Raw genomic sequence first — 288,358 nt, 5'->3', positions numbered from 1 at the left:
GAAAAAAATGCTACTAAATGAGGTCTTGCTCTTCACCACTGGACCTCAGTGTAATTTAAAATTTAAAAGCTCATTCATTTGGTCTGTTATTCTCTCAATGGATATTCTTCAAGCCCGAGACAAATACCAGGCATTGTGGAAGGCAGAGATGAATCAGAAAAGGAAAAAAAAAAAAAGCACTTAAGTAGAAGAGCCAGAGATTTATGTTTACAATAAAAGGGAGAAGATAAGGTATGTGTGAGGCTTGAGTGCAATGGTGAGAGTGGCAAATATCGTGAAGAAGATACAGCTGTGTGCTAGAATGGATTCACAAGAACCAATTATATGCCACCTGTCACAGGTCTGCATTTACTGCCACCCTGCTGGTAGTCTGAAAATGTCCATGGTGGAAAAATTTACACCAAGGAAATTGGCAAACTTTACAAATCAGTGCTCTTAAATTTTTTGTTTTGTTTTTCCTCAGAGATCCAGCTGTTACACATTTACCAGCATACCAGTAGAGGTATAGATACAGTTCTAAGAACATGTTTTTTTCAGGAGGGAAAGATCAATTATTTTAAACTTATCTCATCAATCTAAACCAATCATCAAACACAGAAATGAAGCCCAATTTGAACTGAGTTTCTGACATTAAACATTCATAAAATGTCCTATAAGCTTTTCTCTTCTGCTCTCTTGTCTCTGTACCTCTGGGTGCTTCCTGGGTTGGGCTAAGCATAAAGACAGGAAGTCATGGAAATCTCCAGGAAAATCCTTACAAGAAAGTATAGTCTCTCCAGGTTTCCTACCCAATTCAGCAAAACAGGTGTCCTGGGTTTCAGAAAGCATATTGCTAGAGATGTCTTCCAACCTCTCAGCTGCCTCTGTATTTACACTGTCTTCTACACACAATCTCAAATTGTGAATCTTTTCCATATGGTGAGATCTTTCCTAATGCTTTTCACAAAGAGCTCTGAATACTATCTGCACTCCAGGAAGCCATAGCCTCCTGTGGCCTTCGGGGTCTTAATGACCATCTCATCCACCTCAGTCTTTACATAGGCCCACTCTTAAGCCACTTTCCTTCAGTGGAGAAGGTCATCCTGTTTTGAGGACTTACAGAAAAGTCCATAATTTGCCTTCACTTACTTGTGCTTACAAATAAAAAGCCTACAATAGATACGAAATTCTTCCTCAGATCAACTTAAATCTCACATTTTAGAATTCAAGCTCTTATTTGCTGCCCTGTGGGGATTAGAAAACAGATGGCAACCATCCTTAGGGTAAGAGGCATTTAGACAGATGGACCTCCTTTTTCTGAAACGTTTTGAGCAAATTAAATTTTATAAAATGAATTGATTTCTATTTGGGATATCCCCTGTGTGAGGGAGAATCTGTTTGGGAGGTGAGGAATCCTCTTGCGGAGTGATTGATTATCCCTTCATTTGGGTTCTGTAAACATTGGTATTCAGATATTGTGTTTTCTTAAATCAAGGCCTGTCTCTGTGTTTGAAGGTGCATTATAAATCATCCTTACAGAGTGAATAATCTCTGTTCCTTTAATCCTTCCTCATAGGTATCATTTTCTTACTATTTTATCATCTGTCTTTCTAGGTGCAAACCTATTTACATAAATTAATTAACAATTTAAAGTGACTTGATATGCTTTCAGTGAAAGAAAAGCAAATATACAGGAAATGTATATGACCTGGTTGGTCATATCAAATTGCAGCAAGCCCAATTAGCCAATAAAAGAAATAATATTACCTAGCAGTTCACAGCCCTTTGTATTTTTTATATGCTCTCTTTCATCAGATCTTCACAACAAACCTGTGGCACAAACAAGAAAAGTGTCATCAACTGCATTTTCTAGATGAAGAAGTTAATATAAGCACATGTAGACTGACTTAGAAAGAAAGCTGAGGTCATAGCCAAAAGCAGAAAGGTAACTAATATGTTTGGTGTACCAATTATATACCAGACACTGTTCTCAGGAGCTCATTTTCACAACAAATTTATGAATTATTACCATCTCCATTTTACAGATTAAGAAACTGAAGCTTGGAGATATGAAATATCTCCACGTTTACATAGCTAATATATAAGAGAACTAGCATTGAAATCCTGGTCTGTGTGACCAAGGTGTGGGACCAACAGGCATGATTCGACTTAAGAGTCTAGGAGCCCCTACTTTAATGTAGGAGACAACAATTCTGGTGGCAGCTTTCTAATCTCCAGATTAGAGCTAGGGTGATAAAATTTTGAAGTCAGCAGTTGGCCAGGGCAGATGCTATAATGAAGGATAAGATAATGAGATCCTGGAACCTGAAGTTGGTCTAGCTTCTTGACAATAGCAAAGGTAACAGTTCTCATGAAAAGCCAATTTTATAGTGATTTGGAGGACTCATTTCTAAAGATCTACCCCCTCCATGATGTTATAAGCCCCTACTTTTGTGTATTAAATCTCTTGGAAATAGAGTGGTCTCTGTTTTCTTCAACTGGCCCCTAGGTGTTAACAAATCTAATACTCTTCATATGTATACCTAGTCAAAGTCTCCAAAAAGCTTCAGTGATCCCACATTAGTGGAATTAGAACATTGTTTTATGCTCTGGGTCTCATTCAATTTGAGTTTGAAACAACAACCCCCTCCAGATTTCTGTAGCTTCCAGTTTAGGTCTTTGAGTCTCTAGAAGTTTGAGTCTCAATCATAGATACAATGTGAATGGTAAGATGATTGCCTAAAGGGGCAATCCCAGGAAAAAGGATTCTTGAGGCCATATTGAAGACCTACAACTATTAGATATGGCTGTAGGTAGCATCACTGCTCATGGAAAAGCCAAGAATTGTTTGTAAAGAGGAGATGAAGCTCCAGTAAGGAAGGCAAGAGCTTGGAACTGGTTTATAGAATGCAATAAGTACAGAAATGATAAAATAAGGGACAAAGTCAGTGGATGGGACAGCCAAGTGATGAATAAGATGAGGATGAGGAATGAGTTAAGGGAATTGCTTAGAAATGTCAAATATGTTTATTGAGCACCACTGAGCAATGTACTAGGTTCTGAGGAGAAAGCAATGAAAACTCCAAATTTGGAGTTATTGTTATTGTGAATTAACAGTCTATCAATATCCATCTTATTCATAGCAGTTAAATTAGGCACTAAGCTTTCAGGTTTTTTATCACATGCTAATCACCCACTCTACTCATTCCATGTCCTGAATTTGCCATTTTGAACTGCACCTCACTTGTCTTCATTTATTTGTCCAATACATGGAGGTCAAGATGTACTCTGGTTTTCTCTTTGCTTCTGTGTGTACATTTTCTTGTTATCTCTTCCTCTTCTTATAAGGACATCAGTCATGTTAGATTGAGGCCCCAACCTTATGCCCTTATTTAACCGTAATTACCTCTTTAAATGTCATATCTCCAAAAAGTAACATTGGAGCTTAGGATTTCAGTGTATGAATTTTGATAATATCATCTCAACAGCTATTCAAGAATAGGAGTGAAATAAAGATTTTCAAAAATATAAAGTCTAAAAAAGTTTTCCATCAACATACTCTCATTTAAAGAACTACTAAGAGATACAGTTCAGTGAGAAGGAATTTTAGAAGATAAGAGAGAGATACAAGAAACAAAGGTGAACAAAAGAAATCCCTAAAACAGACTGGTAAATCTAAATACAAATGGACTCTAAAAAGGAATAATAAAAGAAACAATTGAAAACAAGGCAAAAACAAAACACTGGTTATCACATGTAAATGAGAGAGAATAATTTGAATAGAAGATAGTCTTGAGTTTCTTATTTGAGGATGTGGCTAAAGAAGCTGTATCATATCCATATTTCTTTTTTTATTAGTTAAAAATATATAGGCAATGCGACTATCTAAAATTTTATATCTCCCAGCTGCCCCTTGAGACTAGGTATACTTAGAATATCTTGCAAATTAAAAGTAAATACTATGTATGAGATGTTCAGGAAGATTTCTTAAGGGGATATTATTCAGCTATGTGGAAAATCATTTTTGCCTTCACCTTCTCCTCCTTATTCATGGAATGGCCCAGAATAGCTCAAATTCCAGCAGTCATATTGGATAATAAACTGTTCTTAAAGATGGAAATCACATCTTTGAAAAACAGCAGAAAAATAGAAATGTTCTGGGTACCATGACCATAAATATGTCATGTCAGCCCTATAATTCTCAATTCTGAAATTATTTGATGTATAAATAAATAAACTCTTATGTTGTTCGGGCTGCCACTATTTTGGATTTCCTCTTAAATGCACAGAAGACATAACTTACCTGATAAACAGATGTGGGAAAGACACAGATCAACTTTAGAATTTTAAATATACCTGTTTACTGGGAACCACTAAAGTAGAAGAAATCATATGCAAAATTTCTAAACCAGTAGAATTGATATAAAAATGTTGGGATGGAGGGTTCTAGAAACATTAAAAAAATGTGTTTGAAGAAAAATTAGAAAAAGAAATAAAACTGGCTCTAGTAATTATAATGACATTTAGGTCAACTATGCATGCAAAGACTTCTAATAAAATTGTTTTACGAAATGCAACGATGGAAAAAGCAATATATTTAAATTATGCTATTATTTTATACAAAATATAATTTAAAAATATGTGTGTAATTAAATTCATAAATTAAATATGTTATTTTGCCAATAAAAACACACCAAAGCCAAGTCAACTCCATTTGTTATTATAGTCCAAGACCCCATTCATTTCTCTTCTGAACTCATTCTTTTTCCATTACCATCCTTGGTCTTTACCTCCTCACTTATTTTCAGACCTGGTTTTCACTTACCTTTTAACTTGTTGATTAATCTGAGTTTTGGATTGGTTCTTGGCACTGTGAAGATTCAGGTTTTCAGTCAGATATACGGATCACCCACTGTTAGTGAAGATCTATTTTATATCTGTTTCTAGAATTCAAGCTCTCAGCCAACATACTCAAGGTTATAGGATATGGGGAAAAAATCCGTTTTTATTGGGCCATAATGGTGCTAAAAGGAACTGGCTTTAGGATCAGAGTAGTTTGAATCCAAAGAGAGATATGAGGCATACATTAAGAGGTTAGGAAGAAAGAGTGTCCAATAGAAATATGGAAAAAGACATTAACAGGTAACTTCGAAAGAAGTCATACAAAGGGCCAAAGTACATATAAAAATACTGTCAACCTCTTTAGAGATTTTTAAAACTACAAATTAAAATAAGACTGGTCATCTTTTACCCTCTTAGATTGGCGAAAGTTAAAAATAATGGTAGCTATACTTCGGGTGAGCATAGCATAATGTATGTTGAATCACTATTTTGTACACCTGAAACTAATATAACATTTGTGTGTCAACTATACTCAATTTTTTTTAAAAATGCAATTGCTCCTATTCTGTTTTGACAAGGCATGGAATAGGCACTGTCATGTACTGGCCAGTAGCAACTAGCTATTTACTGCAGGTGATTGTTTCCTCCAATGTAAATATCTGGGTAATGTTTATCCATTTGTACATAGTTGTAATTTGCCTAGGTTCTTGATAACATATGGCAGAAATAAAATATGTAACTTTTTTTTTAAGTTTATTTATTTATTTTGAGAGAGAGTGTATAAGCAGTGGAAGGGCAGAGTCAGAAGGAGAGAGAGAATCCTAAGCAGGCTCAGCACTGTCAGCACAGAGCCCAATGCAAGGCTGAAACTCATGAACTATGAGATCATGACCTCAGGCAAAATCAAGAGTTGACTGCTCAACTGACTAAGCCACCCAGGCGCCCCAACATATGTGACTTCTAGGCCAGGTCTATATCATCTCTTGTTCTCCTCTTCCCATTTCCAACATACATACATATGTACCCACTCTCTTTCTTCCCTAACTGCTGGCTGCGTTTAGAAGTTCAGGAGGACTTTGGGAGCCATATCTTGGAAATTGGCAGACTCCATCAGCCTGGGTCTCAATGTCTGCATGGACTTCCACTTTGAAATCCACCACTAACTGAAGCTATATAAGTAAGAAATAATTTCCCTCTTGTTAAGCCACTGAGATTTGGGTTTATCAAACATTGCCTTAAAAAAATTCATACACTATAGGTGGGATTTTAGCTTTACAATAATATAAAGGGTATTCTGGCAATGTACATGCCACTTAACCCAAGAATTTCACATATAGATATTGATCCTAAGGAAATAATCAGATAAAGGTAAATATGTATGTATAAGGATATTAATTTAAACATTGTTTATAATAGCAAAAAGAAAAAAAGAGAAATTAATTAAATCCCATAGAGAATTGACTAAAATATCACTGCATAAAAATAATGGATATTTCTTCATTCATTTACTTAGCAAATTTTCAATATATGTCATGTGACACCTGTGATGGATACTAGGCAACATAGTAGGAAAAAATCAAGGTACCTGCCATTGGGAAACTTAAAGTTTAGAAAATTAGACAGACATTTACGAGGTAATTTTCATTTTGAATTATAGTAAGTTGTCACAAAGGAAAAGTATGGGGTGCTATGAAAGCATATAATAGGAAATATATAACCTAGGCTGTTGGTCAGGGAAAGCTTCCTATATTAACAAATATGTCATAACATATAGCAATGATGAATAAAAATCATCAGATTTTCCCGATATTTCCTACCCTTAACCAACCAAAATGCTTTTAACTTACTTGAATATATAAAGTTCTAATGATAGGGATGAAATAATCAAATGTTTACTTGTAATATTTCATGTATTAATTTAATCACAGATGTTATAATGTATTCTCTAAAATAATAAACTACATTATGAATATTGCTTTGTTCTACTTATTCATGGAAAACCAAGTCATACTGACTGCGATTGAATTCTGGCTCTATCACTTAATAGTTGTGACCTCGGACAAGTTTTGTCACCTGTCAAATGGTGATAATAATAGCTACAACTTCTAGGGTTTGGTGGAGATTTAACTTATAAAAAATAAATATTTAGGACTACTGTCTGGCACACAGTAATGCCAAATAAGTGTTAGCTATCACTATTGGTTTCTGGAAATGCATCTTACACCCTAATGTCGAGGTTATCAATAGAGACACATAGGAAATCATCTGACAAGCATCTTCGTTTTTGCCTAAATTATGTGAGATTATTTTATAACTGCAAAATGCTATCACTGGGATTTTTATTCCAAGTAATAAATACCTATTTGCATACCATTCAGCTAGCCTTAGTTCATTTATCTTGCAAGATTACACTCATTATCTGCATAATGAAGCAACTTACTAGTTTGCCCTTTCTCTTCTGTCCCCTTCTTTCTTCCTCCCTTCTTTCCCCACTCCCTTTTCATTTTTTAAATGTAATGTTTATCAAAGTACGAGCTGTTCATTGTATCTAAAGGTAAATATTACCAACATACTTTTTTTTTTTAATAGAAGTCCCAGGCTTCACTCCTCTTCACTTGTCCTAACCCTTCCCAAGTACCGTGTATCCTGAGTCTACTCCCTGGAATAACTCCCCACAAACTTTTCCTTCATTTAGCAGTTTCCTTCCCCACTTTGGTACTTGATGTCTTACTTCTAACAACATGATTATATTGTTTTTTTTTCTTTTTTCAACTTTAGACATTATTTATTGACTTCCTACTACTGAAGAGAACATTAAACTCTATTTTACAAATTGCCCTACCAATCTATGTTTCCTCTGCTTGCATAATTCCTAAGTTGCATAGCTACCAACAGTTTTAAGTGAATAGTCAATGGGTATATGACCATACAATCATTGTTCGTATCTGAGCCGCTTAGAGTATTAAAATTATATTTCCTACACTGTAAAAATGAATTTTTTTCTTGGAGTAATCATTGATTTCAATTTTATTTTTCCTGATTTTTCCAGTGATCAGATCTTAAATCAGACCCAAACCTCCATCAAAAGTATAACATTTATTTCAATATAATGACATCAAGTAATTAATATGTCAGCTTACCAAATGTTCCAATATGAATTGGCTCAATGTACCCTTAGTGATCATTTTCAGACACACACAAGGAAGTTTAAGTTGTACTTTTTGTGTCCAACCGAAGGAATTTTTACCTGCCACAAAGATTTTTCTCTTAGACCTTCTTTTAGAAGGTTTATAGTTTCAACTTTTATAATCAGGTCTTTGAATCATTCTGAATTAATTTATGAATATAGTATGAGGTAAGGACCAAATGGTTTCACTAGAGAATTCTATCAAAACTTTAAAGAAAAATTAACTGCAATTCCACACAATGTTTTCCACAAAATAGGAGTAAACACTCTCCAATTCCTTTTATAAAACTCAAATTTCCCTGATACCCAAACCAGACAAAGACAACACAAATAAAACTACAGAACAATATCTCACATAAAAGTAGACACAAAAGTCCTTAACAAAATACTAGCAAATAAAAATCAGTAACCTATAAAAAGGATTGTACACCATGACAAAATGGGGCTTATTCCAGGGATAAAAAGCTGGTTTAATATTAAAAAAATCAATCATATCAACTAAACCAATTTCTTCTAATATTTATTTACTTATCTTCTAGTGACTTTTTTAAAATTTTTTTAATGTTTATTTATTATTGCGAGACAGAGAGACACAGAGCATGAGCAGGGGAGGGGTAGAGAGAGGGGAGACAGAATCTGAAGTAGGCTCCAGGCTCTGAGCTGTCAGCACAGACTCAGAGATTGATGCAGGGCTCGAACTCAGAAACTGTGAGATCATGACCTGAGCCGAAGTTGGTTGCCTAACCAACTGAGCCACCCAGGCACCCCATCTAGTAACTTGACTCTTAACTCAGAAGAATTTTATATTGGTTTGAAAAGGGCATATATCTAGGATTTGCAATGTAACTGCTCACTTACTTAAGAGATGATTTTTATTTGTCCAGAAATTTGGACATTCCAACAGGTCAATGTAAGAACTAAAGACAAAGCAAAAACTAAAAGAAGTTAAACAAAAAGTATCGAGATGAGGTCATATGTCAAAAAGATATGTTCCATTTTGCAAGGTCATTTTTAAGAAAAGGACTGAGACACTGAATTACAATGAGCAGAGGACAGCTAGGAAGATAATATGTGAACTACATTTCATGAAGTTCATCAAAGGAAACTGGGTTGCTTAACTTAGAGAAGATCTAAGGAAGCCATGAGCAATGTTTTCAGATACCTAGAACAGGGAATGTTTTGTGGTCCAGAGCCACAACTAAAACAAATGAATGGAAGTGAAAAAGAAAAAGATTTCATGTAAAATACAGCAAAATCTTTCTAATAATTATAACTGACAAAAATTTATTTGAATTAGTGAGTTTTGTATATATAAAAGTACTCAAGAAAATTCTGGCAAAACAGAGACATGGACGTTATAGTGGGATTTACTCTATGGGTAGGAGGTTGAGCTGGCTGACATCCTAACATCCCTTCCAACACAAAGATTCTATGATTTTAGGGGAGCAAGGAACTAGAGCTATTTTGAACTTCACTGACAAGTCTTAAGCACTGTGTCTAGCCTAAATTGTCCTGTTGCTTAATGTAAATGGCCTCAATTAGCTAATGCAGAGATGAGGTTTGAGTGATAAATGTTCACATTAACATGATTCGAGATATGATCTTGACAGTTCTGCTAGACTGGTCTGCCGAAAAGCACTTCAGGAGCCCTACAAATAGCTCTCATTATTTTTCTCCATTTTTTAATGATGTTTATTTTAATTTTTCAGAATTCTGGGATCTGTAATTACCTAGGGTTTATATGGCAGTGAACAGCTAATTACTCTTTTTTTTTTTTTTTTAAGGCAAATGATTCAGATTCTTTAATATATCCATAGCTTACTTCTGGTGCCAGGCCAAGTCATGGGGTTCTCGCTTAAATTATAGCTTCACCTTTAATGGTGCTAATGGTTGTACCATTCCTTCAGCTGCCTCCTCCAACCTGCCAGGTTTAGTGTGTCAGTTAAATCAGCATCACACCCACCAGAGAGATGGGCTGGGGTACTAGTTCAGGAGTCAGTCTTGTAGAAAGATTAGTTTTGACCGATTCTCAGTCACAAGTCCCAGAACAAACATAGTCAAGTCTTAACCCCATACTTTCTGATATGTAGCCTACATTTAAATAAATCTCAAAATTAAATGGGGATATATTCTAAATTAAATAAACTTGATTTAATTTACTCCTTAGGAAAGAAAACGATTAGCTATTATTTCCATTTTATACATGTGAAAAGTGAAGTTCAAAGGGTTACATAACCTGTCTCTGAACACATTGCTGGCAAGAAGCAAAGCTGAAATTTGAACCCAAATGCCTCATCCAAAGCACATTTCCCCCTGAGACCATGGAGTTCTAGAATTATGGCAAGGTGGGAATAAAAGAGATACAATGCTTTTCAACTCATCATAATTTGCCTGTGGCACTACCAGCATACAACCTCTGTGTGTGTGTGTGTGTGTGTGTGTGTGTGTGTGCAATAACATCACTGCTGTGATATACTTTTTATTATAAGGAATACTATTTCTGGTTATATTAATACTTGTACCTTCGGCACCTGTGTTTTTGTTGCTGTTGTTGTTTTGCACCTCAAGAGCAATGTATAATCAGGACTTAATTAAGAATATTTCCTTCATGCTGGTATAGCTTAAGATATGAACCCATGCTTAACTGATATAAACCACCTCCAAGTACAAAAGCCTTAACTATTTTTCTCTTTGTTGAAATCTTTTTATAGATTAGGCAGAGAAAGAGACAATGGAAACCAATACTTGAGTTATATATTTCTTAAACCCCTTTCCCTATTTCACTAATCAGTTGTCATAAGATGACAGCTGGAGAAATGTCCCCCAAGAAGGATGGAGCAAAGGCAGTGTAGCAGGTAATTAGACTGTGGCTTGGAAGTAGGGTGTGTTTCTAATAAGACAAGTGATCAGAACATGCAATGGAATCAAGAGATTGCCACCACTTGAGTCCAGAAGAATTAAATGGCATACTGGTTGTGACTGGCTGCTTTCTTTGACCTGACCTCCATTTATCCCTCATCTTTCATACTACTCTCTCCTTTGTATCCAACTTTCCTGCTACCCTAATCTGTTTGCATTCCTGGAACACAATTCCTTTTTTTTCTTTTCTGTCTTTCATTTGTTCTTCCTTCTTCCCTTCTTCCTTCCCTCCCTCCCTTCCCCACTCCCCTTCCCTCCTTTCTTCCTTCCTTCCCTCCTTCCTTTCCTTTCCTTCCATCTTCCTTCCTTCTTCCTTCCTTCTTCCTTCCTTCCTCCCTTTCCTTTCCTTTCCTTTCCTTTCTCATCCTTTCCTTTCCATTCCTTTCTTTTCCTTCCATCTCCTTCCTTCTTCCTTCCTTCCTTCCTTCCTCCTTCCTTCCTTCCTTCCTCCCTTCCTTCCTTCCTTTCTTCCTTCCTTTCATGGTAACAGTTAACATGAGATCTACTCTTTTAAATTTTTAAGTATCCATACAGTGTTATTAACAATAGGCACAATGTACAGCAGATCCACAGAATGTACACATATTTCATAACTGAAATAATATTCTTTAAACAGCAACTCTTATTTTCCACCATCCTCAGTCCCTGGCAACCACCATTCCACTCTCTGATTCTTTGAGTTCGACTATTCTAGTTACTTTATATAAGTAGAACCATGCAGTATTTGTCCTTCTGTCCCTGACTTATTTCACATTACATAATGTCCTCAAAGTTAATCCATGTTGTTGTATATGGCAGGATTTTATCCTTTTTTAAGGCTGAATAACATTTCATTGTATAGATATACCACATTTTTTTATCCAGGGATCTGTCTTTCAATAGACATTTAGGTTTTTTCCACATATTGGCTATTATGACTATTGTTGCATTGAACATGGAAGTGCAAATACATCTTTAATATCCTGATTTCAACTATTTTGGATATTCAGAAGTGGAATTGCTAGGTAATGCGGTAGTTCTATTTTAATTGTATGGAAATTTCCAAATGGTTTTCCATATGGCTATACTATTTTTCATTCCATCAACAGTGTACAAGGGTTCCAATTTCTCCACATCCTTGTCAAAACTTATCTTTTTTTTTTTTTATGTCAGACATCCTAATGGGTATGAGGTGATATTTAATTGTGGTTTTGATTTGTATTTCCCTGATGATTAGTGATGTTGAGTATCTTTTCATGTGTCTGTTGATTATCTGTATGTCTCTTTGGAAAAATGTTTATTCATGTCCTTTGCCCATTTTTAACCTAGTCATTTGGTGTTCTTTTGCTATTAGGTTGTAGAAATCCAATATAGATTTTGAATATTAACTCCGGATAAGATATATGATTTGCAAATATTTTGTTTCCATTTCATAGGTTGCCATTTTACTCTGCTGATTGTTTCCTTTGCTGTGCAGAACCTTTTTTAGTTTGATGCAATCCCTCTGGTCTATTTTGTTTTTATTGCCTGTGATTTTAGTGTCATATCCAAGAAATAATTGCCAAAACCAATGTCATGAAGCTTTTTCCTATGTTTCCTTCTAGTAGTTTTACAGTTTCAGGTCTTACATTTAAGTCTTTAAATTTGTGAGTTGATTTTTTATGCGGCATAAGATAAGGGTCCAATTTCATCCTATTCATGTTGAACTTATTCATTAATTCATTCTATGCTTTCTGTTGGTATCGATGCACTAGAGAAAATAGCTACCTTTCCCAGTCTTCATGGACTTATCTTATCCAGAAGATCCTCACCAATCAGCTTGAGGCCTCTCAAATCTGCTCCATGTATGCATCTTCTCTGGACTAATGTGTATAAGTTACCAATTAGAAGGATTTGCTAGTTTTTCTTTTTTCTTTTCAAGAATTCATAATTTCTTCCTCCCTTTGGTGACTTGTCTACTGTGCCATGCATCTTCTGGAGCAGTAGCATTTCCCAAGTAATTTTGTTTTATTCTTAGTTGCTTCCCGGGATCTAGAGAATGCTGGGTTTGTCCACTCTCTGAGACTGAAGCCAGCCCCATGGGCAGCCACCTGAAAAGTCTGAACACTTGGCATATGTTTCAATCTTCTTTTTCCCTCCCCAGAGAGAAGCCAGAGAATGGGAGTCTTGCCAACCATTTTGCACTGAGTTGGGGAGAGAAGCTCTGGCAGAGGATTGTGTACTAGCCCAAACCTTCACCTTTGCTCTCAGTGGTCCTCAGTCACCTAGGCTATGCCAGATCCAGTCGCTACTCTGAGACAAGTGAGACAGAAGCCAGTCCTCTGATGACTCCTTGGAAATGTTGGAACATTGGATGCACAGCTATACTCTTTCTCTTCCCAAGTAAAATGTGGGATCCAGGATTTTTAACTCTCTTGCTCTCTACTGAGATTACAGGAAGATCTATATTGAGTGTTTGCATGGTAGTCCATTGCTGTATTTGTTCTCAGGAGCCTCCAACCATCTAGAGTATACCAGGTCCTGTCAGAACTCTGAGACAGGCACAACAGAGCCAATCCCTTGGACAGTTCCTGGAAACTTTGAAACATTGGACACATGGTCCAATTATTTCCTTCCCTGAGGAAAAGATGAGATCTGGGTTTTTCACCCTCTTGCTTTGTGCTGAGCTTGGAAGAGGGGCTATGGCAAGTATTTACATGCTATTCAAACCACCATTTTTGTTCTCAGAGGTTCCCATTATGGGATCCTTTCTTGTCAGCACTGAGATTCAGGCTAGACAGAAACCAGTCCCTTGGGCAACCCCCCAAAAAATCAGAATATTGGACATATGGTCCAGTTCTTTCTTTCTTTCCCTTCCCAGGGAAAATCTTGGGGCTGGAGGTTTCCTCTCTCTCATACGATGCTGTGCTGGGGGCTGGTGGGAGGTAGGGAGAGGTGAAAGATTATGGTGAAAGAGTATCTTAGCTTGTCCTACCAGATTCAGTGTGGTTGGTTTCATGCTTGCCCAGGGTGCAGGAGCTTTTCAGCTGGTTTCTGGATTTGCCATAGTGGAATTTGGTTGGTGTATTATTGTTCAGTCAGGGTTCCCAAGGGAGAAGGAGGCTCCAGGTCTTCCTGTTTTTCCCACTTATTGACCTCACCACCCTGGAACACAATTCTTTCTCTTACTTCAGTGCCTTTGTACATATTGTTCCTTCTGTTGAGAAGGAAACTCTCTCTCCCTTTTCTGTCAAATATTCAAATATATTTTAAGACTATGCTCTGATAGCACGTACTCCCTTACCCCTAGTCAGATTTATATGTCCCTCCTTTGCATTCTGGTAGTGCCCTATGCTTACCTTCAAAATGCACTTAGAATATTGTATCATAATTATTGTTGTACTGCTATGCTTTTACCCATCAGACATTAACCTTATTTTTGTTTCCCTAGAACCTAGCATGACCCGGAACACAGTGGGAAAAACAAACAAGGGATAGTGGAAAGATCTGTCTTTTAAATACATCCTTTTCTTTGTAAGAAACAATAGCCTGAGAGACCATAAATGTGAATTTTAGCCACAGCAATGCCACTAACTAGCTGTGTAAACTTGCATGTAGTCACACTCGATGTTACTCTCCAACTGTAAAATAAGGTTTGTTTGACTAGATCATGATTGGTCAACATTTTTGGCTGGCAGCAACACTTCCTTTTTTCAGTGAAATCATGCTATGAAGCTCAAATAAAACACTGGAGTTATTCTGCATGAAAAAAGGAGACTATCTGGAACTCTGCCATTTAATCTCCTCTTTCCCACTGTGCCACCCCACCTGCTCCATCCTTGGAACACAGCTTGAAAACCATAGAACCAGGTGATCTATAACATTCCAACCATCCAAAATACTCTTGGATTATTCGCACATTGAATTGCACTGACCTCTTCCTCACTGCTATACCCCTTTCCCAGGCCCTGGGGTACACATCTCTATCCTCACTGGTTTTTATTTTTGTAAGCCCAACTAACAGATTAAGGAAATCAAGTTATCCCTGAAGTCAATAAGCTTTGTTTTGGCATTCAGAATATTTGTTGGCTGGTTTACCAATGTCTGTAATCTATCCTATTAATGAAGAGAAAGAGTGGCATGTGTATCTTGGCTTTGACATAGAAATATCATTTGAGAATATTGTGTGGGATCAAGGCATATAGTGTTGACCAAGAGCCAGGGACAGATCACAAATTTTTGATCCTATATGCATAGTTTTTAATTTCTTGTGGTTTCTAAAAGGTGCTAAATAAAATTATTATTGACCTGAGTAGTCAATTAAATTTTGGCACAGAAGAAACACCAGTTAATTCTTTGGTGATATGGGGGAATAATTAAAATAGAGTAATTTGAGATCTCTGTTTTTAACTTGCATCTAGTTGGTGGTTTGATTTATAGGAAAGATAAGATTATTTAACAATTCACTGGAGACCAACATAAGTGACTATAAAATTCTACCTTTTTTAAAGCTACAATATGTATGACTGTCAATTATATGATGGAGCATTTATCAATCTTCTTCTAAGGATCAAACTTCATATATATATCTGATCACTTCTAGTCCCTACAGCCTCATGATGTTAGTACTATTATTCCAAAGTTATAAGTAAGGAAACTTAGAGACATGTTTAAGAACTTACCAAAGTACACTTGTAAGTATGGTATATGTAATAAAACTGTTTGTTCTGGGAGAATGAAAAAAATTGGAAATTTTATATCAAGATAAGAGGTTAACACGTACACTACCCAATCATAATGAAGCAATAGGTAGTGGATTTGCCCTCTTATGGTATACAACTAGAAAAGTGGACCAACTCTATGAACCACTGCTTTCTAAACATCAAGCAGCAGGCAGCACAGGGCTGTGACCCTTAATAAAGGGGAACACACAAGGTAAGTCCTGCAAGTGTCTAAATTTTCTGTGTCACTACATTTCTATCTCACTAGATTTTCTATATCACTACAGGAAGGAGGAGCCCAAACACAATAATGGTCTTTCTGAAAGGAGATAGAAATCAGAATTTGGGAAGCTGAAGCACATTTCAAGATAAATTCCAAGATAAATAAAATTGAGTTATTGTGAGAAAAACTCAATGAATCCTCACGGATTCCCCTTCAATCTGGCTGAACATGAAGCAGCACATGCATAATGTGAGAATATATGAAGCTAAACAAAGAATAGCTATCATGGAAAGAACAATTATCACAAGGCTGTAAATTGAACACTTTTTCAGTGCTCAAAAAGGGCAGAAAGACTTTCAAGTTCTAACCATCTAGAGTGGAGAGACCTTGTTGAACAACTGGAACTCTCAGTAGAGACCTTAAAAGGGTCATGTTTGATAGAAAATCTGAACTAAGCTAAGAGTAAGAAATACTTTTGGTCACCTTTTTAAAATCTTAAAAATAAGACTCAAAAGAATCAAGCTGATTTGCAAGCTGATCTTGAAACCAAAGCCATCAATCTTTAAAGAATGACAAGAAAATTCACACTCTCAACAAAGCTATATCCATAAATTTATCATCTAATAAGAAAAAATTATACTACATTTGAAGAAGCACAGGAAAATTTTACCCGTACCATGGAGAAAATAGAGTCAATAGAAACAGATACAGAAATACAAGCACTGATAAATTTAGCAAATAGAGACTTTAAAACACTATTATAAATATAAATAAAGAGTTCCAAAAAAATTTGAACATAATAGAGAAATGGAATACATAAAAAAGAATACCTACAGTTAAAAAATATATAATATCTGGAAAAAAATTAAATTACTGAATGGGATTAACAACAGGGCAGATACTGCAAAAGAAGAGTGGTGAACTTGGAGACACAGCAATAGAATATATCTAAACTGAAGCACACACACACACACACACATAGTTGAAAAAAATGATAAAAGCTACAGTGATGTAAAGGACAATATTAAGTATACTAGAGTATATTTAATTGAAGTCCCAGAAAAGAAAAGGGGATGGTCAGAAAAATCATTTGAAAGAATAATGGTTAATTTTTTAAATCAATTTTATAAAACCACATATTCAAGAAGATTAAAAAAAAAACTAACAGACAAACACAAAGAAGGATAAATGATAAGAAAATTACACAAAGGTATATCATAATCAAAATGCTGAAAAGAGGGGCACCTGGGTGGCTCAGTCAGTTGGACATCACTCTTTGGCTCAGGTCATGATCGCCTGTTCCATGAGTTCAAGCCCCATGTTGGGCTCTGTGCTGACAGTCCAGAGCCTGGAGTCTGCTTTGGATTCACTCTCTTCTCCTCTCTCTCTCTCTCTCTCTCTCTCTGTCTCTCAAAAATAAGTAAACATTTAAAAAAAATTTAATGCTAAAAGAGAAAAAATATTTAAAGTAGCCTGGAAAGGGGTTGGGAGAAAGACACATGAGAACAAGTGTCTTATAACTTTTCTTCAGAAAAGAGGGAAAAGAAATGAGGACAATTGGGACACATAGAAAACAACTAGCAAGATAATACAATTTACAAATACTTGTATTAAATGAAAACTATCTGAGGGGCGCCTGGGTGGCGCAGTCGGTTAAGCGTCCGACTTCAGCCAGGTCACGATCTCGCGGTCCGTGAGTTCGAGCCCCGCGTCAGGCTCTGGGCTGATGGCTTGGAGCCTGGAGCCTGTTTCCGATTCTGTGTCTCCCTCTCTCTCTGCCCCTCTCCCGTTCATGCTCTGTCTCTCTCTGTCCCAAAAATAAATAAAAAAAACGTTGAAAAAAAAAATTAATAAAAAAAATGAAAACTATCTGAATCTGTAATTAAAATGCAAATATTGTCAGGCTAGATAAAAAGGCAATATTCTAAATTGTCTATAAGAAATTCACATTTAATAGATTCACCAATTAAAAGCAAAAAAAAAAGAGTAAAAGATATACCATGCACACATCAAGAAGATATAATAGTCTTAATGTATATGTGCTTAATAACAGAACTTCAAAATACATAAAGCAAAAAGTGAGATATAAAAAGATAAATGAGTATTTATTTTCTCTACAATTATAGTCAGACATTTCAACATGTCTTCTCTCAATAACTAATAGCACAAATAGACAGAAAATCAGCAAAGATATAGAAATCTTGAACAACACCATCAACCAAATTCACCTAATTGACATTTATAGAACACTACGCCAGTATAATGTAGAATAGACACTCTTTTCAAATGCACTTGAAACATTCATGACAATAGACCATATACTGGGTCCTAAAAAAAAGTGTAAATAAATTTAACAAACCAAAGTCACAGAGTATCTTCTCTACCACAACATGATTAAATTATAAGTCATTTTCAGAACAGTATCTGGAAAATCCTTAAACATTTGGAAATTTGTCTGAGGCAAATGCCTGTCAAAAAAGTCTAATTATCTAGGGGGCAATTTGTGTTAATTTCACCTTCCAGAGTCTAAAAATTCCCAACTAAGAATGATCCCTTTTTCTGATTGTCACTTACTATGCAACAGCTGATTTCCATGTGCAGAAAACTCAAAAACTTTATCCATCCACACTGCTGTCTCAGAAAATACTAGCCCACTAAGAACTGGAAAGGCAACTGGATATTTTATTTTTATTTGAGGAATAAGTTACAATGTTAAGAATGTAACAAAATCAATGCAACTTGCTTCATTCTATCTGAACATATCCCACTTTGGCTCAACCTGCAACAACCACTGCATATATCATCCTCCCTGAGGGCCTATGAGTACTCACCCATCAGGCCCTGTCGGCCATTCAAAGATGAATGACACATAGTCTCTAACCTCAAGAAGCTTGCAAGTTACTTTACCTAAATCCCCTAAATTAACAGGGTATGTTCACATAGTAAAGGCTACTGCCACATTGTGAAGCATTCAGTTTTCCTGTGGCTTTGCTAGTCAGAGCAAAAGGACAAAAGGAAACAGAGCAAGCAAGGGAGACCCAGAAGCTCCTTTTCTTTTTATAGATGTCAATTCAGTACTCCAAAATTCTGAATTTCTAAGAGGTTGATAAGCTGTTGGTTTTATAGTAAAAGGACATGGATAGACTGTCAGATATTTTCCCCTTCCAGGTAAAGAAGGTGAACCATGAGTAGTGGTGATAATTCCACATTTTTATACATGCCACTGGTTCTGAGATTATTACCAATCTTAAAGAACAAAATTTGAAAAAATGGTGACCTTCCAAAACTTTCAGAAAAGAATGATGTGTATTTGAGAGATATTAGCAGCTATACTCAACAGTGCTATTTTAGAGAAATATTGACAGTTCCTCTAATATTAGCAGTTATATCTCCCATCTACTGGAATCTGTTTTCCAGGTTGAGAATGTCTAGGGGCTTGACTCATGATTCCGTGGCTCCTAAAAGAGCTTACTCTTTTTCATTGGTTTTCTTTTTTTTCTCTAATGCAAAAGAGATTCCAGAAATAGAATCCAGAAAGATTCCCTTACTAATCTAAGAAGTGAGACTTTCAGAGACAATGTATTTTGACAGCACCTGAATTTTAGGAAGATGAACAGAAAGCAAAGAGAATAAAAGCCCCCTTTTACCTTTTTTTTTTAAAGAATTGTTTTAAAATTATTGAACAGTCTTTTTTTTTTTCAAGCTTCTCTGTGCTGTATTTATACCATGAGTCATTGTTTATATAATTTAATTAACATTGGCCAGTGCCTGCAAACTAAAACACTGTCTTAAAGCATTTGCTTGAAAAGTCTCCTTGTCCCTGAGCTGTCATTTCTTAGCATGATGGATAATGGATAGAAATAATTACCCTGAACAAGGCTAGACAGCTTAAATGATTAGAGTTTCAAAGAATTAGCAGCCCTAGCTAAACATCTTATTTTTCAAGATGCATTATTAAAGGAAAATACCATAGGGACTGTGATGAATCTGAAAACCTTCTTAAAACTGTGCCATTGTCTATGACAGGTAAGTTTATATCAAGTATATTTGCAGAGACTCTTTTAAATCAGCCTGCCATCTAATACCTCATAAATCCCTCCACCAAAGTGACTTGAAATACTTTTGAATGTCAAGCATCAATGCAAGACATAGTTAAGTGGAAATATTGAGGCTTGGTATATACATTCCAGGGCCTTCATTAATCCCTCACAGACATCTTCTGTAGACCTAAATATTCAAAGGTTTTCCATTTGTTTCATTTTTTAAAAATAATGTTTAGTATTATGCCACAACTAGGATTGCCATTTCCCAAAGCAGGACCATTCTCTTGGCTCTCATGGCATTACCTTCTGTGCTGCCGCTTGGAAGGATTTACCACCTTTACTTTATTAGAGCATTTTTATTGCTCAATAAAATTTTTTACTTTTATGTCCAATATTGTAAATGGTGAGAAGATGATGGAAAACTTTGAGAACAATCAAATATCTAAGGAAGTAACCAAATCAATTTAATAAAAGCCACATTCTTTTTAAAACTATTTCTTTCTCAGACACACAATGAGCAGAGCCACCCGGGGACATTTGTGCTGATGTGTCTTCACCCTTTGCTAGGGAAAAGAAGAGACTCGGTTTCTTGCCTATGGTCAAGAATAAGTCCTCTCCAGTCTTTTACTGGCATTCAGTTTCAATCCCATCCCACTGAAAACATTTAACAAACATTTGCCAGGAATTTGAGAAACAAAAATTAAGGCCATTTACAGAAGATGATTCGTACATGTGTAGGGGGCCTGTGATAACCATCTACTTACTACTTATGTGACAGAGTTCGTGTTTCATCTGGAGAAGATAATATTTTTTCACACTGATGACTTCAGAGTCTAATGAGATTACATATATGAAAACACTTAGCACAGTATTTAGCCCATCACAGGCAAAAACAGAAAAAAGAAATGTATGCTCACATTTTGTAATGAAGGGTATGTGATTAACAAATATGAAACATCTCATTTGACATATAAAGGAGGCAAAGAAGAATTCCAACAGGCAAACACTATTTAGGGACCATTCTTTCTATACTTTCTTCCATCTCCTAATGCCAGATGTACTTACAAGAACAGTTAATGACTTTATAATCCCCTCTGATAATCAACTCTATTTCATCACTAAGATCAGGTTTTGCTTGATACAACCATGTCTGTTATTTCAAAATTACTTCTTGCCGATTCATCTTCCTCCAGTAAAATTCTCCTTCCCTTAGAACAATGATTCTCAAATTTGGCTGCCTATATAACTAACTAGGGATCTTACAAAACAAACAAATTAATTAAAACAAAACAAAAAAACCGATGCCAAGATCCCACAGAGATTCAAATGTCACCGATCCGGGGGAGAGCCTGACCATGCGATTTTTGAAAGCTCCCCCAGTGATTCTAATGTTGACCTGAGGTTGAGAACAATGCCTTGAATTTGAAGGTTAGGAAAGCAATCTATGGCTAACATGAATGGTTTTCACACAGGAAACCACATCTGAACTTTTTTAGAAATACAGATTCCAGAGCCTGTCTCAGACCTACTGGATCAGAATTTGTGGGAGTGGGTCCCAGAATACACATTTTTAGCATATCTCCCAGGTGATTCTCACAGAGTTTGCACAGCACCAAAACACAATGAAATCTGATTATGCTCTGTGACCTCAATGTGAGTCATACCTGTTACTCATCCCTGGTGCTTGGTCCCTCCTCTCCAGCTGCTAGCTGCTGAAAGTAGTGTATAGGCAATGGTTTTCCAAGAAAGTCAACAAAATATTATTAAACATTAACTGATACTTACAAAATGTTGGGGCGCCTGGGTGACTCAGTCGGTTGAGCGTCCGACTTCGCTCGGGTCACGATCTCACGGTCCGTGAGTTCGAGCCCCGCATTAGGCTCTGTGCTGACAGCTCAGAGCCTGGAGCCTGTTTCAGATTCTGTGTCTCCCTCTCTCTCTGGCCCTCCCCCCGTTCATGCTCTGTCTCTCTCTATCTCGAAAATAAATAAATGTTTAAAAAAAAAATGCTTACCAAACTGCAGGGACAGTGATAAGAAATTTGTATGCATTATCCTATTTGAATCCACACAACAAAGCGGTGAACTGGGCTCATTTCCTAGCTGAGGAGATGGTAGTTTGGAGGGGTAGTTTTCCCATGGTTATGCAAGTGGAAGAACTGGGCTAGACAACGAGGTCTAACATTAGACTTAGCACCTGTGATTTTGATTAACCTCCACATCAGTAGTTCCCAGAGTGTGGTCCACCAGTATCAGCATCATGTGGGAACGTGTTTGAAACACAAAATCTTAGGCCCCACCCCACACATAATGAATCAGAAATTCTGGGGCTTAGGCCCATCAGCCTGTGTTTTAACAAATGCTTCAGGTGGTTCCATTGCACGCTAATGTTTCAAAAGCACTGCTCTTCGCTATACCACTTACCCATTGAAACAGGAATCTCTTTCCCCAAGGCACTGAGCAGCATCTTTCAATCTCAGTGTCCTATAAAGTTCTCTGGGACTCTTCCTAGAAAATGAGGCAGGGCATGTCCTGCAGGAGGGTTTGGATTCAGCTGCAAGGGGAACAAATCAGACCCGTTAGGAGACAGATGAATGGAAAAGTGATTGACTTCACCAACAGCAGGAAAAGTAATAGGAAGATAGAATGCACTGCCTCTTCACCCTTGACTGGCTTTTTTCTCTACAACCACTGTTGGCTCCCGCTGACTCCAGGAATACTAGAATTGAGACAGCACACACAACGGTAATTATTTTCTTATTGTCAATGACTTACCATTACTACAATACACAATAATAATCATGCACATCATTATAGAGGCTTTTAATTATTTAATTTCAACCTTAAATCTTTCTCATGTGTGTGTAGTCCTCACACAGTCTGAATGTCTCTCATTATTTAAAACAATTACAATGAGTATTGCTTCTGGGTTTGTTTGTGTGTGTGTATGTGTGTGTGTGTGTGTGTGTGTGTGTGTGTGTGTTTCTTTTCCATGCCCAAATGAGTCTGATCATTTTTTAATTTTTTTTAATGTTTAGTTATTTTTGAGAGAGAGAGACAGAGAGAGAGTGTGAGCAGGGGAGGAGGAGAGAGAGAGAGGAAGACAGAATTCAAATCAGGCTCCAGATTCTGAGCTGTCAACACAGAGCCTGACCCAGGGCTTAAACCCATGAACCGTGAGATCATGACCTGAGCTGAAGTCAGATGCTTACGAATGAGCCACCCAGGGAAACCACAAGTCTGATCATTTTAAATGCTTATGTGTGACATGTGTATAAATATCATCACTATATGTGCATGTTTTTCTCTTAGCTTGAAGTTACCACAATGATATCTTTTGGCCTTATATGGTAAAGTCCCCTACCCTAGTAGAGATTGATGGATTTTCCATGTAGCTTGCAGAGAACTGCTTTACTGCTACCGTGATAGCATAAAGCCAAATGGGTGGTGATATTTCAAGAGAGATGTGGGAGAGGACAGTTTGCACAGAGTAATGTATCTTGGAAAACTCCATTCTTGCCTCCCTCCCCAGTGTCCTTTTAATGATGAAGTCACTGAATAAGTCAAACATTCTAGGAGCATTTTAAATTTGTGTTTGTTAGTGGAACAGCTGATCAATACGAAATACAGGCAAAAAATGAAACCACAGACCTAAGGACAAATAAACCACAACTCACCAGTGGGTCAGATATGCCTTCCTTTCTTCCTTCCTAATTAACCATGTGTTTATGGAATATACTCCAATGGAAAAAAGGCTGGATTTAGAGTGACTCAAATCAACATTTGATTCTCAGTTCCACCTCTAAGCCTGAGTGCAAGCTTGTTTGGACAATTCACCTACCTTCTCTGTGCTTTGCTTTCTTCATCTGTAAATAGAGATACAATGAGTTACTGAGAAAATAAGGTAAGTGAGTGTGCATGTCAAGTCTTAGCATAGTGCTTGGCCTACAACTCAACAAATAGATACCTTATTTATTTCTGCCCCTTCTACATAGTTCAACTGTGGCTCTATTCACACTAAGGATTCTCTTATGCTCTTCTTCAGAGGCCTCCAAGAGAATGATCCACACCACACTCTCCCTGACACATAATTCCCCATGGTATTGGGTAATTCTCTGAAAAATAGAAGAGAATGACCTCCTCAAGAGAATGTTGTTGCTTAGTAATGATTTGGGATGTCCCTCAAATATAGTCTCATTGTCTTCTAATTTGGAGCTGGCTGGAAAAATAAAGGCATTTCAGAGTACCAAAAAGATCCTGTATTCCCTTCCCAAGTTCTCTGTTATGCTATCTGATATCCTAATTCTCATGTGTTTCACAGGAGGGAACAGAGGTAAATAATGGCCAAATTATGGAAAGAGCTCAAATGTCCATTGATTGACAAATGGATAAAGAAGATGTGGTGTGCATAATTATATACATACACATACACACACACATACATATACACAGTGGAATATTACTCAGAGATCGAAAAGAATGAAATTTTGCCATTTGCAACAATGTGGATGGAACTAGAATGTATTATGCTAAGCAAAATAAGTCAGTAGCAAAAAGATAAATATCATATTATTTCCCTCATATGTGGAATTTAAGAAATAAAACAGATGAACATAGGGGAAGGGAAGAAAAAATAAGACAAAAACAAAGAGGGAGGCAAACCATAAGAGACTCTTAAATTAAGAGAAAAATCAGAGTTGCTGGAGGGGTGTTGGTGGGGAGATGTGCTAAATGGGTGATGGGCATTAAGGAGGGCACTTGTTGGGATGAAAACTGGCTGTTGTATGTAAGTGATGAATCACTAAGTTCTACTCCTGAAGCCAATATTACACTACATGTTAACTAACTTAGATTTAAATAAAATTTTAAAAAAAGAAGTAAATAATGTGCCCAAACAGGCACAGTCTTGCTCAGCCAAGAAACTCAGGAGCTGAGTCTGAAACCTAAAAATCTACAAGACTGCATACTCTGAGGCTAGGACCTGAGCCCAAATTATTCTCAAGTAGAAATAGTTGGGTGTGTTAGGAAGGACTATTGAGCAGACAGCACTCACTGCACTTTCTGGCCATGTGATCTTGAAGCAATCTTGCTCAGAGTCTCTTTGAACCGTACTTTGCAATAATACTTGTTTGCACACGTTGTGAGGATTGAATCAAATGAGGAATCTAAAGCGTTCAGTGTGTAGAAGGTAGTCAACACCTGGAAACCATGAATATTTTTATTTAAGGGATTTTTCTCCCACTCTTTTATCTGTTACTAAGTCCCAACTTTGACCTGAGAAACAGAATTTAATTAATTAATTAATTAATTAAATTAATTAATTAATTAATTAAATTAATTGTAAGGCACAATAAGCAGCCACCAGTCCATTTTATCCAACATGGAGCTCATTGTAAAATATTAACATTCACCCATATGTCCTTCAATAGGTGAATGGATAAACGATGCTACATGCAGGTAATGCAATATTAGTCAGTACTAAAGAGAAATGAGTTATCAAGCCATGGAGGAAGCTTAAATGCATATTGTTAAGTGAGAGAAGTTAATATAAAAAGGCTACATACTATATGATTCCAACTACATGACATTCTGGAAAAGCAAAACTATAGACACAGTAAAAAGATCAGTGGTTGCCAGGGGTTGGGGGAGACAGCAGCAGGGGGTTGAGTAGACAGACAGAGCACAGGAAATTTTTAGGGCAGTAAAAATATATTGCATGATATCACAATAGTGGAATCATATCATTATACATTTGTCCAAATCCATAGAAGGTATAACACCAAGAGTGAATTCTAATGTAAGCTATGGACTTGGGGTGGTTATGATGTGTCAGTGTAGTTTCATCAACTGTGTCAAATATCATGTACTACTCTGGTGGGGGAAGTTGATAATGGGCAAGACTATGTGTGTGTGAGGACAGAGGTACGTGGAAAATCTCTGCATCTTCCTCTTAATTTTGTTGTGAACCTTAAACCACTCTAAAATAATAGTCTTGATAAAGTGATAAAAAAAATAAAAAATAACACTCTGACCTTGGTTTAGTCCCACTGTTTGATACTATCTTTCTTTATCTAAAAAGTAGACAAATGTACCTAATGAATCTAATAGTCACACATCTTATTGTATATGGTTTGCAGCATATGTCACAATTAGAATAAATTCCGTACTTATTTAATTAATATCTGTGTCTCACATCAGAATCCAAATCTCCATGAGACACTATCTTGTTCATCCCAGCATCCTCTAGGATCTGATATAGTACCTGGCACCTAGAATATATTTAATAACTCTTGTGAAATGAATCAATAAATATGACGTAGCGGTGACACAGAAATTAATTGTTCTTTCACTCAACTCTCTCATTTATACACTAAATATTTTTAAATGACTGATATGTACAAGACCACATGCTCTGTGGTTGGCAATGCTGTATTCTCCTGAGGTAATCTCATTCAGTCTTCACAAAACATTGTGGGGAGAATTTGCCATTAGGCCCATTTTACAGATAAGAAAAGCAGAACTGAACGATATTAAGGAATCTATTTTATGATCACACAAATGTCAGCGAAAAAGTGAGCTAATAAATCACTTTTTAAATGTCAAGGTATTTTTATACTGTGATTATTATTGCACACACTATTTGAAGCACTTTGTAAGTATGAAGTTCACTTAATTCTTAGCAAAAAAAAAAAAAATGCATTGAAGTGGTTACTGTCATTATCCATCATTTTCAGATGAGGAAACTTGAGACCAAAAAAAGGTAGATAACTTTTCCAAGGACATAAAAATAATCAGAGATTAAGCAATTTGTCTCTGAACTCAGTAGATGGTAGAGAGGCAGGGCTTAACCCCACAGACTCCATGAACTTAGCCATTATATACTACGATACTTCTCAGAAACCTAAACATGATTGCAAAGGAAACACCAAATGTTGTCGAGCCTCCTTTGGATGGAGTCAACTGAGCTAGTGAGGGGATGGCTAAAAACTAAAGTATGGTAGGATTGATGCCTGTATGATCTTTATGAAATTATTTGTTTCTCCTTATGAAATTATTTGTTATGTCTAAGTTAACACAATGATGTACTACATTTGGTATATGCTCAATAATTTTTAACTATGTTATTATCAAAGTATACATTGTGAACTATAATCTGAGTCACAATCAAGAAATTCAAATAAAGGATAAATCAAAGCAATTGCTAATTATTCAGCTGGCCCTCTTTTCTTAGCATAACATCTAATATTCCAGAATAAGAGTTTCAACAAGAGTTGGCTTGGAATTTATCCTCAAAAACTTCAGTTTAGTCCAGTTTGATCTCAGTACAGTAAACGTGTTATTCCCTTCATCTAAAAAGCAACCAAAATTGCTTGGAACTGGGGCTTTTAAAGGGAGGATTCATTGTGTAATATCATTACTGTTAAAAGTCAAGAGCTCAGGGGCACCTGGGTGGCTCAGTTGGCTGAGCATCCGGCTTCAGCTCAGGTCATGATCTCACGGTTCGTGAGTTCGAGCCCACGTCAGGCTCTGTGCTGACAGCTTGGAGCCTGGAGCCTGCTTCAAATTCCGTGTCTCCCTCTCTCTCTGCCCCACCCCTGCTCACATTCTGCCTCTCTCTCTCTCTCTCTCTTAAAAAATAAAATAAACATTAAAAAAATTTTTTTAAAAAGGCAAGAGTTTATTTTTATAACTTTGAGGAAGGGTAGAAATTAGAATAAGAACCTCAAAATTCAAAACTAGTCTCTAGTTGAGAATAACCTCATCTTCCATCTTAAGATGCTGATTTTAGTTTATGAAGCCTCAGCAGTAAGAATACCCCAAAATATGGGTTGTGGGGTCTTACAACTTAAGGTTTGTCAGACTGAGGACCTCCCTACACCCTTGGAAAGAAAACTAGCTATAAAATCATGAAACTTTAACTGTTTTCAACTCTAAGCAGTTGTAAAATGAGATTGTGCCAAAGAAAACTTCAGAAGTAAGCGTGAATGCACAGAAAATAGCTGGGCTATAATGAGCCTTAGCTTCTCACGGCTACCTTAGTTTGAGCCAAATATATTTAAATAACATTGGCAATAGCTCATCTGGCTGAGATTCAAAAAGAATGAACTTTTCTCTTTGTTGAGGTAACTTTGAGACCAAGTAGACAACCTCTGGGACATGTCAACAAATCCTGAGTTTAAAAAAAAAAATCCCCATACCTGTACTTTTATTTTCCTCAGCTATATTGTAATTTTCCATTGTACAACTCAGGCATATATCATGTATTCATTTAATCATTTCACAGATATTTATTGAGTGCCTACTATGGATAAGATAATATGAAAACTTACATTTACTCTTTCAGTTCCTGTTATATAGCAGCTCAGTAAAATGGTTTGAATAATGCAATTTTTGAGTTGTTATTATACTCATGTTAACCACACGTATGGTGTATCAACTTTTATTCTTCATTTAATATTCATGTAATAAATCTCTGTTGATTGTTCTTGAGCTACTATGCCAAGCACTGAGAACACAATGGTAAGTCAAACACATGTGGCCTCTGCCTTATGCAGCTTATGGTCAAAGACTCACCAACACTTATAAACATTTTACTGGAATGTGCTATGAAGGAGCGATTCTCATCAGTAGAAGGAGAGAACTTTAGGTAGTCAGCCACTCCTAAGAAGTGACATTTTACCTGAGATCTAAAGTCAGTGTACTATCTAGGTGTCTTAGATGGGGGTTCCCTAAAGGGCCTGAGACACACATTCTTCTACTAGAGATTTATCATAGAGTTGGGTAAGGGCTGGGAAAGTAGTACAGAGAAGGGGAGGAAGCCAAGCAAAAGTGTGATCTCAGGTACAGCTATGCAGAGAGTAGCTGCAGCCAGAATCGTCAGGGGGACTCTGGATTGTAAACCTTGCCTCAGAGTTGTCCTAGTCTGTGACAAGCTTGCTCTCCCTTAGAGCTATTGGTTAAAGGCCCCTGTAGGACAGGGGCTCAAACTCACAGGCACTTCCTGTCAGCAAAATGGCTGCAGTAACCAGAAGGGAATCTTCCCCAAAGCTGTTGAAAGTACTGTGTGGAACACATAGAAGGAGAGGTGCAAAGAACTGATATAAATGGTTCCTAGGAAATTGGGAAAAGCACTAGCATTGTCCTCCAGTGGTGGACCAGAGACTTGCCAGGATAAAGAACTGAATGAAATATAAAATAGTTGAAGCCGGCCAAGACTATGGGTAGATTGATGTGGGATACACTGGAGAGGGAGATTAAACAGGTCACAGGTGGGATTAAAGCCATGACTTTTGTCCCATGTGAGGACACTGAATGGTTTTCATTAGAAGATCAACGCAATTAAATTTGCATTGAAAGACTTTTTCCAGCTGCACATTGGAGAATAAATTGAAAAGAGGCATGCGTGCAGGTCAGTAAACCAAGGTAGAAAGTAATCTAGAAACTAAATGATGATGTATCAGAGTTGGGTTTGGTAAAGAGAAGCATGCAGACTGGAGAAGTTTTCGGTGAAATAACTAGGAATTGTTGATGGACTGGATGGGGGAGGGAAGACCTGAGAGGTATCACAATTTCTGGCTTTCCTGTCTAGATAGATGGTGGTTGCATTCACATGAACCTGTGAACACTGGAAAGTTAGGTTTCAGGGCTCAAAAGCAACAAAGACATAAACATGCACATGTGGGTGGGGGTCATCACCAATGGCTTTAATTCTGCCAAGAGATTACCTGTTGAGTGGGTAATATTTTGAGAACAAGGAGAAGAACCAGCAAGCAATTTCCAAATAGCAATTGGACAAATCTAGACAAGCATTAAATAGTCAACTTGCTCCAGAGATGGTAATACCCAATGAACGAGGTGGTACCTACTGGGAAGGCTGAACTAGTATAGATGAAAGAACCATCAAACAACATTAAACAGGATACAGTTAATGTTCATGTATTTGATTTAACTGTAAGTCTAAAGTACCTCAAAAAAGCTTTTAATTGAGTGAAATAATTAATATTCTAGCTTGTGATGGGTCACCAAAGTTGGTTCCAATTTTTTTGGCATGCTTAATAATGTTTCTTATGGGGTGGTGAGAGAAGTGTGAGAGTATCTAATTGTTTTAGCTTGTTTTTGTTTCATTTCTTGTGTAATTACAGTTTTTAGTATCATTTTTTATCCAGTTTTCAAAAAGATCCTTATTGATTTTCCCCAATATATCCTGGGGTATTATTAATTTTTCTCATTAATTTCTATGAACTCTTTACATATGACAAACTTTGTGTATACTTAACATAAATGCTTTCCCAAATATAGTTTTTATGTCCAGAATCTTTCTATCTAGTCTAAGGAAACTCTGTAAGATTTTCCTTCCTTTGGGATTTCTTCACTGCATTTTCAGCTTAGAAAGCTGTCATAGACTCTGGGTCTAGAGTTCTCTCTTGTTCAGCAAGAGAGAGGATGCAGGATTAAAATGCAAGAGAGGCTCATGTCTTAGCCTCTCTTTTTATTAGGATCAGACCACTTACAAGTGTGATGGGTGTGCACAAAGAGACAATGAAACCATTAACATTAACTCATGGGAGTGGGGGAAAGGGGGGAGTTTGAAGATTTGCCGTGTTAGGGGTTTGGGTCAATATAAAACAAAATCCTGGGGCTGGACAGAAGATTGTTTACAGCAGACGTGAGCACCACCTCTGTTTACCTAAACTGGCCTAGGGGACTAAAAGAGGGTGCTACCTCAGGGTCAACAGGCACCTTTCTCTTGCTAATTATCTCCCCTCTGGGCAACTCCCCCCTGCTGTGGTCTAAAGTCCTGTTTACCTGTTTACATATTTTGGTCCTTCCTACAAAAGCAACTTTCTGCTATTGTACTAAATTGGGGGGTGTTTCCGCCTAATCTTACTTACCTCATTTTTGATGCTTTCATCCCTAGGTATTTCTATTCCTATATCTTTGTCCTATACTGGGACCTTTGCCCTGTTTATGTAATCTTGTTTACCTAATCTTGGGTGCTTACATTCTGTGGCTTTCTATTTCTTTATGCCTTGTTAACCCTTGGGTGCAAGCTCAGGAAATTCCTAGAATTATTCCCCACAGAAAGCTTTCCTTTATTTAGAGATCAAAGTATGTCTAAAATTTGTTTTAAAGAAATCCAACAGGGTTGGAGGGTTAGTAATGAATAGGTATATTAATGAACCAAAATTAGTCATGTGTGTTGTCCGTGTTGAGTATGGAAGTTCATTACGCTTTTTTTAATTTCACTAAATTTTTTATAGTAAATATTTTAAAAAATTTTATAATAAATATTTTTTAAATTTCCATAAATTTTCACTAAAATTTTTATAATAAATATTTTTAAAACTTATTTCTAATTCAAAAACAAACAAAAAAATAGTTCTGCATAGTCTTCTATCTGGACTTCTTGTTCTATCTTCTTTCCTATCATCTGTTCTCAACATGACAACCATTGTTCAAATGTAAGCTTTTTAGCTCCTTGTTTAACTCAACCACCTTCAGTGGCCTACAAGACCCTGGGTGATCCATATACCATCATCCTCATTTACTGCTCTGATCTCACTACTCTTCCCCTTTGCTGACTCTCCTTCAGCTACACTTATATCCTTGCTATTATTTGAATAAGCCAAGCACACTTCCATCTCAGGACTTTTGTACTTGCTTTTCTTCCTATTGCCCCAGACTTCTGCATGTGAACCCCATACCCTCCAGGTCTTATTCAAATATACCCTTCTCAGTGACACTATCCCTGCCTACTCTAGGAAAAGAGTACCTCCTCAGTTCTCTACCCTCTTACCCTTCTTTTACCTCATATCATCTGCCATAGTTATGTAGTTACTTTTTTTTTCATTAAATATATCTTCCAGACTGTAAACTCTTGGAGTCCTTCTCAGTTTTCATTTTTACTGTATTTCCAGTGCCCAGAACAATGCTGATAAAAGAAATAGTCACTAAATAAGTATTGATTGAATGAATGAATGAATGAATGAATGATATATTCAGGCATCAAAGAAACGCTTAAGAACTCTAGCACATCTACGACAGGATATGAAAGTTATTGTAATTGAGATGACTTTTGGGGCACTTGGGTGGCTCAGTTGGTTCAGCATCCGTCTCTTGATTTCAGCCCAGGTCATGATCCCAGGGTCATGGGACTGAGCCCCACATCAGGCTCTGTGCTGAGCATGGGGTCTGCTTAAAGATTCTCTCTCCCTTCCTCTGCCCCTCTCCCCCATTCATGCTCTCTCTTTCTCCCTAAAAAATAAAATAAAATTGAGATGACTTTTTAATAATATAGAAGAATTCTCATCTTCTAATGCTAAGTGGAAGAAAAAGCAGGACACAAAATTTTCCCCTTAAAAAGTGTTGGTGAAAAATATCCGTGGGGAAATTAATCTTAACAGCTCCATCTGAATAGAATTTTGTGTGATTATTTTGTATTTTTGTATATTTTTCATGTTTTCTTCAAAGATTTTTATAATAAATAGGAGTATTTAAGAAAATATAACAGCAAATTATAAATCTAAGTTTTCACTTCTGCATCAATATCTTCTATGGCTAGTCATAATGTCTATACTCTATTTGTATATATGTCTTTCCTACTATACTAGACTATTAAGGTTTGTGTTGACAGAGGCTATATCTTCTCAGCTGATCACTGTCATCCAATTGCCTTGCCCAGGGCCTGTCACATAACAAAGACCCAGTAAATATTTGTGCTATGATTGATGAATGGATATGCCCCAAATTCCCAGGTAGGCAGCATGTAGTAAAAGTCATAAGGGGTTCAAATGGTTTAGGGAATTTAGGGAAGCAGAATTCACATCTTGTTTAAAAGAATCCTCAAAATACAAAAAAAAAAAAAAAAAAAAAAGGTATTTGAGCTTTGAGCCCGACAAAGAATGGTTGGATTTTTACAGGTATAATAGGAAAATGTCATTTCAATCGAAAAGAATAGAATGATTAGTGACATCAGATGTGCTCCGGTGAGTTTTTGTGACTTGGTGCCCTTTGGAAAGTTAGTCCCATTTAAAGAAAAGTTTAATTGTAGGGACCCACAGCTGGTACCTTAAGTGCCAGATGCTGGTTTTGTTTTATAGTTAACGGTGGCGACACCGCTTAATTGTATATTTACAAGCAAACACATGTTGTTTCATGAAAACTACTTGATAATTACACAGCGACTACTGGAACCCCTGATAATTACACAGTTACACGTGTTACTGCTACCAAGTTATCTCCTGATAGCTGAGTAATTAACTTGTCAACTCAGCAAATGGGGCTGCAGGGGAGACGTCTGAAATGCTTGTTCCTTTTCTTACTGATTTCTGTGGGTTCAGTTGGCACTTGTTGAACCTGGTACCACCCTCCTTTTAGTTACTTGGCACTTAACCTAGAGGTTGAAGAAATGCTTTCTGCCTCCCTCAACTCCTAAATCTCTTCATATGTCATGTGACTGTAAACACATTTTACCTTGCTGGGAATTTGGGGAGTATGCATCCATCCATCAGTCCATCTATCCATTATTGCAGAATTACTTATTTAGCCCCTCCGATGCACCAGCCCCTGTCAGGGAGTCATTGTTGCTGCTTCCTAACACAGCATGGCACAGTCCAAAGAGCACAAATTGGGTTTCAAATTCTGGAACTGTCACTCTTCAGGTCTGTGATTTGCGGCCAATGTCCTAATCTATAAAATGGGTTTAAAATAATTTTTAACAGTGTGATTGTTAGGATGACAACGAGAAAGGTTAGCATAAAATAGCACTCAATAAATTTTAACACCCAACCACTGCCTCCCCCCAACCCCAGGCCCCAATTAGTCTTTACTGTTTTGCCGCTTCATCAAAATAGATCCCAGAATAACCTCGACTTAAGATTGTTAAAATTTCTGGATATGGTTGAAAATTAAAATTAATTAATTAATTAATTAATTCTCAAAATTCAGGTGTGTTAACTAAACCGACAGGCCTTTTTCCAAAATATATTGAAATTAACAATTTTGCCAAATGGTGTCCAAAACACCTGAAACATAAGACGTATCTGTTTACTATTTCAATAAAACCAATGCTTTAGTGTCTGGGTGGCTCAGTCGGTTACGCATCTGACTCTTGGTTTCAGCTCAGGTCATGATCTCATGGTAATAAGATCGAGCTCCACATCGGGCTCTGCTCTGAGTGTGGAGCTCTTAGGATCCTCTCTCTTCCTCTCTCTCTGTCCCTCCCCTGCTCACATTTTCTCCTTTCCCCCCCTCTCTCTCTAATAAATAAACATTAAAAAGAAACCAATGCTGGCGCATCAGGGTGGTTCACTCATTTAAGCATCCGACTTGCACTCAGGTCATGATTTCGTGATTCATGAGTTCAACCCCATGTCAGGCTCTGTGCTGATACCTCAGAGCCTAGAGCCTGCTTCAGATTCCATGTCTCTCTCTCTCTCTCTCTCTCTCTCTCTCTCTCTGCCCCTCCCTGGTTTGTGCTCTGTCTCTCTCTCCCTCTCTCTCTCAAAAAATGAATAAACATTAAAAAAAAATTTAAAGAAAAAGAAATCAATGCTCATGTAAAAACCATGAGCCCTAATCACATGGAGTGTATATTCTTAGAAGGTGGAATTTAGGAGTCCTCAGTGCTCCTGGTCATTGGAGATTTCTCCCTGCCCTCACCTCTGCTCCCTGCCTTGCCTGTCACAAAGCTTCCGTTCATAAGGAAGCAGCTCTCTGTCTGGAGAATGGGCTGCCAGACACTGTGCTGGGACACAAATAAAACAGAAGGTGAAAATAACACCGACCCCTGGGATTAAGTCATATTGAGGCTGAGACAGATGGAATGGCTTGTCCATGTTCATGAAAGTAGGAGGTGGTAGATCTGGAGTTCAAACTCGTCATTTTTATTCCCGACCCACCCTCTTCAGAGAACACCACCAAGTCACTTTGCACAGTGCCTTGAAAAACCTCCCATTCAATGCTCTATTCTGTGTTTACATTTATTAAGTGTCTACTACATGCTGATAAAACGTTATGCCCTAGAGGAATAAAATTACATATAACTAGCAACTATTCAATGTCTGCTAAGCGACGGGTACAATTAGCCTGTACACATTAGCTCACTGGATCATCTTAACTGCAGTGTAGAAAAGATGCCATTATTATCCTCACTAAACGCTTGAAGAAACCAAGGCACAGAAAGCTGATTTCACCTGCCTGAGGGCACACCCCCCTGAAGTGGCAGAAGTGAGATTTGAACGTAAGCTGACTATCTCCAGAGTCCACGCTGTTTGCCACCAGGCTAGCTCTGCTGTTTTGGTAAGATAGCTACAAGACCCAGCACAGTAGTGAAACAAGGGGAAATGTGCTCCAGACCCTGGACACAAAAAGCTCACAGTCTAACAGAGACGAAAGACACAGAAACAAATACACTTCAATGTGCCGGGTGTTATCGTGTGTGCCAGGATCCCAATCCCTGCTCAGTCACTTAAAGCTCCTGAGAAAATATAACACAAAAGATGCCAACCATATGTGCCCTGGTTATTCTTTGCCATGGTTCTTGCCTGACTCCCTGCCTACTCTAGAGAGCTGGAATAGATCCCATATGGAGTAAGTGAATCAAAAGTAAATTTCAGGAGAGAACTCTAAGACAGAGCTCAGATCAATCCCAAATAAGTATATTTTTTCCCCCTTTTGCATTCTCTCATGGTACCTACCTGGTCCCATCTGGCTCTCTCAGTATTGGGATCTCCCTAGTAAGGGTCTACCCAGCCTAAATTTTATGTTCCAGCCACAGGAGAGGACAGAGAGTGTCACATGGCAGGAAGTCATATTGACCCCTTTGTCCTTCATACATTACCAGAACACTCTCTCTGGTTAAAGACGGGAGAGGACTCTGTGTCACCGTAACAGAGGACTGGTGACATGCCCAAAGAAACAACTCTACACACTGCCTGTGAGGAGAAACAGAGGCTTCGGAGAGGAAGGATGTTTGATAGATGAGTTAGAAATGCCAAACACACGAGGAAGAAGAAAATTCCCGACAGCAAGAATGTACAGAGGCACAGAACGGGAAATGGTAAGAAAACCAATGGGCACTTGGGCCCTGTACCCTGGACAGGTACAGGGAGGCAAGTGATAAGGGACATAACTGGAGAAGTGATTGGGGCAGATTAAGAAGGATTTTGCTTGTCAAGGTGAATAGTTCTAATTTTTCATGGGAGATCTGAAAGCATGGGACTGGCATGATTTATTTTAACATTATCAGAGGCAGGAAGACAAGTCAAGAGCCTATTCTAATTTTTCAGAGAATGTGAGGTTGTGAATAAGCCAGAGACCGAACCTGGGGGTTATTTATGAATAACAACCTTCAGGGCTCAGTGTCAGAGATGGGGAGAGATGGAGAGAAGAGCCTCAAAGCCTCAATAGAAGGGAGAATGACACATAGAAACACAAACAGAAAAACCCTATAAATCCGTTCTTAAAGAATTATGATAGCAACGTGGCCAAAACTGTGTGCAAGCTTAAGTTTCAGACTCCTGTTCTCCTGATAGGTAGATGGTGCTAGACATGGGTGGCAAAGTAGGGGATATTACACTGGACTCCCAGGTAGAACTCTTCTTCTCAGTCCTAATGGCCCCCATGAAGACAATGGTGTCCAGTGTGGGTGGGTGACCCCCTCTGAGAGAATATCCCATCTATGCCAGAATGCCCCCTAGCAATTGGTTTCTGAAGAACCTATATCTGCTTGAAACACAAGAATCTTAATTTTCAGGTTGGATCTACCCACCTAAATAAAGTATTCATCAACAAAATGCTGGAATCTAACCTTCAACTCTACACATGAAACAAAAGTATTATTGAGAATGACTGAACCCATTCTCTGAAATTGTAATAGTTTATATATTTATTTTTAAAGGTTATTTATTTATTTATTTACTTATTTTGAAAGAGAGAGAGAGAAGGAGAGAATCCTGAACCATGAGATCATGACCTGAGCCCAAATCAAGAGTCAGATGCTGGGGTGCCTGGGTGGCTTAGTCAGTTAAATATCTGACTTTGGCTCAGGTCATGATCTCACGGTTCATGGGTTCGAGCCCCATGTCAGGCTCTGTGCTGACAGCTCAGACCCTGGAGCCTGCTTTGGATTCTTTGTCTCCCCCTCCCTCTACCCTTCCCCTGCTTGCTCTCTCTCTCTCTCTCTCTTTGTCAAAAATGAAAAAAACATTAAAAAAAAATTTTTTTTAAAGAGTCAGACTGAGCCACCCAGGTGCCCCTGAAATTGTAATAGTTTAAATAAGAGCTAATGTTTATTAAAGACTTTTTTAATTCTCAACCTTGTACTAAGGGGGTTTATATATAAATAGCTAATGCAATCTTTGATGTGATATAAATTTGAGTTTAGGTGCCTATTCTCCTCCCAAATTCACTCCCTATAGTCCTCCACAGCATTACCAGCTACCATGGGAGCAAGAGTAGGTCCATTGTTTATTTGGGCCAAAACGTAATAGAACTTTTACAGCTAAAATGGCAAGCGGTGAAGTATAATGGGAAATGTTTGGGGCTTTGAAGACAGTGAAAACTGGCTTCAGTTCAGTTCAGTTCAATTCAGTGCAACAGAGAGACGTTGAGCCTCTATGCCAGGAGTTTTAATAAATGCCCACTAACATCAGGCAAGCACTATATTTCTTAGTAGATATATGAAAGAGAATGAAGACAGAACACCTGCTCTTAAGGAGCTTGCACATAAATAGACATTTCCACAATAAAGTGGACAATATTAAGAGAGAGGTAAAGAGAGTGCCATGGGAGCTGGGAGGAGAGGCACTTAGCACAGCTGAGGTGATTCCTGACCTTCATCGTAGAAGATAAGGAAGCAATCCCAGCCAGGAATGGTGAGAATCCAATTCCAGGCATTGAGAATATTACGAGTGAAGACACCCAGAAAGGACATACAGAGGATGAATGAAAAATTATATACAAGATAAAGTTAAAAGAAGGGCACACAGACTGTGAGCCTGAGCAAATTCCCTTACCTTACTGAACCCCAGCTACCTCTTTCTTCATTAGCCGGTTGCAAAATTTAAAGATGAAAAGCACTAAAGGACCCAGAACAGTGTTTATATCAGAAATTCGAAGTACAATATTCATAAAACATGTATTCTATGGGATGTTAACAGATGTTCTAAGTCCCATGGTCAGTTGTGATTTGGAATATGCCGTTGAACTAGGTACAGACTTTGAGCGTATTTCTTTAGAACTACGGCTTTTCATATGCTAATTTTCATTGTGGGTCTTTAAGGGTATGAGAGAGAGTAAATTCAGCTTTTCCAAACCTTTCTTTTTCTTTCTTTCTGTCTTTCTTTCTGTCTTTCTTTCTTTCCTTTTCTTTTCTCTTCTCTTCTCTTCTCTTCTTTTCTTTTCTTTTTTTTTTTCTAACCAGGCATCCTAAAGGACTCATGCTCCATAATCACACTGGGAAATATTGGCCAAGACAGACAGAACATACAGGACTACAGGATGCCCAGCACAGCTTTGATCCCTCTGGTTCTTACCAGTAGGGAAACTGTTGCTTCATTAACTCATCACTATATATGAAAGCCAAGATTTTTTTTAATCCCATACAAATCAAAGTCTGTGTGACAATGACCCATAGTAATTGATGGTTTTATCTATGTAAAGTCATTGAAGAGTTTTCCTTCAAGCCTTCAAACAGCTGGCTTGTTAGAAGGGCTGGGCTTCAACCCCTGGTTTTGTAAGTATTTGAAAGACCATCTGGATTATAATCTATTGCCTTATAAGTAAGGAGGCAGCCCATGTGGTGGCTTCGAGCTCCACAGTGATGGGAAAAATCACCTCAATTCTCTACGCCTCAGTTTATAATTTTGAAAAACAGGATATTATTATACACTCCTCTAAGATTCTACAACAATATCATATCCTAGGCCAGCCTGGAGAATACTCAGTGTCAGTCCTCTGAATTTGGTGAGGCAGGAAGCCATGGTTTCCAGAACAGAATTTCATAGTTTCAGGAGGACTCTGCATTCAGTGATACCTGGGCAGTAATGTAAGGCAGGCAGAATGGATGAGCCAAGTGGATAAGAGTAGTATCTCCATCTAGCCTAAGGCTTCTTGAAAGAAAGTAAGTATAACAGCATGTGTTCAATTGAATTAATTTTTTTAATGTTTATTCATGTTTGAGAGACAGAGAGAGACAGAGCATGAGCGGGAAGGGGGCAGAGAGAGGGAGACACAGAATCTGAAGCAGGCTCCAGGCTCTGAGCTGTCAGCACAGAGCCCGATGTGGGGCTCGAACTCATGAACTGTGATACCATGAACTGAGCTGAAGTCGGACGCTCAACCAAATGAGCCACCCAGGCGCCCTTTGTTCAATTGAATTAAAAGAGGCCAGTGGACAAAAAGACTAGGAAGAAAGTTATTTGCATAAATGCAGTTTGGCCAACTCAGGAGACTTCCATATCATCACCTCCAAGGCTATAGACTTATACATCCAACTTGCAGGTAAACATCTCCACCTGCCTATCCAACAGACACCTCGAAATAAATGTGTTTAAAACAGAACTTGTGTTTTTGCTCCTCTACATTTCTCTGAAGCAAGGCACTTCTAAGAGACCCCACAGGTCCAAGGAGGCATTTTCCTGCCCTAGGCTGGACAGTCCTGACGGCATTTTCCTAAGTGGACAGGAGAGAACCACCAGGAACTGTATCCTTTATCTTCCATGTTTTCACTTGTTCTCTCTTATTTAATCCCTCATAAAAACCACAAATAATTGTGTCATTATCCCTATGTTTACAAATGCTGAGAGGTGAAACTCCAGAGAAGTAAATGATTGCTCAAGGTCACATAGCCAGGAAGTCTGGGAGCTGGAATCTGTACCTACGCTTGACTCCAAAGCCCACGTTCCTTGGACGAGGCTGTCTGTCAGAGTTGGTGCAAATGATGGCAGAGCACAAGGCTGGCGAGCTCCAGGTCTGGGGAAAGGCTGCTCCTTGTTCTGGGTGGTACATTCTGTCACAAGTGAGCATCTCAGAAGTACTGGCTGTCACTGGAAGAAAGTCGTAGAACTGTCAAGCAGGGAAAGAGATGTTAGGGTCCAGGTTCAGCAAGTGTCTCATGTGATAGATTAGCAGTGCTGTGCTCCCTCTACACGTTACCAGAGAGCCTCGTTCACATACACACTGTAGCTCATCCCACTACCTTCCTCCCTCCCCCCTCACGTCCTTCTCACTCTCTTGGTCTCTCTCACACGCATACACACAACACTCCCTCTGCCCAATTTCTGTGGGCAATGATAAAAACATACAAGATTTATTTTGAGTTACCAGACAGCTATCCCCAGCTCACATTTTATAGCTCTCATTTACTGAACACCTATTATGAGCATCTGCTCCTCATGCCCAGCCCAATTTAATTCTCACAACATTCCTCTGACATAGGTGTTATCTATTACATTTTGAAGATGAGGAAACTGAGGCACAGAAAGATGCAAAATTGTTCACGGTCACACAGCTAGTAAGAATGGAGCAGTAGAGGAGAGGATACCCAGATGCAAACCCAGGTCTGTCGGGCTCCAAAGCCCAGGATTTGGCCGGGGCACCTGGCTGTCTCAGCAGGCTCTCTCCGTGTGGTGCTGGGTAGACAATCCCAACAAGACAGCTTCTTGATGAAGAAAACTAATTTTAAAAATCACTGATCCCTTCATTGCCTTAAACTTAACCCTCACAGCAGCTGAAAAAGTGCATATCGAAGAGTTCTTATCCCTTTTCTTTGGAGCAGAAAAAAAAAAATCTAATGAATGCTATTTCATCCTGGCTCACCTAAGAGTTAGTTGAGTGAGGAAAGCAGGAAGCATTTCCTGCTGCCAAAGACAAGTTCCAGAGACCTCCCTCCAGTGCAGCAACAGTGACACCGTGTGGCCAAGTCAGGTCTCCCCAGCCCCTCCCTGGATCCCCTCCCACACTCAGACTCTCAGGAGGGGGGGGGTTGTTAAGGAGGACAGAATCTTTGAGAAAGAACCAGCCATTGGGTTGGGATAGCTGCTGGTGGAGTTCATTTTGCTTTCATCAGAAGACAAATCCTGTGGTAAACAACCAAATACAAAGCTAGTTCGTGGCATGGGAGAACAGGAAATTAGACATCTTTTTTCTAATTTCTGCATTTGCTCATTTATCAGTTTCTATATCCCTTACTTTGTCCCAAATATACTTATAGGCAGCTTTAAAAAGATACATTGGTGTTCAGTTAGGTAATTGGTTTTATAATTTGGTGGGTAAGGTGAAGCAAAGATAAACAATGCCAGAAAAACAGGTCCAGAAATAAAGTATATACAATATGCATAACTAGAAACTGTAATCCAAGGGCATGGATAGGACATAGATTTGTCTCTGGGTCTTTGATAGGACAATGGAAATCTGGGAGCCTCATTGGTTACAGACTAGGAGATAAAAACGAACCATAAGCCAAAGAGGAACACAACTGCTCTTCAGGCTAACAGCAGGGAGGGAAAACCCTCCCGAAGTCCTCATAGACCTTTAGGTCATAAATACTGTCAGTACACACATAGCATAACTGGCCCAGATGATCTTTCTCTGGGGCTCAGCAACTCAGAAAATGCTTACGCTCAACTCACCCTTCCACCTTTGCGTTCTTAAAATAGTGCAAGGCTTTTCTTTCTTTCTTGTTTCATTATTAGTCTTGATTGTGTTTGTGTGTTTAGAACACTTTGTGCTTCCCCTTTAAATGATTGCTGCCAATTAGTTGTGTTGGTCTCAAATGCAATAAGATTCCATTTTAAGAAGTCGATGCAGGGCTTTTACTGAGGAACACAATAAATTAATCATTAAATCAATTGTATTGATTGGACCTTACAAGACATGAAAAATTGCAGTGTAAGAGATATTTCCTCCAAGGGGTAGGAAGGGACTTCAGCATCCTAGGGGAGCTTGAGTCAGTATTCCCTTATAATGTCGTTCTATCCCTTCTCTGGATGTTACTTTTGTTTATCCACTCTAAAATAAATATGGAGATCATTTAATTTTAAACATCTACCCTAAATAACAGTTTTCATTTATGAAGTACTCACTAAGCACTCCACACTATACTTAGTGCTCTTATACATCATCTCACGTAATTCTAACAATAAATCTGTGAGGAACCTGTTCCTATCCCCATTCTGTAGATGAGAATACTGAGGCTAGTGAACCTAGAAACTTGCTCAAGGTGACCCACCTAATGAGAAGTAATCTCGGGATTTGAACCCTGAGTTCTGAGTAAACCCGAAGCCCATGCTGTCAACACTAAAGTACACCTTAAATTAATAAAAGATATAGGGGTAGGTAGAAAACTCGACAGCACACTTTTCTGCCTCTTGCTGGGCTGTTCATGCTTCCTCCTATTGTGCCAACACAAGTACACAGAAGGGGAGCCAAGATCAGATTTTATTTGGAGGAAAAAGTGAATACTGATTACCAATATCTGGACGACAAGCAGAGACCCAGGTTAAGTACTGAGACACCAAGCAGACCCCAAAGTGGCTCACCAACATGGGAGCTCATAGAGAGGAACACCAAGGAAGGTAGGAGTCATGGGCTGAGTTGTCAGCTGCCCCTATGAAGTGACACAAAGTGTTTTCGGCAGTACCTACCATGATTCGGGGGATATACGGATGTAGTTTTCAACCTTAAAGTTCACATACCTTCAACATGCACCTTAAAATCTCTAAGCCTGGGGGCGCCTGGGTGGCTCGGTCTGTCTGTCAAGCCTCTCACTTCAGCTCAGGTCATGATCTCACAGTTCATGAGTTCGAGCCCCGCGTTGGGCTCTGTGCTGACAGCTCAGAGCCAGAAGCCTGTTTCTGCTTCTGTGTCTCCCTTTCTCTCTGCTCCTTCCCTGTTCATTCTATCTCTCAAAAATAAATAAATGTTAAAAAAAATTTTTTTAAATAATAAACACGGGGCGCCCGGATGGCTCAGTTGGTTGAGTGTCCGACTTCGGCTCAGGTCATGATCTCACAGCTCATGAGTTTGAGCCCCGTGCTGGGCTCTGTGCTGACAGCTCAGAGCCTGGAGCCTGCTTCAGATTCTGCGTCTCCCTCTCTCTACCCCTAACCCACTCGCATTCTGTCTCTGTCTCTCTCAAAAATAAATAAACATTAAAATAATGTTTTAAAATAATAATAAATACATAAATAAAATCTCTAAGCCTGTTTCCTCACCTATAAAATAGGAGTCATAGCCACCGCACAGAGCTGTTGTGAGGTTTAAATGCAATAATGTCTGTGAAGTTCTAGAGAGAGCACCTGGTGGCTAATAAAAGGGTGCCCCTTTCTCCTCTCTCTTAATTTCCCTTAGCAGAGCCTCTATTAAGGAAACTCCGAGCTGGACATTGCCACAAAGCGTTCTTATTCCCTAGCTGTTTCCTATGGTTCCAGTCAGTTGATCTCTTTGCATGCTAAATAGCCTGCCCTCAATCTGAAATCCAGCTTTGCCACTTTTACTCTCAAGGGAATCTCCACTCATGGACCAGGTACCAAAGGGTAATCTGCCAGTAATCCTCACAAGTGTCGGGAGGGGTGGGGGTGCTGATGACAAAGGTGTCTGCTTTGTTTCCTGACTCTGCTCATTTTCACATGACAAAGCCATCTGGTCTCAAAAGACTGGTCTTGATTTCCAAGGAAGCAAAGACAGAAAGAAACCAAGGCCGATCTCCCCCACTACCTTCTCTCCCAGAAGCAGAACCTCTCCCAGGCTTAGGGCCAGAGGTAACTATTTTTCAGGATGAATCACTCAGAAAGACTGATATGAAAGGCAGAAGAGGCACTATTGCTTGACCAAATTCTAGCCACAAAGAAACAAACAGACAACTCAAGTGGGCTTTTCTTTTGCTGGGCACATTTGACAGATGTGTACCTGTCGGCCCATGAAAAGTAAAGGTGGTTACTTATTCATGCCACCACCTCTTGAGGAGGCCAGAACTAAAAGGAGAAAAAGAAAAGTCTCCATCACAGCTGCAACAGCGTTTAAAGGATGGCTGAGTATTCAGCTGAGATTTGAACTTGAAATTCTGGTACCAGATACAGTTTAGGATTCTAGGGAGGAACAGGAAATGGCCTAGCTCAGAGTATTTCTTTTCACTTCTTGAGTCCATTTATTTTATGGTTCTGACCGCATGCCAAAGCCATTTGGAATTTTCAAGAGTTTAAATAGCGAGGTCCAATTAATAAGGCATAAAACTGCAGCTTCCTCACCCCCGTGCATTTAGCGAGCCCTTCTCTGTTCTGAATGTCTGATTGATAGGAGACACTCGCAGCCTGTGTCTCCAAATCCACGCCAAGGATGGGAGCAGTCAGAGTGGTAGTGGTCTCCAGCATGGCTTTGTGTGTTTGGAACCATTCGAGCAGTCATGTTAAGATGAATTACAGTGCCTCATGGACATGTGTCTATGATTGGAATAGGATGAAAGTTCTGGTACTTTTATTTCTTTCTGAGACATTCTGGAACATTTTAGCAGTGAATGTGTCTCCTGGCTTTTTTGGACTACAAACTGCGCACGTATTATTTTAATAATGAGGCATTCTGCTGAGGAATTAATGAGATAGAATTGCGGGGTTCAAAGTGACAATTAAAGCTGTTGTTTGTTTGTTTGTTTGTTTGTTTCTCCCGGAGATGTATTCATCTCTTTCAAAATGATTAGTAAAAAAAAAAAAAAAAAGCTCATGTTTAGATTTTACCTTTACTCGAACAGAGTCAAACTGGCAAGTATATGGGAAACAACTTGGTTCCAGGAATATTCGATCATATTTAATGGGAGAGTACATTAAATCTTTCCTCTTCTGTGTTTTTTCCCCCTTATTGAACTGGTTTTAGGTTATAGCAGGTATTCACAATCCTATGTAGAAAGCTAAAAAATCTCTTTTTTTTTTTTTTTTGCTGAAGCTTTTAGGATTGGGTGGGGGAGGCAGGAGAGGATGCAGTGAGGACCTGTGATCTTTTCCCTACATAATTTGTAGATTACACAAGCCCTTGTGCCTTTAATAGATGGTTCCTCGTTAGACAGCACAACAGAAAAAAATAATTGTCCTCTATTATCCTTGAGAGGCAGGGCCAAGTATTCCCCCCCAAGACATTATCATATCAAACAACTACTTTAAACCCAACGCGAAACACAGGCTTTATGGGAAACCTTTGGATTTCTCACTCCTGCCAAAGGAGTTCTAAAAGATGAGCCCCTTTGTTATGGATGGCTCTGGAGTTCCTCTAATAGGTGTACCAGATGAAAGATGACTAAAGGCATCCCAGATGGAAGAGTTGGCTAACAGCAGCGCCATAAATACCTGATGGATATACAAGCCTCTTGGCGTGAAATATGGTCTTTGCTCTGATTTACACTTTTAGGACATATTTAAAAGAATGCCACATTTGCTGGGGGGCGGGGTGGGCATTAATAAAATAAATTCAGATCTGTGGAGAGAAGGTAAACAGAATCTCTACTCCTTGACACATACATTGTTGCTTTTCCTCACTGGGGCCCCACTTTCTAAGGACACCGTCACTTTTCTGAACAGAAGTTTTTGCTGGAGAGGGCGAACGCCATTTGTCTAGATTAACTCTGAGCTATTTTGCTGGATGTATAAGCGATGATGTTACGGAAATAGGGCTGAGTCCATAGATGGGACTCTTTATTTTCATACCCTTTTACTTATGGCTTGCTTACCTTTGTCACACTGTTGGTGACAGTGCTGAATCTGGTACTTAGTAGGCACTCAGTAAATACTTGTTTATCTGGGCCTCAGTTTTTTCATCTACAGAGTGAGAGCGAGTTCTACGCCATAAGGACCCAAACCATGTTTAACAAGAACCTCTGTGGGCTATATTCTTTGCTCACACCTGCCTGGACAAGTGCAGGACAGAAGGCAAGTGAGTAACAACACATCAACATGTGAAGAGGTCATAATGTAGTGAAGGTAAGCAAACCTGAATTCAGGTCCCAACTCAGCTACTCGCTAGCTTAGCTGGCCTGGGAAACATACTTGACTTCCAGTTGCCAATTTGTAAAATGGAATCTTAGAAGTTTCTACCTCATATTGAAAACATCAAATAAGATGATGCTTTAAAGCTCTGAAGAAATTGCCTGCATATTGTAAGTACTCTATAAATCTCAGTCAGCACCTTGGCTGGACTTCATGAAACCTAGTGCCTAGAATGAGCTCTTCACTACCTTTCCCTGATCTAACCATGTCTGGGATGTTATTTTTATTTGTGGACATCACAACTTCGATATGTATTGTTACATACAAAAAAAAGACAAAGTTTTGAAATTATTTTATATGAAAAATGGTTGAACCACCTAATAGCTCGGTTTAAAGGGAAAAAATCCACCACTATAACACATATTTGAAGAAGTATTTAAGTCCGAAGGGAATTAAAAAAAATTTTTTTAACATTTATTCATTTTTGAAGGACAGAGAGAGAGCACAAGTTGGGGAGGGGCAGAGAGAGAGGCAGACACAGAATCCGAAGCAGGCTCCAGGCTCCGAGCTGTCAGCACAGAGCAGGACGCGAGGCTCAAACTCAGGAACCTGTGAGGCCACAACCGAGGCAAGGTCGGACGCTCAACTGACTGTGCCACCCAGGTGCCCCTGTCTGGAGGGATCTTTAAGGGCAAAACTAGCACCATGTGGCAGGAGGTAGACACCATTTCTATCTAGAAGAGGATTGTCTGATATTTAAGGCTTTGTGAAATGAAATGTTCTCTTCTGTGTAGGCATTAATCTCCTGCCACTCAAGAGAGTAGACCTCCTTTCTGCCTGACATGGATCCAAGCATAAGGTAGAGGACTGGACTTCCTTCAACCTTAAATGTTCTGTGACTCCGCAGAACAATCAGCCGGCTCACTCCCCTAATGTTATATACTGAATGGCAAAAATCCAGACAGATGCCGACTTCCAGCCACTTAATGGTAATGTGTGCTATGGATTCACTTGGCTAATTCCATTCCATTTATAGAAAGTCACCGCTTCACTGTGAGCTTCTCCAGGTGCCCCCCACCCCCCACCCCTTGTGTGCAGGGCCAAGCCCTTCACATTTGTTCTTGACTCTGTTCCCGCCCATATTCTCTAGAGTTAGATCTGAAGCCTCTTCCTCTCTAACTTCTTGCTTCCTGGAAAAACAAAAGGAGTCAAACCTCCCCTAAAAACAGGCGGTGAGCCCTCTTGTGGGCTCCCCTATCTAACACTTCATTTTTCATTTTGTGTCTCAGTGCAGTCTTGCTGCCTCCCATTACTCACCTCCCGCTTAATTCTCAGTCTACCTAACACATGACTGAAACAACTCCAGGAGACACTTCTCAGACCTTGCATACCTCCAAATTCGATAGACATCTTTCAGACCTCCGCATACTACGCTTCTCTTATGCTCATCTGTCTGGGCTTTCTCTGCCCACCACTATCACACGTGTAGATATACTGTGGCAACAGGGAAAAGTGCCCTAAACACAGCAACAGATTAGCAATACTGCGAAGATAAGACATTTTGAGGACGTATAAAAGAAACGACCAGAGTGATTCACTTTGGCTCTCTGTGGCCTAAGGATAATGTTGGTGGTGAGGCCTAACAGCATTCTGCAAAGCCTTACATGCCAGGCTAAGGGACTGAGAATGGTTTATATCTGCAACAAGAAGCCAGTTCATGTTTCTCAGTAGAAAACGGTCATGACCTTTAATTATGATACACTGGATTGAAGACTTGGGTGAGAAAATCGTTAAGGGGTAGGTATTTATTTTCTGAATCCCTCTCTCTGCTTGCTACCTAGTAATCTGTATTATTTTACCTGAGATGGTATTCAACGTGCACACCTGCTTGACTTCAGAAGAGAGACTAATAATATCATCACTATCCTGATGAGTTTCCCAAAGTATGGGCATGGGACACTGACGGTCCTAGATGGTGTGGGGTGGGCTAGAGAAAGCATACATAGCTTTGCACCACATAAAGAGAATTTCTCTCTCTCTTTTTTTTTAACGTTCACTTCTTTCTGAGAGAGAGTGTGTGCAAGCAGGGGAGAGGTGGCAGGGGAATGGGGTTGGAGAGGATCCCAAAGAGGCTGTACACTAACAGCAGAGAGCCCGATGCAGGGTCCAAATCCATGAACCATGAGATCATGACCTGAGCCAATTCGGACACCTAACCAACTGAGCCGCCCAGGCACCTCCATAACAAGAATTTCAATTCTTTCGATCTGTTTGATTCCATCAAAGAGAAAAACATCATTTTGGTTCTCCATGTCTTTGGCACTGCTCTAACACTTAGCTAATCTTCCACTTTCATGAGGAAAGTATTCCTTGGACACAGAGCCTCCCAGACACAAGACTCTACAGCAAGAATTCAATAATCCTATTGCATTTTCATTTATTTACTTTTGTTATTACCATCTATTTGTGGCAAGTGAAATTGCTTTCCATTTATGATGGCACCATACATCTTCCTTTTAAAATGCACTCGTGTAAGTAAAATTTGGGAAGGAGAGGAACTGATTTGCAGAAAAATGTACAAGTGCACGCAGATATGGTGAAACACGAAAGGGAACACTAGTTAAGAGAATTCGGAAAACCATAATTTGGTAGAAAATGTGGAACTTGGCATCAGACAAAACTGGCTTCATATCCAGGGCCTGCTGAATAATGTAAAGCAGTTTCCTTAAACTGTTTCGGTCTTCACGTCTTCATTTGGAAAAATGAAGAAAATAAGACTTACTTAATAGGTCTGTAGAGAGGAAGTAAAAGAGGAAATATTTAAAAAGCACAGAGCACAACACAGTGCCAAGCACAAACTAGACACAGGGTTCATTTCAGCCCCCCATTCCCGTTCCTCCCCACCCCACCACCTGCTGACTGCTCAGCTTGGCCCCTGCCCCTGTTCCTAGGGTCCCCCTTTCACAGTGTAACCTGTGGGCAGGCTCTTGCATCTGACAGTTTCTGAGTGAGTTCTCTTCTTGCCAGTTTCTCCACTGACAAGCTGGCAAGGGGCCTGCCCTCGAGCTTCCAGGAGGATGAATTGACTGATTGCAGGAGCTCCCAGGCAAGACCTCCTCACAGACACCCCCTTTCCTCCTATGTCAAGGAGTAGAGTCATTTCATTTGTTGCTCCTCCTCTCCCCTTCTATGTGCAAAGCAGCTAACAACATGCTCTTTCATTGGATTTTCCATGGAGTAGTTCAGGAGCCCAAACCAGTGCAGTCAAAACAGGGAGAACCAGCTGCGCTCTGGCTTCTTCAGGAGTCTTCAGATACAAAGTCAAATCCTACTGTACCTCTTACAAGCTTGGGAAAGACGATTCCCTTGTCGGAATCACAATGTTCTTATCTGCAAAATGGAGTCGTTAAGGCCTTCTCCTTAGGGTCACTGTGAAAACATAAAGGCTTCTCCCACGGTGCCCGGCACCTGATACGAAGGCTGCCTTGCAGTACTGGTCCTCTCTGAGCATGGCTTCGTTCACAGGTAGAACCACCTGTTCGGAGCTGAAAAGAATTTGGAGATTATTCCATTTCTCTGTCATCAGAAGCAAGAAACTTCTCCGATATTAAAACTTCCCATTCTCTGGCTGGAGACTCCCTACCTTGAAAGGTAGTGAGTTTTATTGTTTGCTACCAATTTGATTCAAATACTGAGTCTAAATTTGTCTTCATTGTTTGTCTGTTGTTCTTTCTGGAGCAAGCCTACGTAAGCAGAAGATTTAATGATTTATTTGTTGTTACTATTCTGTTTTCCGATTGTTTCCCATCTGTTATTTCCCCAACCTCTCCTGTTCCTGTGAAGGATTTTCCCACTGCCTTTGGCTTCTCAGTAAAAGATAGTTGTCGTTTTGGTTTTTTATTTCCCCTTAACCTACAGTTAATCCCATGAGCCTCATTATGGTCATCGTGAAATAGAAAAGACCCCAAGATATTCAGACAAAAATCTTGCATTATTCTGGGATTTCTGGCCAGAAACAAAAAAGGGGGGATGGTTAACAAGCTAGCATCTAAAGGGAAGACATCACAAGTTTTCTTCAAAACCTAGACTCCTAGAAATGTTGAGGGAGGAGGGTGGCCACATGGTGGTTGGGGTAAACCATTGCACAGAAGAACAAATTCAGAATGGTATGCCTGGCAGCATACAAGAAGGTCATAATCACACAAGGTAAGATTTGAAAGAGTCCCTGAAGCCTGCTAGCTTTTTCCTTCCACTATAACTGGTGAGGAAGTTGGAAGCTGAGGAAGTTGGAGAAGTGATAAGTAACAGCCTCACAAGGGCCGAGTAAGGTCCCAGTTCTCAGACACCTTATCCAGTGCTCTTTCCCCTATACCACACTGTCTCCAGCCCACCCCCCACCACACTCCCTCTTGATGACTGTCCCCATTCTCCAAGTCTCATCTGACCATGTGTGGTGGCGCTAGCTTAGCCTCTTACAGAGTCTGCACAGGATTAGACTTCAAACAAGTCTTTAATCTGTAGCAACAAAAGATACAAGAATCTAGACTATGGGAAGGGGAATCAAGAGAGTCTAGTACAAATCTTCGTTTACAAAGGAAAAAAGAGAGAAGGAAAAAGAGAAGACCAGACCCAACCTGAATTTATTTTCCAAAGGTTACACGTCTTGTTACTGGCAGAGCTGGGATGCAAGTAATAACAATAACTGATTTTACTGAATAGTTATTATGTCAGATACAATGTGTTATGATATATACACCCATTGCCTGTTTATTCCTTTCAACAACTCTGAGGTATGCACAGTTTTGCCTGCATTTTCCAGATGAGGAAACCAAAGCATGGAGCACTTAAACATTTCATGAGAGATCATACATACATTTAGTTATATGCGAGACATTGGGGATAGAGAAGTGACTAAGTTCTCTCCCTGTCATCCACAGGGAGTACACAGTCTGGTCATAAAGACACTCACATAAATAAATGAGTCTTAGTCACTGTGATGAGTGTGACAATAAGAAATATGGAAGGGCAGTTCAGGAAACAAAGTAACAAATTTCCATCCGATCTACATTACATACGAATCTGAATTCCATTACTTTTTCTTAACATTATCATAAAGGCATTTGCCATGTTATGAAAAGCTTTTCTGTAAGATCCTCATAGTGTTCTATGAAATAGATGAACTGCCATCTACTTAACTGTTTTAAAATATTCACTATTATAAATACTTCATCAGTAAAAATCTTTGAATATTCAACACTTTTTTCTTTTGACCATAAAATACAATTAGCGGCTCAACATGGTCTAATTTCTTTCCCCAAAGCCCCTTTCCTCATTTTATATACAAACAAGCCAAAGTCCAAAATCATTAAGCTGTGTGACCATGTTAATGTTAAGTAATAAGCAGTTGATGTGAGCCTGGAATACAGGTCACACAGTTTCCAAAGTAATGCCTAACGGCTGTAGGAGGAAACTATTCCTCTAAGTCATGGTTTCTCAGTCTTCATACTATTGATATTTGGACCAGGTAGTTCTGTCTTGTGTGAGAGTGTCCTGTGATTGTCAGGGTTTAGCAGCATCCTTTGCCTCTATTCAACAGCACCCCACATCCATACTAGTTCTGACAACCACAAGTACCTCCAGATATTGCCACTGCCCCCTGGGTCAGGGGTGGCAATATGTGCCACTGGTTGAGAACCACTGCTCTGCAAGGTTATCTGCTGCTTGAATTCTGAAAACAGATCCTCATTGACAGCATTGCCAGTAAGAAGTCATCCTTTTCAATACTGAATGTACTTCAGTTCACAACCATATGTAGACAAATAAATCAAGTGTAACTTACATACTAAACCTCAACAAATTCAGGATAAAATACATAGAAGAGTTTCAAGTAGGTTATCCCAAAGAACAAGAGGAAATATATTATTTTGAAAGGCTTGTAGGATTCCTGCTGGTGTCCAAGAGAATATATGATCTGCACGGACAATAAAATGAAGGAAAGGAACATAGAAACAGACATCAACTCCACGGCTATCACGGCCTTCCAAGCTGCTAATCTCCTAAGATTTCTCTGAAAAGACAAACCATATGGAGAGCTTGTTACCTGGCACTAGTGTTTATGAGTCCTTGGATAGTGATACAGGGCCTTGGGAAGACTCTGGCCGTCAGTGGGGGAAGAGTATAAAGCTGGAGGAATCACTTTCAGCTAATGCATAGGTGTCTGGTTTCTTACAACACAGAATTAAGGGAGTCATAATCTTGTAATGGGTCCACATATGTGGCCACTGACTGCATCCTTTGAAACTCTGATTTCAAGAGACCATGGTTACAGGGTGCTAGCTACTATTAAGCAACCCAAATGTACCATTCCATTGCACACGCTCTCCTGGCAGCTGCAAGGTATCTAGAAACTGTCCCAGGAGACCACCTCTACCTGCTTCTGGAGACTTTCTCCTGAAAAGCAGCTTCGTGGTATTGTTCTCTTTCTGACCAGGCCTAACTGCCAGCACAAAATCCACTGTTCTGGGTTTGAGGCCTATGAATAGTTCTGTGATATTTTAAGTGGTAGGATATTGACCTGAGTTGAGTCCTGGTTACCTGGGGAAACGACAACTTGGGGTTTTTCCCTGCCCTTGACCTAATGGATACAAGTGGGCTAAACTAGCCTTTGTTATGTTGGGAGGCTGGAGTGAGGAGCCTGTCCAGGCTGGAGGACCATCGCCAGGGCAGGCCAACTTCCCAGATTCACACGTTCTGGGAGGGCAGGGCTTCTTCCAGGGGCAAAAAAAAAAAAAAAAAGAAAAAGAGTCTTTGAAGTGGAAAGGAAATGAGGGTCAGTGAACTCCCCAGGATGGGTCTTTTGGAGGTGGATGTAATCTTAACCATGTAAGCAAGGCTAAGACTTCAAATGAGTTGGCAAAGCTCATGCCCTTTGAAGCCTGGAAGCTTGCTTTTGGCCCTAGGCCAGGATGCACTTTGGGAAGTTCTTTGGAAATAAGAAAGCCTCTGGGGCTCTTCCTATACTGCTTACCTGGGTCTGCAGATTCTTGCTACTGGGTGGGGACAGCACTATCTGCTTGAGGCTTCTGGCGTCAGGCTCACTGGAAAAGGCTGCTGAGGTAGAGTGGGAGCTGCCTCTATCCCTAGTGGGAGCTGCCTCTATCCTTAGCCTTCTCCCATGGGAGGGCTTTTTGCTGAGCTGATGCCTTCACCAAAGCTTGAAAAGAGTGGAAAAATTGACTAGTGTCCCAGGAGTCTTCCAAAGGTGACAGGGATTCAGTTACCAGCCACAATAGAGGAAGGCTCTGAGTTTACTCAGTCTGGCCTTATTCTCCCACTCCCGCTGCTCATCCAGGTATCCAGGCTGGCCAAGCTGTTGGGTCAAGTCTCCAAAGATCTTATGCATTTCAGGCTATTATACCACCTGTACTTAAATCAAGGACTCAAAGCTGAGCTAGAATTAATGTAGTGAACTATTGTAGAACTGCTATCTTATACAGGAGTTGCTTGTTCTTGGCTTTAGAATCATCCCATGCAGGCCAAAGCTTTGCTTAAGCCTGGTGGAGTTTCACCGGCAGTGGCCCCAACTTATCCTTTTCCTTGTATTTTTCCACCCTGGCCTACAATCTCCTACAATCTTACCAGGACTGCTCTGCCATTTCACCAACATGTAAGGTTAAGGAAGACACTGCCAAACTTTTTAAAGGGCTCAACCACAGTCTTCTGGATCTGGTTCACCTTTTTCTGGTTGAGGGCATCTATCCATTTGTGGCCATGTCCAGTGCTGTCACCAAGTTCAGAAAGCCCTGGTCTTGCTCACAAAGAGGGATGGAGAATAAGTCCGAAGGTATCTCTTTCTTCTTCATGTTCTTCTGCAGCCTCTTGTTCTGCTCTTCCAGATGCTGGAGTTTTCCATACTTCCTCTCAAAGTTTCTCTCCACTGTTGTGGAGAGAACAACACTGTTGTTGTTTCCTGGGCTGCCCAGGAAGTTGTTTCACTTAGAGTTAAAAATTATGCCACGGATTAATTCAACACAAATATATGTAGAGGATATTACACATGTAAAAAAATCTTGCAGAGGGTTGTATCAATGCAGAAACAAGAAGCTAGGAGCAAGGAAGCATTCTCCCCTACAGGTTTCAGAGGGAATATGGCCCTACAAACACGGGATTTTAAATTTTGTGCCTTCAAAACTGTAACACAATAAATGTTTATTGTTTTAAGTCATCTAATTTGTGGCACTCTGTTATGGAAGCCATAGGAAACTAATGTATATCCTCTACACAAACAATTGCCCAGCAAATTAGAGCATTTCAACTCATTTGTGTTGTTCTAAATTAAACTCCTCTATGAAGAATGCTCTTCACTATTGCTGGAGGTGCTCAAACACAGGAAGACCATTCGGTGGTGATGTTGTTGAGAAATTTAAGTTATTTCTAAGATTCCCACCTAAACCAGATCTTCTGACCTTCAGTAAGATGTGAAGACCTTGGAGGGGATGCATTCTGGGTTTATACTACAATGTTTGGAGGTGGCTCTGACTCGTGTTACTAGTTCAGTCAGAGTTTTACAAATTTGCCCCGTCTTGGGGAGCCTGGGTGGCTTAGGCAGTTGAGCATCCTACCTTGGCTCAGGTCATAATCTCGCGGTTCGTGAGTTTGAGCCCCGCGTCGGGCTCTGTGCTGACAGCTCGGAGCCTGGAGCCTGCTTCAGATTCTGTGTCTCCCTCTCTCTCTGCCCCTCCCATGCTCATGCTCTGTCTCTCTCTCTCTCTCTCTGTCAAAAATAAATAAACATTAAAAAAAATTTTAACAAATTTGCCCCATCTGATGAGCTCTGGCCATCAATTAGGAAAAGATTTTTTAAGTGCTGCTAAGATCTTTTTCAATGATATATCCACTTTCAAACAATATTCACCTTCCGTGGGCATTGTGGATTTAATTGCTTTGTCTGTTTTTTGCCATTTTTTAGCCCTAGAGGGAAAATGTGTGTTTCAGATATAAAATAACCCTCTTGAACCAAGAAAGCAAGAGGAGACTCACCCAGGCACTCCAACAGAGCCCCAAACTCTTCACCTCCTCTTGGATGACATTAGAGGACAACGGCTGTGGAAACTGCCAACATTATAATGAAGCAAACTGCACCAATTTCAAATTTCTCCCCCTGGGTACGTTTCTTGTTGGAAATGAAGCCCCCTGCCTTTTTATTGTTAAAGAAGTCTCTTTTCCTTTCTCCCGATTATCCCCCAGTATTGAATATTGATTTATCATTTTCATAAAATTGCAAATGGGGGCCTGTTGCCTGAGACCAGTCATAAATTATGAAAATGTGTTCAGCTCCCCTGGAGGGACTGACTTCTTATGGGGAGAGTTTCCCAGAGCTAAACTTAAGTGCTTTGCACGGGTTTGCCAGGTTTGATGTTTCTGACCCTCTGATAAGGAAGGGATTAACATTTGCTAACAATCTAGTAGGGACCAAATTCTTCGCATGTTACTTAATTTAATGCTATTAACACAATGGTGCATAATCACCCTCTGCTTTGACAGAAGACAAAACAGCAGTCCAGGATGGTTTAAAGACTTCTATGGAAGGGACATAGCCAGGTTCAAACCTAACTTTGTCTGCCTCCTGAAATTTAACGCCTTCCCATGTACTGCATTGTCTTTCATTCTAAAGTGGAATAGTAATATCTCAGTAGGGGTGGATAGGGTAGTTTTCATTAACATCAACGTAAGCCTTAGGCTCTTCAAGTTCTGATAGATTTGCTCCAAGGAGCCATTAAGAAAGGCCACTGATCCAAGGGTTATAAATTAACACTTTCTTCATACAGAGCTATAAGCAGCTATTTAAAACCTGGGTAATATCGTCCTTAAAATAAGTATCAGTTTTCTGGGTATTTATGCTCTGTCACTCTTGGTTTTTCCATCCTTGACTCCATTAATAGAATTTTTCTTAATTCCTTTTCTCTTTTTATGGCTTTGCAAGGGGCTAATTTGCAGGCAAAATTGCTAATTTTACAGTTGCTTTCTGCTTTGTCAGCATGAGGCTGACTCTCAGAGTTATTAATAGAAGAATAGGATTCCCTTTTCATCCTTTTGCTCTTGACTGTTGTAGGAGGTGGGACAAAATCCATTATTTAATAACATTTGTTCTTCTTGAAAGGTCATCATTCCGGCCTTTCAGTTTCCACTCAACTATAGCAGTATCAGCAGCAACAGCAGCCACTTTCTCTTCCTGAAAGGCTTCTGGAATTCTTCCAGGTTATACAGTTGATGTAAAACTGTCTTTGAGATCCACCTTGGGAATGGGGTCCAGCTGGGAAATTTTCTCAGTATTTCTGCGCATTTTCTAAGGAGTAATTTCTAGCTGTAAGTATTCATAAGTGTCCCAGTCACCTACACTCCTGGAATTGATACTGAATTTGGGATACTCACTTATAATTGCATTTGGCCACTATAGCAGAGGATAGAAATAACAGTGTCCAAAACAAGATGGAAATTGATGTTTTGCATAAAATATATCTAAAAGTAGACACTCAGGATTGGTACAGTAAACTCACACTGTCATCAGGGACCCAGGGTCCTTCTGCTGTCCAGTTTTATTGTCACTATCATGTGGTTTCCATCTTCAAGGTTGACCTATGGTCTCAGCCACTGCTCCCAGGACTGGGAATACATGATTCTAAGAAGGTCAGAACATATGAGCAAAGAGTAAAAAGGGACAGATTGAGCTGTCTATCTGTTTCTGATGGAACTTTCCAGCAGTCCTCCTAACAATTTCTGTTTGTGTCCTCAAGCTGCAAAGGAGGCTGGGAACCACAGTGTTCTGTCTGGGTGCTTGCTGCCTCTAATAAAACCCAGGTTCTCTTACTACAGAGAAAGGGGAGGACAATATTAGAGAGGCCAGCTGTCTGCTGCATAGGACCAAGAGAATGACTAAATAAATTAAGCCAATGTGACTTTATTAAGCACCTATTTTATGTTTACAAATGAATAGAAAGTTTTGATTCATTTCTTTAAGGAACCAAAGCTTACCTACCTTTTGCTCATGCCTTCTTCTTAGCCTAGAGTGCTAAGGCTCACCTAAAAACGTGCTCACCTAAAACACGCATTAATTATTCATTTCCTGCTCACCTAAAAATGTGCATTAATTATTCAAAGTTGTTCTCAAATATCACTGCTGTCCGATGCTTCCCTGAAAGACTGTTCCCAGGAAGAATTCATTGACTACTCAGCTCTGTCTCTATACACTTTATCCTTACTTCTATTATGCCACTTACTTCCTCGGAGGTGGAGGCAGTATACTGAAGTGAAGAGAGGCAGGTACCACACCCCCCACGTCTGCCACCTACTAGCATCGGGCCACATACTTTTGCCCTTTGAGTTTTCTGTCTTCAGAATAGAGATCTAGAGATCGCTCAATTCCACCTCTAGGGCTCTTGCAAAGATTAAATGAGATAATGTGTGCAAAGCACAGCTTCAGGCAATACTTACTTTAGTTTATCTCAGCATGCTGTTTTATGTGCCTTTTATGAGTTCCAGAAAAAAGGAATAAACTTCTAAGCCACTATTATTTTGTGGGGTTTCTTTTTAGAACAATGAACAGAAATTTAATATTCTAATTAGTAAAGTTTGTGGAGATCTATTATTTAAATACCTTTCCTTAAAAGCCTATTTAAAGATACACCTCATGGGGCACCTGGGTGGCTCAGTCAGTTAAGCGTCTGACTCAGGTCATAATCTCCCCGCTCATGGGTTCGAGCCCTATGTTGGGCTCTGTGCTGACAGCTCAGAGCCTGGAGCCTGATTCAGATGCTGTGTCTCCCTCTCTCTCTGCCCCTCTCCTGCCCATACTCTGTCTCGTTCTCTCAAAAATAAATAAACATTAAAATTTTTTTTAAATAAATAAGTAAATAAATAGAGATATACCTCATGCAAAGGAGAAAGATATCAAAATTCAGTGGTCAAAAGTGGGGAAGTTTAATATGAAAAGACACAATGAACACTAACCCATGCAGCCGAGAATTGAGCCTAAATAATGATAGTTAGAAAACCATCTCTTGGAAATCAAAAATACATAAATATGAAAATAACAATAGATTAAGTATAATAGAAAGGCATAAAATGTCCAGATCATACAAATAGAAACAAAAAATAGAGCAAAAGAGCATTAATTGATGAAGGTAAAACCATGTGATTTGTCTTCATTTTTCACCAGCGAGTTAATAGAATTACGTTAGAATAGATAGGATTTCATAATATAGCACATATTATGAAATATAAATGTCAGTTACTTAAAGTTATAAATATAATTCTGAATGGAGCTAAAAGCCGACTGTATACCTTTCAAATTTCTAAATGAGAAGAACAATGACAAAATTCTCTACCTATGAATAAAGGTAAAAATTTTTAATTTTTTTAAGTTTATTTATTTATTTTGAAAGAGACAGAGACAGTGTGAGTCGGGGAGGGGCAGGAAGAGAGGGAGAGAGAGAAACCCAAGCAGGCTCCATGCTGTCAGCACAGAGCCCAACACAGGGCCCGAACTCACAAAACCATGAGATCATGACCTGAACAGAAACCAAGAGTGAGATGCTCAACTGACTGAGCCACCCAGGCACGTCAAGATGAAATTTTTAATGGAAGGAGAAAGGACATATTCTTTTAAAAATACCAGATGTAAATGGAAAAGACAGATGTAAAACTGTAAGAATTTTGTTAAAGCAATATTTGGTAATTACAATAGAATAAATAAATTTTAGTTTAAATATTTATATTAAATCAAAATAAAAAGTGATACGTCTAAAACAAAACATCTTCAAAAAAACTGATGAAAAGGAAGGGCAGATGAAAAGCTTGACCAATAAAAAATAAGAATACATTATTATTATTATCAGAAAGACTTGGAATCAAGGTAAAATTGATTAAGCCTCCTAGATAAGGAGGTTTACTAAAAACACAATATCATATGAGACAATAACTAGTGACTTTTAAAGTACTCAAATAAGTTGAACCAAAGTATATAGAGCAAAACTCATGAAAATGGAGGCTAAATAGCTCAGAATTTCTGGCCACAGAGCACTCAAATAATACAAAAGTAATTTCAAATAATAGGTAGATATAAGCAAGCTAGAGAAATAAATACGTAAATAAATAAAAATAGAGCTGAATCAAATTTTATCATCTGTAAATATAAAATACACATTCTTTTTATGGACCCATGGAATAGCTTTAGTAATGATCACATATTAGAAAAATTTTAAAACCTCCATAAAACTCAGAAAATAAGACTATCATACACTATACTTTCTGGCAAAAATGTGATAATACTAAAAGCTAATAAAGCAGACATAAAAAAATTCACGGTCTCTTTAATTTGGATGTCAAAAGGAAGGATATCTAGAAAATACCTAGAAATATCTGGAAAATTACAAAATTAAAACACTAATATCGTAATGCATGTAACTTTGCCAAAAATGGACTATAAGAAAAATTCACAGAATCTAAGTAAATTAGAATATATTAATTACATATTTAATTAAGACTTAGAAAATAGATTAAACAATCTAAATGCTGACTAAATCCCAGAAGAGTTCCTTTGAAGAAATAAATGAAATAAATCAACCATTATTATTTTGAAGAAAAATAAGTGGGAGAAAACAAAACATATGAAATAAGGGATGAATTGGAGACAAAGGTCTTGAAGTTACAGGGGAAATTAATGCAAATGATATTTGTGCAATCTATTGTAAAAAGTTTTTAGGTTCTGGATGAAAGTGACTATTTTCTAGGGAAATACATGGCTTTAAAAGTAGATTCAAGGAAAAAAATTCTAGATTTTTTTTCTGTAAATATGGTCCACTGAAAATCCTGTCTACTCTCTTTCTGTAAAATACCTAGAAATAATGATAAAATACAAGAGAGGAGGGCATTTTTGAATGCAGAACTCAGCTTACAAGACCATAAGTAAAATTCTTAATTATGAAATATAAAATAAGAGCATGGACTCAGACAGGTAAGCAAACACTTTAAATGGTAACTGCCCTTTGTATATTTATAGATTCAAATATGTATTGCAAACTTCTCATTGTCCAGAATGAGATTAGGAGATCTAAGGCCAGTACAAGGTAGAAAATAGAAATGGAGACCCCTCAAAGAGCTGAGATTCCCAAATCATTAACAAAAGTGTAAACTAAAAAAAGGGGGGGAAAGGAAAAATGCCCTACATGGAAAGTTTACTCTTTTAGCATTGGATAGGAATGAAAGGAGAAAAAGTATTTCCCCTGTGAATTGATGCCTGTATCAACAGTATCATCTTTCCTAAAACCGCAACCTAAACATTTAACTTAAAGGTCTTCTTTTTTAACAAATATCATTAATATCTATTTTTGAGAGAGAGAGAGAGACAGAGACAGAGACAGAGACAGAGTATGAGCATGAGGGGAGGGGCAGAGAGAGGGAGACACAGAATCCGAAGTAGGCTCCAGGCTCTGAGCTGTCAGCACAGAGCCCAATACAGGGCTTGGACTCATGAACCACAAGACCATGACCTGAGCTGAAGCTGGATGCTTAACTGACTGAGCCACCCAGGTGCCCTTAATTTAAAGGTCTTCTGGGTCAAGAGCACTTTCCAGCACTTAAAATAAGCAAACACAATTCATTCTTGAAAAATATACCCTTAATCTAGGTCCAACGGAAGCCCCATAATAAATTTCATAGTAAAATAATTTCAAATATAATTTCACAGTAAAAATGCGCAAAGCATATGTAGCACAAAGCATACAAATGTAGCACAGAGCAAAACCTCCATGAGTGACAGCAGAAAATGTCCACAGCAAAAATAAACTCCTAAAGACCATATACATAAGTATATGTTCAATATGTTTGAAGAAATAAAAGAGGAATTTCAAATAAAGGCCACACAATTATTAAAACAAACCCAGAGACTTGAAAAAGAATCAAAAGGAAATTCTAAATGTTGAATGTATAATAATTGAAGTCAACAACTTAAACAATACATTAGGTATCAGATAAGATGGCTAAAGAGTGAATGAATTGAAAAAACATCTAATGAAAGACCCACAATGTAATACAAACTAAGATAGGGACAATGTAAGAGTTCATGAGACTTAAGCAAAAAAAATGGAGAGGTCTAATATGTATCTAATTATAGTTCTGTTGAAAGTTGAGTTTAAAAAAATAGAAAAGAGAGGACACCTGGGTGCCTCACTTCATTGAACATCCGACTATTGATTTCAGCGCAGGTCATGATTCCAATATCACGGAATGAGCCCCACATCAGGCTCTGCGCTGAGTGTGGAGCCTGCTTAAAATTCTCAGCCTCTCTCACTCTGCTTCTCTCCTCCACTCTCTCTCTCTTTCTAAAATTAAAAAAAAAATTTTTTAGTGGAGAAGAAGGGATATTTGAAGAAACAATCACTAAGAATTTTTCAACCTTGATGACAACAGTCTAATGAATCCCAAGCTGGATAAATAAAACAAATCTACACTTGGCCATATCAGATCAATACAAAACAATATCAAAGAAAAGACCAATTTTAAGAACAAATAAAGAGAAGAGTTAACTCACCAACAAGGGAACAATAATTAGACTAATAATTAACTTCTCAAAAACCATAATAGCAACTTAAAGAGAGAGAAAGAAAATATATACATAGAATGCTATTAGAAAATAGCTGGAATCTTAGAGTTGTATATACAGTGAAAGTATTTTTCAAAATTACAGGGAAAAAATAGGTTTTTAGGTAAACAAAACTGAGAAAGTTTACCACCAATAAACCTTCAATAAAGAGAACTACAAAAGATGTATTCCAGGAAAATATTACCAGCCCCACAAGAAAAGCTGGAGAAACAAGAAGGAATATTGAACAAATAATAAGGTTAACATGTGAAAATAGAAACAAACATTGACTCTATAAAAAAGTAAATAATAATTTTCAACTTGTAGGTTTAAAATAAAACTATTTGAAGCTAAAATATTGTAAAAGACACCATATAAGCCAGTTGGTAAACCATTAGAATTAGAGTATTTTAAGATGTTTATATTATTCAAAGGAAGGGGAAAGATGTTAATCATAATTTAGACTTTAAGTGTAAATACTTAAATTTCAAGGTTGACCAGAAAAAAATAAAAGAAATAGTATATCACTTTAAAATCAGTAAAAGGAGAAAAATGGTATGAGATTTTTAAAAATTTCATCCTAAAGAAGATAAGGAAGAAAGGCAAAGATATACAGAAGGAGTAAAATTAATAAAAAGCACCAAAAAAGGTGCAAAAATAAATCCAAATGCAACAATAATTACAACAAATATGACTAGATTAAAATTCTAAATAAAATTCTTTAGTTTGGACTTTTTTTGATACTAACACTTGTTATTTGTAAGTAATATATGTAAAGCCATCAAGACACCAAAATATTAAAATGAAATGGAAGAAATGTGACTTCTCAGACATATGCTATCCAAAAGAAATTTATGTCAGCCATGCCAAAATTAAATAAAATTGATGTGAAAGCGAAAAGCACTTTTCAAAAGGGAAAAGATTATCATGTAATAGTGAAAGTTTTCATTCTCCTAGAATTTTAATGATTTTAAATCTGTATGCACTTCAAAAGGTGACCTCAAAAATACATAAGGCAAAAAGGAAGTGAAACTTGAGGTAAAAATGGATAAACTGAAGACTCATTAGAATATTTAAAATAATTATCTGTCTAAAATTAAGCACAACAATCACTAAAGATATGGAAAATTTGAACAACACAACTAACAAGTTTGGTCTAATGAACATATATGTAAACGGTCTTGCATCAGTGTTGGAGAACACATATCCTGTTTAAGCACCCTTAGACCCTTCATGAAAAATTATGTCCTATACCCTGAAGTCTCAACCAATTTCAAGGATGTGTCACCATACAGACCATATTCTCTGACCACAATATAACTAATGCAATGGAAAGTTACTTGCAAAAAGATACTTTAAAACAATATACCACTGAAAATTTTTAAATTTACTTTTTTTAAATATTCAAGTATTACTGACATCCAGTGTTGTATTAGTTTCAGGTGTACAACATATCGATTCAACGATTCTATACATTACTAAATGCTCACTATGGTAAGTATCATCATCATCTGTTACTAACCTCACTGAGATACAATTCTCTACTTACTGTCCAATGTTCTCACAGCAGAACTGGTTAGAGAAAAAAAAACAAAACCCTACTGATTGCTCTCATTTGAAATTCAGAATAGTTAAACTCACGCAGAACTTCAACTTTAAGGTTGCTTGATAATTATGCTAATTTCACTCACTCTCCTACTCTGTTACATGACTATTCCAGCTATATTCTCTCTCCTCAAACTGCTGCACCTACTCCCATTCTTGCTCTCAGCTTAAGACCTTGCTTACTATTTCCCTCAGAAGAAAGAAGTAATCAGAAGAGAACTTTGACAAGCTCACATCACAAAATAAATTTACCTGTTTCTTCCTGACCCTGTTTTAATGCCCAAACTCTTCACATACTCCTGTACAGACCTCAACCCTTCCACTCTTATACCACATCCCGTTTCCTGACACCTCCTCAAGAACATAGCTCCAGCAACTCCACTTTATTTCCTATATCATCAATTTTCATAATCACACAGACATGCAAATTTTCCATTTATAAAGAAAACATGTTTTCATTCATGTACCACACTATTTCCTTCTGCTTTTTTTACAGAAAAAAAATCCTTATGGCAGCCATTAAAATGCCTCTGGCAACCTCCAACTACAGGGAGTGTAACTAAAAGCCCAGTGGCCGTGCTCTGAAATCCACCTCTACATTTGCACAAAGGCCATGTGTCCCACAGCTACCTCTAGTCAATGACTAAGTGCAGCATGACCCTGAAGCAGGTACACTTAGTCCACTGAAATGGGAATCCTCTGATGGCAGACCTTGGCTCAAGGACTCTGACAACCTGTAGAAATGTCTTTAAGATGCACAACATCTGATGTGTCCCCCCGACCTTCGACCCCTTTCTCTCTCTTGCAAGGTCAGGCTTGCATCACACTCAGGGGACTCTACCAGGTCTTTTAGCTCCCCCTCCATTTTCTCCAACACAGCTATGTTCACTAAATGAATCCTTGTACATATAATTCCATCTTGGAGTGTGCTTCTCACAGGACAGCATAACACACTCCTCTAAAGAGTCCGCTTTCCTCACTCTCTGATTCATCTCCTCTCACTTTGTCTTGAGTCCAGTCCAATCCAAATTTTGAGCCATAGCTCCATTACACCTGTTCTTGTCAAAACATCTATAATTCCAGATCGCTATTTTGAAAGATTAAATGATAAATTGAAAGATTGAATCTTATCCACATCTTAATTTGCTCTAGTAGCAACATTTAATATAGTTCCTCTCTCCCTCTTCCTTTACACAATGAGCTTATAGGACACACTAAACTGCATCTTGTTTATCCAGTTCCTTCTCAATTTCTCCATTTGGTTGTTTTATTGTTATCTCAGATTTAACTTGTCCAAACCTGGGGGTTTGGGACACCTGGGTGGCTCAGTTGGTTAAGCATCTGGGTTCTTGGGTTTGAGCTTCACATCAGGCTCTGTACTGACAGTTCAGGGCCTGCTGGAATTCACTTCCTCTCTCTGTCCCTCCCCCTGCTCACACACTCTCTTTTTCAAAATGTATAAGCAAACTTTAAAAAACTGGGGGTTTGATCCCCCCCCAAATATTCCTTCTACCTTTATCTTCCCTAATCCATAAATGAACAGTCCATCTTGAAAGAAGGACATTAATTACTACAATCTCATGGACACTGAGAGGATATTGAAGTGATACTATGAACAATTCTATGTCCACAACTTTGATAACCTCCATGAAATGTGCCAATAACTTGAAGGACACGATTTGCCAAAACATACACAGAAAGACATACACAATATGAACAGACCTTTATGTATTAAGGCAATCAAAAATGATTTGCCGAGAGGTGGTCCTTGTCTGCTCCACACTGGTGAATTGCCACTTCAAACATCTGCTCGCTTTCTTCCTTGAAGAACAGATTCTGATTATTGCTATGGTCCGTATTAATTTCCTTTCATTGAGTATTTTCTATGAGCTATTATGCTGTGCTGGTTGCTTTTGATATATACTTTTCACTTCTTTTAACCACCTTCCCATTTTACAGATGAAGGAATCGTAGTTCAGTGAAATTTAGTTGTTGCCCAATTTTCCAACAGCTAGCCAGGTGGATAAACTGGGATTTGAAAACCTTTAACTGACTCCAAAGCCTCTGCTTTCTCTACAGCTCCATGCTGATCCATTAAAAGGTAGAGCTGGTACCCTGGAACATGTGTATCAATGAGACATCACTTTCCAGTCTCTAAAGGGTTATTATCCTTAACTGCTCCTGTTCTAGCTTCTTGGAAGAAGGTGTTGGGTCTTTGCCTCTACAACATCTATCATGAAGTCAACTTCAAAGCACTCAACCTGGGTGTTTGATCTCCTGCCGGCATGCTTTCTGACACACGCTGGAAAATGAAAGGAGGAAATGAGGAACAGTTTAGTCATCCTTGTTAAACATTTCTGGTGCCAGTCAGGAAAGATGTTGACCTTAAAATTAAGAATTAGAAGCACACATTCTGGAAAAATAAATCAGTCCAATAAGAACCGAACCAGTGAGACCCAGGAGAGACTTCTGAGTGCCCACAAAAGACATGAAGCATAAGCAGCTGCTAAATGTTCTCTCTCCTCTGGCTTTCCCTGTTTATGGTACAACTCTAGTGTGGTACAATTTTACCCTGTACACATGTTTTTCATGAGAGAAGGCAGGGAGTGGGGATCATGCCATTTTTGTAGTTTCAAAGACTTGAAGTAAAGAAAAAAAAAATCCAGGTAAACCAGAGAGTTAAACAGGTGTTTCAGACACATCTGCCTTGAGACCATCTATACTTTGATTGTGGCAAAGTATACATAATATAAAATTTACATTTTAACCATTTTAAGGTAGACAGTTCAGTGGCCTTAGGTACATTCACAATCTTGTGCATCCATCACCGCCACCTAGTTCCAGAACTTCTTTATCCCAAGTGGAAAGCTTGTGTCTATTAGTACTCACTTCCTGCCTCCCCCAGCCCCTTGTAGCCACTAATTTCCTTTTTGTCTCCCTATATAGATTTGCCTGTTCTGAACATCTTATATAAGTGGAACCATGCAACATGTGGTCTTTCATGGTGGCTTCATCTTTACTGAGCATCGTATTTTCAATATTCACCCACGTTGCAGCACAGTAATGTTCCAGGTAACATTCCGTTTCACGTTCATTTTCCGACAAAACGATGATGGACATTTGAGTTGTTTCTATCTTTCGGCTGTCGTGAACAGTGCTGCTTGGAGATTGTTTTAGATGTGTGCAAATCAAATTTTCAGGTCTTGAGGCAAGTTGTGAGAACCCTATACTTCTCCCAAGTGCCTCAAGGAGCCACCCCTTTGCACAGACTGCCAGTACCACTCCCACGCTGCTTCACCAGCTTCAGTGATATCTTCTCAGGGTCCTCTTCCTCCACCAGTGTACAAAGCGATTCCTCGCCCTGCCAGTCTCTATCTTGGGCACTTCTGTGTTTCCTTCCATCATCACAATTTGTAATGAGGTTGTTGATTTTTGTTTTTAAATGTCTCTCTCCTCTAATCCTTAAGGGATGTCAACTCCTCAAGAATAGGAAACCCTATCTGTTTGTTTACTGAGGAGTTGTTCTCAGCACTAATGTCACTGCCTGCCACATACAAGTGCTTCGGTGTTGGTAATGGAGATACTGATTTACACGGGCTTTAAAGATGTAATCAGACTTGATCCCTCGAGTCCAGACTGGGCTCCATTTAAACTCTGAGGACCAAATAACGTGTGGCTTAAATACCTACGTCAATGGATTGCTCAAGGTTGTCCAGGCACTATGAGGCAAGCAAGTGGTTTTGATGCTACTGTTTTACTTAGCAGGAACCAGAAAATGTGGAGGCTTTAAAATCAGATACCCTGTTCTTAGAGAGTTCGCCCCCCAGAAATTCATCTAGGTCACTCCCTGGGTTTTTGCTGTAAGGTCCTTACTTTCTGAGACATTTATTAACCACCTTATTTAAACCTCTGGCTCTGGTTGTTGGGCACCTATTTTCTTACATTTCTTATCCCTCTTTTTGAGCTTATTTTTCTCCTTAGCACTTGTCACTCTCTGAGAAACTCTCTTGTCTATTGGCTGCCTCTTCCTGTGAAAATGTAATACCAGGAGGGCAGAAATTCTCATCCATTTCGTTCACTGCTGCAATCCAGTATCTTGGACAATAACCATGCACACAAGTGCTCAATTAATATTTGGGGAATGGATAAATAAGTAAATAAATAAATGCATAGCATTTTTCAGTCCACAAATTTCTCAGTCACATCTAGACCAGGATGTATGGTACTCTATGACTCTTGGCTTTAGCAATGATCTTAGTGTTAGCAGTGATCCAAGAATTCTTGGGTTCTAGTCTGGTTCCAAACAGACAATATGCTTCCCTAATTTTTACTCAAATGTTTCTCTCCAGAGTTCCACCCTATTCCTCTTCCAGAGATATCTGTGGTTCTAATCTTGCAAATCATCTTTTTAATTTTTTTTTTTAATTTTTGAGAGAGAGACAAAGAGAGTATAAGCAGGGGAGGGAGGGGGGGGGGAGAGAGAGAGAGAGAGAGAGAGAGAGAGAGAGAGAGAGAGAATCCCAACCAGAGAGAGAGAGAGAGAATCCCAATCTGTCAGTGCAGAGCCTGCTGTGGGGCTAGATCCCACAAACCTCAAGATCATGACTTGAGCCAAAATGAGAGTCAGACTGAGCCACCCAGGTGCCCCTATCATGGGCTATTTCTATCTCTTCTGAATAGAATGGTCAGTCTTCCCAGGAGATGTGAAACAATGTTTTGTGTGCTAGGCATTGTGTAAGCTATATCTCATTTAATTGTGGCCACAGTCTTAGAATCAGGTGGGTATTATTCTATCTCTTTATAGGTGAGGAAATAAACATCTGCAATTAAACCCAACGTCACTTAGCATGTAACAAATGATAATCATGATGAGCCCATGTTTGACTATAAATCTGCAGTTCAAACTATTTCCACCCTTGGATATTGCATAGTTTTCTATTACAAACAAACAAAAAACAGGTCATATTTAGCAGCCTGACACAACACTCATTCATTATCTCATAGCTCTGTAGTGCAGAAATGTGGCACTCTATGCCTGCGCTCTCTGTGCAGGCTACATTAAGGTATCAGCTGGCTATGTTCTTATCTGAAACTCAGAGTCTTCTTTCAAGTTCATTCCTGTTACCAGTGGAATTCAATTCCTTGTCTTTTTAGAACTGAAGCCCCCATTTTCCTGCTGGCTATCACCTGGGGCTGTGCTCATATTCTGGAAACCATCCACATTTCTCATCCCATGGCCCCCTCAAGTCAGCACATCAAATCTTTCTCATGCTTGGAATCTCTCATACTTCTTCTGATACCAGTCAGGGAAAACACTCTGCTTTTAAAGATTGTTTGGTGGGTTAAATGTCAGACTCTTGATTTCAGCTCAAGTCATGATCTGCGCGATGACCGTGTGGAGCCTGCTTGGGATTCTCCTTCTCCTCTCTCTCTGCCCCTCCCCAGCTTGTGCTGTCTCTCTCAAAATAAATAAATAAACTCTGAAAAAATAATAAAAATAAAGATTCCATGTGATTATATTATACCCATCTAGATAATCTCCTTTTGCCATAACACAATAATCATTAGAAGCTATCTGATCATATCTATAGGTTCTACCTCCATTCAAAGGGGAGGGTATTATACAAGGATTAAGATCACTGGGGTCATTCTTAGGATTGTGCCTAACACAGATGTTGCAAACCTGAAGCTCAGCTTAGCTCTTTACTGACAGCCACATGGTCTCAAGGCAGGCACCAATAACCTCATAGCTTTCCTGCAACCTATAAGCTTCCTAAAAGAGCCAGGATCAGATTTCCACCTTATCTTATTTCAATCCCCTCCAATTCCATGAAACTCCTTCATTCTCTCCAAGAGCTGGCTGGCCTAGGCAGGAACTGAAGCAGTTACAATTAATTGCCTAATGGATATGTTGATGACAAAGGAGTTGGGGACAAATAAAGGCAAACATTTAAATGTATGTTCATAAGTCTAACTAGAAACTAGAGGAATATATCAAGAAGTAGTCGCCAAAAATATCTTTCTTATCTTTATAAAAAATACACCGGGTACCACACTTCCTCCGATAATTTTTGTCTTTTCCAGTTTCACGTAAGCTCCAAGCCGCAAGAATGAAAGCTCCATGCTGGTTCCCCACACAATGAAGCCTCAAATAGTCTGAAATGGCTACCAGCAATTGGTGCTAATTATGATTCAAAACTGAGGATATGAAGGTCTCTTCAACTCAGACAAAGGGCACTGCTATCTAGAGAGCTGCTGGGCTCAGCTTTCCCCTACCCACCACCACACACAGCTTGACAAGAGGTGACACATATGCCTCAGATTTCAATAAATGCCCCTGGGGGAGAATGCAGAAAGTAGGCGTTCTTACTTGAAAGAGAAGAAGGATCCTATAACACTCTAAAGTATAACAGCATGTCCTAATGGAACACTTGAACCAGTAAGAACTTTCTGTCTACCCTAGGATTTCTATGTCATCTCTCAAACCTCCAACAATTAAATGAAAATTTATAGCTGCTAGTTTTCTAAATAGCTCTCCTCTGTGGCCTTTCCTGAGACCCTGAGAAATTGCATAGTTCCTTTTTTTCTCAACTCTGTAAGAGACTGTGCATTTTTTAGCTTATATTGCCATTATTTTTCTTATCACTTTCGTGAGACTATTACCCTCTTGAGTGTGGAAACTATGTCTTGTTGTACATTTCTATAGAATTCAATGTCTGGCACATAGTAATTGATTAATAAAATCTCAAGTGATATAACACTAGTCTAATCAGTGTTTTGTGTTATTTTTCCTGTTGTGCTGGGTTTTTTTTCTAAGTCTTCTTTAAAACAAGGGTCATAGGGGCTCCTGGGTGGCTCAGTCAATTAAGCATCCAACTCTTGATTTCTGTTCACTTCATGAACTCATGGTTTGTGAGTCGGAGCCCCACATCGGGCTCTGTGCTGATAGCACAGAACCTGCTTGGGATTCTTTCTCTCCCTCTCTCTCTCTGCCCCTCCCCCACTCACATGTGCTTACTTTCTCTCTCTCAAAAATAAATAAATAAACTTAAAAAAAAAAAACCTCAAGGTTATATACTTGTGAGTTAGTGGGTTGGAATAGGGTACTGCTTCTTAGTGTGAGCTAACCAGAGAGACTTAGCTTCTGTTTCTGCTTGCAACTAGTCACAGTGTGAGCCAGCTGGGAGCATCTCAGATGGATTTACAAGGACCTAGTGAACAAAAAAAACCCACAGAAATTGAGTGATGAAGTTTAAACACAGACTGGTAAATCCATCCAGAGAAACACTGAGCTCCAAAGGAAGGTTTAGTTTGGGTATGGACAACATCTCATGCCACCGAGATCCATTTACTCTCTTCTTTCATAGGAAGATCCAGGACTACAGTGGAGATGTCTTTTTTTTTTTTAAAAAAAAGGAAAGTATTCTCCTTGCTTCTCTGAGAAGAAAGGGAGAAGTCCAATAATTCATATTCAATATGGTGGCCAGTTGTGATATCCTAGAAGAGTAAAACAAAAGAGCTTGTAAGACAAGTTAAGGTCCTGCTGATTTAGTTTGTCTAGAGGGCAAAATTGATATTCATCAATTCCTTCATCAACTATCCATCTTAGATTCTCTTTACCCTTGGCTAACATGTTAACTGGTCTTGGTTGTTTGCCTGGCAGAATGACCCAGATTATAATCTCTAAGAGATCTGAGTTCTTAGTTTTTCATTGTTTTGCCCTTGTTTAGGTATGTTTGCTATAGTTGACCATAGTCATTACCAGACACAGAAGTATGAAGAGACACCTCACAGATTCCTCTGGACTGCAGATCTACCCTCTTAGAGTAGTAGTCACCCTTTCTCCGTAGGTGGTAGGATAAATTACCACCACCAGTACCATAGTGCTCTTCTAAGCCTATTAGTCTACTGCCATTTGAGCAGTCCAAAGTGATTTGGTAGTAGTTACAACACCCAGTTTAGTAAAAATCTATTTTATCCTTTGGAAAAGAATTTTCCACCACCACAAAACTAGGTTCTGTAACATGGCAGGGTCTTAGATTAAGGGAATGGAAGCACAGATTCTGTAAGTGGATCCCTGGGCATAAGAGTTTGGTGCCCATTTTCACTTTCATTCCTCATTCTCTAGAGCAATGTATTTAGTTAAACAGGACAAAATACTACTAGTTCAAAGTATACACCACATTTTGAAGGACAGTATCCTATCCTGCAAGCATTTTCCCACTGCCCAATCCTAACGCCCTCAGATGAGTCTTCACTGGCCTTTCCACTCTTATCAGACTGGCTGTTTCCAAGTAATAAGGTACATAGTGAGATCACAAACCCATAACCATAAGCTCATTGCCATACTTCTTTTGTTATACAATGGGTCTCTTTATCAAAGGCAATGTTGTGTTGTACTCATATCAATGGATGAGACTTTTTATAAGCTTTCAGATAGGAAAGGGTCTATGGGAAGGGAAGTTAAACTGATATCTGGAGTATGTGTCAATTCTAGTAAAGATAAATGACTTCTTCCTCCAAGGTAGAAGGATTTTGATGTTGTGATCTGCTGCCAGGTGGCTGCTTGGTCTTCCTGAGAATTGTTCCTTGGTTTTTGCTGCTGGCAGATTTGCACTCAGCAGTGACAGTGGTTCTATGAGCCTAGGTAAGGAGGAGCTTATGTTGTGGAGACTGTGAATAACGTACCTATCTGCTCCCATGATCTATCTAAATGCACAAGCACAGGAATATTGAGGAAAAAATATGGCTGACATCCTAAGAATAGGTCATTCTTCCCTCTTGCATTAGATGCTACCTGGTGACATTAAATGTGACACAGAAATTTACACATTTCAACTATTCCCTCCTGTTCTTCCTGATACACATTAGACAAATTTTGGAATTGCCTTGACTTAGGTGTTTTTCTTTTCAGACCTAAGCTTGTACTTTTTTTTTTAATGTTTATTTTTGAGAGACAGAGAGAGAGAGACAGAGAGAGAGAGACAGAGAGAGACAGAGAGAGAGAGAGCATGAGCAGAGGAAGGGCAGAGAGAGAGAGAAATACAGAATCTGAAGCAGGCTCCAGGCCCTGAGCTGTCAGCACAGAGCCCAACGCAGGGCTCGAACTCACGAACATGAGATCATGATCTGAGCTGAAGTCGAATGCATAACCGACTGAGCCATTCAGGCGTCCTTAAGCTTGTACTTTCTATCAAGGCTGTACTGAGACCTAACCCTAATTGTCAGCCAAGAGGCAATGAATGACAAGTGGTAGGGGTGAGTCTTGAAATAAAGAGAGTCACTTTATGAGACACTTGCTGCAGGCCAAATTATTACATGGTCTCCAGAAAAGGGGAGACTATTCTCCTCTGGAAAAGATAGAGATGTTGCTTTTACTAGCCAGAAAGATCAGAAAGAATTGGGGGTGTTCCAGATTTTCAGATTTATTTATTCAAATGTTTCTATCCCTGGTCTTGTGCTTCTACTCTTTTTCTATCAAGGCCCTGATTGGGACCTAAGAGACCTACAAAGACTATGCATGTATCTCCTTTGCAGCCCAGTCACCCTTATCATGAGTTCCTGGGCCTAATTTCATCATAGCTGTGTCCTGAGACTGCAGAAGACTGACCTATAAAGCTCTGATAAAAACCTTCTGGTTTTTATATTCTTCCTTAAGTTGAAATTGACTCTCCTTTATCTTTTATTTTTTTGAACGATGTCTTTAATGTTGTCTAAGTAGCCACCTCATTTTACAAACTTTATTTGAAAACACCTTGCCGCCATACCAGTTAAGAGGTACAGCTTCTTGATCTCCCAATGCCTTATCCTTTAACTGTACTTCACCAACATCGACAGTTAAACACTGAAGTGATTATAATGTATAGCATCTTACTACCAGCAATGAGTCTTACTGCTTCTAGACAAGTGGGCACTATAATTTTAAAACTCTGTTAGAATCACATCTGATTTTAGCCAAGTCTCTATAGAGCAGAGCCTGAGGCAAGGATTGAAGTGATAATACTTTATTTAGAAGAAACAAACCTAGAGATAGGAAGGTGAAAAAAAATAAATGAGGCAAAGAAATATGAGAAGCAATGCAATGTATTTTATCACACTGGCCACTTTTTCTTAGTAAGTCAGGAAGACTTACAGCAGTTTGTTGTCAGGTATGTTTGCTTGACCTGCAGGATTTCTTAGGAATGTTCACAAAGAAATTTTTCACCTCAGAGAAATCCCCAAAAAGATAAATGAGGTGGAATTATCTGACTAGCTCCCTTCTATCTCTCATTTGTCACTGCTCTTGGTTTGCCCCATTGCACTAGATCAACTTCTATAGCAAATACGAGCCACAGCACCCTGTTTGCAAAAATATCTAAACCTGAAAGCAACCAAATGTTTGGAAGCCATATAAAACAGTAAGAGTTCATGAAATAAAATATACAGACAAATATATCAAGTTGACTCTTAATAAGTTACGATAGGTAATTAATATTATGGAGAAGACTGAAGAGGAGAAAAAACAATGGAACCAGAAATCCATAGAGAATTCTTGGGAATGTTCTTCTGATTGACATGAAATATGTTTACATATTCATGATTCTTTTTTTAAAAAATCAAGAAAAAGTAACAACATATTTTATATAATTCTACCCTAAAAATAAATATCTTCTCCTACAATGAAACAAGTCATTACTTGTCAACATACAAAAATTAAGTATTAGTTGGTGCGTACTTTTTTTTTTTTTTACCTTTAAAGCAAACCAAGTACTTGATGTAAAGCAGAGGCAAAGGAACAATGTCAAGAGTACCCATTCTTGAGTGACTTTTGGATCCATACCAAGATTTTTTTAATTTTTACCTAAAAGTGTGCTCAAAAAAGCATATAGTATCCTCATGGATATGTACTTTGATACTGTTACTACAAATACTGCCTAATCTAAATCTAAAGGTCACTGGATTGTACCTTCTGTAAGAGCATGGACTGCATGTTTTAGTCACCAATGGATATAGTATATCAAACTTGGTAAGCACCCAATTAGAATTTTTTGAATGATATAATAAACCAATTAATCAATCAATCCAAAAAGGTCTGACATACTTTTCCATCTGTCATTCTCATTGCTCTTGGTTAACCCTATTTGAAGTCTTGATTCTACATCAAATACAAATTACATTGACAAGACAATATTTGAGTAGTCCCCTCCAGTTTGCCTCATAGATCTTCCTCAGTGCAGTGAATATGAATATTGAAAATTGTACAAATATGTAGCTAAAAAAATGAGACTTCAGAATGTTATGAGGTTGATACATGAGTTAGGCATGGCTGAATTTTTGTGGTCATTTAGGGTAACTTAGGTACCTTCAAAGGATCCACAATGGTTTATTATGTCAGTGTTCATAGTTTTACAGGGCATATTTGTCTTCAATCTAAATGTATAAAGAAACAAACATCATAGCTTTTTGTAGGCTTATGTGATGAGTCATTCACATAGGATTCATTATAGACCTACCATGGGCCAAATTTCCCTATTGGTAGCAAATTTTTCTCTGCCTTTGTCTTATTTAATATGCTTCAGTCCATTATTAATAGCCACAGAAAAATAAGCCTGAATTTTGATGCTTATCATAGCCTGCACTCCAGAGCATGGATCCATGGATGATTTTCTACATCATGAGACAGAATTGAAAATGAATGGATAGCCAGTGTGGGCTCAAAATAATAAAAATGTACTAAGAAGGGCATGGATCTTCTCCCTCAAAATATAAAAATGTCATTCCATAGGATACTTGAGAAACTTCCTACTTTTTCCACAATATTTCCATATGTTATTAATGTTCAGACCAAATGGGAAAGGAAATAACAACCTGCAGTACAAGGGAGTTCACCATTTCTCCATTCTAGCAGAAGTATTCTTGTCCAAATTTGATCTGTTTCAAGACTCAATATTTTTTTTTTCAAAATTCGTTTTTTTTAATTCTTTTTTAATATGAAATTAATTGTCAGATTGGTTTCCATACAACACCCAGTGCTCATCCCAACAGGTGCCCTCCTCAATGCCCATCACCCACTTTCCCCTCCCTCCTACCCCCCATCAACCCTGAGTTTAGTCTCAGTTTTTAAGAGTCTCTTATGGTTTGCCTCCCTCCCTAACTTAAGACTCAGTATTTTTAATATGTGCTCACGTTGTCAACACCAACCAACTGAAAATACGTTGGAAGCATTAATTCTTGGAAAAATAAGGAGTCAGGGAAGTTCTTAGAGAACTCCATGGGAATAGAAAATGATTCCCTGGCCAATAAAAACAACAAAAGTATGAAGAGAAACAAGATATTAGCTATCAGTGGAAAGAATTAAGTGCTTCTCATACCTGGTGATATCAGACAAAAAGTCCAAAATTAATGTCTCAGGTGATAATTGATGCTAGGCAGATAACAGCTAGTGAGGTTAATGGCTTCTTGGAAAACCAGGTGTGACTAGATTACAGGTAAACTCAGTGGGACCATACCCAGTTGAATGGAAAGATGCTCATTAAAAGGGGGTGTGACTGAATTTTCTTGCTTCATCCAAAGCTAAATTCACATATTGGAGTCTTGGGAGAGCTCAGAGTCTGAACACATACGTTTCTCAAGTTTTCCATACTTACTCAGGAAAAGGAGTAAAGCATCAGTTGTCTAGATTAGTTGAATAGCTCTTGAAGAATAAAGTTGTTCAGCAATTATCAGGCCCTAGATCCCATTTGTTCATTTCTCAACTAATCTACCATTGTCAATATGATCTGCTGTTTAAATTTTTTAACATTTATTTATTTTTGAGACAGAGAGAGAGAGAGAGAGAGAGAGAGAGAGAGAGAGAGAGAGAGAGCATGAACAGGGGAGGGTCAGAGGAAGAGGGAGACACAGACTCTGAAACAGGCTGCAGGCTCTGAGCTATCAGCACAGAGCCTGACGCGGGGCTCGAACCCACAGACTGCAAGATCGTGACCTGAGCCGAAGCCTGACACTTAACCGACTGAGCCACTCAGGCGCCCCTGATCTGCTGTTTAAACTTACATATCTTTGGGGCACCTGGGTGGCTCAGTCGGGTGAGCATTCAACTTCGGCTCAGGTCATGATCTCAAGGTCTGTGAGTTTGAGCCCTGCATCAGGCTCTTTGCTGACAGCTCAGAGCCTGGAGCCTGCTTTGGATTCTGTCTCCTTCTCTCTCTGCCCCTCCCCAACTTGTGCTCTGTCTCTCTATGTTTCTCAAAAAAATAAATAAGTGTAAAAAAAATAAAAATAAATAAACTTAACATATCTTTGAGCTGAGATCATCTTCCAATATTCTTAAAAAAAAAAAAAAAAAGATGGGGCACCTGGGTGGTTCAGTCTGTTAAGTGTCCAACTTCAGCTTAGGTCATGATCTTGTGATTTGTGAGCCTGCCACATCAGGCTCTCTGCTGTCAGCACAGCACCCACTTGGGAACCTCTGTCCTCCTTTCTCTCCCCACCCACCCCCATTTGTACTCTCTACTCAAAAATATATAAACATTTAAAAAATAAAAGATCATTTGCCAATATTACAGTCTAAGAAGTGAATATTGTTCTTGCCCACATTCCATGAAACTAACAACCTGGTGACATCAAAGAAGACTACACAAGTTAAAGCTTCCTTTTTTAGTGCAGGCAGATGAGAATATTTTAGGAGCTTTCCTTTCTCCTATATTTTTTCTCCAACTGAATTCTTTAACACTAGATTTTCCCTTCTATATTATTAGAGAAGTGATCAATATTTTTTCTCCCATGGGCCAAGCAACCTTCATGGACTCCCAGGCTTCTGGTGTGCCTGTCTGTGTCTCTGAAAGACAGTATGATACAACTATAAGGATCATGGGACTAGAGACAGAACAGAAGGCTACTGATCACAGCTCAGCCACTAACTCATGTTGTACAACCTTGAACAAGTCATTTTCCTTTTCTAGGTCACAGTTTTGTCATCTGTCAAAGGGACGTATTCAATGAATAATTTGTAAGCTCAATTTACAGCTTAAATGTTCTTTAATTCAAAACGTAATTTGGGATCTAGATTTCCATGATACTTTCAGGAAGCTCATTTACTTCAACAAAGATTAGAGTTTCTGGATATTAAGTATAGCTAATGTGTGTCTATATCATGAATGTACACAAAGTAATTGTTAGCTTTCTTAAAATTGTGAAATTTTCCAAGTTCACTTTGGATACCTTTGCAGAACTCTGGAAGAACTTATTTGCATATCCAATCTCAGTGGCCTCAGTGATTTGAAACATGTCTCTCAGGTGGACAAATCAATTCAGTTTCATAAATGGGTCAGTCCCTGTTGGTCCTCTTTGGGAATAGCCTTTCTACTTAAGAATATGTTAGGAAGGAAATGGGAATTATTCAATGACTAGTGTCTTTCACACTCTGCCTCTTAGGTCCAATGGACCTTTAGCAAGTGCCCAATCTGAGAGAGAACCAGGGGGTTACTAAGGCATTTGCAAAAGAGTATCCATTTGGATTTAGTAATTAGTGCTTCTCAATCTTTTATTATCCTCACTATGGCTGATTGAATGTGAATTCTTCATATATACCATTACTCAATGGTTTTTCTTTTTTTTCCCCATACACCCTAATATATAAGACAGACAGAGAGATGAAAGGATCCCTCAGGAAGTTTAACTCTTCCTACATTGATGGAAAATGCTTCAAAGTTGGCAAAAGACCAATTTAGAGCCCTTTAGAATATTGTTTCAAGGAACGAGCCTATGTGATATCAAATGCTGCAAAGTCTCAGTTCCCATCTATAATAGAGTATGCTTCCAATAAATGTTTATTATTATTATTACTATTATTACTATTTTCAGGAGCAATATCAGTACTGGAGAATTGGCATTCTATTCGATATAACACTTTTCCATAAAAAACATCCTCACCAGAGTTGTAAGGGTTGAACTGAACACATGATGTGTTGGATATCATCTGTTTCTCCTCTACTTCGACTCTCTACCCTTTGTGCCATGTGATACAGGAGGCTGGTCCATGTAAATATATAATTGGGCTAATCTGCTCTCTACTTTCCAAATGGGTATGGCCAATGGAGAATACCATCAGGAAATCAGAGGGGCAAGAGCAAAGTGAGGCTGAGTGTTTATTGCCCTGCTCCCTCCCATTATGATTGGTTAGTTGCCATCAACCAAAGGTCTCATTCCCTATTAGGCAGTTTTCTTCACCCAGCTATCTCTGTCTCCAGGTTAGTATCCACTCTCTCCTCTTGCCCATCAAGCTAGTACTTTCCTGTTACTAGCCAGACAACACTGCACTATTTATGGTTTACCTGCACTCAACCACACCTTGGCAAATAGTCCTTTTATTAAACTGCCTTCAAATTATCGAGTTTAAGTGTGGCATGCCTTTCCTGATACAATCCTGCCACTGCGCATGGTCTTTGTGCTATTAGCTCTATAGGGACAGGGATCTCTATTTTGAGTTTTTAGTTGCTGTATCCCCAGCACATACAGTGCCTGGCATGTATTAGACACTTAAGTAATATTTGTTGAATAAATGACTGTTCTCTAAATAGGGTTTTAGCACAGGTCTTATGGAGACAAAAGCCTTAACAATTTTGGAGGTTCTCTTTAAGAAAAGAATATACATACATGTCAATGTTGCCAAGTTTACAAAAATATATTATCCTATTGGTAAGGCCTCTCCCAAGGCCTTGAATGGGTCCCATAAGAATGAAGGGCCCTGAAACTCAAGCTTCTCCAGCTTCAGCCTACCTCTTCTTGGACAAACTCAAAGTTTCAAGGAAACTGCCAGTTGCCTGTGCATAAATGTGAAGAGAAAAGCATGGTGTCGTGAAAAATGCATAGAAGTGGGAGTCAGATACACATGGGTGAGGGTTCCAACTCCTTTGCCTATTAGTTATGAACTTGGATAGGGGACTTAACCTCCAAGAGACTTGGCCTACTTAATCTACAGAAGATGGTTAATAATTCTTCCTTCAGAGGACTGCTGTGAGGATTACCTAAAATCACGATGTAAAGTTCCCGGCATACGGTAGGTGCTTAGTAATCATTCAACCTTGCCTGGTGAAGGTATTTTCCCAGCAGCTTTCTTTTAAGCCTTCCCCAGGCCTGCTTCCTTTCTGCTATGATTGAATTGGATTTTCCTCCTCAGTCCTCTGAGAGCCAGTCTAAGCAGCTGCTACTTCAGGACCAAGACCATGGCCCTATTCACACCAACTTCTGGAGTCAATATTTGCACAGTGGAAAGTCCAGCATGCAGCACAGTTTGCCTGCGGCCAAATATCCAGCCCTATTTGCCAGGGATTCCTTTCTGTCACCAGCCATAACTCAGCCAGATCTCTGAGGAGTCATTTATACGCTCTAAGCAAATTTTTTCATTCCTTTCTCAGAGAAAAAATTCTCCCCATATTTCATTTTCTAAGTGATCTCAATGGCATGTCAGTTGCCTTTTACATAAACATTATAGGGTTGAGCAAGCCACATTTTAGAGGCTGGGTTACCTTTTTTTTTTTATTCTATGTGCTCTTTTATTAATGTTCTCCTCTTCCAGTTACTCAGATATGAATTACACCCAAATCCTTGTTTAAACAATGCAAAATCCATGAAGACAGGGTTGATATTTGCTTTATTCATCGTTGTACTCTTAAAGTAGTGCCTGGCATGGAATAAATGTTCAATAAATATTTTGAATTAACAAACGAATGATTAGATATATCATGCAGAAAAGAATGTAAAAGGATGACCTAGGGGATAGGAGTTATAAGGATAAACTTAGAAATCAAATATGGGCAATATTTACTACCATATTATGTACAAGGGTTAACTATCTTGTGGGACAGTGAGGTCCTTGTGACTGGAGGACATCTGTCAGGAATTCCATAGGGAAAAAGTTTGCATTGAAGATAGAAGTCAGTCACATCTAATTTCAATTCCAACTCTGAGAGTGTAGGATTTCATAAGGTAATATTGCCTAAGTATTAAATAGTGGCTTGTGGAAATTTGAGAACCTAATTGGCTTTGGATCCAATTTCACTTTCAGTATACTAGCTTTAGTACCTGGGCCAAGTTGACTTCCCCAAGCCTCAGTTTCTACATCTATATATAGAGTAAGCATAACACTGACTTCACAGGATTATTGTGAATTAAATGAGATATTAAATTTAAGAACCCTCACACATCACTCTAAGTATCTATGAACAATCCAACAAATACTAGATTCCTCCTCTATCCCTATCCCTCAAGTTTTTATTCTTAATAAAGGTAGAATAGTTAAGCAACTCCTTTCTTAAAGAGGCTGGTGCTGCAATTGGGAAGACCTGGCCCATCAGTCTGTCACTGGCCATAGTCACTCTGTGACTTACAGCAGATCGTATACCATCTTTAGTCTCTGGCTCTTCAGTTATCACCTGAAAGCCTTAAATTAAGGCTTTCTTGGGTTATCTCATGTCCTGAAGATAAGAAGTTCCTTCAGAAAGCTCAGTTCACCTACATTTTGGAACTCATTCAATACTCGGAGTGATATTAGGAAAACCCCCCACTTCCTTGTCAATTTTTCTGACCATTATAGGTGGGATCTCAGCACGTGGCTGAATCTTACCTGGTCCCATGAGTGTAGTAAGGTATACTTTGGGCTTTGTAAAATATAATAAGCCACACATGGAATTCATTAGCTAGTATCAACCTCTCTTGGCTGAGATGCAGACACCCTTTCTGACGCAGAACTCTTTCACAATAACTTCATTTCTTCCCGGAATGACACTAAAGAATCAATGCACTATAGCTATCAGGATACAATTTCAATTTTTCAAAGGGAATAACCTTAACATGGGCCTGGTATCCCTCCTTCTGCCATACAGTAGGGCCTTCTACCTCCTTTAGGAGCCCTCCCTGGAAAGCCAGGAAAAACTCTGCTAAAACTGTACTTCCATCCAATAACCATAGTGGGGAACAGATCATTTTCGCTTCTTGCCCGGGAACCCTACAGCACACTGGTTTGTCTTCCTCAAATCTGATTAGCTCTTCAAATAAGAAACCTAATGCCTTTTCATTATATCCTTCCTCCCCTGGGAAAAATTTTCAAAAATAATAATATGAATAATAAAGCATAACATTAAAATGGGGCAAGCTATTCAGGAAAGATGAAGAGCAAAGGGTCAACGAAAGACTCTTTTGCCTCTAACTGGGAAATTTAACTACCCTCTCAGTTTTGGTTATAAAAGAAAAAGAAAAAGATTTCACTCAACTGTGAAGGCAAAAGATCTGATTGATAGAGCTGTTATCCTTGGTTAGCTTTATAATGACTTAAGTTGGACGGGTTGATTTTAAGAAAAATTGATATCAAAAATGTGCCTCTGCCTCCATGTCTGTGCTTAAGTCACAGCCACACTCCCCCGACCCCCATAGTACTTTCTCAAAGCACTGTCATCATTAATGAGTAGTGTTCAGGTTCCAGATGATTTCAGGCATCGATCTGCAGATACACAGGCAGATCCTGGCTGTGTTAAGCTTTAAATGCTCTTCTCCAGAGGTTTCAATGTTTCTGCCACTTTCTCTTAATTCCAGTAACTTGCAGGGTCTACTACACTGAGACTTTTCAGGAACCTTCTACAGACCCAAACCACCCCAGCTCAAAGGATCCATTTGGATGTGACTAAAGCTTGAATCCACAAGCACAGAAATACTGTGGACTATGGGGCACCTGGATGGCTCAGTCGGCTAGGCATCCGACTTTTGATTTCACCTCAGGTTGTGATCTCACCAGTATGACATCTAGCCCCACTTCAGTGCAGAGCCTGCTTGGGATTCTCTCTCTCCCTCTCTCTCAAAATAAATAAATAAACATAAAAAAAAAAAAAAAAGAGGGGCGCCTGGGTGGCTTCCCCAGTGGAGCGTCCAACTTCAGCTCAGGTCACGATCTCACAGTTTATGAGTTCAAGCCCTGCATCAGGCTCTGTGCTCACAGCTCGGCACCTGGAGCCTGCTTCAGATTCTGTCTCCATCTCTCTCTCTGCCTCTCCCCCACTCATGTTCTGTCTGTTTGTCTCTCTCTCAAAAATAAACATTAAAAAAAAAAGAGAAATACTGTGGACTAAAATAAAGAACAGAAAGAAGGCCATAATGTAGACACCATCCTCCAAAAAAGACTGCAGCAAAACAACTCCTGAGTATGGGGCACCTGGGTGGCTCAGTTGGTTGAGTGTCCGACTTTGGCTCAGCTCATGATCTCACAGCTTGTAAGTTTGAGCCCCGCATCAGGCTCTGTGCTGAGAGCTTGGAGCCTGGAGCCTGCTTCAGATTCTGTGCCTCCCTCTCTCTCTGCCCCAACTCACTTGAATTCTGTCTCTCTCTCTCTCTCAAAAATAAACATTAAAAAAAAATTTTTAATAAAAAAACAAAACTCCTGAGTAGAAATCAGAGTGCTTGAGTTTCAGAGTCAACAAATTCTAAGCACCCACTTAATAGTGATAAGCTGGCATGTTTCACCTAACTAGAATTCTAACTAGAATCTGTATAAGATATCATTATTAACTCTATCTTATGATGAGGGCACTGAAGCTCAGAAAGGTTACATGACTTTTTTAAGGTCGCAAATTTGTTTCAGTGTTGAAATTTGAACTCACATTTCTTGACTCATGTTTTTGTTCTTTTCAACATATTACAGTGTTTCTTCAATGAAGTGGGAATCTTGCCTCTGCTACTTGGTAGCTGGATGTCCTTGGTCAAGACACCTACTCCCTCTGTGTCTTTTCTTTTCTATAAAATATCGAGAATAGACCAGAAAAGGAAAACAAGAAGGATTCTGTGCCTATCTGGCATTTAAAAAAAAAAAAAATGCCACTGATTGCCTCTCAGAACCAACGGAACAGAATTAAAACCCCCTTTGACCAAGATAAAACCATTAATCATTAATTAGTCCCTTGCATTAAAAGTGCCTTGCAATCACTAAGATTTTTTCCAATGATCATGGCTGCCCATAGGTGTCAGGATAAAGTTCACAGTTCTTACCTTAGCCTACAAGGTCCTTGATCACCATTTTTCCTATTCCTTTGCCTTCCTTTCTCCTTAATCCTCAGAGGCTGGTCTCCCTCTACACTGCCACCTTCTACTACAGCCTGTAATTGCAATTTCCCTCCACACACCACTCCTCCAGTGGGTGCCTTCTCCCCTTTGCTCATCCAGATACCCAAACATATCTTTAAAATACCAGCTCTGCAGTCTCCTCCTCTGGGAATCCCACCTTGACTCCAGCTTAATTTAGATGCCTCTCCTCTGTGTCTCCCTACACAATATGGGGACCTGACTCATAGCAATTCTCCATAACGGCCAACTGACTTGTTTTTCTCCTTCACCAGGTTCAGAATTCCTTAAGGACAGGACTATGCTGAATTTATTTTGTATCCTCAGCATCTATCATAGCAACTGAGGCATGCAAAGTGATTTATAAGTGATTTTGAGTGAAATGATTAAATCCAGATCTATCAGGAAATGGCTACAAACTCAAATGGAAAACACTTTCTATTTCTTTTCTTAAATTTTTTTAATGTTTATTTATTTTTGAGAGAGAGAGAGAGAGAGAGAGCACAAGAGACAGAGGGGCAGAGAGAGAGGGAGATACAGAATCCAAAGCAGGCTCCAGGCTCTGTCAGCACAGAGCCCGATGTGGGGCTCAAACCCATGAACTGTGGGACAAAGTCAGACACCCAACCAACTGAGCTGAAGTCAGATGCCCAACCCACTGAGCCACCCAGGCAGCCCACACTTTCTAAGAGCCAAATTCTCTCAGCCACCATGGGGTTTTGCCTACTTATACAACTTTATGTATCACTCCCTGCTGCCTTTTTCCACCTCCTCCCATATTATGATAGAAAGAGTATTTCCTTAACTCATTCATAAGTATCTCTGATATGTTCACATTTAGCAAATTCTCTCACATTTACCTACAATTGCTATGAAAAATCACCCTAAAATCCCACTACTGCTTCATGTGGATTTCTACACTAGATGTTTTTATAGAGTCGACCCCTAGGAAAGTTATTTTCCCCTCAATGAATTGGTATCCCTTCTTCTCTTTGACAATATAACTATAAAATTAAGTACCATTTCATTTTTTTTTTAGCTTCTAAGAACTTCAGAGTCAAATCTCTGGTCTAATCATAGCAACTATATAAGCCTATTCTGGATATTTATATTGTTACTGTATTTTCTGGTCTCTACACTTCAGTTTGACAACATTTATTGAGAGCTTATTATATGCACATATCTGTTAGGGGTGCTTGGTGCATATCAATTAACAAAACAAAATTAAAATTCTCCCCTCATGGAACTCACCCAGTTTAAACATACAGACATTTTAATACATCATACAAATCAATTCCAAAGTTCATGCAGTATATAAAACGGTTGATATATCTATCTATGTATGTATCTATCTATTCATTCAGTATATAAAACTGTATAGAGATATATGTATCTCTATATATGTATATACATATATAGATAGAAAGAGAGAGAGATCAAGTTGATGCTTATATTTGTTAAATGCCTGGCTCCTTCTTTTATAATGCATTTATTAGAAATATATTGCTCATCTCAATTTTGTAAATGCTGACATTCACAGATTGAAAACCTACAAGAAAAATACAAAATGCTGATGGAATGTGAATTAACTCATTTCAGTTTCTTAAATAATGGTAATAGAAAGTTTATAGGCAGCTTCAGTAATCCCTAATCAGCGTTTTCTAACACATTAGCAGTTGGTGTCTGGAGTCTGACATTTGCTGTGAATGGGTGGCTGACAGATTTTGTTTTAAGTTTGGGTTTTTTTTTGTTGTTGTTGTTGTTTTTTTTTTTTTTTTTTTTTTTTTTTTTTCCGCCTAGTAATTTGCTCCCTGCTGTCTAGGGGGAGGGAACTTTACTTTCCACGATGCCCTACAAAATGTCAATGTCAATCTCCTACCCTACCCCCAGAACCTGCTGCTCCCCACCAACACCAACTACATTGACCTGAAGGCTTCTTAGCTATGGGTCAGATAGGACTTGTGCTGTCTTATGAGGGCTTCTCCTGAGATTACTTGCCAGTCTTTAGAAATCTCTAGAGAGGTTTTGTTTTGTTTTGTTTGTTTGTTTGTTTTGGGGGGAGGGGCATTGTTTTGTTTCATTTTGTTTTACACCTGAGGACTTACCAGACAGCCAAAGCACCAGTTGAGAGTCGAACGTACTTCACGGACTATGAAAATGCAGTTTGTAATATAGTGAACAAAAGCAGACAGAATGAACATTCCATCGTACATACAATACAATGGGACCCCGGTATTTGTGTCCTATTCAACTTTCCCAAAGGGTTAGAGAAAACCTTTAGGGTAAAATGGCTAAGCCAATAAGATCTACTATGGTATCTTTTTTCCCTGCTGTTGTTGAAACTCTTCCTCTAGGTCTCATGCTGCTTTTATTCCAAACTGCCTGTTCTGTCAGAGTACCTGACCAATAGGGGCCTTTGCTGAAAATATATCCCGCACTGGGGAGAAAAATAGAAATCCATTCACTAAAGCTGACCCCATCTACCCCATCTCTGTTTACTATTTCATTCTCAATACCATATAGACTACATCAAGGATTTAATGAATTACTACTGAATATGCAAAACAGGCGGATTTTGATGATAGCATCCGGATAGAAAAAAATGACAAGTACTGAGGCCTAGTACAAGGTCACTCCCGATTGTGTGATCAAAGGATACTGTTAACTGTTGGCTCAAAGAGATCATGGTTTTTCTTTTCTTTTTCTTTCTTTCTTTCTTTCTTTCTTTCTTTCTTTCTTTTTTTACATATTGAAAAACATGTGACTTTTGTACTACAGCAAATCAAAGAGGAAAGCAAATCCCCACTTCACCACTAATATATTTGGTTCCATTTCCTTTTGATAAATATACCACATTCTCAACAACTTATTTTCTTTTCCCTTCAGGAAACTGGTGGGAAAATGTGCTCCCAAGCTATGGATACAGGAAACATCAACAAATCTTAAGTTCATTTCACTAGATAAAAGAAGCCCCTCCCCCAAAACTGCATACTCTCTGAATTCATGTGTGTAATATTCAGAAAAAGGTGAAACTATAAGGCCATAGAACAGAGCAATGGTTGCCATGGTTGGGAGGGGGACCCTAGGCTTGTCTAGAAAAAAACTACATAAGGGAATTTTGATGGAGAAAGAAAGGAGTGTGTACCATGATTTCAATAAGTGGTTGCCTTATTCTCTGTATTCATCAAAACCCACAGAATTGTACAGTCAGAAATGAATTTTATTTTATGTAAAATAAAAAATAGGGGCACCTGGGTGGCTCAGTCAGCTAAGCATCCAACTTTGGCTCAGGTCATGATCTCGTGGTTTGTGAGTTTGAGCCCCACATGGGGCTCTGTACTGAGAGTTCAGAGCCTGGAGCCTGCTTCAGATTCTGTGTCTCCCCCTCTCTCTTCCCCTCCCATGCTCATGCTCTGTCTCTCTCTCTGTTTCTCAATAATCAAGAAAGTTTAAATTTTTTTTAATTTAAAATAAAAATAAATAAATGTTAAAGTCCATGTAATTTGTTCACATGGTGTGATAGAAAGAAATCCAGTGAAGTATCTAACAATTATGAATTTGCTCTACTAATTGAGATATATATTTATATCATCTTTAATTATTAGCCTTTAGATATATAATGCCTAAAGCAATACTAGAATTTTGCTAAGATAGAGCCAAGTACTTAAATAACTTTTAATCATAGACACATAAAATCTAAAGGCTATAAAGGATTTTGTGTAATCCACCAGTGGATTAAGAGATAAACAAGGAAAAAAACACAATCATCTCAATACGTTCAGGAAAATCATCAAATCATTTGACAATATCTGATGATATCTAACACCCAATTCTGACTAAAAAGAAAAAAAAATAGGAAACAAAAAACAAAAAATGCACACAAGGCATAGAAGGGAATGTCCTCAGTCAGATGAACCACATCTATGAGAAACCTAAGGCTAACACCATACTTAATAGTATGAGACTGAATGCTTTCCTCTAAGATGAGGAACAAATCAAGATACCAGTTTAGACCACTTCTCTTCAACTTTTTACTGGATGTTCTATACAGGGCCATGAGGAAGCTTAAGGGAGTTAGAGAATGACGGATATTTCGTTATCTTGATTGTGGTGATTTGTTTTTCATGGAGATTTTATATATATACACGTGTATATATATACATATATATATACATATACATATATACATACATATATACATATACATATGTACATATATACATATGTACATATACACGTGTATATATATACATATACATGTACATATATATGTATACATATATGTAATTTTCATGGATATTTACCCAATTATATACTTCAAATATATTGTTTTTATATAGCGCTTACGCCTCAACAAAGCTCTGAAGAATTATGTGATTTAAGCACAGTCCCTTTAGCCATTAGTAACCAAAGCCTAACCAGGTGCTTGAGCTTTCCACAATCAACCTGAAAATATTCGTCTAAGAAGTAGCCAGGATGTGAGGAAGTCATTTCAAAAAAAAAACATACCTGGTGTTTGAGAGGTGGTTAAACATTCTCTTCTGTCAAAATAGAACAAAACCAATCACACTTCCAGAAAGCATATTCCCTGGGAGCAAACTATGAGTTCCAGTCTCCCCGAGAAGTAGGGAAGAATAATGAAAAAACCACTATGGTTTTGGCAACACACAGATTTCAAATCAAATTCTGAATTTGCCAGTTCTTGACTGTGTGACTTTGATATATTTATTACACTTTCTGAGCTTTAGTTCCTGCTCTGTCAATTGAGGACAATGATACGTTTTTTCCTAAAGGATGCTGTGAGGGACAAATAAATTATTTTATGTTAAGTGGCATATATATTAGTCATTCAATAAATATTGGTTATGTTGCCCTTCTTATCTTCAAAATCTCTTAAGCCTTTCAGCCTTTCTGCTTTTTGCTTTCCCCAAAGCCTTTTAAGTAATTATCTAAGGAACTATTAAGTATTTTCTCTAAGTCATAGAAAACCAGGCATGGCATTAATCTGGAGAGAGCTCACAGTCTCGTAGGGAAGACCAATATATAAAAAAAAAAATGCTATTTGGCCCTCCTACACTCAAAGTGATCACTACAAAGAGTGACGCTGTAATGAGTTCAGTGACTGAGTTTCAATGGCTCAGGCAGTTTTTCAGAAAAGGAACAAAAAGCACATCTGAAAAGATGGGTAAGAGTTAAACAAGTTCATGGGAGTTTGGATGTGAAGACAAGCATCTCACTCTGAAAAACCAAAAGGCTGTCCATTACACTCATAGATATTACTAACAAAGTGCCTTTTGTAGTTCCTGCTTCATACCGTAATTCTGAATCCACACATACTGAGACGAACTTCAGGGACTAGTACAGCAAGCGTTTAACTTTATAGCAATCTTCCCAGAAACTCCTTGGCCCATTCAACATGGCCTGATTATTCTATATAGAACTTCATGTCCTTGATCTTGCCCAGCCTCTGGGAAAATAAATAAACAAGGCCCAGACCCTCAGAAATCTAATCTTGGAAAAAGAGGTTGTTCCCTCTATGACAAGTTTCAGAGTAAGTTTGTGTTAATCTTGAGTTTGTGTTTATCAAAACATTAACGTCACTTAAAGGCTTCTCCCTTCTTAGGCTACAAGTCGAATATGAAGATAAATACTCAATGTTATTTTCTCTAAGCTATCGTCAGAAATCAGGAAACAAATTATTTGCCTCAAAGGAAATTGCTGAGCGCCTTAAAGAAAGGTACCAAATAATCATACCACAACCAGCAAATCTGAAACATCTGGAATATATGTATTTTGGAATATTCATCAGAAGCTGTATATTGAATACATCAAGGGAGTCTCCTTCTTCTGCGCTACACTAGTTAATTTGATTTAGAGTCACAGCCAATGCTTTCCTATTGTATCTCCTTTCATGAAGAGTATTCTATTATGCTGGCTTGATATGAAGTTGCCTTAATGTGAGAGGCATTCACGAAATCCTGCAAGTACCATATTATTGATTTCAAGACTTGTGCTCACTTCATTGCAACATGCTGCCTCTGAAAGAATGAGCATGCCATTCACCCCAACCCACACCATATCTTTTAGAAGGACCATAAGTAAAAGGAGCCCAGGATTGCTCATTTTCATGGGTACAAGGAAGAGATTGGAGATCAGAAGTCCATGGATATCCAAGGGTAGAATGCCCTACAAACAAGAAACCCAGCAACTAGGACCAAAGAATATGGCTAAGTACTTAATCAAAACCAATGATACCTACTAATACCTCTATTATATAGATAAAGATATTGAGGCTTAGTGTAGGCAAGTGTCTGTTGAAAGAATACTGTTAACCCGTGGCAGAGTAGAGATTGGAATTAAAAACAATCTGACTCCAAAGCAAGAGCTCTTAACCACTCTTCTATTCTGGGGTGGTGGGGGGCGGGGGGGAGAAGCAGGAAACTAAATTGTTTCTATAGTATACTTCACAGAACATACAGTGTACAATATGTAATATATAGAGACTGGCCAAGAGCGAGCTCCTGGCCAGACATCCCTCTTCTTCCCAAAGCCACAAGGTCACTCTAACCTGCTCAGAGTTACTAGCCACTAGACACCTTCTTAAACATAGACTTGGGGAAGCACTAGGAACAATGGGCCATTTAAACCAGCAGTGGCTGTATGATTCCTCAGACTCGATACTGACAGCAACTGATGCACTGTGATTCGTCAGTTAAAGCTGAGTTTTCCTGCTAAGCCAGCAAGGCTGCCACTCCTTAGAAAGATCAGATCCATTACAGAAAATGAAGTAGCTACATTTTCTTTTGTATCTGAATGTAGTTTATTTTCCCCCTCACTAAATATGAATGCCACTGTGACAAATACAGTGATGTCAACAACACACAGGGAACAACATCATGCCTTATGTTTATGGGATCGGGTAAGGCTGAGGAGGTGCTATGTGAGCTGAAATCAGGAGGAGGAGTAAGAGTTAACAAGGCAGGAGAATTAAAGGACTATCCCAGCCAGGCAAAAACAAAAAACAAAACAAAAAAACAAAAAAACTATGGAAAAGTCACCCATGGTAGGAGAAAGCAAAGGGAAAGTCTTGAACAAGGACTTGCCACCATAGTATATCACCTATCACAGCAAAAAGGGCTGTGTAGTAATTTGTCGCATAAAAAGAAAAAGGAAATAGAATTGTCTCTGGACCTTCAGTCAGTCAGTTGGTAAAATCATTCTCCCCTGTTTTCTCTGCATTCAGTCCTAGAGTGACCCGATTTCTCTTCCCAACACTAGCTCATTATCCAGTAAAATCTGCCTGGCTGACTTTCCATCAAACCCACATTCTGGTTGTTTTAATGTCCCAACATAGCTGAGCGTTGCAAGGTTTCACTCGAGTCCTATCCCTCTGTTCTCCATTACCACAGATATAAAAAGGACATTTGGTGGGAATACCGCATACTGAAAAGGCCACAATGCTATAGGTGCATATCATTGAGACATGTGACTAATTAAAATCCTTACACAAGCATTTAATAAAAAATTTAACCTATTTGTGCCTTCCTTTTACATTGCAGTTTTGTATATCCCTTGAAAGAAGTCTTAAAGATTGTCAAACAGTCATCAGCCTTTTACAATCATCATAATGACCTTATTTGAATACCACTTGGTAACTTACAAATGCTGTAAATCTATTCTTTCATTTGCTTCTTTAGCCTGTGTGCAGAAGATAGGGCACATACTCTCATGAGTTGTTTTATAGATGACCAAATGGGGGCACAGAGTACTTTCTTTAATGTAGTGCTGAGAATAAAAAATATATATAAACACCATTACTCCAAGTCTTAGAAAAAAAGCCATTTTATTGTATCTCATGATTTTGCACTTAAGTATTTGAGCAAGGCTCAGTTATATGATTCTTCTGTCCCATGTAGCACTGAGATCTCTCAGTGGTATTTATCCAGCAGATCCACTCTGGAAGATCAAACAAGGCTTCACTCATGTCTGGTGCCTTGGCAGAGATAGTTGGAAGGCTGCACTCAGCTGTGACTTTTTCTTAACTTTATTGGGGAGTAATTGACAAATATAATTGTATAGATTTAAGGGGCTCCTGAGTGGCTCAGCCGGTTGAGAGTCCCAACTCTTGATTTCTACTCCGGTCATGATCCATCAGGCTCTGTGTTGAGTGTGGAGCCTGCTTAAGACTCTCTCTTTCTGCCCCTCTCCCCACTCACACTCTCTCTCTAAAATAAAAAAAATAAAAATGAAAATAAAAATAAAATAAAGTATACAATATGATGATTTGATATACATATATGTTATGGAATGATTATCAAGACCAAAGGGACTTTTGACCAGAGTGCCTACATATGGCCTCTCTACCATGATGGTCTCAGGTTAGTTCCAAAAGAGAGTGTTCCAGTGAGCAAGGTGGAAACTGCATGATATTGATGATCTAACCACAAAAGCCACATGATCACTTCACCCAGGTTCTATTGGCCAAAGTAGTCATAAACACGGACAAAGTCAAGATGAGAAAGCATCCACTCCATCTCCAGATAGGAAGAAATGTCAAAGGACCTGTGATTATGTTTCAAGACTGCCATAGGCATAGGAAGTATTGGAATTGTGGTTTAAACCCATAGCTTTGACTCCAAATCCCATTCCCCTGATGCACTGCCTGATAAGCCACAAACATCTCACAAGCCTGCAGGGAACTATGGTAAATTGGAAAGCACAGATTTAAGATCTGGCCAAGAATTGCTGGGTATATCAATCTATTATCAAAAGATAGAAATTCAGATTTTTATGTTATACCTCCCAAAATGAAATTATTAGTAAATAAATTAGTAAATATTTACTAGTAAATAAATTTTGAATTACTAGTAATTCAAATTTTAATGCCCAGTCTGTAATGTCTAACCCTATATCATAGTTTGAATTATTCTGTGTAGTTTTTGTGTCTGGAGGTAATTATTTGTTTACTTCAAAGCAAGAAGTGTAGGTTACAAGTTTAGTTTAGGATTCAGCCTTAGGTTCCAATCCCAGTTTTCCCCCTTGCTAATTCTGGGCCTGATGCTAACTCACTTGTGCTCTCTGAGCCTGTATCTTCATCTGTAAAATGGGGTTATATTAATAATAGTACCTCATAGGACTGTTGTGTGAACAAATTATACAATATATGTAGGAAGCCTAGCATAGGTCATGACACACAGTGGGTTCTCAGGCAATAAAACCTATCATTATGGAGGGAAAACCATCTCCCACACTTTGACATGAAACAGTGTGGAGAACCTTCACCAAGAGTCAAAAGGCCCAAGTTTTATTCTGAGTTCCACCTCTGGATTTTTAACTTCAGTTTTCTGGCTTTACCATTCCAGAGTCTCTGTGACCTCATCTGCAAAATTGCAATAGTAATAGCCCTACCAACCTCAGTATGCAGGGAGGAACAACGAATTATACTTGTGGAAGAGATTCATAAATTGCTTCCAATAATCTAAGGCATAAATACAAATACCACCATGGTTTACTGGACATTCTGACCCCCAATCAGATGTCAGAAGCAGAAAAGCAAAGAGCACACTGGGCAGGAGTAAATCCAGGCTGTGGATCAGCAGTCAGGGTAGCCAGAAGGAAGGAAGACCCTACAAAGCTAAGGACTATTTTTGGGGCTATGAATCAAATAGAGAAAACATGAAAAACAGAAAGCATGAAAACAGAGGTCATGGTCTATACAGAGGCTAAGGACCAGGCAAGGGACATGGTGAGCACTGGACTTGGAGTCAGGACATTACTTAGATGACCTTGGGAAGATCACTGATGAGAAGATTAACTGAAAAAAATTGTGTCAATTATATGACAATGTCTCATACATACCCTTAATGAGTGTTTACTGAATCTGACTCTAAGCCATTCTAAAGTCAGGCAGAAGACTGAAGATGTTTCCTCTTTAAAAGTCAGAACACACACACACACACACACACACACACACACGGTCACACGAGTGCATCTAAAACTAGTGAAAGCTGAATAAGCTCTGGGACTTGTACCAATGTCAATTTCCTGTTTTGAAAATTATACTTCGTCATGGGAGATGTAACCACTGGGGAAAACTAGTTGAAAGGTATACAAGAGACCTCTCTGTACTTTTTTTTTTTTTCAACTTCCTATGAATCTGTAATTGTTTCTAGTAAAAAAGTTAAAAAAAAAAGAAAGTCCAGGAAAACAGTAGAATATAAATGAGAGGGATTGAGAGAGAGAGAGAGAGAGAGAGAGAGAGAGAAAGAGAGAGATTGAAATCAGTAAGACACTAATAGAAAATGAAGCAAAGACCAATAAAGGGCAGGGGGCAAGACAAAGTACAGGAAATCCACAGGTATTGAAAAAGGCTGCATGAAGCCTCTAGGGAAATGAACAGCTGTGGAGTGTTAGTCCTAAAGCCTCAAATGGAGGCCATTTTCTCTCACAGCCTAGACACTTCTTGCCTGCTTACTATTCTGTTAAGAAAAATATCTCAGGACCTGGCCAGAACGATGTCTGAAGGTAGACATAGGTAAAGGGGAACCCACGGCTAAAAAGAGAAGGTGTGCTATGGAATAAAAAAGGAGACAGGGGAAGAATAGTGGCCACTAGAAAACATACCAAAAATGGGTCGTTCATCAGAACTTGCTCTGAGGCAAAATCTTGAATCGTACATTTGGCTTTCACACAGATTGGTGATCATTTTCTTGTTTATACAATCCACGGAAAGGTTAATTATGCTAGTGACTGTGGCTGGGAAACAATTCTCGGAAAATGCTTTGGTAACAACAGGTTGGCAGTGTATGGAAACCATCTGCTTCCCACAAATGTTAAGGTAAACTTTCAAACTTGTGGGGTTAGCAATTACAGATTGTATACTAGTTTAGTGGAGGGAAAATACATGCTGTGTTGATGTACACTTTCTGGATCTTTTTGACACCCAGCTGAAAAGGAACACCATGTTATAAGAAGGATGGTCTTTGGGCATATCAAAACTTGAGTAAGTCATCTTTGTTTGCATGTATTAAGGCCAACAGAACAAGAACATCACACAAGGGAATAGAGTATTTATACAGAATGTCTCCTAAGTAAATTAAGCCTCTCTGGTTTGCTCTTGCCTTGACCCACTAATGGGAACAGGATCATAGATGGAAGATTTGTTTCTTATAAAAATATTCAGTTTATTCTACAAAGGAACATAAAATGCTGCTCCTCTGACCCCGTGGCATGAGCTGTTCTCGGGGGCCGCAATTGTGGTTGTTCCGGCCTGCTTTGTCATAAAGCAGTCTATTCCCCAACCCTCCCGGAGGCAGAGTTTCTGGGCTCCCACCTCCACTGTGGAGGAGAGAAATGGCAATGGCTAATGTGCTCCCAGCTTAGCAAATGCTGTCAGGGCTGCTAATCCATCACTCTGAGGGTACCTCGCAAAGAGGCAGATTCTTGTGAAAATCATTCAGCTGAAGCGGGGAAGGAACATTTGAAGCAGAGTGGAATTCCAAATTATGAATGGCAGTGGGGAGTGGACACAAATCATATTTGCTAATGGAAGTAAAAACTCTAATTGGTCCCTTGTGGTTTCAGCTTGAATAGCAACACCTTATAATGCTTAGGCCCTAGGTGGCTTGCATCCATTACAGACTGAGGAATGGCTGCATAAATACAGGAATTAAAGTTTTAGGCAATCTCAGATCTATAGATGATTAACACTCTCCACATAGCATTCGCATCCTGATTGACGGTGAGGCTGCTGCTAAAGTGGGGGGGGGAAATGGAGTTATCTACCTTAATTTGCGTATGTGAATATATTGTAGGAATGATTTTAAAAAAGAAAACTCACATCCCTATTGGAAGACTAAAGAGCACTAAAACACGTACAAAATTGGAATCAGATAACTTGTTTGAATAAAGACTCTGCGACTAAATACTTGATCTCAGGCTAAGTAAACTCTGAATCACAAAATTCTCATAGCTAAAGTAGATGGATAACAATAGTATTCTTCTCACAGGACTACCGTATGAGAGACAGCTACCTCTCCCTGTGACAGATACCTATTATTCCCTCTTCCCTGTTAATTAGGTCTTAGTTTTGCTTAGGTGTTCATATTCTACCTGGCTATATTCAGAGAAAGGACCCCTCCTGGGCCTAAGGGGTTAATCTTGACCAGTCTCAATGAAATATGTCATGCCATTGCCACTGACAATATCTAGTTTAGGAATAGGCATGTGACAAAATTCTGGCCAAAGAGACATGAGAAGGCTTTGGGGGAAGGAGGTCTCTAGAAAATGGATTATTCACTCTTACATAGTGCCCTATAAATACAAACTTCACTTTCCTACCTCAAGATATGGGACACCTGCAACTATATTAGCCATGTAAGGACCATGAGAACAAAACCAAGAGAATTTTAGAGAAGCCAAGCTAGATCAATGATAGGATGCATTTATGCAAACACTCATCCTGTCTCTGGACTTCTCATTATATAAGATGATAAACTTATTTTGTTTAAGCTACTTTTTTTCTTTTCTTTTCTTTTTTTTTACTTGTGGCAGTCAAAGGAATTCTACCTGAATTCTACAATATAAGGATAAAATAAACAATGCCTGTGCAGGGCTACTTTCTAGATCGGGGATAAACCAGATGCAAATGGAAGCTTGCATCAAAGTTGCAACAAAGATTCACGCTATGTCAGTCTAGGACTGTATTAATGTGATCTGTCCTTGATTTATCATCTTGAGCAATGATCAACTCACTTTGGAGGAAAATGACATCACTGAGAGCTTATATAAATTCTCATAAATAGAATCTGGTATTCAATTAAGTATGCCAGACTTATCAACAAGTAGCACTAAGAGAAAAACACAAATAGAAAAGGAACCAGAGATGACCTGGTTTGGGGAGTCATTAGACATGAACTTCAAAATAATTAACATGCTTTAAAAAACAAATGATGATCCAACAAACAGAATTCCAGGACCAGATGACCTCACAGACAAATTCTACCAAACATTTAATGAAGAGGTAATACTTATTCTTCTCAAACTATTCCAAAAAATTGAAGAGGAAGGAAAGCTTCCAAATTGATTCCATGAGGCCAATATTACCCTGATACCAAAATCAGATAAAAGTAAAACAAAAAAAGAGAACTACTGGCCAATATTTCTGATGACCATTGAAGTAAATATCCTCAACAAAATATTAGCAATATGAATCCAACAATACATTTAAAAAAATTATGCACCACAATCAGGTGGGATTTATTTCTCAGATGCAAGGGTGGTTTAGTATTCACAAATCAACATCATAAATCACATCAACAAGAGAAAGGTTAAAAAACATATGATCATTTTAACAGATGCAGAAAAGGCATTTGATAAAGTACAGCGTTCATTCATGATAAAAATCCTCAACAAATGGGGTGTCTGAGTGGCTCAGTCGGTTGAGTGTCTGACTCTTAGTTTCAGCTCAGGTCATGATCTCACGGTTTCATGAGTTTGAATCCCACATTGGGCTCTGCACTGGCAGTGTGGAAGCCTGCTTGAGATTCTCTCTCCCTGTCTCTCTACCCTTCCCCTATTTGCATTGTCTCTGTCTCTCTCAAAGTAAATAAATAAACTTAAAAACATTTTTTAATCCTCAACAAATTATGATTGGAAGGAATATATCTCAACATAATAAAGGCCATAGATAGAAAAACCCACAGCTAACATCGTACTCAATGGTGAAAAAATCAGAGCTTTTCTCCTAAGGTCAGGAACAAGAGAGGGATGTCAACTCTCACCAATTTTATTCAACGTAGTACTGGATAACCACAGCAATCAGACAACAAAAAGAAATAAAAGGCATCCAGATTGATACGAAGTAAAATTTTCACTATTTGCAGATGACATCATGCTGTATAAAGAAAACCCTAAAGACTCCACCAAAAAACAACTAGAACTGATATGTGAATTCAACAAAATCATAGGATACAAAATCGATATAGAGAGATTCTGTTGCATTTCTATACACTAATAATGAAGTAGAAGAAAGAGGAATTAAGAAAACAACCCCATTTAGAATTGCACCAAAAATAATGAAATACCTAGGAAAATATTTAGCCAAGGAGGTTAAAGACCTGTACTCTGAAAACTATCAAACATTGATGAAAGGAATTGAAAAACACACAAAAATGAAAGATATTCCATGCTTTAGATTGGTAGAATTTTGTTAAAATGTCCATAATACTCAAAGAAATCTACAGATTTAATGCAACCCTTATCAAAATACCAACAGCGTTTTTCACAGAACTTGACATATAATCCTAAAATTTGCATGGAGCCACCAAAGACTCCACATAGCCAAAGCAATCTTGAAAAAGAAGAACAAAATTGAGAGATATCACAATCCCAGATTTTAAGATACACTACAAAGCTGTAGTAATCAAAACAGCATGGTACTGGTGCAAAAAATAAACACATAGATCAACAGAACAGAGATCCCACACTAAATCCCAGAAATAAACCCGCACTTTTATGGTCAATCAATTGATGACAAAGGAAGCAAGAATAAGCAAAGGAAAAAAGACAATCTCTTCAACAAATCATGTTGGGAAAACTAGACAGCCACATGCAAAATAATAAAACTGGACCACTTTCTTACACCATACACAAAAATAAACTCAAAATGGATTCAAGACCTAAATGTAAGACCTAAAACAATAAATATCCTAGAAGAGAGCACAGGCATTAATTTCTCTTACACTAGCCATAGCAACATTCATTACTTTGGATCTATCTCCTGAGGCAAAGGAAGCTGAAATAAAAATAAAATATTGGGACTGTATCAAAATAAAAAGCTTCTGCATAGCAAAGGAAACAACCAACAAAACAAAAAGACACCTACTTAATGGGAAAAAACATTTGCAAATGATATATCTGGCAAGGGGTTAGAATCCAAAATATATAAAGAACTTACACAATTCAACACCAAAAAAATAAATTAAATAATCCAATTTAAAAGTGGGTGGAAGACGAACAGACATTTCTCCTAAACAGACCTACGGATGGACAATAGACACACAAAAAGATGCTCAACATCACCTACCATCAGAGAAATGCAAATCAAAACCACAACGAGATATGACCTCACACCTGTCAGAATGGCTAAAATCCAAAACACAAGAATCAACTAGTGCTAGCAAGAATGTGGAGAAAAAGAAAACCTCATGCACTGTTGGTGAAAATGCAAACTGGTGTAGCTACATAGAAAAAAGTATGGAAGTTTCTCAAAAACCTAAAATTAGAACTACCATATGATCTAGTAATTTCCCTACTGGGTATTTACCCAGAGAAAATGAAAACATTAATTCAAAAACATACATGTACCACTGTGTTTATTGCAGCATTATTTACAATAGCCAAGATATGGAAGCAACCCAAGTATCCACTGATAGATGAATGAATAAAGAAAAAGTGGTATATATAAATATGCAGTGGAATATTACTCAGCCATAAAAAAGAATGGAATCTTGCCATTTGTAAAAACATGGATGTACCTAGAGAATATAATGCTAAGTGAAATAAGTCAATCTGAGAAAGACAAATGCCATACGATTTCACTCATATGTGGAATTTAAGAAACAAAACAAGTGAACAAGGAAAAAAAAACCTCTTAATATATACTCTTAAATATAAAGACTCTTAAATATAAAGAATAAACATGTGCTTACCAGATGGAAGGTGGGTGGGGGTATGGGTGAAATAGGTAGAGAAGATTAAGAGTACACTTATCATGATGAGGACTGAGTAATGTATAGAATTTTTTTCCAAGTTTTTATTTAGATTCCAGTTAGTTAACATACTGTGTACTATTAGTTTCAGGAGTAGAATTCAGTGATTCATCACTTACATACAACACCCAGTGCTCAACACAAGTGCCCTCCTTAAAATTGTTGAATCACTGTATCATACACCTGAAACTAATATAGCACCGTATGTTGATTACACTGAAATATAAAAATAAATAAGTAGATTTCCTTCCTTAAAAACAAATAAATGACAAAATGGAGAATGTAATCAGAAAACTGGAAGCTTTAAAATATCAATAAAAATTCCGGAACTAAAAAATATAATAATCAAAATTAAGAATTCAGTATGAACATATAACAGTGAACCAGAAGTCAACAGAAACTATTCAAGCTAACACAAGGAGAGTAAAAAAAAAAGGTGGAAAATTTAGAAAACACAGTGAGAACATATGAGAGATGATTAAAAGGTCTATCATATATATAATTGGAATCACATAAAGGGAGAAGGGAGTCAAAAGAAGAGAGTCAAAGGCAATATTTGAAACAGCTGAGAAGTATCAAATTTGACAAAAGACGTGAAACTATAGACTAAAGCAGGATATCTACAAGGAAAACCACACCTAGCCTATCATAATAAAACTACTAAAAACCAAAAACAAAATCATACTAAAAGCTGACAGAGGAAAAAACACATTTACTTTCAAAGGAACAATAACAAGACTTAATGGCTGACTTTCCAGTAGAAACTTGAGAAGCTATAGACCTATAAAAATGCTTTTAAAGGGCTTTTTAAAAGTCACTACCAACCCCCCAAATTAAAAGCAATGAAAACTGGTATATACTCAACAGAAAAAGTGTTTATGTCCTACATAAAGAAGACATGTAACAGTAATGTTCATCACACATTTAATAGTCAAAAGTGAACAACAACTCTAGTGACCATCAGTAATAGAATGGATAAACAAATCATGGTATATTCATATAATGGGATACTACATGGCAATAAAAAAATGAACTACATTATTCATAACAGATGAATTATTTCACAGACTTCATGTTGAGTGTAATAAGCCAGAAAGAAAAGTACATTTTGTATGATTCCATTTATATGAAGCTTAAGAATAGACCAAACTAACTCATGGTTGGAGAACACAGAATTGTAGTTACTTCTGTAGCAAGGGTACTGTCTGGGAGGGAGAAATAAAAAGCATTCTGGAACGTTTTCTAGGTTCGAAACCTTGATATGGGTGGTACATGTAAAAATTCATCAAGCTAAACATGTAAGATTTGCGCTATCGAATATATGTAACTTATCTCTCAATAAAAACAATATTACTTTTATCAAGAAAAAGAAAGTGAAGGGTAAATAAAAACATTTCCAAACAAGCAACAAACAAACAAACAAAAAAACTCAGAAAATGTGTTGTTAACCGAATCACACCAAAAGAAATGCTAAAAGCAGCTCTCTAGACAGTAGGAAAATGATCCCGGGCAACAAAATCAAAATGTAGGAAATAATTAAGGGCAATTGATAAAGATACATAAAAATACAAAATTATGGGGCACCTGGGTGGCTCAGTTAGTTAAGTATCTGACTTCGGCTCAGGTCATGATCTCGTGGTCTGTGAGTTTGAGCCACGTGTCAGGCTCTGTGCTGACAGCTCAGAGCCTGGAGCCTGCTTCTGATTCTGTGTCTCCCTCTCTCTGGCCCTCCCTCCGTTTGCACTCTGTCTCACTCTTTCTCTCAAAAATAAATAAGCATTAATTTTTTTTAAATACAAAATTAAATGACTATTATCTATATAAACCAATAAAAATGTCTATAAACTCTAAAACATGTGTATTAACTTCACTTGGCGTTAATCACCAAAAATCAGGAAGAAAATAAATGGAGTATAAGTGTTCTAGACCCTAGCAATGTCTGGGAAGTTATAAAAGAGCTAATTCATATTACACTGTAATTAGTTAAGGATGCTTATTGTAATTTCTTGGATACACGCTACGGTAAAAGAATGTATAACAAGTTAATGGAGTAGAAAACATAAAGAGAGACATGGTAGAGAAAACAGAACTGACAAACATACCAGGAATCACATTAAGTAGACTAAATATTTCAATTAAAGACAAACATTGTCAGACAGAAAAAAACAAAACACAACAATATGCTCCTTATAAGAATAAGAGATGGTCTTTAGGGATGCCTGGGTAGCTCAGTCAGTTAAGCACCCAAATCTTGACTTCAGCTCAGGTTGTGATCTCACAGTTAGTGAGTTTGAGCCCTGCATCTGGCTCTCTGTACAGTGTGGAGCCTGCTTGGGATTATCTCTCTCCCTCTTTCTCTGCTGCTCACTTGTTCTCTCTCACTCTCTCTCTCTCAAAATAAATAAACTAATAAAAACTTTTTTTAAAAAAAAAAGAGATGCTCTTGAAACCTGAAGACATAGACAAACTGTAGGTACAAAGATAGCTTCTTAGGCCAAGTTTCCACAGAAATAGACCCTAGCACAAGAATTTGAGTGCAAATCATTTAGTATTAGGTGAAACCAGGATCATATGCAAGGTAGTAAGAAAATAAGACAGGGGCAAAAGGGAATATTGAATGCATTCATGGACAGTTTAATTCTTGAAGCAGCTATAACTGAATCCTGACATGGATTGCTGAGAGGTGGTATATAATACGTATCACAGTGGTCTCGCCTGAGAGACGAGGGAACAAAGGTATTTATCCCTAAACTCCCTACATTATTGGTAGAGGGCAACATCTGGAGCACCACTAACCACTTACATCCTGCCTGCTCCCATGAGTCATGTCAACAATACTTTAAGAAAAATAAAGAAAAAAGAAAACAAGTTTTTAAGATAAAACTGTCAGGGAGAGTCGTGGGTAGATTCACGTGGACTCTGTGGGATGCTCTGGCACATAGCAGAGTGAGTGCTGAACAGATAAGAGCAGGGCCTCAGTAGCTTCAGCCACAAATGAAAAAATATATAGCATGCAAATACTAACTAAAGACAAACAAACGAGCAAAAACAAAAACAAAAAGCTAGCATGACCGTGCTAATATCAGACAATGTAGGCTTAAAGGCAAAACATGCTAGCAGAAATAAAGAATACTTCACAAAAGATTTAGCATTTACTAATTTATATATATCCAATTGCATAGCTGCACAATATATGGAATACAAACTGACATAAGTCAAAGGAAACAGAAATCTACAATCATAGCAGAAATATCAGCGTGTCTTTCTCAATAATATGTACCCTGACAAAAATATCAGTAATTTTAAAAGAGGATCTGAATAAAACAAATAATACTCTGGAACTAACTGACAGAGAACCCTGCAAGTAGTAACAGAACACACGTTATTTTCAAGTGTACCTGGAACATTTGTCAAAATTGTACATACGCTAGGCCATACGGTGAGTCTCAACAACTTGTAAATAATTGAAGTCATAGAGAATATGCCCTCTGAACACTGTGGTTTATAACTGGAACTCGGTAACAAAAATCTAAATAGAAGATCCCTAAAACCAAAGATTTTGTAAAATATTTCTAAATGGCTCTTGAGACAAAGAATAAATCGCAATGGAAATTAGACAATATTTTGTATTAAATTACAATAAACACATCAAAACTTGCAGGATACTGATTAAGTATAAGCTTAAAGGAAAATGTGTAGCCTTAAATGCATATATTAGAAAGGCAATTTTAATCCTAAACCCAACATTTTAAGTAATTAATTCAAAAAGGAGAAGGAAGGAAATTTTTTTAAAAAGCAAAATAATAATAATAATAATAATAATAATAATAAAAAAATGGAAAAATTCAATAGAGGAAGTAAACAGAGTAAAAGTGATGAGTAGAATAACAAAATGAATAAATTCCCAGCAAGACTGAGCAAGAAGAGAGAAAGAAAAGAGAGATAATAACTAGGTATGAAAAAGAGCATAACATAACATATCTTACAAATATATATTTCTTAAAAAAGAAAGAAGGATAAGATAATATGATGAATAACTTTATGCCAATAAATTTTTAAAATTTAAATAAAATTCCCAACTTTCTTAAAAAACAAAAAACTTGACTAAATTAATATAAGAATAAAGAGAAAATTTGAATTATTTCTATTTAAAAAATTAAATCTCCAAGTAAAACAATTTACCAAATGGAGAAGTCTCTAAAGCTTAGAGAGCCTCACTGGTTAGTCTTTCATAACAAATTTTTCCAAATAATAGAAAAGGGGAGCTCAAACTTTATGAGATCAGCATAACCTTAATTCAACTATCTAGCAAGAATATTACAGAAAAGGAAAATGTCAAAGAACATGGAAAATCCTAGATAAAACATCAACAAGTCCAATTCAGTAGTATGTAAAAACTATTGTACCCAAGGCCAATTAGGGTTTATTCCAGAAATAAAAATTCCTGGTTGATTAGCACTCAAAGTTTAATCAATCCATGTAACTCAGTACATTACTAGAATAAAGAATTAAATAAAGACAATCTCAATAGATGAAAGCATTTGATAAAATCCAACACTCTTCGTCTTAAAATTCCTAGCAAACTTGGAACAGACTGAACTTTCTTAATTGGATAAATACTATCCTTTAAAAACACCAATTATCATACTTAATCATGAAATATTGAAAACTTTCTTCCTGAAACTTGGAATAAAAAACATGCCTGATACTACCATTGCTCTTTTTTTCATTATTATTATTAAGTTTATTTATTTATTTTGAGAGATAGAGAGACACAGTCAGGTAGAGGCACAGAGAGGAGAGAGAATCCCAAGTAGGCTCCACACTGTCAGGGCAGAGCCCGACACAGGGCTCAAATTCGCAAACCGTGAGATCATGACCTGAGCCAAGATCAAAAGTCAGAGGCTTAACCAACTGAGCCTCCCAAGCGCCCCTTGATACTATCATTTCTATTCAATATTGTACTAAGGATGTAGCTGATACAATAATGAAGGAAAAAAATTAAGAACTGGTATGGAAGAAATTAAGATGTTCTCATTCACAGATGACATGATTGCATGCAATAGACGATCTAAAAGAATATACAATTAGAATTAACAAGTGACATCAACAAGGTTAATATAAAAATGTGTTTTTATAGAGCAATAAAAAATTAAAAATCGTATTTTTTCTTTTTAAAGTTTTTATTTAAATTCCAGTTAATTAACATATAGTGTAATATTAGTTTCAGGTGTAGAATCTAGTGATTCATCACTTACATACAACACCCAGAGCTCACCACAAGTGTCTGTCCTCCTTAATACCCATCATCTCCAGAAACCCTCAGTTTGTTCTCTGTCATCAAGAACCTGTTTCTTGGTTGACTCTTTCTCTACTATTTTCTCTCCACTATGTTCATCTGTTTTGTTTCTTAAATTCCACACATGAGTGAAATCATACGGTATTTATCTTTCTCTGACTTATTTTGCTTAGCTTAATACTTTTTGGCTCTATCCACGTCGCTGCAAATGGCAAGATTTTATTCTTTTTTATGGCTGAGTAATTATATACATTATATACAAATATACATATAATACATATACATATAACATATAATATAATACATACATATAATATATACATTATATACATACATACATACACACACATACACCATATCTACTTTATCCATTCATCAGTCAGTGGACACTTGGGCTCTTTCCATAATTCGGAGATTGTTGATAATGCTGCTATAAACGTTGGGGTGCAGGTGCCCCTCTAAATCAGTAAGGAAACATTATTTTAAAAATGACATTTACAATAACATCAAAGACATGAAATACTTAAGAAAAAATAATGAAAAATGTACAAGACTTCTGCATTCACAACTATGAGACATTAATTAGGGAAATCACAGAAAACCAAAATAAAAGGAGGGATCTAACATGCTGAAGTATTGAAAAATTCCTAGTATAAAAATGCTAATTCCTTCCAAAATGGTTCACTGGAATCAATACTACCCCATTCAACATCTCCAACAGAGTTAACTATTTGTCTTTGTGAACAATGACCAGCCGATTCTAAAATTCATGCGGAAACACAAAAGGCTGATAACAGCCAAGATAATCTTGAAAAGGACAATACTAGAAGATCCACCTACTAAATATGAAGACTTGTTTAAATCTATATTAAGACATTGCAATATTGGTACTGCTGGTGAGTACATAGACAAACATCAATAGAAGACAAGAGAGTGTTCAAAATTAAACCTATACTTACATGGTCCCTTGATTTGGACAGACAATTCTCTGCAGTAAAAAAATAATGGACTTTGCAATAAATGGTACCGGGTCAATTGGACACTACTATGGAAAAAGTGAATCTTGATCCCTTCCTAACAACAAAAACAAATTCCCAATGAAATACAGATCTCAGTATGAAAAGTAGAACATTAAAACCTCTAGAAAAAGAGATATTATCTTTATAACCTGAAGGTAAGCAAAGATTAAACAGGACACAAAATCAACCACATAAAAGAAAAAGTTATAAATCACATTATATAAAAATGAAGTATTTTTTATATGCCAAAAACAGCATTTAGAGAGTGAAAAGTTAAACCACTGAGTAGGAGAATATATTTTCCATACACATATACAGCAAAGAATCCATAGCCAGAATTAAAAAAAAAAAAATTTAATTTGAAAATCAAGACAAAAAAGACAAAATCAGAATAGATATTTCATAAAAGAAGATATCCAAGAGGCCAATAAGCATATGAAAAGGTGATCTACTTCATTAGGCATTAAGGAATTGCAAATTGAAATAATATTACCATTACATACCCAGCAGAATGGGTATAAATTAAAATTCTGACCATACCAATTATTGGTGAATATGTAGAGCTACCCGAATTCTCATTCTCTGCTGATGAGAGAATAAATTGGTTGAACTACTCCTGGAAACCTTTAGGCAATATCTAATAAGCTAAAGATTCACACCAGATGATCCGACTAGCTACCGGAAACGTTGACATAACCTGTACTTGCACAACAAACGGTATAACTACAGCAGTTATTTAAGTCCTAAGTACCAGGCTCTGGGTTTTTCTTCAATTATGCCAAGCATTTTTCTACCCATCACACAGAGGAGTATAATGAGGCTTGGGGAGGTTAGATTACTATGCAAATTCACGAAATTAGTAAAGACAGAAGCAAAGATTAAATCCCTGCCTATGGGACTTCCAGGCCTTATTCCTAACTGCCACCCTCTACTGTGAACACATGGTCAGTAATTACCTATTTAGATATGTTTTTTGAAAAGCCACTTAGGTAATAAGACCTAAGGACCTCCCACCTCTCAAACTGTCTTCCTAGTATTTATCTTCCTTTATCTTTGATGAACAGTATAGGTGTTACTAGGGGAAGGAAAAGTGATAAGATATGGCAACAGCTTGATTTCCTACAAAGCTGTCTGGAATTGGGTCTCTAGAAGTGTTTGCAGGGTTTGCACATGCTAATGAAGACAGAAGGTCTGCAAAATAGTGTTTATAAGGGCACCAGGGTGGCTCAGTCCGTTGACTGTCCCATCCCTGATTTCAACTCAGGTCATGATCTCACAGTTCATGGGCTCACACCCTGCATTGTGCTCTGTGCTGACAACGCGGAGCCAGCTTGGGATTCTCTCTTTCCCTGTCTGCCTCTCTCCCACTCATGCAACTGTCTCTCAAAATAGATAAATAAAAGTCCAAAGATAAAATAAAACAGGTTATACATGTGCACTAATTTCCTTAGACACTAAAGAAAAAAACATTCCTTTACTCTCAGAGCAAATTGTGTTCCTTCCATCCTATAGAAGGAACTCCTCCCTTATTCTCAACCAGGCCTTGGCCTCAGGCTGATCAGACACTTGCAGAGTGGAGACCACACTGAAAACCCTTCTGTGTGAGTCTTCATTTGACTGCACACTTCTTTCACTGAAGTGCTGCTCAAGCTTTCACCGGCCTTCTCTAGACATTCAGCATTCAGCTTCCTACTCCTCTCAAATTTCATTAAAAACGTGCTTGTTGTTCACCCACTAGATGGTTTTTTGGCCTTATCTCAATCTTTACCACACATCTTTAGGGTAACTTTTCAGATTCCCATTTTGCAGGGGGTAGAGTGAAGATCAGAGGTATGAAGGGATCTTCAAGGTCACACAAACATTAAGGGACCTCATTCAAGGTCACACAAATATTAAGGGACAGAACCAGGCTCTATAGGATGTTAGAGATCTCTCTTTCCTTCCTACACACTACTTAAATAAAGCTCACAGCCAAAGGCAGAAACACAGACAGAAACACAAAAGCCTTAGCGACTTGGGGCTCAGCAAAAGGCCAAGCTTGTGTATTTCAGTAGCCTCTAAAACATTAGTAATTGAATTGCATTACAATTATTGTTTCATTTTTTAATTATTTGGGTCCACTTATATATGCATTTATGTCAGACCTTTAGTTAACTCTGCATACCAGCAGGTCCTGGGCTAAGAACTGGAAATTTATGTGGGATTATTGGTTTTATTATGACAGCATGCTACCCACCCTCACCGACCTTACTATCTAATTAGAAAGATAAACAACTGAATTAGCAACATGATAAAGCGTGTTGTCTATTACAACGGGAAACTATGACTTAGATCATCAAGTAGAAACACAATCATAATTAGTATTGTTGTCAAGAAAACATGACAGAGTGAAATATATTTTAGATTAAAATCAAGATATTACTAAAATAAGTTTGAGGCTTTTATGTGTATGTGCCTTAATAGCTAGAAAAATATTAACTTTTTTGGATGATGCAGAATAAATGAGAGATTACTCCAATATAATTGATCACCTGCCTTTGTTTTACATTAAAATCAAAGCCCAGGAGCATGTCTGGTTCTACCTTCTGTATCTAGCAGGGTATTGTAGAATAAACAAGGTCTTTGGAGGTGCAAACATTGAGTATAAATATCAAGTGTGTGTGTCTAGTTTTTCTAGTTCTTGTTTTCATTTCTATTAAAAAAGGCATTCATAAGAATACTGGCACAGGCTAGCTGTGAGAACGAAGGAAAACCATGTATATAAACATACTTTGTTATGTATTCTATTAATCAGAACCTTTTTGGTTGCAAGTGCTAAAAATCCAATTCAAGTTAGCTTTAAAAAATGGCATGTATTGAAAGCTATGGCCACACAAAAACCTGCACATGTATGGTTATAACAGCTTTAGGCATAGCTGCCAAAATCTGGAAGCAACCACGACATCCTTTAGTAGGTAAATGAATTAATAAACTGTGGTGCATCCAGTCCGTGGAATATGATTCAACTCTAAATAGAAAGGAGCTATCAAGCCAGGAAAAGACGTAAAGGAACCTTAAGTGCATATTGTTAAGCAAAGGAGCCAATCTGAAGAGGCTACATACTGTATGATTTCAACTACATGACATTCTAGAAAAAGCAAAGCTATGGGGACAGTAAAAAGATCAGTGGTTGCTGGGGATGGAAGTGGGGGCACAGTGAACAGGCGTAGCTCAGAGAACTTTTGGAGCAGTGAAAATATTCTATATGACACCTTAATAATAGATACTTGACATCATACATTTGTCCTAATCCATAAAATGTGTAAGAGCAAGAGTGAACCATAATGTAAAGTATGGACTTGGGGGATCGTGCTCTATCAATTCAAGTTCACCAATGGTAACAAATGCACCACTCCGTTGGGGGATAATGGGGAAAGCTCCAAATGGGTGGGGTCAGGAGGATATGGAAAATCTCAGTACCTTCAACTATTGGGTGAACTTAAAACTGCTCTCAAAATATGTCTTTAAAACAAACAAACCAAAAAAATGGTGTTTACTGACTCCAGTGACCAAAAAGGGTGGGGTGGATCTCACCTCATGCACTGCTGGACCTGGGCATGAAATGATACAATCTGAATGCCCTCCATCTCTTGCCTTTGGTATATACTCCGTTGGCTTCATTCTCTCCATTCTCTCTGACTGGCAAGCCTACAGGAGAGGAAGTCTTTCTCTCCACTTTCATGTATACAAATCCTAGGAATTCTGATCGTCCAAGCTTTCATTCTTTACCGACACCTTGTGTGAATTATTGTGACTGGCTGGACCGGGTCATACTTTTATTTACCCTGTGCTGACATGAAGAGGTACATGGGATTAGCAGCCCTGTCAGAATACTGTGGAGTATGTTCTGGTATAGGAGCAATTCTCCAAAGAAGGACTAGAGGAAAGCATGCTGGAAAGTCAAATCTATACAATCCATACATACAGCATACCTAAAGTTAAGACCTGTCGATCTCTACAGACACGTCACAGTACTCTAGCTGTGTGATCCAGGCCAAAACATTTCATTGCTCTGAGCTTCATTTTCCTCTTCATTTCCTCTTCATTTTCCTTATAAAATAAGGCACTTCTAGGGCCATAAGCATTAAATGAAATCATAAACCTAAGATGCTTTGTATCTTGGACATAGAATTACTCTGCACATGGTAGCCATTAGTAGTAATAACAATCCCCAGCTCAAAGATATGGGAACAAAGGCCTAGAGAGGGTGTGACTTGCCCTTGGCCAGATCCATTGAACACCCTGATAGAGAGATCATAACAGCAAGTACCAGAGCCTGGAGCCCTGAAGAAATCCTTTGCACTCTGGGAATTACACAAATGATTTATCAATGATGACATCTGGTCCCGAGGGAGAGAAGGCTTACTTTTAGCTGTGCTTCAGGACAATCGTATAATAAGCGTAATGTCTTGTACTGCATGGTGCTTTTATTTTTCAAAGTGTTTCCCATCAATTACATCATTTTACCCTTAAATATCCCTATGAGTCAGGGAAGACATTATCACCATTAGTTGTTGCTTTTACTATTGATTTTTTTCAATGCTCCGTTTGTTATAGAGCAAATACGGCCATTCTCATTTTTAAACTGTTTCTAATTTTTTTTTTCAATGAATTCTGGTGCTTAGCTTTCTCTAACTTGAATTGTTGTCTCCTAATTGAAAATGGCAAATTTCCTTGACAAATGCACAGCAAGATGGCTTAGAAAAGAATCACTAAGGAGTGGGAGAGCTGAAAACGCCTTTTTACATGCAAACAAATGGATTACAAAATCTGTGTTTCCCAATCCTGAACTTTTGCAGCAGCTCAAGTCAGGAGGACCAAGGAATCTGTGAACTAGCTAATACCACAAGTTAACAGATGTTCACATGGGTCCCAGGCAGTTGCCAAATGAATCATTTCTCAGTATAAACAGAACCAATGGAAAGTCTAGACCTCATGAAATCCTGAAATCTGCCAAATCACTCCAGCAGAATGGAAACAAATTCTTACCTTTTCTCATTATACACAGTAGAAAGTCTGATGGATAAAGGGGAGGTAAAGGCCAAAACGTTCCAGATTCTACCACTCAGCTCTGCCACTGACTGCTGTCTTACCTTTGCAGAGGGACTTATGTTCTTCTGCAGTCACTTCTGGAGAACAGAAATACCGTGAGCTTCTGGATTTACACCCAGACCTACATTCTGAACACATGACACATTACCCAATTTTCCCAGCCCTAATTTCATCACTTGAGCTGCTTATATTTGAAGATTAAATAGCATCACTATGTATGAAGACCTAATATAGTACCTGGCACATAACAGAAATCAATAATTATCAACTTCTCTTTCCCTAGAGCAAAACAAACAATGAAGTCTATATATACTTGATATGCAGATTCATGCATAGGTACATAGATGATAGTATAGATATAATTATATGCATATACATTGTGAGGATAAATTAAAACTCAATTCTTTAAAATTATTATAAATATACATAATATATAATAGATATTACATTTTCTACTCTATATTATTTTGAATTCTTTTTTTTAAGTTTATTCATTTATTCTGAGAGAGAGGAAGAGACAAAATCCCAAGCAGGCCAGCACAGAGCCCAACGTCGGGCTCTAACTCATGAACCGCGAGATCATGAGCTGAGCAGAAATCAAGAGTCAGACACTTAACTGATTGAGCCACCCAGGTGCCCCTATTTTGAATTCTTGAATAAATATTACCTCTTCAAAAAGAGTATCACTGTGTAAAAGCCAGGATAGGATCAGTCTATTCAATTACACAATAATTATTTAAGGACCTCCTCTGTGCCAAACACTTTCATGCATATAACTACTAGCAAAACAGATGTGGTCTCCACTCTATATCTAATGGATGTTCAGGCAGAGGATTCTAGAAAGAGCAAAGGGCACATACACATTAACTTTAAGGAAGAAGAGGCGCTTGAGTGGCTCAGTCTGTTAAACATCCATCTTCCATTCAGGTCATCATCTCAGTTCAAGCCCCATATGAGTTCAAGCCCCACGTCAGGCTCTGTACTTATAGCCTAGAGCCTGTTTTGGATTCTGTGTCTCCCTCTTTCTCTCCCCCTCCCCTGTTTGTGCTCTGTCTCTATCTCAAAAATAAGTAAATAAACTTAAAAAAAAAAATCTTTAAGGAAGAAACTGAAAGACCTTTCCTAAGGCAGAATCTGTGGGAAGTGACAACTTGTCTCTGTGGCCAGAGACAAGATCCTTATCTATAAATGTAAGATAAGCAGCCACTATCTGATGAAGGTGAGCTTTCCAAGGAATTTCAATTTCTCTTTTTTAAAAAAATGGTCAGTGTACATGTCTACAAAAACAAAGCAGAGAGAAGCTTCGCTTCTTGGCTTGCTTGGGTAGCCAAAAATTCTCGAATGGGTCTCTAAAGGGAATCGGTGTCCCAGTCAATCCAATACCTAATGGAAAATCTGATTTCACAGTCTGGCTAAATAACTCACTGGTCACATGTCTTTGGGCAAGTTAATTAACACCTAGGCTTCAGTTTCCCCATTTCAAATGTTGACAGTCATAAACCAGTCCACTCCTCTTTTCAACCATTCTTAGGACACCAACACTTTAATGAAAGGGGTGTTTGATATCACCTCCTGCCCTGTGATTTTATTCATTTGTCATAACACCTGATTTTATCATCAGCCAGTAACTACTTATTTAAAAAAAAATGGAAACATCCTTGTATAATAAGACTCTTGTGGGAATAGTAAGGGAATTGGAACTCACTTACAAAAATCAAGTAGCAAAATGATTTAGCTGTTGGTTCACTCCAGCCTGGGCTGTGTTTTGCATGAGAAATGAGCTCATCTCTGAATGTAGCAGATTCTGCTTGTTTGGGTAGTGCTTCTAATCGAGGCATATATATTTTGCCTCAATCACAGGAAAACAAATTGTCAGTGGCATATTGCTTTGGTGTTTGAACCATTTGTTGGATTTCCCGCCTTCCTAAATGTCTGAAACAGAAGCATGAAGCATGAATTGGCCAAACTAGAAAACCCAGTATTTACGAGTCTATTCGAACCTTGTAAAGATTTGATCAGCAAATATGCCAATTGATACACCATAATGTTTTACAACCGCAGTCATCTTGGTCTATAAAACTTATTATAATTCTGAAGGGATTTCTGCTTTCTTTGCAGACATTTCTGTTTTACTGCCACCCAATGGCGTGTATTAGAATTGGCAGTTTTGCTGTTGGAGTTTCAGGAGGCAGATGTTTTTAAGTTTATGGCAAACAAATGATCCTGAAAGGCATCTTTCTCTCCTGTCTCACTCACCTCGCTCCCCCGCCCCTCTCCCACACACATACACATATACTATTCCAGCCAGAGTCTAAAAGGCTGTAGCATGGGTTATGGTCTATGAGGTAGAAAAGATCCCAAATCTACTTTTGCCAAAAGAGCTGTGATCCTTAACATCTACTGGACCATCAGCAAAGCTGATATTTTGACTCCTATTTCTGAAATCTCTACCAGTTCTAATGCAATACAGAGAAGCTTCTAGAGTCAGAGAAGTTAGCAGCCAAATCAGTTCCTCAGATTACTAGATTGAACTTGGCAGACTCATTGCCCTGGACAAGTACACTGGGATGTCAAGTAGAATTCCTTTCTAAGAGATTCCTAGAGTACAGAGCAAAGGAAGCAAGAGAAAAAGATCAGTCATAAATACTGAGCGTACAGAGAAGTAAGATCCTGTTCTACAGAGATTCTACCGGTTCCCACAGAAATAGTGGTTCTAAGGCTGCACAGTAACATTGAGTTCTATAGATCAATGGCTTTCAATCCAAGAACAGCATCCCCAGAATGAGCATTTGAAATGGAAAGAGGCTTATATTTTTATTGCTACCTTGAATGGGGTGCACTCCTAGCATCTAATGCTCATGAGTTAATGTTGCTAAATGTCCTGCAATGCTCTGGACAGTCCTGCATAATGAGGAATGTTCCATCAAGAATGCCAATACTGTCCCCATTGGGAAACACTGCATTCACTTGAGACTGGGACAATTCTTCATACCTTCTTTCATTCTTTGATAAACGATTTTCTGAGCCCCTTCAAGTCAGACCTCAGGTTAGAATCTACAGATCTGATATTAAAGATGGAGCTTCCCATAAATTTCAAAGGATCCCAGTGGGTATTCCATGCATTCTCACCAACATACCAACACTTTACTTTTGTTGGTTTTCTTTTTGCCCTTGAGGATGTGGTAACTGTCCAGGAAGCCACGAGAGGATAGCAGAATCTTGCCACTGCCTCAGATGAGGCTGCCCTCCAGGAGAATGTTGATTACCTGTCAAAGATGCTGTGATCCAGAGCAATTAAAGCATCAAACCCCCAAGAGACTGGAGCAGAGCTGCCTTCTAATTCTCACACCAAAGTAGAAAGAAACATCCCCTTTTCTCTTTTGTGTTACACCTTGTCACCTGCTCACCAAACAGGTGCCATTCGTGTCTCTGTGTCTCAGAGTCTCCCCACATCATCCCTTTTATCATGTGCTTCTAGACTTGGGTTACATGGGTAGGGTACCTAAATTTCAGACAAATGCTATTATGTCTATCCTATTTCAGGCTCAGTCCTAGATACTCACATAAAACTAAGTCATTCTTCTCCTTCAACAACCCTCTCCATCCCTGGAAAAATCCCTTCATGCAAACCTGGTATCTCAGGTCTTATTCACCAGTTTAGTTCATCAATACATCTAAATCTCAGTTTAGACTCGAGCTGAAACACGCCCTCCCACTACATAAGAACTGAATCAATGTCCTTATTCATGTTGATGACAGAAGACTGTTGGATGGATGGATGGATGGATGATAGAAAGATACAATACAATATCACATGTAGGGGTGCCTGGGTGACTCAGTCAGTTAAGCATCAGACTTTGGCTCAGGCCATGATCTCATGGTTCATGGGTTCGAGACCTGCATCTGGCTCTGTGTTGACAGCTTGGAGCCTGGAGCCTGCTTCAGATTCTGTGCCTCCCTCTCTCTCTGTCTCTCCCCTGCGCTCTCTCTCTCTCTCTCAAAAATAAATAAACATTAAATTTTAAAAAAATAAAAAGAGAAGAGTAGCACATATAAGAATGCTTGACATAACACCTGGTTCTCAACTTTAGCTATTATTAATACATTTTGACAGCTGTATTGTTAGCAATGCCATCTTTTTTAAATGAAGAAACCAAGGCTCAGAGTCACAGAGCAATTAATTCATAGAGTTAGGCTTCTAACTTATCTCTGATGTCAAAGCTCAGGCACTTTTGCTCAAATCCTACTAGCTCTACATTCCACTTTATGTAAGAGTAAGACATTTTGAGATTGTATAACATGTTCATATCACCTGTAGACAACCGTGTGTATTCACATCACATAGGTGTTCTCAGTTCTTTAAGTGTGGGTTTCTCTCTCATCACATTCTGACAAGGAGGTGTTTCTTTGGAAGACATGGTCTGTACTAATTAGAGGGCAGCTTGCAGCTGAAACCAAAGCAGGAATCCGCTGCGTGTTGGCAGAACCTACATCACAAGCAATGTATACCAATTCGTGCTACTCTAGAGATAATAACAGGCAGATTATAGAAATAAGTGGGTATCTTTCTTTCATTATGGGCTGTGGGTGGATAAACCGTAAACAACATTTCCTTCATTTGAAAGTGGTAAGTGTAACAGATGGGAAAATTTCTGTTAATAGTATATTAGAAATCTTACATATCTCTATTTTGTTTGTAAATACAATCTTGTTCTGAATCAGTAATTTTTCTGTAAGTGTGCATGTGGTAGACATTCGTAGGGCTCATCAGTATCCACTTTTCTGTTTCCGGGCATACAGAGACAATACTTCTCAGTTCCCTTTTGTAATAAGGAGGCCATATTCCTCATCTGGACAATAGAAGCACTGCATGTATGGTTTTGAGAGAAAGCACTTAGTTCCAGGTGGGTAACCTTCCACAACTTTCTTCCTCTTGCCACCGTCACCACAGAAGCAAGTGTTGAAATGGAGGTGCCATAGGGTCCATAGAGACCAGATTGCTGAACCAACACATGGACAATAATTGTCCTAGAGTCTGCTCAAATGCACAGCACAATTTGCATGAACAAATATAAACTTCTTTTTTATCAAGACACTGAGATTTTAGTGAGGCACCTTTAGCGAGGCTCAGTCGGTTAAGTGTCCAACTCTTGTTTTCAGCTCAGGTCATGATCTCATGGTTTGTGAGTTCGAGCCCGCCATTGGGCTCCGTACTGATAGCACAGGATTCTCTCTGATGCTGATAGGCTGGGATTCTTTCTCTCCCTCTCTCTCTCTCTGCCCCTCCTCTGCTCTCTCTTTCTCTCAAAATAAATAAACAAACAAAAAAAAAAGACACTGAGATTTACGTATTGTCTCTTAGCACAGCATAACTTGGACTCTCCCAACTAACACTGTGGGTGAGGTCATTTCATTCATACTGTAAAATACAATACATGTTTCTCTGTCCTCATAAAAAATAATAGGTGCATTTTAATATGATACTCAGGATCTGCTACAATCTGGGCCAAACCTACCATCCAAATTTTTCCTTCCACCACTCCACCATGAAACTAGACAATATCCCTTCACCACATCTTACAATTTCTTGATTTTTTTAAATCTCCACTCATGTTATTCTCTCCACTTAGCATACTGTCTCTTCCCCTTTCACATGCCATATGACTACCTACCTTTAAAAGACCCAACTCATATGCTAACTCTTCCATGAAATCTCCCCCAATCCTACTATTCTGAATTTCTCTTTCCTTCAAGTTTTCATACTTATTTCTTATTATTCTTTCTTACTTTATATCCTATATAATGATTTTTAACATATTAGTTTCAAGTGTACAACATAATGATTCAATATTTGTAACCATTGCTAAATGATCACAAGAAGTCTAATTAATATCCATCCACACACAGTTACAATTTTTTTTCTTATAATAACTTTTAAGATCTACTCTCTTAGTACCTTTTAAAGAAACAATACAATATTATTAACTATAGTCACCATGCTGTACAATACATCCCCATGACTCATTTATCTTATAACTAGAAGTTTGTACCTTTTGAACCCCTTCACCCATTTTACCCATTCCCCATGCTTTACCTCTGGCAATCACCAATTTTCTGTACCTATGGGATTTGTTTAGGTTTTTATTTTTTTGTTTTGCTTTTTACATTCTACATATAAGTGAGATAATACCTTATTTGTTTTTCTGTCTGACTTATTTCACTTAGATAATGCCCTCAAGATCCATTCATGTCATTGCAAATGGCAAGATAATTTCTATCTACGTATCCATCAGTGGACACCTTGGTGGTTTCCAGGTCGTAGCTACTGTAAAGAATCCTATAATGAACATGAGCATGTATTTATCTTTCTGAGTTACAGCTTTCATTTCTTTGAATAAATATGCAGTAGTAGAATTGCTGGATAACGTGGTAGTTCTATTTTCAGTGTTTTGAGGAGACTCCATACTGTTTTTCATAGTGGCTACAACAATTTGCATTCCCACGAACAGTGCACGAGAGTTCCTTTTTCTTTCTCTATATCCCTGCCAACACTTGTTATTTCTTGTCTTTTTGCTACTAGCCAGCCATTCTGACAGGTGTGAGGTGATAGCTCACTGTGGTTTTGAATTGCATTTCCCTGACGATGAGTGATGTTAAGTACCTTTTCATGTATGTGGCCATCTGTGTATCTTCTTTGGAAAAAAAAAAAAAAAAGTCCATTCAGATACCTTGCCCATTTTTAATTGGATTGTTGGGTTTTCTTGCTATTGAGTTATTACAAGTTATTTGTATATTTTGGATGTTAACCCCTTATCAGATGCATGATGTGCAAGTATTTCCATTAAGTATGTTGTCTTTTCATTTTGTGCATAGCTTCTTTTTCCACGTAGAGCCTTTTAGTTTGATACAGTCCCACTTATTCATCTTCACTTTATTTCTCTTGATTTTGATGTCAAACCCCCAAAAATCATTGCCAAGACCAACCTCAAGGAGCTTACTGCCTATGTTTTCTTCCAGGAATTTTATGGTTTCGGTCTTACATTCAAGTCTTTCAAGTATTTTGAGTTGATTTTTGTGCGTGGTATAAGATAGTGGTCTCATTTCATTCTTTTACATGTAGTTGTCCAGTTTTCTCAGCCTCATTTCTTGAAGAGACTGTTCTTTCCTCATTATATATTCTTGCCTCCTTTGTCATGAATTAATTTACCATCTATGTATGGGTTTATTTCTGGACTTCCTTTTCTGTTCCATTGACCTCTGTGCTGGTCTTCATGCCAATATCATACTGTTTTTACTACTATAACTTTGTGATGTATTTTGAAATCAGAAGTGTGATGTCTCCAGCTTTGTTTTTCTTTCTCAAGATTGCTTTGTCTATTTGGAGGCTTTGTGGTTCCATACAGATTTCAGTATGGTTTGTTCTAATTTGTGAAAAAATTACACTGGAATTTTGAAAAGGAACGCATTGAATCTGTAGATTGCTTTGGGTAGTATGGATATTTTAACAATATTAACCTACCCAGTTATGGATTATTATTGTTTATGAGCAAATTTTAACTCCCCTGTTAGCAATTCTGAGAGGATCATTCAAATCTGATTATCATTGTATCTTCAACAATTCAAACCAGGGCCATAAAATTATGCCTAGTAAATATTTAATAGGTATAGATACATCAGTGATATTATTACAGCAAGTTTTGCCATAAAATCAACTGAGGCTTTTGGGGGGCACTATCAAGAAGCATTCCTTCTTTCAACCACTTTCTTACTCCTATTCCAAAAAAAAAAAATTATTGGGGCACCTGGGTGGCTATGTGTGGGTTTATTTCTGGACTTTCTATTCTGTTGGTGGCTCAGTCTGTTGAGCATCTGACTTCGGCTCAGGTCATGATCTTGTGGTTCGTGGGTTCAGGCCCTGCATCGGGCTCTCTACTGTCCACACAGAGCCCACTTTGGATCCTCTGCCCCCCTCTCTCCACCCCTCCTTCACTTGTGCCCTGTCAAAAATAAACAAACATTTTTTTTTTAAAAAAGGAAGAAGCATTATCTTAGTTAAGCCATGCTTAGAAGTTGGTGGGGATACTGGGCACTGAGAAGTCCTGCATCTATACAAGTTCCTTCTTCTAGACCATGAAGCAGTATTAGCAAATGGACCAGGCGTCCTGCTTCTCCCACAAGCATTCAAGAATGGAAGACTTTATGGCACTCAGGCTTGGTGGTTGGTGTTAAGAAAACTGGGACTGGGAGGAAGGTAGCAACTGTGTGGATATTTATTGACGATACAGAGTGTGCCAGGATCTGTGCTAAGTGCTTTGTGTTTGTTTTATCACTTGCTCTTCCCAAGAACAGCAGGCAGCTGTTATAACATGGTGGATGGTGCATCAACTTTGTAGCCAGATTGCAAGCATTTAAATCCCAGGCTTACCACCAACTGGGCGACCTAGGACAGGTACTTCACTCTCTTCTACCTGTTTCCTTAATTGAAAATAACACTCTCTACCTCATAGAATTATTATGATGATAAATGTGTTGGTAAATACAAAACACTTTGATGAGGGCCCGCATACAGTAAGTGCACAATTAATATTGCTTTGGAAAAAAAAAAAGAATGATATAACTGTTGTTATTATCCTCCTTTCACAGATTAGGATACTAGGCATAAATGCTAAGCTCATGGCCCAAAGACACACGATAGTAAATGGCAGGGTTGGGATTTGAACCCAAGCCTCTGACCTCAGAGCCAGTGCTCTGAATTCTACCCTATAGCCTCTTTGCGGCCTTCAGAATCACTAGGCAAGAAGGTTTGAAGACTATCCATGCTCCATGTAGCTGCATGGAGGATTTGATTAGACAAGGTAACTTGCGAGGTTCCTTTCAACCTTGAGATATTGTGATTTACAGATGCTCAAACTTAAAAGCAAGTAAGGTTCCTAACAATCCAGGGCAGAGGTGACTGGAATGGTCTTTCTGTGGTTGAGAACATCTCTGTGCTCATTCTCTAGAACCTTTTAATACAACCACGTTTTTCCAGGTTGCTTAATATTATACTACAGAAGTTAAAAACACATGTTCCAAGAAGATACAATGCTATATAGTGAGACAGATATGAATTTGAATCATTGCTGTACCATTTATTTGCTGTAAGACCTTGGGCAAGTTATTCAACCTCCTATCTGGTTAATCTCTACCAGATTCCCGTATTTTGTAACTTTCTGCATACTAGCTCTTCTCCAGAGCCAAGGGCTTCTCCAACAATTAACAGTTCTATTTACCTTCTTTTCCCCTGTGCAATGATTTATTGGTCCAAATGTCTCCTAACCCAAACAAGCCAACCATAATTTGTCCCTAGTAAATGGGACTAAGAAATTCCAGGTGTACTGGTCTCTTGAATGGAAATGATATAAACTCATGAATTGTTATGGGAGACTTCCTTTCCTGTGGTCTTGGGATCACAAAACACCAATGTAGAGCAGAGAAAAGAATAAATGAGGCTGAGGCACAGAGAGGAGCAGAAATAAGGGTTAGAAGAAGAAAATTCTCCTCATGTCCCTCATGTTTCAGAGGGCTGAGTTCATTTCTGCATGTGAGTTTCATGACAAATACCCATTTTGCTAGAATCCCCTTCAGTGGAGTTTCTGCTTTTTACCACCAATAGTCCTCCTGTCTGATCTAGTACTCTGAGACCAGATTCTTCATCAGCAGGGCAAAGAAAATAATCTATCCCTTAAGAGATCATTACTGAAATTAACTGAGACCCTTCCTCAGGGACTGACACATAGTAAACCTTAAATACATAGAAGAAGCTATCCTTTGTTAAATGATGCTTCCTTAACATTATTATCATCATCATCATTATCATACTGTTACAAATTATCCAATACGTGTTCATGATACATACTATGTACCAGCACCTTGCTTAGAACTGGCCGCATGACAAACAAGATGTAGCATTTACCATCCACAGGAGCACCTCCACAGGGGAGAAAGATATTGAACCAGTAATTACAGTGAAGAGTAGAAGGTGTTAAGACTGCTGGTTTACTTAAGGGAGCACGCCCACCTGCCTGGGGACACTGAGAATAGATAGCTTCACGTAGTTGGTAACATTTGACTTTATCTTCAAAATTTGAAATGGGGCCACAAGGAAGACATTTCAAGCAAAAACAACCACCTCTAAAAAGGCATGAGGGATAAAACTTATGGAAGGTTGAAGGAACTTTAGGTAATATGGCACAGCTTCAGTTAATTAGGTGGGGAGAAAGAGAGTTGGGGACGAGACTGGAGAAGTGGGCAAGAACCACATCAAGGGGGCCATAATAAAGGATGCATATATTATTTTAAGGAGGTAAGGCTAATGGCAACAAATTCTTACCAGATACCAAACACTGTTCTAAACATTTTCTCATTCCTTTCAACTTTGCATTACTGTAGGTATTGGTATTACCCATGAAGAAATAAAGTTACAGAAAGGCAAAGTGGTTTGCCTGAAGTAACTCATCCTACGTTCATAGCCAGGTTTGGAAACCAAGCAGTTAGGGCTTGTATTGGGTTGAATTGTGTCTTAGTTCAAGTTGCTATAAGAAAAATACCACAGATTGAATAGCTTAAATAGCAACCACTTTTTTCTCACAGTCCTGAAGTCGGGGAAGTCCAACATCAAGGAGACGGTTCTGAAACACAGCCTTCTTCCTGGTTTGCAGAGGTATGTCTTCTTGTTGTACCCTCACAGCGTGGAGAGAGAGGGAGCCCTAGTCCCTTTCCCTTTAAGGGCACTAATCCCGTCATGAGGGCCCAACCCTTATGATCTCACTTAAAGTTAATGACCTCCCAAAGGCCCCCCCTCAAATACCAACACATTGGGAATTAGGGATTCAACATACGAATCTGTGGGGGTCCACAGACATTCTGTTGATAGCAAATTGTATCCCACCAAAATTCGCGTGTTGAAATCCTAACCCCCAGGACCTTAGAATGTGACCTTATGTGGAAATAGGGTGATTGGGGAGGTAATCAGTTAAGATGAAGTTATCCTGGAGTAGAGTGGGCACAGATGCCCACACAGGGAAAATACCACGCGAGCCAACATAAAGGCTGAAATCCACAAGCCAAGGAATGCCAAATATTGTCAGTAAACCACCAAAAGCAAGACATAAGCATGGAACAGATTCTCCCTCACCACCCTCATAAGGCACCAACCCTACTGATACCTTTTTGGACTTCTAGCCTCCAGAATTGTAAAATAATAAATTTCTGTTTTTTATAACGTCCCTACTTTGTTGTACTTTGCTATGGCAACCTAGTAAATAATACAGGGCCCCAAATTGGCCCATCTAATCAGTATGCCACGTGATCTTCTTTCTCCAGAGCCAGGAGAGGGTTTTAAAAAGGAAAAGAAACTCAGCCATATTTGCATTCTGTTAGAAAATCGGCCTGTCATTTGCTCATCTTTTTACCCACAGTCCTTCCTTAGTCATAAAGAAGATCATTGGCTTGGGTCCCATATGTTTATGAGGGGGGAAATGTGTAAAGCCCCAAATTCTTTGCAGTACAGTTCAGTTTAACATCAGTATTTATCTCTATTTTTGAACAGAGACTTCAACGCAAAATGCCTCATTTTTACATATCTGCGATTAAACTGTTCAAAAGAGCAGTGCCTTATTGTTTCCTATTTATAAACTCATTCTACTTTGACTTATATGGGCAAAAACAAAACATTTTTTGGAGGCATTTTTTTTTCCTTTTCTTTACTCCACTTGATGGTAAATGTAAAATCGTGAAGTTTTAGGAGGAAGCATTCTTTGGTTTCCTTATTATAGCTATTCATCTCTCTTTGGAGAAAGAAAGAGAGCTATCTCCGTTGGAAGATGTTTCTCCGGAATCCTTCTCTGGTGACTTGTAATCTAAAGCTGTTGAATTCAAGGACAGTTTTAACCACAGTATTTAATCTTCTGGAGACATTTATTACATAGCTTTTTGTTTTGCCTTGTTTAATATAAACCACTAGAGAGATGTTTCTTGGTTATGTCATTTTGTAAACCAGAGTGTGAAGTAGAAAATCCCAGATAAGAAGAGGCCACTCCTCATTAGGAATTCTATCATAGGATGCACCTGGGTGGCTCAGTCATTTGGGTGTCCCACTTCAGTTCAGGTCATGGTCTGTGGGTACAAACCCCGCATCGGGCTCTGTGCTGACAGCTCAGAGCCTGGAGCCTGCTTCTGATTCTGTCTCCCTCTCTCTCTGCTCCTCCCCTGCTTGTGCTCCATCTCTCCCTCTCTCTCTAAAATAAATAAACGTTAAAAAAAATTCTAGCATAGAATCTGCATTCTCTAAGGGAACTAGAGCCTTAAACCAGTGCCAATGAAAACATCAACATTAATAACAATACTGACAATAATGGCTAACTTCCACAGAGGAGGTATGGAGTAGTGGCTATAAAGGGTACTTCTAGAATTAGACACACCTGGATTTTTTTTGCAGCTCTGATTCTTCCTAGCTATGCTCCCTCCAGCAAGTTATCTTCTCTAAACCTTGGATTCCTCACCTCTAAAATGGAGATATTAAATCCATAAGATGAGATATTGAATGAACAGCACAGGGGGACTTGTGTGGCTCAGTTGGTTAAGCAACTGACTCTTGATATCAGCTCAGGTCTTTATCTCAGGATTGTGAGTTCAAGCCTCACATTGGGCTCCATGTTGAGTGAGGAGCATATGTAAAAAAAAAAAAAAAAAAAAAAAAAGGATGGGGTGCCTGGGTCTCTCAGTCAGTTAAACATCCCACTCTTGATATCAGCTCTGGTAGTGATCTTCAAGTTGGGAGAACAAGCCTCACATTGGGCTCCACATTGAATCTCCAGCAGGGTGGAGCCTGCTTGGGATTTTCTCTCTGTCTCTGTCTCTCTGTCTGTCTCTCTGTCTGTCTGTCTCTCTCTCTCTCTCTCTCACACACACACACACACACATAAAATAAATAAACATTTTTTAAAAAAAGCTTTTAGTACAATGTCTGGCACATAATAAATATTCACTAAACGTTAGCTGCTATTGAATACAATTTATGAAAGCTTATTACATGTCAGGGGCTCTAGGAATGCTATCTCTAATCCTGATAGCAATCTTCAGGATAATTATTGTTTGTCTCCACTGGAAGGTAAGAGTTAAATTGCTTACTCAAGGTCATTTGGCTAGGAAATGGCAAAGCAGATGTTCCCTTGGATCTGAAAGAAATATATCCAATTTCGAGTGGATACCTTCAAACTAATAAAAGAGCTACAGTGGAAATCCTCCCTCTATGTCATTGTGTTTCAAGTTGGCATTTATAAAATCTTTAGGTCAAGATAAGGTCAAAGGGAGCCTTTAGTAGAATAACTGATTTGATCAAAATTGATTGACTTCTTCAAGGTCTATCACAGAATTAACAGTGAAATTTAAAATACCAATCAATTAACTGCAGCCCACATATGAACCTTAGCAACTTGAAGTTTTAAAAGTCTCTGCATTCACCAGGACTCTTTAGGTAAAGATTAATGAAGCTCATTTCACAATATCTTTTCAGCAAGAGCTACATTTTTCACTTCAGTGTTTAGGAGGCCTAGAATCTTGCTAGCTTCAAGCATAGCTGGATCCAGGCTCTTCATTGTCACTCCCTTCCCCACACTGGCTCCATTTTCAGCTCTGATCTGGCTTCCTCCTCATCTGCTGAAAAGGCATATGTGTTGACATAAATATCTGCCAACAACCTCAATACCTTATCCTCACACTTTAGTAACCCCAACAGATAGAAGGCCTCCTTTTTATCCAATACCTGTACAGCGGTCCTCAACAAGAATTCTGTTTGGCCTCCTTGAGCCATAGAATGTGATCAGTTCTATGAAGAAGTGGGTCCTGGGGCACTTGGGTGGCTCAGTCAGTTAAGCTTCTGACACGGGCTCAGGTCACGAAGCATCTCCTGGTGATCAGGCTCTCAGGTCAAGAGCCCCACATCAGGCTCTCTGCTGTCAGTGCAGAGCTGGCTTCAGATCCCCTCTCTCCCGCTCTTTCTCTGCCCCTCCCCCCTCATGTGCACGCACATCTGCTCTCTCTCTCAAAAATAAACATTTGTAAAAAAGAAGTGGGTTCTTCAATAACATTGCATTTGTTTCCTACGGCTGCTGTAATCAATTATCACAAACTTCGTGGCTTATGACAACACAGCTTTATTCTCTTAGTGTTTTAGAGGCCAGGTGCCCAAAATCAGTCTCACTGGGCTAATGTCAAGGAGTTAGTAGGGTCTGGTTCCTTTTGGAGCCTCCAGAGGAGGTTTTTGTTTTGGTTTTTTTTGGTTTTTTGTTTTTGTTTTTTGCCTTTTCTAGCTTCTGGAGGCCACCTGCATTCCTTGGCTCAAATCCCTTCTTTAAATCATTCTAACCTCTTGCTTCCATGGTCACATCTACTCCTTCCTCTTCCCCAGTCCATTATCTGTCTACCTCCCTCTCCTGAGGACACTTGCAATGATATTTAAGACCCACCTAGATAATCCAGGATAATCTCCCTATTTTAAGATTCTTAATCACGTCTACAAAGTCCCTTTTGCCACAGAAGATAATATTAACAGGTTTTAAGGATTAGGGCGGGGATGTCCAGGAGGCCATTATTCAGCCTACAACAAGCATAAATCCAGGATGGTATGGCAACCAGTGCAAACAAGTAATCACACTATCAGGCAAAGGAAGACACATTTTATGGAAGAGAGAAACCACAAATTATACAGAGAACAGAGAAACCATTTGCAGCTTCTGGGATCTGATTTGGCTTTGTGACAGATAATTATAATAATGATGATAGCAAACATTTATATTGCTCATTATGTGTCAGCCATTGTTCTAAGTGCTTTACTTATATAACTCAATTAATCTTCACAAAAAGCCATCCTCATTTTATAGAAGAGGAAACCAAGGCACAAAGATTTTAAGTGATTTGCCAAGATCACTGTGAACTAACACAGCCAGGATCTGAACCCAAGGTATCCGATTCCCAGGTGCATACACTTGACCATTTGGGATGGAACTTAAAGAATGGATTGTGAGGAAACATGAAGGGTCTTGTACAGAGAGAACAGAATGAATAAAGCACAGAAGAAAGGAAAGAAAGAAAGAAAGAAAGAAAGAAAGAAAGAAAGAAAGAAAGAAAGAAAGAAAGAAAGAAAGAAAGAAAGAAAGACAGGTTCAGGCCAGGCCAGTTAGTAGACTGGGTTGGATGGAGTATAGAAAGCCCCGGAGAAGTAGCTTGAGCATAGGGTGTGGAAGACTTTGAAACCACGGACAACCGTCATGGCTGATAGGAGTCCTTTGACTTGAGGTGGGGACTTATCAGAATTGGGCCTTGGGAACACTGCTCTGGCGACCATGTGAAGGCTGGGCTGGCAGAGTAAAAAGGGAACTGTCCCCTTTCCTCCCCCGAGGTACTTTGTATATCACAGAATGTCCTGTGTGTCTCTGCCACTAGAGAGAGAGCCCTAGAGGGGGGATGCATGTATCATCACACTGCATGTGCCAGTAGATGATACAGTAAATCACAAAACACAGCACAGCCAGAGGGCAGGAGATAGGCAGGATGATTACTGGGGCTGCTGCTGGAAATACTAACACCATTTTGGAATCAATTTAAAGTGTCTTTACCCGTGTTTGCTTTAGTCTCTGAACAATAAAAACTTTCTGGAAATCTGGGATGTGTAGGGATATATTCAAATCTTCACTCTGTCAATTGCCTTCGTGGGATATTGGGAAATTACTCAACACCCCCAAGCCTTATTTTTTTTAATCTTTAAAATATAGATAAAATTATGTTATTGGTAATTGTTAACTTACCAAGTAATAATAGTTGCCCGGCTCAAATGAGGAATCTGGCATACAGATACCACTCAAACTTATTTTTTTTTAATATTCTTATTTCATTTCATCACACAGGTGAGCGAAGGAGTTGCAAGAAAGACGCTCACATGTCTTGGAAGAGCTCCAAAGCACAGATGGGAGAACACTCAGACTCGCCTGTCTGCAGCCACACCCCGGCGCCTGTGGAGGAGCCCACCCCCTCCCCTCTCCAGCAGGTGGAAGAAGACTCGGACCCCGCCCAGCAACAGCCTCTGCGTCCTTAGCCACCCGGCGGTAGCAGCCCCGCCCGCGCGCTGGGCCGGGTGATTGGCGCGACTCCTGGCCTCCAATCCCCCGCCCCACCATGTTCCCCCGCAGGCTGTCTCTGGTCGCGATCCTGGGAGAGCACAGACGGAGTATCCCTGAGCTGCCTGGGTGGGGAAACGCCGCCTCGGGGGTAAGGCCTCCCCCTCTGTTTCATCCAAGGAAAGGGCTCAGGACTGATGTGCAGCTGCTGGGCAGACAGTGGACACCACAATCACAAACTGTGGTCCTTGAAGTTTCAGACAGTTTTACAGAGGTTGCAGATTCCACTGGACAGGGCTATCCTGGCAGAGCAGGTCTTTCTTGTGTGCTGGCCACACACTAAGTGAAGCTGGGGTCTTGGGAAGAGCGCTGGTCTACTTCAGACCTGCACACTAGAAACAGGTATGTTCTCACTCGCTGTGTGAGTTTGGTCAAATGATACACCTCTCTGGGCCTTGGTTTACTAGTCTGTAAAACCAGCGTTTGGATTAGAATGACCTCTGAAGACTTTTCAATAATAGCAGACTCTGAAAGAGAGTGATCATTCTGGGGCCAGGTTTATAGAACGTCTGAGTTGCCCTTGGCATCAGATCTGTATAAACATCCAGTACTTATCTAATACTGGATCTCAATTGTAGATTCACTGGATTGTTGCAGAAACACACATCAACAATAACAACAAAAATCCCTCTTTCCTATGTACAGCGCTCCTTCAGATGTATTATCTCATTGGATTCACTCTAAAACCCAGGGAATAAAATTGGAATTATCCTGGTTTTGTAAAAGGAGAAACTGAGCATGAGAGCTGAATATAAGATCTTCACATACCCACGAAAAGCCCTGGTTTCCTCTCTCACTTCACAAGAATCACATAAGAAAGGTGGAAGGAAACCACCTGATATCAGAAAGGTAGAGTGCCCAAATGGCTCAGCAGACCGATTTGGTGGACCTCTTGAGTGGGATTCCCAAATCTGCTAATTACTGATTCTATGATATTGAGTAAGTTGCATAAGTACATTATGCCTGTCCCCTCAACTAAAACAAGAATGATAATCATAATTAGGAATATCTTACTCATGCCTTTATTAGGAATGTCGAGTGAGATAAGATAGGCAAAGCACTTTGTTCTGCTGCTATTTTTGTTGTTATAATTGACAACAGTAAATTGACTAAAGGGAAATCCAGCCGATGAAAGGTTTACTTATTTTCCAACCCAAGGATTTTGAGAAGCATGTCTTCTGTTTGGAAGACTCCGTGTGGATCAGATGCAGTGCCTGAGATGGTGGTGAAAATCATTGGAAGTAAACACTTTCGGTACCTCGTGGAAAAGCCAGAGATGTAAGTTTACTGTTTGAAAAATGTCTGCTTTGCTGGGAAGATAATGAAGTTTGGAGTTGCTGGGTTTTTTTAATCTGGAAATTTACATTTTTAAAATGTTGTCCATGGAAAATTAAGTCATGAAGGAGTAACAGTAGAAGTAAAATCGTGTTGATAACTTCCATGAGCACTGTTTTCCTGATATTTTTCATCTTTATAATTTCCCTTACTCCTTAATTACTTAGGCAGATTTTCCAAATAGATGAGGAATGTAAGCAAAGAGACATTTATAAATATTAATGGAGTATTTCTGCTGCTTCTCATCAGGTGTGCAATCTACTACATGTAGTAATTTTTTTAGCGGGGGCGGGGGGGGGGGGGTCAGTGTTAGTCAATTTGTTATGAATTAAAGGGGTGGGATTAATAATGAATCATAAATTATAAGATTTTCATTTACTCTTATTTATAGTCTATACTGCTCCAAGCAGGGGCTTCTCAGAGCTTAGCTACGAGGTCTTTCTTCCCTCCAACTCATCACAATCACATGTAAGGGAGAACACTCATGGATCTTTAAAATTCACCAGATATTTGGCACAGAAGCCTATGACTAGGTCTTCCTTCCAGCATTTTGGTGGTTCACAAAAGAAAAAAGAAAGCACAAGACCTGCCTTTGCTCTAGTATCATCCCGTAAATAGCAGCTGGTCAATCGTGGCCTTTCCCTCCTGAGATTATTCCCATAGCTTTTCCATTGGTTTCAGACACCGACAGACCAAACACAGAGACAAACTGATAAAATCTGGCCTCACAAAACAAAGGTGCTGAAAGTGGTGGATACCAAACCTGGCTGCCATCAGAAACATCTAGAAAACCCTTACAAATAAAGATTTGGAATCCAACCCAAGACCTACTGAATCGGAATCTCTGAAAATGAGGCCATCAGGACCACTGTTATGGAGCATAGGCATTAGCAGGGTAAATTTAACTCCCCACCATCAGTATTGTCAGCCCAGAAAAATTCCAAAGTGAGTGCTATAATCAATTAGTAATGTCTGTCTGGCACAGCAAGGGAGTTTTGCGGCCCATGAGTCCAGCATTTGGGATCCCTACAGAGCTGAGAGATGTGAATTTGAATCCTGGCTCCCTGCCTTCCTGGCCTTTTGGCATTGAGAAAGTTAATTAATGTCTCTGGCCTCAGATTCTACCATCTATTAATTAAGGCTAAGACACATGTATCTAGTAGGGTTGTTATGAGGACCAAATGAGAAAAAGTATGCAAAACACCTTTCCAGTGCCCAGGAATGTATTCAAGATGCTCACTCAGTGGTTCTGTTGTTATTATTGAAGCATATTTTTCCAGGGATACAAGACATTTAATAAAAAATCAAATCTCATTCTATGGAATGCTTGCCATCCCTTTTTTTATTCTATGTCTGGGAGGCCACTTACCTCTGTTTTGTAGATAAGAAAACTAAGATACTGTGATATAATCATATAATAATCTTACAGTGATAAGATCTACTGAATGTCTGTGCTTGGCGAGGAAAGTACTAGGGTCAGTTTGGATGCCTAGCTCAGTTCTCCTCCCATCCAGAGACAACATTACTACTGTACTAATTCCATTCTGCTCTGGGGTTCTTTCTGTAGCCCCTTGTGTCCCAAATCCCTTTCTTTTTCCAGGAGTATCAGAGTCCAATATGTTCCTAAAAGGGTTGGTTGGGGAGGGTCCTTGTCCTTTTAAATAGGGAAAAATTTCCTTTGTCTTATGAAAAGGTGCCTTTTATTTTCTTCTCTTTATTTTTTTAAATTTCAGAATCCAGGAAATAAAAGACTACATTAGGTTAGATACACGAACTGTGAAATAAAAGACGCAGTTCTTTTTCTTCTATGACGACCATAAGACAAAAAAGTTTAAAGAACATCAAGACAGGTCGTTTCGTTTGTTTTCTATGGGCTTGATGTTACCGTGGCTGGAATTACATAGGACCATTAATTAACACACTTAGCTAAAATATTTCTGGATAGTTCAAAAATAAATGATTCTCAAAATGTTCTTGTTGCTGAGGTAAAAACAGACCCACCACTGTCGTGTCAGGTATGTCCTAAAATCTATCTCGGAAGCATTTTAGTTGTGCTACGTGTATACCCTTCAGCCCAGGTCTCAAGAGAGCTTATTCTTTGAGCTGAATCTGATGAGTCTGTTAGTCAAAAATCTAGGTAAGAAACAGAAGTGAAAGCCAAAAAAGAAAGAAGTCTCTAAAAGGACAACCTGAATTAAAAAGAAAAATTACAAATTAATGATGGAAAGAGATGCCTGGGTGGCTCAGTCAGTTAAGCATCTGACTCTTGATTTTGACTCAGGTTATGATCTCATGGTTCATGGGATCAAGCCCCATGTCAGGCTCCATGCTGACAGCACACATCCTGCTTGGGATTCTCTCTCTCCCCTCTCTCTGCTCCTCACCTGCTCTCTCTCTTGCTCTCTCTCTCTCTCTCTCTCTCAAAATAAATAAATAATCTCTAAAAACAAATTCATAATGGATGGAAAACAGAAATCCTCCTGTATAACCATATTTAGTTCAGATTTCCTGTAGCCTATGTGGAGAAGGTCGAATAGTATGTCAGACCTGAATGTGATCTTCAAGATCTAAATCAATGTACTAATTTGCCAGGGCTGCTGTATGAAAGGTCCACAAACTAGATGGCTTAGACAACAGAACTGTGTTGTCCCACAGTTCCAGAGGCTAGAAGTCTGAAATCAAGGGGTTAGTAGAGCCGGGGAAGAATCCATCTCTTCTAGGTCGTTCTCCCTGCTTCTGGCAGTTCTGTGGCTCATGGAAGCACAAATCAAAGATTCACATGGCAGTCTCCCTGTATATGTGTCTGTGTACAAATTTCCCCTTTCTATAAGAATACCAGTCAATTGGATTAGGGGCTCATCCCAGTCTAGTATGACCTCAATCTAACTAATTATATCTGCAATTACCTTATTTCCAAACAAGGTCATATTCTGAGGTCCTAGGGGTTGGACTTCACCATATGAATTTTAGGGTTCAATGCAGCCCATAACAACCAGTCTCCCATTTTATAGATGAGACAAGTGAGGACCCTGTGGGCTTAAAGTGAGGCTGGTTACTAAGAACTAAGATTGGAATTGAGCTCCCTCCCTCTTTCCTTAATTTAGCCTGTACAGTTATTGACAGATGAAAGAAAAATACTCAATACCCATTTAGTAGTCAAATTCCTCAACAAGGAGATCGATCTGCAGGCTTCAAAGAATAAAACAAGTGTCCCCGAGTTTTGGAATCATCACTTGCCTCCCACATCACCCCACCAGCCTTCCTTTCTCTCTATTTACTCTAATCCACTCATCTAAAGGATTATTCCCCAAAGGGTGGTCCATGGAAAACCAGCATCAGCCTCACCTGGGAGCTGGTTAGATGCAGAATCCCAGGCCCCTCTCCAGACACAGTGAGCCAGAATCTGCATTTTTGTCAATTCCCAGGGGACTCTTAAGCAACATTTCAGTTTGAGAAGCCCAATTTTCAAGTACAGCAAGCATCATCATTCTAAAATGCAGATCTAATCAGGTGCCCCACCTTCAGCCCCAGATTCACTGACCCCCTGCCCTTCGCCCCCGTGGGCTTCCATAGCAACCTTAAGGGACTGTCACACTCTATGATTTCCTATGCATTTCTGGCTCCCCTATTTAACTGTAAATCCTGTGTGCACAATTGCACCCTCAGCACTGAGTACAAAGTCTTTACATTTTGAAAGCCTAATAAATGAACGAGGGTACAGTGGATGCCAAGAAAAATAAAGAGCTAGAAAGACAATGCTTAGTTGCTTTAAATCCAAATCTAAAGACTCATGTTGCTAAAGTATTATGCAGATGTAACTATGGAACTCTGAGGAGTAATCTTCCAAAGCTCATCAAGAAGAAGATAATGCCAACTGACAGGAGACAAATATTCCCATTTTCTAAAAGGAGATAAAAGTATGCAATAACACCACAAAACCTGAGGCTTGTGGACAATCCCTGGCAAAATTGCAGGCCAAAGAATGAAATATATTAGTTGTGAAAACAAAACACGAAAGTGATGGTCACTAAGGGTTGGTACATGTTGACTAAAACCAGATTATGCCAACATGGTGGTGACTGAACAAGTGATGTCAACACTACATGTTGGAGGTGGGGAGGTTAAGAGGATTTGTGTCTAACCCTGTTCTTAGTCAACATTTTTTTTAATCTCTATTTATTTTTGAGTGAGAGAGAAAGAGCATGAGCAGGGGAGGGGCAGAGAGATAGGGAGGCACAGAATCTGAAGCAGGCTCCAGGCTCTGAGCTGTGAACATGGAGTCCAATGCAGGGCTCACACTCATGGACCATGAGATCATGACCTGAGCTGAGGTCGGACACTTAACCGACTGAGCCACCCAGGCACCTTGACCTTTTTAAATCCATAACTGAAGGAAGACAGACAAATCACTTCAGTAAACATGTAGGAAGAAGAATGCTGGAAAACCCTGGCAGGAAAATGAGCTAAAACCAACATGACGAAATCAACGGAGATACACTCAAAGTCTGTGTTTAGATAAGAGTATGTATAAATGTTTCTATGGAATAAATGTCTGGGTTTTACTTGTTGTGAAACAATAGAAAATACATATGTTAGTCTCTGCTCCCAGTTCCTGACACAGAGCTCCTAAACCCCTTGCAGTTTCCTAGGAGATAACAAGAGCACCAGGTGCCTCTTCTGTTCTAGTATTCGGTCTTTGACCGTGGTTGCTGACACAACGCTCCTAAATTCCTTGGAATTTCCTGGGTGGTGTGGTGTCTCTGTTTCCATGAGGATACTCTCAGTGAGCCTCTGGACAGCTTCAGGATGGAGGCTGGTCACCAGAAAGACCAAGCCGTGATTAAGAACAGAACTTTCAGCCCTACCCTCCATCTTCGGGGAAGGGGGAGAGGGGCTAGAGATTGACTTAATGATTGAGCATAACTAGGTGATGAAGCCTCCCTAAAAATCTCACAAGTATGGAAGTCAGACAGTTTCCAGGTTGCTGAACACATCAAAGTGCTGGGAGGGTGGTGTGCCTGGACAGGATACAGATGATGTTCCACACCCCTTCCCACATACCTTGCCCTGTGCATCTCCTCCATTTGGCTGTTCCTGAGTTATATCCTTTTATAATCAATAAATAGTCTGGTTAAATAAACTGTTGTCCTGAGTTGTGTGAGCTGCTCCAGCAAATGACTCAAACCTGAGGAGGGGGGTGAAAGAACCCTGATTTATAGTGGGTCTATCAAAAACACACTGGACTTGTGACTGATGTCCGAAGAGGGTGGGGCAGTCTTGTGGGAATGAACCCTTACCCCATAGGGTCTGTGCTGACTCTAGGTATATATCATCACAACTGAATTGGTTCGTAGGGATACCCAGCTGGGGTTGAATTGCTTGGCGTGGGGAAACCCATACACGTTTGGTGACCAGAAGTCTGTGGTGGTAGTAGAGAGGAGAGGAGAAAATGGAATGTTTTCCCCTCTACCCTTGGGTTTGAGCTCAGCACGAGCGGAGAGTATCCACAGAGTGGGATGTGCGAGGCCCAGTGGATTCAGAACAGGATATGCCACCTGTACAGCACTGTGCTTCTGCAGGCCATGTTTTAGGAGGGACCCTGGCACGCTAAGAGTGTGGCCACTGAAGGCACTGCATGATGGAAAACCTAGGGTGTGAAACGTGGCCTAGGGGAACATTTATAAAACCTGGGGATTAAGTCATTAAATAAAAGAGGAATTGGGTTCATTTCAAGAAATGCCTGTGAGTATAGATGCTTCCAGTGAATAAAGCTGGCCTCTACAGTTCCTTCCAATGCCAAGAATCAATGATCCGAAGCACTTCATTCCATAGTTGCACTGCTGTTAGTATGGCATTCTTAAACACAGGGAGGCTGGCTGCAGATTTTTATAGGAAGGGATAGCAAAAATGGTAATAATGTGTGTTGATACTTGTAGCCTAGAAAGAAGAAAGTTTTGGTATTTCCCCACATGATTATCCTGGAGCCCATATTCTGTCATTTTTTGATCCCTCAAAGCCCTTCATGTTTATACATTGTTTTTTGCTTTGTTGAACTTTTTAAAAGTGCTAATGTGAAAAGCTTTAGAAATCAGTGCATAGGTGGAGTTCCATCAATCTCCTTTCCACAAACATTAATTGAGCACCTGCTGAGTGCCAGGTCTAGGGAATACAGCAGTATACCTAAAATTCTAATGATGGGGGACATATAGCAAACATATGAAGAATGACTGTTCAAATGAGGAAAAATAGAGGGGGATCATAACAGTATATCAAGTCACAGAGAGTGTTCCCACAAGGCTTCGTTGAGCAAATGGCATTGGAACTGAGACAAGAGCCAGAATTATCCAGTAAGAATTATCCATGGTTACTTAACAGTGAGCTGGCCAAGACTGGCCCAACTTAATACTGGTGCGTGTGGCTCACCAGATTCCAACTTTCCATAAAACTAGAAGTTTTGGTTTCTTCTTCCTGCTCGTGCCTCAGAAGAAGAGGCTGGCTGCAACTCCCACAAGCTCCAAGTTCTCCAATGTTAGACATCTGGCTTTCCCAGCACCTGCTACGAACAGCACCTAAACTGACCACCTGGAGCCTAAGCAGATTTTTTTTTGTGCAAGGCCACCTCATGCTCACTTCGTAAAAAGTGAGAGGATACGGTTTTTCAGAAGCACGGCACCCAGAGACCAGGGCACCCACGTAGCTGCTGCTTTTCTGTCTATGAGGTTCAGCCTGTACCAAGTGACTCTGCAGGTGTTCTCCATGCTCCTGGTGCCTCCCCAGATCTGCACAGAGAGTAAACCAGGCAAATACCCAAGGAAAGAGCATTGTGGGCAGAGGGAACAGCCCCTAGAAAGCCTTGTGGCATGTTTAGGGAGGACCAAGGAAGCCAATGTTGGTGTAGCAGAGTGAACAAGGGGAGAGGGGGTAGAAAATGAGGTCAGAGCAGGGCTCAGATCATGGCACCTGTGGGCCATGGTAGGAACTTAGGATTTGTTCTATGTAGAATGGGAAGCCCTTGGAATATTATGAGCAGCAGAAGTCACAGTCAAATGTATACTTTCTAAGGGATGGTTCTGGCTGCCGTGTGGAGGATAAATTAGAAGGGATGTGAGTAAAAAGAGAAAGACCATTTAGGGAGTCATTATGGTAATCCATGCAGGAGATTGTAGCAGTGACCAATTAACTAGATAAAACCTATAATTTAAGAATTCAAGTACCCTGCTTATTCTTTTTTTTCTTTAGAGAAATAACTGAGCATAACATCTTATCTTTGTTTATCGCTTTTCTTGCTATATAATCTACATAAAATCTTAGTACCCACAGATTCCCATCTTTCCTTAAAACAGAGCAACATCAGAGGGTACATTTTATCTCCATTTTCACAAGTTCAAAGTGATCGAGTAATATGTTAAAATCATACTTCTCTTATGCCTTTTTACTACAATAAGCTGTTTATTAATCTCCTACAATTGGTGGTTTATTATTACTGTTATTATTATTATTGTTGTTGGCACTGTAAGGCATATAAAGAAGCATGAGATACTATTTTAGACATAGGCATAAAACCTTAAGTAAGGGGGCACCCGGGTGACTCAGTCAGTTGAGTGTATGACTCTTGATTTCAGCTCAGGTCACAATCCCAGGGTCAGAGGATTGTTCCCTGAGACAGACTCCTTGCTGAGCATGGAGACTGCTCAAGATTGTCTCTCTCCCTCTCTCTCTCTCTGCCCCTTCCCCATTCGTACTCATGCTCTTTTTCTCTCTCTTAAAAAACAAACAAAAACCTTAAGTAAGAGTGTACGGCATTACGTGAATAAATGCCAAATAAATGTTATAAAAAAAATAGGTGCCTATGTATCCTAAATAGTGAGACTATGAGGTAAAAGTTGTTACTTTACCATTTGAAAAATCTATATTTCAAAAAACAGAATAAAAAGTAAAAGGCAAACGCAGAAGGACACCATTTATAACATATATGACGGGAAAATTTTTCTTCTTGCGGTATAAAGAGCTCTTGAAAATCAGTAGGAAAAGGACAAGCAGCTGAGTTTCATAAACTAGCAAAAGATCTAGATCGGCCATTCACAAAGAAGAAATAAACATGAACACCTACAGGGGTGCCTGAGTGGCTCAGTCGGTGAAGTGACCAACTTGATTTCAGCTCAGGTCATGACCTGATGGATTGAGCCCCACTGTGGGCTCTGTGCTGGCAGCATGGAGCCTGCTTCGAGCTCTCTCTCTCTTTCTCTCTCTCTCTCTCTCAAAATAAATAAGCATTGAAAAAAATGAACACTAGATATGTGTGTGATGGGTGTGGGGGAGATTCAACCTGAGTGGCAATGAAAAAAATTTAAACAGCAACGAGACATTATTTTTACCAATAAAACTGGAAATGACTTTATAAGGGAAATATCCAGGGTTAACAAAGATTTCAAAAAAAAGAATACTCATAAGCTATTGGTTTTTAAGTACACATATCAAAAGCCTTAAAAGTGCATGTACTTTGGCATAAAATCTCTATCAATCAACTCTGTAGAAATAATTATAGATGGATAGATGGTTTGCCTTTTTAAACTTACATAATAATGTATAAGGCTGGGTCCCACAGGAAACAGATTATGTAAGTTCAAATTAGCATGATTCCAGAAGGGTTTTGTTTCTAAGAGTCAAGGTGTTGCGCAGGAACCACAGGCTAGCTGAGGCAAAGCTGTGAGCCGTCCTCAGTCTGCAGAGATGAGAAGAGGGGAATGCTTCTGGGGAGCACTCTGCAGCTCAGGCCACCTGGAGAAATGTAGTCACCTCTGGGCAAGAAACACAAGGAACTTAAGGCAACATTGCGGAGAAAGAGTCATCTCCTGCCAGGGCCACCCACTGGCCAAAACCAGCCAGAACCAGAAGGCATCAGAGCAGATCATTAGTCCACACAGATCAGCTTCCTGGGTTGAGGAAGGAGGCAAGGAACTGGAGGCATAGGAAAGTGTCCAGTAGGGCAGCAATGTTTAAATTAGTAAAAAACGGAGAACAGTAAATGGTTCAACAAAATAGGACCAGTTAAATAAATTGTATATCCATGCAATGAAATACTGTTTAGATATTTTAAATGTTCTCATGGAGACATAAGTATCGATGTGTAAAGATATCTGCATTATATTATGGACTGGAAGTTCTTTTAAAAGATTACAAAATTGTAAAATCCTAGTTTGGTTTGAAAGCAAAACAAAATTTAAACATTAAAAAAAAGGGGAGGGCACCTGAGTGGCTCAGTCGGTCAAGGGTCCCACTTAGTCTCAGGTCATGATCTCATGGTTCATGGGCTCACCCACATCAGGCTCTGTGCTGACAGCTCAGAGCCTGGAGCCTGCTTCAGATTCTGTGTCTCCCTCTCTCTCTCTCTCTGCCCCTTCCCTGCTCACATTCTCTCTCTCAAAAATAAATAAACATTAAAAGCCAACAAACAAAAAACAACAAAAAAACAAAACAAAAGTTCCTGTCTGTATGTGGAAATTTTCTATAAAGAGATACTATAGCACCTTGCCACATTTAGTTTAACTGCTTATAATTTTGAGAATTTGTGTAGTAAACTTTTTTTAGACCTTAATGGTTTTTTTTTTTGGAGCAACGTGATTCACAGCAAAATTGAGAGGAAGATACAGAGATACCACATGCACCCTCTGCCCACACATATACATAGCCTCCTCCATTATCTACGTCCCCCACGAGAGTGATACATTTGTTACAGTTGATGAGCTCACATTTACACAACATAATCACCTGAAGTCTGTAGTTTGCAATGCGGATCACTCTTGCTGTTGTACATTCTAAGGGTTTGGACAAATGTATAATAACATGTATCCATCATCACAGAGTATTTCCACGGCCCTAAAAATCCTCTCCTCCTTTCCTCTAGTACACTTTTTAAATCCATGATCTCCTGATACCCCTGATTTAGTTCAACCTAATTAAACAAAATAACATAGCAATAATTATCACTCCTCATTTCCATAGACCACGTGGATGTACCTGGGGGGTGGTCCAGAGAGAGAATGGTTTGTGCTGCATTCTCTCACAGTATGGACAGAAGTCCTGGCTCAGAAACTGTGCCTTAAAGCACTGAGCTAATTGGAGAAAAGGCAAGCCAGTTTTGCACTGTCATTTTGCTTAGACTTGCAAAAGCAAAACAGACTAGAACACAAGTGCAAAGGACGTTAAATTTCCAGCTGATAAAGGCTGGCTCAAAGATTTAAAAACGGCGCAGTCTGCAAAACTCCTGGGTATAATCCACCTGAGGACATTGTGATGACTCAATATTTCGTTTTTTGTTTTTTTTTTTTCTGTAAAATTAAGGAAAGTGATTCTAAACAATTATGCTTTATCAGAGCAGATTTTAATACTAATTAATCTCCTTTGTTTAAAGTAGGTGATTTCTAGAACTTGGATTCACTGTTGCTAGTCAATTACAAGGCGGTGAGATGGATTATATGGACTATCTCTCTTTTAAAAAAAAATTGTTTAATGTTTATTTTTTGAGAGAGAGATTGACAGAGTGTGAGCAGGGGAGCAGCAGAGAGAGAGGGAGACACAGAATCTGAAGCAGGATCCAGGCTCCGAGCTGTCAGCACAGAGCCCGATGCGAGGCTCGAACCCATGAACCGTGAGATCATGACCTGAGCCGAAGTCGGATGCTCAATGGACTGAGCCATCCAGGCGCCCCTGGACTGTTTCTTTTTACCTATCGAAATAAATTTTCCTCAGTTCTTATGTACTATGAAACTTTGATCTTTTGAACTTTAGTTTACCAGTAAAGAAAGTTCTTAGGGTCCATAGGAAAGAAGAGCACCTCTCTGTACTTGGGTGATGAAGGAAGTGTTTATAAAGGAGATAGCACTCTACTCTAGGACTAACATAAAATTACCATTTGTCAAGGGCTGACTGAGATCCAGGCTCAGTGGTACATAATTTGTACATCTTATATTGATAAGGATTATTTTTCTAATCTCACAGATGAGACACTGGAAATCAGAGATGTGAAGTAATTTGCCAAAGTCAATTGACATCTGGGGCTAGGATTAAGAATCAGGTCCATAGGACAGATAGTTCATGGCCTTAACCACTACATTATACTGCTTGTGATTAAGGATTAATTTTGCACAATTATGGAAAAGACTTTTTAAAAAATTTTTTAAATGTTTATTTATTTTTGAGACAATGCAAGAGACAGAGTACAAGCAGCAGAGGGGCAGACAGAGGGAGACACAGAATCTGAAGCGGGCTCCAGGCTCTGAGCTGTCAGCCCAGAGCCCGACGCGGGGCTCGAACTCACGAACCGTGAGATCATGACCTGAGCCGAAGTCAGACGCTCAACTGACTGAGCCACCCAGCCACCCCTCTTTTTCATTCTCTACACTGTTGTTTCTTAAACTTCAGTGCACATAGGAATGATGTGACATGTTTGCGAAGAATACAGATTTTCTTGTCCTGTTTTGAGAAATTCCAATTCACTGAGTTCAGAATGATCCAAGTTGTGTTTTATTATCCAGAATCCTGCATGATTATGACCCACCTCAGGTGGTCTGAGGTTCAAAGGTTAGAAACCACTGTCATTGTCTCCAAGTACGAGCCCTTCATCCTTTCTGGAATATTTTCCCACCTCCTATCTCCTCTTTCAACTACATTTTATTTGTCAATTCCTTTGTGGAAGAAGATTCCAAAGCAAAGTAAGCATTACAAAGAGAATGACTGAAAACAGGGAGGGGTGGATATTAAGGAAGCCAGGCCTCTGTGCAGTCTCCTGTTTCAATTTCTGGAACACCAGGGACTTCTGATTTTAGTCAATTACAACTTGAAAATTGCAACTCCACCACCTTCTGGAGCATACTCTTCTACTCTGGACTGAAATAGGTAAAATGTAGTATCTGTTAAGTAAACAGCCACTTATATATTAGTTTCGCTCTGTCAGCACCAATTATAATTCCTTCAAAACAAGCTATACAATCTTGTGGGTTTTGCCTTTACAAACCTGTACTCCCTGCTTGGAATTTGGAGCACACTATCAATTTTGGTCCACTCTGTGTCTCCCAGATTGCAATTTCTCAGACCCCAAATGTTTTTGGTTGCTTTCTAGCCTCTTCCTCTCAGTCAATACCTTCACGTATCATTCCCATCCTCCTTAAGCCGGTTTGGTATGAAATTGGTCTATGATCTCCTGTTTACATAACTCTATTTTTTCTGTTATCACACAGTTTTTCACAAATTGAAAGACCATGCAGCCCATTGGATGCCCAATACAACATTAATAAAATAGTAGTGCATAGCTGAAAGACAATTCAAATAGAAGAAAACATCCGCGGTGTAAATGTGTATGTCACGCTGTACAACTGCATATAAGTGACGGAAGAAAGATGCAGAAGAGGAAGGTGTGCTGGGCTATCATTTTCTAGAAGCCAAAAGTACATCACGCCAAAGAGTAAGAGCGGATTGGATTGGTTGCTCATTTTGCGTCTCAAATAACCCTTTTATTTTACTCTGCCTTGAGAAATCAACTTTGGTTATTTTCATTGATGTCAGAGTTCGGTTCAATGTTGTGAAGAAAGAAATGGAATACTTTGGGAATAACTCTGGGGATATAATGAATTCCTTGCCCCTGGGAAGTTTACGAACCACAGCGGAAGTCAGCCACTTAAGGGTTCTGTGGAGGGACGTAAGTCTAGCTGGGAAGATGGACGAGATGCCTTGATAGATGTTCATTTTTATTAACTTGTTAAAAGAGAATAAAAATCCTGTTGCTTAAAACAGTTTGTATATTGTTGGTAGAAAATTGAGGAGTAATGTAGAGGAAGGGGCGTGTGTTTTAGAGCCACACAGACCTGGGAATGAATCCTAGATCTCTACCTGCAAGGTGGCCTTGAGGAATGTACTGAACCTCTCTGATCGTTGAGTTTTTCATCTGCACAATGGTGATAAAATACCCACTCTTCAGGATGATTAAGCTAACATGGAAGGATTTATGTAAATTTATACATGGCGCTTGACTCATGGAAGCATTTAGAATGTTAGTTCATAGAATTCCAATGATGAAGAAATGATTTGGGCATAGGTTTAGGAGTTAAAGTACTTTAAAAATCTTTCTGAAGGTTTAATTTCTATCATAATAATACATGGTATGACTCTCTGGCATTAAAAAAAAAAAGACGAAGAAGAAAAAATAAAAACCTCTCACACTTCATCACAATAACATTTGCCACATTAGCACAGGCTTCACAATTCAGCTTCCCCGTGGAGTTTGGTGAGATTTTCAGCTACACTCCCCTCCCCAGTCCCATTTCATATTTTTATTTTGTTGTTGTCTTTTTAAAAAAGGAAAGTCTGGTTGTGTTGCTTATCTACTATTACTTCCAAATAAGAACATGCTTTCATTTACTGAAATTGGATCCCCATTCACTGCCTTGGCACACTCAGGACTGTCTTCTCCAGAGGGTTGGAGGCCTGTTAGATGGCGCACAGTTGGAAGCTGGTGGCACTGAGTCCCTGCCAAGGCTGGCAGACCTTTAAGATGGCATCTGGTGACCTTTTCCCTGAGCCCCCCTGGGTCCTCCATTTGAGATTTGATGTTCTCGGCAGGGGTGTAATCCAAATCGAATGTGAGATCTGGTGAGTTGGAGTTATACCGGAGGTGGGCCAATGGGAAGTCTCTACACTGCTTTGGGCAGTCAATGCTCCCAGAAGCCCTTGCAATGTTTCTTTCTAACCCTGAGACTCTGAGCTCTAGTAGACGGTGCCCTAAAGGGCTGATTTGCAGGAAGAGCCCAGTGTGACAGAGGGAACAACTGAACAGCTTTTGCCTCATTTATTTATCATCCAGCAATGCAGTAATCCTAATTGCTCTAGTTGTAGGATGGCACTAAACTCTTCACGGCGTCCCTGAGAGCTGCAGCCGAGGTCAGAAGTACACATGAAGAAGCCAGTCGTGCCTTGTTTCCAAGATCGTGTTGATGGCATTTTTTTCCTCCTCTTCAAATGGCAAATTTCTATTTTCAGTTCTGCAGGTAGATAGCACACAAGCCTCGAAGAAAGAACTGTGCGTTTGTGAACAGCCTAACAACCAATGTGTGTTGACGAATTGTTTGTGCTAACAACAGGCACATGCCGTTTCTCAGCTGGGGAGTCATTTTCGTGATAATTTTAAAGTGCTATGTATGTTGTGTTTTTTTTTTTTTTAAACAGCTTTTACTTTGAACAGATTTAACAGGTTATTTTTGGTTTTACATCTACTGTGACTGTTTTAACAGACAGGCAGATACATTTCACATTTCTCAGGCAATTCTGTCCTGAAACTGCCCACAAAAGGATTTTGAAGGTGATTAACGAAAAGATGATTTATCTCCTTTGCCTTTATCCAGTGGAGTTAACTCTCTGCCCCAAACCCATTCTTGCCTTCAAATCTGCACTTCCTCCTCCTCTACTCTCTGCTCCTCACAAAATGTAAACTTTCATGGATTCTCTCCTGACTCTATGGGCCTTAGGCACTCAGGGGTCATCAGGCAGATTTAGGTTTAAATTCCGGTTCCACTATTGAAAAGCTATGTACAATGAGACAAATCACATCAACTCTCTGAGCCTGAATTCCTTCATCCTAACAACGAAAATAATATAAGCACCTACCTATAGGGTTAATCTCAAGATTAACTACCTAGTGTATGTGAATGGCTCTAATGGGATTGTCATGTAGTTAAATGCTCAGAAATATTATTTTTGCAACCATTGCAAATCCTAGTTATTCGTCTCTCTTATGAACTTCAAATAGCACTGATTCTCTGTAATATTCACTTGACATTGATTTATATGCTAATTAAGTATGTTTCATATTTATGTAAATTTTATACTAATTTCTTTGAACAGGTTATGGAAATATAATGTATCTATTATATATACACACATAAAAATGCACATGTCATATATATAGTCTCACCAAATTTTCGCAAATGTGTTAAACCCTTGTAACAAGTGCCAAGGTAAAAGACAAAACCAAAACCAAAAAAAATTGAAGAGTACAGATACCACAGAAGCCTTTGGTATTCCCTTCTGGGCTCTACACCTCCCTAAAAAGGTAACCACTACCTAGAAGCTATCGATCTAATTTCTGGAAGCAGGTTTTTACCTGTGGTTAACTTTACTCTTTGTGTTATTTTTGGACAGCCAAATGAAATTAAATTTCTTGAGGTCAGGGATCATATGCTCTATGTCATCTTTCACTACAAGAATTATTTGTTAAATACACACCTTTGTCCTCACTTTCCCACCTTGCTCTGTTGTCATTCGACTGCACCCGTCTGGAAAATCCCAGCCCTGAACGCGCCCATCTCTCCTTCTCCCATCTCCACAAGGACTCCTAGGCAATCCTAGAGAAGGGTATATCCCCTCTCAGCCCGAAGCCACAAAATTGTGGTCTCCAACCTTCATGGCTACTTGGTTGTACCCAGCCGACCTTTCTTCTTGTTCTGACCAGCTCTTTTCCACTTTTTATAGCAGCTGCCTCAAGCCATCTACCCTTAGTTCAGACTTCCTTCCCTAGCACTTCCCCCTTGAGAGCCAACAGGGAAGCATACCTTATATATCAAAGAGAAAAGTCAAGCTGTCACCCAATGTATAAATAAATTTGTCTACATCCTCACCTATCTCCCTACTATCCTACCCTGAGGTTTCATTTCTACCTCTGTTCTCTCAATGACACCCCACCTCACTTTGTTGGGGTTCATCATATTTCATCAATGACATCCTCTCTTTCCGTCTGGCTCAGTTGGCACCATTGACATTTAATTGTGTTAATGTCTCCACTATCCTTCAACATGATAACAACAAAGCCCAATCTGAAACCCTCATTGCATTCCAGTTACCAATCCATCTCTCTCCCCTCTTGCAGCCAAACTTCTTTGCAGAGGTCTTTATACCTCTGGGATTCGGTTTCTTGCCCCCTTCTTTCCCCAGCCTATTTCAGCCCAGCATCCATCGCCATTACCTCACAGAAGCTTCTTTTTCAAGATTCCTGTCGGTGTCCTTATGGCTTAAAACAATGGACACTTTTCAGAACTCACCTTTCTCAGAAGCCCCTGACACTGTTGACTATGCCCTCTTTCTGGAAACATCCTTTTCACTTTGTTTCCAAGCCCCACACTCCTGGTTTCCCTCCTGCCTTACTGAGAATTTCTTCTAAATCTCCTTGTAGGGCTCTTCTGCTCTTTGTAAATGTAGGTGTTCCTCTGAGTTCTTTATCAGGCCTTCTTTCCTTCTCATGCTACCTCAACCAAGAGGATTTCTATAAAAAGCATACATACATTCAAATCATTGCCTGTGCTTTGTTTGGCTTTGTCAAATCAACAAGTAACGGAGTGATTGTTTTATGCTCCGATGATGTCATGATTTAAAATGGATCCTTTGCATTGTATCAATACTAACAGTTGGAATTTAGTGTGCCTTCTATAGCTATATAGAAATTGACTTTTCCTGATTATAAAATAATATTGTAATATCATAAAATAAACTTTTAGGAATATTCTGAATTCTGCTACCCAGAGACACTTACTGTTTATTTCTGGCATGTTTCTTTTTAGATGTACTATGTACTCTCACACATAAACACATATATTATGTACATGCATTTTACATAGTTGAGATAATTATAGTTTTCACTTATTTGTATAACTGGACATTTTCTTGTGTCATTAAGACTATTCCTAACTATTTTCATGGCTTTATAAATTCTATCATATGAACATAGAATGAAATATTCAACATATTCACCTATTACTAAATACTTAGAATTTAAAATTTTTCTGCTTCTGCATTCTTTTCCATAATACACAATTTTAAATATTGATTTAGTAGGTTAAAGCATTGCAACTTCCTGACTGAGCCTTCATACATTTTGTCAGGTCACCCAATATATTAATTATATCTATTTATATGGACGTTGGCATTTGACTTTCTTATTTTCGAAGTTTTCTCAATTTAAAATGATGTCTTATAATTGCTTTGATTTGTGAGTCTTCAGTTGGTAAACAAGGTAGACTCTTTTTTTTTTTTAGTTTGTTTATTATTTGCATTTCTTTGAATCATTCCTACGGTTGGTTTTTCCTTTTCTTTTCCCTATTTAATATTAAATGTAAATGGAGGACTCTTGAGAAGAAGAGAAGCCACGGGATAGCACAGTCTCTCTAGCTAAATGATCCATACACAGTAACCAACGTCTCCTCCTTCATTCCACCGTGCTGAGTTACCACTGTTCACACCACCAGAGTAACACCCTCTATTTCTTATGCCAGCCTAGTGTATTCAGAGTCTGCCCTGTGAGTAACAAAGTGCAAAACTGTTTCTTCACAGCAAGGAAAATGAGAACTTGAAGGCAGAAACTCAAACAGTACTCCAGAAATCCATGATTGGTAGTGCAAGACAGATGAGCAGAGACTCCCCAGCTCCTACTAATCCTACTGATCATCAAATCAACCATGACCCAGAGGATGAGGAAGAAAACAAGCACCAAGAGAACAACCAGAGCCCAGAGAACAACCAGAAATTCCTCACAGGAGCACTCACAAGCAGATTTCTGGATGGCAAAGTGAGTGACAAAAACCCAAGCTTCTTTTGGTAATTGACTAGGAAAATTCAAATTAGGTTCATACCACACACCCTTGTACTAATGGTAATTAATATATTTTGCATAAGAGGGACTTGGAATTCATTTTTTAAATCAGAAAATAAATTTGAGATCATTTTGTATATTGCATTCTGGTTGACCACCAAGTGAATTGGCCAACCTACTCCACCTGCAGCTAAATCAGTGATGATCACATAGTGATACATGTAAATGTACATGCAACCCTGGGATATGCTCAAGGGGAAAGGTCTGTCTAACATTACAAAAAGAGTTCATTTATTTTCAAAATCCAATGCGACCAGAACTGTATATCAAAAAATTATCAGCCAAAACCATCTTGATAGAAATATATATCTCTGCACTCTGTTAAGAATCAACCAAACAATTCACAACACACTAACTTGATAATGATGAATCCATATGATTAGTAATTTGTAATTAAAAAGCAAGAATAGCAGCAATTGGAAACTGGATCCAAATCAAGACAAAACTAATGATTCATTGGTAACAAAGTACCACTTCCAAAAATTGCTGAAATTGCATTTAGACGGATACATAGAGTCGGAGTTTTGCAGTGACGCCAAGCATTAAGTGACAGCCAAATATTTCAGTAGAATACTGAATTCGAGTCTGCAGTAAACTCTAACATAACTATTTTTAGTTTATAATTTTAATAGCCCTTACTAAATCACTTAGATCCTAGCTAGTCTTTAGTCATCTGAGAAAATAAAAGCCTATAGATTTGTGATCTTTTCCTCGTAAGAACTCTGCAAAGCTTATAATTTAGAGTGGTTAATGGCCCACCAGTGGACCTCAGACCATACTCTGCAAGGTCTAGTTGAACACAGGTCCCAAAAGAACAGTGACTTGCCCAGAATGTCAGTGGCGCAACCTACACTGGAAGTGGTGCCTCCTAATCCCCAGTTAATGTGTTCTTTCGGCTGTCTTATAAGTAGTCCTTGAATTCAGGGCCTGGTTGCAGCAGGATATAGTGCATCTGCAAAGGTGAAGTGACCTATTGTGAACTTCTAAAGACCTCTGAGTTTTTACATAATTTTGACTCTTGCATTAATGTATTTATTGTTACTCCCCAAGGATAACCTTGGTAATAATATCATGTCATAAAACACTTTATTATTGACTGGTTGCTTTCAGATAAATTATATCATTTGCTGTTTGGAATTAACCCCTTGAGGTAGGTACCAGTGTTTTCTCTATCACTATGGTATAGATGATAAAACTAAGGCTCAGAGGGGCACCTGAGTGGTTCAGTCAGTTAAGCATCTGACTCTTGATCTAAGTTCCCGCCATGATCTCAGGGTCATGAGTTGAAGCCTTGTGTTGGGCTCCATGCTGGGCATGAAGCCTACTTCAAAAAGGGAAGGAAAACAAAACTGAGGCTCAGAAAAGTTGAAGAGGCTCATAAGTGTAGAGAGAAGATGTTTATCCAGGTTTTCTTCTCTCTCTTTTTTTCAAATCATCTTTCTAATTATAAAGTACTGCATACTCATGTACAATTTTGGCAGATGGAGAATATAAGAAGAAAACTCAACCAAAGAAAAATAATAACATATTTCTTTCTTTTTTTCTCTGTGCATAGATATAGAATGAGAATCATTATGTATTTACTCCTTGTGATCCTGCTCAATTCATTTCATATTAAGAATTTTCACCCTGGCTTTAAAAAATTCTTCCTAAGCATCATCTTGAATGGTTCTATGAGAATCATACTCAGAACAAGCACTTAAATATCATTCATTATGTGCCGGGCACCATTCTAAGTTCTGTACATGTATTAACTAACTTAGTACTCCCAAGCACCCAATGAGGTAGGAACTCTTATTCTCTTCAGCCTGTACAGGAAGGAACTGAAAAACAAGGAAGTCAAGTGCCTTGCCCAGGTCCTGAGGCTGAGAAGGGACAGAGCCACAATTGAAGCCCAAGTCCTAGGTTCCTAATCACCACCAACTGTATTCATTCCTTTGTATGGATATAATATGGCTCATTTAACTAATCCCTTACTGATGGGCATTTAAGTCATTTCTAGTTTTTCTCTTATAAATGGAAATGGGTTTCTTGACACTCCCTCTACCACATCAAGCAGCCCATTCATGGAACAGTTTCCGCAGTAGCCATTATCATGGCCAGAATGTTCACTGAATAAGCTGTTATTGGACCTCCAAGATACGGATTCTTTGCTAGCTCTGTAGTGCTAGAGGGGGATGATTTGCTCCTCCCCTCCCAGAACTCAATGAGGTTTCTTGTGGGAGACTCAGCAGGGCTAACACCCAGCCACCAAATACAGCAAGGCCTCCTGGGAGGTGTGTGTTCTGACTAATTGGTTCTGTCTGCCGAGTCTATGATGCTGGCCTGCCAGATGGCAGCCACAGTTGCCTGGTAAAGAGACCCTCATTACCACCTTGACTAAGTGGTAAATGGAATTCTGCTGCAGTGAAAGAAGTAAACCAATCAGAACTCCTTCTAGATCCTTCTCTCTCACACATAGATGAAAATAAGCTTTCCTGCCTGGGATGTAACAGGCAATCTGGACTGCCTGAATTTGCTCCAAAAGAAAAGTTGCTGATAAAGACTGAGCTAACGTGGGTGAGGACAGGCAAGTGTGAAACTCTTTTCTAAATTACAGATCAAGTTTGAAGAGTATCATTAGTTAGTAGGAGGTAAGTAAAGCTGAAAATGCTATGAGAGCTCATCGTTTCATGTATCTGAGAACAGTAAGATATCTTAGAAATCAGCAAGTACAAATCTCCACTTCCGAAATGAAGAATGAGGGGCCCAGAGAGCTTTAGTGATTACTTTGAGGCTTTACAAGTCAAGAGCCTGGCTCTTCTTAACAGTAGCCTTAGAATCCTTTTTCTCCAAATTCTGTTCCTTATGTGTCTTTGAAAATACAAATACTGTTTGTATTATTTCTCAGAAGCATCAGCTCTGCCTTCTCTCAGAAAATAAAAAAGAATGTGTGACTAGCTACAAACTCAGTAGCACGGTTTCAAAAATAAAATTAGAGCGTGTTTTTTGCATCTGGCAGCATGAAAATGAAAAGTGTGAGTGCTTTAATTTTAATAATTATCATAGTTGATCAGTAATGTGTTCTTTTCAAAGTGCTTTTGTGTGTTTTATCTTACTTGTTCTCCACAGTACCCTGAGAGGTAGGTGGAGGCACATGATGTTATCCTCATTTTGTAGATGAAGAGACAGAGGTCAAGGACATTTCCACTTGGCCATGCATTGGTAGATTCATCATGTTCAACACAGAACCTTTGATCCTGCTCTTTTTCTGTGGTCTGTGTCTCACAGAGTAGACTCCCATCTTTGCCGTTTATATCAGCAAGAAACCTAGGCATGCTTTCCTTCTCTCTCTCCCTGAATCTAGTATCACTGAGCCCTTTAAATCCTAACCCTTTATGTCTCTCAAAAATGCCTTCTTATTTCTGCTTCCTCTGCCATCATCCTAGTCAGACCACCATTGTACCTCAGCAAGTTGATTTTAATTATCTCCAAACTGGCTGTCCTTTTCTATGCTTCTCTCTCTGTATTGGTCAGCTACTGTAATAATACTGCTGTGTAACAAATCACCCCAATACTCAGTGGTTTATACCAAGAATCATTTATGCTCACATCTGCAGATGTGAGCTAAGACAGCTTTTGCTTCCTTTATTTAGACTTTTCTAGGCTTGGCTGCAAATGATAGATTTAGTTCAGGTCTGCTCTGGGTTTTTCTTACTGTTCTGAACCCAGTAGGCTCATCAAGGCAAGTTCTTCTTATAGTAATGGAAATGTTTCAAGACAGCAGACTCTACCACAAGTACGTATTAAGTCTTTGCTTGTGTCGTATCTGATGTGGGAAACAAAGGCAGAAGAAAAAATTAAATTTCCTTGCAACTTAGCCCATTGACAAGTCTGTGAGACAGGCAGAGTGACATTCCTCTGGGAACTCAACTGCCTCAATGTTGACTCTTTGCTGAGGGCAAAAAGTGATCTTAGCTTAACATTATCCTGACCTCTAGGATTCTGTAGGTTTCCTTTAACATAAAAAAAAATTCCTTTGGAAACTCCCTTTATCTCTACCCCCAAATATATGTTTGCAATCATCCTCTAAGCATAAAGCTCACTGATATACATCTGAAGGATCTTATTGATGTGCAAATGTTGGGGTTCTGGAGCCAACCCAAGAAAAAAATTCTTAGGATGTCTTTGGTGCAAAAAAGGTGGTTTTCTTAAAGCACAGGGATAGGACACATGGGCAGAAAGAGCTGCCCTGGGATTGTGAGGAATAGTTGATTGTTTACTTGGGAGCTGGGGGAGGTAAAGACTGGGGGAAGTTTCCAAAAGCATTTAAAAAAAATTTTTTTTTACATTTATTTATTTTTGAGAGACAGAGAGAGACAGAGCACAAGTGAGGTGGGGCAGAGCCAAAGCAGGCTCCAGGCTCTGAGCTGTCAGCACAGAGCCCAGCGTGGGGCTCGAACTCACAAACTGTGAGATCATGAGCCAAAGTTGGAAGCTTAACTGACAGAGCCACCCAGGTGCCCCTACAAAAGCATTTTAATATGCTAGAGAAGACTCATGGGATACTGGAAGCCTAACTATTGTCAAGCTAAGGCTATTTTTCCCTCAAGGAAAGTATCAATATTAAAACAGTTGGGAATTCCTGGAGGAATGTTCTACTCTGCCAGCCTCAAGTATTTGTCAATGGGCTGCAGGTTCTAAGGAAATTTGATATTATCTACATTTCCTTTTTGCCTTTATTCCACATAATTATGATTAAGGTTTTATTAGACAGTAACAAATGACCTTATCCTAACAATAGCTAGCCCTTTCAAGGTCCTAGAAACCTTGCTTCCAAAATTCCTTGGAGACATGCTATCCCTAACCCCCTCCCAACTTGAAAGTATATAATCAGTCACCCATTACAACCCCAATGCAGCTCTTCTGCCCATGGGTCTTGTCCCTGTGCTTTAATAAAACCACCTTTTTGCACCAAAGATGTCTGAAGCATTCTTTCTTGGCTGTTGGCTCTGAACCCCAATACTTCCACATCATTATCCACGAACATCTGCCCCATTGGCCAAGGTAAACCACATGGCAAAGCACAACACAACTGGGGCAAGGGTATATATTTTGCCTCTTTTAGGAAGAACTTCAGAAGCACTCAAGTGTGGCCACTACTTAAAAGACTTAAAACCATTGTTTAATCCCCTTTGCCCTAGTATAAAATGCAAAGTCCTTGATGGTCACTCCAACTCACTTCTGTTGTCTCTACTTCTCTCACATGCCCACCTTTCCCTAAACAATCTCTATTTCCCAGATAGAGTTCTGTTCCATTTTGTCTTCTATGCCTTGTCCATGCTATTCCTTTTATATGAAATTCTCTTCATGTAACCTCTAGTTACACTAGGGTCTCAACTTACTGAGATATCAACTCTACTAAGAAGGATCGCTGTCTGATCACCAAGATTGTGGTAAATGCCTTTTGTAAGGTACTTATAAATCAGTCTGTGCATACCCCTCTGGCAGATGTTGCTATACTATTAAAATGGGTTGTTTCCTCTAATGTAAACTTGTGTGTCAGTTACACTAAAAAAGAATAATTAAAAAAATAGAAAACAATGGTATGAAGTAGGTGCTCACATCTCTATTTTATAGGTGAGAAAACTGAGACACAGTGAGTGACATGAAGTAATTTGCCAAAGCTCATACAACCAGTTGAGTATTGGTGGATCTAGGATGTGAACCCAAGTAGTCTGGATCCACTATACCTGTCTAAATCTCTCTTTGATTATTGGACCCCACTCCTCAGGAGAAAAATCAAAACTCTCCCTAAAGAGAATGGGATTAAATGCCAAGAAATACTATTTTGTTGAGTAGAGTTGAGCCTTTGAGTGCTAGAAACCATTATAATATTTTAGAATTTTTTGCCCCCAAAGAATAAATTTTTGCCCCCTCAAGGGCAACATTGAGAAAAATGCATGTACTACACTGTAATGCCTCTCATAAACACATCATTTATGGTAAGATTTCTTGCAAATAAACCTTATAAGTAAATGAATACTTTTTTATATATAAATAAAAACATAGGCTTCCTTGTCTCCTTCCATGAGTCTATAAATTCCCTGAGAATAAAAATTTTCTTATTCACTTTTGTTTCCAAAATGCCTCTCTCTATATATTACCCAAAGCCAACATCCAACATTTGTTTACTAGACAAACACTAGAGGCTTTCACATTAGAGTCTGAAAGAAATCAAGCATATCTATTATTTCCATTGGTTTTTAATATAAAATTGGAGGTATTGGCCAATGTAATTTTTAAAAAGAAAGCAATTACAGACAGAATAATTGGAAAGAGGAAGAACTATTGTCAAATGATACAATTACACACATAAAATTTAAAAACCGCTAATGAAGAAACTACTAAAACACTAAGAAAATTTGACAAAACAGATTTATATCATCAACATACACAAATCAGTGGCCTTCATATATTATAAACAAAAGCTAGTTAGGACACAAAATGGAAGGCAGCATTTATAATTACAAATAAAAGCATACCTATATTAATTAAATAAGTAAATAAACCAAATGCCTAGTCAAACTTAACAAGAAATGTCCAAACCTTTATGAGAAAAAATAAAAAAACTCTCCTAAAAGACACAAGAGTAGATTTGAACAATGAAAAGGTATGCTGTTCCTGTATAGAAAAAAAGTTAATATTGTGAATCGCTATCAAAATCCCACTGACATTTTTTTGAAGAAATAGAAAAATCCAACCTAAAATTCATATTGAATCTCAAGGGACCCTGACGTCCAAAGCAATCCTGATAAAGAAGGTATACAAGCGTATGGTAATCAAAACACTATTGTACTGGCATAAAGACAGACATTAGAATGGATTAGAATAGGGTGTCCAAAATAAACCCTCACATATATGGTCAAATGATTTTTTTAACAAGGGTTCCAAGATGATTCAATGGGGAAAAGATGGTCTTTTCAAGAAATGGCACTAGGAAAACTGGAATGTCCACATGCAAAAATATGTAGCTGGACCTTCACCTAACACCATATATAAAAATTAACTCAAAATGGATCCATGGCTTAAGTATAAGATCCAAAACTATAAAACTCTTGGAAGAAAAAATGGGCAAAATCTTCACACTGGATCTGACAATGATCCCAGCTTTGAGCCTGGAATGTCTACTTACACCAGAAGCAATGGAGATACCAAACACTTTCCGAGACTTGTTAAAAAAAAGGCTTGGAATCTAACTTAAAATGGCTCTCACTAAAATAATAATAATAATAATAATAATAATAATAATAATAATAAAATATTAAAGGCTCCCAGTAGTCAAAAGTGGGATCTTTTGGCTATCAATAAAAGTAATTTTAATGGATTTAAATGCATTGTATATGCTTAAATCTATAACCTTATAGTGATTAAAAAAAAAAAAAACTCATTGGTCACCTGGGAGAATGCTAGGGAGACTATTTTTTAAATTGGTAAATAATAGAAGCATTTATTGTTTGCCTTTTCTATACAAACTGTATTTTTTTAAGTTTATTTTGAGAGAGACAGAGAGAGCAAGCAGGGTAGGGGCAGAGAGAGGGAGCGAGCAAACCCCTAACAGGCTCCACACTGTCAGTGTGCAGAGGTCTGAGCCACCCAGGTATACAAACTGTATTTTAGATAATAGTTAATGAAGACAGTTTCTCTGTAAAGAAGCATTCCTATTAATAAATGAGAGCTAATAATAGGATAAGAATATTACCATTTATGAAACCCTAATGGAAAAGAAATGGAGTAAAGCAATGAGCTTATCAGTACCTATAAAAAGAAAGAATCTGACCGCATTTGTTTGCATGGGACAATGTATCACCTGTGAAAGGATCTTGCTGAAACAACTGAACTTGAATAAGATCAAGACCCTGGTTCTAACTATTTTACAAGATAGAGATGGGACGGTTGGTTAAACCTTGCACAGAAATACAAGCAACCAAATCCAGACTTGGAAAACTTTATAGGGCACACAACACGGCTTCTTCAGCACATCAATTACAAGGGGAAAAAAAAAAAAAACGGCAGGAAAAAAAAGGCGGGGGTGGGGCAGTGAAGGGAATAGGAAGAACTAGAAATTTAAAAAGATGTAAAAGATTTAAACCAATTACAATATACGGATCTTATCTGGTTCCTGTTTTGAATTAACAAACTGAAAAATACGATGTATCAGATAACTGGAGGATTTTCAACAACTGACTGGATATTTGAAGATGTTGAGAAATTACTGCTTTTAAAAGTATTATAATGGGATTGTAGTTATATTTTCAAAAATTTGTTACTCTTAAGGCAGAAGTTGCCAAACTTTGGCATGTGTTATAAGTACTGGAGGGCTTTCTAAAACACATATATCTGGACCCCAAGCCCTGAAATTCTCATTCAGTGGGTCTGGGGTAGGTCTCAAGAATTCACATTCCTAACATGTTTCTAGGTGATGCTGAGGTTTCTGGCCCAGGGACCACACTTTGAAAACCACTGCTTTATAGATACATGCTAAAAAAAAAATGTGGATGAAATAATAGCCCATCTGTGGTTTATTTACTTCATTTCTGGTGGCAGGTGATGTGGGTATAAATAAAACAAGCATTTCAGTTGATAATTACAGCCTGGTGACGAGTATATGGAATTCTATTATACTATCCTTACCACATGTGCCTGTGTTTGAAGTGTTCTATAATTGCATGTTAAAATGTAAAGAAAATATAAATGTTTATATTTATAAATATATATGTTTATATTTGTAAATATAAATAAAATACTCAAATGATTAATGCTAATACTTATTGTATTGACTTCAGGTATAAAAATCACATGTTAAATTTATTAATTTGGAAATACTTTTTTTTCAATTCTACATTTCTTAAGAAATCCTGTCAAGCTTTTTATATCCATCTTTCTCATGATTGTATTTATTATCACTAGCATCTCTTTTTGAGCCATTTAACAGCTTTCTAGAACACATCAACACCTTGGTCTCAAATGTTGAAGAAACAGAACTTTTCAAATCTGCATTAGATGCTGTCTCTGCAGATTTCCTCTCAAGCCCCAACTATGCATTGCACAATATGAAGACAATTCGTTGTGTTCACTTGTCTTGGAGGAGGGTGTTCATGGATTCCACAATATAACCACTTTATTTATTTTTAATTTTTTAATGTTTATTTATTTTAGAGACAGAGAGAGAGAGCACAAGCAGGGGAGAGGTGGAGAGAGAGAGGAAGACACAGAATCTGAAACAGGCTCCAGGCTCTGAGCTGTCAGCACAGAGCCCTATGCTGGTTTCAAACTCTGGAACAGCGAGAGGTCATGACCTGAGCTGAAGTCAAAGACGTTCAACCGACTGAGGCACCCAGGCTCCCCATCACAATATAACCACTTTAAAATAGTTTTTTTAATAATCAATATTTTTTAAAAGTCTTGTTTACACTCCCCAGACCCCAAGAAGAATTACTAAATCTGTGTTAATGTTTTTAAGTTTATTTATTTTGAGAGAGAGTGAGAGACAGAGAGAGAGAGAGAGGGAGAGAATGAGTGGGGTAGCAGCAGAGCGAGAGGGAGAAAGAATCCCAAAATGGGATTCAGTCTCATGGTCATTAGATCATGACCTGAGCCAAACTCAAGAGTCAGACGATCAACTGACGGAGCCACCCAGGCGCCCCTAAATCTGTGTTAAACTTCTGTGCTTCATTTGTAACAATTCTTCTAGGTAAATGTCACAATACTGGTGTTATGCCCCAAATCCACTGTGTGTTAGCCACAAGCACTATTTTGTGATTCAAAGTAAAACAAATGAGAGAAACCTGTAGAACTGGAGATTTTACAGATACTCTGGCAACCCTTGAAGTCAGAAACATGGTAATTCTTCATCAACATCTTCCTTGTTATCTTCTTTGACACTTTGTGGATACAATGTTTGGAAAAACAACAGCCCCCGGGTGATTGATGTCAGCAAAGGGAGAAGTCTGAAGCCAGGGACACGCCACAGGGCCTGAACAGGCCATCGTCACCTTTCTCACACTGTGTTTCTCTATTTGTTCTTCAAATTTGGCACTGTTCTTAAATGCTGGGAGTCAGCGGGCTACCAGACTGTTCTGGCCCACACAGAGCTCTCACTCTATTGAGACACACAGCAAATAACAAATCAAGGTTTAGAATTTACAAATTGTTTACAATACATTATAATACTCATTCCTCACAGCAGTCCTGGGAGTAGAATATAATTTCCTCTTTCCATAGGAGAGGCTATAAAATTTAGTCTGTGGACATCTAGGCTAAAAGATCTGTGATGGCAAGAAGCATACCTGCCTTGTTCACCTGTATCTGTAGTGAAGATAAAGGCACTCAATAAACTGTGGTGTTTAAATGAGGAAAGGGACACCTTGACTCCATTGGAATGGTGAAGTATTGATAAATGCTCCTTCAGAACCCTACAGTATAGGGGCACCTGGGTGGCACAGTCAGTTAAGTATCTGCCTTTGGTTCAGGTCTCGATCTCATGGTTCATGAGTTCAAGCCCAGCCTTGGGCTCTGTGCTGACAGCTCAGAGCTTGGAGCCTACTTCAGATCCCGTGTCTCTTGTTCTCTCTGCCCCTCCCCTGCTCACTTGCTCATTCTCTCTCTCTCTTTAAAAAATAAATAAACATTAAAAAATTTTTTTTTAAAGAATCCTGCAATATAGAAGTATATCAATGCTCAGAGGCAGAAAAATATTTGTATGTGGCTGAAAATAGAAATGTTTTATATTACAAATAATTTCCAAAGAAACATACTGTTCTAAGAAAATGTTCTAGGGACGCCTGGGTGGCTCAGTTGTGTAAGCATCCAACTTCAGCTCAGGTCATGATCTTGTGGTCTGTGAATTTGAGCCCCTCATCGAGCTCTGTGCTGACAACTCAGAGCCTGGAGCCTGCTTTGGATCCTGTCTCCCTCTCTCTGCCTCTCCCCCACTCACGCTCTGTCTCTCAAAAATGAATAAATGTTTTTAAAAAATTAAAGAAAGAAAAAGAAAAAGTTCTAGGAAACACCTGAAATACCTAACCAAACATTTTATAGGATGAAACTGCTCTGTGGACTGAATGTGGAATCTCTCTCCTCCTGGGGTAGTGGGGGAAATGTAGGGTTCAAATCTTATCTGCACAATTTACTAGGGGGTAAATTTTGAACAATTCCTTTTTTTTTTTTACCTTTATTTATTTATTTTGAGAGAGAGAGAGAGAAAATGCTCATGCATACATGCCAGCAAGGGAGGGGCAGAGAGTGGGGGGGAGAGAGAATCCCAAGCAGGCACGATGCTGTCAGCACAGAGCCCAATACAGGGCTCGATCTCACAAACCATGAGAACATAACCTGAGCTGAAAACAAGAGTCTGATGCTTAACTGTCTGAGCAACCTAGGCTCCACAATGTCATTATTTTTTATGCCTATTCTAGAACTCTCTACCACTCCTGCTCACTCTTCCCACTTTAAAGAGCCTCTTTAAAATGCTTCACGACTATAAAGCACCTACAGGTTGCTATCCATACTGACTGGTTATTCAACATGACTATCAACTGAGTACAGACATTCAGCTTTCAGTGAATCCTTCTGATAATGTCTCCTTTCAATTACCTGACATCAAAAATAATCATGTGTCTCAATTTATTCCCAAGATTTTATTTTTATCTGGTATGACACGGTAACAGATATAATGACAACTGCCTTTCAGAGAATAGTTTCTTACATTTCCCACACAAAGGCGGCATGCCACATATCATAGGAACACATGAGGAAGGACCAAGCTCTGTCAGGAGGCAGAAGTGAGGGGACAGCACAGGCTACAGTCTTTATACAGGTTTCCACAGGAAAGGCAACGCAGCGTAGGGTAAACAGCTTAGGACTGGCTAGCTTGAATAATTCCAGCAGATTTTGAGCATAGGGGTGGTCCCTAGTTATCCAGTATCTGGACTGGGTTGGTTTGGGGCAGGGGAAATATTTGCTTCGTGAGAAATTCATGAACCCTGGGAAGGGCAGTCTCTTTCAGCCAGCAAGGCTACCTGAGATGTCAAAACGTCATAAAATATAGACAATAAAAAACATGAGTAATACACCTACACCATGGCAAGAGCGAATGGTACTTCATCACTCACCTTTGTTCCATCATTTATTCTATTGTAAACTTTATGAACGTTGCTTTTGGGATATAATATTCTGGGCTTTTGAATCTCTTCTGTTCCATTCCTGACAAAACTCACAATTGCCTTTGCTGTTCTTCCTCAATCTGTTAATTAACACAGTCTAAAGGAGTGGCTGGCTGGCTCCGTCATAGAGCATGGGACTCTTAATCTCAGGGTTGTAAGTTCAAGCCCCACGTTGGGTGTGGAGCTTAATACACACACACACACACACACACACACACACACACACACACACACACACACATACACACCCACACAGCCTAAGGATACCTTTATCTCTAATAAGAACCCTATATTTGCCTATAAATGCCTTATGATATACCTATTTTTCCTTTGTCGCAGATACCTTCTTTCTTGCACAAATGAAACGGCACTGTTTTACTGTTAATATATTTGTCAAATGTATGAATTGCATAATGCTGAGATTGATGTTGAGACAAGCATTCTTTGGGGACTCATTGATTCAGTCACTCTATGGACTGAAGTCACTTAGAACTGGGAATGTGTTTTAAGAGATTGTTTCCTCGTTCATATTCTCCCTTCTTTCTTCTTTCTCTTTTCCTCTCTCCTTCTGATCCTTACTACCATTTGTCTTTGTTTCTTTAAGATTCCCATCCAGGAAAATGCCCACTGTATCTCAGTACCAACTGGAGACCAGTCCCTATCCTATATCCATGGCCTCCCCAGGAGAAACCTCAGAGACTGGTCTTTGGAACAGATGGCAAGGGACAGCTCTGACCAACCTAAAGTACGTATACTAAGACTTGCCTTGTTTTCTATTGTGGATGAAGGGTATTATTTGTTGCCTGTAGACTTTGATGTGCAGCAGATAATGAGACAGTCTGAGAGGGATGCTAGAGGCCATATGATGAAGCTTCCAAGAACCTCCTTGGTGAGCTTACAGGCAAACCTTGATTGTCTCAACTGAACTTCTCATCTTTCTTCCACCTTCTTCCTCTGGAGACAATGGGTCTCTAAAACTTGGCATTCTAAATTCTCTTATAATTTAAAAAGTTATTTTGTAGAAGACGGATGATATACCTTCAGTAGCCTTCTCACAGAGTATGCACTCTAAAATGATTTTCTTCTTTTCTTCTTCGGAAGGCAACAGTCCCGAGGTATTGCAAACTAATAAATATGCCCAGAATGAATACCTACCTCCAGTTGTTACCAGCTTGCACTGTTCTAGATGAGGCCTGAAAGTGGGTGCTCTGATATCAGCCCCACTAGGCTTCTGCTTCTTTGCATTGGCCGTCACTTCTCATTTTAGAGCTGTGTTAATTGATTGTTGCTGTTGCTCTTGTGTCAGGATTTTGGCCAGAGGCCAAGTGGAACAACAAGAGAAGACGCTTTTCTTCTTGCCCTGGTCAGAAGAGAACTCAGCTCGCGCCCTTTGAGTTCTGGCTTACTAAAAAAGCTTCAGAAAGAGCTGAGGATCCTGGATCCTATCTCTTCAGGATTTCTTCTCCAGTCTCAGCTAAGCCACCTTTTCTTAAGACAGGAAGTCCCTCTACAGTTACCAATAGTCAAGATCCTTTGCCAGAGATTTTCTAAGAGGGGCTCTCCAGAAATGGTACAGCCATGTTGCTATTCTAAGCATGGGTTCCTTTTGTTTATTTTACTTGTACGCACCAGAGTAGTAGAATTAAAATTTTAGTTTCTCTTTTTTTTCCTTAAAAATAACCTTTACTATTGATTCCTAAGACACAAAGCTTATTTGTATTCATATGTGGAAATTTCTAGTCAGAAGAAACCAGAATAGAAAATGGATTAAGTCTCTTAGCTCTATTTAATTTCTTTTTAAAAGACTGCTGTTCCTGACTTTCATTATCTGCCCTTAGCACTATTGGGTTACAGATTCAGGAAAATGGGCTCACTTGAGTCAACTTACATGTTGGTCAGTCTGTAGGCTCTGAGATGAGAATGGAGAATTTGACTAGGATGTATCATTGTAGAGAGTTCCCTAAAGAGTTAGAGGTGGGAGGTATACTTGAAATACAATTCACCACCATTTGACTAATTGGGAAGCTGAGATCCAGAGTGGGGAAAGGAAATTGCTTAGTGTACTCAGAGAATTAATGGTGGACCCAAAGCAGAGATTAAGGCTCCCCAGTGACAAGTCCAGCGTTCTTGCTCTGAACACTGCACTTCCCAAGCTCACATTTATGGGTAGATACAAAGCATAGTCCAAGTGTAACCAGGGTGCTAGAGGAATATATCCTACAATAGAAAAAAGCAATAGCAATGGGTAAATCATGAGTGAGCATGTGTAGAAAACCAGGCTAAAACAAACCTCATAGGGGTAATCTGGGAATTTAGTAATATAATAAGTGCAAATTACCTGGTCGCATGCTTAGCGTTTAGTAGGTATTCAAACAAATGTTAGTTCTCTCTCCTGCCCATTTCTAACCAACTAACCAACTATAATTAGTTGTATATTGATGAGAAGTATTTAGCAATACAGTGTCAACTTAGTACAGCCACTGTGAATCTTCAATTCAATCAAATTCTCTGGCCTGAGATTGATTTTATGTCAGAACCTTATATAGCTTCCCTCCCCCACGGTTATCCCCCAACTGCCCTGGAGTTGTATGTCCACCAGAGTCCGTAGGATGTCATCCAGACCAGCAATGGAAATGGACAACATTATTTCAGTCCTTTCCCATGTTTAAAAAGAAAAAAAGGACTGGGGGGGGGTGGTCTTGAGATTTTTCACTTAGCTTAATAAGACCTTGTCCTCAAATAATCCAAACATATCTGCTAGATATATCTAAATACAAGCAAATGCTATATATATAATAAATATATGAGATGTGAGAGAGCAGCTAGAGGCTAGGTTATGCTGTAGTAACAAACAGCCCCAAAATTTCAGTGGCTCAAAACAACAAAAGTTTACTTCTCACTTACACTTCCCTAATAGGTAAGGCACAGTTTTGCCATTATCTTAGCTCCCAAACCCACATGGATGAGGTAGCAACTCTGGAGTATTTTTGGACGTGCTGGCAGAGGGGGATAAAAAGAGAGCTATGGAGGGGCTCGTGTGAGCAGTTTAATCCTCAACCAGAAGGAGCACATGTCACTTCTGCTCACAACTCATCGGCCAGAATTGTTCCCATAGCCCTACCGAACCACAAGGCAATCAGGAAGGGGGGATAGTAGGAATATTTGCTTTTCAAAAGCACTAATAATTATTATACTATATTTTTAAGGCTGTTTTAGAAACTTTTAATGGTAAAAAAAATTCCAAATACCCTCTACCTCAACAGGCATTTCCCTTATGGGCATTTATTTCCCTTATATGTACATTAAATGACAGCATTCTTTTTCATATTGGATTTTCAGGTGAGCTATGGAAAACTCTTCTGGTTTTTAAAAGCTGCAGCTTCAGATGACCCCCAGCAAAGCCAAAGAGTTGTGGGCAGCAACTGGAACAAGAGTCAGAGTTATCACGATCATGGCCAAGGGTACTTTCCTTCTTTTCTTGGGCATAGTGTTCCTAGATTTCTAGAGCTGGCAGTGACATCAGAGGCCATTCACCTGAAAAGCTCACCCAAGGTAGAATCACCATGCCCTTCACCAACACTGGGCTTATGCTGATCATTTCCTCTCTCTGGTACAAAAGCCAGCACAGAAAGTTATTTGCAACAATTACATAGTTTCTTGAGATCAAGCATGTGTCTTTTTTTATGAGGTTGCCATGTGAAAAGGAAAACCCTCATTATGAAGTAAGGAATGACTGTATACTGGCACAGAGCTCCAGTCTCTAAGGTATGATTCCAGAAACACGCTTCATGAGTGAACTCCTGGTTTACGGGCACTAGCAAAGAAAGGTTTCAGGTACAAGAATCAATAATCCCCTCATATAATCTCAAAGGAAAGAGATGACACAAAGTAAAAACAGGATGTGAGGAATATCATTAGAGATGAGGCACAATAAAGCATGAGAGTCTCTGTGTTCTCCAAGAAAGTTGACAAAGTGCAGTAGTTAGGAACATAGCCTCCATTACCTAAAGCCTGGGCTCAATTCCTGTTTCTGCCATTTAATGGCTATGTAACCTGAGGACAGTCAGCTACCCTCTCTGTGCTTCCATTCTCCAAGTGTGAAATAGAAACCATAAGAGATTTCCCTTCACTTCATAGATTTATAATGGTAAGTCAATCAAGGCAAAGTTCTCAAAAACAGTATCCGATACATAGTAAATGCTATAGAAGAGTGTTTTTACTTTTTTTTTAAACTATCCTACCAGAAGATACTCTTTCCATTACAAATAATGAGACACAGTGATTAAGAGCCATGATATTGGAATTTATCACTTCACTCTAGGGAACTAGAGTTTCCTGTAAAAATGTCCCTGGGCCAAATGTTAGACTTGATTCCTTTCTACAGTGCGCCATTTTCATGCCCTTTTGACATTCGTTGAATACCAGATGCTTGCCAGGCACACCTAGCTGTGCACAGTGAATTCAGAGGTTGGCAAGGCCCATTCTTTCCCTCAAGGGCTCAAGTTGCAAAGAAAGTGACACTGCCATGTGGGTCTATGAGTCAAATATCTGGGAGCAACTGTGCTATGGAGAGCCATAAAGCCCCCAGAATTTTTTTTAAGTAGGTTTATTTTTGTGAGAGAGAGAGAGAGAGAGTGGGAGAAGGGGAGAGAGAGAATGAGAGAGAGAGAGAAAGAGAGAGAGTCCCAAGCAGACTCTGCACTGTCAGTGAAGAACCCAATGCAGGGCTCTAATTCACAAACCGTGAGATCATAATCTGAGCAGAAATCAAGAGTCAGACACTTAACCCACTGAGCCACACAGGCGCCTGTAGCCACAGAAATTTTTAATAATCAGCAACCACACTTCATAAAACACAGACCATGAGATTTGGGCCCAGAGAGGCGGTGAGCTATGCACTAAAACACATGGTTACCCATTGGCAGGTATGGGTACTATGGGTCCTGGACAGGAAGGCTTTCCTGAGCCCTGGACCAGGTTGTATCTCTTTGTGGTATGGCCCCACAGTCCTTTCCTTGCCTAACAGTTGTGATACTTGTAACTATGTACTTGACATTTGAGGTTAGTGATAATAGCGTGTGCCCTAGCCAACTCCGTGTTGAGCATAGTTCCTGGCACGTGGGAGATGCTCAACGAGTAATTTTTTTAATGTAATTGGCACCCTAATTATCCACTTGCAGGGACATCTGGATATCTACTCTGTAAAAGAGGTGCACAGAGAGATCATTTTGAACTCATCAGAGAAGGTGCTGCTTTACACAAACCAGACAGCATGTTTGTGGAAGTGCAGAACTGATGGCCCGTAATGAATCCAGGCTCTTTGTTAATCAATGTGCTGCTCAGGAAAAGGCTCTCCCTCGTTCTGTCAGGGAGAGCCTTTAATGGGGCAGCTCTGTGATGTTTAAAAAGCCTCCAGCATCACCTGTGGCAACAACAGTGGCAATGGCTCTCCTTACCTAAGTTGGACCAGATGAAACACACTCTTGCAGCAGGTTTCCTAAGAAACCCCACCAGCTGAAACAAATGGGTTCCATACAACTCCTGCCCATTTAGCAATTGGTGTTCAGAGTCAGGGGCCAAAGCCTCATGAATTCCTACCCCCAGGAAATGGCATTGCAAGAAAAGGAACGAGGAAGGAAAATTTGCGATTCAAATCTGGGACAGATACATCTGATTGGCAAGGCCTGGGTCATGTGCTCTATCAGCAAAGAGAGACTAGTAAACCAAATAGCTAGCATTTTCCTCGGCTGGAGTGAGAGGCAGACTCCTGAGCTAGAGAACTCTCTGAACAAAGGAAGGAGGGTGAAGAAACTACGTGACCAAAACAAAGACAAACAGCCACCCCTTCCTGTACCAAGCTTTTGGAAAATATTAGCTATTAGGCCAAAGCCCGAGTAAGAGTCACAGAGCAAAAGAAGGTGCAATATGACCTTTAGTAAAAGTTAAATACATGCATATAAAAAGAATCGATTCCAAGTGCTGCACAAGATCCCCAGGAAATAGTAAGAAACAAAACAGAGTTGATCCACATCTGATGGAGCAGTCTAATAGGGAAGCCAGACACGAGGCAATGACCAAAGAAATAAAGATGTGAATGCAACACGAGGGAGATTTATTAAGGAAAAGAACAAGGAATTATAAAAGAGCTGATCAAGCACAGGGTGCTGGAGCACCACTGAGAGCCAACTGGGAGCACCACTTCCCAGATACTCATTCAGTGACGTCGGGTTGGTAGCTTGAAGTCAGCCATGGTGGGAGCACTTGCACCGTAAAAATTAGTAATGCTAACAGATTAGGGCCTTATCTGGGAGAGCGGGTTGTTAAACTTTACTGGCATACCACTGAAAGGAGGCTGATTTATAGGAGTGGAGATTGAGGGATGTCACAGAATGTCCCTGTAGGGAAGTGGCACTTGACGTTGAGACGGTGGAAATTAGGAAAAGCTCCACTGCCGAGAAGACAGTTCAGACGGATCCGGAAGGAACATCATGTGAATGCTAAATGAGTAAAAATCTCACTAGTTAAATCAAATAAGTAAACGACTGTAACACTTTATCGCCCTGTGGTTTTTCACCTATTATTTAACAATAGTCAGTGAGATAAACCATCTTAATAATTATAAACATTTGCAAAATCATTATTACCAAAACTTTTCTGGGTTTTCCAGATACAAATTGCAAAGTCAAGGATAACAGAGGAAGTTCACTCGATTCAAGATTTCCTTCTAAATAGGTTCCCCGGTTACAGGGATCTGGCAGGATCTGATTTGCTTTGCTTGTGGCAATGAACGGTTGGGAAATTTGATTTCCCATCAATAATTATCTGGGCCTAAGAGAAGTAAGATCAGGCAGCTAGAGTAAACTACTGTGGTCACTTCCAATTTTTTCTCTCAACTGGAAAAAAGAGTTAGAGATTAGGTTACAAAGTTTGATTTATGTTCTAGTTGAATTGGTTGGTGCCTCATGGAGAAGAGACTCTAGTGGTCAGGAGAATGGAATCGATTGGAATGAATGTAGGAAATCTTCATGCTCAGATGCCATGACCAGGTTACTGAGATTTAGAAGACCTTTCTGGGTGGGTTCTCTGGTTCCACAGTGTAAGTCAGGGGTGAGAGATCTGGTATGAAAACATAGAACGGCTTTGGGTAGATCATCTTTTCATAGCATTTCCCCTGCCCCTCCAAACAGTACTGCTCGTCAGGATGCCAGCCCACAGTCAGAAGTGAGCAAGAGCCTGTCAGAGATCTTGATGGCACTAAGGACAACTAATGGGAAACTCAACATAGAGAACCTCAGTCGGAATTTTCAAAAAGAAGATCGCTCGTTCTCTGGCTCCCTGCCCCTACCCAAGGTAACCAAAACTAGAGTTCAGATGTGTTGATCTCCAAAGGCTGCCTCAGGGCATTGGGTCTATAAGAAAGCATAGTTATGATCTGTGTTCTGCCTGTGGATCACATTATACACTTGTTTTCTGTGCCTGAGAGGAGAAAAAAAAAAGACGACGACGACAAAAAGGAATTATGGAATGTGCAGAATCGGTCCAGGAATTACTTACACTGGGACACGTTTTATGTTAATAATAGAAAATATGAGGGGCGCCTGGGTGGCTCAGTCAGTTAAGTGTCTGGCTTCACCTCAGGTCATGATCTCACAGTTCGTGAGTTCGAGCCCCGTGTCAGGCTCTGTGCTGACAGCTCAGAGCCTGGAGCCTGCTTTGGATTCTGTGTGTGTGTCTCTCTCTCTGTCTCTCCCCAACTCGTGTTCTGTCTCTCTCTCTCAAAAATAAGTAAACGTTAAAAAATTTTTAAAAAAATAATAGAAAATATGACAACACCCAAGTAACATTTCACGATGGAAAATAAATATTTTTCCAAGGCCAAATATTCATTTCTCACACCCTGTACCAGTTTCCAGTGACATCAGCATGTGGTATCTCATGCTTTAGGAACACCAAAGTTTAGGAACTAGTGTGATTTATTGCTGATAGAGACTGGTCTGCTGTTTGGGAACATTAATTAACAGTGCAGATGTGTCTTATGGAAGAAGATCCAGAACCATATTAACTCAAGTATTGTCTTCAGCAAAACAAACCCTAGGCATGAGGCTACCTCAGATACAGGGCAAATAATAATTATGAGTATTACTACCATTCCATTAGCAACAACTTGTCACCACCAAGCTTTATTGAGTTCTTACTAAGTGCCAACCACTGCACTAAATGCTTTAGTTACACCATTTTAATTTAACATTTACAGATGACTACAAAATCCAGATAGATGTTATAATACCCGTTTAATGAAAAATACTGAGTCTCAGAGAGGTCAACTGAATCATCCAAGGACTACAGCTAGCAAGCTATAGAGCCAGGGTTCAAAGTACAGAAGAGTAGAGGGATATTGAGGGCCAAAATCGGAACTCTATTAGGCAAAAGGTATCTGGAATCATCCATTAAGTCTGTGATACAAGACTTAGAGTTCCAGGGGAATAAAGGGATTGGAAATTAGTTAGGGGGGAGGGGGGAGGAAAAAGAAAATGCTATAGTAAAGATTAGAAAATGCCTTTCATCTAGGCAAACAGGTTAGAAATGAGAAAGAATTTAAAAGAACGTGTGATGTTTACTAAGGAAGCAAGGACACAATATAATGACAGTGGACACTTATCCCAGGACAGAAGCAGATTTCTCTATGCTTTCATTTATACAGTCAACTAATCATGCAAAGGCAAAGGTCATAGTAGGGTGTAATTGTGTGTGTACGTATGTGAATATGACACATGCAAGCATGTGTCACTAGAAAGAGAGAGAGAGAGAACACTACCAGAGATTCCACACAACATAAATAGCTTTCACTACGTTCATCAGATCAGTAAGAAACAGCAATTCTCTGTTAGATTGGAAATTACATAACACCATCAATGAAGCTTGAAGGTTCTCAGATAATACTTGGAGAATAAAACATAAATAACTTGGGAATCAAAATAAGTTTTCTTAAACTCTTTGAGTCTTTAGATTTTTCCACTGGAAAAACTGGGTTTGAAATATCTATCTCCTGCATCTATTGTGAGGATTCAGCAAGATAAGTATGTGAAGGTACTTAGCACGCTAATACATGAGGCACTCCGTAAATACTAGTTTCCTTTTCTTCTAATTAAACAAAAAAATTCAGTGTTTGGTTAAATTATTACTCAAAACAGCCCAAGGAAGGGGAATCTTTCCCAGGGTCAAGTGATGGCCACACTGAGTACTGGTTCTTAGAGCTGGTCCTGAAAGCTTAAATTTGTGGTTCATATCCAAGGAAATGGGGCACATTTTCCTTGAAGCTGGTCTGCCTCTCTTCAGCCATCTGGCATCTCTTAAGACATCTGGAACTCACTCAAAGTATATTACAGTCTGGGAGGCATATAAAATAGAATTCTGTTTCCCCAGAACGTGAGACAAATTGAGGCCCAAGGGACATTGGATACAAAAAAACAGCAGCAGCTGTGCCCCAACATTCATGCTTTTAGACACAGGACTTCAGAGTAGACCAGGAAAGGATATGAGTTGGAAGGGCTTTTCTTGTTGGACCAGTAATTCTTAATCTCCTTGGAGCGTAGGGGAAAGAATCACAGGCTTCCTTAAATTTCTCATGAAATCAATGCACTCTGTGTCCCTGTGTTGAGGGGGGTGGGGTTGCCATCCTCACAGCCAACATTTCAGAGTGTTCACAGATCATCTATAACCTCTCAAATAAATGTATTCTTGAAGGATAATCTATGGGTCTTGCCACTCGAATGAAATTTTGCCCTTCTCATAGAACAGTCTAAAAACATATCAAACATCTCCCATCCTCATTCTGTGGACTCCCTCATCCTGTTCCTCTAGCATGTCTTGATGTAATGATGGCTTCTGGCAGGATTGCTGAAGCAATGTAGGTCCACATCCTGGGTTCTGAGCAGTATGCGAAGGCACTAAGGAGAGGAGACTATTATGATTTCAGTTCCTCAGTTCTCCAGGAACCCAGGAGAAGGGTGACATTTTAACTATGTCACAACTCTGTATGACAAATAGAGTAATGGCAGTAACTTGAAACACAAAGAAGGAACACCAAACTAGCCTGCCTCAAAAACCCTCCAGAAGAGATGGTACAAAAACTAAATCTTAGAGGACAAGTGAATTTGACAAAGAATTGGGAGGAGGAGCAAACTAAGGGATGGGAAAGGCATTCTATGTAAAAGAATAATGTGAAATGGAACTGAAAGGAGAGACAGAGTGGCTAATTCAGGGAACTGTAAGTCATTCAAATGGACAGGACACAGCAGGTATGCGGTGGCTGGGATTGGTGGGAGATGCTGCTCAAGGCGAGGTTAGAAGAGAAAGTGGGAGCCAGTTTATGAAGGGTCTTTCTAGGAGGCTTAACCTTATCCTGAAGGCCCAAAAGGATCATGAAAAGATATTAAACAGTGAATGAATGATACGATCAAATTTGAAATTTGACCAAAAGCACCTTAATGGAATATGAAGAATTAAAGGCAAAGAGAGCCCTTTAGAAGGCTGTTCCAACAATTCAAGCAAGAAATTATGAGGTTTTAAACCAAGGCAGAACAGGGGAGATAGAGCTAGTAAAGTAGGTCTTGGTGACTAACTGGGTATGGGCCCTGAATTAGGAAGAACCAAAAATTACTCCCAACATTTTGGCTTTCACAACTTGGTGAGTGGTGATACCTTTCACCATGATAGAAAACAGAAAAGGAGTAGCTTTGGAGGAGTGGAGGACAGGATGGGGAGTTCAGTTTTAAACACATTGATCTGGGTTGAGAAATTAAATAATGATTTAAGGGTCTTCAATATGGAGTTGAAGCCATGGGAATAGTTAGCGTTACCCAAGGACATACAGAAAGTGAGAAGGAATGTTGAGGAGGACTTTCATTGTTAAGGAGTAGTTAGAAGACAAGCCAGCAAAGGAGACTAAAAACAATCAAATGAGACATGGGGATGGTCAGGAAAACCAAAAAAGAGATTTATAGAAGAATGGCATGATCAGCCATGTTTCATGCTATGAAGATACCATCTGTAATTAGGACTGAAAAGTACTCACACAATTTCAAACCATGGAAACTACCAGTGACTTAGCAAATACAGTTTAAGTACAGTGATGGGGTAAAATGCAAATGGAGCCATAAGTGGGAAGAGAGGAAGTTGAGAGAGCATCTGTGTGCCACTCTTTCAAGGAGCATTTTGGGGAAATAAATATTTATTTCACGTGGAATTTTCTAAATAATGTAGACATTTTATTTACATTTGATTAAAAAACATTTCCTTACTAAACAGAAGAAACTACACATAATGAAATCCTTTCTTATTGAATAAGGGTCATCATTATATATATTCATGCTTTAAAGAATTTTAGTAATAATCCTGAGTAACACTAGGTTGGCAGGATTTTCTGCTAGATGTTGGTTTTTTTGTTGTTGTTATTTATTTATTTATTTATTTGCTCCTTTATAACTGTCAGTTCTTAGCAGCTATCAATCAATCTGCTTCTAGGAACCCTGATGTACTATTTCTAATCTGCTGTTCATTTTAGCCTAGGGCAAAACTCAATGTTGCCAGAAGTAAATCAACTGTTTTTAGAATAACCTCTGATGTTTAAAAATACATCAATATGCTGTAATCATGAGGATAATTCCATTCTTATTTACGGACTAAAATGGCATAATGTCACTAATTTCTACCTCTCTAAAGTTACTTTTGCCAATCTCTGCCCGTACACACTCTATTTTTTTTCTGTCTTCATCTCATTCATTCGCTTCCTTGTTCGTCTATGTATTCATCTGTTCAAAATTATTAATACTTTATTTTTCAATATGGTGCTAGACAATGGTGATCGAAATATGAATGAAACACAACCACAGCCCTCAGTAAGCCAAGGTTTTGTAATAAAGTTCTAGGGAACAAATAATTACTGCCCAGTCTAGAAAAGGGTATAAAACTATAGTAGGTGGGTAATGTCAAAATACATGCCATTTGTAAAAAGCACCATACTCTTTCTCATCCATTAATTACACATGTTTTTCTTCTGCCTGGAATTTTTCCTGACCCCTTATTCTTCTTATAAACTCTTACTAAGTTGTTTCTATGTTTCAAATTGATCTTTTTTCCCTCCTTGAAACATCCTTGACATTACTCCTCTATACCTAGTAAGTAACATGTACAAGTTTTAAACTTAGATTTATTGCTATTTCCTTCCATAAAGACAAACCAAGATTAGTTTTTTTGTCACTATTTTAAAATCCAGGTTTTATTATTATTCAGCTATGGTCTGACCAACAGATCAGGAGATGACTGCCACTGAAGAGATAGTTTGTTACTCGCAGTTTCCAAGGGGAGGGAGCATGGCACATTCCCACAGGCCACACCAGAAGCAGCAGGGTTGGTCAGGAAGCAGAGGGGATAAGGGGAAAATGTGGTCAAGAGCCCTCATTGTGGAAGGGGCAAGGCAGGGTAAGCAGGTTTAGGATTAGCTAGTTGGATTTATTTCAGTGAGCTCAGGGACTCAGGGGCTGTCACCTAGTACTTGGCCCTGGGGGTGATAAGGGCATAGCAACCCAAGTGTGAGAGCCCCAGGAAAGAGGTTGGTTTGCATTTGAAAGAAAAGCATACTTTCAAGCCAGTCCTTTACTAAATCTAGGAATTGGCTAGCTGGGGGGGGGGGGGGGGGGGGGGGGCACAATCACTCAAGATAAAAAACATGCTTAATACAGTCACTATACTGAACTTCCTCTCAAAGTAGTAATAGTAGCTACTATTTAATCCAAACACTAAATTAGACATCTCTTTTTCTTTGTCCTTTCCTCCTCCCTCCCTTCCTTCTTTCCCTCCTTCCCCTCTTTCTCCTTGTTCTCTCTCTCCCTTCTCTCCTCTCCTCTAATCCCTCTATCCTCTGTCCTCTCTTTTCTCTCTCTCCCCTCCCTTCCTTCTCCTCATTCTCTCTCCTCCCTTCCTCCTTCTCTTCATTTAAACAAATATTAATCAAATGCCTAACTTGAAGCCAGACACTATTCTAATTGCTTATTTTTTCATATCAACCTCAGAAGTCTAGGAAGTAGAAAATACTAGTCTTACTTAGTAGATGAAACATTGGGCACAGAAAGGTCACACAGATCACAGAAAGCAGAGTTGGTGTCCAAAATGAGTACTGTTTCATTCCAAAGTCCATGTTTAAACAGCAAGATAAACACACAACACATGTTATCATACCCCTAAAAGTCTGACATGTTTGAATCTCAGTGTCATCCACCCACCAACCTGAGATCTGAACTGATTTGTCAGCTAAATTAAGAAAATATTAAGTACTTGGGAAACAGCACTGACACCTTATTCAATCATCCAACAGGAATGTATTTGGCATCTGGTTTCTAGATTAAGTTTCATCATTTATTAACTGTGTAACATCAAGGAGGTGACTTAGTCTAAGTCTTGGTTTTGTCATATATTAAATGCAGATAGCAATATTGACCATGCTAATACCTCAAGCTTGTTTTATAAATCAAAGGAGATACACAATTTTTTTTTTTGCAATTTACCTAAATAATAATTGTATATAAGTTCTAGGCCTTAACCACCAATTCCATTGCTGACAAAAATTTAAGACCAACATTTCAAAGTCCGATGGCTTCTGAATAATGAGCAATACCTCGGCACCAACCAAATACAAATTTGCTATTTTTTTATTTTAATTTTTAAAAATTTAGTCCAGTATATTTAACATAGAGTGTTCTATTAGTCCCAGGTGAACAATACAGTGATTGAACAATTCCAGATATCACCCAGTGCTCATTCAGTGGGATATTATTGTCGTGAGTGATATCCTGATGAGATAATTCACTCCTGGGTACTAGTTCTTTGTCAAAATCATATGGGTTCTAATTATGGGAAGGAAATTCAAATCTTAATTTCATTGTAACAAAACTCCAAATTCTTTCTTATTCTGCAGGTCAGGGCTATATGCGGAAAACATGGATTGTATCTGACTTTGAGTTTTCTGGAAACATTGCTAAGCCACCAGAATTTGGGTTATCATGGTGAAATAAAGTAAGTTGATTTTTTATTCACGTAGTCCTTTATTAGGATACTAAATACTGAAATCTGTCTTTAGAAGTTTTTTGTGAAGCTATCAATTTCATCACTTATAGATAGTTAAGGAATGTTTACTTATATTAAGGACAGAGTCTTCTTGGTCATAGAGAGACAAAGCAGGAAATTTCAAGTTCCAACCATCATAGACCATCAAGAAAAGATTTACCATTCCACCTTAAACAACTAAAAACAGGACAGAATCTATGAAACAATAGTTTTCAGACATTTGACACCAGCCAGCACAGAACAGCAATTCCTGAAGAAAGGAAAATAAATAAGGTAAGCTAAGTACTGAACAAGAAGAGGAAATCCAGAGCCCAGATTCTTCTTTAGTTAAAAAGATGGCGTTTGGAGTTCAAGAAGGCTAAGAAGGTTAGAAAGCACAGTACAGAGTAGTGGAGAAGAGAGATCTGAACATTTCTCTTTCTAAAGAGTTGCTCTTGAGTCTTCATGTGAGTACTGGCTAATATATCCATTTGAGGAAACTACCCAAAGCCAGATTTGGGGGGGGGGGGGGGAGACAAAAGAAAGACACAAAAATTTTTAGATCTTGCACAAAGGTTGGGAATAGTTCGTATTTCCACCAGTCAGTCTAAAATAAACTGTTATCAATATAAGTTGTTATATGTAAACTTCATGGTAGCCACAAAGCAAAACCTATAGTAGATACACAAAAGACAATGAGAAAAGAATCTAAGTATATCATTAAAGAAAGTCATTAAACCACAAATGAAAAGAACAAGAGAAAAAGAAAGGAACAGAGGAACTACAAAATAACCAGAAGGCAATGAACAAAATGTCAATAAGTACATACCTATCCATAATTACTTTAAATGTAAATGGAATAAATTCTTGAATCAGAAGATACAGAGTAACTGAATAGATAAAAAAGAAACAAGACATATCTATATATTTCCTGTAAGAGACTCAATTCAGATATAAAGACAATATACAGACTGAAAGTGAAGCGATGGAAAAGACATTCCAAGCAAATGGGAACCAAAGAAAGCTGGGGTCACTGTAATTACATCAGACAAAATAGACTATAAAACAAAGATAAGATGGAGATGCCAGGATTTATAACCATCAGAGCAGTAGTACAAATATTAAAAGAAGTCCTCAGGCAGAAGGAAAATTATCATTTTGGATCTACACAAAAATATTAAAAGCACTGGAAATAGTAAATGTATGTATGAAAAACAATACATTTTTTATTAAAAAACTCTTTAAAAGATAATTTATTGTTTAAAGCAAAATAAGAACACTGAAGCATGGGATTCATAATATAAGTGCAACATTTGACAATAGCATACAAATCTGGGAGGAGGAAATGAAAATGTTCTTGATTAGGTTCTTATACTACAAACTAAGTAGTATAATTTTGTTTGAAAGAAGAATGTAATGAGTTAAAATGCTAATTAAAAAAATAAAATGAAACATAAGAACATTTAAATAAAAAAGACAAAAAAGATGAAAGGGAAACAAGAAATAAATAATATAAATGGAAAATAAATATTGAGATGTTAGATTTAAACCCAACCATATTAATAATTACGTTAAGTGTTAATAATCCAAACACACCAATTAAAAGGTGATTTTCAGACTCCATTAAAAAAGCAAGACTCAACTAAATGATGTCTACAAGGAGCCCATTTAAAATATAAACATATAAGACATACCAAAAGTAAAAGGATGGAAATGATATACCATGCTAACTCTAGTGAAATGAAAGCTGGATCAGTTATATTAATGTAAGACAAAGTGCATTCCAAAGCAAGGGATGCCAAAAAGTCAATTAATTAAGAGGACATAATGAACCTAAATGTTCATGTCCTTAATAATATAGTTTTAAGTTACATGAAACAAAAAAATAAAACTAAAGGAGAAATAAACAAATTCACAACTACCATTGGAGAATATAACACCTCTCTGTCAGTAATTGACAGAACAAGCAGATAGAAAATCAGTAACAATATTAAAAATTTGGACTAAATTATCAAATAACTTGATATAAGTAGCAGTTACATAACACCAACAGAAGAAAACAGATTCTTTTTAAGCATACATGAAATATTTAAAAAACAAACCACATTCTGAGCCACAAAACAAATGTCAGTAAGTTTAAAATGATGAAATCATATAAAATATGTTCTCTGACCATAATAGAATTAAATTGGAAATTAAAAGCAAACACACAAAAATCCTGGAAATCTCCAAACATTATGAAACTAACAACACACTTCTAAAAAACCTATGGTAAGAGGGAAAAGGGAAATTAGAACATATTTTGAACTGAATTAAAATGAAGCCGACATACCTGTAATTTTTAAGTGTTCTCTTTTTCTCACATTTTATGTTGAATACATCAAAAATTAACTAGTAAATCAACTCTATGTTCAGAATATGCCCAGAATCTGGTTACTTCTCACCACCTCTATTGTTACTTAACTACACCTCGTTCAAGTTACTATTATCTTTCTCCTGGATTACTACAATAGCCTCCTAACTGAATGAGGCGTCTCCCTTCTCCCTAGTTTATCCTCAGTACAACAGCTACAGTGATCTATTAAAACCTAACATAATTTATATCATTGCTCTGCTCATGAAACTGCAAGAGAATCTTATTTCACTCGGAGGAAAGAAAAAGAAAAAAACATCAAAGTCCTTATAAAGGGTTCTACATGATCTGCTCCCCCATTGCTTCTCTGATTCCATCTACAACTTCCTTTGCTCATTCTGTTCCAGTTACACTGTGCTCTTTTTCTCACACACACCATGCACCCATCCACCTCAGCAACTATCCTCTGACTGTATCCTCTACTTAAAATGTTCTTTCTCAGATATCTCCATGATAACCCTTTCATCTTTATTTTTTTGCTCAGATGTCACCTTGTCTGTGAGGCCTACACTAACCACCCTCGTTAAAGTTGTGGTCTCTCACTCCTCTTCCTCTTAACCTGCTTTCCTTCTGCTTTCTTCTCCACACTTATCAACTTCTAATGTATTCGGTGATTTGCTGATGTATGATGTTTATTGTTGTTACCAGTCGATCTCAGACTATAAGCTCTAGTTCCAGGGGGCAGGCAGAATATTTGTTTTTACCCATTGATGTATGCTAAGTGTTTAGAGCGCTGCCTGGCATATATTAGAATTCAAGAAGCATTATGAAATTGAACTGAATTAAGGAAGGGATGGAATCTCAAAATAGTCTCAGGAATGCATGCAGATACACAAATTGTGACTAAGTCCCTCTCATGGTCAAATTGAAGAAGGCCATTCCTAACCACACCATCAAAACCAGGTTCCTTGTGCTATACTTTCTCTTAGCACTCAGCTATTATTTTTCCTAAAACTTATCATTATTTATAATTATGTATTTATTTATATGATTTGTTACTTCAGTGTCTAGGTCGTAATCTCCATGCTGGCAAGAAACATGACTGTTTCCCTCACATTATATTCCCAACATCTTGTAGGCCAGTACTTGGCACATGGAAAGCACACAGTAAATATTTTATTACTTTATTTATTCATTTATTTAACAAACATTTATAGAGTTCCTACTGTTTACCAAGCACTACTCTAATCATTGGGAATATAGACATGAATTAAACAGTCTCCCCACTCTTGAAGCTTATATTCTTTTTTTTTATTGAAAGAGAGTCAGGTGGTGGGGAGGATGTGAGTGGGGAGGGACAGAGAAAGAGGGAGGGAGAGAGAGAATCCCAAGCAGACTACACCCTGCCAGCACAGAGCCCCACACTGGGCTCAAACTCACAAACATGAGCTCATGACCTGAGCCAAGATCAAGAGTCAGATGCTTAACTGACTGAGCCACCCAGGTGCCCTGAAGCTTATATTCTAATGGGGAAGAGAAACAATAAGTACGCTGGAATGTGTGATACATCACATGATGATAAGAGCAATACAGAGAAACATAGAAGTGTAAAGGTTAATGGGAACATCAATTGATAAATAAATGATGGGAGGAGGTTGAGCCTAGCCAATGAATTTCCACTAGACCAGCTTTGAACATGGGAGTTCCCCTTCTGTAAAATCTTGGTGGTAGTTGAGTAAGGGGCTGGGGTGGGGGGGGGGGGGCGCGGAGGCGGTTAAGCAGCAAAAGCATTAAAGTGGGCTAAGAGCCAAATAGAAAACCAATAAGCTAAAATCGGGAGTCCTAAAAAGGCATCAGTATAAATGGAGAAAATGCAAGTATCAGAGCTCACATTATACCTGGTACATAGTGTACCTGATTAAAACATGGGGTCCAGAACAAAGATTACAGGAAACAGAGATATGAGAGTAAGAGTGAATGGGAAGCAAATGAGGTTAGGCTATATATCAATATTCTCAATTTCCCATGCTTATATGCATATCAGAGAAGCGCACCAGTTTCTTTATTCACCTTTGACCTTTGAATGTTCAAGGACATCAAACCATGAGAACCAGTGAAGAATTGCATTTATAAGTGATAAACCTGTTTCATCCTTAAACAGTCATTGGCTAAAGCTTCTTCTGTTGAATTAAATCCATTCCGTTAAGGGCTTTGTATGCAAACCTATATCCTTAAGAGATTAAAGATGCAATTTAGACACACATTTTAAGAGCTGAATGCACGAATCATTATTTTAGTACATATTGTCCATTAATCTGCTGTTCAATTGGGAACCCATTTGGAATGTGGCTGCTTGCTAATTAGCAGGATTCTAGTGCTGAGCTGCTTCCTGATTAAATGTCCTTTAGAATCAATAAAACATCAGGAGGGATTATGGTGATGTGGGATTAGCCCCATCTAACCAAATAAAATGAGTTGCGTTCCCTTCTTAAACTGTCACGTTGCAAGAGCTGATGAGAGGAGCAATTTCACCAACGATGTTACAAAGTTGTTGTTTTTTGTGTTTTTTTTTTTTAACACTGAGATTTTGTTTTTTGCCATTTGCCTACCAATTAGCAGAGACATTAGTGAATGTCTGCTAGGGTAAGGCGATTTTGAGAAAGACTTGATTACGATTTCAAATCTCTACTCTGAATCACCCTTATATAAAATGAGTTCAGGTTGTGTTGGATGGAAATTATTATCCTTGTTCTTGGCCAGGAACACGTAAGTCAGAATTAGCATTTAATGTTTCTGTGTGACTTTGCAATAAATGGTAATTAAGGAGGGCAGAGAGAGGACAGGAGGCAAACTAATACCCGAAAATTGTATTGGCAAAATTAAATGCTTCAAACCCAGTTTAAAACACAGGCACACAAGCCAAATTGTCTTGGGGGAGGGGATAAATAATGTAGCTGCTCTGGAAGCCGCAATTGACACAGCCACGAGTAGGACTTCCCGTCCACATCTGGCCCATTATGAAGAGTGCAATTAGGTTGAAAAGGACTGGTTTGATAATCCCAGGGATGACCAGAGGATTTTAGGAGATAAAGCAAACATGAGGTGTTTGATTCAGCAATTACTTGTAAATGGGAATCGAAAAATTGGTAGACAGTGAACAATTAGAGACATTTTATGGGTCTGCCCATTGGCTGGATCTTGGAAACCAGACATGTCTTTTAAGAGTTCATTAATTCCAGTCTTCTCTTGCAGAAGTCCGTATCCATATGGGGTGAAAACAATAATTATTATTAATTATATTAATAATTATTATATTATTACTTTCAATAATATATTTCCTATTATTATTATTATTATTAAGAGCCAACATTTATATACAGCTTACTATATTCCAGGCAATGTTCTAAGCGCTTTACAAATATTAACTCTTTTCATCCTTGTGAATGCTCCATGAGGTAGGTACTATTATTTTTCAAAAGAAGAAACTAAGGTAAAGAGAGGCTAAAACCAACAGGTTACTGGTAAATGAATTCATCACTGAGGCTGAGTCAAAAGCAGGCTCTCTAGCTTCAGAGCCTTCACTCTTAATACACTATGCTGACAGGTCTAGGAAACTCAGAAGCTTATAGGATAGTGGCAAAGCACAGGGGATTTACAAAAACTGGTTGAGTTCCATGGCTAGGTCCACCCTTGGGCTTGGTGCTGAGCATAGACTGGATTTGAGGAGCTCCATCCTGTCCTCCCTCCTAAGACCCAGGAGAGGTGTGAGATACAGATTCAAAAGCTCTTAAGTTCCAGAGGAAGGCATGATCCAAAAGAGCCCAGGGCTTGGAGGTAACTTCTCCTCCCTGGTGTGGCACCTCCTCTACCTCTCAGTCCCTGTCCTTGGGGAAAGGCAGCATGAGCTCTGGAATCACATGGACTGCCTAGATAGAAATTCTTGCTCGGAAATGCACTTGGGCAAATCACTAATTTCTCTTCACCTTAATTTCCTCATCTGTCAAATGTAAAAAGAATCCTTTTGTATGGATTCAAGAATTTATTGCCTATGGATCAGAGAAGGGCTGTGCTTCTCACAGTTAACTGGAAGGCAAGAAGAATACAACATAGCTTCTATCATCAAGAAGGTGACAACAAAGGAAGATGGTGGGAGTAGAATGAGCATCCCGGTCACTGGGTTTTTAAACAACATAACCAAAATAACCTCCTGACTTGAGAGTGTAAGGGATCGATGCATGTGGCACTTCATGTGACACAAGCTTTGGGCCAGATGCTTTACATGGCTTATCTCATTTCATACTCCCAAAAGCCCCATGAGTTATGTTTTTATATGCACTTCACAGATGAGTAAACTGAGATTCAGAGACCTTAAGTAAATTGTCCCAAAAGTTGGGCTTCTTTGAATCTTTGTTTCTATTATAGGCTGAATTGCATCTCCCCAAATTCATATGTTGAAGTCCTAACCTCCAGTACCTTATACTATGACTGTGTTTGGAGACAAAGCCTTTAAAGAGGCAATTGTGTTAAATAAAATGAGGCCATTAGGGTGGGCCCTAATCTGATCTGACTGGTATCCTTACAAGAAGAGGAAATTTGGAAACAGAGACACCGAGGATGGGCTAACACAGAGAAAAGACCATGTGAGGACACAGAGAGAAAGCAGCCACCTCCAAGCTAATGACAGGAATCTCAGCAGAAGTCAAACCTGCTGACACCTTGATCTTGGACGTCTTGCCTCCCAAACTGTAGAAAATAAATTTCTGTGGCTTAATTTCCCTAGTCTACAGTATTTTGTTATGACAGCCTACCTACCTCCCCCTTCTAGCATATATTGTACCCTTTCAGCTGGAGGAGAAGAGTACAGGATCCCTCAGGGCATGGCTCTAATGATCAAATGCTTCAGATCATGGGACTTAACCTGTGATTCTAGCAGTCTGAGCAGAGCTGGCCCTTCAGCACTATTCTATACTACATCTCAGCTGAGCCTGGTGGGGGACGTGTAGTAACTAACAAGAAAAAAGAAGGAGGGGAGTGTCTCAGAGGGAAAAGCAGAACGTGCCAAGACAACGAAGCAAGCAAAAGCATAGCAAGTCTGGAGAACTCGGTTTTTGGCTGGAGCATACACTTCGCAAGGTGGAGAAAGTTAACGGGTTTGGGAAGTCAGCACCAGCACACTTTTGGTTTAAGCCTGTATGGAGCTCACAAAGAAACATGTCACCTGTAGTTAAGTTCATGAAGATTACAAGGGTATTCCTATGAAATAGCCCACATTTTGCATGTTTGGTGTGTTTAGGATTTTGTTTACATTTTTTTGATATATAATACTTATTATATAAAATGTCATCCACTTAACAATCCATGATTAAAATTCCAACTGAATAAAAAAAAGAGCCAAACACACACACACACACACGCGCGCACACACACACACACACACACACACACACACACTAATAAGCACTCTAGTGTCAAAATCTAGAAGTAATCTCACCTACTATAAGTATATGGAATCTGGGAAAATCAGCGAGTTGGCGCCCATGCTTTGCCTTGTCTACTTGTGAGAAGTACAACAGACAGAAGATCCCTTGTCCCTTCACCAGACTTCCCCTTGATTTGGAGGCCCCAAGTCTTCACCAACTACAAAATGACACAGGCACTGCTTTCTGTAGCTGCTAGAGTACTACTGCCCTTTTTTCCCCACCCAAGGATACACACATGCACACTTCCTCACAGACTGCTTTCCTGTACCTATGCAGAAGGCACAACTCCCAGGAATGACAGAGCAGAAAGTTGGGGTGAGGAAGGAGGGCAGGGGTAAACATGGCTGTGATGTCTGCATTTGGTGAGGCATCATTCCTGACATTAAAGTCATGTGGGTTGGAGCAGAGAGAGGGATCCGTGGTAGTTGTATATGCTGAGTGTATCCATTATGACATACATACCCTGGGTCCCAACAGAGGGCTACCAGGCATCGGTGAGGGTTGTCACTCACTCCTTGACTGCAGGGCTAAATGAGCAGTGAATAGGGCCAAGGGAAAACTATTCAGTTCATCTGCTGGGTTGTGCAGAATGTGAACAGCTCCTCACTTGACAGTGAATAAAGAGAAAACCCCACTATCAGGCCTAATTTTTAAAAATCCTGCAGACCATGGACAGGTAGGTCATGGCAATCTGGTTGGCTCCAAATAGCAGTGAACTTTGGATGTGACTTACTCTAAAAACCGGAAAACATTTAGAGAACCATTGGTGTTCTCTGTAGGCTGTATGGAGCCATGTCCTCTAATGAAACCAATTGGAAAGTAATAAGCATAATGAGATTAAAAGGCTATTAAAACAAAATTTAGAAAAGTCCTAAAGTGAACAGAAGAAATTAGAAAGAACTTGGTAAAATATGTATAGTTTCAAGGAAACTGAAGCTTCAACAGCCGTATTAAGAGGTAATCAGGATTGGAGCGCCTGGGTGGCTCAGTAGGTTGAGCATCTGACTTCAGTTCAGGTCATGATCTCACATCCTGTGAGTTTGAGCCCCATTTCAGGCTCTGTTGTGACCGCTCAGAGCCTGGAGCTATTTTGGATTCTGTTTCTACCCTCTCTCTCTCTCTCTGCCCCTCCCCTGCTTGCACTCTGTCTCTGTCTCTCACTCTCTCTCAAAAATAAACAAACATTAACAAAAGAAGTAATCAAGATTGTAACTATGTGTGTTGATATACATTAACTAGATTAATTGTGATCATTTCTCTCTATATACATATATTGAATCATTATGTTATACACCTGAAACTAATATAACGTTACATATCAATTATATCTCAGTAAAAAATAGGAGATAATCAAGGAAATCTGAATATTGCTGGATATTTGATGATATTAGGATATTTGTATTATATTTTTAAGTAAGCAAACTTTGTCTATAAAGGGCCAGGTAGCAAATGACTTAGGCTTTGTGGGTCTACAGTCTATTTCTGCTACTCTGCTAGGTCACTATAGCCTGAAGGCAGCCACAAACAACACATGACAAATGGCTGTGGCTGTGTTCCAATAAAATATTATTTATATAAAAAAAAGAATCAATAAAAAGGAAAATTAACAGCAGAGAAAATCTAATACATAATGTCAAACTTGAGAGGTTTTCACAAAATCTAGAAAAGAAAAACAGAAGAAAATGAGGGAGGAGAGCAGACATAGACGAATAAGAATAGAAATTGAACCTAAGAGGACTTGGCATTGTGGAAGAAGAAACTAGAAAAACTGAACAAGAACTAACAACAAAAGCCACAGCTGAAGAAACTTTACAGAGATGGGGAAAAAAGAAAAAAACGCTCTGTATACAGATTGAAAGGATTCAGTATGACTAAGCTAAATAAAGGGGAAAAAAATGTATCCATGTCTATCCTGACAAAAGTTTTGTGTTTCCAGAGACAAAGAATATTATTTAAGGATGCAGGCCAAAAACAAAATAAAACTAAACCAAAGCAAATAAAGGAAAAAATTAATTTTAAATGAACCCAAATCAGACTGACCTCAAACTTCGGCAATAATAAATATCAGAAGACACTGGAGCCGTGTTCATGGGATTCCAAAGGAGAAAAAAAAAACATAACTGAAACCAAATTATATTACATTCACGTGTGAGGCCATATAGCACAATGGTTAAGGGTGCAGGATTTGGAGTCAAAGAGCCTGAGTTTAAATTCTAGCTACCTCACTGATCAGTATGTCCTTGGGCATTTCACTTACCCGTTTCATAGGACAGCTGTCTAAATTAAAGGCGAAAATGCACATAAAGTACTCAGAATGCTTACTAAAAGCCATTTGGACTTAGTAACTGCAGTGGAAGTTAGAAGTTGAACTCAGATCTGCCTGAATCTAGAAATGGGCTCACACACCTTGTTGTCCAGTCCTGACCTCTCTGACTCTGCGTTGGGAGTTTGGCACTTGCCTCTATGATCAGAATTATAGTACCTACAATGGTAACTGGAACCCATTCTCACATTCAAATTGTCAATGGCTCTTTGAAGGTTCCAGGGTAATGTAAAGACTATGGAAGAAAGAAAATATTTTATTAGAAGGAACTTAAAGTTTTCATTGGTCACATAAATCCTATACACCACTTAAATCAGGCAGTGTCCAGTTTCAATGCTGACAAAATTTTCTCGCAGTCTCCTCCTCTTCCTCTCAGCACCATTCAAGAAGGGGCAGGAGAGTTTCTGGTGCCATTTGATCCAAATGCCTTATCTCATATTTGATAGCTTCTAACAGCTCTGAAGAAGAAATGTACAATGAGGAAACATCAACGGAACTAGCATCCTGTTGTTGTATTGTTGTGGCTGTTTTTCAAAGGGTCAGAAGATACAGTAGGCAGAAGCCTGGCCCTCCTAAGAGGAGAGAATTGCAACAGGCATAGAAGACAGGAATTTCTTTTATTGTAGTTCACCTTCAGATCTGTGCTAAGATCAGATCTTTGCATGATTATAGATATTTCTCGAGAGTGCTGCTTCTCCAGCTGTCTTTTCCCTGCAGAGCACCTCAGTAGTTGATAAAGTCATCACCTTATCTGGTTTGTGGTGCTGCATACCTATGCCTTATCTATTCTTGTGCCCAAAGTGACAGGAAGGTCTAGAAGCCTTACTTTCTATACCAACCATAGACCTTTTCTGATTTGCGATGTCGTGTATAGGGAAAGTTTTATGAGGTATAAGCAAAACAGACCAGTTGCATGTCTAATGAATCATTTTTTTATCTTATTGTCACGTGACATTAGACCACTTCTAGAAAATCCAGGGCTTCTGTATCTCACAACTTATTCTTTATATTTGCTTGACTGATGGACAAGGAGGAGATAAAAATTCTTACCAGGTACGGTTTGGTTGCTAGCAACAGAAACTGCCTTTTGCTAACATAAGCAAAAAGAAATATTTTGAAAGGATATGGTGTTATGCAAAATCTGGGGGAAAATAAAAGTTTGGAAAAAAACCAGAATCCCAATTTTTTTGAGAGAGAGAGAGAGAGGGAGGGAGGGAAGGAGAGAGATAATGAGCAGGGGCAAAGGGAAAAGAAGAGAGAAAATCTTAAGCAGGCTCCATGCCCAGCACAAAGCACGATGTGGGGCTCGATCTCACAACCATGAGATCATGACCCAAGCCAAAATCAAGAGTCAGACACTTAACCAACTGAGCCACCCCGGCGCGCCCAGAACGAAAAATTAATGAGAGATACAGAGACAGAGAATGGGAGAGAGGAAGGTAGGGAGGGATGAATGGAGAAAGTGATAAATAAATAGAGATTAATTAGACAAGGTGAGTCACAACATTGGCTAGGGTAGGGTATGGGACATTGATTATAGTCCCTCACCCCAGAGAAGAATATATTTGTATACAAATGGAGGGTAGGTGTTAGGCAAGCAAATACATGTGACTTTCACTACCAACGTGTTCCAAAGTACTTACCAGCCTTAAATGACTCTCTGTCACATGCACGTATATTGCTTAATGCAGTTTCTGCTTGGGGATTTCACTAAATGTTGTCTATTTGCACTCAGCACCCACTTCTAACCCCTCCTATGTTTTTTTTCCTGCATTGCAATACTTCCCACTCCTGGGAAGGCTACAAAAGAATATTTGACACCAACCTTCTGGAATTGATTTAAGTTCCATCTGTGAGATGCAACCACATGAGATTTGAAAGGCAGAAGGGGCGGGGAGGGACATTTTAAATATTTATTTTCCTGCAGTAGTAGCCATGCCAGACCCTGGCAGGCATCAGTTTTTCCAGCAGCCAAAATGGACCTTGTACTGCCTAGTCACCAACCTCACAGTCACGGGCAACTGAGACATCAGTCAGAATTTCCTCAGGACTATATCTGCTAAAGCCTGATCCTGAGCAGAACAGTAGATGCCAACCTCCACTCTACTGAGCCTGCGATAATTTTGTAAGCACCCATTTTCCCGTATGAAAGCCCTTTCTAGTAGAGACACCTGAAGTAGTTTCTGTGTCCTGAATTACACCATGAACGATACAGGTATCAAAAGGCTCCCTCAATATCACTATCAACATAAACTTTGACATTTATTGCACATTTCTTTCAGAGCTTCTGCATTGACCACCAATACTATGTGCTTTTTTTTTCCTGCACAGATGGCAGAATTTTGTTGAACTGTTGAGTAAAGCTTCCTCCGATTTGCCACATGATTTGCCTACAGGTGAGTTGGGTTACTTTGTTCCTTGAGAGACACCCGCCCCCCCTCATTTCCCAGAGCTACTCTTGACTGTCCAGCTTTGCTGCGGTGGTTTGCTTGTTGGCTTCCATCTCACTGCTCCCAGAAAAGTAAGTGGCTCACCAGTGAAGAAAAGGCAAGAGTCAGAATTGCCTCACTGGCTATTCTTGTAGGCCAGTTGGGTCATAAAATGCATAGTCCTTCAGGTTTTGTTATATCATGAAACATTCTCTAGTGATAGCCCTTTAAGATGGATAAGGCACACTTATACAAGTTGACATTATTTATTAGAATTCCTAAGGGCACAACCCCTCAGGTCTAGGAATCCTTCAGCTAGGTACTTACCCTACCTGCATCTCACAAAAAAATAAATAAAATAAAATAAAATAAAATAAAATAAAATAAAATAAAGCCTATTGCAATATTTTTTGGTAAATGCTTCTAAAAATGGAAACACAAAAAAACATTTTTTTAATAAAAAATAAGAATGGAAAACAATGAAAAATCCTTTCAGGGACAATTTAATTAAATTACAGTCGATGCAATTGATAAAACTACACAGCTGTAAAATAACATGGCTGGCCTAAATACAGGAAGATTTCCAAGACATATTATTAAGTGAAATTATAAAGATGAATTTGGGCAAAATATTTAGCAATTAGCAAGTTTTAAATATGACAGGTGAAAAAATATGCATTGATATTAATCTGCTGTTGCGATTTCTCTATTTACTACATCCATCAACCATTTACTAATTACCTTTTGGATCAAAATACAAGGTACCAAAAGCTTGAAGGGATTGGGGGATTGGCTGCACAAGCATTAGGAGATTCAAAGAGCAAAAAGAGAATGGTGTGTGTAATTATTTCCGCAACACGGTGCCGTAAACTGGGTTGCTTACAATAACGGAAATCTATTCTCTCACAGTTCTGAAGACTACAAGTCTGAAACCAAGTAGGGCCATGCTAAAAGCTCTAGAAAAGAGTCCTTCCTTACCTCTTCCTGCTTCTGGTAGCTCCAAGTATTCCTTGGTTTATGGTTGCTTAATTCCACTCTCTGCCTCTGTCTTCACCTGGCCTTCTTCCCTCTCCGTCTCTTTAACGTCTCTGTATCTGTATCCCCCTCTCCTGTTTCATATAAAGACATCACTGTTAGTTGGATTTAGGGCTCTCCCTAATCCAGAACAACATCATCTGAACTTGATTACATAAAAAAGACTTCGTTTCCAAATAAGACAACATTAATGGGCACCAGTGGTAGCTGTGTTAGGAGACACAATTCAAAACATGACAGTGGAGGTAACCCAGGTATTAGTAGCTGTAGGAAGCAGCTATCATCCTTAGGGCTAAAGGAACACAGACAAAGGGTACTAATAGCAGGATCTTGGCTAGTATTCCTACCTAGCTGATTCTAGGATCTCCGAGAATATGTCAAGCAGCTAGAGAAAGAACTCTGAAGGAGGTGCCACACAGCTCGTTCTTGGAACGCCACATAGTTTGAATCTCAGTCCTTCACAAATGAGGCTGGTGCTTGGATTTTTGACAGAGCACCATGTGGTCAATACTGGGCCCACTGAATGGGATGTGCTGTAGCTGTTAATCTGAATTTTGAGTTTCCATAGATGATTAGTGCTGAGAATGGTGAAAAGCATGATAGCAATAGCTCTCCCCTGATGCTGGACAGATACTGACTCCAAAAACAGGAAGTTAGTACTTCTACTCCTCTCACATTCCAATCTCCCTCCAAACGTCTACCATTGCTGGAATTCAGCCTAAAGCCAGTGGGCCAGGGAATCTGGGAAATGTGTAGATCCCCAGCCCACCATTATAGAAAAGAGACAAAAGGGATATGCTAGAAGACAACAGAGTGATCTCAGGTCAGGGTTCATTTTTCATGGTGAAGCCTATAACCTCAGAGAATTCACTTTTGTTGAAAAGACATAAGTACGTCAAAAGATAACAAATATTGGCGCACCTGGGTGGCTCAGTCGATTGAGTGGCCAACTTCGGCTCAGGTCATGATCTTGCAGTCTGTGAGTTCGAGCCCTGCGTCGGGCTCTGTGCTGACAGCACGGAGCCTGGAGCCTGTTTCAGATTCTGTGTCTCCCTCTCTCTGACCCCCCCCCCCCCCCCGTTTATGCTCTGTCTCTGTCTCAAAAAATAAATAAACGTTAAAAAAAAATTTTAAAAATGATAACAAATATTTACATTTTTTAATGTTTGTTTATTTTTGACAGAGAGGCAGACAGAGTACGAGTAGGGAAGGACAGAGAGAGAGACACATAATCTGAAGCAGGCTCCAGACTCTGAGCTGTCAGCACAGAGCCCGATGTAGGGCTTGAACTCACGAACTGAACCGTGAGATCATGACCTGAGCCAAAGTAGGACACTTAACTGACTGAGCCACCTAGTCGCCCCTCAACAACAAATATTTAAACCGAACACTCTCTCTTTCTCTAATATAAGCTGGGTCATTTGATGCATCAGTTTGCTACAGTGGCTTAAACAATAGACATTTATTTTCTCACAGTTCTGGAGACTAAAAGTTCAAAGTCAGTGTCAGCAAGCTTGGTTGTTTTGAGGCCTCTCTCTTTGGCTTGCAGGTGGCCTCTTTCTCACTCTATCCTCACATGGTCTTTTCTCTGTGTGTGCACATCTCTGGTGTCTCTGTATGTGCCCAAATTTTTGTTCTTATAAGAACACCAGTTAGATTGGTATCCTCATTGTAATGGCCTGCAACTGAACTAAATCACCTCTTTAAATGGCCTGTCTCCAAATACAGTCACATTCTGAGGAACAAGAGTTTAGGACTTCAACATAAGAATTTGGGGGGACAGAATTTAACCCATAACATATGGCATAGAAAACCATATAAAAATAAGGGTAGAAGTCACACTTTTACAACTAAATAACCACCTTATATTGGAACTTATTTTACGTATCTTGGACCCATTTTTCTCATCTGTAAAAAGAACAGAAAATGTGAAAGAAATAAAAACCTGCCCTACTGCTCTGACAGGGCTAAGTGTGAGTCTGACAATAGTTTTTAGGGAATGTTGCATTCTGCAGAATGACAGGACTGTGGCAATGCTATTGTGGCATTGTTGTTGTGATGGCCTGTTGCTTACTGAGAAAGTTAATGCCTTGATCTCTTCCCATTCTGTATTGCTAGAGCTATGCTGATAAGTGCTCTTAGGCCCTCAGTGGGGGGGGAGGAGGGAAGGGGGGTGCATTTTATCTCCCATTTTTCTAGTTCCACAGGTGAGTGTTATGAAAGGAAAGAAGGTACCTTTTAAGAAACTAAAGGCAGCTACTCATTTTGAGTGTGAAGAATTGTGAATTTTCTCATTCCTGGGGCCTGTTTTCATTCAAAGATTCTATAATAACCTATTAAAATGATCCATGTATATATATATGCCTTATATCACAAACTTTATCTCATTTGGACCCACAAGAATCCTATGAACTTGTTTTTTAATGTACACATGATTATCACATAAATACTTAATATCTGTGACTTATGCTAAGATATAGAATGGACTAGTTTACAGCAGACCAAACCTGTTGGAAAGATCAACCCGAAGACTAGATAAAAGACAGAACAGTATTTCTCTGAAAGCTATTATTTGGAATTCAAATTGAATATCGTATAGAAAGGAGAAAAAAAACCTTGGAAGAAGTTAAAATCATATAAAATCTTTAGAATTATTCATACAAAATGTCCAGATTTAATTATAAATAATCAGGAATGATACAAAAGAGGAAATGGATTTTTTAAAAAACTGTAATTAATATATATAAAAAATGGATAAGATGGAGAATTTTAGCAAATAAATCTATAAAAGGAATCATATGGAATATCTAGAAGTAAAAAATATAAAAACTAAATTTTAAAAACTCAATAGATGAGTTGAACACAAGGTTGGGCACAGCTGAAGAAAGGATTAGTGAACTGGAATATAGTTTGGTAGGAGATATCCATATTGAAGCATGAAGGAGAAATGAGGATAGAACATACAAAAAAGTATGTGAGACATACAGGAAGCAGCAAAAAATCCAGTATATATGTAATGAAGTCACAGAAAGATAGGAGGAAGAGAATAGAGCTGAAGCAATATTTGAAGCAATTATGACTTAGAAATTTCCAGACTTCAAGCCACAGATCCAAGAAATGCTATGAACTCCCATTAAGACAAATACAGAAGAGCTCAGACCCCTCCAGACATGCTACGGTATGAGGTCTAAAATAGTATTTCACAAGAATGAAGTATACCCAAACCGAATTTCTTCACTATGGAGCCTGTGAGTGAGGATGAGGAAGAAAAAACAGGAAGCACAGAGCAGGGATACAGCAAAGCTGCTAATGAGGGGGAATTGGAGGGAATGGCTGTAGCCTCAGAGGTTCACTGATCCCCTCAAACGTCTCTTGAAGACCTATCACTCAAGATAACACAGAAAAATGACTAAGAGTTTAACCTCCCTTTTATTATGGAAAAAAATAACCGCAGTAATTCCTACTTAGAACTATTTATAGTTCTAAGAAAAGCCAACTCTGTTGAGACAGTAAAGAGGTTTGGTTTATCTAAATGAAAAGTCTGGCAGCAACAAGAACTATAAGCATGGTTGGATGTAGTCATTTAAACGTTAAAATCCAAGATTTGGTTTCTTTCTGGCTCTCTGCTCTGCTGTACATGGTGCTGGCATCATCTTTAGGCTCTACCTGGTGGTGCCCCAACTACTCCAGGCACTTCTTCTGCAGTAACAAAATAGCTATGACAGCTATGCTCATCGCATGTTCACAGCACTCTCTTTTGGCCCATCCTTCCCAGAGGAATTTTGCTAGCTGAGAAACCGTAGTGGATGTCTCCTCTAGCCTCAGACACTTAGGTTAGATTTTTTTGTCCACCTTTGAATCAAGACTGTGATTAGGATAACCATGATAGTCTTCAACTAACCAGAGGCCAGGCTTGGAGTTGGAAATGGGGGTCATTCTTACCAAACCACAGCATCAGGATAGGGGAAGAGTGGTGCCCACCAACCAAAATATTGTTGCTATCACTAGAAAGGGATAATGAAGAGAACAATCACCAGAGAAGAAATGAATGATGGAAGCCAAAATAATAATAATAACAAATTCCAGTCACCTGTATGGCCCATGAGGCCCTTCAGTTCTGTTAATACTTAACCCGCTTCTCTTCCCTTTCCATCCCACATCAACAAGACTCCCCTCTCAGCTATTGCCTGAATGCACCAAATATTCCTCCCTCCCTTGTGATCTTTTGTCTTTATCATAGCTTTCTCCTGAAATGCTCTTTCTGCAGACATTTGCATACCTTTGTTCCTTGTTTCTCAGGACTATATGAATGTCCCTTCAAGAGGCCTTTGGTGAATTTGCTCCCTAAAATAGAAACTACCAAGACTTTCCAACCCCATAATTGGCTGCAGTTGTGTTTCTAGCACTTATCACTACTTGACATTATTTTACATATCTATCTGCGTGCCCTCACCACTGGAATGCACACTCCATGAGAAGATTCTGTCCTGTTCATTGTTGTACCACAGTAAGCATTTAACAATGGCTGTTGAATGAGTGAATGCATTAGAATCCTAGACTTAATGCTACTTCTATTGTCTTAAGCAAGAAACTGAACCTCGTGTTGCCTCAGTCTCCTCCTTGGTAAGATGGAGACAATTTCTACCTTGCAGGGTTATTCTTGAGATTAAGAAAACACATGAGGAAATGTCTGGCATATATTGAGATATCTGACATATATTAGTTTCCTTCTCACAAAAGTTCATTCACTAGGTCCAATGAGGCCAGAAGTCTTTATTTACATCAGTTGTTTTCTCCTGTGGCTTCACTTTAGAATTACCTAGAGAATTCTTTAGAAGTTCTGAGCTGGGTTCTCACCCCTCGAGATTCTGATTTAATTGGTCTGGTGTGCCGCCCAGACACTGGTAATTTTTAAAGCTCCCCAGGTGGTAGCATATTAGCAGCCAACACTGAAGACCACGATTTCAAGTCATTAGTGGAGGGGGGTGGGGGCAGGGAGGGCTGGCTGTGTGACTATCAGAATCCACTGGAAGCCCTGTAAAACCTGGCCCTTCCAACACCTGGAAATCTCTAGAAGCCAGCTTGGCTTATTTCCTCCAGTACAAATCATCAACTGGCAGACTAGACAGATGGTTATTATTTATCCTTCCTGCTGTGTTAGAAAAAAAAAAAATTAGTTCTGCCTCGGGTTTCTCAAACCATTTTTACATGTGCAAACCATTACCTCTTTATATGCTCATAGGTATTAGAAGGGAGAAAGGGAAACTTGAGAAAGACCAGGGAGACTAGCCTGTATTTTCCTCTAATGTAACTTAGAGAAGTGCAGACACCAGAGAGAAACTGGCCTGGAACAAAGACTAGGTTCTAGCTCTTATACTAAAAGGGATAATGTACATGAACAGTGCCCAGAAAATAAACAGTGCTCACATCATAATTAATGCTAAGTCTCGTTTTCTGGGGAAATGAGATTTAAGATCATATAATAATGATAACACAATAACAAATAATAATACCTTGCATGGAGCATCTTCCCCGTGTTAAGTATTTTCTCTCAGTAACTTTTTTCTTTTGAATCGCCACAATATTATTGCAGACCGCTGGTGTCATGTCCTTTCCACAACTGACAACGTCAGGATCTGAAAGCTTGCGGTGGTTAAGGGAAGGACCAGGTTTAGCACTCAGGTCTGACACCAAAGTTTATCTTGCCACCCTTATGCTACACACTGCTTCCAGAATCCTTTTAACTCTCAAACTTGATCATTCAGAGTAATTGGAACCTTTTCTCACCGGCAGAAAGCTTTTCTTCCACATACTGGGCGAAATAAGCAGGGGCCAGCGCTACTAGGTGATGATGGGTTCCCATGGCAAATTTTCAGCTGATTAAATCGGATCTGCCTCAAAGGGGCTGCCTGAACTGGCTATCATGATTCTCATTAAGCATCTATTAAGTCTTACTCTAGCATCTGGGTTAGGTACAGGGGAATAAAGAAATGAAGAGAAGAAATCCCTCCTCCCGTAGGACCTGAAAAGGAATTAGAGGAATAGAACTATATATTCAGTGGCTTTATTTCCTAGGCTCCAAATCAGGGCACCTGGTCCTTCATTTAGTCTAACTGAGTACTTATTCTAATGCTGGGTAATGAAGCTTCAGATATCATGAAGTCACCTTACCTTCATCAAGAGACTGAGGGAGAAGATGCGTCATGGCTCACAGGTACAATATTAAAGGTGTAACAAAAGGCTTTTTCATCTGAAATGTAAGTTAATTTACATGAGCATCCCTACATAGGTGCCTCTATTAGTTAACATTTATTGAGCACTTGCTGTGTGCCAGGAGTTTGCTTTACAGTTTCTTTTCTTTTCTTTTTTTTTTTAATTTTTAAATATGAAACTTATTGTCAAATTGGTTTCCAGACAACAGCCAGTGCTCATCCCAACAGGTGCCCTCCTCGATGCCCATCGCCCACCCTCCCCTCCCTCCCACCCCCCATCAACCCTCAGTTTGTTCTCAGTTTTTAAGAGACTTTACAGTTTCTAGTCCATTTAATCTTCACACTAAACTCTGGGCAGCACTATCCAGCTTTTACAGAAGTGGGGACTGAGACACAGTGGTGACGAGGAACCTGCCCAGGGCCACGCAGCTGATAGAAACAGGAGCCGGGACTCCAACCCAAGGCCAGAGCCTCCACTCTCCACCTTTCTGCGCAATGTATTGATTAAACCATTTTTGTTGAAAGTAGTGAGACCCCACTCAGGAACAACAGGTATTTGTTAATGGCATATTTGAACAACGCACTAAACATCGAAGCTGAAGTCCCCAGAAATCTGTACTGTGTGGTCGTCGCATGGATTTGTGAAACAGATGAGTGAGTCACCCAGTGTGATGGAAGCGGCTAGTGATGAATGGATGATACACACAATAAGCCTAAGAGGATTTCAGCAGAAGAGCCTCATGTCTTTTTCCTGCATCCTAAGGAAATTTCTTCTATTCGTGAAGGCAGCAGCCTGAGCAAGTAGTGTCTGGGCAGTGGAACCCCCTGGGTTAGGAATGATGTCCAAACCTCTTCCTGTACAGCACTTCTGAACACTGAAAGGAGCAAGGAAGGCAAAGCTTTTACCGGAGCCTTGAGGCACACACCTGCGTGGAGAGAGGGGCAGAAGTTCCTGCTTCTCTGTAAAGAGGCAGAACCATGGAAGGAGGGCCCTTGCCACTCTCCAAGCTGCAAAAGCCCTCCTGATTCAAGGCGGCGCTATGGGCTGTTGTCTCTGCTTATCTGAAGCAATCTGCCCAGCATCACCGCCAGCATCACTTTTACCTGGAAACTCCTATTCACCCCTCAGGTCCCCAGTTTACGTGTACCTTCCTCCAAGGAGCCTTCTCATATCCTCCACCGCTCTCACCGCTACCTCAATATATGTTCAAATATTTTCACATTTTCCTTTGTTGTGTTTCTGGTAGTTTGTAACCGAATAATAACTTGGAGCATCTGCTTCCCTTTCGTGAGCTCCATCAAGGCAGCTACCAGATCTCTTTTATCTACCAGTAGATCCCTAGCACCCAACACAGTGCCAACCCCATAACAGAGCTTCAACATTTTCTTTGCCTCTGTAGGTATGTGTATGTACTAAAATGAAGAGGCCAAACTAAACCCTTCGGTTTTTTTCTTTCTTGTCCAGGAAAGAAAGCAAAAGAAACCTCTGCCACTACCATGCAGGCTGAAGTTGCTAAGATATCTCAAGGCAGAACAGAACATATGGTATGCACCTGGCTACCCAGAGCTTGGGGAAGGGCTTCAACGATCCTTGGCCCTCTATTTTCTGATGCTGGGTGGGGCCCTCCCTTCTGGGTTTTTGATTTCCACCCAACACCTTGATGTCAGGCTATCTTTGACTTTGAGACTCTCTTCCAACAGAGGAGGGAGGAAGAACTCTGAGAGTGTGGGTTGGTTCCTGTCCCAGCTGGTACGCACACAGATCTCTCTCAACACGAGGTGAAGGGCCTGCCATCTGCCCCCAAGAAACTGGACTTGTAGCATGGATACAGGTGTCCTTCCAAAGCCTGTGACCAATCCACCAACTGCCATCAAAATAAAAGATGGTTATGAGACCTATTTTAACATCTTAAGTCCAGCTTCCAGAAACTGAGGGTGACCTTTTCCCCAGACATCACATTTTAAAATGTAATGGGTTCTTTGATTTAAAAAAAAAAAAAAAATCTGGCAAGCAGTTAAAATCCGCTTTAATATTCCCAGCACTTAGCCAAAAGAAGATGCAGACAGAATTGAAAAACAGCCTGAGTTTTTCTGTTGTTGTTGTTTTTTAAATGCCCGGATTAGAACATAATTCATCTTAAAATGACGGGAGGCCTCTTCATGCACTTCACACTTTGAAATATTTTAGAAAATAGTATCCATTTTGGCAAGCCTCTTGCCACGCAAGAAACAACAGCAAATGCTTTTCTCCTTGAGTGTTAAGTCTGTTGTGAATAAGATTATAAAAAATATACTTTGCTCTTTTATTTTGCCTCTTGTTTGAGGATTTTGCTGCATTTCTGCAATAACTGATTCTTCTCACATTCCTGTATAAGCAGCATTCACTGCCCCAATTTTTAGGGAGTGAAATTGAAGCAGAAGTTTGGTAAAGCAAATTTCCTATTTTCCCAGAGAAAATCGTTTCTTCATCCCCTTACTCATTCAGTAAACATGTCTTTAGAACCAAGTATGTGCCAAGCCACTAACAAGACCTTGACGATCCACAAATGACTACCTCACAGACCCGGTCTCTAGAACTCTGGTAGAAGAGAGAGACACTGTAACAATCACAATATCCTGGAATAAGTGCTGGGATGGATAAAGGGGCTACAAAGAATCACCCCTCAATCCACCTGGAGCTTTGGGGAAGGCTTCCCACAAGAAGTGAAATATGTGTTGGGTCTTGAAGGATGTGTAGAAGTCCAACCAATCAAGGCATGAGTGGTAAGAAGGGCTTTTACAACAGAGAGAATAGTATGTATAAAACATAAAGGCATTATTTTTTTTCTGGATTTTTGTGGCTGGAAAAAGATGAGAGAAAAAGATGCATACATAGGGCCGAAAGAAAATAAACAAGGACAAGAACTTGGATGGCCTTATGTGCCAAGTAAGGAATTTGGAATTGATCCTGATAACGTGGGACTAAAACAGTATAGGATGTGTTACTTACTTGTTTGGTTGAGCCTAATTCGGGTCCATACAAATCCCCCCTTTCCCTGCCTTTAGTGGTCAAAGAGACTGTTGAACTATCTGAAGAAATACAAAGTTATTTTAAATCAGTTTCTCAGATCCAATGACCTCTTTGAATTCTCTACAATCATCCACCAAACTCTATGCATGTGTGCCTTTAGCTGGGTAGATTATCTAAAGCGTTCATCAGATTTCTAAAGTGGTCCAAGGCTCTAAAAAGTAGAGTCCTGTTTATTTACTTCATGAAAACTTTCAGCTGTTTCTTAACACTGATTTTATCGGGCAGTGGCTACCGCTTAGCCCTCTGCCATCTTCCTCCTGCCAGGCGCCAGCCTGGATTCTTGCGGTCCCCTCTCCCCTTTCCTCCCTCACCCCCTTCCTCTCCCTGGCTCCACCAGGCACTCAGAGCTTTCTGAAGAGAAATGAGCACCGGTCAGAAAAAAAATATATATATATCAAAGAGGAATTCTTTTATATTAATCTCTTAAAATTTGCTGGTTGCTGGTCATCCATAGGGGTTCAATTTCATATAGCATTCTATTATTTCAAACAAACCAATTCTTCATATTCCCCAGCAGCAGCTTAATCCATGTTTGTTAACAAACTCAAAACTTGGTTCCTTACTGCAATTTTTATTTTTTAGAGCTTTGGGATTTTCACAACTTGTATATGAGAAGTTTGAGACAAAGGTACAAAACTGGAGAAATTCAGATACTTGAAAATTGGGGGAAGCACAGATATTATACCAAAGGTAGAGGAATGATTCTATGGCAAATTAGTTGAGATTATTTGGATTGCAATTAATAGAACCAACCCTAACAACGAAATATACTGGAAGGGTAAACAAGCATATTATGCTGCCTAAGGATAGAACTGTAACAGTGTGCCCAATTCAGGGACTTGGACATCATGTCTTCCTATATTTTTTTCTCTTCTCTCTGCCATCAACTTCCTACCCTCTGTCTATCTATCCTTCTGTCTAACTATCCATTTATCTGTCTTTCTCAACAGACCATCTTTTTTGCATTTCCAATACACTGAGTGGAAAATCTGCTGCATTCCTACCTCCTACACAGAATGACTCTGTTTTTCTATCTCTCTGTCTTTAGCTCTCACAAATAGTTCCCCAGTCACTGGAAAGTGTGTTTATTGGCCCATTTTTCATTATTAGATGCCTCGTCCTGCACCATGCATGTAGATACATGGTAATTCTCTCCACAACCATGTAGATAGACAAGATGGGCAATTCCTGGAAAAGTGGGGTTGATCAGATGAAACAATAGATGCCCACTCTCTGTCTTCACGATAAGTGACAGAATGTCTTACATGGCATGGCGGGGACTCATTTGTCTACCTGTTCTAAAGGCCTCTCTATTTTGTGCAGGGCGCAGAGTTAGAACACCACAATGAGCTGGACATGACCTCTGCACCCTCCTCCTAGTTTTGTGTCTACCATTGACTGTCTGATCTTAGTAAGTCACTTCTATTCCCTGGGCTGCTGCTTCCTTTCTTAAATGAATAGGACAGACAGATCGCAGAGGTGACTTATGCTTTGTTAAAATGAGCCCAGGAGCCTAAGATCATATCAGTGTTGTTTCAATCACTTTTCATCAAGAATCTCACACTCATGATGCAGAAGTTTTCCCACCAAGAAATTATAAGCATTGCCTGAAGCCCATCCCCTTGTGTAACCCCACTAGTATAAAATAGAGTAGGATGTCATGAAATGTCTCAGTTACAAAAACCTTTGTTTTGTGTAAATCAGAAATGTAAACTGAATGAAAGTCATGATTTCACTCTTCTCTTAAAACATACACACACACACATGCACTCAACATAGTAGTTTATATCCAGCAAGAATTGGCAGATATGGTCCTATGGCACTGACGATTTGAAACACATCCTCTAGCTTTACAAAGCCAGACCTTGCAATAAATCTTGCTAGCTGTGTGGCCTCATCTTTGGCCAAGAGACTGGAGGAGCTCTCTGTGGTGAATGTATTGCCAGTGAGATGCCTGTGTTGTTTTGGTAGAAAATTCCAGAAGAGGAGCTGCAACCAGAAAACCCTCCTGCTGAGATTTCATCCCCCAAAGATCCCCTGAAAGCTTTGAAGGTCAGGCCAATCTCACAGCCTCTCGTGACTCCAATGATGAAGAACGAGCCTGAAGAATATGAGACATGGACTGACAAGTTCAGGAAGCTGGAAAATGCCCTCTACCTGTGTGACCTGACTAATACAGGTGAAGTGGGACGCATACAGTGGATACACCTTTCTATTTGTGTTCTAGTCTGGAAGTGGACACCTCCTTCTCTCTCACTTATTACCAAGTACAGTTTGTATAGAAACCACGTGCACTGGCACTGGGATCACAAGCAGGAAATACAAAGATGAATCAGAATCAGACGTGAATCACCCACCAGTTTGCTTACAGTTTCTTGTGTCTTTGATCCTCCTCCATTAACTACTGGAGTCCAACCCATAATCCAATCTTGTAAACTCCTGACTGAAACCTTCAGCGTGCCCACTGGCAGGCTGAACTCCAAACTCCTCAGCAAGGCAAAAGCTGGTTCTGTCCACCTGACCAGTCTCTTCTCCTTCAACTCATTATTCTCTCAGCATATCCTACCCTGTCATAATGAAGAACTTGTCTTCCTCAAACACGCTATGCTTTCCCCTGTGGCTGCTTTTTCTAACCCTATGCCCAGACAGTCTGAGCTGTCGACCTCTCTTCTTCCTACCTTACCCACTGCCAACTCCTCATCTTGTCCGCCTGGCTAGCTCATGCCTAACCTAAACATGTTTTATGTTAGAACTCAGGCTTTACTCCTCTGAGACTCCCGGGATTTCCCCAAGAAAGATCTAGGCCAATCTTTATCTGGCCTCCTAGACTTCTTTAACAACCATTATCCTGTTTGATATATTGTATTTTTTTTTATCTGGAGACTTACTACAATATCACCAGTAGACTATATTCCTTTTTTAGCTCTAGTACCTTGCATGATTCTTTTCAACTTTTTAATTTTTTTTAATGTTTATTTATTTTTGAGAGACAGAGCACGAGTGGGGGAGGGGCAGAGAGAGGGAGACACAGAATCTGAAGCAGGGTCCAGGCTTTGAGCTGTCAGCACAGAGCCCGACGAAGGGCTCAAACCCCGCAAAATGCAAGATCATGACATGAGCTGAAGCCGGACACTTAACCAACTGAGCCACCCAGGCACCCTTATTCAACTTTTTTTTTTTTTTGAGGGAACAAATAAATGAATATAAATACATAAATAAATCCAAGATGGAAGGTGATAAATACCGTTACAGTGTGCTACGTCGGCATTCAGAGAAAGGCGAATTCCTTCCTAGTGAGGTGATCCGGGAAGGTTATGCTAGTGTGAAATTAACCGTTAAGGATAAAGCACGGTTTACGTACAAAGGAATGAAATAGACTTTTCTGGCAAAAGTGCGAGTTACCCAAGCAAAGCGTTATGTGTGAAGCTCAGTGTCAGAAGTTTGGTTTGGAAAAAAGACAAGGGCTATTAAGAAGAATGTTACATGATAAAGGTAGAAAATATAAGATTCTAGCTCCAAGAAGATCTTAGACGCCAGACCAAGGAATTTGGATTTAGATCAAAGGGAATGAATAGCACTGAGAGTTTCTAAGCAGAGAACTGGTATGATGAAGTCGGATCTCAGAAAGACCTTCAATGGCTACGTGCAGATTTGAGGAGAAACTGAAAGCAGGGAAAGGAGAAAGGAGGCTATTGCAATGTCCTAGTGAAAATGAAGGCCAGGTCAAGGTCAGAAGCCTGGAGAATGAAAAAGAGGGAGCAGATAGAAAAGCACCTGGACTGAAATCATTGTACTTAATTACATTCTGTGTTCATGATGAGTTAGCGTATTATATGTGGAGCCTATAGATATGGAGCTCAGGGGCACCTGGGTGGCTCAGTCGGTTGAGTGTCCGACATCAGCTCAGGTCATGATCTCACAGTTTGTGAGTTTGAGCCCTGCATCGGGCTCTGTGCTGACACCTCGGAGCCTGGAGCCTGCTTCAGATCCTGTGTCTCCCTCTCTCTCTGCCCCTTCCCTGCTCATACTCTGTTTCTCTCTGTCTCTCAAAAATGAACAAATGTTAAAAAAAAATTAAAAAAAAAAGATATGGAGCTCAGAGAAGTAGAGAGCAGAACGGCGGTTGCCAGGCAAAATGGGAGATGTTGATCAAAGGGTACACACTTTGAGTTATAAGATGAATGAGTTCCAAGGATTTGATGTTCTGCATGAGGACTCTAGCTAACAATGCTGTATTGTATACTTTAGAGTTGCTGTGAGAGTAGAGCTTTAATATGCTTACCACCACAGTAACAACCACAATAAAATGGTAATTGTATGTGATAAAGGATATGTTAACTGACCTTAAGGTGGTAAATATTTCCCAATAGATACATGTATCACATCATCATATTTTACACTTTAAATTTATACAATGGTAGGGGCGCCTGGGTGGCTCAGTCGGTTAAACGTCCGACTTCAGCTCAGGTCATGATCTCGCAGTCTGTGAGTTTGAGCCCCGTGTCAGGCTCTGTGCTGACACCTCAGAGCCTGGAGCTCAGATTCTGTGCCTCCCTCTCTCTCTGCTCCTCCCCCGTTCATGCTCTATCTCTGTCTCAAAAATAAATAAACGTTAAAAAAAATTAAACTTATACCATGGTATATGTCAATTATATCTCAACAAAAGAAATAGCAGATGCATTAGTACTCTCTAGAAGTAATCGTGTAATAGTAGCAATGCGTGTATTTTCATTCACTGTGTGTTCTTGTTTCATTTTGTTTTGAATTTCCAAATCACTTAACTCTAGACCACATAAAGTATAATTACCATATAATACCCAAGGACTTCAAACAATTCTACCAAAGAGAGGAGGAGAAAAAAAAATTTAATGAAAAACTAATCTAGCTGAATTAGAAAATCATTTATTAAACATGTGTTATCAGCCCAGCACTTTGTTAGAGTCTGGACCAGAAGGAAAACCCGAAAGGATAAGACATGGTATCTGGGGGCACCTCAGTGGCTCAGTAGGTTAAGTGTCCAACTTCGGCTTAGGTTACGATCTCACAGTTTTTGAGTTCTAGCCCTGCATCAGGCTCTGTGCCGACACCTCAGAACCTGGAGCCTGCTTCTGATTCTGTGTCTCCCTCTTTCTCTGCTCTTCCTCCAGCCTGCCTCTCTCTCTCTCTCTCTCTCTCTCTCTCTCTCTCAAAAATAAATAAACATTAAAAAAAAAAAAAAAGACATGGTCTCTGACCTCAAGGAGCTTTTAGGTCTGACACCAAGACTAAGAGTAGTTAAATGCTGAAAAACAAACATTTTCAAGGACAACATATAGTAAAGCATCATAATTGAAGACACAAGAGTTAGAGTCCAAGGAAAAGAGAGAAGAGATGAAAAGAAGCTCATCATCTAATGTGAGCTGAGTATTCAGAGAGGGTTCCATGGAAGAGAGAGCTTGAGTGAGCCTCCCAGAGAGAGAAGCTTTAGATAACTGGGGAGGATGCTCTGAGTTGAAACCATCTTCCACAAAGCTTAGAAGATTTCTATTGGATTGGATAGTGAAGTTGAAATCCTACTGTGAATCCCAAGTCCTAGGATAATCCTCTACCCAGTGTCCACCAAAGGTTCAACCAGAGCAGAGCACAAGAAAAGCTAAGATGGATAATTTACAGATGATACTGGAGAAAAGGAGATTAAAAGGCTACTGAAAGGGTGCCTGGGTGGCTCAGCTAGTTAAGCTCTTGACTTCAGCTCAGGTCATGATCTCATGGTCGGTGAGTTCAAGTCCCGCATTGGGCTCTGTGTTGACAGTGTGGAGCCTGCTTGGGATTCTGTCTCCCTCTCTCTCTGCCCCTCCCCTGCTTGCTCTCTATCTCTCTCTCAAAATAAATAAAAATACATTTTTTTAAAAAAGCCATTACTGAAATAATCATGAGCCTAGGTATTCATAACTAGAGCGGTGATGGGGTTACAAACAAAAATAAACAAACAAAAAAACGTCAGGTGGAGAGAGAAGACATTTCTAAAGAAACAAATGCTAAGTTGCAGTGATGGATGATGGATCATAAACTCAGTTGCTAAAAGACTCCCCAATGGCTGGGACCTTTCTCATACTTCTGAACTCTTCTGAGGAAAAACAGAGTTTTGTTGACTTTGGAGGCAGACTCCAGCAGATTTGAAATGTCTCTCTCATGGCCTCTTCACTATTTATGCCTGTTTTCTCTGTTTCTATGAAATTCATTAGTTCCTTGTCAGCCAGGGAATGTGTCAGCCTGATCTGGGAACATCTAAAACTATCTTTAATGAGGAAAGAGGATTAACTGAGGTCATTTCATTGGTTTATTAACCACAGTATTTAGCTGACCACCACAGCCTCAATCTAGACACTGAGCAGATGATACCTACTTTGCCTATTGATGAATCAGTGTTCTTTATTATGTGCAAGGAAATATGTAGGCCAGGGTGTTCTTCATTCAGGGTGAAGACAGACCATCCATCATCAAATTAGTGTTTCTGGGAACCTACTTTGTGCTTATTTTCTAACAGGGGTTGTCAAGAAAATATCCTTGAAGAGGAAGAATAAGAAATGACTGTGAATAACTGGTCGTGTTTTCTAAAGGAAAAAGGGTGGTTGGGATAAATGTTTGAGTGAATGGTAGATTTGGAATTTTCCCAATGAACTGAAGGCTAGATAGAAATCGTTTTCACGTTCAAGGAGGCAGAATGCAATGAGAGACCTCAAGGACATTCTTTGCATGAGTCTGGACTTTGCACACACTGAATCACTAACTCCTCACATCAACCACATGCTGAAGGCATTAATGTCCTTACTTACGGAGGAAAAAGCCAACCTCAAAGTGGTAAAAGAATAGCCAGTGGGGAGTTGAGCCATAATTCAAACCCAGTTCTATTGGACTTCCCACTACACTAAACTCCCATGACACACCAGAAAGAACATGAGGTTTTGCTTGTTGCTTTGTTGGTTGTTTCTTTGTTTGTTTTTACCAGAAGACTTAGATTCAACTCCAGATTTTACTAATTGCTGTGCCCTGAAAGCCAGTATATATATATATATATATATATATATGTATATATATATATATATATATATATATATATATATATATATATATATATCCTCTGAGCCTGTTTCTTTATCTATAAACTAAGACTGTTAATAATAAAACATACCTCGGGGTGCCTGGGTGGCTCAGTCGGTTGACCGTCCGACTTCACCTCAGGTCATGATCTCACAGTTCGTGAGTTTGAGCCCTGCGTCGGGCTCTGTGCTGACAGCTCAGGACCTGGAGCCTGCTTTGGATTCTGTGTCTCCCTCTCTCTCTGCTCCTCCCCTGCTCACACTCTATTTCTCTCTCAGAAATAAATAATGATTTTTAAAAATTAAAAAAATAAAATAAAATAATAAAACATACCTCCCCAGATTTGAGAAAGGATCAAATTACATTTGAGAGGTCTTTGTAAACTGTAGAATAAAGTAGATGTTAAAGGAAGTCTTATTATTTCTTTTATTTTGGTTCTGGTGGGACAAGAACAGGTTTTCAACCCTAAGATAGATTGTAAGGGTTATTTTATGCAGCTGTCCTAGGCATCCCCTAATGACAGTAAATTAGACAGATACAAATTTCAGTCAATGGACTCTTGTTTGACACTAGGAATCTTCTACCAATGGTAAAGCTCAGAAGATAGCAGAAAATGTCCCCATGCACACCAGTGGTGATTTCTAGATGTATTTTTTAACATTACTTAAAAAAATTTTTTTTTTTAACATTTACTCATTTTTGAGAGTGAGAGAGACAGAGCGTGAGCAGGGGAGGGGCAGAGAGAGAGGGAGACTCAGAATCCGAAGCAGGCTCCAGGCTCCAAGCTGTCAGCACAGGGCCCAACGCAGGGCTTGAACTCACGAACTGTGAGATCATGACCTGAGCTGAAGTCAGACGCTTAACCGACTGAGCCACCCAGGCACCCCTTAACATTACTTTTAATTTGTGATTGAAATATAAACTAAATTGTGTATTTTTAAAAATTTTTTATTAAGATACATTCTTATATATTTTAAATAATGTTGATGATATAACTATTATAATCATCTTATAATTCTTGCATTAATGAGTGATTAATAGTTCTGGGCACTGTTCTAAGCTTTCATTATTTTACTGGTTTTTATACAATTTAATTATCCCTATTTTAAAGTTGAGGAAACTGAGGCTCAAAAAGTTAAAATACCTTCCCTGGCCAGACACTTATTCCAAAGTCCATGACTAATAATTCCAGAGGCAGAATATGAGGAAATGTCTTGAGGGATCCAACCTAGACCAGACCAAGAACAGCCACCCAATCCAGAGAACTGCAAAGATGCAGTTGGCCAACTCAAAGAAAATTATTTCTGCCAAGATCAACATTCTAATAGAAGAGATAGACAATAAACAAACGGAGGGAGGATGGGACAGGACAGGACAGAACCAAACAGAACGAATAGAATAAATCACATTAGGACCTGTCTATAGTCCACTGCTAAGAAGACCCATCAGGGAGCAGTTCAGAGGAAAGCATCATGCTCAGTGGTCTTTGCTCATTTAAATATAAATAATACTTGGGGCGCCTGGGTGGCTCAGTGGGTTGAGAGTCAGACTTCGGCTCAGGTCATGATCTCGCAGTCCATGAGTTCGAGCCCCATGTCAGGCTCTGTGCTGACAGCTCAGAGCCTGAAGCCTGCTTTGGATTTTGTGTCCCCCCACCCGTCTCTGTCCCTCCCCTGCTCATGCTCTCTTTCTCTCTTAAAAATAATAAACATTAAAAAAATATATATGAATACTACTTGGCAGCTTCAACAGAGATAACAGGTATCCAGTAGACACAAACTCTAATGGGCTGGTAGTGATGTTTCCAACATGACCCGGGGACCATCTCTGGCCTCTTTGAGAAAGAATCCACAATCGCTACCACAGCCCACACCAGTATAGAAGAGTAGAAGAACAACATGCATGAGATGCATCTTTAATCCCTATACAAGATATTTAAAAGCTTTTCTTGACACCAGTGGTGTAGATCCCCCAAATTCAAGGAACATATTTAGGAAACAATCTGAGCCTCACTTAAAATAATCTCTTCTTCCTTACTCTATAATGTAGTGTAGTGGTTAAATGCATGGTTTTAAGCAACCCTGGGCAAGTGACTTACCGTCTCTATGCCTCAGTTTCTTCTTCTGTAAAATGGGCTGTTGTGAGCATTAAATGAATTGCTACTGGTAAAATGTTTGGAGGCATTCCTGAAACATGATAAATGGTGTGTGTGTGTGTGTGTGTGTGTGTGTGTGTGTGCGCACATGCGTGTGTGTGATTATTGTTATTGTTGCATTCTAGTTAATTTTTTGCATATCTGACTGTCTCAACTGGATCTTCCTGAGGTTAAAAGGTCACTTCTCTAAATCTTCTATATTCCCAAGCGCATATCTGTATCTGACATATATGAGCTCACAGTTAGGAGCTCATAAGTGAGTTCTTGATCTTTGCTGATGCTCTGCTCTACCTTTAAAACTCCTCTTTGCAACCACCAACATCCACCTACCCTTAACATGGAAAGCACCTTGGCATTGATACATATAACACATAAGTACCAGAGCACATCCTGTGATGATAAGCACTACCATCTCAACTATACACATTTAGACTCTGAGCCTTGAGAAACGTGATGCTTTACCTATAATCACACAGCAAGCTGGAGGGAGTCACAGCAAATACATTTCCAGAAAAGCATAAAAATGGGCTGTTTGAAACCTGCCTGTTTAGGAACGTGTTTGGCTACTTCCATAAGATAAAAATAAACCAGAAAAATTAGAAATCGATTTTCGCAGGCACTCCACCTGTTTTAAAAATTGGCTTTTAAAGTGTTATGGCCCCAAAGAACAAGCTTAAATTGCTTTAGGAAGCCTAAAGTGTCAAAATATTAGCATTTTGTTTTTACACAGAAGTCATTTGAGCTAATAGATTTGTTTTCTCTTTTTTGTTTTTTCTTTCTTCTTTTCAAAACCTACCACCCACCCAACCCAATCGCAGGAGTCCTGGAAAAGGAACGGGCCAGACGCCTCATTCACAACTACAATCTCATTTACAACCTGTCCCTGAGCCCTCGGAAAATCGACCAAGCCTTGAGGAGATTCCGTGCGGGAGAAAATATGCTCTTGGAGCCAGCACTCCAGTACTTAAAGGAGCTATGATAACAAACCCATATTGTGAGAACAGATGTTTCCTTTTTCTTCCTTTCTACCCAGACACGTGTTTCTCCCCAGCCCATGCATAGCAGTGGAGACACTGTCACAGAGTCAAGGCCGATGCAGCAACTGAAGATGCTTTGGACTTGGGCTTCATTTCTAGCTATGATACTCCCTGATAGGCAGCTCAGAGTGACCCGAGAAAACCAGGTTTCCTCTCCTGAGGTGGCAAGAACCCAATTTCTTAAAACCCCCTTTTATTCCAATAAAGCTCCTTATGAACATTACACGATTTTTTTTTCTACCTTGCTGAGGAAACTTTGCTTTTGCAAACCCTGAAATTCCATAGAGTAAAAAATATGCTAGATATTGTTGTCAACTCCCTCAAATGCCTGTCACATAAGAGACCTAACTATATCATTTTTGGATGTGTGATCCGCCTCTAGTCACTGTTCTAGGAAGGATTTCCACATTATAAGAAAAATAAAATTATTAACAATAGGTTAATACTAAGGGTAGGAGCAGAATTCCAAGCAATGTTTTCTGAACAAGTGAGATATTTTCTCTAGTACAAAAGTAGATGCTGTTACACTGTCCTTTTCCCAGAGTATAGGATAGAAGTTTCAATGAGTGACAAAGGGTTCTGAACTAAGTAACATCTTCTTTGCTCCCTCTGGCAGGAGAATCAAGCAAAAGTTTCCACCAGTCCCCATAGTTCTTCTGTCTAACTTTGCACCTCCCCCAGAACACACACACACACATCACACCACACAGGTAGCATGAGCTCACCGAAGGAATGCTAGCCTAGGACTTCAGAGACAAATGTGTTCCCAGAACCATCATTAACGTTGCGTGACCTGGATTCTGGTTTTCAAAACTGTGCAGGAGACAGGATGCAGGAGTTAGGTCAAGGGGAGAAGTAAAAAAGATCCCTGAGTATCCCTTTTTATCCGTTTTATACAGGGTGGAAGGGGGGGGGGGGGGAATGTTTCATAAAGTCTTACAAACAAGATCTTAAGAGTAAAATAGTTTTGATTCACTAACATTAATGATCTCTAAGGGCTTCAAGTGTGAGCCTGCTTTAGTTTTTATAATCCTTGAGTAACCTCCAAAAATGCCTCTTAAAGGAGACTGGACCACCTCTCTAACATTCTAGAACCCTTGGACCCACTAGCCTTTTAGGTCAGAGAAGTAAGCAAACAAACATGGCTTTCTCAGACCACCAAAATGCCAAATGAGGAAAGTTAGAATATTAGATCAGACAATTCAGTATACGTTGGGCAGCTAATGTGTGCTGGGACCTGGAAATATTTTGTTTCATCCATCGCTGACAACTCAATATGGCAGGTTTTACAACTCCATTTCACAGATGAAGAGAGAGAGGCTCAAAGAAGTAAAGGGTAGAAGAGTTGTTGAGACTGCTTGCCTGTTGATAATTGGCCAGAGGGATAGAGCCTTCTGGAGAACACTAAGAATGCCCTTTCCACTCTACATCTCTGTAGGGAAATGAACTGGAGAGAGGGCTGGATGAAGGGAGGCCCTAAACATGAGGGCAGGATTATTAGACTCAATCGTGGGGTCCTGAAGAGCAGTGATCCTGCCCTACCCAATTCTTTGTGTGTGACATCTAGACTAGCTCCTCAGAAATAGCCTCAGCACCCAGCAACTCACACAGCTGGAGGGGACTCCGTGGACCTGGAATGCAGCAGAAAGGTGCCCCAGGGCTATGTGCATACCTTGTACTCCTGTAGAGCTCACTGACGGAATGCTTCTATAAGTGGGTAGCAATGGCCAGATCTGGATCCACAATCACCCCACCGCCACTACCCACCCTTCAATAGAGAGCAGAAAAAGAATAGGCTTTAAATCAGCCAAAATCCATCTCCATCACTTAGTAGGTGGTAGCTTTAGAAAGTTTTTAATCTCCCTGAGCTTCAGTTCCTTCAACTGTAAAACAGGAATAATAAAAACACTGAGTGTTTCACAGAAGTGTTATAAACACTGAGAGGCATGTCACTTGGATAGTTCCTTGCACGTAGTAGACATGGACCTTTCTTACATCCCTTCCCTTAGCTGCTGAGCATCAGGATGCTTGAGCAACCGACTGTGCGACATGACACAGGGACATAACGTTACCCCTATAGCAAAAACAAATTTTGAGATATATCTGCCTTCTAGAACCAGGGGACAATTGTTTCTGGATCATCTCCTGTCTGGAATTGTCCACTACTTCACCCCAAGGTGTGTGTGTGTGCGCGCACGTGCGCGAATTTGCAAGACTTCCACTTTGCAAAAGCAAATACTCACTAGGTTTTCTCGGAGTAAACATTAAAAGAAGCAAAATTGAACTCAATTCATAGAGAAAAGCTAAGATATCAAGGTGACAGTGTGACAGCAGATGTCAAATGAGGCCTTGCCATGAGGCAAACCATTGAACGCAAACAGGAAAATGCTATGAGGTCATTATGTATTAGAATATTGGTTTGACCTCTGTGCTAGGACTTCCCCATGGTTTACTTATGGAAAATCTGTTACCTTTCTCTCTCTTTTCCCCCCTAAGGTCAGTGATGTTTTGTATATTCCCCGTGACTGTGAACTTCTAACCCTGGGTAGAGAAACTCTGCGGTCTGTGGTCTTGACCAGCTTTCTCTAGCAGAACCTTTCTACATGGGTGTCTGTGTGCAGTGGCCTGGTTAAACTCCAGTATGCCCTGGAGAGACTCTAGGTCAACTGTATCTGCCCCAACTGTCTGAAAGCCTTAGCTTCTAAAATGGGTCACTGAAGACACGATAGAAGCTGAATCTCACCAGTTGGACAGATTCCTTCACAGATGTGTGACCCTGAGCAATTCACTATCTCCCTCACAGAGTCATTCATGTTAAAGGAGATAATGGTACAAATTGCCCAGCTCTGTATCTGTCACATAGACATGCTCCATAAGGGAAAACTGGCTTCCTATCTTATTCTTATACAGTATTTCCATTTACCCCATTCAATGGACCAAACCATTAAATTCCTTTTCCAAGTACAGATCACCTCCAAGCCAACAGGTGGCTCCCTGATTGTGTGGTCCTGGAAGGCAGAGACCGTGCCCTACACATTCTTATTCTTGATTCTTCCACCTGCCCTGACTCCTCATAGTAACCTAACTATGCTGGCATTACTACTATGCCCATTGTACAGATAAGAAACTGAGACTCATGGCGGTAAAAGGTGCTTTCCTAAGGACCAACAGCTAGTGAGTGACTGAGTCAGGATTAGAATCCAGTGCACAACTTCAAGCCCAACAGTGCCTTGCCGGTCACATTAGAGCGAATTTTCTCTAGTATGTGTGGTCTGTCTCCCCAGCAAGTCTGGAGGTCACTTCCAGAAAGGGCTAAGGTCTTCCTCACCTTCGTCTCCAGCACAGAACCCAGATTCACCCCCAGGTGGGCACCCGGAAAACATTTGTAGAATGGAGCCCCCGCATGAAACGTTTGAAGCCCTGGGGCTTTCTGCCCTCTTCCAGCTCTGCCAGCTTCATCACTGCCTTTTGGGGACTGAAATGAAGGGTGTTTTCAGGACTCTTGGCATCCTGTGTTCACACAAGCAGAAACACAACTGTATAGATCACGCAATCCAAAGAGTTTGCTAAGTGCTAGCTGACTCTTCAGAGGAATTTCCCAAGATCATTAAGAGAAACAATACGGGGTTTGATATTCTAATTGGGATCAGCAACTGGACGGCTTTGGAGCTGGCCAGAGAACTGTGAAGCTCTGCAAACAAATGCTGGCCTTTCTTCTCTTTCTCTCCTTGCCTCCCCCTTCGTTAGAGCCTCTCAGCTACAGTTCCAACGCTCCTTAGCAACAAAGGCCAGGGTTCTCAGAGCTGGGGGGCCTCAGGAATGCCAGCCACTCCTCTCATTAGCATTCAGGGCCCCTCATCTGCCTGCACAGTTAGCTGTGGGACCATGCAAAAGGCAGTGGCTTGGGGGAGGCCCAGCATTTAGCGTGGCTTGTTGGGAAATGGGAAACCTCCACAAAGAGTTTCCAAACAAAAGGCATCAATATTATTTGTGGAGCCATCAGACTGCCTGGAGCACAATATGGCTCTGGCTCAGCCACATGCTTTCTCTCCAGGTTCTGTGCAAAGGCTTGGTGGGGACTTCCTAGATACAACATGGCCCTGAATGCCAATACATTGGAAGGTCTCCCTCCTCCTCCCCTGTCTGCTGTCCAGTCTCTCCTCGGACTCAGTTTATCCAGGTTGGGCAATGGGTAGACTCTTAACTGACAGTGAGAGTGCCCAGAGGAGGGGAGTTGATGGAGGATAAATGGTCAGATGGTAGGACAATTCCAAACAGATGGTGCCGCTAGGAATGCATTCCAGACAAATTCACAAGCAGATTGAGCTCTGACGAAGACTTAGCCATTGGAGAACAGTTGGTGCCTTGTACCAAGCCCTTGCTCAAAACACACATCCTGCTCTCCCATACAGTCTTGAACAGTTCCATGAGGGAACCCCTACCCAGGTCCTATCTCACTGGAATTCCAAAGTACTGATCAATAGGCCAATCCCTGGAAGATTCCAACCAGCAAAACTATTTCTCAACATTCTCATGTTGTCTCTGAGCAGAGTTTCTTTCAGACTCCTTACGTTTGAACACCTCCAGGGATGTGGACCTCACTACTTTTCATCTCTAAGACAATTCCTGCTCCAAAAAGCTCCAATTTGTTCATCTAAAATTGGTCTCCACTTTAGGCTTCTTTCTACCCTCCCTTGTGGCCAAAGAGGATGTAAAGTTTGATCAGTCAATGCAACAACACCTGCACTAACCCTGTGCCTGGCTCTTCTAGGCATCAGGGATTTAAAAACAAACCCAGAAACAAACAAAAAAGGGAAAGATAGAAAGAAAGGATCTCTCTTCCAGACCTGATTCGAGTTGGGGAGAGAGCTCAGGAAGGTGCCCTTACTTACAAAACTTCCCAGGGGTGCCTGGGTGGCTCAGTCGGTTAAGGATCTGACTTCGGCTCAGGTCATGATCTTGCAGTCCATGAGTTTGAGCCCCACGTCAGACTCTGTGCTGACAGCTTGGAACCTGGATCCTGCTTCAGATTCTGTGTGTCCTTCTCTCTCTGCCCCTCCCCCATTAGTGCTCTGTTTCTCTCTCTCTCTCAAAAAATAAATAAACATTAAAATATTTTTTAAAAACTTTCCATAATCATACACTGACTTACTCTCCATTTTTACTTTCCAATGTGTGTACCTCTGAATAAACAGCCCATCCCATATAAACCATCTCAATCTCAGAATATCCCCACCAGCTGCCCTCGGTTAGCAACATTTCTTATTCCTTATGCAACCATGGAACCACCTGCCCTCATATTCAGCATGTGACAGAGAGAGCAAAGAAACAGAAAGGCAGGTAAGAGAGATGTTCTGTTCCCCTATGGGTCCAGAAGTAGAGTGAGGAATTGGGCAAGTTATAGATAGATGGATTTGACTCAACCCGGGAAAAGACATGCTAACAATCAGAACTGATAAACAATAAAGTAGGCTGCTTTCTTTTACTTTTTATTTTTTTTAATGTTTACTTATTTTTGAGAGAGAGAGAGAGAGACAGGCAGAGTGTGAGCAGGGGAAGGGCAGAGAGAGAGGAAGACACAGAATCTGAGCAGGCTCCAGGCTTTGAGCTGTCAGCACAGAGCCCGACGCGGGGCTTGAACTCAGGAACTGTGAGATCATGACCTGAGTTGAAGTTGGACGCTTAGCCAACTGAGCCACCCAGGCACCCCGTAAAGTAGGCTTCTTTCTAATTCAGTAGCTTTCCATCCTCAGAATCACTAGAGATGGATGAAAATGTGTCAGTGATGGTAAAGGTGAGTAGTTCCTTTCCAGTATAGAACAACATGAATGACAGAATATCTGGGTTATGAAACATGTCAAGGTTTGCCAGGTCTTGGCCACCTTATCCCAATGGCAGAAAAGGTGAGAGAAGGCATCCCTATCCCTAAACTGAATTACTCTCCTCTGCTCTTTTATAACCATCATCACACTTGTAATTACATCAATATTTCCCTTAGTTTCCTTAGTTGACCTGTGGTCCAGAAGGCCTGGTCTAATCAGATGCCCGTTATTTCTCAAGAAGACCTAAAACAAAGTCCTACACACAGTGGGAGCTTCCAGAGCCTGAGATCCAGTCCGCACCCTGCCTTTGGAAGACATATTTGGGGTTCATTATTCCCCCACCTCCTGGAGCAAATGATTTCTCACCAGGTCAACTGTGATGTCCTGTGCAGTGTCTAAGGCATGTTTCCAGATAAACCCTCTATCCTGAGGGGAAAAAATACAAGAATCAGCCAGGGATGGAGGGAAATTCAAGAAGAATGGTGAGCATTTTGCAGATGAAGATGCTGAGATTCAGAGAAATTCTGTAGTTTTGCTAAATGTGGAAGAGGAGTTGGAGACAGAGATAAGAACTTACCTTCCCTTACACAGCTCTTAGTGGCCACTCCTTGCCAGACCTGCCAGTTCCACTCCATCCCGGCTTATTATCCACTTGCCAGCAGTAAGTGTGCCCCATCCCAAGAGCAAGATTGGCAGGGTGCAAGAAACTGTGTTCCCACATACTGGGAGGGCTTGGGATTTGTGTCCTGCCAAGGTTCAGTGAACCCAGAGGAAGGGGAAGGGAACTCTCAGTATTGATACACACTATGAGCCAGGTACTATAATCTCACCCGATACTCATGACAGCCTTAGGAGGTGGGGATTACTTCCACTTAGGAGTGAAAAGCTGACACTCAGAGGCTCAGAGGCTCAGCAAAAGAGTGGTAGAGTCAAAATTTAACACAGACCTTCCCAGCTCCAAGACCTGCGAAGACCTCCACCGTAGAGGAGGGCTTCCTTCTGGGCTTCTAATTCCCCTGGGTCTCTTGTGTCTAAGGAGGGAAAAGAGGAACTCAGACCTGTATAGTTCTCTCTTTTTTATTTAACAAGTATTTGCTGAGCATGTACAATGGGCAGGCCTCAGTAAACAGTTTGAGTGAATTTCCCAAAATCCTAGACTTCCTAGGAAATGCCCTTGCCCAAATACCACTAACTTGGACATCCTTCCTTCCTTCCTTCCTTCCTTCCTTCCTTCTTTCCTTCCTTCTAATACTGATCGCTGTCTGGAATTGCCCTGTCAGTAGCTTCTCATCCTGGTACTTAGTGGATCAAAAAATGAAAGTTCACTCCCATTTACCTCTCTCCCCACTCAATCCTTCTCACTCTGAGAACACCACTCAGCCAATGCTATGGTCTCCGTCACCCCTCTCTGGGATCCTGGGGAGGCATTAGTGACTTATTCCTATATGGATAACGTAGCAATTTGTCGGTCTGAGGCCATCACGAAAACCACAGACATACCACATGGACGCTTTGGCAGGAATCATTTGTCATTCTTATCCATCCATCCGTTCATTTATTCATTCATCAGTTCAACAAAAACAAACACCCCACTGTGCTTAGAGCCGTGCAGGGTACCGGGCATGCAGAGATGAGGGAGGCAGGACTGATCGTCTGTTAAGCAAAGGCAGACACTAAAGCAGCTGAGCACAACAGAGTGCAAGTGCTGTGCAAGAGAAAAGCCAGGAGTACTCGGCCACAGCATACCCAGGGGCACACACAGCTCAGCCCAGTGATGGGACACAGCTGTGGTCAGGGAAGGCTTCCTAGAACCTTCAGGACTGAGCCAAGTCCTGGCAAAGGAGAAGCAACTGTCTAAAACAGGGATGGGAGTGGGGTACCTGGGGGGCAGGGCTGAGTCTGCCAGGTAGGCCCAGCAAGATGAGCAAAACCCCTGAGACACGACCCCACCCTCCGTTCTGGGAGCTGTGGTTACATATACGTGAAGCACGATGCTCCAGGTGAAAGCAGAGGAGGCAAAGCTGGAGAAGATAAAATCGGGTCTTCAAGGCTCTTGATGCCCAGCCAAGATTCCACACGAAGCACAAAGGGGTGTGGTGTGGTCGGATGAACGTCTCGATTGTTCAGCGGCTATGGGGGGAAAGCTCTGAGACACAAGAAGAGAGGCAGGAAACCTCAAACCTCACGGAATTTACGGTTCTTCATCTGTAAAATAGCAGGCCTTAAGGTACCTACTTCTCAGGATCATTATCAAGGCTATATAAGGTATGGAAAACCCCACATACAGTGTCTGACACTACCCAGGCCTCATAAAATGATAGCCATGTATTTTATAATATTCATGTTCTATAATAATCTGATCACAAGGCAAAGGACCTTGCCATAAGAACAGCCTTTCTTAGGAAGGACATGAAGGATAACACCATCGGCAGAACAGCTTCAAGGGAGTCATTGACACTGACGCACACACAAGTAAATAATTTATGTGTTTGAACCATTTTTTGAAGGCCCCATTATTATTCCTACTTCCTGCCTCACAGTGAGGCTGGTAGTCACAGTGCATTAGTTAATTTCATGGCCCTGTTGTGAATCTTACAATATTTCATCCTCCTAATTCAAAATATTCATTCCAAGGGGTTCCAACTTCACAAATAAATAATTCCTGTTGGAAAATGGAGTTTTTCCATCTGCCCAGCCCATTTTCCATCTGTTCCTACAAGCTCGTGGTAGGACGGAGCTGGGTCTTGAGGCCCCATTGATTAGTCCTGATTTAAGAAGGAATGGTTTTCTCCCAGATGGGTTGTGCATTAGTGATAAAGATTAGTTTCCACTGTTATTAGTTACTATCGTAGTAGACAGTTTTAGAGATCTGGAAGTGGATCAAAAAGTAAATGCTAGATAAAAGGAAGGAGAGAAAAGTCACATTGACTTAGCTCCCACCATGCACTTGACCTTGTAGGCACTGTACACACTGCATACACGTAATTTGACCATTGCAACAATCCAACAAGCAAATGTGATTTTGCCCATATGACACATGAGGGAACTGAGGGTCAGAGAGGCTTAAAATCTTGCCTAAAATCACATTTGTAAATAAGGCAGCTAGGACCGAGTCCAAAACCCAGGCTCTCTCTACGACACCAGAGATTCCGACTTTTTGAATGGGAAGTACACTGACCAAAGAATTATGATTTTGTTTCTTTTGATAACCCTGTCATCTTATAATAGAAGAGCATCCTGTGAAAGAAAGGTAATCTATTTTTATGTCCTTACAATGACAATGGAGCCGGAGGGAGGAAGAGAGCCACTTACTGATATGATCAGAATACAGTCCTATCTGAGAACTTACAACAGTGAACTATGAATTAGGAAACTTGGACTTATATTTTGGACCCACAACTTATCTTAATAGCAAGAACAAATCACTTAATTTTATGACCCTCAGTCTCCTCAACTAGAAAGCGAGTCTACCCTATGTTGCCTCTTCAGTGAGCCTCATAGGGTCTGGAAAGGCACATCTATCAGGAGTATGTAAGATTATAGAAGGGAGCACAGTGTGTCAGTGGTAAAGTTCTGTGCAAATATTAGATAACATTTTCATTTCTGTGCCTGCTTGCAAACAAAATGTTTGCCTGTAACAAGATAAGGAGCCTGTGTCATCGTACAAATCTATGCATCTATGCAATGCTTCTTTCATTGAGAAAGTCTGGCTACAAAAGAATATTAGCCGAACTAAATGGTGTGCTTAGTGATGCATTTGATTTACTCCAACACAGATTTAAGCAAACAGTCCATGGGCCAACACCAGTCTGTGGCCCACACATTAAGTCTTGCCATCAGGACTACCGTGAGGAGATCAGATGGTGTTATCACTGAAGTATACAGTCTCAGCTCACTATTTATGAGCTTTATGTGACCTTGATCAAGTTATTTAATTTCTCTGTGCCTCAGTTTCCTCTTCAATAAAACAGGTTTAACACTACCAAACTCATAGGGCGGCTGTGAAGATGAAAAGAGGATGTGACTTACACGTGTGACTGTGTAAGACAGGGCGTGGGACATAGTAGCCAGTGATAAAAACGTTATCTATCTATCTACCTATCATCATCATCATCATCAACCTAAAGCATCTGTCCTCCTGGTCTACCGCAGTATGTACATTTCCACTATTAGGGGTTGTATCTTGGTTGTGGTACTACCAACTCAACTCAAGGAGGTGATGGTGTTACTGGCATCCCATGAGCAGAGGCCAGAGATGCTGCTCCTACAATACACAGGACACCTCCCACACACACAGACAACAAGGTATTATCTAACCCAAAACGTCAATAGTGCCAAGGTGAAGAATCTTGCATTAGAGTCGTTCCTTTGGGTTGAGGTCTCCTGCCGTCATATGAAGATTTAATAATAGACTTGAGGCTTTACATAAACTTGTGGTTTCATAGAATGAATGTCAACCCTAAGAGAGACCTTTGACCCTAAGAGTCACTATTGTGTGGTCCAAATACCCATCTTACTGAAAGTAAACCTCAGGGGGGCCAAGGACTTGCCTTCTCCCTGTCTCATGTAGTGAGTGGTGAAAATGATATTTTTGTTTCTTCTTTCTACCTTGCCTCTTGAAAACATACTTCCCCAGATGGATTAGAGAAACCAAAGGTCAAAGTCACCAGGCTACCAAATGAGAGAGATAACATCACATCCTATATTTCTAGATCCAGGGGCTGAGAAACTCAAATATGGGAGACATCAATGTAGTCCAGGGCATCTACAGCTCAGAGATTAGGCTTCTGCATCTTGTGATACCTCACTCCCACATAGCACTGCACAGAGGAGGGAGGCATGTGGGAATCAATGCAGCAATAAGAATAAGTCAGGCTTGGAACTGAGTCCTGATCTCCAACTCTTTTTCTGTGTTATTGGCCAATTATAGGAAGCCTAGAATATTAGCACTGAAACCGTCTTGAACACTTCAAGTCCAAAGTCTGCAAAGGTCATTCTCCCTTATTCTCTGTCTCTGTCTCTCTCTCTCCCTTGGCTTCAGATTCTCCACTAATAAAATAATGGTAATAAAATGTACCTACCTCATAGAGGTTGTTGGTAAAATCAAATAAAATCAAAAGCACAAATGCAACTTATTAATAGCTAAGAGTACAGACAATTATCGGCCGTGTAACCTTGGAGAAATCACAAAACCTGACTGCCTCAGTTTCCTCATCCCCAAATGGGCTTAGAAATATTATGACTTACCTCATATTGCTGTTGTGAGAATTTAATGAGTTAATATACATGAAGTACTGAGAACACTTGACTGACTCGTAGCAAATTTTAGGCAGAGCGCTAGCTAATACTATGACTAACCATCCTTTGCCCACTGGTTCTTCCTAGTGAGGGCGAAGAGCTACCCAAATGCAATTTTCCTAAGTAAATCGTGGAACTCTATGACAGCCAACAAGAAGCCAAGATTCCCTCAGACTCCATGATGTCACCTTCCTGCCAAGTAGCTATTTCGGGATTAGAAAACAACAGCTCCCTCTGCTGCCAAGAACTGAAACAACACTATCATCCCCTCTGACAGCTTCATTAACATTCTGTCCTTTCTGCCCTGTCAATCTTGCCTCTTGAAAATGCGCTTCCCAGACAGATGAAATTGCTTCTATGTACTAATATCATCAGTGAGGCATTTTCCTAAGCGGCTGACTCATGACTTTTTTTTTTTTTTCCAATCAAAAGGAACCATCCTTCTAGGCCCCAGTTAGAATTTGAATGGCTGCCTGTTCTCCAGTTCCCATTAGGAAGCAACGCTCTGGATGGAGCCTCAGTAACTGAAGAGGGCATTCTCTCCACTGGGAAAGAAGCAGTGGAATTGGAGCATTATAACAAATTGTTCCCATCCAGCAATCACTTTGTAATGTGACTATTTTCAAGGTAAACTCATTTGTCTTGTTGAACAGATGGCAAAACACACACACACACACACACACACACACACACACACACACACACACAAACAACAACAACTCTGTCTTTGCATTTCTGACTCCCCTCAGAAAAACTCTATCCCAGATTCAGAGGTGAGTAAACAGGCTTTTGATCCAGATGGATCCCATGGCCTGAGTAAAATGGGACAGGGTGTTCCTATTTTCTCGGGAAGGGGGCTAATATGCGTTGAGAGTCTACTATGCCAAACATTTTTAAGTATTATCTCCTTCAATCCTTACAACAGCCTTGTCAACTAAAATTTACTGTGCCCAGTTATAGATGCAGAAAGCAAGACTCTCTGAGGTTCAGGGATGTGGGCCTGAGGTCACACGCTAGAGCCAAGGATTTGAGCTTTTCCACCATGCCATGCTGTCTTTCAAAAGATGCAAAATCATTATGGGAAGATTGTGACTGACAAGTTGGTGAGATAGCACCAGAAGTGACTAGAGAAGGGGACCCCTCTGGACACGGTCTGCAGAAAAGTGGTTCCACTGTTCCTCCATTCACAGGGAGCTTCAAAGGGCCTGAGGTGGGCTACTCCAGGAAGTACCTTCAATCATCCTGCAACCGACTAGAATATGAAAAACCTTCAAAGGGATGGAGACTACTGAAATATTCTACCAAACATTTAAGGAAGAAATAATACCAGTTCTATATAAACTCTCCCAGAATATGGAAGAGGAGGGAACACTGCCCAATTCATTTCTTAGATTACCCAGATACCTAAGCCAAAGACATTATAAGCAAAGAAATCTACAGACCAATATCCTTCATGAACATAGGCTCAAAAATCCTTAACAAAATACTAGCAAATCAAGTCCAGTAATACATGAAATGTATAATGCCAAATGAGGTTTATCCTGGGAATGCAAGGCTGGTTTCACCAATCAAAAACCATATCAACGGATGAATGAAGAAAAACCATATGATCACCTGAGAGGACACAGAAAATGATGGAGTCCAACCTTGGTGTTCTCCGGATGAGAAGCTCAGGCCCATAATGGAGAAAATATATTCCTGGTGTAACAAAGGTGTAGCAGATTTAGTGTAACAGATCTGACAAATCCGGATTTAGAATCCAGCTCTCCAGAGCTCAGAGTTGTGTGGGCCTATCACCTTATGGTGGGAGCCAGAGAAACCCTTAAAGTATAGAGAGGCAATAATCCAGAGACTTCATTCTCACCTCTCACATGATGAACAGAAGTGAGGAAGTCGGAACAAGCTAACTGTAGTTCGCACCAAGTGGGAAATACCTGAGGTTCATGCACATAAGCCCAGAACCAAGAGAGCATTGGGCTCATGTGGAAGGACTATGTATCCCCTACATAGACCTTCCAAAGAGGTAGAAATTGCAACTGTTGAAAACATGACGCAAAAAATCCACTTCATAATTTGAGAAATACGAGCCACAGTTGTATTTCTCTTGAAGAAGCTTTTAAAAATCACAGAATTTTTATTAAAATAGGAAAAAAGGCTTTGAAAACTTTGGTATAACTGAAATGACAGAATCCTCCCAGTCCTACCCCCCACCCAGCTGGAGGCCAGCTCAGTGACCTTCACAAATGTTCACTTTTGTCAGTACCCGACATGAAACCATTTGTAAAAGCTTTCTCACTCTTCTTTAGTAATTTGATATTTGAGTCACTATCATAACACTGGAAGTTTCTTTACTCTTAGTTGCGGTTATTGGAAAATAATGTCAAAACCAAAGTGTCTATTTTTATTTCAGGCAAATTCTCAGCAGTTCTATCCCCAGAAAACCTCCTCGCTATCCACCATTTCCCTCCCCAACACACACACACACACACACACACACACACACACACACACACATGGCTGCTTACACATACATAAATACACACACATACACTCTTCTTCCTCTGCCTCTCCCTTACCTGGTTTAGAACTAGATGGGCAAGGTGAATGCAAACCATTTGTGTCACCAGGGTGATAATCAACTATAAACTGGCCTCATCCCCAGCATCTTCACAGTGAAGCAGAAATTCAATATGCCTTTGCTCCATGCACGTCCCTCTCATACTAGCTCTTTTAAGTTGACTCGGATTATTTTTGAACTTTACAGTTTAAAAGGGACTCAGACATCTATTATCTAATAGCCCCAATTTCCCGACAAGGAAAGTAGAGCTCAATGGAGTGGGTACGTTTCCTCCACTCGCCCAGTTGTACATAAAGGAAGCCATGAACTTGGATCGTGGTGCAGAGGAATTATGGCACCTGACCTCAAGGAAGGCCCTCTCCTTGAGGAGAGTAGCATCAGGCAAATAGGTAAATAGTGAGTTAACAATAGCAACCATTTAATGAGTTCTTTTTGTGCTCCATGCACTGAGCTACATATTATCTCCTTTAACCTACATGCCTACCCACTGAAGTAGGTGTGATTTTATCCATTTTTATAAAGGGAGAGATGAAGCTGGGAGGTCATTCAACATGTTGCAAGTTATACATAACAAGTAACTGGTAGGCTCAGGACATGAACTCAGGCCTGAGGCCAGAGCTTGGGCTCTCCACTGTCCTTGACCGAATCTTGGAAGGTCAAGGATCCTGAAGGAGATGCACACAGTATGTTGTGGAGTTAAGTGTGGGGTGGGAGTGGGGGTATTAGGGAAGGGGCCTGTGGGGTTGAGAAGTGATCACATTTGCTTGGGGGAGGGTATATCAGAGAAGATTGAGCAGCAGTTGAGAGCTGTCTTGATTGAGGGACAGGATTTGAAAAGGCACACGTGAATAAGAAGACACCAGGTTTCTGGATGGAGTTCATGGTGCCAACAGAGGCTGAGAGGTAGGAAAGTGTACTTTGTATGCAGATAATAATAATAATAATAATAATCCTGTGTGGAGGGAAGACATGGGCACTTGCAGTCATGACCAACTTGTGATGTGTTTGGCAAGAAATGGGATACTGAATGGTAAAGGAGAGAAGTTTTTATTTCACGTAATTTTTATACGAATTATAGTCAGAATTGTCCCTATAAATATCATGGTTCCTGCACTCAAAAGACTCACCTTCTATGGGGGAGGTAAACAATTAAACAAGCAATCACAGAACAGGAGTAAGTCCTATGAGAGGGTAGGAACAGGGTGATCGTGTCAACAGGGACTTCATGAGGGCATGCTAGAGAGCGATATCTAAGCTGAGGACTGAGGGGCTTGTGGGCATTGCCCACATGAAGGGGTTGGGGATAGAGGCGGCAGTTTGTTTAAAGGCCCAGACAGGAGACAGATCAGAGCTTGTTTGTGAGGCTGCAGGTGTTGAGGGAGCAGGTGGGAACTGAGAACACGTGAGGCCAGAGGGGCCTGCAAGGGGTCAGCTCATGAGGAGACTGTGTGCGGCGTTAGAGTATATGGTGCCCTGGCCCAGCGCGGGCTCGGGCTGGCTTCCCTCCGCAGCCAGCAAATCAATTACGCCCTCCACCGACTTTAGCCTTGTGTGTTTAGAATGCATGGAGTTAGCCTGCCAAACATCTGCTCTCGCTATTAAGCATGCCATGGTAACCATTGCACTCCCGGGCGTCAGCGCCACCAGGATTGGTAATAATCACAAGTGTCAAAAACGAGAAAGAATGGGGAGGGAAAGCTGGGCACAACCCAGCGGCAAGATGATTGGGCTGGCGGCTCCACTCCGGGGCCCCGCCAGCTGCACCTTCTGCTGCCCCTGTTGGGGGCAGGGGAATTGATGCGGTTCTGGCCTCCTCTTGCCCCTTCTGTTGATCCCTCTCCCTGTATTATTCATCCACTGTTTCGACCGACATTGGAAAATGTGCCTCGCCTTTGCCAGAACAACATATGTGCCCCTGCGTCATTGTGTGTGATAGATAAACCCGCCAACAGTTCGCCAGACCCAGGGGCCCTCTGGGTGAAGACCCCACATTGACACAGGCAGGCAGCATGGTGCCCTGGCGGGAGTGCGGCTCTGCAGACAGACAGACCTGGCTTAGGATTTTAGCTTCGTAACCTCAGGGGCTCGAGACCCTAGGCAAGGTCTCTTATCCTCTCCGAACGAACGCCACTTTTGCAAAATAAGAGTAGCGATGCTGGCCTCATAGGGTTGTTTGAGGCCTCAGGCACTATGCTGAGTACTTTCTTCAAATATGACTCTCCACAGCCCTACAAGGTAGACATCACTATCCCCATTTTACAGAAAAGAAGACTGGGGCTGAGCGGTTGAGTGGCTCATCCAAGTCACAGAGCTCGTGATGGCAGGCCACAGCCCGCACTTACTGCCTCAACCGTGCTGCTTTCTACACCTACAAAGTTCTTCCTGTGTTCAGCTGAAGCCCCCTTCTTGATAAACAGTATTCATTGGTCCCAGCTCTGCTGCTGGAGCCACAGGAAATAAGCCTCGTCTCTCTTCCAGAAAAAGCCCTTCAAAAATGCAGAGCCAGATCCCTTCACCCCGATCTCCTGTTCTCTGGACTGACAGACCCTCAGTCCCTCAGTGGGTTTTCACAGAGCCACTCCCTGCCGGATACCCTGCAAGCTGGCTTGGCCAGTGTTTCTCTCACAGAGGGGCCCAGAACCCCCACACTCCTGGATGCCAGGCGGGGTTTGTACGCTCCCTTCCCATCTCTGCATCAGGAACACCCACTGAGTACCTGAACCCAGAACTGGCAGGGCCGGTGCCATCACCTGGAACACACCCAGGACGCTGTCCTGTCTTTCTCTGGATCCTGGTCCCCAAGCCAGGCACGCAGTACCGTGGGCTCCAGCGCCCTCTTGTGTAAAGGGAGAGAAATCTACAGGAAATAAACACAGGAGAGAGCGGGAAAAGAAGCCCATTGTCTCTGTTTAAAAAAAAAAAAAAAAAAAAAAAAGCTCACGCACTCCCACAGCTGCTGTAAATTTGTATTTCGGGTTGAATGTCCCTCCAGGTTGTGAGGTGGGAGATTACCCTGCAGCCGTCTAGAGGTAAACCTGGCTCCTGATGATGTCAACCTTTCAGGAAAGAGGCAAGCCTGGCCGCCATGCCCCCCACCCCCTTCCTTTAGCAAAATCTCATTTAAACCTCCACCCCAGTGTTTTTCAGCCATACCAAGCACGTAAGGAGAAGGGCATGTAGTGATGCCTGGGCCCAAGCATCTGAAGTAGAGAGGCCATCCCGCCTCTGCCCCATAAGGGCCAGGGAGGTGACTGGGAACATCATCCAAAAAAGGTGACCGCTGGTTGACCCGTGAGCTGACCTGGGACCTTTGGAGGCTCCTTACCCCCATCTCCCCTGGCGATGGGGTGTGAGTTCTGCTTCCCTTTCCTGCTCCCAGAAGCTGCTGCAAGGACACAGCCTGGAGACAGTAATGTGGGGCTGAGAACACTTGCCTGGTATATGTGACTGGACCGTGTTGAGGCCTCTTTATAAACTTTTAAGACTTGGTGGGTGAGCAGGTGCAGAGATTTATTTCTCTTGCTGGCGCCCAGGGCGAACCTCATGTGTAAGTCCCTTCGCTTGTTAAAACTGCCACCTGCCAACCTGGGGTGGTCTACCTCTCTCTTCCATCTCTCCTTGCCCTCCTTGTAGGGGGCCTGGTTTCAGATTGATTACACCTGGGAAGCTCCCGATAGGGTTTCCAACCAACAATGATAGCAGTAAGGGAAACGGGTTGAGGAAGGATTTATCTGAGGCAGTAATGGGGAATAAGTAAGAGCAAGCTGAGGTCAGAGAGCTCCCTGGGTTGGCTCTCAGGGCTGTGAAAATACCCACCCCTGGTCCCACACTCCTGCTTCATGCAAATGGTATGTGGGAAGTTTTGCCCAGTAAATCAAGCAACCATTCCTCTCTCTGTGAAAAACTCTCCGGGTGTCGTTGAGAGACTCATTTCTCCTCCTCTGTGCAAGGTGGGTCAGATGCCCCTTCAGTTCTAATACTTTACGAGCTGTAACATAGAATCATCACCGGATCCGTTTCAAGCATCCATCAGACTCCTGAGAGACTTGGGCCATGGGATTACTAGGCTTTTATAACAAAATTAAAAAAAAAACAACAAACACAGAGAACACATTTCCATGGAACATGAACTATCATCAAATATTTATTGAGCCTTTACATGACTCAACAGATATGCTGTTGACCCCATGGTTTTCTTCCTTCATGGAAACAGGTCTTCAACAAGCTGAAAATGAACAACAATATGAAGGGGGTTTTTTATTGCATTCATTTAACATCCTTACAACAAAGGAAGATTACATGTAGGAATGGAACTCAAAACTCCAGCTGTCCTATTCCTCATACACAGGGCTATAGAACATCTGCTTCCCCCTGATTAAAACTTTTTCAGTGGTTTCAAAACTTACGTAGCATGAGCCACTGAGTTCCGCCTTGGATGGAGCCACTGAGAGAGGCACATGCCATCACAAAAATGGCACAGAACTGCCCTTTTATCAATCTGTGTGCTCTGTCTCCCCTTATGAGTGCCCCTCATGCCTGCCCACCTCCCCCACAGCTTCATCCTCTGACTGGTGACAAGTCCGTGGAACCACACACACTGTTCCTGTCTGTTCAGCCAGTGCTGATGACCGGAACTGGGGTGCCCCATGTCTCTGCTGGGACCCTCTGGCATGAGAGCCAGCACCCAGCTGCCCTACCTTCTGTACCTCTTTCCCATCTCCCCTCCCTGGTTCTCCACCAACCCCACCAGCTGTCCTCTGCTAGGAGAGTCTAGCCACCTCCTTGTGGGGGACAACTGGGGCCAAGAAGGGAAAGAAATGAAGTGGGGATTCAAGACAGATGAGAGAGAGAGAGAGGAGGGTAACAGGGGAAAGGAGAGAGAGAGTAGTGAAAAGACAGGGCTATAACATAATTTCAAGTATGTTTAAGTGATGCCACTCAAATAATCCCATCTCTTGTTTGGTAACTTTGAAGATGGTTTTTAAACAAACATTTTGGGGAAGGGGCAAAGAGGGGCAGACACCACAGGGTTTGTGTTGAGAGCATAGTATTGGTTTCAAATAAGCCATTTTGGATTCCCCTCTGTTTCCTTGAATGCAATGTTACCATCTACAGATGGAGATCCCAGTGGGCACGGGACTACCTACATCTCTTTCAGTTCACATTCCGCCCAGTTGGGAGAGCACAGAAGAATCATTCCTGCAATAGAAGCTGTGTGATACATGACCTGGGGGCTTCCTGGGGATGCGAGCTTTGCAGACCTGGCCAGGCTGGAAGACTGTCCAGCAAAGTGTCTTTTCACATGCTTTGAAAATGTTGAGTCTTTGATCTTGATCTCAAGACACAAATGACTCAGATGTGTGAAAGTATTAATAAAATAGTATGATACTACCCCAAAGGGCCAGTATTTCAGTACTTAACAATAGCACGTTAGAGCATAATCCCATCATGTCTACACCCAGTGCAGCCCATTCTTTCTCATGAGATAGGAACATGAACGTGAACTTTGCCCCACGACGTAGACATAGGAGGCAGAGGCTGTGCCGAGTGTGTTTTCCATCTCATTCAAAATTAAAGCCCAGAAAGCCAAGCCTTGCTCACAGATACATACTCAGAGACGGCACACACAAAGGCAAGTCTCGTCTGCAGGAGGCAGATAACAAGGCAGGTGCAGGCAAGCAGAGGTTGCTGCAGCCTGGAAAGGAAACGCCAGCCCAGAGGATGCCTTGATAACAGAATCCCCATCCCTGCTGCTCATGGTAGGCCATGTTAATGCAGCTTAAGGGTTATTTTCTCCTTTAAAGAATAGGTTGGGTTTTAAAACCTCATCTTCTTCCAGCTGACAGGCTCACGCTTTGCCAAGCTCTGTTAAATACTGACTCATTGGAAAGGAACAGCCCTTTCTAAAGGAGAAATTGGATGTGTATTTGTGTAAACCTCCTTTAAGAGGTTTGCATAAACCCCTTGTGATTACATGGCCTGGAGATTTGTTCCTGGCTTCATGGCCCCTCCAGCAAGAGCTTTCTTTCGTAGTTATCTCAGCTCATTCTTAAAACTTGTGTAAGCTTTTGTATCTGGAGTTCTCAACCAAAGCCATAAAACCGCATCTGCTCAAAGGCTGGTTGGCTCAGAGATGAAGGCTAAGGTCACATTTCAGTGGGAGAAAAAGGAGGAAGATTAGATATACACTGTAAATGCAAAATGATTGGTTTGGGGAGTAGGTTTGCCTGAAGCCCTTAGATTTCCTTGATCTGAATAACTTGTCCTTTTCAACCACCCCCCACTGACACTGAGACATAAATGCCGTGACTTCACAGTGCATTAACAATCACCCAGAAAGTAAAAACTTCAATCACAGGTGTTTGGTTTGGTGACCTGGATGAAAATGTATACTATTTACCTCTTTCCTCCAACATGAATTCAGCCAACTTAGCTGGTGCGTGAAGACAGTCACAACTGGAGCTTCCCATCTGCCTCCATTCCCACTCTTTGCTTTTGCAAAGATGTTCCTGCTGAAGAAATCCAACTGTTGTGTTGTTTGTTTGCTTGTTTTTTTTTTTTTAATCAGCCCCACCTGCATTTTTCCTAGGACAACCCACTGAGTCCTCACCAGCAACCACTCACACGTTTGTCACGTGTTTTCTCTTAATACATTAGATATGTCATTAGTGCAATAAAGCAAGAACGCGGGCTTGGGAGTCAGACGGGCCCGCACTTGTTTCTCAGTTCTGCCATTTACCAGCTGCATGATCTACCTGAGCCTCAGTCTCCTCATCTGTAAGCTGGGGATAGTAAGAATTAAGGAAAATGTACATCATAGGATTGCTTTGATAATTCAATTAAATGAAACAATAAATATTCTTAAGGTACCCAGGATGTAGCAAGCCTTTTATAAATGTCTTCGTGAAGGACTCTAAGTAAAGACTGCCCCGGAAGGCTTTGGACACAGGTAAAGATGAGGAAGGAGAAGAACGCTGCCATGAAAAGTTGAGGCACCACCATAAGAAGACTGGGCTGAGCCTACATTACTACCTGACTGAAGGTCAAGCTTAACCAATATTACGTCTGTCTTCTACCCTCCCGCTCCTGGGTCAACTAATGACAGGACCAGGAAGGATCTACAATACAGGTCAGAAGGTAGATGTTGAATACCACAACACCTCCAAAAGAAATGAACCTTGCCGTACACCAAAGACATGAGAACTTACCAATTAGCACAAAGTCATAATGCCTGTGTTGGTCAGAGTAATGCTGTGACACCAAGCTCACTGCCATTGTTCCATTGGGATGCTGATGCCTGGACAACCACACAGCAGGCATAGGAAAAGGGTATCTGGTGAGTCCATACTTTTGAACAGACAAGCTGGACCACTCTGGCAGTGGGTGGCCACTCATGGTGTCTCTTATGCTCTGTGTCTTTTCTCACAAGCATAATAACTCTCTTTTTGTGTTTGTAGCATAGAGTTAGAGTAGCCCAGGTGTCCGCTCTCTGAACACTGCTCTTCTCTGTCCACCGGCACTCTCAGGCTGATTTCATCTAGCCCATGGCTTTGTATATACCGCCTACACCCAGTGTTTACTTATCTCCCCAGCCTGGCCCTCTCCTCTGAACTGCAGGCATCCAACTCACTACTAGGTATCTTCACTTGTGTGTCTAAGTGTTATCTCAAATTTAACAATTCCAAAAAATGAACTAATTCCCCACCACCATCACAATTCCAAACCTGCCTCGCCCTCTTTCAAAAAAATGACAACTCATTGGATCCAGCCAAAACCTTACAATCATTCTCGATGCCTCTATTTTTCATATATTCCACATCCATGCTATTAGCAAGTCCTATAATCTCCCATCCCAAAATGTATCCTCACTCCGACCTATTTTTGTGACTTTCCAAATATCATCCTGGCCAAAGCTCCCATACATTATTACGATAGACTCTTAACAGGCCCCAAGCTTCAACTGCATCCCCTTCCAATATAAATCTTCTTTCCACATAGCATGAAGAGTTTATTCTCTTAAAATATATGCCAGATTATGTCATTTCTCACTCAAAGCCTTCTATTGGCTTCCATGGCATTCAGAATAAAAGGCAATCAATCACATTGAAAACCCTCATAATCACTCAAATTTTGCTGAATTTATCAACCTATAATTTTTTAAGTAAATTCACAATATGGAATAGTCATCTCATTTTCCAGAGGAAAGAAATCAAGACTTCAGGGGACATCAGTCCAATTGGTGGCCAACCATGAACCTTATATATTTCTTATATTTGGGGAACTCCCTGTGTGATTTATGTCATCTCCCCAAAGTAGAAGTCAGACTTAACTTTTTCCAGTCTCCCTTACGGCAAGGATATTGGTATGTGACCTAGGCCCTGCCCGTTAGTTGCCACCTTGGCAAAACCTTCATTCACAACACACACTGTAAGGAAGCAGGCACTGGTCAAATCCATTCCTGGAGCGGGTAGATGGCAAAGAGTGCTGATGTGAGCTTCCATTGACGTCAGTGCCAGATGTCTTCCAGGTAGTATTCACATTCTCTGTCTCCACACTGCCAGTACCTGGTGGAGGTGAGACAGCATGAAAGGCATTCCAGAAAGGCATTTGGGTATTGTTCTGCCCGTGCAACCATTAGACCCTATTCTCTATCTAACCTGGAGTTCCTTTGACCTCCTAATACTTGTTTACGTTTTGCTTTAAACCGGTTCAGATGGGTTTTCTTTATTGCCATGATTAATCAGAGACCAAATCACTCAACACCTTGAAGAAAAATGAGGTAAACGGTCTTCTGCTTGCAAAAAGAGATGTATCAGTGGGCCAAATAGATAAAAACCATCATTAATAGTCTCGTATTTCATTTCTTAGGTTTCAAAACAGCATAAATGATAGTCAGTGTTTTGCATTATAGATGTGAATTTATAAAATATGCTTGCACCAATAGAATAAAACTTTTATGTGTTTATTTTTCGAGTGAAATCTTATACTCTAGTATCTAAAAGCATTCTAATAAAAAAGTTTTAAAGCTGGTCTTGTTTATTGATGAGAAAACTGAGCCCAGGGAGAAAGTTATTTGTACAGGAAATTATAGTTATTCATAGACAGATGCCGGGCTAGCCTTGAGGCCTCCTGACTCCCAATTCCATGTAAGTTCTAGTTCAAGATGGTGTCTCAATGGAAAGTAGGGATTCAAACAGATACTTCTACAACAATGTGCATAGCACCATTAATCACAATAGCCAACAGATAGAAAGAACCCAAATGTTCACCAACAGACTAATGTATCAGTAACGTACGGTTCCACACACACAATGGGATATCATTGTCTTAAGGGCAATGAAGTTCTAATATATGCTACAACATGGATGAACTTTGAAAACATTATGATAAGGGACATAAGCAAGACACAAATGACAAATTTTGTATGCATCTCCTTAAGTGAAACATCTAGCATAGCCAAAATTTTAAAGATAGAAAGTAGATTAGAGGTTACTGAGGACTACATAGTGGAGGTTTGGGGGAGTTATTGCTGAATATTGCTTATTGTTTTACAGAGTTTCTTGTTTGAGATGATGGAAAAGTTTTGTAATTAGCGGTGATGGTCACAGCTGTGAATGTAACTAATGCCCCTGAATTATACACTTAAAAATATAACATAGGATGTAATGTTGCGTTTATATATAATTTGATAATGTAATACCAACAAACACTGAATCGTATGCTTTAAATGAGACAACTGCATCTCAGTGTGAGATTATACATATATAAGTCAATCATAATCTCAATAAGGCTGTTTAAAAGTAAAATGTCCTGGATAACATGAAACAATTCTAACAATTACTGAAACATTAAAAATGATAGTATCTCATCAGTTCTCACCAGTTGGATCACTGGGGAAAACAAAGAAATATTCAAAACCTGAATTGTCACCAAGAACTGGAATGGGCTTTTCTCAGAGATCGGTGGGATAAACACCCCAGAGTAGATGGTTTAAAGACCCTAGAGTGAGGCCAGATTCACTTTTAAACTTGTGAGGTAGAGTGCCAGCCTGGTGTTTTGGCAGTCACTGAACTCAGACAATCACCAAACTCCATCCCAACCTGACCATTTGCTCGTTGTGTTGCATCATCTAGTGTCCACTGGGCAATGCCAATGGCATCAATATTCAGTTATTCATTCAGATAACGAACACAAGCTGCCAGCCTTTGAACCAGCAGGTAAAATGAAGGTGGAATAAATTAGCATTTAGTAAACCTGTGCAGTGTAGCACATTGATGCAGAGGCAGTGCCTGTTTTTCCTTGTAAATTATTTCACCCATTAAGATTAGTTGGGATAAAAAGACAAAGCCAAAGCTTGAACATGGGAAAAAAAAACCCAAAAAACAACAATGCTGTGCTCTTTCTAAAATGTCCTACGTGTGTGCATAGATTCGAATGTAACATAGGTGAAAAACATGCCTGCATCTATTGCGTTCAGGAACACGCAGAAGTGTTCACACCCGCAACATTCCTTAGGTGAAACCCTCCAATGTCTTCCTGTCACTCCTGGAATAAAGTCTATACTTCTTATTCTCGTCTACAAATCTCTACGAAATACGACCTTGCCTTCTGCTCCCGACTCATCTTCTATTCTCTTTCTTGGATTATACTCTGGCCACACTGGTCTCCTTGGTAAGTAGACAGACTTACCAAATGTTCACCACATCAGAAACACTTTACACATGCTCTCCCCCACCTGGGATGCTCTCCCCGTGACCTTCACACGGCCTCCTGCCTCAGTCCAGTTAGGTCCCCATTCAAATGCCACTTTCTCAACAAGGCCATCCCTGACTCAAGTACCCCTACACACTGGTGTCTCTCTCTAGCCAATTAATCCACCTCATCTTCTTTCACAGCAATTGTCACTACCAGACATAATATCATATATTTATTTGTTGCCTTTTTCTTTTGTTTTCCTCTAGAATGAGGGCAGTCTGTTTTTGTTGTCTCTATGTAACCCAGCATGGTAGCCCCAGGGCGTAGAGCAGTGTCTAGCACAGAGAAGAGGCTCAATAAACAGTTGCTGAACACATAAATGAATGTTTCCCCCACTCGTCACCAGACCATAAGCCTCCATAAGATAGGTTATGGGGGCTTGGTGAGCATTCCAGTGGAGAGCAGGCCTGGACTCTGAAACAAAGGGCAGCCCTCCACTGTTGTAAGGAGTTTGATTCATCACATATGTCCTGGCCATTATTCATACTCTACACAGCAAGACTAAGACCAACCAGAGAAGAGCTTTTCCTGGACTCTCCTAGATTTTCTCCATCTCTACGATATTGCTTATTTCTGTCAGTCAGCTGACTACCCAGTCTTTGAGACTCTTCCAGTTGCTGAATATCCTTTCCATGCCGTTGTGCCGCCTACCTGAATCTCTTCCTCTAAAGGGAAGGGACCCATTTGTTTGCTTATGGTACCGCATGAATGTATTGACCTATGTTCCTGCCAACCAATCACAGATACAAGAAGGACCCTGTCTTGTTCACTGCTGTATCTCAAGTGCCTGGCTGTGCTGGATGGGGTCTGGTGCACAGTTAGGACCTCAACACACATTTGTTGAATGGAAGGATATGTGAATAAATGGTGGGCCCCAGTTTATATTCCCTGTACATTGACTACATACCTGCATGCATAATACACAGAGCTAGACGGTGAACACTCAGAACAGAACTAGTCTCTGCTCTGCATTTACTCCTGATTTCCACCGCCATTGCCCGGCTCCCTGATTAGGGTTCTTTCTAATACCCCTCTCAGCTGTCCTCCCTGCCTCCAACACCAATTAGACAATGCCTGATAACTTCACCTGGCATTCTGTATGTTGGCATCTGGATTCCCCCACCCCTAACAAGTCCCATGCCTCCTCTTGAATCTGCCATTGCTAAGCACCAGCTGATGATTGCCCAGACAGAAGCCATCTGCTGGTTATTAAGGAAAGTTAAATAAGCAAAGGAGCTCCAGGGGAGTTTAGCAAAAAAGAGCACCATATGCATAGAGAATTGGCAACCGGTTGGCCCCTCTGACACAAGGTTCATTATGGCTATGTTAAGCATGCTTCACTCGAGATTATTCAGCTTATTGGCTTATGGGAAGCCCCTCTTGATAAATCTGTCCTTATGCTCCTCCCTAGTGCAAAAGCAGCCCCATAGCACTTCATTATATACTTCTGTCATTCACTCTGTCTCAAACAGAAGTCTCATCAGGGGCCAGGGTGGGCCTGGTTCTGGGCACCAGTTAGTTCAACCCACATAATACTTTTTGAAATTTGTATTGTGTAGTTAGTCACGGTGAGCAAAACAGACACTGTCCCCGTTCCTGTGGAGATTATAATGGAGCCACTGAAACCATGATCTTAATGACAGACATGGGAAGCGAGGTAAGATCCAATCCAAACTGGCTCTCAAAAGTCATTAAAGGTCAAAACCAAGAATGTCAAAACCATCACTTAAAAACTGAGCCAACGCCATGATACTAAGGCAAAGGCCAGAAATTAGCTGAACGTGGAACAGGAGAAGAGCAAGGGCAGGGGAGAAGCCTCGAGGGTTCTGAGTCACTAAGAGGAGTAGGGCCCAGGCTCCTAGATCTTACTTTTAATGACCAAACATTTCCCGGGGCAGGCACAGAGGAGCCAGAATGGTGTTTAAAAAACAGGGTGGGCTTGTTTGCATGTTTCTTCAATCAATATTTGTTAATTACCGATGAGGCACTAGCCCTCATGCTATAGGATCCAAAAGATAGAAAGGTAAACAAGATCTAAGACCAGGTACAGCGTTCTGACAGGCTTAAGTAAAACATAAAGACTCCATATACTAACTAAAGTATTAGGACACTCAGAGGTATCTGACTTAGTTATCTGAAATAGAGACAGGTTTTTTGCTTCATTTTTTTAATGTGAGATCTTAAAGAGAAATGTTGTGGAGGGTTGAGTTAAAAGGCTATTTATTTCAAGATTAGAATAAGAAGATAGCATTTTGGAGGGGAGGGGCCATGGAAATTGGACACATAAACGTGTAGTCAGGAAGAGTTTTAGAAATAAATAAAAGGGAACTTGTAAGGCAATGTAGCATAGTGGTAGGAAACAGGAACATGTGAGTCAAACTGATCAGAGCCAAATCTTGCCCCCACCCCTTGCAGCTGAGTGACCTTGGGCAAGTTACTTAACCTCTGTATATCTCAGTTTCCTCAGCTACTGTGGAGATGGTTTTCAAATGTGGCTGCTACATTCCCTCCCGTACTCCTTAAAAAGTGACTTTGTCGCTTTTCCCTTCTTAAGGAGCCAACAGAATGTGGCAAAAATACTGCTCTGCGGTTTCAGGTCTCAGGCTTTAAGAAGCCTCGTGGCTTCCGCTTTCCCCTCTTGGAAGCCATGGAGAGAAACTCAGTCGCGACTCCTGAGTGGTGGCAGACCACGTGGAGAGAGAGGCCACACGGAGGAGAATCAAGGCGCCTCAGCAGGTAGCCAGCATCTAGGCCTCAGGTGTTACATGGCACCATCTTGGATCTCCCAGTCTCAGTCAAGCCACTGCAGGCAGCACCACATGGAACTGACATGAACATACTCTCTGAGCTCTGAACGTCCAAAGTCCTACCCCACAGAATGGGGGCCAATGAAATGGCTGTTGTTCTAAACCCCTGTGTTTGGGGATGATTTCAATGCCCGCTACCGCTGGTCAACAACGCAACTATCTAACTCATTCTATACCCCTCACTACCACAAGAGGTGGCAGAGTTTGGTCAACAACACAGCAACAACTCCATGTATTCCAGGAAGAAGGCATTCCTTATGGGAGTAAGGACTTGAACATTCACTGGAGTCGCTGGAAGAGCAACCATCAGGGGGGCCAACACCAAACACTCAGCCTTGGGAATTGTAGGGGGTGATTCTAAAGAGCTCGCCATAAAGTTGATGAAGATGTCTGTGAAGCTCCAGCCAACTATGTAGCAGCAAAGCAAATAGTATCAAGAGCTTGTAGGAAAACCTCTGAGAATTCCCTATCTGCCCTGGCGTAGGGCTGCAGCTGACTCTTGCTTCTCCTTCCCTTCCATCCTCCAAATCCCCTGCTAGTGCTGCTCGTTGGCCAGTTCTAACCTGAAACCCCATAGGAAGGGGATTCCAGCAAATGGAGCCCGTAGCTTCTTAGAGTCCTTGGGTGGAGTGCTAGTGACGTCAAGTTAACAACAGAATGTGCAGCCCAAGGTTCAATTCATTAATTGTTAGAAAGTCTTCATTTTCCTGTTGGCTTCTTGAATTGGACCATGTTCCTCCAAATCCTCTCAGGTTGGATGATAGAGAACAAGGTAGAAGGAAGGAAGGGAGGGAGGGAGGAAAGAAGGGAGGAAAGAAGGAAGGGAAGAAGGAAAGAAGCAAGGAAAATAAACCTATGTATTCAAGAATATCCACAGGATATTGTCCTCTTTCTCCAGTGAGGGGTAGCACAGATAATAGCAGCAGTCCTGGGGCGAAATACAGGCAATGGAGCAGAACAACCCCAGGTGACTGGGGCCATTATGAAAAGTCCCTGGCAAGAAGTCTCCTGCAAAGGAAGAGTAATATGGGCTTTTCGCCACAGGAGATCAAGGCGTCCCACCACAGAGATTGGGACCTGCCTCTGTCGTGTTTGGAGGTGACTGAGGTTTATTCATGATAGAACTATTTGGGAAACATATGCAGTCTTCAGACTCGATGGCAATTATTGGCATTCACTCATTCATTCTAAAATCACTTTTTGAACTTCTCCCATAAACTTGGAACTTGTCAACGGATAGTTTCTTTGCTGGTCTTGCAGAAAATTGGGCAAATAAATCAAACATCTATAATACACTAAAATATATATACGTGTGTGCGTGCGCGCGCGCGTGTGTGTGTGTGTGTGTGTGTGTGTGTAGCTGGGGGGGATGTAAAGATGTTATCCAAGCACCCAATGAAAAAGCAATTGAGTCTAGGGTTTAGGGCTGGAATTTGGAAAAGCTCAATGACAAATGGCCTTTATATGCATACTTTTGAAAGATGTCTAGAAATTGACTGCAGACAAAAGAGGTCAAGGGCGTTTCATGCATATGCAAAAGCACAAAAATGTGAAAATGTACAGTGCCACCTGGGACCCATAAGTTGTCCAGAAGGTCTAGGATCAAGTATTTCAAAGGAAACAATTCTCAGAGCCAAGTTGGAAGAGTGGGTTGTGTCAAGCTTTAAAGACTCCCGAAAGCCATTTTGGAGAGTTCAGATCCTTTTCTTTAAGTCGGCAGTTTCCAGATGGATTTTCATTTGCACCAAGTGTTTCATTCATTCTCTACTGGGATACTGAAAAAATGTTTGAGCTTCTATTGTTATTGCTAACAATAGCCATGGAAATGAAGTATTCAAATAAAACTGAAATAGAATAAGAAGTTTCAAAAATACTCAAGTACATCCAATAATACTGCTCTTACCATAAAAATGTGAGTATTAATACAGCAAGATATTTTACAGGGTTAATTAAAACATTGTAAGAATTGTTATTTTTAACTTTTTTATTTTTATGTTTTATAACATACATGATCTACGACTATAGTTGTACCTAATATGATTTGTAAATACCTAAACAAATCTATGTTATGTGTGGATGCTGAAAGCATTTTACTAATAAATGTGCATAATCAAAACGTTTGAAGGGCACTTGGCAAGTAATGGAAAGCCAGCAGAGGGTTCCATGCAACTTAGTAGTCTATTAATGTCAATTTTTAGACATTTCACTCTGGCAACTATTTGGAGAATGACTGAAGGAAAAAAAGAATGAAAACAGGGAAACCATTTAAGAGGATAGTTCATTAGTCAAGGTGGGAAGTAAGGGTGTCCGAATTAGTTGCTTTCCATTGTTTAAAACTCTTACGATAAAATGCAATTTAGAATATTTGAAAGCAAGGTCACAATTTTGCTAGTGGGTTGCATAGTGCTAGGGTCTGGAGTATGCAAGTTCACAAAAGCACTGCATTCCTCCAAAAATAACTCAGGCTCTTGGTAGCACGGACACAGGGGTCCACAGTATTTTTTAGCTCAAAGTTACAGAGATTTCTCTGATATAAAGGGAGGCAAAGGGCATTCCAGGCCAGGGAATCATACATTCAGAAGTCCAGAGCAAGGAGTGTGTCTGGCAGGTATAGGGAACAGAGACATGCCCTTGGATGTAACCAAGGATAGAAAGGTTAGCTGGCCTCAGATCACAAAAGGCTAGAAATGCTATGCTCCCTAAGTAAGTTTTATCCCGTGACCAGTTTAAACAAGGGATAAAGACCTTTCTCTGAGATAAAGACTGGCATGGCTAGAGTTCCACCAATGGCCTTAGATCTGGGACACGGGCACATGGGTTGGACGGCAACAAGGACAGAGCAAGAAGGCAACAAGGACAGAGCAAGAATTCCCCAAGCAACTAAGCTTCTGTAATTTCACCTTATGACCACATGGGGGCGGACTCAACCCACTGCTTCCCAAAAGTTCTCAGGCTCCTCTCAGAACTTCCCGCAGATTTCACCGTCCTAAATGATCACACACCCTGGTGGCGTTTAGCGTTGCCTGTCTTTGGGAGAACGCACTTTTTGGAAATTATGGGTGTTTTAGGATTTTCATTAGCAGTCCTTGAGATTCCCATGTCAAGTTCTTACCTGTTCTTTTAGTTTTCAAAATGCATAGACGGCATCCCATAGGACCTATAACCATGGTAAACACCACTTGTGAACCCCACTTGCTTTACAAAGTTCAGCATACCATGTAGGCTAACCCCATTACCTCCATCTTATAGATAAGAAAGATACAGATAAGTCCCAAGCAGGGCCATGACCAGAGGAAACAGTACAGTTGGGAAATGAAAGGAGCCAGAGAAGCAGCACAACAGGAAAGATTGGGAGCACAGGTCATCTGGGTCTAAATCCTGTCTTCACCACTTATGGCCAAATAACTCTGGGCAAGCTCCTTCTCTTCTGTGCCTTGGCTTCCCTGTCTCACCTTCCTCAGATTAAATTAGTTTCTAAAAATCTTTTTTAAATCGCTTCCAATGAAGTCAGTACTTAACAAGTACCACACACATTAAGTCTCATAATAATTTCAAAGATTATGTTTTCACATTTAGAAATTCTAGTGATGGGTATTGAGGAGGGCACCTTTTGGGATGAGCACTGGGTGTTGTATGGAAACCAATTTGACAATAAATTTCATATATTAAAAAAAAAAGAAAAGAAATTCTATTGGTGCTAATACAAATATGAGTTATTTTGCTACGTGTGAAATACCCCATTTTCACCTTTCAGAAGCTCATCTTTTCACTATCTTTCTGGATATTTGACCTACTTTCCTTAACGTCTCCTTCAGATTGCTTTATTTTCTTCCAAGATGTGAATTCCAGTCCTCCTCCTTGTCCTTCTTCCCCTCCCTCCTCCTCCTCCTTCTCCTTTTTCCCCTCCCCCTCCGCCCTCCTCCTCCTCCCCCTCTTCCTCCTCCTCTCTCTTCTTCTTGTGACACAGTCAGTCAACAAATACTTATTGAGGATCCACTATGTGCTTGTCACTGGTGATACCACAGTGAGTGAAGCAAGTTAAAAAAAAAAATCACCTCTGTTTGTGGAGTTTGCATTCTAGTGGGGAGCAGAGGGAGAGAATAAACACAAATCAGAGCATTGTAGCATGCAGAATGAGAATTTGTGCCATAAAGAAAAATGGAACAGCAGGGAGAGACTTTGTCATTTTACACAGGGCAGTCAGAAAAATCCTTCTTGAAATGATCATTTCTGAGCAAAGTCCAGAAGGAGGTTCGGGACAGAGCCGTACAGGTATCTGGCAGAAGAGCACTGCAGAGAGAGAAAAGAGCAAGTGCAAAGGCCCTGAGTCAGGAGTGTGCCTGATGCATTCCAGGAAGGTACCATGACTGCACCAGATTGAAAGGGGGGAGTAACCGACAAGGACAGGGAAATGACAAGAACCAGATGATACTGGGCCTTTGGGGCTATCGTGAGGATTAAAGCCATTCAGCAGCTGTATGAGCAGACAAATGATATGACCCGATTTTGTTTTTTTAAAGAACTGCTGAGGCAGACAGTCTCTCTTTGCTGTCCTGCCCATGGCTCCCTTGCAGTATATTCAATAAACTTCTACGCCCTTTGTTCTGCCTTGAGTGAGTTCTTTCACCACCCACACCACCGGCCTCCACGAGGTTGGGTCCTCCCACATGTGGTGACCTCACAGGAAACTTATGCCAGACCAGGACATCCCCTGGATTATCCAGGAATTTCTCCAGACTTTCTCTTTGTAGCCCTGGCTCTGGTCCTCCCTGGGGAACTGACTACCTCTGGCCAAGGTTACTCCATGGTGAGGACCTGAATCTCCAGAGAGAGCCAGCCAGACCACCCTTGCCCAAAAGCATGAGGGATTGCCCCTCTTGCCCTTAGGAGGGATCTTTCCTTCCCTCTCCTCTCTTTTCGGCCCTTCAGCAGCCTAACCCTCGTACAGATAACTGAAGGTCTCTGGCCAAGGTGGCTCCCTGGTAGGGTCTGAAGGCCTGAGGGTGAACAGGTCAGACAGCCAGATCCTGTGAGGGCAAAGGACCCCCTTCCTTGCCTCTCCCACTCTGTCCCCCCAACGTGCGGCACAACTGGGAGCCGAAGCTCATCCAGGGTGAATCTGCACATGTTATGGACTCAATCTGTACAGCCACCACCTTGCTTTTTTCAGGCCCCCCTCCCTTTTTTTCCCTTGCTTCTTTGGATCCAGCTTCCTCCTTGATCTACAGGCAAAATACATTTGTACACATCTGAGTGGCTTCCTCCCTCTGGGACCATGCAGCACAAAGGTGGTTTTCGTGGAAAGAAACCTGGTCATAGCTATCCTGGCTTCTTCCCTTGTTAGGACCCCTGGCCTCAATGCTCATATTCCTGACTATTGGTTCCTGATTATTGGTCCCACCCTCTTCAATCTCTTTGTTAAATCACAGAGATTCTTCTAGAATCCAACAATTCCATATACGAATGATGGCTCAATAAGGATTCCACCCCATACCATCAGAGGATCTCCTTCCCCTAAATTCCATGCACCTGGGCACCAAGGAATTTCGCTCAAATCGCCTACCAACACATTGATAAAACACCATGCTCTAGTCTTGAACTGCACAGAACCCCTGATGGACCCACAAGTCTAGGTAGAGACAGTATGTCTCCCCCAGCATGAAGCAGCTACTGAAGATGAGACCTCCACCCAAATGCCAAAGATTCATCATTGTCCACCTATCAGAGGGGAATGCAGAGGCCACTTTAAGGCAACAGGTTTGAGCAATGGAGACCTGAGAAAGTTAGAAGGGTCCACAATGACCAATAGGCTAAACAAGCCCCTTAGGTGACCCACTTCAAAATAGCCATAGGCCCTAGCTGACCAATGGGCTACTTATAACTGGGCACAATTCCATACTTTCCCATACCTCACACTCCCCCTGCCTTAACTACAGCCCCCCACCGCTGCCTGTTGCCAGACAGCCTCTCCTTTGCTATCCTACCTGCTACTCCCTTGCCGTGTATGCGACCAACTTCTAGCTCCGTTGGGAAAAAAGCAAAAACAACAAAAAACAAAAACTGCTCAGGCATGAATGTGCTGGCATGTTTCAAAAGGCAACCACAGAAACCGGAAGACCAAGCTTTTGCAATGATGCAGGTGAGAGATAATGATAACCTGTGAAACGATTTTCAGCAGTGGAGGCGGTGGGGAGAAATACTTGGGTCCTGGATGTATTTTGAAGATCACCTCAACTGGATTTCCTGATTTACATTTGAAGCATAAGAAAGAAAGAGAGGAAATGAGAGCTCTTTGTCCGAGAACCTAGAAGGATGGACTTCTCACTTCTGAGAGTCTGGAAGACTCTGATAGATGTGATTTGATGCCAATAGAATCAGGTTTTACCACCATGATCTCCCTTGTAATTGGCTAGGTCAGCTGACTCCCAAGTCGATAATGAAAATCAGATGGAAAGAATAGCCAGAAAAATATGAAATACAGGAAAGTTGTGGAGTAGGGGGACCAAGGCTAAAACTTTATTGAAGAAAATAATTAAGCTTCTGGGATTTCAAATTTAAAAAAAAAAAAAAAAAAGACATGTATTAGCACATGAATAGATAGAATGATCAACAGACAGAGGGCTCACATAATCTTAGATCGATCAATAGATAGATAGGTACATATATACATATGTAAATACATAGATAAAAGAGAGGGAGGGAGAAAGAATATTTTACTTTCTGAAAAAAAACATATAGTATTTTAAATCGGTAGGAAGAAGATGAATTAATTAGTAAACGGATAGCCACTGGGGGAAAGATGAAGTTAGAGCTATACCTCCTTCTCACAGCAGAATAAGGATCGGATGGGTCAAAAATATTAAAGGAAAAATCAAACCACAGCAGAATTCAAAGAAAATGTGGGGAAATTATATTACTGCAGCTGGGATAGTTTTTCTCACCATGACACAAAGCTGTGAAGCCCTAAAAAAAGAAAAAAAATGGTAATTCTGACTCTACATTAAAAAACAAACACTTCTATATGGTAAAAATACTAGAATCAAATCCAAAAAGACCAGGAAAACCATGAAGAAAATAACATAAATAATAGATAAAAGTCTACTACTGGGTGAAGGTCATGATTTCAGAGAAAAATAAATGTAAATGTCTCTTACAAAGATATGCACCACATCACTTTTGAGGTTAAAAATAATGTAATTAAAAATAATAAGTAATAAAATTGGGAAAAAAAAGTGCAATCATTCCTCACTAATCCAATCAGCAAATAACCATTAGTTCTAAGTTGGCAAGTATGTAGGGAAACAGACCTCCTCATACAGAGGTGGTGGAGACTCGAAAAACCAGTTACATCAGCATTTAAATGAACATAACTCTTTGATCCAATTTGTCTACTTTTATGAATTTACCCTGTAGACATTTTCACTCAAGAATTTCTTAAATGCAGGGCAGGGCACCTGGGTGACTCAGTCAGTTAAGCATCCAGTTTGATCTCAACTCAAGTCATGATCTCGCTGTTTGTTGGTTTGAGCCCACGTCAGGCTCCGTGCACCCGGGTGCCCCGAGCTGCCCCCATCTTGACAAATAGCACTACTACCTACATACAATAAGAACAGTGACCTAGTTTTATTTAATTGTCAAAAATTAGATACTTTACTTTTCGGTGCCTCCATTTCTTCATTTGGAAAATGGGTTCATAACAGCATGTACTTCAGAGTATGGTTATGTGGATTGAGTAACATACCAAGAGATATTGCCATCATTATTTTTGGTTACTTTTTCCATCACCGTGCCCATCTTACAGACCCTGCCTCCAAAAATCTATCTTGAATCCAAAATGCTTCTCTTCATCCCCTCTACTGTTGTCATGCTAAGCCATTATCTACCAGTCTGCTTACTACAATGATTTCCTAACCAGTCTCCCTTCTTTTGCTATTTTTTTTATTATTTTTTGTTTCGTTTTGTTTTTACTTTTGAGAGAGAGAGAGTGCATGCACATGCTCGTGCGGAAGTGAGCAGGAGAGGGGCAGAGAGAGAGGGAGAGAGAGAATCCCAAGCTGGCTCCGTGCTGTCAGCACAGAGCCCCACACGGGGCTTGATCTCACGAACCCGTGATATTACGACCTGAGTCGAAATCAAGAGTCGGACACTTAACTGACCAAGCCACCGAGGCGCCCCACCCTCCTTCTGCTCTCACACTTACAATCCATTTTCTTCAAGGAAGACAGTGTCATTTAACAGGGGGAAAAAATCAGATCATGTCACTTTTTGATTAAAAAACTCCAATGGCTTCTGATCAAAATTCACATAAAACCCAAACTTCTTCCCTGGCTTACAAATTCCTTGCCTGACATGATCTCCCTCCTCCTATCTCTCAACCACTCCCCTAACCCTTTTATTTCTTCATCCTCTTCACTCTGCTCTGGAAACACAAATATGCCAAGTTTCTTCTCACCATAGAGCCATTAGTCCTTTTATGGATTCTGCCCCCGCCCTTAACTACACTAGCATTTTTGGCTCCTTGCCAAAAAGTTCCCTGCTCAGGGAGATCTTCCTAGACCAGTAAGCCTTAGGGAACCACTAATCATGCTCTTTGGCCTGGCTCTATTTTACTTTTCTGAATAGTGCATAGGGCTATCTGATTTTTTCTTATTGTTTTATTATTAGCTGCCTTCAACTGGAACATAATGTCCCCTGAGCCAGAGCCTTGCCTGTCTTCTTCACCACTGTATCTCCAGTGCCTAGAATAGAAACCAACCTGTGATAAGTGCTCAATAAATGGTTGTTGAGCAATAAATGAATACTATTCCTCAGCAGCTGCCGTGTGCACACATATCACCTCACCAGGTCCACCTGTCTAGGGCAGGGTTAAGGGTTAAGTGTCCTTGGAACCTGGTCACTGTCTACGGTTTGCAACAAGTTTCATCAGCAGCCATTTCGTCAGGCTTCACCTTGCCGAAAATTCAGAAACAGTACAAATTAAACCAGATCAGCAAAGTAGTATTAAGAGTTTATCGTGCACATAATAGCAGTTCACAGTCTGGGAAATTTCCAGCCCCAAAATGATATGAAGCTCAGAGACATGACTATGGAGGATGGCTTATACAGTCAAAATTAGGAAGCTATTTAACCATTACAAAGGATTGGTTATTGAAGTGGGCGTTTCTAGACAGCAGGAGATTGGTAAAAGAGATAATCTTACAGCGTTTCGGGAAGGTAACTGAAGTCTCTTTTATGATTACGAGGGCATTTACAAAAAATGATCCAAGCTAAGTTTGGCTTATGTTCATAAAATAAGCTAGATTGTGTGTTGCTTACATGACTTACATGGTATTGTCTGCTCAGGGAATTTTCAAGTTTAGGCTCTATTTTATATTTGAATATATTTTATATTTGAATTTATATAGAACCTTTGAATGTTCTAATTCCCAACATTTTCTGTACCAACATTAGGATAAAATTGGCATCAAACACTAATGCCAATCTTTTAAAAAAATTTTTTAATGTTTATTTATTTTTGAGAGAGAGAGAGAATCTGAAGCAGGCTCCAGGCTCTGAGCTGTCAGCATAGAGCCCAACACGGGGCTCAAACTCAGGAACCACAAGTTCACAACCTGAGCTGAAGTCGGATGCTTAACTGACTGAGCCACCCAGGCTCCCCACCAATGCCAACCTTCTAACCACACCCGTGTCCTTGTTTTTCTATCTTATCCATCCCATTTTGCCATTTCTTGTTGATTCTTATCACCTGTAAACATGTGTCATATGTTGTATGATGCAATGTGTGTATAGCAATATGTAAGTATAGATATGTGTGTGTATCAATGTATATATGTATATTTATATACCTTTTATATATACTGCACATAGAGCAATGTGTATATATATGTATATATGTGTGTATGTATGTATAAATCATTATGTATATATATATATATATCTCATATGTATACAAAATATATATACCTATTGACCATTTAGCATCCATTATCTCTTATATCTTAACAGCACCCCGGTTTTCTTTTGGGAAATTACAGCTTCCCCACTGTGTCACACCATAATGGGATTGTAAATCAAGGCACCTGAATCCCCCAGCAAAGGAGCAAGTGCATAATCTAAGCTAGACCGGCAGGAATCTCAAATTTTGGAGCCCTGAAAGATGGGGAAAGGAGGTCGAGTTCATGCTTTCCAGCAGCACTAGATGGGATAGTGGAATGATTCCTGCAGCCTAGATGCCTACAGATATCTTCATGGGGTTCAGGGGAGGCTGCCCTAAAAACATGCAGCTTTGGCATATTGATTGTTTTGAATTAAAATTACTTAAGAAACAGCCAGTGCAGTAAGGACACTCTGACTCTCCTCTGACCTCCTGAAAGCTTTAGGAAATAAATTCCTCATGTGAAATGAACCCTCCCTACACCTGGAGGGTAAGAGGACATTCTTATCACCAGATATAGGAAATTCACGGCCAAGAAGGCTGTACAAACAAATTTTGTAACTGCATCATTACAATTTGCTACCTTGAATGCAAACCCCTTTGAACTGTCAATTCTTCAAAAATTATTGTTTCTCTGTCTAAAAGGTGTAAAAGCTGCTTTGGTCACTTCTTTGAGTTTCATATTCTTGGGGCTCCCCTAGGTACAAAATTAAATTTGCTTTTCTCCCACTGATCTGTCTTCTATCAGTTTAACTATAATTCCAGCCAAAGGACCTGAAAGGAAAGAAGGAAAATATTTTCTTCCCCTTACAGGCTTTAATCCAGTCCCAGATTTTGTCCTGTTTTGAAGCCTCCTCTCTAAATCTTTAAATGGTCCTCCAATCCTGTCCCTTTGTAAGTTTTCTAGAATTGGTTTTTGTTTGCTTATAAGATTGTTTCTTTATTCTTAAGAATCAAATATTTAATTCTATTTATACATCATTTATATTTATATAAATATATATATTTCATATATTATATATTACATTATATATACTATATATTTGTATATAAATTTATATATATTTATATTGTACATATAATACACATGCAATATACATGCATCATCTTATCACTTCAATTTTTATCTCCAATAGCCAATGAAATATAGCTTTATCATAGTAGCACTTCCATACCCCCCCCAATTTTTTCTGTATTTATCAGATATGCTGGATGAATAATATTTGTAAGTCATCTCAAAACTAAATGGAACAAAAAACCTAAAAAATAATAACACAAAGGAAGGCAATAACTTACAAGTATATGCAGTCAGTGACACCATTTGCACGTGCGTGTGTGTGCTCATGTGTGGTGGAATGAATTGGTACAGTTGTTCTGGAGCATAGCAATAAGTGAGTTTGTGAAAGTTATTAAGTTAAAAGTTTCAAATTGAGTCATTTTAGTATCAGAGAATGTCAACTACGTGCTGCAGAAAGTAAATGCTCCAGAGAGAAACTTCTTAAAGAACGGGGGAATGTAAGATAAAATAATAAAGATACTTCACAGATCAATTTCACCCTCTTTATCTCACTGGGGTGGCCCTGCGATTATTTTGAGGAGGATAATTAAGAACGGCCAGTCTCCATTTCAGTGCCAAAGAGAGTGCGTGCTGTTCAGAAAGCCCCAAAGCATTTCCAGAAACCCCTACAGCTATTAAGAAACAAAACTAGGAATAGACTATGAGTTGTTGACCTATCACCTAATTCTCTTTTCCTTTTTTTTTTTTTTTTTCATTTTTTAATGTTTATTCATTTTTGAGAGACAGAGAGAGACGGAGCATGAGCAGGGAGGGGGTAGAGAGAGAGGAAGACAGAATGTGAAGCAGGCTCCAGGCTCTGAGCTGTCTGCACAGAGCCTGACACAGGGCTCGAACTCATGAACTGCGAGATCATGACCTGAGCCAAAGTCAGACATTCAACCACTGAGCCACCCAGGCACCCCTAATTCTCTTTTCTTTATATTATAGTTCCCTTTTACCTTTTTTCTCCCAAAATGTCAATCTTACAAAAGAATTATTCATAATACTCCCTTAGAATCTTCTCCTAGATTCACTAGTTTTTTAGGTTTTACTGCATTTGTGCTCCTGTTTTCCCTGCTTCCCTCCTCCTCAGCTTCCCCTCTCTTCCTAACCTCCCCCCCCTTTTCTGTTTATCTGAACCATTTGAGAATTAATTACAGGCATCATAATATCTAACCTTAAACACTTTAGCCTGTATATACTAAAAAAAAAAAAAAAAAAAAAAAAAAGGATGTTCCTACATAATCATAATAAACTATCACATTTAGAAAATTTACCATTGAGGGGAACTTGGGGGGCTTAGTCGGTTAGGTGTCTGACTTCTGCTCAGGTCATGATCTCACAGCTCACAGGTTCGAGCCCCATATCAGGCTCTGTGCTGACATCTCAAGAGACTGGAGCCTGCTTGGTATTTTATGTCTTCCTCTCTCTCTGCCCCTACCCCCCTCAAAAATGAATAAACAAAAATTTTTTTAAAAAAAATTTAGCATTGATACAATGAAAAGTTCTGTCATTTGAATAGATTTTTTCTTAAAGCAGTTTTAAGTTTACAGAAAACTGAGCAGATACTACAGAGTTCCCACATAACACCATTCTCCCCCTCACTCTGTCTCCCCTGGTACTCACATCTGAACATCTTGATACATTTGTTATAATTGATGAGCCAGTATTGATACATTATCATTAACTGAAGTCCCAGGTTTACACTAGGGTTTACACTTTGTGTTCTACCGGTCTATGGGTTTTGACAAATGCATGTCATGTATCCAATTACAGTATCCTACAGAATAATTTCACTGCCCTAAAAATCCTCTGTGCTTCACCTGTTCACTGCCTACTTCCATCCCCCAAACCCCTGGTAACAATTGATCTTGTTACTGTCTCCATACTTTTTGCCTTTTCCATTATGTCATGCGGTATGTAGGCTTTTAAGACTGGTTGCTTTCACTAAAAATAAGTATTTAAGTTTCTTCCATGTCTTTTTGTGGCTTGATAGCTAAAATCTTTTTATTGCTACATAATATTTCATTGTATCCACAGATCACAATTTGCTTATCCATTCACCTTTTGAATATTTCAGTTGCTTTCTGTGGTTGGCAAATATGTGTAAAGCTGCTATAAGCATTTACGGGCAGGCTTTTGTGTGGACATAAGTTTTCAGCTCATTTGGATATATACCTAGGAGCATGATTGCTGGATCCTACGGGGAGCCTATCTTTAGCTTTGTAAGAAACTGCCAAAATATCTGCCAAAGTGGCTGTACTATTTTGTACAACCACGAGCAATGAATGAAAGTTCCCGTTGCTCCACATCCTTACCACCATTTGATATTGTAGTTTTTTGTTTTGTTTTGGTTTGTTTTTTTTTTTGTTTTGTTTTGTCGTAGGTTTGCAGGGGTATCTTATTATTATTATCTTATTATTGCTCAAATGTGCAATTCCCAGAGACATATAATGTCAAGGAGCTGTTCATATGCTATCTGTATATCTTCTTTGGCGAGGTGTCTGTTCAGATCTTTTGCCCACTTTGTAATTGGGTTGTACTGTTGAGTTTTACGAATTCTTTGTATACTTTGGATATATTTAATTGGGTATATTTTGTGCAGATATTTTCTCCTAGTCTGTGGCTCGACTTTCCATTCTTTTAATTTTTTTTAATGTTTTTATTTATTTTTGAGACAGAGAGAGACAGAGCATGAGCAGGGGAGGGGCAGAGAGAGAGGGAGACACAGAAGCCGAAGCAGGCTCCAGGCTCCGAGCTGTCAGTACAGAGGCCGACATGGGGTTTGAACTCACAGACTGTGAGATCATGACGTGAGCCGAAGTCGGACGCCCAACCGACTGAGCCACCCAGGCGCCCCAACGACTTTCCATTCTCTTAAGAACATCTATCACAGAGCGATTTTTTTAGATTTCAATGAAGGGCAACTTAACTTTTTCTTTCATAGATTGTGCTTTTGCTATTGGATCTAAAACAGGATTGTCTTCGGTGGCCACAAGATGACTAGGTTTCCACACCCAGCTGCCAAATCTTAAAAGTTTATAGAGAGGCTTTAACTGGCTTCAGCCATATATACCATCCAGATAGTCTCAACACCACACTTATAAAGTTGTATCCTTGGGGTAGCTTCTGGGAGCAGGGAAGGCAAGCCAGCTGTACATTCCAAGGACAGGGGAGGGGATGCGGAGATCTTGCCTAGATCCAGCTCTAGGGTCAATCGGTACTCACGTCTTCTCGATAACCGAGCCCCATAATCCACAGGGGAAGATTTGATCCCATGTCCCAAAACAATTGCCCGAATCCCATGTCCCAAAACAATTGTAACAACAGTTACAAGACTGGAGTCACCGTGTTTCTTTTGTGAAGGTGTTTAATATTCTCAGAACTTAGCTCATATCCTTCCAATGAGGAATGAAGGACCCCAGCTGAACAGCCAGAGTCTGAAGGGATGATGTGAAAACGGGCAAGGAGGCAGACACTGAAGATGATAAAGTCAGTAAGATGATCAAAAGTGAGAACAAAATTCGATCTAAAAAATAGCAACCTAAATATTTCCTGGAACACTGGTTCCTGAGTGAGACCAGCAAGGGTTCAGCTTGGTTCAACAAGCATTAGACAACCTGGAGTTTTATAAACCAGGGTAAAACTTACCCCGGGATAAAGGATAATGCCTGGCAAGTGGCAGAGGACAGATTGCAGGTAATATTTTATTTCCTGTTCTGTGTGCTACTTATACAGGATGAGTTAACTTTCTGCAAATTCACTGAGCTGTGCACTTATCATTTGTGCACTTTTCTGGGTATATGATAAACTTCAACAAGTGATTTAAAAGGTTTTCACACCGTAATCCCAGGGCAAAAGGGGCTACTCACCATACATTTACATAAATAAGAGAGGCATTTTAAATGTGCCTCACTGTAGAAAAATGATCAGTTTTTCTAGAATTAAAATTTGAACATCAACCCATTAAAAAGTTATATATAAATCAAAGGGTATCACGTAGCATCGGATGGCTTTATCTTTCACGAAATGGTATCTACCCATTACCTGCAAAGAACAGAAAATAAGAATAATTTTTTAAAGGGTATGTGGTATACATCCATCTCTATATATCTAACTCTGTTTTCCCTGGAGGACTCATAAAATCATAGAAGCTCAGTGTTAGAGAGTCTTTTTTAAAAATTTTTTTTCAACGTTTTTTTTATTTATTTTTGGGACAGAGAGAGACAGAGCATGAACGGGGGAGGGGCAGAGAGAGAGGGAGACACAGAATCGGAAACAGGCTCCAGGCTCTGAGCCATCAGCCCAGAGTCTGACGCGGGGCTCGAACTCACGGACCACGAGATCGTGACCTGGCTGAAGTCGGACGCTTAACCGACTGCGCCACCCAGGCGCCACCCAGGCGCCACCCAGGCGCCACCCAGGCGCCCCCCAGTGTTAGAGAGTCTTAAAGCCCTTCTAATCCAGCATTCCTCCTGACACATTCTTCTCCAGATAACCTATTGTAATTTCTCTTTGAATGATGCTGGTGACAACTCCTTCGTACCCTGTTTCACAGTCGCTATAATCTATTTTCTTGTAAGTGATAGTGAAACATGAGTACATGTCTTTGAATAAAAAGACTAGGGTTCCTATTTTCACAGTGGCACCTATTCTGCTTTTGTGGGCTTTGGCAAAACACTTCACTGCTCTGAACTTATTGGACCATCTGTAAAACAGGAATAATCACTTCACTTTAGAGAGAGGGTTGTGAAAATAGATTCAGCTACAAGTTCTGAAATATCTAATACCTTACAAGGGTGAAATCTCATCTATACTGATCAGTCTCCTCAGGACACATTGCACTGAAGTTCTTAACTACAATGATCTGAACACAAGCTTTGTGAAGGGAATATTGCATGCATTTGTTTCTCAAATGTGCCCTTTCTCAAAAGTGCCCTTTCACTTAAGTATGAAGATTTTCCCCTGTTTTTCTTCCAGAAGGTTTATAGTTTCAGGTCTTATGTTTAATTCTTTAATCCAGTTTGGGTTAATGTTTGTATATGATGTAAGATGAGGGTCCAATTTCATTCTTTTGCAGGTAGATCTTGTTTTCCCAATACCATTTATTGAAGAGACTATCCTTTCCCCATTGTGTAAATCTGGCACCCTTGATGAAGATCATTTGACCATCTGTATGCAGGTTTGCTTCTGGGCTATGATGTTCCATTCATTAGCATATCTGTTTTTTATGCCACTATAGTACTTTATTAATTGCTATAGCTTTATCAGAAGTTTTAAAATCAAGAAATGTGAGCCCACCAGCTTTGCTCTTCCTTCTCAAGATTGGTTTGGCTATTTGGGGTCCTTTGTGGTTCCATGTGAATTATGCTATTATATTTTCTATTTCTGTGAAAAAAATGCCATTGGGACTTTGATAGGAATCACATTGAATCACTTTGGGTAGAATGGACATTTTAACAGTATCAGGTCTTCCCATCCATGAACATGGGGTGTCTTTCCATTTATTTGTCTTTTTAAATTTCTTTCAACAATGTTTTATAGTCTTCAGTGTGTAGGCCTTTTGCTTCCTTGCTTAATTCCTTTTTTTGTGTGTTTATTTACTTTTAAGAGAGTGTAAGTGGGGGAGGGGCAGAGAGAGGAGGAAGGAGGATCCAAAGTGGGCTCTGTGCTGACAGCAGTGGGACTATGTGGGGCTTGAACTCATCAACTGTGAGATCATGACTTGAGCTGAAGTCGGACGCTTAACCAACTGAGCCACCCAGGTGCCCCGCTTCCTTGTTTTATTCCCAAGTGTTTTGTTCCTTTTTTTTTTTTTTTAATGTTTGTTTATTTACTTATTTTGGAGAGAGAGAGGGCAGGGGAGGGGCAGAGAGAGAGGGAGACAGAGAATCCAAAGAAGGCTCCACGCCATTAGCACAGAGTCCAATGGGAGCCTGAACTCACAAACCATGAGGTCATGCTCTGAGCTGAAGTCGGAAGCTTAACTGACTGAGCCACCCAGGTGCCCCTGTTTTATTCTTTTTTAAGCTAGACTAATATTATCTCTTTCATGATGGCATAATCTTTATATACAGAAAACCCTCAAGATTTCACACAAAAAACTGTTAGAATTAACAAATGAATTCAGCAGAGCTGCAGGATACAAAATCAATCAGTTGCATTTCGGGGCGCCTGGGTGGCTCAGTCAATTAAGCATTGGACTTCAGCCCGGGTCATGATCTCACAGTTCATGAGTTCAAGGCCTGCATGGGGCTCTAAGCTGTCAGCATAGAGCCTGCTTTAGATCCTCTGTCTCCCCCCCGCACCCCCCTCCCCCCGGCCCCGTGCTCTCTCTGCCCTTCTCCTGCTTGCACTCTCTCTCTCTCTCTCTCTCTCTCTCTCTCTCTCAAAAATAATAAATTTTTTAAAAAAATTTTAAAAATCACAAAAATCAGTTGCATTTCTATACCCTGACAACAATCTAAAAGAGGTCATTTTTTTATCCACTCTGACAGACTGTTTTTTAATGAGCGTATTTAGACCACTGACATTTAAAGTGGTTGTTGATACAGTTGTATGGATATCTACCACATGCATTGCTGTTTTTTACTCCTTGTGCTTGATTTTTGTTCCTATTTTTGGCTTCAACTGCCTCGGCCTTTTCTGGTTTTAACTGAGCATTTTATACAATTCCATTTTCTCTGCTGTCTCAAGCAGATCAATTACATTTCTGCTTTTTAGTTAAGTGGTTGCCCTAGAATTTACAACGCACATGTCCAAATGACCCAAATCCACTTTCAAATAACACTGCACTGCTTCATTAGTGGTACAGGTACCTCATAATAGTTTTCCTACTGCCTTCCCTTACAACATTTCATCATTCACATCACTTGTTTATAAGCTATAATCACTGAATACATTGCTGCTATCTTTATTTTGATCAAACTGTTATTAGATAAATTAAGAATAAGAAAAACACAAGATTTATATTACCTTCATTAATTTCTTCTCTAATGCCCTCTCTTTCTGTAGACCTGAGTTCTTGACCTATAACTTTTTACTTCTTTAGGAAGAACTTATTTTAACATTTCTTGTAAGGCAGTTCTACTGGCAGAAAACTCCCTCAATTTTTTGTTTGAAAAAAATCACTACTTCTCCTTCGTTTTTTACAAAAGCTTACTAAGTTAGGATTTACTTTTATAAAAGTGTATCAGCAAATATTAAAATGTTACACTTGCTATTTTAATACTATGATACAAACACAAGACACAAAATATCCAGTATTAAATACTGATCTCCCTTGCCTGACTCCTTTTAAATATTGAGTATTTTATATTTTATAGAAAGGAAATTTTATTTTAATTTTTTTTTAATTTTTTTAAAAATATTTATTTATTTTTGAGACAGAGAGAGACAGAGCATGAACGGGGGAGGGTCAGACAGAGAGGGAGACACAGAATCTGAAGCAGGCTCCAGGCTCTGAGCTGTCAGCACAGAGCCCTACGCGGGGCTCGAACTCATGGACGGTGAGATCATGACCTGAGCGAAGTCAGACGCTTAACCGACTGAGCCACCCAGGCGCACCAGAAAGGAACTTTTAGAGTTTAGTCAATACTTACGTATTATTGTTCCTCACCAAAATCTTCATGAAATCTAAGAAGTTGGTATTAAAGTAGCTATTTTTTTTCTTCTTGAATATTCTAAATGCCAGTTTAGATCAGCATTCAGATTTCCAGGGCATCAAAGATATACTAATACAGGACACACGAACATTTTTTGGCACATTTAAGTTTGTTTTCAGTATGACAGAAATGCCTTCAACTTTCAGATAATGGGGAAGAAACATCCTAAGCAAATATAAAAGATTGGTGGACCAAGTTACTTCCTAGCAGAAGTAATACATCACTTCAATCAATTTTTACACTAAATTCTTAAAAGCATTTGAAAAACACTTGTGTCTTCTAATTGTTAATGCACTCATGTGGTGGAAGATTAGACAAGTAATAGAAATCTTTGTTTTCAAATAAGTGGTCTTAATTTTTCTTCTTAGAGAAGTTTAAAGCAGCTTATCATAAACATATGCAAACTATCAATTTTTGTGGCTTTCAGGTAAAGTCCAACACTTGGTTCATACAGAGTGTATGAGAAGCGGTTCTGATTCGGGAAAGGCAGAAAACAGATTATCCTATCCTACGCAGACTGTTTATCTACGTGTTAAGTACATGGGGAAGTGCTATAGTACTCCAGGACTATGCTTCCTGTTTTGAGGACGGTGAGACACAGCACGCACGGTGAGACACAGGTAGCACGCATGGGAAGTTGGAACCTGGGGCCTTACCACCGTGTTGGGGCTTCAGAAGGGAAATCTCACAAGGCATACCCAAAAGGACTAAAACACCTTCCAATGTTAATTTAGCCCCTGTTGAAGACCTAGGCTCCGTGCTGGAGGCTCTGATGCAACGCTTTTTCGTCTTCAAAGAGTTACAATTGCAGGCTCTTGTTCCGAGGTGCTGCGGTCCAGTGGATTTATTTATCCACCACGTGCATGCCACTTAACCTCTCCGTGTCAGTTTCCTCAACGGCAGGACGGAAGTAAAAAGAGCATCTCTTGCGTAATTTGGTCAGAATGAAATGCTTCACGTACAGACGCGAGGGTGCTGCCTGGCATTCAGCGAGGCGCCCAAGAAATGCCAAGTGCTGCTGCTCTTATCAGTCCTGTTCCCCAGGCAAGATTCCAACGTTTGGATGAGAGAGGGCGATTGAAAAACACTGAGCTCGAGCGCCTGTGGCGCTCTTGGGGAGATGCACCACAAACCCAAGATCCCCAGTGATCTCAGACTGAGACGCGCTTTCTAAACAGAGAAGAACAACGCGCCTGGCCTGGCCTGTTCCAGACGCGCGGCGCGGGGCCGCCCACGACTTCGGTGCCAGGCTTTCCGGAGCGCAGCGCGCCCGGCCGGGGGCCGGGGTCCGGGGAAGGAAGCAGGGGAAGAGGAAGTTCACTGGGCGCGGCAGCAGGCGGGCGGGGCCAAGAGCCGGGACCGTGCAGGCGGGCGGGGCGCAGTGGGGGAGCTCGGCGCGGCAGGGGCGGGGCGCGGCGGAGTCGGGGGCGGGCCGGCAGTGCCGCGAGCTCGGCTGCAGGGACCGGCGGGGACGTCGCCAGCTCCGAGCTCAGCCGAGCGAGAGGACTTTGCGAGCCATGCTCGCGGCTGTGGGCTCCCTGGCGGCCGCCGTCTGGGCAGTGCTGCATCTGCGCACGGTCCTGCTGGGTGCCTTCGCCTTTCTGTTCTTTGCTGATTTCCTCAAAAGACGGCGCCCCAAGAACTACCCGCCGGGCCCCGTACCCCTGCCCTTCGTGGGCAACTTCTTCCATCTGGACTTTGAGCGGTCGCACCTGCAGCTTCAGCGGGTAGGAGCGGGTGAAGGTGCCCTGACCCTGACCTGCGGGACAGGGGCCGTCCCGGGGATCGAGGGCGGGAGGCTGGGGGGCTGTGCAGCTAATGCAGGGACCCTGGTAAACCCTGCTTTGAGCCCCGGTTTCCCAATGGTCAGCTGGCATCATTACACCTGCCCTTTCTAGAAGTGAAATAATAGTCACTGTTTACTATTAAAGTATGCCAGACTTGCTACATTCTTTATTGTGTATCTTGTGAAATGTTACTGGTACAGCGTATTTAGCATATGATCACTTTGTCCTCTTTAATATTTTTATCCTTGGGGAAAAAAAACGCTGTACTTACCTTCTTTGAGGCTGTATTTACTGAGTGTAAAATGGTGACAGTACTACCTAAATCCTCACCACTTTTCAATAACTGAGCCCCTCGCTTTCAATCTCTTCTCCCTGCGATCTGCTGTCACTAAAGTAATCGCTGTAAAATGTCATCCCTCGGCTTAAATTTTCTTAGTGCTTCCCACTGCTTTCCAGAGTGAGGACTTATCAGGGAGCCCCTTGGAACTCTTTCTGACTAAGCCTCTTTCCACCTTTTTATAATCATATCCCGCCAGGGCTCCTTAACCCTGGCTCCTCTGATTTACTTAAAATTCCCTCCAACATCCAAAATTCTCCCAAGAATCCTCAGCTGGTTTCCTACCACTCAGCACAGGCACCTAGCTGAATGACAACACTGTGATAGGTGGTTGTGAAGGTTAAATAAAAACAATGGTCAGACATGGCTTTTACTAGGTGCACAGTATTAGTCCCCTTCCCCTTTCCCTAGACATGCCTGGAGCACTTTAAACTCTTGTCTATACATGTACAGAGGGAGAAGGTTTTATCACTTTCTTGGAGAAACACCCAGTTGGTAACACTAAGTGACAGGATTAGTCACAGAATTTTAAAGCGAGGCTCCTAAACCTATACCCGTGTTTAAGAAATGTGTTGTTCAATTTCCAAGCATTTGGAAATTGTCCTGCTTGCTTTCTATTAATGATTTTTCAGTTTGTTGCCATTATGGTGCAAGGACATAGTTTGTGTAATTTCAGGTCTTTTAAATTTGTTACAGTTGGTTTAATGACCCAAGATACAGTCCCATGCATGCTTGAAAAAAAAAAAAAAGTATTCTACAATTTTGGGGATAAGTGTTCTGTATATATCAATTAGATATCATTGGATGATCCTGTTTATGTCTTCTACACTCTGACCTCTTATCTACCAATTCTATTAATCACTACGAGAAGCATGTTGAAGTCTCCAACTCTAACTGAAGTTTTGTCTATTTTCCAATTCCATTCTGGTAGTTTTTCCTTTATGTATTTGCCATTTCTGTTATTTGGTGCATACACATTAAAATTATTATATCATCTTAGTGAATCGACTCATGTTATTATGTAATATCCCTCCTTATGCCTGGTGATTTTTATTGCCTGAACTTTAGCTGATATGATGTGACCACACCAGCTATCTGTTGATGATTATTTGCATGGTATATGCTTCTTCATACTTTCACTTTTAACCTGTTTGTATCATTATATTTGAAATCAGTTTCTTGCAGACAGCATATAGGTGGGTCATTTTTTTTTTTTTCATTTTGCCAGTCTGTCTTTTAATTGGTGGGTTTAGATCATCTTATTATTTATTTTCTATTTTTCCCTCTGTTTTTTATTCCCCTATTTATTATTTTTCTGTTTTCCTGTGGGTCACTTGAACATTTTCTTTTTAGAATTCCATTTTAATTTATTTGTTGTGCTTTTCAGTATATCTCTTTGCATTGTGTTTAAGTGGCTACCTAAGGATTATAATAGGCACATATAGCTTATTGTCATCTACTAGTGTCAATATTTTGCCACTTCAAGTTCAATGTGGATACCTTACAAATGTTAGATCCTTTTACCCTCCCTGCTTTACACTATTATTGTCTTAAATATGATCTCTCTATGGGGCGCCTGGGTGGCTCAGTCGGTTGAGCTTCCAACTTCGGCTCAGGTCATGATCTCACGGTTTGTGAGTTCGAGCCCCGCCTTGGGCTCTGTGCTGACAGCTCAGAGCCTGGAGCCTGCTTCGGATTCTGTCTCCTTCTCGCTCTGCCCCTCCCCACTTGTGCTCTGTCTCTGTGTCTCTCAAAAATAAATAAATGTAAAAAAAAATTTTTAAACATATTCTCTCTATATATTGAAAACCACATCAGACAATATTATAAACTTGCTTTTAACTGTTAAGCACATTTACTCATTTATTTACCCTTATTTTGCTGTTTCTTTATTCACAATTTTCCAAATTTCTACCAATATCATTTCTTTTCTACCTGAGGAACTTTCTTTAGCCCTTCTTTTAGAGTCAAAACTTCTCTTAACTTCCGCTTACCAAAAAATGTCTTTATTTCACTTTCGTTTCTGAAGTATATTTTCATTTAATATAGAATCCTAGGTTAACAGTTTCTTTCATTCAACATTTTAAAATGTTGTTCCACTTCTTTCTGGCCTCTGTGGTTTCTAATGAGAAACCACATTTGAATTGCTGTTCCCCATAAGTAATCAGTTGTTCCTCTCTGCTGCTGTCGAGAAGTCGTTTTGCTTTTAGTTTTCAGAGATTTGATTATGGTACGTCGTGGTGTTGATTTCTTTGGGTTTATTGGGTTCTTGGATCTGTAGGTTGATCTCTTACCAAAGCCAGGAAGTTTTCAGCCATTGTTTCTTCAATATTTTTTCAATTCCACAGTCTTTTTCCTTCCTTTCTGGGACTCTTGGACACTGATGGTGCAAATATTAGATCTTTTGTTATTCTAACGTAGGTCCCTGAGGCCCAGTTTTTGTTCTTTTCAATCTATTTTCTCTGTGTTGTCCTGACTGTATACAGTCTCTTGATCTTCTCAAGTTTCACTGGTTCTTCTGTCATTACCCTTCTACCATTGATTTGCTCTCCCGAGTTTTTGTTTAGATAGTTGCATTTTTAAGTTTTAATTTTTCCCTTTGGTTCTTATACCTATCATTTATTTCTTTGGTAAGATTTTCTATTTAAAATTTTTGAGAGTATTTGTAATTGTTTGTTAAAACATATTATAGCTGCTTTAAACACTTAACCCTATAAAGTTAAAACGCTTCTGTCCTGGGGCACCTGGGTGGCTCAGTCAGTTAAGCGTCCCACTCTTGATTTAGGCTCAGGTCATGATCTCAGGTTTTGTGAGTTTGAGCAGCACATCAGGCTCTGCCCTGACAGTGCAGAGCCTGCTTGGGATTCTCCACCACCATCCCCACCCCTCTACCATTCAGGCTGTCTCTGTCTCTCTCCAAATAAAATAAATAAACAAACTTTTAAAAAAACCGCTTCTGTCCTATTAGGCTAGCCTTTTTCTGAAACTTTGGCTAGAGAAAGCAAGCCTTTCTTGGAGTTATTTTTGTCTGTGCCAATTAGTGTCATGAATAGTAGGAGGAGTAAAATGGAATGCTTTTACTCAATCTTGTATGAAATCATAAATTTGATATGTGCCTTTGGTTTACTACTAAGATAGATGTGATTAGAAAGGGTAAATGATTTGCCTGTCATAAAACTGGCTAGTGATGAAACTGAGGCTAGGATCTTACCCATGGCCCGATGTTTTTTCATCAGAACTATTAAATTTTACTGCATACAGGTTTGCATTTTTTATGTATTTGGTTGTAAAACAAATGGAGTCAAATGGTGTATTTAGTTATAACTAAATTTACACTCTAGCAGTTCGGAAACATTAAGTACCAACTATTTGCTAGATCCTGTATGAGGACTTATATGTTCATTTTCATTTACTCTTCACAAAAGACACACAAGTGAGTCATTAGCTGGTGCTGTTTCCACTTTGCCACTGAGGAAAGTGGCTGCAAATAATAAAGTTGTCTGCTTGAGTTATTCAGCATAGATGACGGCAAAACGAGCACTTCAATCCAGAACTGTTTGACACTTACGCCTATTCTGTACTTGTGCTACTTGACTTCTCATGACAGGGAAAGGATGACTGATTTATTCATGGATTCATTTATCAAACACACGTTTATGAAGCGCTTACCATATGACAGGCACAGCACAAAACAGTATATGATGCAATGTGTGGTGTAGACTCTTGGTAACCAAACGAAGTATCAAGAGATGGGATCCCTGGGAACGGGAAACCCTAGAGATAACGTCGTGTAGAATGTTGGAATAAATTGAGCTGAGCGTTAAATGGATGTTAGGCAAGTGGCCACGTGGAGTTCAGGGGACAGGAGATTTTAAATGGGACAAAGTGGCGTGAGCTAAAACACAGCAACAGCAGCGTGAAGAAACTAGCCTGTTTAAATGGTACGATGGGAACTTTCCTTGTATTTTTCCCCCTATATTTTAAAACTTTCTCTATCATGGCTATATGACCAATTAGAGGAGCATTTATCTAAATAAGAGAAAACCTTATTGTACTAAAGTGGGAAAATGGTAGATAAGGTGGATAAATGTATTAGGTAGCATACACATTGAACTGCTTCTAACAGAGACCCCAAAATACAGTGGTGTAAAAAAAGGTTGAAATTTACCTCTCTCCCACAAATGAGTTCAGATGTAGGCAGGAAGCCCAGGATAGGGAGACTGCTTTCTATACCTCAAGACGATCCAGAAACTTCATTTCCTTCTTTGTTGTGCTCTGGTCCTGCAACCCCACTGTGTGTAAGTTCTGGTCCACGGGAAGGGGAACGGGGTAGGTAGTGAGCAAGCAGTTTTTATTTAAGGATGAGACCCGGACAACGCGCACGTCACCACTACTCATGTCCTACTGGCTACACCTGGAGAAGCTGGGGAATGTGGTTTTTGATTGGAAAGTCATGTGGCTAGTTAACACTTAGTGCCATCACTCACAAAAAGAGAGAGAATATCTTCATCCTTTCATTTAACTATTTGTTTTTATTTTGCGAGAAAGAGAGAGCATACACATGAGTGAGAGAGGGGGAGAGAGAGAGCATCTCAAACAGATAGTGCAGAGCCTGATGTGGGGCTCAAACTCCCGAACTGTGAGAGCATGACCTGAGCCAAAATCGAAAGTCGGACACAGACTGAGCCACCCAGAAGCCCCTCTCTAGAGCCCAAACTTTATGCCCACAAGCTAGGTGCTAAATCTCTGTGCCTACTTTTCTGAATGCTGAAAATGCTTTCTAGGATTGTTATAAGAACCAGATAACTTCATGAATATCAACTTGTTGCCAGAGTGCCAAGCACATAGTTGATACTCATTTCCACGTCTACCACTATTCCCCTTTCTTTAAAAGTTTAAAGCAAGAAATTCAAGGAGAGCCAGTGCTGTTGCATCCCAGGCATCCCTTGTCTGCCTAGTGGCTGGATGAGCTCCGCTATTCCACTCTCTGGCCTCTTCCTCATTCCGTTGTCAATATCGTATCAGAATGCCTTTGCTAAAATATACTCCCGGACAGATCAATAACAACAAGTAATTGTGTTATTAATATTAGTATTGTGGCTACTAATCACAATAATCCTAAAGATGGGAACCCGCAATATCCCCCATTTTATACATTTGGAAATTGAGATAGAGAAGTTAAATAACTTGCCACCAAATCACACAGTGAGCGTGATTTGTAAGTGGGTTCAAACAGATTTGTATGACTTCACAATCCAAGCTCTTAAACACTCATTTACATTACGTCTCCTATTCAAACATCTTTGGCCTCCTAATTACAAGCAAAACTAGATCCAAACTATTTCAGCTGGCATGAAGGCTGTCCTCAATCTATCTCGGATTGCCTTGCCCAGCCTTGTTTCCTATCTCCTTACTCAAGTGAGGAGATACTTTTCCCAGGAAACCTGTCCTGGTGCCTGGTTCCCTTTATGTGCTTCCTTACTTTCCCTCGTCAAATGATTTCTTGTACAGAATAGTAAAAATAAGAACTGATTATTTTTCCATATGTTCCATTAGACTGGGACGTGCTTTAAGTTAAGGACTCATTGTATCCCCAGCCCTTGGCCTTGACCTACCACATGGTCAGTGCTCTTTAATGAACCCTGCATTCCAGTCAAACCACACTGCTTACTTGTCCCTGAACACCTCCATTTTCCTACCTTGTATTTGCATATCCTATTCCCACATTACATGTCCTTTTGCTGGCAGCTTTTGTTTAAGATATAGTTGAAATACCATCTCCTTTTAGAGGTTTTCTAATACATCTGGGGTGGAAATTCATTTCTTCTTTCAATGGCTTCATGTTCCTTTCTACCAGCATCATAGCATATATCACTTCTGCTGTGCATTAGTGTTTTCTGCAGTCAGCATTGCTCAAGAGACTTTGATGCTGTAGAAAACACCGAATCATATTGACCTTTGTACCGCCCCATGTGTTATAACATAACAATGTCACAAGGTGCCTGGCAACTCTTAAGCATTTTATAGAAATGTATAGAACCGAACTTGAATTTGCTTTCCACAGACTGTTCTCAGAAGCCTAGCACAGCCCCCAAGAACTACCTGTGACACCAATATTCTTAGCAGGGGCTCATGGGCCCCAAGGGACTGGTGAACCCCTGAAACTACATGCATGACTGTGCTCATGTGTACAGGAGTTTACTGGAGAGTGGATCATGCCATACACTAGATTTTCAAAGGATTCTGTGATTCAAAAAAAGAGTAAGAACCATTGTTAACGATGGTTTATTCCTAATTTCATTAGGTCTGTTTTTCTTTTTCCTGTCCTTCGCCCTCCTTTCTCCCTCCCCCTCCCCCTCTTTTTCTCCTCCTTCTCCTTCTTCTTTGCTTTATTGGATAGAAATAATTGTGGGGTTGCCTGGGTGGCTCAGTCGGTTCAGCATCCGACTTCAGCTCAGGTCATGATCTCGTAGTTCGTGAGTTCGAGCCCTGCATCGGGCTCTGTGCTGACAGCTTGGAGCCTGGAGCCTGCTTTGGATTCCGTGTCTGCCTCTCTCTGCTCCTCCACACTTGCACTCTGTCTCTCTGTCTGTCTCAAAAATAGATAATCAAACATTTTTTAAAAGTTGAAAAAATACAGTACTGTACATATTGGGGAAAAGATGATAAATCTTAGTAACATATAGAAACAACATGCATTTTAGGGAGCTTATTTGAATGATACGTGCACACACACAGCTCAGTGCTGGTCAGAGTTTGGGGGAGCACACCCTCTCACCTGCTGCCCATGGAGTGAGAATTGCTACACTTTTCCTCTCTTTGTGTCTTTGTTATGTTGGCTCTTGAGTTTAAGAACTGAGATGAGGTGGAATCTCTCCCAGTTGTCTCTTGGTAATCGTAGTTCATGCACTTGTCTCACTAAACCCCCCCCTTCTAATTTTTCATTATTCTAAACATTTATTTCGCTCCACCTTATTATGTAAGCACTTAATCCCACATTTGGGGTTTTTAATCCTTTGTATCAAATTCCCTCATATTACTTTTGTTCACCTTTTATAGCTCCCACATTCTTTTCTTATTTTTCTATTTTCCTTTCAGGTATTAAGCCTATTTTAGCCTCCTGAATCATCCTACTTTTAACCTCTTTTGTTCTCTTACTCATTTGAGTAATGACTTGGTTATTGTTGTACATTCGACAGTACGGTCTACCTTACAAAGTCTTTTCAGATGCCCGGTGGGTCATACACTTAAATCCATGTAAAGCGATCAGCATAGTGCCCAGCCCAGTGCATGTAGGAACTGTTAGGCATCACCATAGTCAACAGGCGCAGGGAGGTCATTTGACCTATGTTTACACAGCTGAGTATGCCATGAAAGTTTTTTCTCAATTTTTTTTTTGTTTATTTTTTTTAATGTTTATTTATTTTTGAAGGAGAGAGACACAGCGTGAGTGGGGGAGGGTCAGTGACACAGAATCCAAAGAAGGCTCCAGGCTGTCAGCACAGAGCCCGATGCGGGGCTCGAACTCACGAACTACGAGATCATGACCTGAGCGGAAGTCGGATGCCCAACCGACTGAGCCACCCAGGCACCCCATTGTGAAAGTTTCTGATGCAGTTCTTTTGGAGTCATACATGGGCGGAGAGCTGATAGAGCAGAAACTCTGAAGTCGTTCAGTTCAGCAAATACTAATGGAGTGTTCTGTTCCTTCCAAGTACAAGCTGAGATTCTAGGTTGTACGTGCACTTTGTCAGGAGTCATTTAGCTTAATCCGAGATTTTCACCCATTCCAAAAACATCTTTTCTGAATAGAATAAATTAGTCAAGAAATCTTTCTCATAAAGACTAAGTTCATCGAGGCAGTCAGCAAGATGAAACAAAAAAGATTCTGCTTGATTTTTATGGGCCCTTTCCTGCTACGTCTTAGAGACAAAGACGTGTACTTTAGAGGCAGATGAATTTGAGAGGGAATCTTGGCTTTACTCTTTCCAGGGAGATAGGAGCTAGACAGGAACAAAGACTGATGGAAGGCTCTGGGCTGAGAGAACAAGGGAAGATTGAGTTCGGGCTTGGTTTTTAATGTGGGGGCAGGGAGGCGGAATGAGGCTGGTGTAGTCTGTTGTATTTGCTCTGAGCGGGGTGGTGGGGTCTTAGGCGCTAAGGGTGACAAGGGGGAGCATGCGTGCATGGAGACTGAGAAGGAGGGGCCACAGACACCCGGAGGAAATGGGGCCCTTCTGTTTGGTACCACTGCCTGCAACTAGCCACAACCCCGGGTGGACAAGAGGCAGGCGTAGGGTCTACTCAGAGTCGTCTCTTGAAGGAACAAGTCAGGAACCACCTTGATTAGTAGCCATTTGTTCTCATCCAGCCCACTTGCACATCCAGCCCATGTCTGTACACACCACACAGCCTTCCATTCTCTCCCTGCCTCCTTCCCCTTTTCTCTCCCTCCCACTGAACTCTAAGGGCCTGGTGGCTTCTCAGGTTCAAGTCTTTGTCCTCAGATCTTACCTAATGCCTGGAAAATTCCCTTCACCACTCAATAGCTTTGTCATCTCGGTGACATTACTTCCTCGACGACTCCTTTTTCCTTTTCTGAAAGACAAGGAAAATCATTAATGCCACAGGGTGGCTGGCTGCGAGATCGAATGAGGTAAACAGAGGAAGGGGCCTAATATGGCCCCCAGCGTCCATGTGCCTTCCCCCAGCACATCTCCATGTGCGCTCGTCCTCTCCGTTGCCATGAGCGTGTGTCTTCATCCCTTTGCACACAGAGCCCATTTGTTCCTCAGGGACTCAAGCGGCTGTGCGCCAGGTACCAGAAAACAAAGTGCCTTTCACACTGTTGCTCTCATTCTTCTTCACAGAACCCTTTAAGGGAGGAACACTTTTTCCTTTTTATAGCTGAGGCTCAAAAACTGTGAAGCAACTTTCCCAAGAGCCACAGCTAGCCAACTATAGAGCTAAGATGCCCACATAGCTCCGGAACTAGAGTGCTTTTCCGCACAGCTGGCCTCAGCCCTGTCATGAATTTTCAGTTGTCTAGCACGTGTTGAGGAAGGGGACATTCTCTTCCAGTTAAACTCTTATGATTTACTGAGAAGTCCATGCTTGCAACCCAGAGTTACACTAAGCATATCAGCATTTTTGTGTGTGTGTGTGTGTGTGTGTGTGTGTGTCACATGTTCTGAATTCTCCCCCCCCCTCACTAGACTCTAAGGTGCTCGAGGTTAGAGACCTTGTTTGTTTTATTCTAGTTACATATTCATGTCTTGTTCTTGGGACAGTGTTGGATGCTCACTCAATTTGTGTAGGTTGAATATATGAATGAAGGTTTATGAGGTATAGAAGCACATCCTGGAGCGATTTCAATCCTAGTCTAGCTGAGAGGAAGAGGAAAGAGGGAGCAGAGAGAAACGTTCCCATCATACCAAGGTGCACACACAGACTCTGCTCAGTACAAGACCTTCCTCAGCGACACACAACCCCTCCATTCCTGGACACATGGACATGTGCATAATCAATTGTGACTATTTGACTATTTTTCAGCTTGTGGAGAAATATGGAAACATTTTTAGCCTGCAGCTCGGTGACATGTCTTTAGTTCTTATAACTGGATTGCCCTTGATCAAAGAAGTCCTTGTCGATCAGAACCAAAACTTTGTGAACCGCCCTACAACTCCTATCCGAGAACGTATCTTTAAGAACAATGGTAAGTTTCTTAACTAATGTACGGGATGTATGCTTGATATTTTTATGATCTGTTAAAGGTGCCCTTGTGACTGTAATTCTCCAATACTCCCAGGGAGCTGGGCCATTATAAAGTTCCTACAATTAAAGAAAGCTGGATTCCCACATTTGCTTATTAAAGGCACCCTCTTAGGGGCGCCTGCGTGGTTCAGTCGGTTAAGCATCCAACTTTGGCTCAGGTCGTGATCTCATGGTTTGTGGGTTCAAGCCCTGCATCGGGCTCTGTGCTGACAGCTCAGAGCCTGGGGCCTGCTTCAGATTCTGTGTCTCCCTCTCACTCTGCCCCTTCCCTGCTCATGCTCTGTTTCTGTCTGAAAAATAAACAAACATAATTTTTTTTTTTTTTTTTAAAAAGGCACTTTAGAGAACTTGGTAGGTCCTGTCAGGGATTTGAGAGAAGCTGTGTCTCCTGCATGAACTCACTCTGGAAGCACTGATTACTCAGTGAAAGCAGGGGAAGAGTCAATGCATTCTTGTTCTTTCTGCTTTCCATTCAGATCTCTTCCCCTGGGAAAATTCATGTGCACTGTTTCCTTCTGCTCCTTATGGAAGTCCCTCTTCTTGCCTCTAGTTCCTCCGCTTTCCTGTTAGGGCTGTGCCCCACAAGGTATTTCGAGCCTTCCACTCTGTGTTGGAACAGTTTGGCATGAACACTTAAAACTGTCATTAAATAAACATAAACATTTAAAAATCTAAATGGATAACTCAAATGTATTACTCCACCAAAGCAGCCTTTTTTTTTTTTTTTTTTTTTGCCCAGATGCTTTTTGAAATAGTTTATCTTTTAACGGTACCTCCACTCCATTTATTATGTGAGGCACGGTGCTAGGTTCTAGCAACATGACAATGAGTAGTGCTGACAAAATCCATGTCCTTAGGGAACTTATTCTATTCAGACACTATCAATGAGTGCTAATAACTTAATGCATTAGTATCATTAAGCTGTGCGCAGGATGCATTTATCAGGGGCATCTAATCTAGCCCTGGGATTCAAGGAAAGCTAATGTAAATAAATGGCAATCAATTTAACAAAGTGAAGCAGCAGTCAGGCAGAGGGAATAGAATAGGAAAAGTCCCTTAGGTGGGAAGAAGGACAGTGAACTCGAGGAACTGAACGGTGGCCCATGTGGCAAGTATAGGGATTAAATAGAGATAATTAAAGGGAAATTCAGCTGCTGAGTGCCAGGAATTGTTCATGCAAGTTCTTGCTAAGGGTGTTGGGTTTTATGCTCAATAACAAGGGAAACTCTAGAATTTTTTTTTTTTAGTGAATTTTTTCATTTTATTTTTTTAATTTATTTTTTAATATGAAATCTATTGTCAAATTGGTTTCCATACAACACCCAGTGCTCATCCCAACAATTGCCCTCCTCAATGCCCATCACCCATCCTCCCCTCCCTCCCACCCCCCATCAACCCTCAGTTTATTCTCAGTTTTTAAGAGTCTCTTATGGTTTGGCTCCCTCCCTCTCTAACTTTTTTTTTCCTTCTCCTCCCCCATGGTCTTCTGTTAAGTTTCTCAGGATCCACATAAGAGTGAAGACATATAGTATCTGTCTTTCTCTGTATGACTTATTTCACTTAGCATAACCAACGGAATGGGAAAAGATAGTTGCAAATGACATATTAGACAAAGGGTTGGTGTCCAAAATCTGTAAAGAACTCACTAAACTCCACACCTGAAAAACAAATAATCCAGTGAAGAAATGGGCAGAAAACATGAATAGACACTTGTCTAACGAAGACATCCAGATGGCCAACAGGCACATGAAAAGATGCGCAACGTCATTCCTCATCAGGGAAATATAAATCAAAACCACACTGAGATACCACCTCCTGCCAGTCAGAGTGGCTAAAATGAACAAAGCAAGAGACTATAGATGCTGGCGAGGATGTGGAGAAACGGGAACCCTCTTGCACTGTTGGTGGGAATGCAAACTGGTGCAGCCGCTCTGGAAAACAGTATGGAGGTTCCTCAAAAAATTAAAAATAGATCACCCTATTACCCATCAACAGCACTGCTAGGAATTTACCCAAGGGATACAGGAGTGCTGATGCATAGGGGCACTTGTACCCCCATATTTATAGAATGGTTTCAAGTGGAGAAAGGAATCATCATGTTTACATCGCACATTTATAAAACCTATGTAGGTGGCAGTGTAGAAAATGGTATACAGGGAGCAAGAGACTATTACAGCATTTTAGCTTAGAGAAGGTACTAGCTTGGACTAGGGAGGTGGCAAGAAACGACAGTAGGTTAGGCCAGGTTAGTGGCAGTGAAGATACATAGATTTAAGGTATCCAGGGGGTAAATCCAACAAGATAGGATGACCTAAATCATGGACGATGGAAAGGAGAGGGAGGTGTTGAGGTGGACACCCAAATGTCTGCCTCATGTGGAAGAGGGCAGGTGTTTCGTTTGGCTTGAGTGGGGAGTTGTATGGAGAGCATCAAGAAGCCGATCATGGATACGCTGAGTTTGAAATGCTTTTAAGTCAGCAAAGTCAGGCAGACAGTTGTGTATGTCTGGAGCTCAGGGGCAGAAAGAAGTGGTCACGATCAACAGATGCCATTTAAAAGTTTAGGAGTTAATGAGATTTTCCAGGAATGGAGTATTGAGGGAGAAGAGAAGAGGTGTTAGACCTTATCTTGAAGTACTCCATTACTTCAAAATTTGATAAAAGAAGATGAACCAGCATAAGGTATGGGGAGGGGGAAAATCTGGAGGCCATGCTGTCCTGAGCAACGCTGGAAGGGAGGGCTTCAGGAAAGAAGTGCTCCGTGCTACTGAAAGATCAAGCAAGATAACATTGAAAAGTTTCCCCAGGCTGACAAAGAGGGCTGCCTCGTGGAAATGGTGGAGGCCAAAGCCAGACACTAAAAGGGGTTGCAGAACACTCTGGAGGTGAAGAAAACAAAGGAGTGTGGCCTTATCTGTGTTGGAAATCAGATGATGGTCTATTGAACACACTGAGTTGTTTCTGGGGTTTTGTTTTTGTTTTTTGTGTTTTTTTTGGGGGGGGTTGGCTCTTTGCCTTTCCATGTGCTATTTCTGCCTGGAATAGTCTTCCTTGCTTTCTTGAGTCATTCCTTCATCTTTCAAGTTCTAGCTTAGATAAGAGTCTCCTGGAAAGCCTTACCTCCTTACGGGTATAGATTTTTCTTGTCCATGGGTGCATTCTTAGTATGTAGCATAAAATCAATACTTAAATATACTTATGTGACTGGCAATCAAAGCATGGGCTTTGGAATCTAATTTGAACGTCTGTTCAGCTGCTTACTAACTGTAACCTTACAAAGTTGACGTTAGCCTTTGTGCCAAGGTTTTCTCATCAGCAAAATGGGAGGGCAACGTAATGATTATACCTACCTCATAGTGTTTCTGTAAGTACCAGTGACATAATGCAGTAAAAATACCAAAGCCCCTGTAGTGCCAGCAATGCAATGCAGTAATGCTAGCCACTGTATCTACTGCATATCCAGAGATATCTACTGTATCTCTGGATAGTTTTCAAGTGCCTCAGTGCCCTTCTCCTTCCCACCAATGCACGTTGCCATACCATTTGCCAGATATTTACATTATAGAATAAGAAAACCATAATGTTGGCTTTTTTTTTTTCCTTCCAGGATTGATCATGGCCAATGGCCAGACTTGGAAGGAGCAAAGAAGGTTCACCTTGGCAACACTCAAGAACTTCGGTCTAGGAAAGAAGAGCTTAGAGGAATGCATTCAGGAGGAGGCCCGTAACCTCATCCAAGCGATAAAAGAGGAGAATGGTGAGTGTTTCCTAGGACAGGTGCAGGAGATTGTGACTCATTCATTCATTGAACAGATGCTTATTAAGTGCCTTACGTACCTAACCTGTGCCCAGCATTGTGCCAGGCACTGAGCATATTGCAGTGAACAGCTAACCATGACCTTGCCTTCATAGAGCTCTAGGATTAAGTTCAGGAAGATTAATATTAAACACATTACCGGTTTTAAACCCTGGTCATTAACTTGCCTTCCCAAGTATTGATGATTTGCTATATGTCAGACCCTAAGTAGGGGACTGTGGCTAGAGCCTCATAGGTGATTCTATACTTAAAATGTCCTATGTCCTATGTCCTGTAGAGGAGACTCTCTGTAGAAAATAGAAACAAACCAATCCGAAAGATCCGTCTCTTCTTCCACCTCCAGGACAGGCTTTTAACCCTCATTTCAAGATGAACAATGCAGTTTCCAATGTTATTTGCTCTATCACCTTTGGGAAACGCTTTGACTATGAGGATGCACAGTTTCAGGAACTGCTGAGGTTGCTGGATGATGTCACCTTTCAGGAGGCATCAAAGAGATGCCAGGTAAGAGGTTCTCTTTCAATATCTTGGGCTAGAATATTGGAGCTGATGTTCAAAACAGATGGGTTCTGACCTTTTGGTTTGTTTAAGCTAAAATATCACCCTTTGAAACTGACTTCACTCAAACTTACTGGAAGTCAATCTGTTGACTTTAGTGTTTTCTGATAATATAACCAGATATTTACTACATACAAAGAACATTTCTAACATTCATGTAAAGTACAAAACGTTACATGATATACACCTATGCATCCATGTTGTTTTCTTTAAAAAGCATGATATTGCCACTGCCTTTGAGTCCCGCCCCTCCACGTCCCTCCCTAACCCAGGCACTCCCCTGCCCCAGAAGTGTTCTTTGGTGCCTGGCTTCTCCCTCCGCAGATTGCGGATTCATCTGTGTTAATTGCTCTTTTCTTTTTTAAATCCTGAATAGTATTTCAGTGTATGAATACACCACTGTTTGTTGCTCTGTCCCTGTCTTGATGAACAGTTGGGCTGTTTCTAGTTTGGGGATGTTATGAATAAAGCTGCCATGAACATTCTTGTACAGTTGTTCATGTGGACACGTCCATTCATTTCTCTTGAATCTATACCGGGACATAAAAGATGCCTAAAGGTTTCAAAAGCAGTTACACTACTTACATGCCCATCGGCACTTGATATTATCAATCTTCTCATTCCATAGGGTACAGACCCTTGGGATTCAAACTTCACCCCTTCCTTGGTGGGCCCTGTACTCCCATTTTGTCCCTCTGGGTCTGTGAGTCTGTCAAAAACTCTGTTCAGCTTCTTGGTCTCTCAGCCACTTTTCTGGGTTTGGAAGACACTTCTATGGCCAAAGCAACCCCAACTATTAAGGTCACATTTCTTGTATGTAGAAGTGGATTTGTTTCTATTTATTCCTGACAAACATCTTTGCCTGGAGCTTTATGGACCCAGTGAATCAAAACTGATAAAGCATTAGGATGATTCCATGTACATTAAAAGGGTGCAATGAATGTGAGCTATTATTATTATCAAAGTTATTTTTGAATTCCTTTTTCTCATTCCTAGTCATAGGAGTCCCTAATTCAATAACCTCATGTTCTTTGGCCCCATGAATGCAGAACCTAGGAAGTCATGAGAGTTTAGTGGGTACCCAGCTTATCTTCCCGAGGGAAAAGTAATTCCTGAGAGGGTTGGAAGGGGCAGTAGGGTAAGGCTAATAATAAGCATTTCTTGGAGTCCCCACATAGGCCAGGCATCTTGATGGACAGCAATATATACTTTACCATAGTTAATTCTTGCAAAAAACCCTTGAAAGATGAAATGGAGCTTCATGGTGTGTGCAAGCAGGTATGGGAGTGTGTAAGCAAATCCAGATAGTGACCTGCTGGCTCCGTCCTAGGTGCTGTATGGATCTCATGTCGCTCAGTCACCAGAAAAATCCTGGACCCCCACTGGCAGCTGGTTAAACTAAGGAGCAACAGATTACATCATTGTTATCATCATCATCATTATTATCAACAGAATATTATGGCTGGAAAGCAGCAGAGCTAATAGACCTGTGCCTGTATCTGTTTAAGTCTGAGTGATTTTCCATTATGTCATGCTTCTTTCTACCAGAAGATATTATTAGAGAAAATGTTTTCAAAAATACTTTATTTCAGTAAAATATGTCTTATCTACATGGAGATTACATCATAGCAGGGCAGACAAATCCATAAGATATGCATCTATCATCTATCTATATCTTACACACACACACACACACACACACACACACACACACTTACTTGTGATAATTACCATGAAGGAGAATAAAATAGGATATGGGAATGGAGAGAGGCTGGCAGGGGTTATAGGATCATCAGGCTAAGACCACTCCAAGGAGGTGACATTTGAACAGCACCCTAATGAAGCGAGGGGCCAGAGTTATACAGATTTCAGAGGAAGAGTGTTCTAGGTGGAAGGAATAGCAAATGCAAAGACCCAAACAAGAACATCCTTGATGTCATCACAGGGGCCAGTGGTGCTGCACTGGAGAGAGTGAGAAAGAGCAAGATGGCGGGAAGTGATAGCAAAGGAGGTGACAGGTGTGTGCCGTGGCTGGCCCATGCAGAGCTTATAGGCCAGGAGCATTATGTAGAGCTTTGTCCGAAAGCCATGGCAAGTCATTGGAGGATTGAGAGCCAAGGAGTGAAATGATCTGATGAAGGTATAAAGTGATGCCCCTGGCAGCTCTGGAAAACAGACCTGGAGGGGGTTAAGAATGGAATCAGTGAGGCTGATGAAGCCTAGCACAGCATCCAGGTGAGAAATATTGGGTGTTTGTTAGGGGGGAACGTGGCTGGGGTGGTGAGCCGTGGTCTGAAACTAGACACATTTTGGATAGAGTGCTGAAGTGCTTTGCTAGAGGGTGACAGACAAGAGTCAAGGTGACCCCAAGGTTTTAAGAGCCAGTAAGTGAGAGATGGAAAGAGAATATCCATTGTTTTGCCTCAAAAAGCGAAAAATTGGCACCAAATTGTCTCTCTGAGTGTTTCGTTTTTCTCACTTAGCTCTACAATGTATTTCCATGGATTATGAAATTTCTTCCTGGACCCCACCAAACACTCTTTAGCAACTGGGAGAAACTGAAATTGTTCGTTGCTCAGATGATTGAAAACCACAAGAGAGACTGGAATCCTGACCAAACAAGAGATTTTATTGACGCTTACCTCAAGGAGGTGGAAAAGGTGAGGAAATCAGAGTTGTTTCCTGTTTGTTCTTAAAGAGCAAATGGGAGCGTACTCATTTCCTATTGCTGCTGTAACAAATTACCACAAACCTGGGAGCTCCAAACGACACACGTTTATTCTCTTATAGTTCTGGAGGTCAGAAGTCTGAAATCAGTGTTACTGGGCTAAAATCAAGGTGCTGGCAAGGCTGGTCCCTTCTGGAGGCCCTAGAAAAGAATCTGTTTCCTTGACTTCTCCAGCTTCTAGAGGCTGCCTTTGTTCATGGCCCCTTTTTCCATCTTCAGAGCCAGCATGGAGCATCTTCTCTGCTACCGTCCTTCTCTTGCCTCTCTCTTATAAAGACCTTTGTAATTACTTTGGAGCCACTGGAATGATCCAGAATCATCTTCCCATATCAAAATTATTTTTTTTTTAATTTTTTAATGTTTATTTAGTACAGAAGGACAGAGTGTGAGTAGGGGAGGGGCAGAGAGAGAGAGGAAGACACAGAATCTGAAGCAGGCTCTAGGCTCTGAGCTGTCAGCACAGAGCCCAACGAGGGGTTCAGGCTTATGAACCATAAGATCATGACCTGAGCTGAAGTAGAAAGCTCAACCGACTGAGCCATCCAGGAGCCTCTTGCCATATCAAAATTTTTAACTTAATTGTATCTACAATGTCCCTTTTAGCATATAAGGTAACACCCACAGGTTCCAGAGACTAGGATATGGACATCTCTGTGGGTCATTATTTAGCTTACCATGGGCAGTCAAAATAGAAGCAGTATTTCATAGAGTGTAGAAGCAGCATTAATTCAGGATTGATGAGGCAGGTAGAAATAAGGATAGGGGTAAATGATATTTGGCTTGAGTCCTTGGGGATACTCAAATACTGCCTGTTCATCTTCTATTCTATGCTCTTTGCCCATATCTGAAGGAGCTATACACAAAAGGAAAGCTAACAGTTGAGCTTCAAAGAACTCTTTCATTGTTATTTGGATCTGAGCCCAGTTGCCTGCCCCTTCCCTCACCCCCCAGTGCAGAACACAAGAAAAGCTGAGTTGGATGCCAGAGTTCAGCCTCAGGGCCTGAGTGGGACTTCTGCCTTCCTCTTTGATCTTCCTATCATCTACTTTCCAACATTATAGGAAAGAAGGAGGGAAAAGCCAAATTGGATGTGTAGCCTTTAGCCCAGTCACCCCTGTGTTCAATATACCTCGATGCATCAGTATCACTGTCATAATCGTTGACTCGTCAGATTAGTTGTGTCTCCTCTTGGGATTGACCAGACTGGTAGGTTTCTATCCATCTCCCCTTTTATCTCACCTTACTGGCATAACATTAGTAGAAGCATTGATTTCTCCACAAAGGAGGAGACGTCACTTGCTAAATGCTGTGCAGGTATGGAGCCACACACTGAGCAGATTGTTGGCAAATTGAAGCTTCCGGGGCAAAGTGGTAAAGATGAAGGAATTCCATGAGGAATGGTTGATGGGATGAGAGTGGTTTCACCTAGAAAGGAAGACATTAACAGGGAGATACGAGCATTGTTCTCCATAAGAGGAATTCAGATTATTCTTCCTGGTATCAGTACAAACACGTTGAGTATTTGTTATGTGCTCTTTTCATCTCATGTAATTTGTAGTGTCATCTTAAGGGGCATGTGTATTTCATTGCTATTTTCTGAAACAGGAAACTGAAGCACAGAGAGATTAAGTGACTTGCCCTAGGTCATACAGAGAGTGAATGGTGTAGCTAATACTGGAACCCTAGTCTGTTTTCCACTGAACTGCTTCTCTTCCCACTGTACTAATAGATTCTCCCAAATTATAGATATATAAAAAAAAAAAATAAGTGTCTTGATTTTCATCCACCAAAGCCAGCAGAAGTTTCCAGCACTTGGGGCGAGAGGATGCTAATGATATTGCTGTAATAAGTCTCTACCTCTTGAGATGGCCAAAGGGAAAGATATTTCTCCTGGGAATCTTTTCTTCCACATTCTCTCCCTAGGATGAAGCCCCTGTGTGTTGTAGCAACCAAGAACCCACTGAATAAACCTATAACCTTGTGCTTTCTAGAATAGGGGCAATGCTACTTCAAGTTTCCACGAAGAAAACCTCATCTACAGCACCCTGGACCTCTTCTTTGCTGGAACGGAGACAACTTCCACAACACTGCGCTGGGGTCTGCTTTATTTGGCCTTATACCCAGAAATCCAAGGTGAGCATGCCAGTGAGTGCGCCTGGGGCAGGACAGAATGGTGTCTCCTAGAGCATACGGCTCCCAAGTTGGGACTAGAAGATAGGATGGTAGAATGGAAAAACAGTCTTGAGGTGATGTGGACTTGAGAATGGGCACATTCTTCAATTTTCCTGTTAGGACTGTGATGGGTTCACATAATCCCAGTGTAACAGAGTCCCTGCCCTCAGGAAACTCAGAATCTAGAGTGAAAACAGTGAAGTCAATGGACACTGTGGTGAGTTTCAGGAAAAGACTTACATTCTTATATGAATGTATCTTGTTACAAGCTTCTAGCCTTTTACGTCATGTCTTCCATTGGCCTGTGGATAATGTTCAGACTCCTGAGTCTGGCATATCATGCTCTCTGATGTTCCTTCTTCTGCCTGTCCAGCCTTAGCTCCACCCACCGTACATGGTGGCCTCACTAAATTACATGCTGTTTTCTTTGCACTGTCCTTATTCATGCCTCCTCCATCAAGCTTGCTGTTCCCTCTCATCTGCTTCCCCATTTTCTCTACATGGTAAATCACCAGGTGTGCCTGAAGAATCTGCTCAAATACAATCTCCTCTAAGATGCTTCCCCACTCTAATAGGAAACTCCTTACTCTAGAGATGACTTTATTATTACTGGATTATTTTCCTCCTCTAGAGATGACCTAACACACCTCCATTACTATGTGATTGCACATTATTCATATGTCTTCCCCAAAGACTGTCATCCATTCAAAGGCAGTGACTGTTATAATCTTTTTTTTTTTTTTTTTTTTCTCTCCAGGACCCAGAGCAAATTTGAGCTGGAGAGATGGGATGCTAGGATACAGTTTTTCAAACTTTGGATAACAGTTTATTAACGGGATATAAAATCAATTTAGTGGATCAAGACCAACATTTTTTCCTAAAATAAAAATAAAGATCAGAATACTTCCCATGTACGAAGGATAAGATTGTTCATCAAACTTTATTTCTTTCCATATATTTACATAAAGTATGTTTTATGATTCATGATGTAAAATGCGTTTGGAACTCTGAATTACATTTTCTAAAAAGTTTAAAAGCTATCTCATTAGGATATAGAGTTGGCTTCTGTAATAGGGTCTCCAAAATAACAATAGCTTAAAATGATAGGGCACCTGGGTGGCTCAGTCAGTTGAGCATCCAACTTCAGCTCAGGTCATGATCTCACAGTCTGTGAGTTCAAGCTCAGAACCTGGAGGCTGCTTCAGGCTCTGTGTCTCCCTCTCTCTCTGCCCCTCCCCTACTTGCTCGCTCTCTCTCTCTTTCTCAAAAATAAATATTAAACAAAAATTTTAAATGATAGAAGTTTATAGCCATCTTCACAGCACCATTATTCACAATAGCCAAAAGGTAGAAACAACCCAAGTGTCTATCAATGGAAGAAAGGATGAATAAAATATGGAATACAATGCAATATTATTCATCCTTAAACAGGAAGGCATTTCTGACATGTGTTATAACACTGATGAACCTTGAAGACATTATGCTAAATTAAATAATACAGTCACGAAAAGACATATACTGTATAATTCCATTTCTATGAGGTTTCTAGGGTAGGCAAATTCATAGAAACAAAGTAGAATGGGGGTTGCCAGGAGTTAGAGTAGGAGAAAATGAGGAGTTATTGTTTAGTGGATGTACAGTTTCAGTTTCTCAAGGTAAAAAGTTCTGGAGATTGGTTGCACAATGTGAATATACATAACATTATTAAACTATACACTTAGATGTGGTTAGCATGGTAAATTTTAGGCCACATATATTTTACCATAATTTTCAAAACTCATTAAATGGTCAGGAAAAAAAGTTCTAGGGGTGCCTGGGTGGCTCAGTCAGTTGAGTGTCTGACTCTTGATTTCAGCTCAGGTCAAGATCCCAGGGTCATGGGATCAAGCCCCATGTTGGGCTCCACACTTAGCACAGAGCCATATATATATATATATATATATATATATATATATATATATATAAATATATATTTTAAAATAAATATTTATATTATATATTATAATATTTATAATATATATTTTAAAATAAAAAATATAAATATATTTTGTACAAATAAAATATATTTAAAAAATTCTTATTTCTGTCAAAATTAAAAAATCTAAGCTTGACTCAGCAGAGCACTTTGGGTTCTAAGCTTCTTCCAACATGTTGCTCTGTTGTATCTAGAATGATGGCCTTGTTTATACTCTTAAAGATGGCTCACCTTGAGGGCTGCCTTTCCACAAGTGGGAAGGGAAGAAGGAAACACCCTTCCTTTAAGGACATGTTTCAAGTACCAAACATTCCTTCTACATTATTCTATTGACCAGAACTTAATCACATGGTCACACTTACAAGGGAATCTGGGAAATGTAGTATGTAGCTGGGTAACCAGGCATCCAGCTAAAAATCTCTTATTGTAGAAAAAAAAAAAAAGGAAAACAGCTATATTGGGGCACAATTAGAAGCGTCTTTGATGTGTTGGGTGCTCACCTAAACCAGTTCGTGTAAATCTCAAGACGTCCTTAAGAGGAAGGTAGATTTATCCTTACTGGTAAGAAGAGAAAACAGGCTCACAGAGTTTAAGTAACTTGCAGTAGTAATGTTGTAGAGCAAGAGTTTGCAACCAGATTTGTCTAAAACCCAGGCCCACTTTCCACTCATATAGTTCCTGAGAAATCAGAGCCTATACAGCCTGCTATAGTTTTAGCCATTTTGATCCTGGATGCCATTCTTTAGTTTAATCAGGCTTAAGGAAAGTTGTGGAAGAGGAGAATAATAGAACCTTCTTTTCCAGAAAAAGTCCAAGCTGAGATCGACAGGGTGATTGGCCAGTCGCACATACCAAGCACAGCCGCTCGAGAGTCCATGCCCTACACCAATGCCTTCATCCATGAGGTGCAACGAATGGGAAACATCATCCCCCTGAATGTGCCCAGGGAAGTGATAGAGGATACCATGCTAGCTGGCTACTACCTGCCCAAGGTAACCAGGGACTCTCAGCCTCAGATCTTCAAACCCATCTTTTAGAGCTCTGAACTGGAAAGTGACTCATACTCTTGCCTTAGGGAATCACTTAAATGGGAAAGAGATATATTATACCTGAGATAATACTAGTTTTTTTCTCCATGTGTGATCTTTGGAACATTAATCCAATGAGACGTTAATAAGTATTAGGGAGGGGAAAGGGGATTCCTAGGTCAAATATGTTTAGGCAGAGACCGGCTTTTCTTTGCTGTGGGATGTCTCAGTGGGTTTTTTTATTTGTTTGTGTTTACTATGTAATGTGCATTATGCGTCTTTGTGGGGATACAGCAAGCAGAAGTTCTCAGACTTTGCCACGGAGCCCTTTTCTTTGCCTTTGTGGAGCTTCTCACAGTGCTAGGAACCTGCCAGACTTGGAAAATTCTGCTTCACAATCCTGGGGTTCTAGAATATTAAAATAGGAAGGGACATTTGAGACCACCTGGATCAATATCACATTAATGCTGGAGTACTTTTTCCAGCTTTTACTTACAGACCTGTCATGGGACTGCCTCACAAAGGAAACCAGTCCAGGTGTATGCAATATGAATTATTAGAAAAAGAGAGAAAGGAACCAATACTTATTAAGCAATGAGTATGTAACATGGGCTATATAGATTCTTTCAAAATGTTTTAATCAGTCTTCAAAATACCTATTATTCCCATTTTATAAATTGGAAAGTCGAGGCTCAGGAGTGATAAAGCTTGCATAAGATCTCTCAACTACAAAGTGACAAGAGTTGGGTTCCAGAACCAGATCGGTTTTGTTTCCCAGGCTCATCTTTTTTGTACTACACCATGTTCTCTCCACAGGAGTTGCCTTACTTGGACTTTAAAAGAGTCTCCCTGCAAGTGTTCTCAGTTGGCCCCTGTTAAATTCCTGTCCTCACAAAGGAAATTCTGTTCTCCCTCTGCCCACCAGTCTTAAGATCTAGGCAGACAGCTCTCCTCTGCCCTCTGGTGTCGTCTCTGCACATTGCACATTTACAGTTCCTTTGCTTTCTCAGGGTGTAGGTCGGCTTCTGTGGATCCATTCCAGTTTGTCTAGATCCCTCTGTGTGTGTCTTACCGGCAACTTCTCTCAATAGGCAGAACCAGGGGAGCTTACCTATTCCTGTCCTATTCCTACGGCTGTTTCCATTCACTGTTTTCTTATTGATAGACATCTCGTGGGTGAAGGCTTAAGTCTAAATTATTTCACAGGTGCGGTTTGCATTTTTCTAGCAATTCATTTAGCTCCACAGACTCATTCTACCACTGGCTTTAAAGATCAGCTTTAATAAAGATCCTGGGAACTGAGAGATCTTAGTGACTATATCTTGTAGAGGCCAGGAGCCATGCCTTTGACATGAACTAGACCTTGTACAGATCGCGGCTTTACCTCTTCCCACTGCGTAACTGTGGGCATATCACTTAACCTCTCAGAGCTAAGACTTATCTATCTGTAAAATGCCATTTAAAACTACTTCATGGTTGGAGAGAAAATGAGGTCATGCATGTAGTGTTTAGTGTAGAAAGTGCTCAAAATAGCAGTGATTTACTAACTTAACAAATATCCAGTAAGCATCTAAAAGGCTCCCACCTGGGAAAACAACTCTGAACAAAATAATCATGCAAGTATATACTTACAAACCACGGAAACTGCCCAGAGGGGAGAACCCACTGGTTTCCATAAAGATACAGGCCAGCTGGAATGGGGAGGAGGGGCACGAGTGGTCTGAGAGGGCTTTCAAAGGGAAGTGGTGTGTGAGCTGAGGATTAACGAGTGATGGAGAGTTAGCTCAGTGACAAAGTAGGGAGGAAGGGCATCCAGGCAAGGAGAACAGCTTATAAAAAGGCCTAGAAATGAGTGGGAACATAGCATGTTTGGGAAGCTGAAAGGCGGCGTCTGGAGTGCAAGTGCAGGAAGAAGGAGAGTGGTCCAGACAGGGGTCAGGAGATGGGTCTCTCCCCTAAGGGTGATGGGAAGCCAGTGAAGGGTGTTCAAGGTGTGGGTGGGCGGCTGGGGGTTGGCATCATTCTATCATGTCCAAAGCTCACTCTGCTTTTAGAGCGTGGAGCAGATTGAAAGGGGAGAGAGGCCACGGGCATGGTGGGCAGCTCTTACAAGACTGTAGGCAAGGCAGCTGGTAGCCTGGATCACAGGCGGGGGTGGACACAGAATGGAAGTGACAGAACCAAGAGACATTTAAAGTAAAAATGAGCTGCCTCACTAAAGGATTGGATGAAGGCAGAATGAGGGAAAGGGAGACAACACAGAGGACTTCTCGTTTCTCGTTGTGTCCTTCGATGAATAGCGGTTCCCTTCACTGGGGGACCTGATCCTATTATTAAGCCTTCTGTGGAGTATACCAGACACTAAAGGGAAGAGAATGGGAAAAAGAGAGATGCATGGGGTATCTTTTACCTGGGTAGAGCTGCCAGAGTTATCACTTCGCTGAGCGGCTGGGTTGATTTGGGTATGGTACTGACTAGCTAGCTGTTGCATTATTCTCTCTGGTGTAGACATGTCCCTGTAGAAAGATCCATTCTGCAGTCAGTAGAAGCTACACTTCTCTGATAAAATTCCCTGCAAGCCCATCATTTTAAGCTATACCATTGCAAAGAGCAGGGTGGCTGGGGGGGTGGGGGGGCTGGGTAGGGGTTAGGCTCAGAAGACAGTGAGTTGGGGAGTGTGAGGGAATCTGGGGTGTGGTCAAGCCCTGGCATGGGAGTCAGGTGACTGCTGCACTTCTGAGTACACGTGTTGCATGGGTCAAGCCTCGCCTGAGTGTTTTCTGCCTTTTCTAGGGAACCGTGATCGTTACCAATCTGACTGCACTGCACAGGGACCCAACAGAATGGGCCACCCCCGACAGGTTCAATCCGGAGCATTTTCTGGAGAATGGACAGTTTAAGAAAAGGGAATACTTTCTGCCTTTCTCAGTAGGTGAGTTGTGACAAAAGGAGTGTGAGAATCCACAGTCCCTCTTTTGGCCCTTCCCTACCCTTTTCCCCGTCATGCTTGGCTTTTTGAAGGTTTCCAGATAGCCCTGTTCAGCGTGACTCCCCTCCTGCTGTTCTCCACACCTGTGGATTCCTTACTTCCTCAGACCTTGCTTGCATCTGGAGGTTTTAGCTTTACTTTGTTCTGTTCCCCAGAACACTGGGGACAGAGATTCAGTCCCCATCTCTCGCTCACAACGAAGGTTGGATATTTGCTATCTCTATAGAGGTTTTAAATGTCTCAAGTTCTTTTTAAAAGCCACCCACTCACATAGAGCTAGAGGCAATTTATAAAAATAGGATGGGGGTGGGGCAAGGAAAGGGGCTACTTGTTTATCATTATGGCCATCAGGAATGACTCTGGATGCCACTGTCCTAACTAGGTGGGATTCTACCCTAAGAGGCGCTTTTGATTTTTACAATTTTAATTACCCTTTAAAAATCTGGCTAATACATTTATATGGTACAAAGCTTGTAAAGTACAAAAGAGGATGTAGTGAAAACTCTCACATGTTTCTAAGCCAGCCAGTTCCAAAAGGGTGTTTTAATTCTTAACATTGTAAAAAAGGAATAACAAAAATTCTTAGAATATTCCAGGTATTGAGTTAGGGTATGTTGCTTAGATTTTTTTCAAGTAATTCCCCGATTCCTGAATTCTATAAAGATTTCTTGGGCATCTATTACGTGTCAAGCATCAACTCTGAGGATTTGACAATGAATGAAGTGGAAAAGAAAAAAAAAAAAACTGCTCTCATTAGCATGTGCTCTGGTGTAACATTGCAGGGTTCACATTACTAGAACCACTTCAAAGATAAAGAGACTGAGGCTTAGAAGGGTAACTTAGATGATCTAAAGTCATCAAATTCATGTGGCAGAGCTAGAACTCAGTGTTAACCAGATTTATCAAAAACTAAAGCCTGTGTTCTTCTTAGCACTGTCTCCTAAACATACACATATATGAACGTATATATAATAATATAGTTATATTATTTAGTTATATACATATAACTAAATGCTACACGGAGCCCATACTGTGGAATGCACGATAGTCTGCTTATCATTAACTTAAAAATAAATACAGATTGCTTTTCTGATCCAATATCCTTTTGCTGTTGATGACACTAGGGCTCAGAAGGGGAGGAACTGGAATTTGAACCCATGTGATAAGACCTGAAGTCCAAGGTGCAGCACCGCCCTGAGTGTTATCTGGGCTGATTTCTGATTAGAGCTTCTTTGTCTTTCTTCACCTGATTCCAAGTCATCTTTGCTCACATTGGACAAATCCCTCCCTGATGGGAAAGCTGCTGTGAGATATAGGAATACCTTCCAGTCTTCTGTCTACAGTAACTTCAAGTTTTATATTTCAGTACCAAGTCCCAGCCGTCTATTTCAAGGATTGGATTATAATTATTTTTGCCTCACTGGTGCTTTGCTATTGAGAATTTTATCACACCCTCTTAATTACAGACTTCATTTGCAAGCACATTATCTCATTTAATCTTTGCAGCCACCCAGTTATTAATAACTAGGAAAGCGATCAGTATTTCCTTTCTTCATATAAGGAAACTAAGAATAAGAGAGTGGTTTCTTATCCAAGGAATGAGGCAGAACAGGGCCTACGAGTTAAGGTTTTATACTTCTCATCTACTGGTGTCTTTAGCACAACTAGAATATAACTCTCTTCCCCCTTCAAGTCCCTTTCACTTTGATTCAGAGTTCATTCCACAGGTGTCAGCATACGTACGCATAACAAACAGTCCACAAACGCAGTGGCTCAAAATGATAAGTTATTAAAACAATATTAGTGCTTACAAATCTACACTTCAGTTAGGGAGTTCTGGTCTTAGGTGGGTGTGTTTATGTGTTTGGGAGGTCAGCTGGCTGAAAGGCTGATCTGGGACCTCAGCTGCAACCACAGGGCTTTCCATGTTACCTCTCATTCTCTGTCAAGCTAGCCTGAGTTTGTTTACATGGTAGCCATAAGATCCCAAGGAGGAGAATGGGTGGAGCTAGAGAGTGTAATGCTAAGCGAAATAAGTCAGAGAAAGACAAATACCATATTTCACTCATAGGTGGAATTTAAGAAACAAAGCAAACCAGCAAAGGAAAAAAAAAAGAAGAGAGAAAGACAAACCAAGAAACAGACTCTTAACTGTAGAGAACAAACTGAGGGTTACCAGAGGGGAGGTGGGTGGGGGATGGGTGAAAAAGTGATGGGGATTAAGGAGTGCACCTGTTGTGAGGAGCACTGAGGAATGAATAGAACTGTTGGAGCACTATGGTGTACTCCTGAAACTAATATAACACTGTATGCTATCTATCCTGCAATTAAAATAAACAGCTTTGTAAAAAAAAAAAAAAAATGCCAGTCATAGAAGTTGAAGCATCACTTGCATGTCAGCCAAATGTAACAGCTAACACTCAACTGGTCCTTTTGCAATAAAGGGCACTATCGGGACCACTGGCAAAACCTGACTGGGGATCTCAGGAGGAAATGGTGGTGATGCATCAGTGTTTCCTTGAGTTGGTGGTTATATTGTAGTTATGTCGGAGAATGTCCCTGTTTGTAGGAAACACGTAACTAAAGAGTTCACAGGTAATGTAGACAGTGTATGCTCAGATAACTTGGGAGAAACAAGCTCTTTGTATTATTTTTGCAACTTTTCTGTACTTTGAAAGTGTTTCAGAATAAAAGGCATGATAGGGAAAGTATAACAGTAAATAAATAACTGTAACATACAGAAAGCTATCTTAATAATATTGCCACCCAAAATGTTTCACTTAAGAAGTATTTTCAATCATATTCTTCCAATTTTTGAGAATTAACCAGATGAAGTTAATGCTAAGCTCTTTCGCAGCTAGAATATTTATTATTATTATCCAGGTGATATGTTAAAATACTTTGTTTTGCTGTGTAAGTTATTGAATTCTTTGCTCTATTTGGATTCAGTATGTAGCCCACACAATATATAAAATAAGGTTCCCATCTTACGCACACACACTCTCTCTCTCACACACACACACACACACACACACACACACACACAGAAGTTTCCCTTGATAACTGAAGAGGTTAATTAGTCCCAAATCACAGGGCTAGAATTGGAGGAGTTGAATTGGCTCTCCCTTCTTCTGCTTCCAGGTCCTCCCTCACTAACAGGGATTGGGATGTGGCTAGGTTGGTGCCAAGTGTGAGCTAAGAGATCCAGCAAGGGCCCCACATCAGAAGCAAAAACCCCACCGGGGGAAAGACCACTGTATAGAAGACGGACTATTCAAGGAGGAAACCTGAGATAATTCCAATGCAGAGGGCCATCAATGGCCGTGAGGTCCCCAGTCATTAAGAAGGAAAACACGACATGGGGGACAGATGTCCTACATTTTAGAAAACCTGCTCTGACATTCACTGGCTTCTACTTTTCAACAGTTTTGTTATCTGCTAGTGTTGTTGTTTGCTGATTGATTTTGAAAAGTCTTCAGGCTACACATTCACCTTCTAGGTCAACCCAGGCCTCCCTCCTCTTCTGGTCCCTCACCCTGTACCTTCGCCCTGTGCGTCAGCTGCTTGACCCTTGAAAGCATTGGAGTCTGGCTGGCTATCAGATTAAAGGAGCCTCCATACGTAAAGCCGTGGGGCCTTCCAGCCCCTTCTCCTACTCAGGTTTTGCAAGAAGTAGATGTCAGCCCCACACTAGATGGGAAGATGACCTATCTTATGCTTTTGTCTTCCAGGAAAGCGGGTGTGCCTTGGAGAACAGTTGGCCAAGTCTGAGCTGTTTATCTTCCTCACTTCCCTTGTGCAAAAATTTACCTTCAGGGCCCCCGACAATGAGAAGTTGAGTCTGAAGTTCAGAATGGGCATCACAGTCTCCCCAGTCAGCCACCGCCTCTGTGCAGTCCCTCGGTCTTGAAGTTGTCAGGGAGTGACCCTGAGGGACGATCGGAGGAATTGGATTCAGGAAGCTCCATGCAAATCCCAGCTTTGCTGTCTCCTCTGATGGAGCCTTGAGCAGATCTTTTACGTTGTGAATGATTTACCCTTTTCATCCAGGAGATGAAAAGCAGATACTGGTTCCTGCTCTCAAGGAAGAACTATTACAAAAACCAGAGGGAGAATGGACTTTGATTCAGAAACCATAAAGCTTATCATAAAAGTTCTAGCTGAAATCTGCCTCTTTCTTGCCAGCTTCCTTAGACACGGATTTGCTTCTGGCCTGTGGAGGTAGCTCAGGTCAAAGTGGTGCCAAATGGTTGGTAAGAGTTAGAATGTGGACCCTGAGGCAGCCAGAGGCTAGCCACAAATGCGCTCACTCGTGGTAGCACTGTGCAAGCATTATCTTGCTCCGGCCTCAGAATGGCCCTCTGGCAAGTCAGCAGGGCAACTGTCACCCCCTATGTATAGGCGGGTTTCTAAGAAGCAGCAGTTTGTAAGGTTTACCTAAAGAAACACTACCTTGGCCTTGAACTCAGGAGCAAGCAGAGGGCGACCACTGTCAACTAAACCTGGGGAACAGGTTTGGGAAACAATGTGGAATTATCTTCTTTGAGGGTCACTCTTTGCCTCAATTCCTCTATCAGGCATTTATTCTCAAGCTGTTCACATTGGACTTAACTATGTGGTGGGTGTGAGTTTTCTTGCAAGTAGATGGGTCAGTTTTTGAATGGTAAGTATTACCAGCCTAAACTCAACTGAGCCCTGGTATAGTAGGGAACCAGAAATGCCAGGATCCTGCTCAACCCTTCTGTACGTATTTGCTGAAGGGAGACAATGGCCATAAAATGGAAGGCCGAGTAACACTCATGGTCCGTGGAGTTTTGATACCAACCCCAATGCAAACACACACAAAGCCACCTGGGAAACTGGACTAAACCACATAGAAGATCTTTTTCTCCCTAAGGTAGAGACTCTGTGTGCTTCTTCCTGCTATTTGGAACTTTGTTACCACCACTGAATCAAGCTCCTGTTACCCTGATGGATGACGAGAAACACATAGCTCAGGCATTACTGTTATGTTGCCCTGGCTGCCAGCTACCCAACCACCCGAGCTGTGCTCAGACCCTCCGACGTGAGCTGGACCTGAGCACATCCAGCAGCCGAACGAACGTAGATGCATGAGTGATCCCAGCTGAGACAAGAGTTGCCCAACTGAACTCAGCCTAAACCGCTCACCTTAGATTTGTGAGTTAAACGGTTGTTTGAAGCCACTATGTTTTCAGCTGTATTGTTATACGACAATAGTTAACGAATACATTCCTACAGGGCAGGAACAGTATCCGTCTGGTTTAAGAACAGTGCCCTGAACATGATAGGGCTCAATAGTGAATTAATGGATAAAATAAGGTAGAATAATTGTGGGCTAATGTTAGATTGGACCAATCGCTCCAAATCAGATCTCTGCCGCTGCGCCTCTGTCCTTGTCACCTCATTCTAATGACCTGTTTCTCAGTCCTGATGCCAACTTCTGTTATAATCCTTTAGGAACACAGTGAAGGAGTACAGGTTTGTTCTGACCTCACTGTTTCCTTCCATTTCCCAGGTGGCTTTCTGGAATGGGGCCACCTATCCCTCTTCCCCAGGCTTAGTTCTCAAGAACAGGCTGATGTCCCTGGATGGGTATTTTGTACTGTCTGGTTCACACTGTGTTTCTGTGCATTCACCGTGAGCTATGTGTTCTGCTCTGAAAAGCTAAGAACTTTTCCCTGTGCTTTTGAAGCAGATAAGAAATGAAATTAAGCAAGAATAAAGGGTCAAATGCAACGGGTCACTTTCAGGGGCTGGCACAGAATCTCTGATGATGCCTGTTGCAACAGTCAGGGTCAGAAGAGAGGCTTCTCTTAGCCCCAGTACATGAAAGGTCCAAAGATATCACAGGGCTCTTGTCATATATATAACAACATTAAAAGATGTGGGTGGGGTGGGGGAGTATAGCATGGAGAGTCAGGTGACTGGGGGCCAGGCCTGAATTCAGTTCTGAGTTTTACCATTTATTCACTTTTGCTTGTGAATTAAACAGGCTACTTTATCTTCCTGAATTCACATCCTAATCTGCAAAATAGAATTAAATAACACCTGCTGTGGTAAATTATGAGACTGGTCAAAAGACCCACTATCCCTCTCTGGGTTGCCTTTCTTTGTGGTGCTCTTTCCACGGGACTTTTTTATATAATCACCCTGATACATCCAAGAATGGCCATGACATTCGCTCAGTAAAATGAGAGCACAAGTTCCACAAGTTCAACATGTTTCTTTTTTCTCTGCCATGAGACCAGCAATGTCCCAGATAAGGGTCTGCAGCCTACATCCAGGTGACAAAGACAGAAAGCAGAGTCCTAGCTGATTCAAGATGGACACGAGATATGACAAACCTATTTTGTTGTGAGCCACTAAGACTTTGGGATTATTAGTTATGCAGCATAAGTTATCCTAAACTGACAGACACATCAGCATTTTAATTGTGAGGACCATATAGATTTATGTTTGTAGTTACTGTGAACACCAAATATATGTGTGTCTCTATATATACATAATATATAAAATGTTACTTTAATACATATTAAATACTTAAACACAAATTTATATATTACATATAGTGTATATCGTATATATTATATTAAACAAAGTAACAGTGTATTGGGCATATAATAAATTGTGGTTGCAATGCTATTATAGTTATTTCAGACAAAACATTTTTGTTATTTCTACGCCTTTTTTTCTAGACAATTTGATCTTTTCCTCACTGGAGTCACAGAACAATATGTTCCCCCTACTGACTCCAGGGTCAGCATAGGCTCTTTCGCAGGGCTGCTGCATGGTGAAACCCCAGGTGCTACCACTGGCTGTCCTCCCCTCGTAGTGAGTGGCATCCTCTGGAGTTGGACTGTGGATAGCCACGGGTAGGGGCCTGCTCCTTGGCCGGGCGGGCGTAGGATAATTTTTGTGATCAGAAAGCTACTCACCTCATCAACCATGTCTCTCCGTATTTCTGCCAAACTAGTGAGCTCCTATCAATTCCCTAGACAGGTTAGGTCCTCTGTCATTTTCACGTCTTTATATAAGCTATTTTTTTCTATAAGAAGTCTCTCATCACACGTGGCATACCTAGCCCTACATGTCAGCTCTTCAATGACATTTTTCTTGACTCTCAGCTGGTTGGTTGCTTCCTCCTTCATTCTCTGAGAGTTTTATTCCAAAGCTTTAAAGTCCTATATCCATGTAATCTCTCCCAGTTACCCTGAGCTTTTTGGGGGTGCCTGTGCCTGAGTTTTGGTGCATAAAGGAGATGCTCGGTAAATGTTTGTTGGACCTATGGGCTGGGGGTGAGCCACCAAGTGACTACGGCAGAACAGAAGCTTTAAAGGTGCAGGGTGGCAAGCATTTCCTGCTGCTGTGCAAGAAGCCTCTTAGTTCTATGTGCCTCAAGTTCACAGTCAGAGACTGCATACTAAGGTCCCTGCTACTTCCAGAATCCTGATTTGTGGGGAGAAGAACTTCCGAAATGGCAAATCAAGGACCTCCAAAAGCCACTCCTCTATAAAAGCAACAAGCAAAGTAGCAAAAGTTGTCAGAGTCAGCATTTCTGGAACCCTGAAAAGTAACCAAAGTCTTGCAACAATCTGAGCATTTGTTTAAGGCAGAAAAAATAAAAATAAAAGAGCTGGGTCTCAATCAGAACGGCAAGCGCTGTGGCATGTGAACCTGCCCTATTCCTGCTCTCTTCTCCCCAGCTCTGCAGTCTCCTTGAAAAGCAGCAGCCTCCCAACTATGGAGGTGAGACAGCCAAGTGCCAAGCAACCACTGGAGGGAGCGGGGTAGGGGTGGGGTGGGGAGGGTGGGCAGCTGGAGCAGCCCGAAGGCACCGTGCCCAAACAGCGGTCGCTACCTGACCTGTCTGGCAGTTCCTTGAAAAACCCCATTTTCAGGGCATATCTTTTTTTGACCTGACTCAAAGTTCAGTCTGTGTGAACCACACCATAAGGCATTCGTTTAAAACAAAAATCGGTAACAATTGTACCACACTGTGGTCACCCCAGGTGGCAATACCCAATGGTGCTAAGGAGAGGATGAAAAGGGAAAACCCGGGAAGGAGATGTCCATGGGGCTTCCAACAGTTCTGGCATATTTCTGGGAATCTAAATGGCCAGGTACATGGAAGGACCGTGTGTGTGGCCAGGAAGGACCTGGCAAGGCCCAGATCTCTCACTCTGGCCAAGCCTGAGGCTCACAGGAGGAAAGCAGGAAATGAAGGCTAAGACAGAGTTGTGAAGTACCTGCTAGAGTGTCAGATGTAACCTGACTCCTATGCAGAGCCCTGAGAGGCTTCAAGGCATTTAAGGAAACTTCTGTCCACAGGGTAGCTGGACTCAGTGCTAACAGAGGAGAATGCCCACCGGCTGCCCTTAAGGAGGAACAGAAATTTTACAGAATCAGCCCCAGAAAGTCACCAGACAACAAGCAACAAAAATAACAACAGCAATAATAACAGACCTGGGTGGTTCCTGATCTCCAGAGTCTCCTCATTATACCATTTAAAATGTCAAATTTTTAACAAACAAGTTATAAACCACGTAAAGAAACAGGAAACTATGGCTGACACACAGGATCCAGAGCAAACAACAGAAACTCCCTGAGGATGTCCAGACAGTGGATTTATGAAACAAAAAAAACTTAAGATGAGTTATTTTTAACAGCTTTAAATTATTAATAAATTCTAATATTTATTTCAGTTTAAAAGACTTTAATGTGAGATATTTTTGCACATATTTTTGGTGTGCAACTTGTCTTTGTATGTAAGTATGCACTGTGAAAAAAATCACCACAATCAAGCTACATAACTTATCCATCCTCTTTATAGTTAACCTTGTGTGTGTGTGGCGGGGAGGGGGGGGAGGTGGTGGTGGTGGTGGTGAAGATCTATCCTCCTAGAAAATGTCAAGTACAAAATGCAGTAGTGTTAACTATCATCACCACGATGAACATTAGATCTCCAGAACTTTTCACCCCACATAACTGAACCTTTTTGTACACTTTAATGAACATCTCCCCATTTCCCACACCCCCCAGCCCCTGGCAACCACAATTTTACCCTGTGCATTTATGAGTTCGGCTTCTTAGATTTCACATTTAAGTGAGATCATGCAGTATTTCTCTTTGTCTGTCTGTCCTACTTCACTTACCATGTCCTCCAGGTTCACCCTTGTTGCAAATGGCAGTGTTTCCTTCTTTTTCAAAGGTTGAAAAATACTCCTGATTTCTTCTTATTGCCACATCAGAGGACTGTCTTCCATTTCTAATATCCCCTTACTTTTTAGCCTGCCCTATTATTTATTATGGATAGCACACAGTCTTGCTTTTTTTTTTTTTAATCCATTCAGCGTCTGTATCTTTTGATTGAAAAGTTTAATCAATTTTTATCTAAAATATTGATACAGAAGAATTTATTACCATTTTGTTAACTGATTTGTTTGTTTTGTAGCTCTTTTCATCTTCTCTCCTGCTATCCTCCTTTATGGTTTTTTTTTTTTTTTTTTTTTTTTTTTTTTCCCTATGGATAGGCTTTTATTCTTTGCTCATTTTCTTTTGTGTAACTTCTGTAAGTATTTTCTATGTAGTTAATGTGGGGCTTACATAAACTGTGGTTATAACAATCTATTTCAAGTGGGTAACTTCATGTATAAACAAATCTCTACACTTTTACCGCTCCTCCTCCCCCCATTATATACTAATGATGTCACAGTCAACAACTATTTATATTGTGTATGCATCAACATCATTTATAGTTGCTGTGAATAATCTCATCATTTACTCACCACTATAATAGTAACACAGTATTCTGTTTTTGTCTATATTTACCTTGGCCAGTGAGTTTCATACCTCCTTATGTTCTTGTGTTGTTGCTATTTAGCATTCTTTCATTCAACTTGAAGAATCCCCTTTAGTATTTTTTTTTGAGAGTGAGCCCAAGCACATGATGGAGGAGGGGCAGGGGGTGAGGGGGAGAGAGAATCTAAAGCAAACTGCATGCTCCACCCTGAGCCTGACCCTCACTAGGTCATGACCTGACCTGAAATCAAGAGTCTGACACTTAACCCACTGAGCCACCCAGGCCACCCCCTCTCCCTTTAGTAATTCTTGTCAGGCAGGTCTAGCAGTAATGAATTCCTTCAGCTTTTGTTTATCTAAGAGTCTTTACCTCCTTTTTATTTTTGAAGGACATGTATGTC

At 40.2% G+C, this 288,358-nt stretch overlaps 2 protein-coding genes, 2 long non-coding RNA genes and 1 pseudogene across 7 annotated transcripts; 2 read left to right on the top strand and 3 right to left on the bottom strand.

The window, feature by feature from the left end:
- Positions 1-53,117: 53,117 nt before the first annotated feature.
- On the bottom strand, positions 53,118-56,887 carry LOC122225885 (annotated as a pseudogene).
- A 13,553-nt stretch (positions 56,888-70,440) lies between these two features.
- LOC122228223 lies at positions 70,441-197,269 on the bottom strand. Of its 3 annotated transcripts, none has more exons than XR_006206480.1 (5): positions 197,145-197,269; positions 191,677-191,755; positions 191,019-191,148; positions 185,449-185,579; positions 70,441-70,580 (listed from the first exon to the last, which is right to left on the bottom strand). It is a non-coding gene; the product is annotated as an uncharacterized LOC122228223 (long non-coding RNA). The 3 variants fall into 3 exon arrangements; XR_006206482.1 differs by having other exon boundaries at positions 197,157-197,269; XR_006206481.1 differs by lacking the exon at positions 70,441-70,580 and adding an exon at positions 90,877-90,950.
- CC1H1orf87 (chromosome C1 C1orf87 homolog) lies at positions 126,467-205,282 on the top strand. Of its 2 annotated transcripts, XM_042953159.1 has the most exons (12): positions 126,467-126,649; positions 127,717-127,836; positions 145,264-145,498; positions 158,390-158,530; positions 159,092-159,355; positions 161,125-161,246; positions 164,973-165,135; positions 171,758-171,855; positions 184,373-184,437; positions 193,183-193,262; positions 196,759-196,966; positions 204,841-205,282. In XM_042953159.1, exons 2-12 carry the CDS (start codon positions 127,730-127,732, stop codon positions 204,999-205,001), a joined length of 1,644 nt encoding a protein of 547 aa, XP_042809093.1. In that variant the 5' UTR covers positions 126,467-126,649; positions 127,717-127,729; the 3' UTR covers positions 205,002-205,282. The 2 variants fall into 2 exon arrangements, with proteins under 2 accessions (XP_042809093.1, XP_042809092.1); XM_042953158.1 differs by lacking the exon at positions 159,092-159,355 and having other exon boundaries at positions 126,469-126,649.
- Positions 205,283-252,429: 47,147 nt separating this feature from the next.
- On the top strand, positions 252,430-282,054 carry LOC122227418 (cytochrome P450 2J2). Its single transcript, XM_042951882.1, has 9 exons — positions 252,430-252,701; positions 262,651-262,813; positions 266,479-266,628; positions 267,032-267,192; positions 269,730-269,906; positions 271,966-272,107; positions 274,926-275,113; positions 277,943-278,081; positions 281,870-282,054. The coding sequence occupies exons 1-9, from the start codon at positions 252,492-252,494 to the stop codon at positions 282,046-282,048; spliced, it is 1,509 nt and encodes a 502-aa protein (XP_042807816.1). The 5' UTR covers positions 252,430-252,491; the 3' UTR covers positions 282,049-282,054.
- On the bottom strand, positions 275,126-282,054 carry LOC122227419. The gene is made up of 3 exons (XR_006206025.1): positions 281,949-282,054; positions 277,560-277,665; positions 275,126-275,557 (listed from the first exon to the last, which is right to left on the bottom strand). It is a non-coding gene; the product is annotated as an uncharacterized LOC122227419 (long non-coding RNA).
- Positions 282,055-288,358: the final 6,304 nt, after the last annotated feature.

This window comes from Panthera leo, chromosome C1 (assembly GCF_018350215.1).
Source record: "Panthera leo isolate Ple1 chromosome C1, P.leo_Ple1_pat1.1, whole genome shotgun sequence".
Taxonomy (NCBI): domain Eukaryota; kingdom Metazoa; phylum Chordata; class Mammalia; order Carnivora; family Felidae; genus Panthera; species Panthera leo.
Note: the sequence above shows the minus strand (reverse complement) of the source record. Positions and strands in the feature narration are given on the sequence as shown.

Bases quoted from the DNA above. Each gene is read 5' to 3' on its own strand.
- CC1H1orf87 (XM_042953159.1), top strand. From the start codon at position 127,730: ATGTCTTCTGTTTGGAAGACTCCGTGTGGATCAGATGCAGTGCCTGAG. The intron at 127,837-145,263 runs GTAAGTTTACTG...GTTTCTTCACAG, and splicing joins CTCGTGGAAAAGCCAGAGAT to CAAGGAAAATGAGAACTTGA. The intron at 184,438-193,182 runs GTGAGTTGGGTT...TTTCTTGTCCAG, and splicing joins GCCACATGATTTGCCTACAG to GAAAGAAAGCAAAAGAAACC.
- LOC122227418 (XM_042951882.1), top strand. From the start codon at position 252,492: ATGCTCGCGGCTGTGGGCTCCCTGGCGGCCGCCGTCTGGGCAGTGCTG. The intron at 266,629-267,031 runs GTGAGTGTTTCC...TTCCACCTCCAG, and splicing joins AGCGATAAAAGAGGAGAATG to GACAGGCTTTTAACCCTCAT. The intron at 272,108-274,925 runs GTGAGCATGCCA...CTTCTTTTCCAG, and splicing joins CTTATACCCAGAAATCCAAG to AAAAAGTCCAAGCTGAGATC.